At 42.2% G+C, this 273,188-nt stretch overlaps 1 protein-coding gene across 1 annotated transcript; it reads right to left on the minus strand.

The window, feature by feature from the left end:
- Nucleotides 1-32,881: 32,881 nt before the first annotated feature.
- PRDM5 (PR/SET domain 5) lies at nucleotides 32,882-206,076 on the minus strand. The gene is made up of 16 exons (XM_055142408.1): nucleotides 205,905-206,076; nucleotides 190,079-190,162; nucleotides 157,042-157,164; nucleotides 137,245-137,419; nucleotides 133,101-133,275; nucleotides 131,682-131,774; nucleotides 131,273-131,394; nucleotides 125,225-125,304; nucleotides 116,439-116,523; nucleotides 114,649-114,806; nucleotides 102,515-102,608; nucleotides 98,484-98,644; nucleotides 93,173-93,266; nucleotides 75,552-75,637; nucleotides 40,577-40,681; nucleotides 32,882-37,749 (listed from the first exon to the last, which is right to left on the minus strand). Exons 1-16 carry the CDS (start codon nucleotides 205,995-205,997, stop codon nucleotides 37,585-37,587), a joined length of 1,893 nt encoding a protein of 630 aa, XP_054998383.1. The 5' UTR covers nucleotides 205,998-206,076; the 3' UTR covers nucleotides 32,882-37,584.
- Between the last annotated feature and the right edge of the window lie 67,112 nt (nucleotides 206,077-273,188).

Here is a 273,188-nt window from a genome sequence, read left to right on the forward strand (position 1 = left end):
GTACTTTCTTTCATCATTTGCTACATAGGTACTACTTTTATCTATTTTACTTTCACCAATTTTAAATATTTTATATTTTCATCACTTTATGCAAATCCTATATTTTCTTCTATTTGCTTCAAAACTTTATATATGATCATATATATTATATGAAGCTCTCAAGAGATTATTCTTTCCTTCCTGAAATATTTACTTTATTGATTTATTAAAGGTATATTTTGGTCTTCATTTTTTAATTATGTGAAGCTCATTCACTTACTCCTCTCCCTGAAAGATAATAGGTACAGTAATGACCTCCAAAACACTCCTGCAATATTTTTTTTTAAAGAAATATTTTATTGAACCACCGTGAAAACAAGAAAAAAAATACAAAGCTTTCAGGTTTAAGTCACAGTCAAATACTGATTAAACCACCATCCCTTCACCAGTGCACCCGTTCCACCACCAAGAACCCCAATACACCCCCCTCCCACCCCACCCCCCATCTAAGTAGCTGATGATATTCCCATTATTCTCTCTATATATTGAGTACATTTCATATTTCCATACAGAACTCACTATTGTTGATTGGAAATTTTCCCCAACAATCAGGCCTGCTGAATAAGCATCATCTAATAATTTCTCTTCCTTGGTAAAAGTGAAGATTTTGAGTCCGCGTGGCCGCGATAGCGGCCGCGCGGTTTTGGGTTTCTAATATTTTAGCTCAGTTCACAGTCAAAATGGATGGCTGCAAGAATCTGCTCTGGTGCCAAAATGGGTTAGGAGACCTCAGGATCACAGTCAATAGGCGCGGAGGCTCTGCTTCTCGTGCCGCGGCTCTTGGTTCATCTCTGGGCGGAAGGCGCGCCAGGAACACCCCCCCTCCCAGGACCACCTACAGGCTACGTCACTAAAGTCCTACCTCCTGGTGGAGGGGTCTTAGAGAGTGGCTCTTACCGCGTGGCTGCTGCCGCTGCCGCCATTTTCGCTCAGAAAAATGGGGTGGAGAGGGAAAAAAAATCCCTCCCCGGGCTGCACGAGGTTGTAGTTCAGTTCACAGTCAAAATGCATGGCTGCAAGAATCTGCTCTGGTGCCAAAATGGGTTAGGAGACCTCAGGATCACAGTCAATAGGCCGGAGGCTCTGCTTCTCATGCCGCGGCTCTCGGTTCATCTCTGGGCGGAAGGCGCGCCGGGAACACCTCCCCTCCCAGGATCACCTACAGGCTACGTCACTAAAGAAAGTCCTACCCTGCAATATTTTCTGGAAGCTGTGAGTATATTAGATTACTTGTCAAAGGGGAATTAAACCTATAGGTTAAATTAGCCGTGCTTACCAGCTGACATTAACCTAAGAGTAATCTGCATTTTTCAAGTGGCCAAATGTAATAAATGGTCTTTTTGTTCTGGTTTTGGGGGCCACATCTGGTGGTGCTCAGGACTTACTCCTAGTTCTGTGCTCAGTGATTGCTGCAGGAAGGACTAGGGGACTAGATGTGGTGCAGGGGATGAACCTGAATGTAAAGAGGAACATGGGGTTGGGCCATAGGAGAGGAGAATCAAAGAGCTGTGAAGATAAATACTGGGTTACCATGTGGATAGCTTTGAAGGGTAAAGGGGACTGATCACATGGGTGGCCTATAGAGGTTGAAAAACGATGTGTGATGCGTTCTCTCCTAGTCTACAGATGGAAAGGGACCCCTGTGAGGTTCACGCAGTACTCCTGAATTACAGAACTAGAGGACACTGTTTACTAGTTAAGCCACTGAACGTGTGATAACTTTGCCACAGCAGCAAGAGAAATCCAATAGAGATTTTTATTTGACATAAAAATTTAGCTTGACTAATACTTTTTCTGTTTTTAAATGTGGTTTGCTCTCTATTATTTTTTAAGTAACCAAATAACCTGTGATTGTTTAATTTTTGTGATTTTTGCTCTAGTTATCTAGATTATAACCATGCTCTGCTGTGTTTCTTCAGTTGTCAGTTGTTGTTTTTTTAGTCTTGGTGTTCATGGCTTACTCCTGACTTTAGACTCAGGGATCATTTCTGGCGGTGTTTAGGTTACCATATGGGGTGCTGGGGATTAAACCTGGGCCAGCTATATGCATGGCAGGTGTTCAGCCTGCTGTACTATATTTATAACCCTTTCTGTTTTAAGCTGTATTCCCTCCTCCACTTTTGCCAGCTGTGCTTTCTGTCTCTGACTTCTGTCTTTCTTCAGTTATTAAAGATGCTTACCACAAGTGTCCAATAAATTGTCTATCCTATTTTTGCTATCCATAGCTTTGGACCCCATTTGTTACATTAGCTAGAATGTCTCAATCTATTCTCCATATTACTTTGGCCAATATTTTTGTTTTATCTTTTAGTGAAATGTTTCAAGTCCAAATAAATATTTACTTATTGTCCTGTAAGCTTTCATTTCCTAGATTCTAGTTTGCAAAACACTCAGGGCAAAGAATTTATATATAACAGATTCAGTGTATAACAGATTAATTACTTAATTAATTAATTAATTTTTATTGGTGAATCACCATGAGGTACTATTACAGACTTACAACTTTTCATATTTGTGTTTTAGTCATAAAATGCTTGAGTACCCATCCCTCCACCAGTGCCCATTCTCCACCACTGATGATCCCAGTATCCCTCCCACCCCCTCACCTCATCTCCCTCCACCCCACCCCACCTCTGTGGCAGGGCATACCCTTTTGTTTTCTCTCTCTCCTTTTGGGTGTTGTGGTTTGCAATAGAGGTATTGAGTGGCCATCGTGTTTCATCTATAGTCTACTTTCAGCGCATATCTCCCATCCCCAGCAGATCTTCGAACCACACTTTACCTGTGTTCCCTTCTCTATCTGAGATGCCTTTGCCTCCATCATGTGAGGCTAGCTTCCAAGCCAAGGAGCCAACCTTCTGGTATTTACTTATCTCTACTATTCTTGGGTGCTAGTCTCCCATTCTGTTACTTTATATTCCACAGATGAGTGCAATCTTTCTATGTCTGTCTCTCTCTTTTTGACTCATTTCACTTAGCATGATACTTTCCATTTTTGAACCACTTATATGCAAAGGTCATGACTTCATTTTTTCTAACAACTGCATAGTATTCCATTGTGTAGATGTATCAAAGTTTCTTTAACCAGTCATCTGTTCTCGGGCACTCGGGTTTTTTCCAGATTCTGGCTATCGTAAACAGGGCTGCAATGAACATTCGTATGCACATGTCATTTGGACTATACTTTTTTGCCTCTCCAGGATATATTCCCAGGAGTGGTATTGCTGGGTCAAAAGGGAGCTCAATTTCTAATTTTTTGAGAAGTGTCCATACTGCTTTCCAAAAGGGCTGAACCAGTCAGCATTCTGACCAGCAGTGTAGGGGAGTCCCTTTCTTCCCACATTCATGCCAACAGCAATTGGTTTTGTTCTTGTGGATGTGTGCCAGTCTCTGTGGTGTGAGGTGGTATGTCACAGGTGTTTTGATCTGCATCTCTCTGATGATTTGTGATGGAGAGCATTTTTTCATGTGCTTTTTTGCCATTCTTATTTATTCCTTTGGGACAACAGCAACATTGGTCAGGCAAAACATTCAGTTGAATATGATGTGGTCAGTTTCGTTGTGGAACTGTCCACCAGGAGACTCCCATATCCAACGTTTCGATTCAGCCTTCTGGAACTATGAGTTACCATGGATGGTCTTGGTCGACATGATGAACTCAGTCTATCACCCTGGGACGAATGGAGACATTATTGGTGCCTGCTGGAACAAATCAAAGATCAACAGAATGACATGTGATACAAGAATTTTCTTTGGTGAAAACATAGAGTTTTGGAAGAAAACTAGTAAGTCAGCAGTTAGAGCCTAAGCCTGAGAGTGGAATCTAAGAAATCAATAAAAGACTGAGTAGACCCAGGAAATAATCATCGAGCTTGAAGAGAGAGAATCTCATTTCCCCACTGGTGTAAGATGATCCCCACCAGGAGGGATGGAGAAAATACAGTTGGTAGGGTGCTGTGTTGTCTGAGCCAGCCCAGTTTTGATCTGTGTATCAGAATTCTTGTCAGTGATCACTACCATGTCACGGAAATTGCCATATGTTCCATGTTAATCACCCTGAGAGCAGTGTTTGACTCTTCCTTAGAGAACTTGTGAGAAATTTCAGATGTTTTCTAAAAGATATGTTTACTCATATTCAGTTTATGCTAGTAAGTGGGAAGATCAACAATGGGATTACACCTAGGGAAATTGTCAGAACTGTTGATAATATCAGCCTGCTTCTTAAAATACCAGAAAGGACTATATTTGTTCGGTGTTTACTATGGGAAGATATGGATGTTAATGTTGGCTTTCTTGATTGAACTCATCCATATAAATGACTACGTCATTGTAATCACTCAAATCCCTCAATGGTATTAGGCTGCCATACTGGTCTCAGCTTTGTAAAATTGTAGTTTGCTAAGTATACATATTTTTGGAAGCAAATATTGATATTACACAGTCCTATCAAAGAGAAATTACACTGTGCAGATTACAAGGTTGAGGACAGCCTTATTTGAGAATGTTAAGAAATGGGACTCAATATGCAGAACCAGCAGAGAGAGGAATCTTTACACTGGGATGAGCTGGTGGCAAAGCACTGGAGGACCTTAGTGTAGAGGCTAGTTTGCTGTCACTTGTGGAAGACAGGCTCCTAGAGTCTCCCAGAGACTGGCTGTACAGGGTCGACGCTTACATTCTTGAGAAGGGCATTCCTGGATTGTTAAAAACTGGCCAAGTCTGGGAGAAGCTGTACATCTCACTGGAGAAGAGGAAGAATTTGTAAGTTTTCTTAAGTAGATCCTTTAAAAGGTCAGAGACCTATAGTTAGGACCTGATTAAAAGTTTCCAAAAACTGATACTGGTGGAGGGATGGGTTCTCAAACTTTGCATGAGGGAAAAACAAGCACGAAAATGTGTGAATCTGTAACTGTACCCTCACTGTGACTCACTGATTAAAAAATAAATTTTAAAAAAAGATTCTCAGTGTGAAAAAAAAAGTTTCCAAAAACTTAGAGTAACTATAAGACTCTTTTGGGCTGCCCAGATGCACAAAATATCTAGGAGAAAAGCAGTTTCTTTTGAACTACATTGAAAAATAAGTAGTAATTATGGTAACCGGGATTGGGTAAGAGCAATGGGCAGGCACTTACCTTGCATGTGGCCAACGCCTATTCAATCCCCAGCACTCTATAAAGTCACAGGAGTGATCCTTGTGTACAGAGCCAGGGGTGAGTGTTGAGTACAAAGGGGTGGGTAAAAGGAAAGAAAGGAGTATTCTTCTAGTTTGGGGATTGAAATTTCTGGAAATTTAAAAAACTTGTGAGAAAATTTGAATAATTTTTAAAGAGGGAATATTGTTTACTCTGTGAAAACAAAGTAATAGCAAATGATATTTGTCAAGTGGCATAGTCACTTTGAAAACTTAAACTTAGTTATCTGTATTTAATTTAAAATGTCTTTAAAAATTAAAAATAATTCCTTATCTTACCTTTTTTATTACTGAATGAAAACATATCACTGTTCAGAAATTTTAAGGATTTAGGAACCATTACCAAGTATGTAGATAAAAGATCAAAGTTATTGACAGGCTTTTATTTTTAAAAACTCTGGTAAGAAGCTAAATTATGCCTTTGAAGATGATACTTTATTCACCCAGTGGATAAAACTTACTTAAATCAAAGCAATGTGAAGGAAGATAGTATAGTGAATGAGCTATTTAAAAGTATTTAAGTATTTTAGTCACTTTAATTATTTTAATGACAATTGAAAGTACTATGCTTATAGCCTTAATAGACAGGAAAGTATTGGATGGTGATTTAAGACCACTTCAAATGTGATCTATAAATCCATGAGGCATGTTCTCCATGAAACAATTATCACACTGATTTCCTCAAAAGCAAATGACTCAATGTCAAAATAGAAGGTCAAAGTATGCTGGGATGTAAGGTGAAATATAAAGGTTTTCACTGTAAAGCATATATATGGAAGTCAGGAGGTAAAAATAATTTTTATGTGAACTGAGAAAACAATAGAATTTTACATCTTCAAATGAGTAATTTAGCAGTGACATATTTATTCCATATAATGGCTGTTTTTTTTAATTGAATCGCTGTGAGATACAGTTACAAAGCTTTCATGTTTGAGTTTCAGTTATACAATGATTGAATATTCATCCCTCCACCAGTGCACATTTTCTACCACCAATGTCCGAAGTATCCCCACCCCCATTCTGCCCCTCCCCCTGCCTCTATGGCAAACAATTTTCCCCATACTCTCTAACTTAGGACATTATGGTTTGCAATACAGATACTGAGAGGATATCAGGTTTGGTCCTTTATCTACTTTCAGCACATAGCTCCCATCCTGAACAATCTGTCCAACCATCACTGACTTTGTGATCTCTTCTCTATTCCAGCTGCCTTCTCCCCCAGCTCATCAGGTAGGCTACCAATCATGGATTAATACTCCTGGCCCTGTCTCTATTATTCTTGGGTATCAGTCTCATTTTATGCTATTTTTTATTCCACAAATGTCTGTCCCTCTCTGAGTCATTTCGCTTGGCACTCTTCATGACTTATAAGAAAAGATGAGTTCTTTATCTTTTCTAGCAGCTGCATAGTATTCCATTGTGTAGATGTACCAAAGTTTCTTTAATCAGTAGTCTGTCTCAGACTGACTACTCAGGTTGTTTCCAGCTTCTGGCTATTGTGAACAGTGCTGCAATGAACATACAGGTGCAGATGTCATTTCTACTGTGCTTTTTTGCATCCTTGTGATATATTCCCAGAAGTGGTATTGCTAGGTCATATGGAAGCTCAAGTTCTAATTTTTTAAGGGATGCCCATATTGTTTTCCAAAAAGACTGGACCAGTTGGCATTCCCACCAACAATGTAAGAGAGTCCCTTTATCCCCATATCCGTACCAGCACTGGTTGTTCCTGTTTTATTTTTTTTAATGTGTGCCAGTCTCTCTGGTGTGAGATGATATCTCATTGTTGCTTTGATTTGTATCTCCCTGATGATTAGCAATGTAGAGTATATAATGGTTGTATAATTTGTCTTTTAAGTGAACAAGATCAGAAAAAATAAAGCTATACATAAATAAGAATATAGATTAGAGCATTTCCCAACTAATCATTTGTTTCCTCATTGAATGGGAAGCAGAGTGCTATTGAAATTTCCACTTGACCTATTTCCATTAATATTAAATAATAGTAAAATGAAAAGCATCTGAAGGCTGTATTGAGTTAGACCAGTTCAGTGCATGTTTGTGTCCTCAGGACCTCATTTTCAAGTCTATCATAGAGAATTGATAGGATCTCCTATCATTGTCCCCAAATCCTACTTTGAAACCAGTATGACTGAGACAGACTATACCCCTGAAATCAGAACAAAAATGTGCAACAAATATTTGCCTGGGTGATTAATTGTAGTCAAATTTGTTTAAAAAAAAAAGAAGTCTCCTATCTCTAAACCTGATAGGATTGGGACTGAGTCTCTTCTGCCCAGATCACCCATTTTCCAGTAGCTAGGCGGTCGCACCCAGAAGCTGCCCCCATGTCATCTCCCATTGATGGGTGCCATGTAATCCCATCAATGACCAACATCCCGAGACTATAAAACCAAACTCCTGGACATCTTATAGTCTAGTTCTTCCTCTCGGAGAACCTGACAAGCTACTGAGAGATTCCTTCCCACATGGGAGAGCATGACAAACTCCCTGTGGTGTATTCATATGCCCAAACTAGCAACAATGATGGATTTCATTCCCCTGACCCTTCAAGAGCCTCCAATGTGGCACTGTTGGGAAGGATGAGTAAAGAGAGGCTTCTAAAATCTCAGGGCTAGGACGAATACAAATGTTACTGAGACTGCTCGAGAAAATCGACGATCAATGGGCTGATGATGATGATGATGATGATGGTGATGATGCCCTTTAATAAATAAAATTATTAAAAAAATTTAAAACTATCTTTCTATTACTGAGTTTTCATATAAAATGGTGGAATGATTCTTAGTTTTTCACACCTGAGTCTGACGTGAGCTGTGGGTTTCCCTTTGTGACCATTATTTTATTTATGTGTGTCCTTCGATACCCCTTTTGTTGTGAATTCTAATAAATATAGATTTAAAACCTTATCAAAAGCTCTTCTTCCTGTATCTATTAATCATATTATTTTTGTCTGTCACTATATTGACATGATATAGAACATTAATTTGTGTGTTGTATCACCCTTTTATCCCTGGAATAAGTTCCACTTGATCGTGTTGTATACTCCTTTAAATATGCTGTTTAACTTTTTTGTTAGTAGTTTGTTGAGAGCTGGTACATCTGCAGTCTGAAATTTTTTATGGCCTGTTTAGTTTTCAATTCAGGATAAGTCTGGTCTCATAAAGCAAGTTAGAAATTGTTCTCTTTTTTTTGAAGATCTTTAAGTATGCGTTAAATCTCATTTGGACATTTGATAGAAATTATTAGTGAAGTGTCTAGTTCTAGGCATTTGTTCTTTGGAAGGTTTTTGGTTACTGTTTTGATTTCCTTAACTAGGGATCAGTCTATTCAGATGTTCTATTTCTTTGAGTCAGCGTTTGAAATTTGTATGCTTCTAAGATGTTATCTCTTTCTTCTAGGTTTCTTAGATCTTTGGTATTTGAAGATTCTGTTTTTCTCTCTAATTTCTGATTTGAATCCTTTATTTCTCAGTCTACTTAATGATTTTTCAGTTTTAGTTTTTCAGTTTTTCAGTTTTATTTTTTTCAAAGGATGGTTCTTTGTTCTATTCCATTGCCTTTTTGATTTCTATTTCATTTAGTTCTGCTCATTAGTCCTTCCCTCGGTTGATTTGGGAATTTATTTTCTTTTTTCTTAGTTCTTTCAGATTGAATGTTAGATTGTGTATTTGATTTTTTTGAGACAGGCCTGTATTGTTATAAACTTACCTTCTTAGCAGTATTTTTAATATGTCCAGAGGTTTTTGTATATAATTTTAAATTTGAGCTTGTCTTTGGCATTTTTAACATTTATCTGACTCACTAGTTGTTTAATAGCTGTTTATTAAAACTATACATATACTGATTCTTCAAGATTTTTTCCCATAGTTAATTACTGACTCCATAGAGTTGTGTTCAGAAAAGATGATTTATATGACTTCTATCTTCTGAAATATATTGACTTGCTTTGTGCCCTACATATGCTCTATCTTTGAATGTTTCTCATACACTTGAGAGAAATGCATATGCTGCTGATTTTGTATAGAATGTTCTTTATATATCTGTTACATCAAATGGTCCTATGTGTATTTTTTAAGGTAATGTAGTTTACAGAAAAAAAACTGAGTGAAAAGTTTTTATAAACAATCTGTAAGTGTCTAGGTAATATTAGAGTATTTTAGCAATTTTCAAGTGATAAATTCAATTAGTGATTTCAAGTCATTATAATTCTTAATTTACACTTCTAAGAAATTGGCTTTGCTACAGGGGCAGTAATTGTGTCCACACTTAGATAACTAAACAAGCCAATAAAAAATATGTTTCAAGTTGGAGAGGCAGCATAGGGGCTATGAAGCTTGCTTTGCAATTGGTAAACCCTGGCCCAATTCACAGCACCTCATATGATCCTGGGAGCATCATCAAGAGTGACTTATGAGAAACAGAGCCAAGAATTATCGCTGAGTACCACTGGGTATGGCCAAAATTCTTTTCTCTTAAATTAAAATAAGATTCATGTCTTCCTTTTAAATATGAGCACCTTAAACGTAGACACTCAGATGGATATACTCACATTGATACATACAGCTCAGTTAAGGCTGATTGTTTTTCCACTTAGGTCTTCTTTTGTAAGAATCCATTTACAACATTTCTCCTAACTTCCCCTGCATTAAGTGAAAATAAGTGTTTCATCAACTTTCTGTATAAGACCTTCATATTAAATTTGGGATTGTTGTTGAGCCCTGCTAATAGCAAACTCTGTTGTAGGCTTGAATCAATTGGGAGCCATGGAGGTGAACTTAACTTCTTGAGACCTAATACATTTAAAGAAAAATAGGGAGATTGACTCCTAGGTGAACTCAATCATTATATGATAAGAAAGGAAGACAAAATCAAGAAAATATTTTGGTTTTGTTTTAGAATAGTCTGTGGTATCTCCGTTGCAGTTTCTGGTGTTTGGGCATTTCTAAATGACTACCCCTCTGCTTACTAAAATTTGGCAGGGTATAAGTTCAACTGACTCTGAATTCTGATCATCAAGAATGGGAGCGAAGAATTCATCGGAGATTCTATTATTATTTTGTTATTGTTGTTTTGAGGTTTTACCCGGAAATGCTCTAGACTTATTCCTGACTTTGTGTCTGGGATCATGCCTGGTGGGGTTCAAGGGATCAAAGGCTGTGCCGTATTGAGAATCTTAGCTACTTTAGACAATATTGAAGACATGGCTCTTTTCCTTGAGAGGGGTGGAATAATATTTGAGGAGTTTAACTGAAGGAATAAAATGACCTGATATGATTAACATAGTCTCTTTAGTTGCTGGGTGGAGAAATTATAAGTTCTGATGAAAGCTATGTTTCGAAAGTAAAATAATCAGTATTTGCTGCTAAACTAGATACATTATTCAGTATACACATGGGGAAGGGCATCAAAGTTGATTCTGAAGCATATTCCCTGATATGGAAAGTTGAAATGACAGCAATAATAAAGAATGAGTCCCAGCAGTCCAATTTTAGTTATATTAAATTAAGTTATGCCTATTAGATATACAGTTGCAGAGATTTAATAAGACAGAATATTCATCTTTGTAATAAATGGTTGAGAACCATGCTTGAGAAATATCTGAGTTTCAATAAATGAGGAAGTTGCGATCTTAAATATAGTCACCAAGTTGAATGAGTGCAGATAGCAATGAGATTCCCAGAGCTGAATCCTAAACTGCATCTTCATGGGGGGGTTAGGGGAAGAGAGAGGCACAGCAAAAATGCAGTGAAAGAGAAGCCACTGGTATAGAAGGTGTTTAGAAAGGCAAGAAACAATAATATTTACTTGTCAGTGTTCTCCAGTCAGCAGAAATCTTGTTAAACTCAAGTCATGAAACCCATGACTTGTTACCCTCAAATACCATAGTAGTCTCAGTGTGTATTTAAAACAGAAGGGAAACATTGCTCTTTAAAATGCTGCAGACAGGGGCCGGAGTGATAGTACGGCAAGTAGCGTGTTTGCTTTGCTTGTCACCAACTTGCTTTCGATCCCCAGTACCTTACGTACTTTCCTGAACTGCCCAGAAGCTCTCCCTGAGCACAGAGCAAGGAGTAACCACAAGAACTTCTGGGTGTGGTGCCCAAACCAAATGAACTGATAAAATAAAAAAATGAATAAATGGCAGCAAACAATATGGTAAGAACTAACATAGTGACACACGGGTTTAAGAGAATCCTAGTCACTGTCAGTGTTGAAAAAAAACATTTCAGTCGAGAGTCGTGGGAAATAGCTGGAGTGAATCCATGAGAAATTGGCAGGGAGATCTTATGGCAATTGGGTGCAAATAAACCTACCAACATTCCCTTTCAAAGGGCAGGAGAGGACCATGTTAGGATCTTGCAACAGAATGAAGATTTTATTTTTTACCTGGGAGAACTCAATAATGATCAAGGTGGTGATGCAGAAAGTGAGCCGGCTTTGCGGGAGTAATGTAGCAGTGTTGGTGGGTGACGTCATGACAGAGATAGATGATCAGGGGGACTTCATGATGATAGTCAATAGTTCATGCACAGAATCAAAGAAAAGGCAGAATTTATGGGTAGAAGTGCAGGTATATTGGTGACCCCAAGTCTGTCAGTGTGTGTGTGTGTGTGTGTGTGTGTGTGTGTGTGTGTGAGAGAGAGAGAGAGAGAGAGAGAGAGAGAGAGAGAGAGAGAGAGAGAGAGAACACAGATCTCTAAATCTTTACTAGACCTAGAAGATAGAAAAGAAAGCCCAATAATTTTGCATTTTCAGTATGCAGGGTGTACATTTATTTGACTTCCACCGCTAAATGCCAAGGAAATCTCCAAGGGTCAAAATGTAGTTCATGTCCTGAAGGACAGAAATGAGAACTGTCTCTTATTGCTACTACCGTGAGCAGAGAATACTTCTCTTGTGGCAGTGGTTCTTATTTCCTTTCTGATTCAGTTCAGTTCAGTTTTTGTTCTGCCCGAGCTCCTATTCCTACATGCAGAACCAGACCCCACCACCACAGTCAAAGGTTTTACACAGCCAATTTTTTTCTCTTTTTGTTCTTAAATTTCCATTGTTTTTAACTTAGGTGAACTCTTTTTTTTTTTAAAAAAAAAAAGTATTTATTTACTTATTTTATTGAATCACTATGAGAAAAGTTACAAAGCTTTCAGGTTTAAGTCTCAGTCATACAATGATCAAATGCCCATCCCTTCACAGGTGTACATGTGCCACCACCAAGAACCCCAGTATACCTCCCATCCCACACCCCGCACCTGTGTGGTTGATAATTTTCACTTTACTCTCTCTTTACTTTGATTATATTCAATATTTCAGCAGAAAACTCACTATTATTATTAGGAATTTCCCCCCAACAATCAGACCTGCTGAAAAGCCATCATTTGACAATTTGTTTTCCATTGCTGAGAATGAAGAGCATATGAGGTCGAGTGGCCGGCCACACAGTTTTGGATTTCTGGTATTTTAGTAATTAAGTCCAGAGAAATTTCTGCCAGAAGTCACATCACTGCAAGCTCATACCTCCGGTTAGTGGGCTCTATAAGGCGGCGGTCACCACGCTGCCACCAAAAGGAAAGGCCGAGAGAAAAAAACCTTTCTCCTCCTGGGATGGCATGGAGCCATAGCTTAGTTCACGGTCTAGAGGCATTTCTGCAAGAAACTGCTGGGTTCTGAAAGTAATTAGTGGGCCTCCGGGATCATGGTCTTTAAGGAGTGGAGGAGCTGTTCTTGTATGGCCGTCTGGGCCTCTTCTTATACTAAAGTTGTGGTTGCACTTCAATTTATGGTTTTTTTTGTTTTTGTTTTTGTTTTTTTTTTTGCTTTTGGGTCACACCTGGCTCTGCACAGGGGTTACTCCTGGCTCTGCACTCAGGAATTATCCCTGGCGGTGCTCAGGGGACCATATGGGTTGCTGGGAATCGAACCTGGGTCGGCTGCGTGCAAGGCAAATGCCCTACCCGTTGTACTATCACTCCAGCCCCTCAATTTATGTTTTATGAGAATTTATAACATTTATATTTTATTGACAATCTGTATTTGAGATACAGATGATTCAAAGGTCATCACGAACTGGTTTCTAGAATTGAATTTACTCTGGCAGGTGGTGGGGGGTTGGGGCTGAGACAGTGGTGAGAAAAGTGGACTCTCTGGTGGAAAATGTGGTGTTTAAATGTTGTATACACAAAAATATTATCATGAATAATATTGATAATCACAGTTCTTCGTATAAAAGTATTTAAAACACAGGTCATCTTGACACTTGAAAATTTGGAGTTTAAGCATTTAAGCACACACACACACACACACACTCACACACACACACACACACTACTCATTCCTTAATGAGAACTGTTATACTTAGCAAGTTTTATTTTTTATGAAGCACACCAGAGTTTCAGGGCTTCATCTATTGGCCAGCAAACTTCATAAAAATTGAAAAGCTTGCTTTTGCTCTATATACAATTCAGAACATCTATTTCTTTTAGTGTCTGAAGGAGCTTAGCTTGAAGCCTTACTCAAAACATCCTCTTTCATCATTCTTGAACAAAGGAAATATCTTCAGTTCTTTCTAATTTCTACTTAAAGTCAATCTTGCTCTTAGGTCGATGGTGCCAGCAGTGTGTGGGGAGTGAGGAAGGAAATTAATATGTTCTATATGAGATTTTGCGATTACCCTTTTTTCTATTCTCATTTGGCTTTTTGCAGTTTCCTATGAATCAGTAATACAAGATCCTTCTCTTCTGGCTATTTTCAGCTGTTCACTATATAGCAAATATTTTTGTGAGTTATCTAATAGATTTCTACTTCACCTAGTTTGAACACTAAAAGATTTTTCCTTATGCATTTAAATTTTTCTCTGGTGAGCTTTTTCTCTTTTCAAAGAAATGTAAGAGCTAGAGAGACAGTAAAAAGTTTAGACACTTGTCTTGATGTTGGTAACCCTGTGATAACCCCATTCGAACCCCAGTACCACATAGAGCTCTCAAGCACTGCCAGGAATGATCCCTAAACACAGAGCCAGGAGTATGCCCTAAGCACCACTGGATGTAACCCCACTCTCCATCCCTGCCCTAAATCAATGAAAACTGGGAAATGACAGTGATACATGAATGGGTAAAGGAATTGTCGTGTGCCATGATATTTAGCTATAAGAAAAGATTAAATTTTGCCTTTTTCAACTTAGATGTTACTGTATCACTGTGTCACTGACATCCCATTGTTCATTGATTTACTTGAGTGGGCGCCAGTAATGTCTCCATTAGTCCCAGCCATGAGATTTTTTTTTTTTGCTTTTTTTTTTGGGTCACACCCGGCAATGCACAGGGGTTACTCCTGGTTCTACACTCAGGAATCACCCCTGGCGGTGCTCAGGGGACCATATGGGATGCTGGGATTCGAACCTGGGTCGGCCGCGTGCAAGGCAAACGCCCTACCCGCTGTGCTATCGCTCCAGCCCCAGCCATGAGATTTTAGTCGCTTCTCTTACTCATCTTTCCCAACTATTGGAGGCTTCTTTCAGGGTCAGGGGAATGAGACCTCTTGTTACTGTTTTTGGCATATCGAATACGCCATGGGGAGCTTGCCAGGCTCTCTGTGTGGGTGGGATACTAGACGGATCATATTAAGCAAGATAAGTCAGAAAGGAGTACAAATGCTGAATGATCTTATTCATATGTGACATGTAAACAATGCAAGGACATGTACAGTATGCAGTGAAAATGTTTGGACTCTGACAGAAGTAACACCAAGTAGGGGTGATACAGAGAGAAAGGATGGGGTGGACTAGAAGTTACCCAAGGATAGAGGTGGGTTTTTGTTGTGGTGGTGGTTTGGGGTTTGTGTGTGTGTGTGTGTGTGTGTGTGTGTGTGTATGTGCGTGTGTGCGCGCACTTAGATAGTGCCACCAGTAACCTTGTACAGCATAAGCATAAAATCTAACACGAATGTAAACACTTATCATCTCAGTAATAATAAAACATTTTAAAGTTCAAAGACAGTCTTCTCCAATTGGGAAATTTGAAAATGAACTGAAAATTAAACTAAATTCAGCTAAAATATTTCATGTTTAAGAGCATAAAAATAGAAAATATTAGAAAATAATTTAAAAAAAATTTGTGTAAGATTTCTATACCACACTACAAAACATGACAAATAAATGCAAAATATTTCATTAATATTTATGGATTAATTGGGTAGGGGGATGAAGAAAACAGGCAAAGCTGACATTACTATAGAACCAGGGATATCAAACACTCATGGGATACACTGTACTCAGAGCTGGTAAGAATAAACTAATATTGAGAGATCATGGCAGATTTTATTTAAAGCAAATAGTTTCTTATTTTAGTGAAATTCACAAGGTTTATTTTTGATGACAAAAATCCTTTGTAAACTCATTTTTATGATCACTATATAAAAATATATGTAAAAGTAGGAATCGGAGGGATTGAAAAAATGTCAAATATAGATATTTTAATATAAGTTTTTTTATAAAATTCTGGTGTACATTTTGAAAGTAGCATTATAGTATCTAATCCTCCTTTTAAGCATAATAAAATTGTTTTAAAGATTTATATCTCAGTATTTTTAACATTCACATAGAAATTGGCTTTAGTTATATTGCTAAAAATATGTATTTATACAATCATAGATGGGGCTGGAGTGATAGCACAGCGGTTGGGTATTCGCCTTTCACGCGGTTGACCCGAGTTCGATTCTTTCGCCCCTCTCGGAGAGCCCGGCAAGCTACCAAGAGTATAGAGCCCGCACAGCAAAGCCTGGCAAGCTACCCGTGCGTATTGGATATGCCAAAAACAGTAACAATAAGTCTCTCAATGAGAGACGTTACTGGTGCCCACTCAAACAAATCGATGAGCAACGGGATGACAGTGACAGTGACAATGACAAGCATAGATTAAAAACTCATAAGTACAGTCTCTAGTCTACTTTCAGCATGCTTCTCTCTTCTTGCGCGGGGTCCCCAACCACATTTTACTTGGTGTTTCCTTCTCTATCCGGGATGCCTTTCCCTCAGCATGTGAGGCCAGCTTCCATGCCATGGAGCAAACCTCCTTGTATTATATACTGCTATTCTTGGGTGTTAGTCTCCAACTCTGTTATTTTGTATTCCACAGATGAGTGCAATCTTTCTATGTCTGTCCCTCTCTTTCTTTCTTTTTTCTTTTTTTCTTTTAATTTTTTATTAATGAATCACTGTGGGGGTACAGATACAGGTTTACATATTCTCGTGCTTGTGTTTCAGTCATATACAGCTTGAGTATCTATCCCTCCACCAGTACCCGTTCTCCACTGATGACCCCATCATCCCTCCCACCCCCTCCCACCCCATTCCCCTCCCCACCCCGCCTTTTTGGCAGAGCATTCCCCTCTGTTCCCTCTCTCCCTTTGGGTATTGTGGTTAGTAATGGAGGTCTTGGGTGGCCAATGTGTTCGGTCTATAGTCTGCTCCTTGCATGCCTCTCCCATCCCGAACGGGTCCTCCCACCACAGTTTTGCTTGGTATTCCCTTCTCTATCTGAGCTGCCCTTTCCCCCAGCATGTGAAGCTGGTCTCCAAGCCATGGAGCAAAACTGTTACTTATTTCTGTTATTCTTGGGTGTTAGGCCTCCATCCTGTTGTTTTATATTCCGCAAATGAGTGCAATTCTTCTATGTCTGTCTCTCTTTTTCTGACTCATCTCACTTAGCATAATACTTTCCATGTTGATCCACTTGTATGCAAAGTTTATGACTTCATCTTTTCTGACAGCTGCATAGTATTCCATTGTGTAGATGTACCAAAATTTCTTTAGCCAGTCATCTGTTCTTGGGCATTTGGGTTTTTTCCAGATTTTGGCTATCGTAAATAGTGCCGCAATGAACATACATGTGCAGATGTCTTTTTGCCTCTCCGGAGTATATTTCCAGAAGTGGTATTGCTGGGTCAAATGGGAGCTCGATTTCTAATTTTTTGAGGAGCGACCATATTGTTTTCCAGAAGGGTTGAACCAGTTGGCATTCCCACCAGCAATGTAGGAGGGTCTCTTTCTCCCCACATCCTCTCCAACAGTGGTTGCTTTTGTTCTTTTGGATGTGTACCAGTCTCTGTGAACACGATGGCCACTCAATACCCCTATCGCAAACCACAACACCCAAAAGGAGAGAGAACAAAATGGCTGCCACATGGGCAGGGTCGGGGTGGGGGGGAACGGGATTGGATGGTGGGAGTGATACTGGGTTCATTGGTGGTGGAGAATGGACACTGGTGGAGGGATGGGTTCTTGAACATTGTATGAGGAAAACATAAACACAAAGATGGGTAAATTTGTAATTGTACCTTCATGGTGACTCAGTTATTAAAAAATAAATTTTAAAAAAAGAATAAAAGTTTTACAAGTTAAAAAAAAGATAAATTCTCCTAGGATAATGAGTAAGGTTTCTAATCACTTGTATCACTGTCGTCCCGTTAATCTTCGATTTGCTCGAGCGGGCGCCAGTAATGTTGCCATTTGTCCCTGTCCCGTGCTAGTGCAGCCTAATGATATCTGCTTGCTCCAGGAACAGGAAGAGCCTCACATCGTTCATTCAGGGATTTGACGAACAAATCTGACCATCTAGTTGGTGGGCAGCCACATGGTCTTCTGATGTCCCGTGGAATCCAGTCGGTAACAGTACTAGTCCAGCGGTTGTCTCTGAATTGCATTACATGACTGGCCCATGTGATTTTGGATGCCTTGGCAAATGAGACATTGTCCCTGATGCTTGACCATCGACAGAAGAACTCCAATTCCTTCTCTCATTTGAGTGAGATGTGATACTCCTAGCATAGTTCTTTTGATTCCTCTTTGGGATACCTGAATAGCGTTCTCATCTTGTTTGTGTAGGGCCCAGGTCTCTGAGGCATATGTTAGTGCAAGAAGAATGGTGGAATCGAAAAGATGTGCCTGGAGTCGGAGGTTCTTCGGTCTCTTAGCCACTTCTTCGATGATCTTGAAGCCATTCCACGCTGCTCTCTTCCTCCTGCGCAGTTCTGGCGCCAAGTCATTCCTCATGTTGAGTTCTTGACCCAGGTACACATAGCTGCTGCATTCGGAGATGCTTGTTCCATTGAGAGCAAATGGAGCTTCAGGGACTAGTTCATTTTTCATGAGCAATTGTTTCTAATGAGAACAAATATTTCTAAATAAAATGTCTCCTCTCTCCTCTGTTAAAGAAAAGAAGAAGAAGAAAAAACTCATAAGTACAATTTTAGGAAATAAAATTTTGGATAAATTACCAAATATATACCAAATGCTTCAAGTTTTAAAAATTAATTTTAATTTAAATTAGTGTAATCCAAATTATAAAATATGTCAAAATGAAAAGAAACTTGAATCTATAATTCATGCTACTATATATAATCATTAGTGCTTATATAGCAAACACATTTTTTGTACTGACACATAATAAAATTTTTAGAGGACTCTCAATGATTACAGATTACTCAACATAGCTAAACCTTTTCTAGCCATTTAATAATGTATTTGCATGAACCAGATGAATTTTTGAAATATTCGCTGTCAATGGATTTTACAACAGCTATATTTCCTCATTGTAATTGATGAATAACTTTCTTTCAATTATAAAATCACTTCTCTCTATAATTTGTTAGGTAAAATTTCATTGTTTCAGGTTATATGATTTATTTAGGCCAGGTATAGTTAATTTGATATACATTTAAAACATTAAGTGACCTTAATTACTAAAAAGACATTCAACATGTCTTTTATGTACTGGTATGAAATGTACCTCACATTAAATTTTAAATGTGTTTAAAAATAAGATTCTATTTTATGTTATGTATGGGTTTATTATTTTCTAAAAATATTATATATGAAAATAAATTTATTTACTAAATTTCCTAGCTCTTCTCAGTTAAGATGCTCAGTTCTGCTTAAGCTTTCACTATGAGTGAATTTGTGGAATTAATTGAGTTAATTTAACTGAAATCATTAGAGCACTTAGACATACCAGAGCACTTTTCCATAAAATTATCCCATTGACCTTATTTGATGTGATAATCTAGCTTTTTAAGATTGAAGTAACATTACAACCTTATGTATATTTCAGGTGTACATCATTATGAAGCAACATCTGTGGATGCTACATTAAGTTCACCACTAGAAGTCCAATTATACCCTTCATTATCAATTGGCCCCTGTTCATGGATTTTCCTTTCTGGTAACCACTACTTGGTCTTACAGTAAAATGTTCATTCCTCTGATACATTTGCATGGTTTCTCTAAATACTATAGATGAATTATACTATGTTTGCTTCTCTCCATCTGACTTATTTTACTAAGAATAATATTCTTTAAGTGCATCCTTAGTACTGAAATTAGGAGGATTTCAATTTTAAAACAGCTGAGTAGTATTCCACTGTTGTGTATTTGTATAATATATAAGTATAAACATATACATATATGTATAAATGTATACATATATATTATACATCACATCTTCTTTCTTATTTGATGGACACATAGGTTGTTCCCTGCATTAAGCTATTATAAGTAGTGTTGCAATAAACAGGGGGGCACATTCATTTATTCAAACTGGTCTTTTCTCTTTTTGAGAAAATCTCCCAAGTATGATGACGAGATAACGTGGCTGTTTTAGTTTGATGAGGCACCTTCCTATTGCTTTCCACAATGGCAGTATAAATTCACAATCTCACCAGCCACGTGCAAGAGTTCATCCTCTCTACATTCTCCTCAACACTTGTTCCTTGTCTTTGGACTAGAGCCAGTCCCACAGATGTGAGGTGAAAGCTCATGGTTGTTTTGATTTGTAATTCTTTAATAGGAGGAGAAGATGAATATCTTTTCATGTGCCTGTTAGCCATCTGTATGTCTTCTTTGGAAAAAGTGTTGACTGCTCAGATCTTCTGCCTATTTTAAAAAATGGGGTTGTTTTTGTCTTGTTGAGTTTTATAAATCCTTTGTTTATTTTGGTTACTAATCTTTTATAGGACCTAGGCAATGCAGCTCTCTACACCCATTCAGTAGGACATCTTTCCATGTCTCTGATAGTTCCTTTCACTATACAACATCTTTGTTTGAAGTAATCCTATTTGTTTATTTTTGGTTTTGTTTCTCTCTTGTCTTTGAAATCTAGTTCCCAAATACATTAGTAAGATTAGTGTCAAGGAGCATATCACCTGTTTCTCTATGCATCTTGGTTTCAGGTTTTACAACGAAGTCTTTAATGCATTTTGAATAAATTATTTATGTAGTGTTAGGTGGTAGTTTAGCATCATTATTCTTTCTGCTTGCCTTCCAAATTTTTCTGACACTATTATTGAAGAGACTTTCATTGCTTGACTATATATTCTTGGCTTCCTTATGTAAATTGTATATGTGTGGATTTATTTCTGGGCTCTTGATTCTTTTCCACTAATCGGTGTGTCTGTTATACTCTAGTAATATTATTTTAATAATTATCATTTATTAATATAGTTTGAAGTGAGGGAGATATATATTTGTGTGTATTCTTACTATCTCTGTAGCTCCTTGGGTTCTTAGTTTCAAATAAGTTACATGACACTGATTTTGATTTTTATGAAGAAATATTGGGATTTTAATAGGGATTATATTGAATCTTTTATATATATTCATTTGAATGATATTTTTCCCCATCCCTGAGCATAGATGTTTGTTCAGTTCTTTGAATCTTCTTTCTTTCAACAATGTCTTAGGGTGGTTAGTGCATGAGTATTTGAATACTTTTGTTAAATTTATTTCAAAGTATTTTTTATGGAGGTGTTTGCCTAATTTCCTTTTTATGCTAGTTTGCTTATTTTCTGTATTCAAATGAAAAAGATGCATGTAAGCTGATTCTGAAAGCTGCCATTTTACTGTATTTATTATGGTTAATTCTTTTTTATTGAAGTACTGAGAATTTTCTCTTTTTTTGAGCATGAAAATAAAGTAATTTCAATTACTACCCACAAATAAAATAAAGTTAGGTTCACAGCTTTAGCTCATGACACAAAAGTGTACTAGGAGGCAAATTCATATCCATTAGATACAACTAACAGACCAACTTTTTGACTTTGGGCTATCTTGAAAGCTTGCAAAGTACCAGATATTGCTATGTATTCTCTAGTGACAAAATGTCAGCAATGGCTGAAGGCAGAACTGGTGAAGCACTTTTAAAAGATGTTTTCTCTATTTTGCTAGAAATTTAAGATGTTTATAAACATGGTACGTGTCCAGAAGCAAGTCAGTATATTTGAAAGTCTCAACACACTTATTATGAAAGTTTGTAGTTGCACTCTCAAGAGGAGTCAATAGTCCATCCACATGGACATGATTAATACTTTCCTCTGGGTGGTAAGCATGTAATATAAAACTATACCAGACATTAATTAGCACCAGCGCAGAACATGCTTCAGCATCACAAAGTATAAAAGCACAAAAGTTTATCCATCATTAAAAACCAATTTCCTCCTTCTTAATGTTAAACTAGGAGGTAACTAGATTAATAAAATCCAAATGACTAGATCGTGCAGTGTGCAATTTCTCTCTCTTTAAAGTATATGGGAAAACTAGTCAGCTAAATAAACACTTTATGATTAAAAAACTTCAATATTTTTAAGATTGGGCATTGCCATAGGTAGGAATTGCATGGAAAAAAATCTTTGTTATTAAATAGAATTCCTTTTCTGTTTTATCAATGCATGTTTACAAAGATTTTAAAAAGTCTAGAAAATCTCAATACTGTCCAAAATAGTAACAAAAAGTCTCACAATAGAGATGTTACTGGTGCCCGCTCAAGCAAATCGATGAGCAACAGGACGACAGTGACAGAAAATCTATTTTATCAATCTTTCCCTCCACCTCTGTTTTAGAGGTGATACTAGGAATCCATTATTAACCTAATTTTCTAATAAAGAGGGGAAAGATATTGATTAGCACTTATGGAACAGTCACCTACCAGCTTCAGATCCAACTTAATAGCAATGTAGGAAATTCAGAAATGGTATGATTTTTAGTTTATATTTTATGGATGTGCTGTTGTTCCAACCTTATAAAGTAAAGCTGTCTGTTTTCCAAATTCCAAAAACTAGAATACACTCCATTGTCACCATATTAACCAGTGCCTTTGGTTTCCTTAGAACAAGGAAGGGTAAAGGGTTGCTGGTTAGGGATGCACAATTTTGGTTTAGGATCTTTCACACACACAAAAATCATACTGAGTAGCCAGATACTTTACAGTTTACATATTAGCCATGTCAGTGTGTGATCCCTACCTGTTGGAGTGGGGAAACCCAACATCAGTAAAACTAAATCACCTCACAGGATGTTATCTACTAACAACAAGTAGCTTAAACAACTTTCACCAGTAAGGTATCAATTTGGTGTTGAAAATGGTAAAATCACTTACAGTATATATTGTTGAAATTGTGGATCAATTATTTTGAACCTAATGAACCATGCAGGAAGAGCAAGGGTAAATAGACCAGTGTGCTCTGAATTTGTGCTTAGTTCAAGTACTAATAATTTTGCTGTAAAAAGATTTATCATATATAACAGCTATCATATAAGTGAAAAAGATTTTCCTCAGAAATGAAAATATTAAAACTTAACTAAAATACATTTAGTTAGTATTTCATACAGCATAAAATTTGACAAGGAATGTGGCCATGTGGTCCAGTAGTAAGTTCACTCATGGGTGAGGCTCAGCCGGACCATGTGGCGAGTGGCTGTGAATGTGGCTGCAGTTAAGTTCTGGAGGTTTTTGGCTGGCAGGGCTGGGTCCCTTGGGGTGGGGAGCTCTCTTGCCCTCCTCTGGGGTGCCCCAAAGGGAACAGCCTGGTGTGGGGTCCGATGGCATGGTTATGGTGAGCGTCATGTTATGCTCCCTTCGGGAGAGACGGACACGCAATCACAATTTATGATTTTTATGGAAAATTTTAAACATATTTGTTTATTTTTACACTTAAAATTTAGTAATATTTCACTTCTGCTTGTTTCTTGAAGTAGGAGTTACAGTGACAACAAATTTCCTTATTTGTGCTGCTTTTACCTCACCACATGAGGTCTGATGTCATAGGCACACATAGTTGAGTTATGTTTTTAATACACCAGAGGACTCTGCCTTTTGGGGGGTGGGGTGAGGTGGCAGGGGTGGGGCACACCCAATGATGCTCAGGGGTTACTCCTGGCTGCACTCAGGAATTACTCCTGGTTCTGCTCAGGGACCTATATACGATGTTGGGGATTGAATCCAGGTCAGCAGCATGCAAGGCAAGACTGCTATACAGTTGCTCCAGGATTCTGTATTTTTTGATAGTGCAGTCCTTTGGGCTGGAGTGATAGCACAGTGGATAGGGTGTTTGCCTTGCACATGGTCCACCTGGGTTTGATTCCTCTGTCCCTCTCGGAGAGCCTGCCAAGCTACCGAGAGTATCCACCTGCACGGCAGAGTCTGGCAAGCTATCCGTGTCGTATTCGATATGCCAAAAACAGTAATAACAACAAATCTCATGATGGAGACGCTACTGGTACCCCCTCGAGCAAATTGATCATCTACAGGATGACAGTGCTACAGTGCTACAGTGCAGTCCATTTTTATTTTGGGTGATTGGTAATATGAGGATTTCCATATCATTTGACTCATTTGACTCATTTGTTCTTTGCTATGTTGATTGCCCTGTTCAATTCTGCAAACTTAAGTGGAAGAACTTCTTCCAACACATTTAGAAGGGAGGTGAAATGGTCGGAAACCACTTAAGCTTTTGTGTCTGTGAAAGCCTTTATTTCTTATATCCTAAGGAGTATCTTGTCAGATATAGATCTTGATTGGAAGTTTTTATCCTTGAGTATTTTGAATATTTTGAAAATTCAAATATTTTGAAAACTCCATTTTCATGGCTTGCAGACTTCCTGATGGGATGTCTAAAACCCTGATGGTGATACCTTGGTAACTTTAGTTTTCTTGTTTTGGACTTTTAAGAGTTTCCCTAAAACGTGTCTTGTTATTGCTGTCTTTGGATTTATATGGCCAAGTGTTTTCTTAGTTTCATGAACTTGTATTTTCAGTTCCTTCCTCAAATTTCAAAAGTTTTTTAGTAATTCTTTAAGCTCTGTTATTATCATTCTTCAAAAATGAATCTATTATATTCATTTTTCTTATGTTGTCTTTCTTGATGGGATTGGATGGTTTTGTAATGATTCCTCACCTTTTTAATTATTTAATTGTTCTCTTTTCTTCCACTTAATTCTATATTTCTGACTTTGAGCTTCTTCATTATTTTCTTCTATTCTTCTACCAGAGAATTTGGTAACATACTTGATCTTATACATGATTTTTTTCCACAATCTTATTTTCTTATTCTGTTTTTTTGTTTGTTTGTTTGTTTTGCTTTTGGGGTCACACCCAGAGATGCTCAGGGGTTACTCCTGGCTTTGCACTCGGGAATTACTCCTGGTGGTGCTTGGAGGACCACATGGGATGCCGGGGATCAAACCCGGGTCGGCCGCGTGCAAGGCAAATGCCCTACCCGCTGTGCCATCGCTCTGGCCCCTCTTATTCTAAGTTTTTACTTTTACCTTCTTAATTTTATTTGAGACAATTTGCTTTGAGTTATTTTATCTTTGTTATTTGCTGTTATAAATTCTCTTAATATCTCCTTGAGTTTCTTGTATCTCTTTACACTTCTTCATGTTAATTTGAGCTCTTTATCTGGTAGGGATATATAATTTTCCATGTCTTTGAAGTCAGACTCTGGACAACTGTTCTCTCTACTTGTGATGACATGCTCCCTTCAGATTTCAAGTTACTATAATGTTTCTCTTTTGTCTGCAAGTTTTTTCTAGATTATATTTTCCAGGTTTATAATTTACTTTTTGATCAGCAGCTCTCCCCCAGCACCCCTGCCCCCCTTGGTGTCAAGGGTCATGCCTTCTCATGCAATTTACAGCTGAACTGGTTAATCCTTTATTTTCCAGCAGGTGGCACTGTCTTGTTTTTGTTGTTTGTGTTCTTCTGGCATTGTAGAGAACTTAGGCTGGTAGTTCCCATGTCAGCCAGAAAGGGCTGTACAGAAGGCAGCCAGCCATTGTGGTCTTGTGCTTTGTGGGTGGGAAGGTAATGGAAAATCAGCTTAACTCTGTGGCCCTGTTACCTTTCTACATTCTGGATCCCCAGATTTGAGACTTTATAGTCTTTTTTTTTCAATTTTATTGAATCACCATGAAATACTTACAAACTTTCATGTTTGGGTTACAATCACAAAATGATCAAACACCCATCCCTCCACCAGTGCACATTTCCCACCACCAATATCCCCAGTATAACCTCCCTCTTTCCCACCCTCCCCCTGCCTCCATGGCAGACAATATTCCCCATACTCTCTCTCTACTTTTGGGCATTATGGCTTGCAACACAAACACTTAGAGGTCATCATGTTTGGTCCATTATCTACTTTCCGCACACATCTCCCATCCTGACTGATTCCTCCAGCCATCATTTTCTTAGTGATCTTTTCTCTATTCCATCTGCCTTCTCCCACATCCACACCAGCATTGGCTGCTTTTGTTCTTTTGAATGTGTGCCAGTCTCTGTGGTGAGAGATGATATCTCATTGTTGCTTTGATTTGCATCTCCCTGATGACTAGCGATGTGGAGCATTTTTTCATGTGCCTTTTGGTCACTATATTTCTTTTTTGAGGAAACTTCTGTTCATTTCTTCTCCCCATTTTTTGATGGGGTTGGGGTTTTTTTTCTTATATAATTCTACTAGTGTCTTATATATCCTGGATATTAATCCCTTATTATACGGGTAGGTGCAGATGCATATCAACAGATGCAGAGAAAGCATTTGACAAGATCCAGCACCTGTTTATGATGAAAACTCTCAGCAAGATGGGCATCGAAGAAACTTTTCTCAATATAGTCAAAGCCATCTACCAAAAGCCCACAGCAAGTATCATTCTCAATGGGGAAAAACTAAAAGCCTTTCCTCTAAGATCAGGCACAAGACAAGGTTGCCCGATTTCACCGCTTCTATTCAATATAGTACTGGAAATCCTGGCCATAGCAGTTAGACAAGAAAAAGATATCAAGGAAAGGAAGAGGTTAAGCTATAACTATTTGCAGATGATATGATACTATACTTAGAAAACCCTAAAGACTCTACAGAAAAGCTCCTAGAAATAATAGGTCAATATAGTAAAGTGGCAGGCTACGAAATCAACACCCAAAAGTCCCTGGCTTTCTTATATACAAATAATCAAAGAGAAGAAAGAGACATTTTAAAAAATCTCGTCACAAAAGTACCTCAGAAAATACGGTACCTTGGAATCAGCTTAACCAAAAAAGGTGAAGGACCTATACAAGGAAAAGTACAAAACACTACTTCAAGAAATAAAAGAGGACACTAGGAAATGGAGACACATCCCCTGCTCATGGATAGGGAGAATTAATATCATCAAAATGGCAATACTGTCCAAAGCACTATACAAATTTAATGTGGTCCCTATCAGGATACCCATGACATTTTTCAAAGAAATAGACAAAACTCTCCTGAAATTCATATGGAACAATAAACCCCAACGAATAGCTAAAGCAATCCTTGGGAAAAAGATGGGTGGCATCACCTTCCCCAACTTCAAACTCTACTACAAAGCAGTAGTAATTAAAACAGGATGGTATTGGTCTAGAAACAGACTGGCAGACCCATGGAACAGAGTTGAATATCCTGTCACAGACGCCCAAATATATAGCCACTTAATCTTTGACAAAGGAGCAATAAATGTGAAGTGGAACAAGGAAAGCCTCTTCAACAAGTGGTGCTTGAAAAACTGGATAGCTACCTGCAAAAAAATGAACTCTGACCTCTCTCTAATGCCAGGCACAACAGTCATATCAAAATGGATTGAAGACCTCAATATCAGGCACACGAGTGGCCCCTCTGTTCCTGAACGCCCATGATCCTGGAGGCCAACTAATTACTTTCAGCACCCAGCGGCTTCTTGCCTCTAGACTGTGAATTAATCTATAGTCCCATTCCGCCTGGGAGGGGAAAGGTTTTTTTCTCTCGGTCTTTCCTTTCCCCAGCATGCAGCGTGGCGACTGCCATCTTATAAGGCCCACTAAACAGAGGTACGAGCTTGCAACAAGCTTAATTACTAAAATGTCAAAAATCCAAAACCGCATAGCCACGACCTCATATGGTCTTCATTCTCAGCAATGGAAAACAAATTATCAAATGATGCCTTTTTGGTAGGTCTGATTGTTGGGAGAAAATTCCAAATAATAATAGTGATTTTTCTGTTGAAATATTGAATGTAATCAAAGTAAAGAGAAAGTAAAATGAAAGTCATCAGCCACACAGGTGGAGGGTGGGGGTGGGATGGGAGGTATACTGGGGTTCTTGGTGGTGGAACATGTGCACTGGTGAAGGGATGGGTGTTTGATCATTGAATGACTGAGACTTAAGCCTGATAGCTTTGTAACTTTTCACATGGTGATTTGACAAAAAATTTTAAAAAAGATAAATATAGAAAATATCTATTTTTTTTAAAAGACCTCAATATAAGACATGAATCTATAAGGTACATAGAGGAAAATTCGTAGTCTATCTTAATGTAGTTCCTGGTATCAGAACCGGTAGCATGGGTGGGGATTGGTAGTGTTTTTCTCAGTTGTTCTTATAGGACCCCATGAAGTGTGGGTTCAACAAGTGTGGGTGTCAGCTTCTTTTTGGCATCACCTGGGTCAGGTGTGTGTCTGTGCTCTGCCTTCCCTGGGACCCCCGTCCTATGACTGCTGTGCCCCAGATCACCACCTCTGCAGGTTTCTCTGTCCCCACTTCCTTCCAATAGGGGGTCAGAATCATCCATTATCGGGACAGAGGCTTTGTTGATTCATCCTAGTAAGATCATCATATTCGGCCTTGGTTTTGTGGTTGTGTTGCTGTCATTACTTTTCATGCACATCTGTATTTCCCTATGGGGAGCCAAATAGTGAATGCATTGGGAAGTAAAGACTGTTTCCACCATCTTTTCATCTGAAAACTGAATAAATCATATCCTGGCACTCTTCTAAGATGCAGTTTATTTTTTTTTAACATTTTGTGTGATTTTGTGCAAGTTTCAGGCTTTCCCTTTCCCATACTTCTGTGGTAGTTCTTTCTCCAGAAGGTGGCAAACAAAGACAGTAGCTAATAGGAAACGGATAGCTTGTGGCCTTTGACTTGGACCTGGACGCGTCTGTGTACCTATCTAATCCACATCCGGAGCCAGGATTCTGCTTCTTCCTGGCCTTCTAACACCAAGTCCTATGCTAGCCGAGACCTTTACCTGGTAGCCCTGAGATGGGGTTTTAAAATTCTTATCATCTGTGTGAAGCACAAAAATGCCTCTTATGTAAGGCCTGTGGTACACTGGCTGCACTTCTGACCCTGCACATGTCTGCAGGGAACACACAACCTCTTGCTGAATATGTGCTTGTGTCCGAGAACTGGTTCAGGTGTGCAGAGGGCTTTGCTTTGGGGCAGTGCGCCTGACTCTTCTATACACTTGTTATATTTTGATTGTGTGAAGAAAGTGTGTCCACCAAGATCAGAGTAATGTAATTCTGTGGGTCATGGTTCCCTACTTAACGTGAAGATACCGGTTAGATAGACACCCCATTTGCCTTCCTCTCATTCTTAGGTGATGACACTACAGGTAACATCTCTTAACTGCTACACAGAGGTTCTGCTAAGAGTATTTAATTATCACCCCCAATCGCAGCAGGAAACAACCCTCCAGATCCTCAGGATGACCACTGCCCTCCACTTCCGGGTCAGCTGCACTTGCTTGTTCTCATCCTTTAGGTGACTTGGTCTTATTAAAAGGTCAGTGCTGGTATGGTCACTATTGAGCCTTTTGATCCCTGACTCAACTCTCATAAAGTAGTTCTGTCATCACTTACCCCAGACTTTCGTTTTCCCAAGCTTTGGGAAGTCGTTTGTTCACAACTCAATTTTATGTTCGGCTTGGGGTGCTTGTTTTAATAAGTCCTGGATGGTGGAAGAGTGTCCCCCAATCAAGAGACCCGCCCTTGCGATCATAGATACTGTGCCCTCCTCGCCCTGGTGCTGCATATCCAAGGCCAAATCATGAACAGACACTGCCAGCTTCTAACAGGGTATCAGAAGAGCTACATCATGATCTTTCCTCCCTGACCAGATCCCACACTTTGCTGTTCTATACTGCAATCGGACCCGACGGCCTCTAAGGAGAATCTTAGCAAAAGCACTTCCTTCCAGTCTTCTCGAGTCAATGCCTTCATAACACCTCTGCTTGTGGGGAGTAACTGTTGTTCTTCAGTGAGAGAGCCAGGTCTGCAGTCCGGAAGAAAGGAAGGAAATCTTCATGCAGCGTGCCCAGATGTATCAGCAAAGATATCCGTGATCCTAAATGTAGAGTTATACTTTTTTTTTTTGTGGGTCTAGCATCTGACACCAGTTCGATTCCCCATCCCTCTCGGAGAGGCTGGTAAGCTACTGAGAATATCCTGCCCACATGGCAGAGTCTGGCAAGCTACCCGTGACATATTCGATATGCCAAAAACAGTAACACGTCTCACAATGGAGATGATACTGGTGCCCGTTTGAACAACGGGACGACAGTCAGTGCTAACAGTGTTAATACACTTCAGATCCCTTAAGAGCTAGAAAATTTACTAGAGTCAGTGATACTCATATTTTTTCACATCCCGGGTCACCACACTGTGAGTTTATCTTCTAAAGTAGAGTGCCTGAGATTATCATTTATCCATCACAAATATGGTTCTTGCCATCTTGGTACTGATTAGCATGTAAAGAATGTTACCCGTCATGATCAGCTTCTAGAACATATCTAGAACTGGATTGGGTTCCCTTGCATTTGTTTTGTTTTGGGGGCGTCATACTTGGTGGTGCTCTGGCCTTACTCCTGCCTCTGCATGTAGGCATCACTCCTGGTGGGCTCGGGAACCACATGTAGTAATGGGGGATCTAACAGAGGTTGGTCCCTTGCAAGGCAAATGCCTGACCTGCTGTAGTATTACTCCGGTCCCCCTCAAATTTCAGGAGAGAGCTTGTTCCATGTGCTGTTCTGCCGACTCTGGTGAAATCTGAGTGGCAGCGTCAGCCTGATGGGGCTGGAGAACTATGACGTGAGCCCTCAGAGATGGTCTGGATTTATTTTTGATATCTATCAGGCCCATGAGAAAACTCACATCGCCTGGGACAAATGCATGAATAGGGTTCTGCATTTGATAAGCTAATCACTGCTACAACGAAAGACTTCGGCCTAAAAGGCCATCAGTGATGCTATTGGAAGAAAAGAGATTCAGGGGCATGAAACAACAGGTTTAAAAGATGCAGGGGGAGCTTTGGAGAACTTAAACATTGTCTGCTTCAGTTTTGTGATGCTTTTGCATGATTAAGTTTATCCAGAACCGCAAACATATACTCCTACAGAACCTGAAAAGTCCACTTCCTTTGCACATTTAGTTTTGTTCTCTCTGAAAGGGATCCTTTGATGCCCAGGAGTCAAAGTCCACTGTCTTTCCTCTGTGGGTATCACAGAATTCAACACAATGGAAGAAAACTCTCCTCTCCTCATAGCTGCATCCTCACCGCATCACAGCCATGGACTGCAGAAATGGGCCCATGGCAGAAGTTAAGGAAGTCAGTTAAAGGAACAAATGGGGGGCTGTCTGCATGATACAGGGTAGTGGGGGGCTTGTGTGTGCAGGAAGCCCCCCTTCTTGATCCAGTAGGGGTGTGTAGACTCTTAGGCTAGCGAGTGTAGACTGAGTCGCATCAGAAGACTGGCCCCAAACAGTGCAGTCGTAGAAGGGAGGAAATGCTCACATATCAATACTTACCAACTTTTTATTGTCTTTTCTGGTTCAAATGGGAGTTTTGTGAGCTTCTTCTCGTTCCCTGGAGAAGTGGGATTAATTGCAGTTCTGTCTATAAAAGGAAGCCTTGGGAAAGCCATCTGAATTCCTCAGCCACAATATGCTTTGAATTTTTAACTGTGTCCATTTTTAGAAGGGCATTAGTGTTGGACTCTGGTCTGTGCCAACCTCCTCTCTCCCCCCACCCCAGCATCCCTGGTACTTGGCCAGCCACGTGCCCTCTGCTGGAGTCACAGGATTAGGGATAAGATCTGTTGCACAGAGAACTGTGAATAGTTCTCTTAGTTTAAAGCCAATTGGCTCAATGCAGGCACTGGGTCTAATAATACCTCAATCAACTAAATTCATCTTTCTCAATTTTCTATTATATAGACAGAGCAAAAAGGATACAGCTTAACATCCTGAATTTCATAATTTGCGTGCAGGAACAATACCAACTTGTCCCTCTTCAAAATTTAGCTGACTGGGGAGACGGAAAAGGACCCCAAACTGCCAGAGCAACGATGGATTCCACGTGAGGAGAGCAAGGAGAGGTCGAGCGTTACCATGAGGAGGAGCCAGTGCAAAGCTCTGATGAACTTCCCATTCAGGAGAAAGCTGTGCACTGTTTGCCTGGCAGAAGAGATGCAAACAGCTGTCTTTGCTGGTAACCAGAGAGTAAAGCCAGGAGATTTCCTACATGTGTTTCCAGATAGAGCACAACTGAAGGCACAGAACAAAGCAGGGATTAAATGCCACAAAATGGAACAAAATTCCTAGTTATTCTGTGTGCTATTCCAGAAGAGACTCGGCAGTTCACCGAGGCGAATAGACACAGTGACCCCCATCCGCAGCCCCGTGATCCTAGAGGAGATAAACAGTCAGCTTCCATTTGGCAAAGGCAAACTTCAGCCCTTTCTTGTACATCAAAGACAATCACAGGTGTCTAGATTCTCATTTAGAAATGAATAACAGAGACCAGTGCACTTAACTTTAATGGGTGCTTTTCCCACAGCTGAGCATGGTAGCAGAGGGGGTCCTGTTGTCCTGTTTGAACAACTACCCAGACAGGTGCTGTAGACCTTCCCATTTCAGCAGTTTTACCCTGTGGGTAGGGCGTTCGCCTTGCACACAGCCAACTTGGGTTCGATTCCTCCGCCCCTCTCAGAGAGCCCGGCAAGCTACTGAGAGTATCTCGCCCACATGGCAGAGCCTGGCAACCTATTCATGGTATATTCAATATGCCAAAAACAGTAACAAGTCTCACAATGGAGATGTTGCTGGTGCCTGCTCAAGCAAATCGATGAGCAATGGGATGACAGTGATACAGTGATACCCACATCTACATGATCCCTCTTGGCCAATCAGGCTGCAGTTCAATGCCTGGGGGTGCTCCAGCCACTCCAGAGGTGCATTGCGACCTCCAAGCTGGCACCCAGCAATTGACCCAGGAATGCAACTGAGGTCAGCTACATGTGTGAAATACACCTTGACCCCTGTCCTGTCTCTGGCCCTGTGCAAATGCATCCAAACCTGCTTGGCTCAGCTAGAACCATAGAACAGTGTCCCTTGGGTCACATCTACAATGTCAGACTTTCACCTGACCTTCGGGTTGGTGTACGGAAGGTTTGAGCAGACCAGAGCAAGGGGAGACCAGGAAAAGGCGGGACAAATCACCATCACAGACTGAAAAGCATAGAACTGTCAGACAATCTTTATTTTTTAAATGTGAGATTTTAACCAGAGGTGGTTTATTAGAAGCAGAGCTAAAGTTTACATACAGTTTTCACTAAAGTGGAAAAGAAGTCCCCTCCATCTCACATCATGGAATAGACACCAAAAAAAAATTAACTTTAAGGAAAAGAGCAGTATTTGGTGCCTTCAAGAAACAAAACAAAATGAAGCAATGGAAGAAGTCAGGTGTCCACTCTGACCTGAAATTCTTCTCATTTGTATATTAGCTAGCAGAAGCAAATAAATTTTACTTTTGAACTTTCTAATCGTAATGAGCGCCTAGTAAGCCTATAGTATGCACCCCCACTTTTTTCCCTGGTTTTTGGACCATAATGGCTGTGCTCAGAGCTTACTTCAATGGCTTTCACTTCAAGGGTGACTCCTGGCAGGCTCAGGGGACCATACTGGACACTGGGATCAACCTTGGGTCTGCTGCATGCAGAGTAAACACCTTGCCTTACTCACTGAACACGTTACCTGTACTACTGCTCCAGCCCTGAGCCTACAGTATTTCAAGATAGAAACAATAATATTTTATCCAAATTCCTTTACCTGAATTTAGATGACGTGCCAACGGTCCTAGATCCTTGCTCAATATTCAGCGCATGGATAAGCAACACGACTTAAAGCCTTGCTTTTTCCTTCAGCCATGCACCAGGCCCACGCAGCATGGACCGAAGAATGGAAAACATTCTAATTGCCTTGCATTGCGGGACTAAGAAATTAAAAACAGCAGTAAGTATTTAGCCTATTTTTTTGTAACAAAGGTAAGCATTTTATACTATTGTATTTGAAACACCTGCTAAAAAACCAAATGTGCATACTGGGGCAGCACTATTAGATAAAATAGTCTGATAAGATAGTGTCTATGCTATACTATGGATCTAGGAAATCTAGAATATTCTGATGTGGTCCAGGTGGAATGCTCCTGAGTTTTAAAATGTTTCAGAACAAATCTAGCAACGCAGGTGACATCATAGTAATACGTGAATTGTCATATGTTCTCTGCTTAGAGATGCATGAAGACTTAAAAAAAAATCGAAGAAACCCCAGAACACCGAGGTTACACCAGGATGATAAACACTTTTTAAAAGTAGAATACCTGGGCCTGAGAGACAGTGCAGAAAGACAGTACAGTGCAGTGGGTAGTGTGCCCGCTTGCCTTGCATGCTGCTGACCCAGGTTCCTTTCTCAGCACTACATATGATCCCCCGAACTCTGCTAGGAATGATCCATGAGCGTAGCCAGGTATGTCCCCCACCCCAAAAACCTGACACATATGAGTTGTAACTGTTATCACCTTTGTATTTTATTACATTCCATTTGTGAATACCAGGGTAATTCTTGTGCAGAAAAGCCAGTGTCCTTGGGTTTCTTTGTTCCGACATGGCTTGATGAGGGACTGAGAATGGGAGAAGTAGCTCCAATTGCTGGGTCTCAGAATCCTCATCCCAATCTAGCTTCACTTTTACACTTTCCAGATACAGAAATGCTCAGATGTAACTGTCACTATAAGAGCAAGGAGACCTGGCAGTAACAGCAATTACACTTCCTTCTTGCATGTAAAACGTTCACTTATACTTAACTCTAAATGGTGTTAGTTACAGCTCTACGGTAAAATACAACACTGACATCGACCATAGCAATGGTTTATTGAAAAACTCCTAATAGTAAGTCTAATTGCCTTGAAGTCTGGGTGTATTAATGAAGGCTCCATTTAAATATCTGTAAACAAACTTCAATATTAATGCTAAAAACTGAGGGCTACAAAGAGGCACATTTCCCCCTGTGTGGGGGAGAAGGGAAAGCAGACAGTTCCTGCTGAAGCATCACAGAGACCAAGGCACTAAAAGTGAAGTGAGTTCTCAGTGACGCTGAGGGCTTCGGCCACTTACAGCCAATTAGGACGATGCAACAGAAGCCAAAATTTGAAGGTTTAGCAGGACAAGAAGATGGCAGCAACTAGAAATTTTGGAGAGACAATGTTTAAGACTATTTATAAATTTAGAATTCTAATTGCCTTGCATTGCGGGACTAAGAAATTAAAAACGCACTGAGTATTAAAAACAGCACTAAGTATGGAATAAAAGTGATATTGTAAAATAAAAAAAATAACTGGAGCTGAAGAGAAAGCACAAGGGTAGAGTGCTTGCCTTGCATGCGGCCAACCCCAGTGCAATCCCGGGCACTGCATATGGTTCCTTGAATGGGTGTGGCCCAATAGCCATATAAACGATCTACATAAGGGATCTACAAATGCCTGGAAAGGTAACATACAAAGGAAATTATAAAGGAGATGGGAAAGCCTCCAGTATTCTTGAACGTGTCATACAATTAATCAGTCCCGAGGGTTTGGTCTTTTGCCACCAAATTACTTGAGCCAGTCTACAACAGGAAAGGAATGTGTAGTCCAGTTCACCTGTAAAGCCTCTCTAGTGAGATCATCAGTTTCTCAGCCTAGGGTCGGGGGGAGACGGGGAGCAGTCCTTTAATTACTGCTAAGTTCTTAAGTGTTGTGGTTTACCAGTAGCCCTTCAGTTTGCTTTGGTTTCAGTTCTTTGACAAGAAAGACTATAGCGGAGGGTCTTCACTATGATTTTCCCTTTCAACAAACCTTCAGCCTGACGCGCTCAGCACCTCTTGCTCATCACTTTCCCTGCAGGCAGCTTGGTGACAGGGAGATGTGGAGGGTCATTTCCCCCGAAGCCCTGTGAATTGTGAGTCGCTGAGATTACACGAAATTGGCATTTGACTTCCTGTCAGGTTCACATTTGTCACCTACTTAGGATATGAAGCGTCTGCTAAAGAGAAGGCGGCATCCGCGGGGAATGGGCAGAAAGCTTTAAAATAATACACATTACCCAATTTTCCAGCTGTCCTTTTATATTCAAGTGATATATACACACTGTCATAGTAAATTCAAAGCACTTTAGATCTAAAAATATGCTGTTGAAACAAAGAACAGTGAGAAACAAGACCAAAATCGAGTCTTATAAAACAGTATCACTTCAGATACGCAATGCTATATGTACCCATATTTTGTGTTTTATAAAGTATATGTATCCATATTTTGATGTTCTCTAAAGTATAATCTAAGGAAGGATATTTTTGAAAGTTATCTTTCGGGAGTTTCGATTTAGCACTTTTACAAAAACATCTATATTGGGTTACATTTCTAACTGGACGTGAGCAAAAATTATAATTCTAAACTGAGACTCCTAACTTAAAAAAAACCCTCTAGCTTCAGATAATCTTTAAGTCATTAGAATCAAATCATTTCCTTCAAATTATGCTTCCTCTCTTCTGAATGGATGCCAAATAGAAATATTCCCAATTTGGGCTTTGTCTTTCCTGGGTTTGGGGCTTTCTCTTTGCTGCTATGGCATCATTACCCTGTCTCCCTCCAACCCACGGTGCTCAGAGGATTTGTTAAGAACATGACAGGAATATAACCTTAAGGAGGAAAGTATAGTTTGTACTTCAGTGTCCCTGAAGCATCGGTGATCATCTTTTTCATCACACTCACCAGACCTGTACTTTCACAGTAGACTCCAAATTACAGAGGGTGATGGAGGGGAGTTCGAAAGTGTTTCATCATCACTGTCGGGCAAGATTTTTGGAAATGTCTTTTGCAGAACAGAATGCTGATGCTCTCCTGCAGTGACACCTGCATGAACATGTAGACTGTCCTACCTACGATGAGCAGGTGAAGGGTTGGGTTCATCATCACTCACATCTAACCCCCGTGCCACTATGCCATCCATTCAGCCCTTGAGCACTTTGCAACGAGAACCTCTATGAACTCTGGAGAGTCAGCCTGATGAATCTTAAAGGGGAAGGGCCTCCAACTATAAGCCAATCCTCCTGGCCCTTGTATCTACTGTCCTTAGGTGTCAGCCTCACGTGATGTTATTCTATATGTCACAAATGAGTGCAGTCCTTCTATGTCTGTCCCTCTCTTTCTGACTCATTTCACTTAGCATGATACTATCCATGTAACTGTCTCATGGTGATTCAATAAAATTTTTTTTAAAAAAAGGGGGAGTAGGGCCTGGGTCATGTTTGTGGCAATCTTACAAAAGTATTCCAAGGCACGAATGTATGATGAGAAGAAATAAGATTTCTTGTTTAAGAGGACAAATGTTTCAAGGGTTGTTTTTGTTTTTAAACACCTCTCCTGTAAACTGACCTGTTGTAGGTCACACGAAGACTGACGTTTCCTGAGAAAGCAAGTGTTACCCTTTCTCTGAGACTGGGATTTTGAAAGCTGTTGCCTTCACCCTTATTTTCAATGAAATTGTTGATATATTGATTTTTTTAGGGCTAACTTATCAATAACCAGAGGCAATAACCTTCTATGTGTGCAGAGACATACACACAAGAATAATAATGCTAGAAAGACCTAATGGAGATCATTAAGGTTCTTATGGTCTCTTAAGAAAGAAAGTCAAGATTCCTTTTTCCATTTTACAAGAGTCATTCTTTTCTAAGTGTTCCATAGGTTGGTAAAAGTAGGAATTTACTTTTTGCCTTCACATCTACAGGTTCTAAATGTAGGCAAGTGAAAAAACTGAGACCACTGAATTATTTTTGGCAACTTCTGCTCCGTTAATCAGGTGAGAGACCTCTGGGTTTCCTATTAGGAGCCCCTCGGAATGGTTTTAGGCCTTTCCAGCTCCCACTAGCTGTCAGCTTCACCGTGGATATTGTCCATATGCACTTTGAGGTAGTCGTTCCTTGTAAACTTCTTATGGCAGAGCTGGCATTCTGCCAGGGGGCGATTGGGGTTATGCGTCATCTTGTGTCGGATCAACATTTTCTTCAGACTGAAAGCCAAGTCACAAACCTAGAAAAGATCCAAAGGTACCAATCAAACTGAAAAACCTGACAATGTAACAATTGATATCATTCATATGCCTATTAATATGTACTGACTAGAAGAACCAAAATGGAATCTTGAAATAAACAGATTATTAGGCAGAAACTGAAATTATTATAGTTCAAAGGACTTCATTGTACTGGCTGTAGGGGTTCTGAGTCCCAGCTGGTGCTCTAGAAACATTATTTTTTCTCACAGTGATGGGGTGGACAGTATTCACAATTTCGTATTAAGCCTCTTAAGTTATCTATGGTCTAGATAACATTTCTCCAGGGCATAGGAGACACAAGATATTTCTTACCAGTAATCTTTGCAGTTTTGCCCTATTTGTAAAGATAAAGGTTAACAAATGCTTTAGGTGTCTTAACGTAGAAATGTGTTCCCCACTATTCCAGTTCTTTCGTATTTTAGCTAAGAATTATTTTAGCTTTTTGTGTTTTGTTTCTTTAGATCCTGCAAAGAACTGGAAAGACAGATACCATATAATTAGTCTTTCCCCTGCTGATTGAATCCACTTAGCCTAATCCCCTCAACTCCATCAATGTTGACAGGAAAGGCAAAACCACATCATTTCTTAAATGCTGAGTCGTATTCCACTGTGCACCTATCTCTTTCACCAGTTATCCATTAATGGGCTCTGAGTTTACTCTACATATCGGCTATTGTAAATAGCTGCTGCACTGACCATAGGACAAACATGCTTTTTTCAACTAGTATTTTCATATTCTTCAATAAACATTTAAAGCTTCCAAATGATCTAGACATTCCACTTCTAACTTTAATTTTTTGAGGACCCACCATACTGTTTCCATACTGGCTATACAAATTTACATTCCCCCCAAATAATATATAGGTTCCTTTTCTCTTCACAACTTCACCGCACTTTAAAAGTTTGATAATAACCATTCTAAACCCATCAGAGGTGAAATCTTGTGCCCTTGCTCTGATTTAGAGAAAAGAGATGAAGAACACCCCTTCTGTGCTGGTAATCTGGTAATCTGCATGTATTTTGCAGTGAAATGCCTATTTAGATTCTCTGCCTTTTTAAAAAAAATACAGGTTGATGTATATTTATTGCTATTGATCATTTGACAATGATATGTATTGTTGCACATCATTTTGGATTTAAAAATGTAGGTGTTCTGTCAACTTTCTCAACATTTATAATTCTTTTCATAGGGTTGGTTTTTTATGCGTGTGTGTGTGTGTGGGGGGGTGCAGACAGCACATCCAGTGGTGCTCAGAGATCACTCCTGGTGGGCTCAGGAGAATGCCTGGGGTGCTGGGGATTGAACCCAGCACAGCCACATGTGAGGCAAGTACCCAACACTCTGTATTGTCTCACCAGCCTGAGATTGAATACATTTTTAAAAAGATTTCAGTAAAAAGTTGAGGGCCAAATGGTTCAATTTATGAATTGGAACCTAACATTTAAAAAGTGACATAAACACTAACCCTTAAAAAAAAATAGTGAGTGAATTCTTTCTCAGGCATTCTGTAAGAGCAGCATTTGCCAAAGGCAAAGCTACAAGGCAGAAAGGAATACAGATAAAAGTGATCAGAGTTTGAACATACTACTGAAAAATACTTACAAACCATGCTTGTGTGTTCAAAAGCACATGCTATGGCCCAGTTTAGCTAAGAAAAGTAGCACAGGTAACAAAAAAATAGTTTTGAGTGTGAAGGCAGAACAATGTCTATAGTTATTTTGTCTCCCATCAGTATTTTTAGTGGACTTGTACAACTGAATGATCTAAATAGGTTTTCCCTGATGAATATGCTTCCAATCTATTAAACCACTTGAAATGCCATAGTGGGGGCAGTTCCGGACATTTCTTTCTTAAAAGAAGCTCTCTTTTGACAGAGGTATTTTTATGGGGGGGCCCACTGGGAGCTCACTGTTGCTTTAACCTTACCACCAGAGTTTCTCAGAAGGACAAGTAAAACAGCTTGTGTTTGTGAGTTTCCTTTCCTAGAGACTGTGCACCCCCGGCTCCATCTCTCGGGATCTGCCACAGGGCCCGGCAGGGGAATCAAGTTTCCTTCCATGTTTAGAGAGTTCTGTGCTCTGTAACCTCACACATTCCACCTTGAACTGCTCCCCCAATACGGGGCTTCCCCAACCTGCTTGTTCCTGTTCTGTGTCCAAAAGGAGCACCCAGATATTTATGTCCCTAACACCTTTGCTGATTCTCTGTCAATCCTATGCAGGAGAAAGGTGATGTTTTATTAAGAAATCTTTTGATCCCCCCCCCCAAATTAATCAATGATTGAATTAATTTTACCAACACAGAGAATACTTCTTTTGGTCACAACTAAGCATCTATTTCTGCAATTTCACTTGAGCTTAAATGCCATCGCAAAAATTTTTAAGAACTAGCAGTAGTGCTATTAAAACAAAGGAGTTTATACACATTCAAAAAATGTTTTTCATTTGGCTTTAACCAAGTTAAGTCATATCTCTAACCAGTTAAATCTCTGGATTAACCACCACTAACCTGTCAAAAACTTGGGCATACACATAAAAGCAGCCTCAGCGCCTTCTGCATTACTTAGACCTTGGGAGAACAACTCCATTGCATTAAAACAGGGTGCGAGCCTGTCTTAAAGAATCCAGGGTTTACTTGCTGCCAGTAAACTAGGATCAATAAAATCACTACCATGTGCTTACATGGATTATGTCATCAAAAGAGATCAACAGCCCAAGACATTAACAGACACAGACCAGTCCCGGCCGCACTCACGCTCCAGTTCCCGGTGGACACAAGGGAGGGAAAAGAGCGGCTCAACTCACGTCACACTGAAACGGCTTCTCCCCGGTGTGAGTCCTCTTGTGCTCGTCCAGGCCCCGCTTCTGGCTGAAGGCTTTGCCGCACTCGGAGCACTTGTATGGCTTCTCCTGGGGGCAACAGAAAGAGACGGCGATGAAGCCGAGGGGATGCAGCCTCCTGGGGCCGGTGGCCGTGACAGAGATGCTCTGAGGGATGGTACATTCTCACGTTCTAAAACTACCCAACACGGCTACCAGCTCAGGCGTGAGCCCGGGTTCCGAGACTTTCGCCAAAGTCCTGTCTTTGCAAGGCTGGGTTCTGAGGGCTGGCTGCAGTGTGAAACTGCTTCATAAAACAAACTCAGGTTTGCTGTTTGGACTCAGTGCCGTGAAATTTTGCCGAGATGCTAACAGGCTCCCAGACCAAGCAAATTTGTGACCCCTGATCTAGATGCTGCAAAATGTTTACTGTCTCAGGAGGTCCGGGATGAAATGTCAGAATCAAACATACAACAGATGTTGGTGGGGAGGGGGACGGTTTAAAAAAAGAAAATGCTTGGGCTCCACTTTGAATGATGTATATTTATTTCTATTGCATAGTCATGGTTTTTCTTAGGTTATTCTTTCTATAAAATCCAAATGACTATTCTGTGTGTGTGATACCTGCAATCCAACCCAGGGTCTCATGTGGGTGACTCTCTACTACTAAGTCACATATATCTCAGGCCCCCTAAATTACTATTATACAGCAGGCATTTTTTTTTTGCTGTGAAGAAAACTTTTAAAACAATTTTTTTAATTTTATTGAATCACTGATATAGTTATAAGCTTTCATGTTTGGGTTACAATCTCACAATGATCAAACCCCCATCCCTCCACCAGTGCACATTCCCCACCACCAATATCCTGAGTATACCCCCCCTTTCCCACCCTCCCCCTGCCTCTAAGGCAGACAATATTCCCCATACTCTTTCTCTACTTTGGGGCATTGTGGCTTGCAACACAGACACTGAGAGGTCATCATGTTTGGTCCATTATCTACTTTCAGCATGCATCTCCCATCCCAACTGGTTCCTCCAGCCATCATTTTCTTAGTGATCCCTTCTCTATTCCATCTGCCTTCTCCCCTCCGCTCATGAAGCAGACTTCCAGCTATGGGGCAATCCCCCTGGCATTTTTTAAATGTTGGCTTTTTCTTTCTTGAACAGTATCCCTCTTTCTCTTCCTATACACTTCTCTCTAAATTTTTTTAAATAAAAATATATTTGATTCACTCGTATATATATACATGTTGTAACAGATAGATATATATCTATATCTAGATATATAGATATAGATATTGATCACAGACTATGAGAAAAAGAAAAATGTTCCAACTTTCTTACCCATATTTTTGATACCAAGAACTCTTTCCCCATCTTTGTATGGAACAGTAACCATGAGCACTGTTCACTGAAACAGCTGGCCAGATACCAGTTCACCCAAAAAGACCTGTTCTGAGTCCACTGGGAGTGAAGTAGCTAGTTTCTCAAATATTCTCTCTCTATTGAAGATACAATCTTCTGAACTTAATGTCACAGGGACAATATGTACTTCTCTGTGTGCCAGGGAGTTCCAGAACAGCATCATGTCCCGTGCCAACAGCCTTCCCAACTGCCACCAGCACCTGGGGCTTTCTCTGTATTCTCACTGCACTTCTATGCATGCAGGGGTCTCTAAGCAAGGCAAAATATTATTTTTTCCTGAATAATTTTTCAAATACGACTAGAAATATATTCAGAACATCCAAACACATATACAATTTTGTAATAATTTTTATGACCACCTAGTCCCCATTTTCAGTTTTCTGCCTGTAGACACACATCACTGCTAGCACACTGCGGAGTTCCTCAGAGACAGACCAGTGTTGCTAAGACGTGTGTGTTCTCCAGGGGGAAGAGAGATCTACCTGCTCTCACTCACAGTGCTCTCTCACTATTCCTGTCCACATGGACTCAAACCTCAGTGAGGATGACTGTGGGTTGTACAGCTTTCCTAGGGCTGGAGCAATAGCACAGCGGGTAGGGCGTTTGCCTTGCATGCGGCCGACCCAGGTTTGATTCCTCAGTCCCTCTTGGAGAGCCTGGCAAGCTACCAAGAGTATCTCGCTTGCATGGCAGGGCCTGGCAAGCTACCCGTGGCATATTCGATATGCCAAAAGCAGTAACAACAAGCCTCATAATGGAGATGTCACTGCTGCCTGCTCGAGCAAATCGATGAACAACAGGACGATAGTGCAGTGCTAGAGCTTTCCTAGGAATCAACAATAATCCTACATCCTACAAAATACAAAGTGAACTAAGCTTAGTTTACAAACGTTGAGGTTTCCACTGAGTATAGGATGAATGTAGGTTTTTTTTTTTTTTAGATATTGGACTGGAGCCATAGCACAGCGGGACAGCGGGTAGGGCATTTGCCTTGCACACCACCAACCCAGGTTTGATTCCTCCATCCCTCTCAGAGAGCCTGACAAACTACTGAGAGTATCTAGTCTGCATGGCAGAGCCTGGCAAGCTCCCCGTGGAGTATTCGATATGCCAAAAACAGTAACAACAAGTCTCACATTGTAGACGTTACCACTGCTCACTGGAGCAAATGGCTAAACAACGGGAAGACAATTATGATAAAATAATCATTAATTTTTTTTTTTTTGCTTTTTGGGTCACACCCAGCAATGCACAGGAGTCATTCCTGGCTCATGCACTCAAGAATCACCCCTGGCGGTGCTCAGGGGACCATATGGGATGCTGGGATTTGAACCCGGGTCGGCCGTGTGCAAGGCAAACGCCCTACCCACTGTGCTATCGCTCCAGCCCCAAAATAATCATTAATTTTTAATATTGTTTTGGGGCCACAGTAGTGCTGAGTTTCACACCATGATCAGTTGCATGTCTCCCTGGTTCAACTGAATGAGCTTTTTGAAATTAGTATTTGCCTCTGGGATCGCCAAAGTGATCGTGGGTAAGCCACTCGCCTTGCATGCAGCCAACCTGGAATTGTTCCTCAATATTACATGTTTCATGAGAGCACTTCCTGAGTGATCCCTGAGCACAGAGCCAGGGGGAAGCCCTGGACATAGCTGGATGTTCTCTCCAATCCCCACTGAAGAGAAGAAAAGGTTCTAGAATTTTACTGCTAGTACATTTTTTGGGGCCACCCCCCAGCAGTGCTCAGGACTGATACCAGTGGTACCAGTGAATGAACTGGGTCTCCCTTATGCAAGCTAAGTGCCTTAAGCCCTGTGCTAAGTCTCTAGCCCCCGATTCCAGGACTATCTGAAAGGACTTGAGACTCTCAAGAAAATCACCTGCCTTTTTTTTCTTTTAAACAAGGAATGATGCTCTGAAAATAACTCTGAAAATAGCCACAGTAAGATGTCTACATATGCCAGCTAGAAGAATTTCATCAGAACAACAGGGTTGGAAATTTAGCCACCACTGATACAACACAAAGAAAATTCCAAAGGGAGGGTAAGGCACTTGCCTTGTGTATGGCCAGCTGGTTTGGATTCCTGGCATCCCGCTGGTGCCCTGAGTATTCCAGGTGTACCCCATGTGCCCCCCACCAAAGACAATGAACCTCTTATGTTTACACTTCTGATCACTACATTTGTGTTAAAGCTCTATGGTTCTACATGAAATTATAATATTCTTAATGGACTAGGAGATGAATAGGGCCACAAAAAAATGGCTACCTTGTTTGTCTCATCTGTCTAAAATGTCATCCAAGGACACCTGTTTTCATAGCTACCTCAAACTTTAAGGCCTAAATTATAATCTACATTTTTACTCGATTTCTCTTATAAATAGGTAACTGTCTCTTATGTGACACCACTGTCATTTTGGACATGAACCAGCCCTACTGAAAAATTCTTCTTGAACTTTATAAAAGTCAAGAAATGCAATGTGCTGGGCAGTGGACCCAGTAAATTATGCCATCTGCCCAACTTACTAAGTTTTCGCTGTGCTTGTCTCAACTATTTGATTCAGTGGGAACCAGTATTAAAAACTCAATTAGCCAAATTTTCAAAGATCTTCTCAATAACTGCAAGTCCCCAAGTATCTCTTTGGATTGATCCACATCTTCTGAAATTTATAAACTCTTGCATCCTGAACCAGTTACAGATGACTCAAAATTGTCCAGAGTTCTGTCTCCCTGATCTCACAGTTGAGTTAAGGCACAAAGATTTCAATGTCTAACTGCTTGCTCTTGTCATGCCATTCTTTCCCAGGATGCACCAGTGGAATGGAGACTCGAATCCACACACCTCTCAACTGAGAAAGGTTATTGACTAAAAGACACATTGAAAAAGCTCCTGGCCACCCCCTGCTGCACCCTTGGCAACAAAATGCCACCTGTCAGGTTCAAGTCACAGCACGAGGTGCACTGGTGACCTGCACCTCAGCTGGTTCTCCCCTGAGAGACTGACAGGAATCGAGAGCAACCAGTTCTGTATATGTTTTACTCACATTTTTTTTCTTCTGATGATCTCCCTCTCCTTTCCCTGAACAGAGAACACCTTTCATCACATCCATCAACCCATCATCTAGATGGAAATCTTTGTGTCTGGGGTTTTTTGGTTTGGGTCTGCACCCTTCGGGACTCAGGAGACCAAGTAGGATGCTGGTGATGAAGCCCAGGTCGGCTGTGGGCAAGGCAAGCTCCCTACCCACTGTACTATCTTTCCAGCCACGTGTTTGGGTTTCAACAGAGGTGAGCTGACAAATCAAACTCTACAGTCAAAACAAGTAGGCTGGATGATTACCCCCTGACTCAAGCTAAAACAGCTGAGTAGTGGATGGTCCACGGATAACAAAGAGGCAATTGATGACAGTATCACCTGTTGCATATGAACAAATGCTTCTGGGAAGGTAGAATTTGTAACTACATAAAATTTATCAACAAATAGATTGGGGGGGAGAGCAAGTGTACATAGGACACTGGTCTTGTTGCTCTATTTAACCAGTTCCCTTTTCAATTTTAGTTTTGGCATCAAATGAAACAAATGTGTAACAGTGGTAAATTTTTGTATTTTTGTTGAGGCACATTTGTTTCTTCAGGATTTTACAGAGATGATGCTATATCAGTACTTTCAATAGCTCTCCACAGCCTCTGACCTCAATAAGAGAGGCTTTGAACCTGACCCCAGAAGGTCCTGCCTGGCACCAAGGGACAGGAAGTCACAGAGTTTGAGCTAATTCTTGGTCAATCACGACTTCAGAGAAAGTGTCCCAGTAAGAGGGAAGAGTGAACATTAATACTCCTAACATTAACCCTGGATAAAAGCTTCAGCAGGCTATAAATTCCAGGCACCCAGGAGCACAGACAGGACTCCCACTGCCAGTGTTTCCAGCAGAAGTGAGGGGGTGGTCATTAAGGTCCCACAGTTTGGGAAAAGACCAAAAATTTGGAACATGCTTGAGGCTGTCAACCTTTTCTGTATTTTCCCCAAACTCTTCAACAAGGAATGTATTTTGTTAATGGTAACATCAATATATATTACATGAGCATCAGACGTACAACTTAATGATGTCATGTTTCTCTACACAGCAGAATAAGCCCCACAATAAGTCTAGTTAACATTCAAAAACCATTTTAACTAGTATCTAGGCTCAGTAATTTAAAAATCTGCAGCAGTGATGAACTACAGTCACAGTACATTATGTTCCTGCAGCATTTTATAACTGAATTGTGTACCTTCATATCTTGCTGTTAATATCCAATATGGAATCACTTTATACATGCAGTATGGTTTACACCATGTGGTTGACTTGTGCATATTTATTTTTCATGCTTTTATATATAGCTGGTGTTCCAAGAATTTCATATTTTTAAAAATATCTTTGTTCTCACTTGCTGCTGAAAGTCTATAAATCCTATATCTATAAATCCAAAGGCTGTAAATAACCACTTTTTATCATTTCCATCTTCAGGGCTGCAACTTCTCTGGGTAATTTGGTTAGAATTGATTGATCACTTTATCAGTTCTCATCAGCTACAAATACCATGCTGTCTCATGGGATCATTTGAGTTTTTCATTTTTTGTTTAAAATTTTTTATTAGTGAATCACCGTGAGGTACAGTTACAAACTTATGAACTTTCGTGTTTGTATTTCAGTCATACAGTGATCGTTTACCCATCCCTCTACCAATGCCCATTCTCCTCCACCAATGTTCCCAGTATCCCTCCCACCACCCCCACCCCATCCCCCACCATCCCACCCTACCTCAGCAGGGCATTCCCTTTTGTTCTCTCTCCTTTTGGGTGTTGTAGCTTGCAATAGAGGTATTAAGTGGCCTTCATATTTGGCCTATGGTCTTCTTTCAGCCTGTATCTTTCAACCCGAATGGGTCCTCCCAAGTAAAGGGAACTCCCAAGCCCTTTACTTGGTGTTCCCTTCTTTATCTCAGCTGCATTTTCCCCCAGCATGAGAGGCCGGTTTCCAAGCTGTGGGGCAGACTTCCTGGTCCTTATCTCTACTACTCTTGGGTGTTAGTCTCCCACTCTGTTACTTTATATTCCACAGATATTTCCATAATCACTTCTTAAAGTTCTTGCACCTTGTAGTTAGCCCTTTCCAAAATTACACTTCACTTATTCACTACTCATTTAAAACTATTTTAGGCAGTTCTCTGGTTTCCTTTATCTGATCAATCTCTGTCTTCAGCCTTCCTGGAAGTCTGATTCTGTCCTTCGTGGTTTCCTCTGTCTCCTGCTCAGGATTCTTATTTCTCTTTCTGGAATTTGGAGCCCTGCACTCACATTTGGTGGTCTTTATCTGCTCAAATCTTGTGACCTCTAAGTTGAGGGGAAGTCCCTCCAGACAGCTTTTGTATCTGCCTCTGCCAGACACGCTGGGATGCTATCAATCAAAGACCATTTTAAGTTTATTTCTTGCCTTGGGGCTCTCCGGTCAGGCACATATTTTAAGTCTGAACTCCAAATACACTTGAAGGAAGGACTGTGGTTACAAACTCTTATGGAAGCAGCTTCCCTTGCCAACAATCACTCCGGGACAATTAAATGTCCGGAGCATCTCTCTTTGCCAAAGGTAGATTATTTCGAGTCCCCTGCTTCAATCTGAGCATAAATTTCCGGGGTCGCGGGATTATGGTCGGATGTCGTTCCACCTTGCCCTATAACTTGAGCTCACAGCTTGCTTCCTGTTCCTGCTCACCATTAAAAACCAATACTAGCAAACACCCCACAGGCTGCTGTCACCTTAACTTGACCTTGAAGCTTGGACTTTCAGCTTTGTGGGTGCCTGGGGATTACTGTTCTTTGTTTTTTTGGCAAGTTCAATAATAATGCTCCTTGCTTTATTCAGCACTGAGGTGCTTTGCATAGGCCCTCTTCCCCAGATACACAGTCTACCACACTGCCAGAAATGGAATCACCATAGTTTTAAGATGTAAAAAAAAAATCCATTTAAAATGACTGTTAAGTCAATGGAAACAAAGCCAAAAAACAAAACTATTTTCTTGCAAGTATGAGAAGTATGGGTTGTTCCACTCCCCACCCCACCTGCCCAAAATAAACACTCCTGTAATACTGCATTTATCTTTGGCATTATTCCTTCAGTTGTTGCCTATTATAAGAAAATTTTGAGAAGGAAGCGTAGTTCTAAGTATTTCCAGCAAAGACTTCTCCCGACACTTTCTTTTTGAGGAAGTGAGCACCCCCCACCAAGTTGGTGTCAGACAGAGAAAGCCAGAAGTATCCGGAAGAGAAGGTAGCAGTAACCAAGGTCTGAGTCTCACTAATTAATCAAATTCCTCTCACTCCTCCTGAACATAATGACCAGATTAATATCTTAGAGCATGGGTCCGAATCATGCCCAGGGCTCTAGTACCTGTCTGCAGAGGTCAGAAATGGGTGGGCCTCTGTCCCAGAGATGGCTCTGCAGATTCCTGGAGTGTGGCTCCAAGTCAGGTTGCCGGGGTTCTTGTAGCAGTAGAGCCCTCAAATTTATTACAAGAAGTTTAAAGACCCACAGATGTACTATGAAGTGACTGAAGCTGAATAGCTAAATCTTATTGTACACATATATATGCGTCCCCTCGCATACTGATAATTTTCAGATATATAGTCACTATTAGTGATGAAAACCAGGGCTGGGGCGATAGTACAGAGGGTAGCGTATCAGCTTTGCATGCAGTAAACCCAGGTTTGATCCCTGACATCCCATATGGTCCTCTGAGCACATCAGGAGTAATTCCTGAATGCAAAGTCAGGAGTAGTAACCCCTGAGCATCACCAAATGTGACCCCAAACCAAAAATAAATACATTTCATTTATGTTATCACTAAAGTTACATTATCTTTACATGTTTTCTCCTATAAAAAGACACTAGAGATGAGGGGCCGGGGATACTGGGACCTTGGTGGTAGAAGATGTGCATTGGTGGAGGGTTGGGTGATCGATCACTGTATGACTGAAACCCAAAAAGGAAAGCTTTGCAACTGTATCTCATGGTGATTAATAATAATAACAATAATATTAACATTCTGAATTTAAAAAAAAGTAATGTGCAGTTCATGCCCAATTCAATCAGTTTAATCAATGGCTAAATAAATAGCAGTATTCCTACATTGCAAAAAAAAAAAAAGACACTAGAAATGTGTGTTGACAGAAAAGAAGGGAATAAAATCTAATCATGTTAAATGTTCCTTCAACTCAGAAGTTTGACTATCAAGTGGTTTGTCTCCCTGGCTGAACCGTGATTATGTCATTTCATATCTGTTGGACGTCCTGCTCTACGAGGAGCCTCAGGAAGACAGGCTGGTGCTGACGTTCCCCCTAAAGAAACTGACAAAGGACCCCGCCATCCCCGGTCTGTCAGCCTGGCTGGAAAGGCTTTGAGTGCTGAGAAGCCATTCCTGTCCTCACGTGAGTCTCTTCCTTAACGTCCCCAAATCTCACCAAGAATGCACTGCTCCGGCAGCTGGACCAGGAGAGATAATTCCTGGCACATGGCTCCGTGGAAGGCTGCTCAGGTTCCCCTCGGGCGGGATCCAGTTTACTGTGAGCAGGGCCTCAGTCAGAGGCAGCGAACTCCTGCGTCTAGAACTTCCTTTTATGCCAGAGCTCACACATCTCAAAACTGGACCAAATAATCTGAAACCAGAGGACATACATGCCTTTCCTTTCCCAGAAGAACCCCTGGTCTTCTTACGAGTTCCTCTTTCTTCCTACTCACTCACCTTACCACCCTGACGTGGAGGGCACAGGCTGGCGGGAAGGGATGAAGTTGGATGGCAAAGGCACCTGTCTGGATTCCTGTTTTCGTCCCTTTCTCAAAAAATGGTCAGATAAAGCTCGCCTGAATTTAGACCATCCCTGGCTCGACTCAACCGGCAACTCTCCATCCCCGAGAACCTGCGCCTGTGTGCGGGATGCAGGAGCCCCTGAGTATCTAATCCCCATGTTTGGGACTGAGATGTGACACCGTGTTCTCACTGAGGACCAGACAGGGAGTTAGAAGAGGCTCCGATCTCCTGCCATTCGGGGAGGTGGCAGAGCTGTGCGTGATCTCCCCCCAGGCTCAAGGGAATCCCCACGGGAGGGTGTCTTAGGATGTTGCTGAATTCCAAAGCCCCCTCCCCTCCCCAACAAGGAGCTCCCAGAGTCGCCTCTGTCACTTCCAGCACACCCGGATCCAGCATTCCTCTGCCTGCTTCTTTCCTTCCGTTACAAACCGTTCCATCTGGGCACCGCATCTGACGGAATAAAGCACCAGAGAAACTGCTTCTATCGCTGTTTCAGAGCGGAGTGAGATGACAATTACACCTTTTAAACTCATTAGCTGGATTCTACCAGAGGCAAACTGAACAGGTTCTTGATTTTTTTTTTTATCTTTTCCTGAATGCTCACTGTAAAGTTTAGGCTATAAAGTCGTGTCCCATGTCTTTCTAATGGAAACTATGACTGAATGGACAGCTCCTGTTCGTTAAAGGAAGGAATCTTTCACACCCTGGGCAGAATTAATCAGGAGTCTCATCAGATTGACTTTAATCAAAGAACATTTGGCGAATCCATCCACAAGGCAGGATGTGTAGATACTTGAATCTTGCAGTGTCTAATTTCTCACCCAGGAGCCAAATATCCTTTGTAGACCGCTAGCATATTCTAAAGGGACCACAAGTGAAAAATCACACACATAGAGAAGACCTTGGCATGAGACTCGGGCGCCAACCTGTAGCGCAGGGGGCATGGCGGGGAGAAGGTTGGCCCTGAGAACTAACAGTCGCATCTTTACACATCAGAAGGGCCAGGAATGCTCAAGTTCTTTGGGGACACCTCCTCTGAGTTCAGCCGCGACTTGCCTGCCAGATGGCCAGAGGCAAATCCCCATGGTGCACCCACCAAAGAGGAGGCCACGGGTGGGAGAAGACCAAGATGCTATTTAGCACAGACCGAGTCTTGGGGCTGAGTTCACAAGGGCCCGCAGTGAACGGGATGGAACGGACACGTTGCTACAGTACAGCTTAGGCCAGTATCAATCACAGAAGGGCACACAGCACCCCGATGAAAGCCAGGAAAATCTGCAAGCACCAAAAAGGCACCAGGCAGAGCTGGTGTGTGCAGAGAGGCTGCCTCAGCGGCAGGTGAGATACGTGGAAACACGGGGTGCTGATGAGAAGGGTGGGCGCGTGAGACTGACGCAGATGTGGGCGTCCATCTTTCCACTTCATAAACCCATTTCCCCCCATCAGAGCTCTTGCACAGCCCGGCACCACCCACCGCTAAGGAAACGCATTCCTGAACCTTACTACTCTGAGTGCCGAGAAGTGATGGTTTTGGCTGGCTGGTTTTTCCTACTTCTGAATTTGAAAGGCAGCCTTGAAAGCCTCACGAAGCCCCGCCCTGGACCGGGTTTCCTGCAGATGAAGTTCCTAACTAAACAGCGGCTCATTTTCTCAGCTGCGGTGGGCGACCTTCTGCCTTAGACACAGCCCCGACTGGGGCGGCCGATAAAACGGGTGACTTGTAACTCAAGGGCTGCACGATACTTCTGAAGGGCTCTGGGCAACGTCATTTCACAATCTAGCTTTTGTGTCTGCAAACTGCCTACTTTCAGAGGTGACCTGTGCCTCATGGAGGAGGACAGTGTCCAGGCAGTCGGTCTGCAGCTCAGCCCAGCCTGTCCCCCCCCCCCCCAACCCAGCCCACTGGCCAAGCTCCCTGTGGTCCAGAGCAGGGTTCTCAAGTTCAGCACGAGTGACACAGATTTAGTGACGCCCACATGGCGTCCAAACCTTAAATGCCACCTCATCAGGCCCGTGCCCATCTTCTCCTTAGAGACCCGCGTCAGCGAGGCCATGGGCTGTGTCCATGCTGCATCAGACCAGCACGGGGCCAGCTTCCAGCTGATCCACCACGGATGTGTCTGCAGTTCCGTGTTAGCATCATCGAGGCGAACAAATCCTCCCACGCACACTACTGAAAATTATGTCCACCCTCAGAATTCTGTCTACACTCGAAACGACTTGCCATTCTAGTGCAATTTAGAAAAGTTCCAGGTTTCCTGGCTCGGTTAGGAGGGGAGGTGAAAAGTGGAAACAGACCCAACAGTCCTGTCAGGAGACAGTGATTCAGGATCCTGGTCTCTTTGCCTCTTTGGATCTCTTTCTTATAAAAAAATAATTTAAAAAAGCCAATTTTTTTAAAAAAATGGCTTTCATGTTGTTCTGAAGTTAAAAAATTTGGACATTTCTTTCAGTATTGGGAGATCCTGTCCTTGAAGGGGGAAGAGGAGGACTTTTGCTCAAAGAAATGCAGAACAGGGGCTGGGGTGATATCACAGCGGGTAGGGTGTTTGCCTTGCATGTGGCCGACCCGGGTTCAATTCCCAGCATCCCTTATGGTTCCCTGAGCACCGCCAGGGTAATTCCTGAGTGCAGAGCCAGAAGTGACCCCTGTGCATCGCTGGGTGTGACCCAAAAAGCAAAAGAAAGAAAGAAAGAAAGAAAGAAAGGGAGAGAGAAAGAAAGAAAGAAAGAAAGAAAGAAAGAAAGAAAGAAAGAAAGAAAGAAAGAAAGAAAGAAAGAAAGAAAGAAAGGAAGGAAGGAAAGGAGGGAGGGAGGGAGGGAGGGAGGGAGGGAGGGAGGGAGAGAGAGAGAGAGAGAGAGAGAGAGAAAGAAAAAAAGAAAGAAAGAAAGAAAGAAAGAAAGAAAGAAAGAAAGAAAGAAAGAAAGAAAGAAAGAAAGAAAGAAAGAAAGAAAGAAAGAAAGAAAGAAAGAAAGAGAGAGTGTAAAAAACTAAAGCTCGCCGAGGGGCGAGTGCACTCGCAGGCTCTCCGGGCAGCTCTGTCTCACCACCCGTGTTCGGTGCTCTGGAACCGCAGTGTGTGGACTGGATCGGGACGGCCGGTGGTCAAGGACAGGCGAAGAAGAACGAGGACCAAGCTGGTTGCTGATTAGTTACCGTTTATTCAATCTTCAATCTTTCTCATCTCCCGCACTCCCAGCTCCGGCCTCTCTCTGGATCTACCACTTAACTGCTGCTTTTCTCTGGCTTCTCTCTCTCCTCCTCCTTGTCTCTCCCACCTTGCCCTCTAGGCTACACCCAGCCAGGTAGCCAAATCAACATAAGAAAGCCCTTCCTGAGGGCAGGGCACTCCAAAGACCTTCCTCACTCTTAAAGGTTTTTTTCTTTTCCTTAGTCCAGGAACTTATTACCATCTCAATACTAGTTATTTTTGTATGGACATAGCAAGGGATACATTGAGGCTAGCAAGGCAGCTCTCCTGGCAACATCTTGAAACAGGCTCAGACCACAGCACTCAGGCCAGATTAATCATTCCTCACCCTAGCAGGGTCCAAATCTAGTATCACTCTTTGGATCATGACAGCATTTGTCCATGATCAAGCTCTTAACTTATAGTTAAGCATTAGGCACTTTGGCCAGGCCCATCTCGATGCCAGGGTAGCACACAACTCACCGCTTGCCCTGGGTCCTTCTTGTCCCACGTCGGGACCGTGCTTTGGGGGTGCTAGGAAGTAAGGGCAGGTGAGGCTTAGGTCAAGAGAACAGATGCCCTGGAGAAAAATATCATGTAGAGTCAAATGACTCCCAGGTTACAAAAGCATAACATTTGTTAAGTCTTCCTGTGTCCATACAAAAAGGACTAGCTCTGAATAAACTATGCAAAGGACTCAAGGAGAAGAGAAAAACATTATTTACAAGTCAACAGAACACCAAGAAAGAAGCTACAAATAAACAAAGAGGAATAGGAGCACTGTAACGGGAGTAACCCAATAAACCTAAACTACTGAGGCTATGTTATCCTACAAGAGAGAGAAAGAAAGAAAGAAAGAAAGAGAGAGAGAAAGAAAGAAAGGAAGAAAGAAAGAAAGGAAGAAAGGAAGGAAGAAAGAAAGAAAGAAAGAAAGAAAGAAAGAAAGAAAGAAAGAAAGAAAGAAAGAAAGAAAGAAAGAAAGAAAGAAAGAAAGAAAGGCTGAACATATCCCGGAGATGCTGCTCCATCAGGCACAGGCATTGGTGGCTGAGCGGGGACCCTGGTTTGCGTGTGTATTGCAGGGTGGGGGTGGGGTGGGGTCCCTATGCTCTCCTGTCAGTGCTGCTGGCTTCACTGTCCCCATTCAGGGCTGCTGTGCCCTGCCCATCACAGCGCCTCCAGAGCTGATAACCTGGAGCTCTGGGCAGCAACCTGTGTACTGGCCAGAGTGGGACTGGGGCCCAGCTCCCCGGATATTTCCAGATTCTTCCATTTTCCTAGCAGCCGTCCTCTTAGCACCACTGTGACTAGAAGATGTTTCCATAAAATAAATAGCCAGTTCCCTTCAAGGAACTGCAAGTGGGACTGTAGAGCTGGGGTGGGGGGCGTCCCCATGACCTACGCGTCAGGGAGGGGCTGGCCTGCATTTCTAGGGGCCCGGGACGGCTCCCAGCGCTCCTGTTGCACACACCCAGATGTCCTCACCACGGAAACCTCTTCCACTGAGGTGCACCGCTTTTGTGGCTTTTATTGTTCAACCTCGTATTGTTTTGACAGTGGCGTGACCTTTCAATAGATGACAAGACCTACCCAGAGCCTGGTCAACCATGCACCTAAAACAGCCTCAGTTCCTTCCCAGTGAAGCCCGTGGAAAGCGGGTTGAATATTTAAAGCAGTTTCCTGACATGACGCGTCCGTAACTGTTTGTGCCTTGTAACTAATGGGAAACACACTTTCCATAAACGAGGGGAATGAATTGCACAATTCGCATATAGAAAACTAAAAATAAGCACAGTAAAATGGAGTATAATTTTTATACAAAAGTGTTGCACACGGACTTTAAATAGAAACAAGGAGAATCGACCCCGAGGCTCACAGTATCACGGTGTCAGTGTCACGGCTGGACAGCACGTCCGAGCACTTCAGGAGTGAGCAGCGAGCAAACCTCGAGTGCCTGCAAAGAATCCCACCAACTTGCTCAGACACTTGCGTCCTGGGGAGCTTAAAACTGCCTGTTTGCAATAGTGAGGCACAGACTGACCCCCACACTCTCCTGAGTCCTAGTCTGGGGCTTCTGACCAGCCTGCAGGTGTGAGCCCGACTCCTCCTCCAGGGACCCCCGATGGGACCGGTCAGCCCAGCCACCAGCCACTCCTATGCTTAGCAGCTTCCCAGGTGCCTCTAACATGCACCCACCCAGAACGAAAATCTCAGATCAGATCCACCATCGACTCAACTAAAAATGCAGTTACTACACACAGCAGCAACAACTTCTCGTTCCCTTCCTCACCACCTAATTCTGTTCTAACCCTGGCACTGCCTGCTTTGTACTGGCTGCCACAGGGTTAGGGTACTTTTAAGTAGTTACCCCTCCTACCTCCATCCCCAATTAAGTTGTTAAGCTGTCAATTTGGTTAGGATTCTTCTCCTTTCACAGGTGAAGACACAGTTGCAAACTATCTCCAATTGGGCTGAGAGGGTAGATCTCAATGAAGGGCTCCAGGACCAGTGCTCACGAGCCATCCCAGTGCCACCTTCCACGCCATTGTGCTCTCTCATGAGAACTGCCCAGCCCAGTGGCCCGCCACTGCTAAGAAAGAAACTCCTGGTAAGGGTATGTCTCGGCTGCCTCCATTCTGCCTTCAAATGGAATCACTGAGGAGTAACCGTCAGTACTGACCCCAGGGATACCCCCACCGAACTCGGACTATATATACTGGCACATGTGAGGGTGAGTAGGACGTTCCTTCCAGTGATACACTCAGACGTTTCCAATCACAGTGCCATATTCCTGGGCTAGAGTGCATCGAGTAGGGCACTTGCCTTGCACTCTGCCAAACCAGATTTGGTCACGGGCACTAGATATAGTCCCCTGGGCCTGACAGGCATGATCCTGGAGAGCCGAGCCAGGAATAAGCCCTGAGCACCACTGGATGCGGCCCCAAAAGAAAAACAAACACATAATACCATATTCCAAAGGCCCTACTTCATATTAAGGAAATGGATCTATAGTCTAGTAGTGCAAGGACAGAAGCTGACTACTGTAACAGAACCTTCAAGTCGGCAGCTGGTCACTCAAAAGGAGAGTGCCAGCTCACCTGGAAACTCCAGTTGTGGAAGTGGAAGTTTACTTTTGGATGACAGCAGTTTTCCTATATGCTGGAAGAGTTGTAAAGGAACTAAAATGTATCTGCTGATAAGAATGCTGACAATAATATGAGACATACATTGTAAAGAATGTTTTCTTTGTAATCTTTGGAAGAACGAGAAGGCTGGTTAAGTGAAGGAATGTCATTATTTAAATTATGTAAGGGGAAGCTATTTCTTTCCTGCATAATTACTAATTGCTTAGAATCTTCTCTCAAAGGCCTAATGAAAGGAAACTATATCAATGGAAAAATGTTAGAATAGAGAAAAAGTTATGCTCATACATTAAATGATTATATATCAAATTCTGAAATATAAAAAATAAGGGAATAAGTGTGACAGAAAATATAGAGGGCCTACAGGAAAAAATACACAGACATGCATATAGTTTTAAAGACAAGAATGTCAAATTTCAGAGAACAATCGGACTGGAATTCAATTCTAGAACCTTATTATCCAGAGTTGTGAGGACACGGGTTCTGATGTTAGTGCACTGATCCCTCACTGCATACAGTTTCCAGTGTTTTTGATGTTCCCTAAAAACTTTCTTATGAAAATCAAAGTAAGTCTTACAAGCTTTAAAAAACTTAGTGTGTGTGTGTGTGTGTGTGTGTGTGTGTGTGTGTGTTTCAAAGAGATTCACTGACCAATGGGATGTTCCTGAAAACTTTGGTCTCAGACATAGCAATCCAGAACCGAAGGTCAAGGCAGAGAGAAAAAACGACCACTTCTTCTGCAAGGGGCTCTTCCAGTATATGAACTCATAGTTTCAACCTATATTCCAATTAATTTAAATGTTTCAAGCTCTATTTACAAACAAGTTGACAGTAATCAAGACAACCCCCATGACCAGTGATGATGTAACAGAGTAAATTCTCCCTTGAAGGTCTTCAATGTTCTTGAGCAAGGCACTGTGGTAGAAAGGGTAAGAAACTCAGCCAGGGGGGAGATGTGGTCCGTATCCTCCAAAAGAGTCCAAAAGATTTGCAACACCAAGACAGAGCAGATGGAAATGGATCTATAGTCTATTTGTCCATCCACCATCAGCTTTTATGGCTGCACTGAAATATGATGTGCTGCAAATCCTAACTATCCCTGTCGATTTAAGGAGCATGATGTAGGGGAACGGGAATGATGTAAAGAAAGAATTCAATGCTGCCACAGACTTTCATTCAAGAGGCAGCTTCAACCAGCCCCGAGAGAACGGATTTAATCCAGCGTGCCCACTTCCAAAAATAACAGGCAGACTCCCTGACATATGTGACGGTGGCAAGTGTAATCCATCTTTGAATAAAACCATGAAGTTTATTCAGGGGTCTGCAGGAGAAAGGAATTATGTAAATGCAAAGCCTTCAAGCAGGGGTATCTACTTCTCATAACATACTTATCCCATTACACACCTTTGAAAATAATGAGAACACAGCCGAAAGGTGCTATCCCACAGGCAGCCAATTCGCCCATGGCCAACTGAGCATGCGTTCCAGCCAAGTTCATGTCAACAGGTGAGGCCAAACCATCAAGGAGCAGGGAGAAGTCAGAGGAAATCAGCTCATCAATATAAATTATCTCTCTGAGTCAACACACTGCACAGATGGCAGAGAGCTGGGAGCACGAACTTGCCCCCCTGGCCCCCCAGAACTGCCACGAAACTCAGCCTGTTTGCACAGGTGAGGATCCCAGCTTTGTCCTGGCAGAGATCTGGCTGGATTTACATTTGCTCAGGTTGGGAAATGTTTGGACAAAAAAAAAAAAAAGCAAGGCAGCCAGCTAAAATATATTTCTGTACAAAATGAAGTAAAAGATGATCACACAAGATTACTGCTTTGAATGGGAGAAATTCTTGTTTTCTAATTTTGATTATTCAGTTGGCACTTCTGACATCCTAAACATAGCCGCAGAACATTATGTTTATTCAGAAAGTTACTATCTTCACTCTCTACCCTTTGCATCTGACACTTTTCTTTATTTTCCCCTGCCAGTGGATGGGAGCTCAGTTTTCTTTCACAAGTGTGTCTGGTTTTCGGTGAGAGCATATTGTGTTGGCTCGTATGACACATGGACTCGAGCGGGTCAATGTGTGTTCTGTTCCTTTACAAGACACCAATCCTGTTCCTCCAATAAAACAACCATACCTTAGGATCAGTGGTGAGCAGTAAGCTTTCCAAAAACACAGTGGTGCCTTTTAACCTATTAGTTTCTGACTGTTGGGATCTTTATGTGCTTCAGAGAAGGGAATTCCTCATTAATTTAGCTCAAATCCATGACTGATACAACACACCATCACCATTTACTGGGAACTAGCTCAGTGCTTGAAATTCCACATCCCGAAACCCCTCCGTGTGCCTCTGAGAATGTGTCTAGGGTGACATCGCTGGCATGGAGGTGTCAGTGGCTGGCACTGCTCCTGTCCATACTATAACCAGAATCATGTATGATTGCACATCATTCTCAAAAGGTCATCACACCTGAAGACCCGTCTGACCTACATCCATATTTCTGAAAGTGGGGGGATGGAGGCACTAGAGCTGGAAAGGGGAGACCCACCTAACCTAGCAGCTGAGAGAGGCCACAGACGGGGGATCACTCTCCCACCAGCATCCCACACACACCAGAGCCACCTGCCTCAAAGGCAACAATCCAGAAAAGTTCAGGTATAAATTCTGCCAAACTTCCAAGGCCAGATACCTATTTCCCTCGAACTTTTCCCAAAACAGAAGAGGAGGGAACTTTTGGTAAAGAAATTTTCTGAGGCCAGTGTTACTCATTCCAAACCCAGACAAGGACAGCACACGAAAGAAACAGTGTAGCAGTGTCTCTGATAAACACAGACTCAAGAAAATTATGCATCGTAGATCAAATTCAACAATACTTTTTTTTTTTTTGCTTTTTGGGTCACACCCAGCGATGCACAGGGGTTACTCCTGGCTCTGCACTCAGGAATTAGCCCTGGCGGTGCTCAGGGGACCATATGTGATACTGGGAATCGAACCCGGGTAGGCCACATGCAAGGCAAACGCCCTCCCTGCTGTGCTATCACTCCAGCCCCAAATTCAACAATACTTGAAAGAATCAAACATCATAGTCAAGCGGGGCTTATTCCAGTGATGCAGGGCGTTTGACATAGGCAAATTTATTCACGTTAGGATCAACAAAAGACAGATGTCAAATCATACTGACAGCTAGAAGAGGCATATTTTAACAAGATTCAACATTCATTTGTGATATAAACTATCAATAAAATAGTAATAGAAGGAACATAGTTACAAGTAAAGGCTGTAGGTAGACAGAGCCACAGAAAATATCATGTCAAGGTAAAAATACCCAAAAGTTTCCCCCTTCAATGAGGAATAAGACATGAATGTCCACTCAGCACTATAGTTCAACATAGTTTTGGAAGTCCCAGCTAAAGCAACTGGATAAGAAAAAGATATAAAAAGGAATCTAAATAATAAGAAATAAATTACCTCTATTTACAGATGACAAGAGAATCAAAGAGAAAACATTACAAATTCCACCAAAAAATTTTTAGAAATGAATGAGTTCTGTAAAATGGCAGGATACAAAACTAATGTAGAATGTGCTGTGTTTCTAAACACAAATAAAAAATTGGGAGCTAAACTATAAAAATAATCCAATTTAAAGTCACATCAAAATAATAAAATATCTGGGAATGAATTTTAAAGGAGGCAAAAGACCTATATAAAAAAGTAAACCAATGTTAAAAGAAATGGAAAGATAATCCTCGCTCATGAATTGAAAGAATTAATATTGTGTAAAATGCCATCTTATCTAAAGTAGTATGCAATGTAATCCCTATCAAAATTCCAAAGGCATTTTTAAGAAAATAGAGAAAACACTATTAAAATTTGCGTGGAACCAGAAAACAAAACTAAATAAAGCAAGAAGAATTAAAAAAATGAAAAATGCAGATAGCATGCTTTCCAATTTCAAACTCTCTTACAAAGTAACAGGAATGAAAGAAAACTGTAATAGAAATAATTTTAGAATTAAAATCATAATATAGAATTCAGAGTCCAGAAATAAACTCACACATGTGTGGGATGTTAATTCACAACAAAGAAACCAAGAATATGTAATGAAGAAAGAAAAGTCTTCAGTAACTGGATAGTCTCTTGGAAAAGAATGTAACTAGAACAGTGTCAAACACTGTAAACAAACATTAATTCAAAATGGATTTAAGATTTGAATATAAGAAAGAAAGCATAAAACACACAGAAAATAAACAGGCAATCTACTCTTTGACATTAGCCTTAAAGATGAGTTTTTGGAATTTTCCTCATGACAATGGGAACTAAGCAAAAGTGAACAGAATTAAATCAAGCTTAAATATTTTTATATACCCAAAGAAAAAATACATGAAAGGGCAATTTACATATTGTGAAAGGACATTTACACTTTGTATGTCTAACAAGATATTAATATCTAAAGTGCATAAAGAAATAATACAACTGGACAACATAAAAACGCACACAACCCAATAAAAAAAATTGCGGTGAAGGACCTGAATAGAAACTTTCCCAAATACAACAAACAGATGGTCGCAGGCATATGAAAAGCAACACTCAGCATCATTAACTATTAGGGGAATCCCAATCAAAAAATTGGGGTGAAGAACTTGAATAGAAACTTTCCCAACTATAACACACAGATGGCCACAGACATCTGAAAAGCAACACTCAGCATCATTAACTATTAGGGAAATACAAATCAAGCACGTCATTGCACACCTGTGAAGTGCCCTAGTTCAAAAATAAACACTGCTGGTGAGGATGTCTAGAGAAAGGAACTCTCATGGCTGATGGCAGTGTAAGTTCATGAAGTCTCTATGCAAGATAGAAAACTGCTCAAAAATTACAACAAATTAACACCATATGATTCTATTTGTAGGCCTTTATCACACATACAAAAATTAAGAAAACAGTCATTTCCAAAAGATTTTGCTTAATTTCCAGGCAGATTCCAGTGGATTACTAGATCTCACCTTTGAACCATTCCTTCACATACACTGTGACATTTGTGTTCTATCATCTTCTTTCTGCATATCTGTCCCTTGCTTTAGGCATACCAGTCCCTTCAGGGTCACAAGTCCAGAACTGCGCATTTGGTCTTAGAAATTGGTTCTCTTTCTTTCTGCAAGTGCAGTTCTAAGAGTTTTCACACTAGGTATCAGCTAAGTCAAATCAAAGAACACAGTTGGTGAAAGGTGAGGTTAAGAGGAGTCACAGTGAGGCCGCATACCCAGGGAGAATTCAGTGGCTGTATGAGTTTCTTTCCCATCCGATATCCTACAGAACTCTGCTCCAAAAAGCCTCTGTCCCAGCAGAGAGGAAGGGACACGCAGTGGTCATCTGAGACGTACAACTGAGTTGGAGTCCGGGGCTCCAGCCCAGTATTGCATGAAGAGGAACAGACTCCTTGCAGGCGGCAGCATGGCACTGAAAACTGGGCAGATGTTGGAGAACTCACTCATGTCCTGCCAACGGTGAAGTAGAAACAGAATCTGATATTTAAAAAATGCAAGCTCCAGCCATAAGAGTCATATATTACTTGGTGATAAACTGTCCCGCATGTTACAGACTAAATCCTAGATGGGATGTCATTCTTTTGGCAACGACTTGGTATACTGCTTCCATGTCTAAAACACATGTTAGTTTTAGTGCCTTCACTGCTGTTGCCTCTACAAAAATCAAATAAATATAAGCAATCCAAAGCAGTCAGGCAAGTCATATTTCAGCAAAATGTTCATTTTAACCAACATTGGCACAGTGGACCACGTCTGTTCATTCACTGAAAAAAAAGGACCTAAAATAGCAAACCCCATCTCGAGAAAGCTGCACGCACATCTGTGTGTGTGTGTGTGTGCATGTGTGTGTGTGCGCATGCGTGAAAGGTGCTCAAATCTAGATTCCAAAAGAACCCCCAAGTGAGGGTGGTAGAAGAATATACCAGGAGCAAGACCATTTAGGCATAGCCAAGTCAGTTTGCGGGGCGTTCACTGTCCAGACTGACAGCAGAGGCCTCCAGAGAGAGACCTGTCTATCCTTCAGGCTGAAAACTTCAGCTTTCTAGATTAGTCCTAGGAGTAGGGCTAGTAGGAAACCTGTACAGTTATTGTGGCGGGGAGGTGGGGGTGGTGGGGAAGTCAACTGTATAGAAAATATTCTAAGCCAATCACAGAACGAGCATAAGAAATACATATTGTGATTAACTAGAACATGTTCTAAGTCATTCATGTAAACATCATAAAACATCATGTACATCATAAAATGTACACGAAATAACTTTAGCCTATCCCAGGAAGGGGAGGGTGAGGCCCTTTCTAGGACTATGGGAGGCAAAGGCATAAGATGTACATCCTGGGGCTGGAGGGATAGCACAGCGGGGAGGGCGCTTGCCTTGCACGTGGCTGACCCAGGTTCGATTCCCAGCATCCCATAAGGTCCCCCAAGCATGGCCAGCAGTAACTCCTGAGTGCATGAGCCAGGAGTCACCCCTGTGCATCGCCGGGTGTGACCCAAAAAGAAAACAAAATGATGCACATCCTGCTGAGCCATACTGATAAAGCAGGGTACCCAGGCCAGTTCCAGGCACTGGGGGGTGCTCAGGAGCACTACTCAGCACTGTTCCTGACCCTCCTGGGCACAGCTGTTATCTGACAAGGAGGGTCTCACCTGCCAGGCCTCTAAACCGGGACTCGAGCTGCGTGTCTTATTTGGGGAACCTACAGCACTTCCAGACAAGGCCTGTTCCTCACTATGGCCAGAATCTAGGACCCTGCCCGGAACTGCCTGAATACTTTGGGCAGCTGGAGACCTCGGGGCTGGTGCCGGACTCAGAGGAGAGTGCCAGGAGAGTGCCCGATCATGCCAGGAGAGCCTCAGGTGTCTGTCATCTTTAGCCGAAGAGAAAGTACTCTGGCTCTGCGAGGCATCAGCCCTTTGGGTTTTCTATCACAAGTCTCGGGCCTGGATGAGTGGTTTATGTCACTCACAACTGGCCATGCTCGGACACTGACACCGCCCTGGAGTAAAAGGTCCCCGGCTGGGTTACCAGTCCCCACGGCCGCCTGCCATTCATCTCCCCTCCAGATTTCCAGAGGCCAAATCTCAAAACAATGATGAGTCCTGTTCGGAGTTCTCCGTGGGATGCCAAGGCCTCAAGCAGCTGACACCATCATCTTCTCTGTCAGACTTTCAGAAAGGAAAAGGCAAACGTTTGAGAGACAAGCCTTGAGAAGTCTGAAGTGTCTTTCGAGTGTAACAAACACAGACTAAATGTGCTCGAAAAATGTCTATCAATCCTGGTTACTTTAATTTTCCATTTTTAGCATATAATGCTACAGAAAATGACACTGAAAATATAAGTGAATATATAAATATATTAAATATACACATTATGGTCATATATTTTATTGCATAAAACCTTAACTGGTATATATCCTACATTTTTAAAACTTTAGATTGCATGTTACTATTTTCATATAACTATATAGTTATATATAATACATCTTTCTGATTGGTTCCACGGACTGATTTCAGAGACCATTTAGTTACCTTTAATAGCAAATATTCAGAAAGATAAAAAAGACTGACTGGTTTCTTCCTTGGGTGAATACCTTCTTCCTTTTAAAGCAGAGAACTTGGCAAACTGATTCCCGGACAAATCCCTTTCTTTTCCCACCACGCAGTCCGCATGCACACGCACTCTGCCGGGTGCACGCGAGAGGCAGGCCCCGGCCTCCTGCCTTTCAAACTTTCACACTTTCTAAAACTGCGGTCACAAGCAAGGGTCACGTCGGAATGGCAGGTTTCCCAGAACACGAGCCAAACAGAAGATACCAGAGAAACAAAGCAAGGGGGGAAATCCTCCAAGCTGTGAAACACACATACACACTCTCTCTCTCTCTCTCTCTCTCTCTCTCTCTCTCTCTCTCTCTCTCTGTCACACACACACACACACACACACACACACACACACAAAGGTACTTTACAATGGACGACAGGAAGGCAGTTGAGACAAGAGCTGAAAGTAAAGAACAGGATATTATTAAGTGGCTCGTTTCAAGCCTTTTCTGAAGCAGAAGAGCTCATCCGGCCTGGAAGCTCTGAGCCTAGGACCCCAGAGGGCGCAGTTTTTTGTTTAATGAATCATGACTGATGCAGAGGATAAGAACGTGAGCAATAAAGTGAAGAGACAGCCAGAGTCTCAGTGGTTTTTCAAGGAAAACAGATTTTCAGCCTTGTGCACATACTAGTCCAACTGTAAAAGATATTTATGCTCCTAGAACCACAAACTCCCTCTTTTGAGGTGGAAAGTGAAGACCAAAGGATACATCATTTCTTCTTTGGAGGGAATGGAACAACACCCTTCAGTACGCTTCATCATTGGGTGGGTAGGTCCTAGCAGTGCCTTCTCCCAGTGCTCCCTAGCTCAGCTCTGTGCGCGAGGAAGTGCTCAGGCCTGGGGGCCTCTGGGGCTACATCTGGGGGTGCTTCAGGAGACTGCGTAGTGCCAGGGATGGATTTGGGGTCACACGCATGCAGGGCACGTGCTCCATTCCCTGCGATCTCTCTCCAGCCCTACATTTAAAATTGAAGAGTTGAAAGCAAGGTCCTAGCAAAAGAACCTAGGGCTGAGAATGCCTGCCGTGCACGCACAGGGTCATTATTTGACCTTGACACCACCATAACGGCCAGAAGGATCCTGGCAAGCTTTACTGTCTGATTCCCCGGCCCTCTGGGAGAGCCTGGCCACTGAAGGACTGTCACCTTGGGGTGTGGGGTGACCCCTGCCAAGATAAGAAGAAAATAACAGAAAACTAGAATGACACCAAAATTAAGGTCACTGAGCCTACAGGTTTTGTTTCCTTTATGAATGAAAGAACATATTTTACTGGAAAACCTGGAAGTCCTAAAGCCAAAACATTTAAAATAGGGATACACACTGGACTGGAGAGACAGATAGGACAGCAGGGAGGGCATCTGCCTTGCACGCAGCTGACGTGGGTTCAATCCCGAGCACCCCATAGGGGTTCCCCCAAGCCCAGCCAGCAGTAATTCCTGAGTACAGAGCCATAAATAAGGCCTGAACCCTGCCAGGGGTGGCCCCCAAACAAAACAAACAAAAAGATGTTTGTCCCAACATGCTAAGGCCCTCAGCTGTGTAGAAGTCTGAGTCGGATATGAAGAGAGTTAGGAATCTTACCAAAGAACACTGTTGCTCTTTCTGATGGTGATGACTCCTGGTTCTCAGCAACAAACACTGAACTTGTAGGATGGTCAGTGCTCTCAGTCCACGAGGCTATAGGCCACCTGATTCCACACTGTTTCTCTTGTTTTTCTTTTCTCAGTCCTGCACAGTGACTGCTTTGATCCCATTCACCCAGAGCTAATTCCCCAGCATGTTACTAGTTCTTTTATTTATTTATTTTTAACTTTTAATGAATCACCATCAGGTAGTTACAGACTTTTTTTTTTTTTTGCTTTTTGGGTCACACCCAGCGATGCTCAGGGGTTACTCCTGGCTTTGCACTCAGGAATTACTCCTGGCAGTGCTTGGGGGACCATATGGAATGCCGGGGATCGAACCCGGGTCGGCCTCGGCAAGGCAAACGCCCTACCCGCTGTGCTATTGCTCCGGCCCCAGACTTACAGACTTTATCGATTGCATTCCAGTCATACAATGATCGAGTACACATCCCTCCACCAGTGCCCATTCTCCACCACCAATGTTCCCAGTATCCCTCCCGTCACCCCCCATCCCCCAGGCCCCCACCTCTGGGGCAAGCACATTCCCTTTTACTCTATCTCTCTTTTGGGGTGTTATGGTTTGCAATACAGGTACTAAGTGGTCATCATGTTTGGTTCATAGTCTACTTTCAGCACACATCTCCCATCCTGAGGGGGCCCTCCAAGCATCATTTACTTGATGGTTCCTTCTCTATTTCAGCTGCCTTTCCCCCGAGCATGTGAGGCCAGCTTCCAGGCCATGGAGATCCTCCTGGCCCTTATCTCTATTATCCTTGGGTGTTAGTCTCCCATTCTGTTACTTTATATTCCACAAATGAGTGCAGTCATTGGACAGACTAATTCTCTGAGCCTCAATCCCTCATCTGTCACATGAGATGTTAGACCTGTGCTATACATAGGATGATGTTGAACATAATATGTGACCCATTAGTGAGACAGTCCATGCGGGCATTTCATATATTACCTCAGCCTTTCTCTAATGCATGACCAAAATATGCATATGAATGATGTAATTCAGATCAAAAAAGGCAGAGAGTGAGAATCTATAAATTAGTTAATTTTATAAAGGAAATTAGGTATGAACCTCAGCATAGTATTGTTCTTGAAATCCATTCATGGAAAATTCGTATAAATAGTTCCTATATTTATTCTTCTTATAATGATTTAATAATTAACCCCCCTTGAATAGAAGCGCAAAATTCATATAAAATTGTTCCAGAGAGAAAAATAGTATAGGAAATGTATTACTTTGTTAAGGATAATGGCCTCATTTTCTTTTAAAAATTAATTGTATACTGCCTGTCTCTGAAACAAAGAAAATTTCTCTTTATACATTTCAGACAGCCTCTACTTCCTTTCACACTCTGAAGTATATTATTAAAGTCTAAAGATAATAGAGCGGTAGGGAAGCAGCAATCTGCTTAAATGCTAAATATTTATAGAGCTTGATTTCAGCCCACTCTGCAGACAGTGCGTCCATACACCAAGTTCACGAAGGCACTCAGCAGGCATCTGAGAAACAGTAGCGTGACTTTCCCAAACATCCTACCCACACAGGGGATGGCGTACAGAAATGCAAACACAAAAGTTTGTAAGTTTGTAACTGTGCCTCACAGTGATTCACTAATAAAAAATTAAACACACACACACACACACAATAGAATGGAGACCCTAGACCAGTGCTCCTCACTTTCCTGCACGCAGCCAGGTGCTGGGCTGCAGACCGGAGGTGGATGGTGTGGTCGGTTCATACCGCAAGTCCTGGAAATGAAGAGACCGCTGGACTATGCCACATTTTCCCCAGGTCAAAATCTCTACGCATCATCAACTGACCAATAGTCACGTCAACAAGTCTGGCGATAAATCCTGCCTGTGTCCTCCAAGGCGCAAGGCAGTGCCCCCACAGGGCCCCTGTCCAGCAATGGGAGAGATGGTCAGGAAATGAAGGAGGGGTGATTTGGTCCCACAAAGGTCTCCTTAGGGTTGATGGGTAGGACACCGTGCAGGAAAGCACACAAGGACACTCTGGTCAGAGAGAAACTGCTGCTCCCACTGAATGCTGGGTCAGGGGCCAGGGGTTCGTGTGGAGGCAAAGCTGAGAGGGAGCAGGGAGAGGGCTGGGCTGGGTGATGAGAAAACATGAGCCTGGAGACAGGCAAACCGGGAGGGAAGGGGGGAAGGGCCCTGCAGCAGTGCTGCCCTGCACTGTGGGACTCTAGCGGCCCAGGCACACCACATTACACACACACACACACACACACACACACACACACACACACACACACACACACACAGGCCTGGCCTCAGGTGATCTCCACACACACTGGGAACAAATGACCATCAATGTTCTCCACACACACACACACACACACACACACGCACACACACACACACACAGGCCTGGCCTCAGGTGATCTCCACACACACTGGGAACAAATGACCATCAATGTTCTCCACACACACACACACACACACACACACACACAGGCCTGGCCTCAGGTGATCTCCACACACACTGGGAACAAATGACCATCAATGTTCTACACACACACACACACACACACACACACACACACACATACACACACTGGCCTGGCCTCAGGTGATCTACACACACACTGGGAACAAATGACCATCAATGTTCTACACACACACACACACACACACACACACACACACACTGACCTGGCCTCAGGTGATCTCTACACACACTGGGAACACACACACACACACTGGCCTGGCCTCAGGTGATCTCCACACACACTGGGAACAAATGACCATCAATGTTCTCCCTACTGGACTTTCCAGCTCCTGAAACACATGAGGGTCACAAGATTCCCAGGCGACGGCAACGCTTTTGCTTTGTCCCAGAAACGCCACGGCTCTCCCTTCCTCAACTCTGCAGCCTCCTCTGCCCTGCTTGCCTCTCCCAGCTCAGGCCCTCTGCCACCTGTCCTTGCCTGGGCCCCCCCTCCCTGATGAGGCACTGCCCCCGGGGCCCAGGGGTACTGCTCCCTCTCTTGCCCCCAGCACCCCAGGCGAGGGATGCCCTACTCCCTTCGGGTAGACACAGCACAAAACAACACAGAGGGAGACTCGACGAGGCAGCTGGCCACGCGAGACGAAACGCACACCCCTCTAAGTCCTAACATTACGATTAGAAACAGACCCCACGGGTCAACGAGTTTCTTTAATCAGGAGTTCTTTGGACAGGCAGCAACGGTTTGAAGTCACTGTCTGCCTGAGTTCAACAGAACCTGTCATCGAGCTCTCACAGATAAATGTGGGGTTTTTTTTTTTTTTATTCCTAAGACATGGGAGACACTTAAGAAAAGGTCACAGATCATCTGCAGTGTTTACAGCCTACAACACAGGGATCTGCTTCTCCTCCTGGTGCTGGGGCTAACAGCGCTATAAAACAGAGGACCAGACAGCCCGAGAGGAATTCTAAATTTTACACTGCTCAGGAGCTCAAATAAATGACACTGGGCTCGAAGCTTCGCCAAGAACTAGGCGAAAACATTGTGCCACGGGGACAAGAGTCGGCTCAAAGGGCTGGAGCACAAGCTTTGCATGTGGGAGGCTGAGGGCTCAGTCCCCAACCCTGCATGACCTCCTGATAGTGTCAGCAACAACCCCCAAGTGCAGAACTGGCATCCAAATACTCCTGGATGTGTCCCCCCACCCAAAAAAAAAACAAAAGTCATATTAATCCCAGCTGTGCTAACCATCCCTGAGGGTTAAGGGGAAATGACAGATCCAAAGCCCTGACCGTCTGCCTTTCTAAATCCCACTGGAGTGGGAAGAGGGGTCCCTTAAAACACTCAGCAGAGCTCTTCAGACATTTTAGGGGCAGGCCGGGCAACACCCAGCAGTGCTCAGGGATCACTTCTGGAGGAGCTCGGGGGACCCTATGTGATGTGGGGAATCCAACTCAGGTTGACCACATGCAAGGCAAGAACCCTCCTTGCTGTCCTGTCGCCGAACCTTTTGATAGTGAATGCTTTCTTACAGTGAGGGGAACACAGGGACACCAACTCAAGACCAAAATAGGGCTTTCCTCTTTCTCTAGTGGTACCTGGAAATAGCCTCCCAAGAGCACCCCCACTTTTCCTGCTCACCCCCGAGGAGCTGGCAGAATCCCAAATGATTGGGAGACAGTGAGAACCCAGGGGACCAGCACAGAGCAGGGTGACATTTAGACTCTGCTAAATGAGTGACATTTGTTCACTCGTTCGGGTACAGTTGGGACAGACTAAGAGCCACTAGACACCAGGAACTTAGAAGGACATGAAACAAACCTACTCAGGCCACAAACTCCCGAGGGTCCTGAACAGCCCTGAGGGTAAAATCTGAACTTAGATAGCCAATGAGCCATAATCACTAGCTCTGCTTGCCCTGGAATCTGCTTATTTGGGGGTTGCATTGGGGGGGTGGAGTGGGGTGGGCACCTCACCTGTCTGTGCTTAGGGCTTACTCCTGGATCTATGTCCAGGGATCACTCCTGGGGCTATTCTGGGGTGCTGGGGATTGAACCTGGGTCAGCTGCAGGCAAGGCAAGAGCCCTCCCCACTGAACTATGGCTCTGGCCCCTGGAATCTGCTCCTTTACCCTGTCTAACGACACCCTCCCCTGCCTGATAAACTTACCTGAAACTCCAGACACTGGCACCAGGCACTCAAGTATATGTCCCTGCTCCTAAGCTCAGCCCTGGTACACAGCAGGTGTGCTGAACACTCACAGACTCGGTGATGTGTCCTGCGGCCTCATGGGGACAGCCCATACATACCCAGTGGCAGACTGTGGCCAGCCTTGTCACTCATCAGGCTCTGCAGTTTGCAAAACTGCTTCCTTGCTGACAATTCAGATGGGTTATCATGGTCTCCTCTGATCACACTTTTCTCACCCTTCCTCCTCCTGAATGCCACTGTCAGGGGATCCAAGAACCACGCAGTGTCCACGCTGTGGCTCCACAGGCATCACTTAGAAGTACTGGGAGAGGAATTCTCTGCCAGAGGGCCAGAGGTCACTAATTCACTGCATCAGATGGTAGTACAGTGGACAGGGCACTTGCCTTTCTTGGCGCAGACCCGGCTGGGTCCCGGGCATCTCACAGGGTCCTCGCAGCCCCGCTAGGGTGACCCTTGAGCGCAGAGTCAGGACTAAGCCCCAAGCACTGCCAGGTGTGCCCTCCTGTCCCTTTCAAAAAAGAGTCCAACTGGGAGCTCTTTTGCCCGACCCTGCTGCATGCCTCTCACTCACTTGGACTCACCTCTCATCCTTCCCCATCGGTGAGAAGATGCAGCAGGCCCCAGATGGTGCTTTCTGGCACCACAGCTGAGATGCGTCCTTCCCCACGCAGGCCCGGCCACACCCCCCTGGGAGAACTCCAGGGTGAGCGTGCCCCACCGCTCTGAATCCTGCAGCCAGCCAGGCACGCTCCCCGCCCGGCTCCGGGGGCTCCAGACAGGCTTCCTTCCTTCCTTCCAGACACCCTGGACGGTGACCTGGGAGCTGGCCCTGTCACTCCCCTCAGAGGAGAGCTTCACACACACACACACACACACACACACACACACACACGCAACAAGGTGAGCTAGTCTTTCTCTGACCCCACCCATGTTCTCCTCACCACCTCACCTTCACCCACAATGCAGATGCCCCTCACTTCCGGCCAGCCGCAGGCCTGCATCACACGGGCTGGACCCAACTGCACCCCTGTTCGGGTTTCTTGGCACAGTGTTCCCATCTCAAAGTCCATAGAGCCTGAAGCTCAATACTCGGAGACTCTGGTGTGGGCTGAGGGACTTGGGATCAGAAGGAAGGAAGGGTTGGAGCCTACAACCCCCCAAAACCTGATATACCCACGGATTGGGGACTGGAAGTCTCAGGAAATAAAATAAACGTGATGGAAAACAAGGTCAAAGACCTGGGCTAACTTTCAATTACTGCCAGAGAATTCCATTTGGGCCAGACACATAATGTGATTCAGAGACGACTGCTGGACTAGAGCTGTTTCTGGCTGGATTCCATGGGATGTCAAAAGACCACGTGGCTGCCCACCTATGAGATGGTCAGACTTCTTTGTCAAAACCCTGAATGAATGGTTTGAGGCTCTTTGTGTTCCTGGAGCGAGCAGATACCATTGGGCTACACTAGCACACGACAGGGACAAATGGAGACATTACTGGCGCCTGCTCGAGCAAATTGAAGATCAATGGGATGACAAGTGGATATAAGTAATATTAATTAATTAATTAATTAGTTATTCATTTACTTATTTATAGGGACTCGCACAGTTGTTTGACCTGGCACAGACCTTTTGTGATAGGGTCCTGCTCTGCCAACTCCTCAACAACCTCCGGGCACACTCCATCAACCCACAGAGATCAAACTGAGGCCGCAGATGTCCCAGGTGCTGCCCAGAGATGCAGGCAGGTGCTTGTTTGTCAGTGTGCAGATCGTTACAACATGCCAGTCAACCAAAAGCTTACATTTGGTAGACTGGGAACACCTGTAAAGGCGATTAGAGGCCACCCCAAAAGCTACACTAGCACACGACAGGGACGAGTGGAGATGTTACTGGCGCCTGCTCTAGCAAACCGATAAACAACGGGATGACAGTGATACAGTGATTGATTTATTATGGATTGGAGGTCATATCCAGGGGTACTCAGGGGTTACTTCTGGCTATGCCCTCAGGATTCACTCCTAGCTGTGCCCAGGAACAATATGGGATGACAGGGATCAAACCAGGGTCAGCTGCATGTAAGCCAAATGCCCTTCCTGCTGTGCTACTGCTCCGGCCCCAGCGGATTCCACTTTGACATTTGTGAGAACCCTCTGTCTGCCACACACAAGGCCAGAGAGACAGCGTTGGTGTCAGAACCCTGAAACTTGGGGTGTGAATGGAAATTAAAAAAAAAAACAAAAAAAACAAACTAGTGTTCTGAGAAAATCCACAAAGATCTCTGTTTTACAGCAATGTTAGACTTCTGTTCTGGGGTCCCCAGGGTCCCCAGAAAACAGGAGAAGCATCATCACACATTTCCCTCGTACTGAGGTTTAAGGAAAGCTACTAGTTTCAATGATAGGATCAGTTTCCTCTGTCTGTTCACAGCATCTTGAGATCACAGTGCCACACCTGTGCCAGCCACACACACAGAAAAGCTCCCTACAGTCACCAAAATCACTTTAGCAATGAAGTTAAATATACTGGAGTAGAATGCAATGAAATACATATTATGAATGTGCACAGCTAAGTCTTTATTTTTTTATTATTTTTTTAAATTTTATTGAATCACTGTGAGATAGTTACAAGCTTTCATGTTTGGGTTACAATCACACAATGATCAAACATCCATCCCTCCAGTGCACATTCCCCACCACTAATACCCGGGGTATACCCCCCTTTCCTACCCTCCACCTGGCTCCATGGCAGACAATATTCCCCATACTCTCTCTCTACTTTCGGGCATTATGGCTTGCAACACAGACACTGAGAGGTCATTGTGTTTGGTCCATTATCTACTTTTGGCATGCATCTCCCATCCCAACTGGTTCCTCCAGCCATCATTTTCTTAGTGATCCCTTCTCTATTCCATCTGCCTTCTCCACTCTGCTCATGAAGCAGGCTTCCAGCTATGGGGCAATCCTCCTGGCCTGCACATCTAAGTCTTTATCATGAGCAACAATATTCATGTAGTCTTTTAAGGCTGACGATTAACTGTCCAGTTGGAAATGACTCATTTCTAAACTGGTTCATATGTTATATTCTATTGTAATTTTCTTATAAACAAGAAGCAGGGGACTTGCAAGAATGAGGTTTCTTATCCTCTCCACCACCGAGAAAAGATTTTCCCCTTAACAGGTCCTCAGAGCATTTTTCTGATGCCTTTCTGGCTGGACTTGAAAACCAGAATATTATTCCACGGCAAAGAGTTTTATTATTATCTGTTTCCTCTAAAATTTTTATTTTATCACTAAGGTAGAAAAGTGAAATCCAGGAGAATCCTAACTTAAAATTGCTCCTAAGAGGATAAATCTGTCTCCTTAAGATCCATAGAGGCGGGGAAGGGAGGGAATGCTCTCTGTATATAGCCATAAGTGCTTTTAAAAGCTCGAGCTAACAAGGAACTATGAAAGCCAATGTGGTTAAAGACAGCACACAATCTGAAACATTAACAGGTTTCCAAGTGGAAAGTGCCCAGCAAGTGTCTCCACTGTGCACTCCCTAAAACGTGAGTGGAGAAATATGTCTGGATGACAGGGGTATTGTCCACTTCTCTTTATAAGCTGCATTTTTTTTTGGTTTTGGGGTCACACCTGGTGATGCACAGGGGTTACTCCTGGCTCTGCACTCAGGAATCTCCCCTGGCGATGCTCAGGGGACTATATGGGATGCTGGGATTTGAACCCGGGTCGGCCGCGTGCAAGGCAAACGCCCTACCCGCTATGCTATCACTCCAGCCCCAAGCTGCATTTTTTTTAATTGAATCACTGTGAGATACAATTACAAAACTTTCATGTTTGAGTTTCAGTCATACAATGATCGAACACCCATCCCTTCACCAGTGCACATTCTCCACCACCAATATCCCCAGTATTACCCCCCCTTTCAGCCCTCCCCCTTTTTACCCTCTCACAATAGAGGAAATTGTGGCAGACAATTTCCCCTATTCTCTGTCTCTATCTCTATCTCTCTCTCCTTTTGGCCATTAGTTTGCAATACAGATACTGAGAGGCTATCACATTTGTCCTTTATCTACTTCCAGCACACATCTCCCATCTCAAACGATTCCTCCAACCATCATTGTCTCAGTGATCTCCTCTCTATTCCAGCTGCCTTCTCCCCCTTCTCCCGAGCAGCCGAGTGGGTTTTCGGTGGATGGTCATTGTGGATCACTGATGGTCTCTTGACAATTACTAGGGTGTTGGTTCACAGAAGGGATTCACCAGGTGTTTGTTATTTTGTATTTATTATTATTATTTTATTTTACTGACAGTTCTACTAGTGTTCAATATGCATTTGGTTTTAATAACTTTTCTTTTCATTCAAAAGTGAACTGGAGCGATAGCACAGCAGGTAGGGCATTTACCTTGCACTCGGCGGACCCATGCTCAATTCTTCCATCCCTCTCTGAGAGCCCAGCAAGCTACCAAGAGTATCCCACCTGCACGGCAGAGCCTGGCAAGCTACCGTGGCGTATTCAATATGCCAAAAACAGTAACAATAAGTCTTACAATGGAGACATTACTGGTGCCCGCTCAAGCAAATCAATGAACTATGGGACGACAATGCAACAGTGCAGTAATTCTGGCATATCAAATATGCCATGGGTAGTCTGCCAGGGTCTGCCGTGAGAGATTATGACACATATTTCAATAAAAAATAAAATGCCTAAGGCAGAAGCTTGAGGGTGGTCGAGCAGAGAGATGCAGTGAGTGACAACAGTTGGTGGCAAATTCTGGGAAGGAAGCCTGGGCTCGGGATGGAGGGATGAGCACATGGTGACCTCCACATACGGCATTTCCTAACTGCCCTGCCCTACAGACAGGCGCTCAGGGCCGGAGAGATAGTACAGTGGGCAGGGTGTTGCTTTGCATGCAATCCCGGCATCCCATACGGTCTCCCAAACTACACCAGGAGTAATTCCTGAGTGCAGAGTCAGGAGTAAGCCCTGAGCACTGCTAGGTGTGACCCAAAAACAAAAAAACCTACAGACACTCACTGGAATCGAACAAGGGTCAGAAGCAGACAGACTCACCTCTCTTCAAGAACATTCCAGCACCCAGGGAACCAGCTGCACACCAACATTGCTGAGGTTTGGGGGACTGAATTGTTATTATCAATTACTTGGCGGTATGTCACTGCAGCTCCCATTCCTACGGAAAACTGCCTTGCAATTTCCAAGAATGGAGGCTTGGACACGGAGGTAGGGGGCGGGTGTGGATTTGTACCCTCAACACTCCCTCTATGTCACGTCAGATATAGGACTGTCATTCTCTAGGGCAAAGTTCGACACTGTTTCTGCGTTCTGTTTCGGGAGAGAAAAGCCTGGTTTTGAACTCGGGGGTCCTTACCCTGGTGTGAGTCCGGATGTGCATCTTCAGCCCGTCGTTTTTGCTGAAGCCCTTTTCACAGTAAGGACACTGATAGGGGCGCTCGCCTACAAGAGGGGAAAGGAAGATGTCAGGCAGGGAGCATGCTCTGTTCAACAGGCTAACGAGGCTCCGACACTGAACGATATTACACTCTTATTTTACCCCCTGAAAAATATCTAGGAACAAGTAAACATGCGGCCACTGTTACAGGATAATTTGAATAAATGAATATCCCTTTCCAACGTGGATGTTCCGCACCCCACCACAAAATATCTGGGCCTGCTGGGAGGATGCACAGGGCACCCTAGCAGAGAGCAGGCCTGAGGCCCCCATTTTGTCAGGAAGAGCCCATGACCCGCAGCTTAGCTTTCTAACACGCGTCTCCCCTACAGAAGCCCAAAGAAGTCCCCGATGTTCTGAGCCTGTTCCCTGTCCTCTGTATGCACTGAGGCATTCTGTCAGGTGGCGTTTCCATCTGAGGGTCTGAATTTTAACAGGTTCGCCGACACGGTGTCTCAACAAACTGTTCTCTCTCGGGGTAATGCGTTTCAAAAGAATGGCATAAAATTGGGATGTGTCCCACAAAACTACTGCTCATTAAACCAAGAAGCAGGCGGCCTCTGCTTTTTTGATAGAACTGTCTCTTATCTAGAGCACAGGCAACCCACGTGACAGAGCAAGCAGGGGCAGATACATCACTGAAACTGAAGTGACAAGAATGTGATGACAGTCAACCTCAGAGATGCGACGTTTGGATGACTTGAGATTCTATGTAAAGAGAAATAAGTTTGTTTTTGGAACTCGGCAGCTAAGGACCAGGCCTGACACGCAGCATGCTGAGGGGTTCTCTGGGACCACTCAAAGAGTGATGGCTGGAATCCCAAGGAGGCTCTGAAGCTGCCCTGTCATCAGACGCCGAACAAAGAAAGGACAAGCAATTCAAGACTAGTTTATCTGTTTATTCATAGATCGTTCTTTTATAGCATAGCCAGAATAAGCACCTGTATATATGTATACACACACACACTCCACATACATTTTTTAGTTTTGTTTTGTGTTTTGGGGACACCTCAGTTGTGTTCAGTGCTTACTCCTGGCAGTGTTCTGGAAACCATATATGGTGTCAGGGATCAACCCTGGGTTGACCACATGCAGGATAACTGCCTTACCCCACCCCAGCCCCCCGGACTAACTCTCCAGCCTCCAGGTTTAACATCTAGTGTGCTGCAAATTTAGAGAACTATTTGGAATATTTCTGGTTGATTCAGATTCTTCTTTTATTTTGGTAAAAGTAGTACCAATGTTTAAATTTTGATTTACAGTTAAATTTTTTTTAAAGCCAACCTATAGAGAAATACTAAGAAAACTGAAACTGATCATGCTTAGGTATATTAACAGTTTTAATTCTTGCAATTACACCATCACCTAGATTATTTGTAGCTCTAGTTTACAACTGAGGAAAGCAGGACATAGGAAGGGTACTCTCCTCAAGATGATATACCTATTAAGTGATGGGACAAGAAATCCTTAACCCTTTTAACTAAGTTCATGCCATCACATAGTCCAGAAATCCTTTACCCTTTTAACTCTCCTGCTGTCACATAAATTAATAATATGGCTACTACTCTGTGTAAATTAGGTTAGACTTTCTAAACATATTGACAAAATCTGCTTCTTGCTACGAGAGTAGACATTAACCAGATCTTTCTGACTGGTAGATTCAGACATTCTTTGAGATACTTTAGCCTATCAGAAAAAAGTAGGGGATAGGTGAAGAAAGTGTGCTCTGACTCAAAGAAAATCTCACATGAACACAATCACTGACAGAACTAAACTGTGCCTTGAGAATCACGTAAAAGTAACCACTTTCAACCTTCAGGAGGGAAATACAGTGTTGGAAAGTACCCCATCTTACAACCATGAGTTTTCCTATCCACACTTTGAATGAGCAAAACAACAGGAATAATATTCAAGTGTACAAAATAGAAAAATACTGTTCACTTGGGAAAGGAAAATAGATGACTTCTTTGTATTGACTTTTTCAGATTAAGTTCTGAATGACCATTACACTCCACTCATTTTTTTCCTAGAAAAACATCAAGGAACAAATGAACATGGTGATGACTGTTTAAAAAAATTTCACATTATTTTTGCACATTCATAGACTGGATATTCCAAGAAACCAACACATCCGTCCATTCAGCAGCTGTCTAATTAATGTCTGGTCTTTGGAATGCAGTTATGAACAGATTCATAAAATTACTGTCTATATAATTTTACTAGCATGAGCAAAAAAAGAAAAACAATCTTAAGTAGGATTTTATATAATAAATTCTATGAATAAAATACATTTTAAAAGACAGATTCCTGTAATAAGAGTACTTTTATATAACTGCATCATTTCTAAGATCTAGAAGAACAAAATCTTCTAACACTCTCATTACTATAAATGGTTTAAACATTTCTAAAAGGAATGTATTCATGTTAGATTTTAAATTTTTAATTACTAATGTTGAATCTGAGTTTATTATTTCATTCTCTCATAATAATTTTTTTTTGTTTAAATACATCTGTGTGAGTAGAAAGAAGAACTCAGCTAAGGACACTAAGAAAGGCAAAATAATTAACAGAATGTAATTCCTGAATGCCAGTTTAACACTGCAAGCACACCTTTGGGTGAATTCTTTATCTTTAATTAGAAATCTTTTCACCTATTGGATTTCAAGTGAGTGAGTGATGGGATCCTCACCACTCACATATCTGATATGGATGTAAGACAGCGTGAGCATTTTAGAAAAGGGCTAAATAAAGGTGGTAATGGCCCTTCTTCCAACAGCAGCTAGAAACAATGAAAGGGGACATCTGGATCATACACAAACTATCTTCTAGAGTTTAGCCTTGTCTATGCTAAGCAAATAATCTATGCTTTTAGGATCATTAGTGATGGCATTTATACACTTTAAAAATGCAAGATCATTTTGAACCCACGGGCCTAACAAATGAAGGAATGGAATACTGGACGCAATGGAATACTGGACAGCTATAACAAAAGAAGAAATCATGGGGCCGGAGCGATAGCACAGTGGGTAGGGCGTTTGCCTTGCACGCGGCCGACCCGGGTTCGATCCCCGGCATCCCATATGGTCCCCCAAGCACTGCCAGGAGTAATTCCTGAGTGCAGAACCAGGAGTAACCCCTGAGCATCGCTGGGTGTGACCCAAAAGGCAAAAAAAAAGAAAAGAAAAGAAAAGAAGAAATCCTTCCATCTGACTCCAGAGATAAAACTAGTGGGGATAAGTAAAATATCACAGAAAGAGAAAATCAAATACTGGAGAATATCTCTCACAGGTGGGATTCAGAGAGGAAAAACAAGGGAACAATGATAGCAAAATGAAAATATATTCTTGAACTCAATACAAGAAGGAAAGAATGGAAAGAGGGAGGAGGATATATAAAAGATAGAAAGATACACAAAACGCAGTTGAAGGAAAGGAACATCAGGAGCACTGTAGGCCTCGGAAAAGGATGAAGATACTTAAGAGTTCAGGTTCTCCTGAATCTTTATGATCCTAAAGTGATCCTAAATCAATAATTCATCACGGAACATCTATCTATAGTTATGGGTCAAATCACGTCAAAGTGCAGTATCATGACAAAAAAATTCTTAAGGAAAAATACAGCCCTATGATTATGAAACCTGAAATTAATAAAAAAAAATCTTGTAAGTGGTGGTCTTTCTAAACTATCTATTTTAGTACTAGATCATGGTTTTAGGAAATAAAGTTGACTGCTTTATCAAAGAGCTCAGAGATAAAAGTTTGGTTCACTTGTGATCCCATTGATCTTCAATTTGCTCGAGTGGGTGCCAGTAACGTCTCCATTCGTCCCTGTCTTGTGCTAGTGTAGCTCAATGGTATCTGCTCACTCCAGGAACACAAAGAGCCTCAAACTGTTCCTTTGGGGTTTTGACGAAGAAGTCTGACCATCTTGTAGTTGGGCGGCCACACAGTCTTTTGATGTCCCGTGGAATCCAGTAGGTAACAGCTCAAGTCCAGCAGTCATCTCTAAATCACATTATGTGTCCGGCCCATCTGATTTTCCATGGCATGGCAAACGAGACAGCATCCCTGATTCTTGATCATCAACAGAGGTCGGAACTCTGGATTCTTTCTCTCACTTGAGTGAAATGTGATATTCACGGCATAGCTCTTTCAATTCCTCTTTGGGATAGCCGAACAGCATGCTCATCCTGTTTTCATAGGGCCAGGTTTCTGAGGCGTATGTTAGTGTAGGAAGAATGATGAAGTCGAAAAGATGTGCTCAGAGCCGGAGGTTCTTCGTTCTCTTAACTACTTCTTGCTCTTGGAGGTGTTCACGCTGCTCTCTTCCTCCTGTGCAGTTCTGGTGCCAAGTCATTCCTCATGTTGAGTTCTTGACCCTACACATAGCTGCCTCATTCGGATGTGTTCGTTCCATTGAGAGAAAATGGGATGTCAGGGACTGTTCATTTTTCATGAACATTGTCTTGGTGAGATTCAGCTACAGTCCGACCTTTCCACACTTACGATCGAAGTCGGCCAGCATTTGTGCCAGTTGGCTAATGTTTGGTATTATTAGAATGATGTCATCAGCAAAGTGGAGGTGGTGTAGTTGCCAACCATCTATCTTCACTCCCATTCCTTCCCATTCCTTCCCATTCCTCATTCTCTAGGGTGGTGCTGAAGAGTTTCAGTGAAATGATATTGCCCTGCTGAACCCCTTTCCTTATGTTGACGATCACTTCCTTGTAGTATGTTGAGATCCTGGTGGTGAATCCGTAATACAGCTCGCAGAGGATCCTGATGTAATGAGTTTTAACACCCTATTTGGGAGGGCTTTGATGACTGCTTCAGTCTCAACAGAATCGAAGGCCTTCTTTAAATCGATGAACGTTAGACAGAGTGGTATCTTGAACTCTCTTGAAACTTCAATGAGCTTGGTCACCATGTGCATATGGTCGATAGTGCTGAATCCTTTTCGGAACCTGGCTTGCTGGCATGGTTATCCTTCGTCTAGTGTTCTGCCTATTCTATTCAGGATGACTCGAGTGAACCACTTGTAGACGATGGATGATAGGCAGATTGGGCAATAGTTGCCGATGTTGTGTATGTCTCCCTTCTTGTACAACAGAATGTTCCTGCTGGTTTTCCATCGGGATGGAACCTTGCATTTAGACAGGTAGCGTATGAAGAGCCAAGCCAGTGTATTGATGAGTACTGGTGGTAGATTCTTCAGGTGTTCAGGACAGACCTTGTCTGGATGGAATGCTGTAAGCATCTTTTTTCTTTTTTTTTTTTTGATGACAGTTATTTTTTTCTTCTATTTTTAAAATTTTTTAAAAATTTTTATTAGGGAATCACTGTGATGTACAGTTACAAACTTATGAACTTTTGTGTTAGCATGGTATGTCAGATTTTGGAAAGGAGAGCGTTGGGAATGACATATCCATCCTGCAGAATTTGGTATGTGGGCAGGTGGACATGGCTATCAAAGAAATCCAAGTAGAAGTCGTGAATAATTCTCTTTGTTGGTTCACACAATAAAATAAAATGCACTGAATGTAACAATTCTGTAATAATGACTACACCCAACACTGAGAATTAAAATGTGTGCAAAACAATTACACTGGCATATTTTGTTATGCATATTTTCCCATTATTATTAAAATGCATAGTTTATGCTTTGAAACAATTTTAAGGAAGTGGAAAAGCTTAGTTTACAATATACATTTAGGAGATCTTGACAATAAGTTTTTGAAGGAATTTTCATAATTTAATCTTATATTTAATCAGTACATTTTAAAAACATTTGAAAGAACGTTCATATTAAAGTTATGACATATAAATACACATGAATGTAATTTCAGATGAGATCCAATCATTTTCAATAAATCCAAATTAAGTGATGTTTAAGTAATGTTTAATGAATTTTTGAGCCATAGTTTTGAATTTTACTGGGAATTTTCTATAAAAATTCAGTGCTGGAGACGTTAACTTTTAAGCCTCAAAAGCATATGTTTCATGAAAACTACTCTAAGATGATTCGCATGGTTAAGTTTTATACACAGAATTCTTTTAAAAATGTTACAAATATCCTGGGACTGGCTTTCTATTTTATTTTTATTTTGCTTCTGAGGATTAAGAAATTGTTACAAAGAATCAAAGTGACACATTCTAAATGAAAAAAGAAACCCTAAATCAGAACTGTGCAGGAACCAGCCTTACTTAGTTTCCAGGCTAACCATTCCAGTGCTTGCCACTGACAGAGGTCTAATAAATCCAGCATACACCACAGAGAGAAGTGAAATGCTACACTGACAAATGTGGGGAGTTCAAGTTCATTCTTGGCACTTTTCTATGAATCCTAATACTTTTTTTTCTTCCATAGCAAAAAGAGCCAAGAAGCCCCCTGGACCTCCCTGAGCCCCACAGTGGCTCTCTTGGAATACTCCCATTTGTCTGACCTCACTTGATCTGGAGGTGCTAAGGCAGAGGATATGTTCTTTGCAAGGATGACCATGAAAAAGGTAACACCAACATTTACTTCTTGGACACTAGGTACTTAGAGGACACTCCTCAAAGTTTAAAGGGCTGGGGTGTGTGGAAAAAAAGTGTGTGTGTGTGTGTGTGTGTGTGTGTGTGTGTGTGTGTGTGTGTGTGTGTTGGGGGGGGATTACTATCCTGTAAGAAGGCAGTACAGTGGAAAACAAATATTATCCATGGAAGTGATATTTTATTCTCAAACTTCCTTTGCCCTCTGAATCAAAATGGATTCGCCTTTCAAATGCAAGTTTCAGTTGCACTACAAACAAGTTCAAAAGAAATTCTTTTCCGGAAGAACCAACTTGTGGTCGCCCCCATTTCAATCCCGACCTCACTTGTGAAGAGATGCCAAGTCAAAGAAAGGAGATGAGTTCCAGGGTGTTAGAGGCTTATTATAAAATAAACTCACCAGTCCCACTGACTCTAATTTAAGGGTTAAGGATGATACAAATCTGCTTTCATGATGCATGAAAAAGGCAGAAAATACAGAATCAAAGGGACCAGAATACAGGAACAGCAACAAAATAGAATCATCTGAGAGAGGAAGATGACCTGCTCCCTCCTCTAGCACTCTGGCTCAGTCCACCAGGAGCAGGAATAATGCCCAGCCTGTGTCCTATGTCCCAGATAAGAGCGCTGATGGCAGCCAAGGCTCTGACATGCCTCAGTCCAGCCAGGTAATGGCTACATCATGGAGGTTCTAATATCAAGCACCATATGATAACTTTCAACTTTCAAGAAACTGGAAAGCAAAGGCAATAAATAAAGTACAGCCATTATTGATTGGGGTTTGCTGTGAGGGTCTCAGACTGGAGTAAGGAGACCATTCACCCTGCAGTGTTCTGGTGTGTGTCATTCCTGTCGGTGGTTTTATTACTAGCCCAGCAGTGGAGCTAGGGAGGGACCCAGCCCTTAGCCCTCGTGGGACTTCCGTGATGAGCTTTCCTGTGAACACAGAGTCTCTGTGTTCAAACATTAGCAGCAAGAAATCCAGGATCTATTCTTTAGAGATGCTGCAGATTCTTGCACAGTCGAAAAGTGCAATTTAAGGAGTGTAAGGACAGAGGGAGAAGTTGTTCTTAGTGGGAAAGTGGAAGCAAGGGTGGAAGCGATCAAGGCCTAGGGGGTCAACATCTCCTTTTGCAGTCCAAGCCTAAGGGAGAATGCTAGAATCTTTGGGGCTTCCAGTTTAATAAAGGTCAGAAAAGGGGGATATACCAGGGATATCGGTGGTGGGGAATGTGCATTGGTGGAGGGATGGGTGTTTGATCATTGTGTGATTGTAACCCGAACATGAAAACTTGTAACTATCTCACGGTGATTTAATAATATTAAAAAAAAAGAGGTTGCACTACCTTCCCGTTGTTTTTACTCGAGCGGGCACCAGTAACATTTCCATTGTGAGACTTGTTACTGTTTTTGGCATATAGAATATGCCACGGGGAGCTTGCCAGGCTCTGCTGTGACGGCGGGATACTCTCGGTAGATTGTCAGGCTCTCTGAGGAGGACAGAGGAATCGAACCCAGTCGTCTGTGTGCAAGGCAAACATCTTACCCACTGTGCTATTTCTCCAGTCCAGTCCAAAGGGCGTTTGCCTTGCACTCGGCCGACCTGGGTTCGACTTTTAATAAAGGTACTGATTAATATTCCTCTCTTGGAAACTAGCTTTACATGCTAGGGGAAAAGGCAGCTTAGATAGAGTAGGGAACACCAAGTAGAGGATGTTGGGAGGACCCATTCAGGATGGAAGATGTGAACTGAAAGTAGACTATAGACCGAACATGAAGGCCACTCAATACCTCTACTGCAAACTACAACACCCAAAGGGAGAGAGAACAAAACGGAATGCCCTGCCGAAAAGGCAGGGTGAGGTGGTGGGGGATGGGGTGGGGGTGGTAAGAAGGATACTGGGATCACTGGTGGAAGTTTATGGGCACTGATGGAGGGATGGGTAAACGATCACTGTATGAGTGAAATGCAAACACAACAGTTCATAAGCTTGTAACTGTCCATCACAGTGATTCTCTAATAAAAAAAATTTAAAAAAATAGTCCTCTCCGAAAGTCACCCAGTAGATTAAAGCTGGTGGGCGGGGTACAACTGTTGCCAAGGTCACTCGTAGGTTGACTCATCTATCCAGAGAGACAGAGGAGAGGAGGGAGAGGGGGAAAGTAAGGGCAGAGAGGAAGGGGGAAAGAGGCAGAAGAAATGATAAGGAGAGCTCCACACACAACATGATGTAGCGGGTCGGGTCGCATTATCATTTCACTTGGTGACGGTAACACTATATTCCAGCACAAGCTCCCCGACTCTCTTCTGGGCTTCTGAGCCCAGCCTACAATATTCCATACCCTGACATAAGCACTATAATTGCTTGCACAGAAAAACGAGGGCCTTTGATATTTTTGGAAAAGGAAAAAAGATAATTATACTGGCAGTGAGATCAAAATGATCGCGTCTTTTGTTAGGAGTTATCTATGCAGGCTAATAACCCGAAATCCCGAGCGGGGAAGCAGATTTCCAGAGGGAAGGGAGCAACGTGCATGTTCCACTAGTGTGGACAGAGATCAGAAACAGCCTGGCTTGGGAAAACAAGACCGAGGAGACAGAAGTCCTGGAGTCCAAGTTCAATCTAGGAAAAACCTGAAGCTCTTGAAGTGAGCTAGAGTTTTTCTAGACCTGATTTTTAAAACTGAAGAAATAAATTCTCTGTATCTGTATGTTTGGCTTTTCTATTAACACTAAGGTCTGCAGGTGAAAGAACACTTGATTTGGGCCTATTTTAGCAATGAACCTAAATTTTAGGCCTAATTCTTGTTTAAAAAAGTCTTTAAATGTTTTAGATTTTCATTTGCTTACAATTACTTTAAGCATCTATTTTTGTCACAAGTTACTGTCCTATTGTTGACTATAATTATAGCCACTGTTTCCATGACTCCCAAAAATATTCTATAAATAATGAACAAATCCCATAGTAAGAGCATCAGAAAGAAAATCTGTGGTGAAAGTTCATATATAACTAATTATATAACACTTTATTGCTAAGCTGATCACACGCATTTACCAGAAAAATTAAGTATTTCTAAGACAGTGATTTATTACTACATTCAAATCACGGTGAGCATGCAAGCCGGGCCAGAAGGGGCCAACACAGCCGGTATCTATTAACACAGAAAGTTGGTTGAAACTGTAGGCAAGTAATTAACCTTCTGGCCCACAGCTTTAAAAACCCCAAAAGCAGTTCCTAGAATTTCTTTCATAATTTATGAACAACTGATGGAATTTATGTCACCAGCCATGGATCCCCTGGCAGAATTAACCCCGCTCTCGCTGACCCTGAGCAGCTATAAACTGACAGGAGAATGTGCTTTCCGCTGCCAGCTGACCCGCGGAGTGCCATCTGCCACTCCTGCCCTAAGCCCGATGATGAATTACTGAGCTGCCAGCCCAGTCCAGACCCATCCCCAACACCACCAACGGTGGCTGTGCCGCACTGGGCACGCACCCATGGCCCGTGTGACAGCACACCTTCTATTCTCCTACGGCACACCCTCCTGAAAGCACAGCCTTCTGGTGGCACAGTCTTCTGGAAAGGCACATCCCCCTGGAAAGACACACCCTCCTGGATGGCACAGCCCCTGAAGGGCGCGCCCTCCTCAACAGCTCACTCTTCTGAAAGCACACCCTCTTGGGCTCACAGCTTCCAGGATGGCCCACTCTTTTCTAGGTCCTGGAGATAATCTCCAGGCTTCTATAAAGGCACTGCATACAGACCCTGGGAAGAAAGGGATACTCTCTGAGGGAAGAGGAATCCCAGCCATGAAAGAAGGGCAGGAAAACCAGGTAGGACCAGAAACACACGGGCGGCCAGAGCACTGCAGTGGACGAGGCCCACAGTGCTCAGTGCCTGGGTCCCCTCCATGCACACCAGTCTAGGGGGGGACAATGAGCTTTTGTTGGGTGAGGAAACTCAGCTTCTAAGAGATTAGGCAGCTTATTGCTTTGCAGGCGAGGAGGAAATAGAGAAAGTAGAGTTTGAACACCGTAATCTGAGTCTGGGATCCATACCCTGGATATACACCGGGTCTGCAACAAATAGGTGTTCGGGAGAATTGTTGGTGGGAATGCTGCTCCAGCTCAATCTGACCAAAGATAACAAACCACAGGCCTACAAGCCTCTGGGTGATGGCGATGACTATCCTCAAGTGGTTCATATACCAACAAGATCATATTATCAGACCTTAGGGAAGGAATGTGGTCATTCGAAGGTAAGTAAGAGGAAGAGTTAAGTGGTGGGCTAAAGAATAAGCAATAGGGGCTGGAGCGATAGTACGATAGTACAGCAGGTAGGGCATGTGCCTTGCACGCGGCAAACCCAGGTTTGATTCTCAGTATCCCATATGGTCGCCTGAGCACCACCAGGAGTGATTCCTGAGTGCAAAGCCAGGAGTAACCCCTGTGTATTGCTGGGTGTGACCCAAAAATAAAAATAAAAAAAGAATAAGCAATAAAAAGAACAGTCAAGTGAAATACTATGAAAGGTCTAAGTGCTAGTTTAGTTGTAGGTGTACTCAGAAGTCATGCAACTTCAGGAAACTATTGTGTTTTTGCTGATAATTTGTTTGGCTAAAGGATTTTCATTTTTAAAAGTTTCTTCTTCTTTTTTTAAAAAAATACTGTTCTCAGAAGCTGTTCCTGGCAAGTTCTGGGACTAGGATCAAACCTGGGTTGGTCACATGCAAGGCAAGACCCTACCCACTGTGGTATCTCTCCAGCCACTCTAAAAATTCTTTTTACTCTAAAAATAAAATCATATAGGGAAGCAGATGTCCTGTGCACACTTGCCACCAGGCTCTTGTTCCAATCATCTACTTTATGAAGAGTGTGCTTCATCAAGTGAGTACACGGTTGATACTTTTTTTCAAAATTTATGAAAAACCCACCTTTTTTGTGAGACTTCAACCTTGTAGTACAAAATGGGAATAAGAGGAACAGAGCAGGGAAGAGGAACAGACAAAGAAGATGAAGCAAAGCTACAACAAAATATTTATTTAAGAATAAAATCATCAAAACATGAAAGAATGAGATATTTTTAATTAACAAAAATAAAAAATAAGGCAGACACAAATATTAAGGTTCTTCTAAGAACTGGCAGGGAATAATCGAACAGCTAAGTCATTCCATCCCATAGAATGACCATTAGTCCTAGACAATGAGAACACTGTTCTAATAAACCTACATGATAAGATTGCCTTTAATGCAACCTGCACTAAAACTGTCACTATACAGAAGGAAAGTGACCAAGAAAGTGACACGGAAGATTCCAACAGGCAAACTGGAAGGAAGAAACTCAAGTCCTGGTTCCTTTTCATGAAGTAGTTTTGTTTAAATGTATCAAAAAGATATCCTGAATGTCTAAATTGCTGGAATACTATAAAACAAAGTGAAATCAACTTTTTCAACACAATGGCAAACAAAGACTGCAGAGTCCAAAAATATCTCATTTTGCTGGATTCAATTCTGTATCCACCCTGTTGAAAACTCCAACTTTCAATGAGTTCATCTTTTCTTAAGAGGAAAAAGTTAACTTGTCTGAACAGCTGACACCCCACAAAACAAAAAAACCAAAGAAACAGTGAAACAATTGATAATACTCTAATCTCAGTGGCCACACACTCTCAGTGGAAACCAATGGAATCTCTTAATTTGCCCTCAAGGAAAATAAAGTAAAAGTCGCTTTGTAAAGCCCTCTTGAGTACAAGTATTTTAAAACATTTTTTGCAATAAAAGCAAAAAAAGGAGGATAAATCATACATTCTGACATATGAAAGTTATCTCAATTTGAAATTTGAGCCAAACTGAGTTGGCATTCTTATTGTCAATGGAATACCCATTTTTTTACTTGAAACGAAATGACTGATAACACCATGGCTATTGATCTTGAGTATATGGCGAACATTTGGTTGTTCTTTTTTAAAATGAAACGACTGTCATTTTCAAACAGCAAGCATGGCTAATAAAATAGTATTTCTTACAAGTGCAAGAATTAGAGCAGTCAAAAATAATTTGGATTTGAGGAAACTTTCATCTGCTTCCACATGCCAAAGCTTCCAAATGATTTTCCCCAGGGAGATCAGTGATGACATCAATACATGTGGGAGAGTTCAGAACCCAGTGGACCAGCATCTCGCCAGCTATTTGTGTGCATGTTACAGAAACCCAGAGCGGTAAGTGGGTAGAAGTGCAAGAGACACCAGTGGATTTTAGGGTAACAACACAGCAAACGTTGACTGCGATGATTTTGGTTCTTCATAACTATCAACCTTCAAAACGAGTTTGTAGTGAAATAACATATTAAGAATTATTTTTAATGGATTTTTTTAAACTCCCCCTTCTAAAAACATATCAGACTGAGATCACATTTTCTGCAGATTCTGCACCAAAAGAACATAAAGCAGAAAATGAAGAAGCAGAAGTGAAAATCCTTCTTTCCTCTTGAACAGGTCATGAGAGAGAGTGTAGGAAATGTGAAACAATGTCTTCCTCTTCTCCCTAATTGTATTTCTGATTAGGAAAAATGTAATTATCGGCTGTGAAAAAAGATAGGTTGTTGTTATCACAGGATGTGCTTATTATTAACAAATTAATAAATATTCTCAGCTTTTAATTTCTGAAATATTCTGTTGTTAATTTCTGATATTCGTAAATAGCTACAGATAAAGCCCAATAAGCAGCCCCCCCCCCCGCCATCCACAACTATTAAAAGTGACTTGAAAGGGGCTGGGGTCAGTTACGAGCCCAGTGATCCAGAGGGGCCATCTCAGCACTGGACCACTGGTGTGTGTTACCATCCTCACCCCATCTTTACTCAGGGCCTACCAGTACATACCTAATATACCTGCACAATCTATGGCCCCTTGTCCTGCCATGCTTCCCTAAGGAAAGTTCCATGAAACCGTGTGACTTCACGAGTTACTGTTAACTTCTCTGACAAATTAGTAAGAGACAAACAAACGTCTAGAGTTTTACACTCATAGCTCGCCACACAAGCCCACGTGATCACCAGGCTGGGGTCCAGCTCGGGACAATCAGGCATGGAACTGGCTGGGGAAGAAGATAGAGAGCGAGCAGAGAAGCCTCGCATCTACTGGCCATGCAGGATCAACTGTGGATGCCCAGATGCCAGCAGGCAGCCTGGCATAAGGCCACCAGGGCTACTGAACCTAGCCACTAAAGGTGTAGGTATGGCATCAAAATTACCCAGATGCTATAGTCCGTGAAAATTAAATGAGTCTTGGGGTCAGAGAGATACTACAGCAAGTAGGGCATTTGCCTTGAATGTGGATGACCCAGGTTCAATCCCTGGCATTCCATATGGTCCCCTCCCCAAGCCCCGCCAGGAGTGAGCACAGAACCGGGGTAAGCCCTGGGCACAGCGGGGTATAGCCACCCTGCAAAGGAGAAAATTAAATGAGTCTGATTTTAAACAAAGAAAAGTTGTTATAGGAAAACAGCTAAGCAATTCTCTATCTGCATGAACAAAGATGTGTCACCTGTAGTTTGATTTATTCATCTAAATGCCAATGTTCACTTTGGCACTCTTGTCTACATTTGACCAGTCAGTTCTTGGGCCGAGTAATCACATACTCAGGAGGTCAGAATCGGCCTGACATCTGACACAGATTCATGCAGACAAAAATAAGGAATCCGTGCATAAAATTTGGGGGGTTTCAGACTAGTCTTTAGAACAAATTTGATTTGATATATAATTCTACTATAGAAAACAAGAAGAAACCCTGCATATATTTAATATTTTAGAGAAAATTCTTGGAGCTAAAATTCTTTTTTTTATTTTTTTTATAATTTATTTATTTTTAATTAGAGAATCACCGTGAGGGTACAGTTACAGATTTATACACTTTTGTGCTTATACTTCCCTCATACAAAGTTCGGGAACCCATCCCTTCACCAGTGCCCATTCTCCACCACCCGTAAACCCAGCGTCCCTCCCACCCTCCCCAATCCCATCTCCCCCCCACCCCACCCTGCCACTGTGGCAGGGCATTCCCTTCTGTTCTCTCTCTCTAATTAACTGTTGTGGTTTGCAATAAAGGTGTTGAGTGGCCACTGTGCTCAGTCTCTAGCCCTCATTCAGCCCGCAACTCCCTTCCCCCACATGGCCTTCGACTACAATGTAGTTGGTGATCGCTTCTCTGAGTTGCCCTTTCCCCGGAACGTGAGGCCAGCCTCGAAGCCATGGGGTCAACCTCCTGGTACTTATTTCTACAGTTCTTGGGTATTAGTCTCCCACTCTGATATTCTATATACCATAGATGAGTGCAGTCTTTCTATGTCTGTCTCTCTCTTTCTGACTCATTTCACTCAGCATGAAACTTTTCATACCCATCCACTTAAGTACAAAATTCTTGACTTCCTTTTTTCTAACAGCTGCATAGTATTCCATTGTATAGATGTACCAAAGTTTCCTCAACCAGTCATCCGTTTTGGGGCATTCGGGTTTTTTCCAGATTCTGGCTATTGTAAACAGTGCTGCGATGAACATACATGTGCAGATGTTGTTTCGATTGTACTTTTTTGCCTCTCTGGGATATATTCCCAGCAGTGGTATTGCTGGGTCAAATGGGAATTCAATATCTAATTTTTTGAGAATCGTCCAAATTGTTTTCCAGAAGGGCTGAACCAGTCGGCATTCCCACCAGCAGTGAGGAAGGGTCCCTTTCTCCCCACATCCTCTCCAACAGCGGTTGCTTTTGTTCTTTTGGATGTGTGCTAATCTCTGTGGTGTGAGGTGGTATCTCATGGTTGTTTTGATCTGCATCTCTCTGATGATTAGTGATGCAGAGCACTTTTTCATGTGCCTTTTGGCCATTCGTATTTCTTCCTTGGTAAAGTTTCTGTTCATTTCTTCGCCCCATTTTTTGATGGGGTTGGATGTTTTCTTCTTGTAGAGTTCAACCAGTGCCTTATATACCATTGATATCAACCCCTTATCTGATGGGTATTGTGTAAATATCCTTTCCCATTCTGTGGATAGTCTTTGTATTCTGGTCACTGTATCTCTTGCGGTGCAGAAGCTTTTTAGTTTAATGTAGTCCCATTTGTTGATCTCTGTTTTTACTAGATTGCTTAGTTCCGTGTCACGTTTGAAGATACCTTTATCTTCAATATCGTGGAGGGTTTTGCCGACCTTGTCTTCAATGTACCTTATGGTTTGTGGTCTAATGTTGAGGTCTTTAATCCATTTTGACCTGACTTTTGTGCATGGTGTCAGGTCAAGGTCTAAACCCATTTTTTTGCATGTGGTTGTCCAGTTGTGCCAGCACCATTTGTTAAAGAGGCTTTCCTTGCTCCACTTCACATCTCTTGGAGCTAAAATTCTTGAAGCTAAAAATATTGTTTTCATCCCTTTGCAGAGAGATGAAAATAATATTTAATATTCGATTTGCTATTAAAATTGGGTGGGGGGAGGCACTAGTTCAAGTAAATTACTCTTTCTCATACCCAATCTTTCTACCTGTAAAATAAAGGCACGTGACCCCTGCTTTGTAAAACACACCACACCAAACGTCACAAATTCAATGACATCATATAGTTTTAGGGCAGTGTATGCATTTTATCCTGATAGGCTGCTGAAATATGCTTTGCCCAATTCTCCCCACTCTCCTTCTATCTGTGGACTCGACATATTAGCACGCACAGACAGCTCGGGAAATCAGAGGAGCAGACTCTCCAGTTCTACTTTCAGGAGATTGAAGACCTCCTCCTAGAAAGACAGTGCAGAATAGAGCATGGCAGCCTTCACGTTTGCCCTCAGACTGTGCCACTGTCCACACTCTCAGAAGGGGGTCCTGGTGCCACCCCAGGCTCCATGCCAATTGCAGGGCCCATCTCTACAACTCTCCTAACCAGCACCCGGTGTCCACAGAGTTGCTGTCCAGGGAATCCATGGTGTGACCGGCCCAGGGCTTCTCTTCGCCTTTGGCTTCTTCTTTCTGCTGCCTTATGCTTCTGTGAGCAGGCTGGCCTCAGTCTTGACGGCTTCCCTGTCTGCCGCTATGCCTTAGCAAACATCCCCTTCTTTTCCTTCTTTAGGGCACCCATTATTATCTCAGCTGTTATCTAAAGCGCTTCAGCTGTTCTTGCTAATATGTTTTATATCAAAGCATCAAAGCGATTTGAAGATAGTAATTACTAGCAGGTCTCATTTTTTCATTTTAGCCAGGAATATTCCCAACTTACACTCCACTGCTGCGCTTTTCTGCTCCCGTGATTAATAATCCCCGGGTGATTCTCAGCCTATTTGAACATGTCATTATTCACCAAAAAGGCACCGTCTCAGGCTCTGTGCTAGGCGCTGGAAAAACACCCATCAGAAAAGCCAAGCTCCCCACTCTGGTAAGAGCTTCTATGAGGATTTATCTCAATCTTTTCAAGCATATCTCTATTCGAAAGATAAAATTCTTAGGAGATTCTTTCAAGACCACTCATCTGTTCATTCATCCTTTACTAGGACAGTCAGTTTCATGGAATAAAATGTGCAGGAGGTTGTGAGAAATGAAGGAAGTCTCCAGTAAAACTCCAGTAAACTTATAGTAAACTACAGACCTCACCTGTGTTCCCAGAGAAATTCTATTGCTTTTAAGCAACGTTCAAAGGGCTTATAAACTTGAGAGGTCCCAATGATGTGAGTTACAGGGGGCTTTTGAAGAAGTGCACTTGCCCTTCCATAAACAACTACTCCTTTCACCATCAGAAAGTCACAGCTGTGTCACCACCAGTCAAATCACATCCAGTTCAGATACTTAATATCTCTTGGGAAAAAAAAAACACTCCCAAATTTTCTCAAGCAAGGAACTGGGTTTTATAATACGTTCAGGGAAAGGAAAGGGGTCAAGATTGCTTCTTACGCTGGGAGGTATTCTGTTAACATGACACCAGGCCTGTTCATGGGGAAATCTGCTGTCTCGAAATGGTACCCCGGTTCGCTGTTCACATACCTGTGTGGCTGCGGATGTGAACTCTCAGGGTCCCGCTGCTGGCAAATTTCTGGCCACAATAGGGGCAGATTTTCTCCTTTTCTCCTGTATGTGTCTAAGTAGAAAGGAATAAGAAGGCTTGAGGACAAACATAAAGAATGGGGTAAAGAAATGATGAAGTGCTTCTGACAATGGTAAATCCATTTTTGCCAAGGATTAGGTTTCATTAAAATGATTTACTATCATGATGAGATTTTCAACAATTTATCATGGGTATCCCCATGGGTCTTTGACGAAAAAGAAAAACAACAACGTTGGAATCGTGCATTAGTGCTAATTCGAAAATAATTCCGCAGTTTACTTTTAAGCCTTTATGGAGCCCCCATCTAAAAAACGACTCACTTACACAAAGCCGGTTCATGCTCGCAAACACGTGGAATCAGGAGAGAAGCACAGCTGCCTGGGGCTGCCGCCAAGAAACACTTCCTTAGAAGCATTTTTCACATTCTTTGTGTGTATTTAGCTCTCGAGGACAGAATTAATCTCAATAAAGTGATCCGTTACCTGCACTACGCTTGTCTGACTGGGCCGATTTAACTTAAAGGCAGAAAGGGAATATAAATCTGTCTTTGACCTTTACATCAACAAGGGTTAATGGAGCGGTCAGCTGGAAAGAACCTTCCTGTCCTCAGCAGACTTTTAATCTGGGCAGAAGACTACCTCACAAGCAAAGACGAATGAGTAGCATCGAAAGTGGGTTTTGATAAAAGGTTAAGAGTTCAAAGGAATAAGGGAATAAGTATGACCCCCTACCCCCACTAGACAAAGCAGCTGGGACATTTTCAAGTTTTTTCATTTCACAATCTCGTCACGGGAGAACAGTGATTCCACCAACATCCAACTTCAACCACTACCGTCCCCTGTCCTGCTGGTCCCATAAAGGAGAGTCAACACTACTCTCAAATGCAGTTTCTCAACCAGGACAAGGAAAAGAAGGGCAAGGAAAGCAAATGTCTTTAGATACCTGCATGCTCTTTATGACAAGGGTTAAAGATATTTTTTTCTTTCTGGGCCACACCCAGCAATGCTCAGGGGTTACTCTTGGCTCTGAACTCAGGAATTACTCCTGGCCGTGCTCGGGGGACCAAATGGGATGCCGGGGATTGAACCTGGGTTGGCCGAGTGCAAGGCAAACACCCTACATACTTTACTATCACTCTGTCCCAAGAAATATTTCTTTTTATTTCACTGATAACCTTAAAATTAATAAGGCCGGTGAGCAGCAGGACTGGGTCACTGGTAACCCAAAAGTTAATAAAAACATGGAAACACGGAATGTGTCACCAACACTTCACCAAACAGAACCCTCGGGGCCTGGGTCTCTGCTGGTGCAAGTGACTGGCAGGTATCATGCACTTCCCTCCCACCCCCAGTTCTGAGGCATCGAACCCAGGGCGTCATACATGCAAGGCAGGTGCTTGACCACTGAGCTACCTTCCTGGCCCTGCAAGTATTATTACTCAAATTGATATTGACTATGAAAACAGAAACAGCTGATCTGAAATAAAGTCTATGAAGCCAGGAGACCGCTCAGACGCAGTTCGAGTGCCTGCCTGCTTTGCGAGCAGAAGGCCATGAGTTGGACCCCTGGTGTCCTCAGCAGGGGCTGTGCACAATCCTGGCAACTCTGTTCGCAAACATCAGGCGCCAGGAGCGAATTTCTGGGCACCCCGGGCCTAAGTAAGCTCAGCAACCCAAGGTGGCACCCCAGGAAAGCACCACAACTAAACAGCTGTGCCACCAGGAAGGTCAGGCATGAGCCCCCTCACCCCAAGCATGTGTGGATCTGCGGGCACTGCAGTGGTCTCCTGGGTGGGCACTGCACCAGCTCAAGGAGGCCGGTGAGCAGCAGGACTGGGCTACAACCTCCAGAAGTGCCACGACTGAATGCGCACACACCCCTGCCACAGGAATGGCTCTCGCCTGTGTCCAGAGGAGCCAAAGCACGGTGGGGATCTCACTAGAGCACACAGCCATAGCAGGCGGCAACAGGACACTGAGGGGACAGGGAGCCACTGGGTACAGACCTACAGTGGCCTGGTGACAAGTTACAAAGTAGCAAGGGGGAAAGTAGCAAGAGCAAGAGAGAGAGAGAGAAAGAGAGAGAGACAGAGAGGAGAGAGAGTGGACACACAAAAGAGTGTGTGTGTGAGAGACAGAGAGAGATACAGAGACAGATAGAAAGACAGAGAGAGTGAAAGAGAGAGCATACGAAAGAGTGTATGTGAGAGAGACAGAGAGAGATACAGAGACAGAGACAGAGAAAGAGACTGAAAGAGAGAGCACATGAGAAGAGTGTGTGTGAGAGAGACAGAGAGGGTGGGAGGGATGGCCTGCCATGAAGCAGGGGGTGACAGGAGAGCAACTGGGGTCATTGGTGGTTGGAACGGACAGTGGTAGAAGGATGGGTGTTGGATCATTGTGACTGAAACCCGATCATGAACGGCTTTGTAACTGTATCTCATGGTGACTCAATAAAAATGAAAAATAGAACGAAATAATTTTTTTAAAAGTAGCAAGGGAACACAGGTGACAGGGCTCCAGCCGCAGACTTCAGACTGGGAAAGTGAACAGCATATTGATGAATTGGGACAAGTCTTGGCCGCCATACACTGGAGGTGGGCGGTCAGTGATGGGTAAGCCAGGGACGTTGTACTCTGGACCAGGCATCAAGGAACTAGACAAGATGCACAAACACGGGGAAAAGAAGAGGCCTGGACACAGAGAGGGCCTGGGACCAGTCTACTGCAAGTGCACATATAAACTTTAGCATCGAAGTAAAAAAAAAAATGGGGGTGGGGATTGATATTAAATTCAAGCTTGAGACATATAGTCTAATCAACTGCCGTGCTGGCCAGTGACACCCTACAACAGACATCTCCTTGAGCCTGCACTTGGCAGGCACTTAACTTTCCATTTTCACTAGGAGTTCTTATACAAAACAGTTATACATTCTTCACACCTCAGTAAGAGCTGCACTCCCCTGGTTCACATTATGGTTCAATTTAAAGTAAATGGTCTAACATTTTAACATACACCAGACCTATCGTCCTCTTGCTGCTGACAGAAGGGACAAAATACGGCAGTGCTTTCTCGATGCGTGCAAGGGTGTTTCGAAACGGTATACATCTACTGTTACACCCCGAGATCGTTCCAAGCAGGTGACTGCCAATTGACTGGCAATAGCTTTATAAAATCCACAGGACTTCTGCTGCTGCTACATAAATATTTCACTGCTCACACATACGATCTAAGTTTCTTGGGTGGTAGAAGTTTCAAACAAAAATGTCTAGTCATGAAAAGAATGAAAATATTCCTTTGGCTTTGTGTTTTGCGAGCTTTCAAAGATACTGGAGATAATGCTAAAAGAGAAGCATAAACTTGGATAAGAAAGCATGGAAACAGGATGCTATAAGAATAACAGGTAAGAGAAGGAAGTAGCCAAAGCATTACCAAGTATATTCTGCAATGACCTGTTATTTAAGACACTGAGCATTTGTTGATCAAGAAATGACTCTATTCCCTCCTTTGGAAACATTTACATTAAAGATTCACATCAAAATAAAGACCAGGGGGTGGCCTGCATGTAGCAGACTCTAGTTTGATCCCCAGCATCCCACATGCTCCCTTGAGCACAGCCAGGAGTGATCCCAGAGCACAAAGCCAGGAGTTAGCCCTGAGCACTGCTGAGTGTGGCTCCCCCCACACACCCTTCCAAAATAATAAAGACCAGAGATATGATATGAGGTCATGTGGCCACAATAGCGGCCATGAGATTTTGGATTTCTGTATTTTAGTATTTCAGTAACTAAGTCCAGAGGAATTTCTGCCAGAAGTTGCATCATCCCATTAAAAATTTTGGACACCTGGGGCCGGAGCGATAGCACAGCGGGTAGGGCGTTTGCCTTGCACTCGGCCGACCCGGGTTCGATCCCCGGCATCCCATATGGTCCCCCAAGCACTGCCAGGAGCAATTCCTGAGTGCAAAGCCAGGAGTAACCCCTGAGCATCCATCGCTGGGTGTGACCAAAAAAAAATTTTGGACACCCTGAAAAAAAATAATAAAGACCAGGGAGAGTGTGAATCACTTTTCTACATCATTTTGAGACATGAAGAGGTCTAAAATCTATCATTCTTCACAGTTATTTCCAAATAACATAAAAAGCATTGCTTTGGGGCTGGAGCGATAGCACAGCGGGGAGGGCATTTGCCTTGCACGCAGCTGATTCCTGAGTGCAGAGCCAGGAGTAACCCCTGTGCATCGCCAGGTGTGACCCAAAAAGAAAAAAAAAAGGGTTGCTTCTATGTATTACCAGGATTTTTGCTGTTTTAAAAATGCATTTAAAATGTACTTATTCAACAAATAGAAAACTTCTAATCTACTTGTGATTTAGCCACAACAACCACCTCTAATCCCCAGGAAGTCCAAACACTGTTTGATCTGAGCTGAGCAAATGCTTGCCAACCTCCGTCCCTGTCCCCAAAGCCTCCTGGCGTCCCAGAGATGCAAGACATGAGGGGTCCTGGCAAGCCGACAGAGCTTGCTCCACACACCAGTCATGAGCACATGAAGAAGCTTTGGAAATTATTATTTTGGAAGGAACATCATTAAGCAAAACCCATCAGGATTTCTCTTAGTGCTGTGCAGCAACATGGGGTTAGCCAATAAGCAATACTATAACCTTAGGAAATGGGGGAAGGGAGAGTGGACAGCACTATAGAGAAAGTCTTTGTACTTTGTATTGTTAGTTGTGTGTGTCTGAATCTAGACCTGTGCTTTAAAATAAAAGTATTATTTAAAATATCCGATTATCAAAAATAAAATAAAATAAATAAAATTCTCTATTCATTTTCCTTAAAAAAATCATGTTTACTGAAATATATAAAACCTGATAAGCTCTCACTGAAAACATTTTTTTTTCTGATCCATCCATCAGTCAAGCTTATTTTTAAAATTATGTTAATATTAAAATACATAAAACCTGGTAAGATCCCACTGGCTGAATACTTTTTTTCTGATCCACCCATGAGTCAAACTTAGGTAGGATTAGCTACAGGGAACTCAGATGCAACTCGAGGCTCTTTCGAGGGAAAATAATGTCTTTTCTCAAAAAATTAAGACAGTGGACATTTTCTGAAGGGCTTCTATACATCAGGCATTCCTTATCATTATGAGAAAACACGGTAAGTGATTTCAAAACCATCACATAAGAATGAGACTCATGACTTCAAGTTTAAATAAACTAAGCCTAACCAGACATCCGCTACTCACCTTCTTATGACTTCTGAGAACAGAAGGTGTTACAAAGGCCTTATTGCAGAGCTCACACCTGTATTTCTTGTGTCTTTCATGGACCACTTGGACGTGGACATTCAAGGTGTCCTTCCGCTTAAAGGTGGCATCACAATGATGGCACTTAAAGGTCCTCTCACCTTAGCAATGAAAAGTCAAATAAGAGAAACATAAGATGCATGAGCAGGTTCCAGGTAATGCTGATTCTAACCTACAAAGAAGAGAATTTTCTTCAGTGTGTTTTATTTTTCTTCCTCTTTTTCTCTTGCTTTATGGTTCTAGAAATTTATCATGAATTTAAAAGGCTCTGCATTTGCTAATTATGTGAACAGAGAAAAACCTTCCACCTTTTTAATATTTTCAGTTTCTTTAACTGGAAAATGTAGGCAATAAATGAGTTAATATTTTGAGACACAGTATGAGGGTTACTTCCCATAGGAGCAGATGGATGGAAAGAAAGAAAGAAAATGTCCCTTTCAGTCCTCAAAAAGCCTCAGTGTGGCTTCACTTCCTTCTCAGACACAGTCTGGCTTGTGAGGACAAAAATCCCAGAAATCCTTTACAAAGATTCTAAGGTGTCTTTAAAGGCTCATAGGTGTACCCTCTCTGTTGTTCTTGGGAATACATTAGTCTCACTTTTAGCACTTCATATTAAAGACACTTCTGGCAATGCATGTAGATTATTGGATGCCGTCCGCTTCCTCGGAAATAGCCCAGTACTATATGAATAAATCCAACTAGAATTTCAACAGATTTCCCTTCTCAAGGACTAATTAAATTATATTACCAGAGATTCACATCTTATACGCATGAGACGGCAAAAAATATCTAAACTTTCCAAAACAAGAAATTACTTCATTTCAGCCAAACACTTCTAACCTGTGTCCATTTAAACTAGCTCACCTTTAGAAATTAAAAAACCTTGGGGCTGGAGCAATAGTACAGCAGGTAAGGCATTTGGCTTGCATGCAGCTGACCTGACTCAAGCTCCACCATGCCATTTGGTCAGCCGCCAGGAGCAATCCCTGGCCACAGAGCTAGGAGTCAGCCCTGAGAAGAGCTGGATATGGCCCCAAAAAAACGAACAAACAAAAATGTCACTGTCACTGTCACTGTCATCCCATTGCTCACAGATTCGCTCAAGCGGGCACCAGTAACACCTCTATCATGAGACTTGTTGGCTGGAGCTACAGCACAGTGGTAAGGCATTTGCCCTGCATGAGGCTGACCCGGGTTCAATTCCTCTGCCCATCTCAGAGAGCCCAGCAAGCTACCTAGAGTATCTCGCCCACACCGCAGAGCCTGGCAAGCTACCCGTGGCATTTTTCGATATGCCAAAAACAGTAACAACAAGTCTCAAACAAAAATGTAAAAATTATATTACTTCCTCATTTCAAATTTTAGAATGGAAAGTAGATCTGAAAGTTTTATTTGTTTAAAATGTATAATCAGCAAAAACAATTGTCAATTGCCAAAGGACTGTATATGTTAGTTAATACTAAATCGATTCAGACTGAGAAAAACTTAAAAAAAATCTTAATGATTATTGCCAGAAAAGGACTCTCATTATACTTCCAAGTGAATCAAACAGTATCAGTAGCAAAACCTCATTAAGGGGCTGGAAAGAGAGTACAGGGGGTAAGGTGCTTGCCTTGCACGCAGCTGGCCTGGGTTCAATCTCAGGCACCACATATGGTTGTTGAGTACCAGCAAGCTAGAGTACTCAAAGGTGATAAAACCAGAAACGGATGCAATAGTGAGGCTAAAAAAAACACTAGATCCCATTTGTTAGTACGGAAAATTGATCCCTTCTAACTCAAAAGAGGCATTGAGAACTATAAAAATATACACCAGCATTTTGGCTCAAAATAGGGATAAAATTTGTCATAGTTAGATTGGAAATGTTGGTGTTTCCTAACAGAAAGTCACTGGTTATGAGGCTGATCATCACTGCATCAAGGACAGAATCTCAGGCAGAAGAGAACCAATGAGATGAAATCAGAAGTAGATTCCTGACACTCAAAACTCCTTGCTATTATGTAAAACAGAATTTCATCCTTCCAAAGAAATAGTTCCTAAGCATCAGGCCAGGTGATTACACAAGTCTTAGAGTGGATGGCATTCATGGGTCTAAATATCCCATCTAAAATTTATTCATCTCCTAATGGTGACTTTTCCATAATCAAAAAATAGCGAAGTGGGATGGAAATTCCTTGCTACAGGACCAGTTGTAGTTCTTAAATGGAAAGTTTTTCTCTGGAAGGAAAATAGCAAGTCAAGCCAGCATGCAGACTGGCAAGGTGTCCAAATGGACCTTCATATGGAAGAGGCACCTTTAGTCACAACCACTCCCCCTCAGAACTCACAAGAACTCTGGAGTCTTTATTAACATGTATTTTAGATGCTTCTAGTTGGCCTGAGAAAATTTCTTTCCAGATACTATCTCTACCATCAGTTGTCAGAATGACTAATTGTTTTGTTTGCCTCAGAAATATTAAAAATTTCAGGAGCAGTAGGAACATGGTGTGTAGGGGAGGTTGCACTGATTAAACAACTCATTAAAGCAGCAACTGTCATCTCTTTGGGGCCGTTTCCTTTCAAGTTCAATAGAGACGTGCAGTAAATCTCAGCTGTGACATCTTGTCCTGGTGCACTGCCCTGCAGCAGGAAACTTAAAAACTATTACCCGAGACACAGCGCAGGACAGGACTGCCGGTCTCACTTCCTGTGAGGAATCTCATTCGAAGGAAAAATTAAATAAAGACCCTCACCCGGAATGGGGGAGCAAAAGGGACAAATACGCAAGAGCTCTGAGGGATGGTAGAATCATGGCACACTCTACATGCTTTTACGGGGTTAAGCACTCTGTGGCACGGAGGAGCTGCTTTAGGGCCACACTAGCACTGAACACACCAGTCATATGTTCCACCCACAACACACATCTCCAGAGTCCATGTTCTGCCTTTCCAAGAAAGCCAGACATGGATCTCGAACCTTTACATTTGAAGGGACCAAGGCCTGTTTCATCACTAACCTCCAAGATGCTTTCCTGAGCAAGCGTAAGAAATGCTTCCTTTCCAGCAGGTCTGACTTTGGGGTGGGGGGGTAGAATAGTAATAGTGAGTTTTTTGTTGAAATATTGAATGTAATCAAAGGAAAGAGAAAGTAAAGTGAAATTTATCAGCTACACAGGTGGGGTAGGGGGCTGGGGAGGTGGGGGGTGGGGGGAAGGTTTACTGTAGTTCTTGGTGGTGGAATATGTGCACTGGTGAAGGGATGGGTGTTTGAGCATTGTGTAACTGAGACTTAAGCCTGAAAGCTTTGTAACTTTCCACATGGTGATTCAATAAAAAATTTAAAAAAAAAGAAATGTCCTTAGATACAAATGTAAATAGGATGCAATGATAGAAATTGTAAACGGGATGCGAGGATAGAAAATAAAATGGCTCTCAACTGATTTCTCTCGCTGTGAAAAATGAAAATAAAGCAAAGCTACAGGAAGAGAAGGTAGAAGGTAGCATGAGGAGTCCTTTTCATTTTTGGTTGGGGTTTTCTGTGTGTTTGTTTTGTTTGGGGGTCACACTTGACTATGCTTTAGATTAACTCCTGGCTCTGTGATCACAGATCACTCCTGGAGGTCTCAGGGGACTAGATGGGATGCCAGAGATTGAGCCCAGGCTGATCATGTGCAAGGCAAGTACCCGGCCTGCTGTACTATCTCTCCTGCTCCTTTCACTTTTGGAAGTGGGCTATAGGGCCAGAGAGCCAGTCAGTGGGGAAGCACTTGCCTCAAATGCTGCCGACCTTGGTTCAATTCCTGAGCACAGAGCTAAGAGTAAGGCCTAAGTCGAGCTGGATGTGGCCCAAACCCCCAGGCCCAAACACCCCCCCCAAAAAATAGTGGATTAGATAACTGCTTCCAGGTCACTTCCCTGAAGCCTCTATTCTCAAATGACCCACAGCTCCAAGGTGAGGGAAGTCCTCTGTCCTTCATCTGTGTGGTGACTCACTGTTGTGTATGAGCAGGTGTCTCTGCAGAGAAAACGGGGTCCGGAACAGCGCCTGACACTCCTCGCACTGGAAGGGCCTCTCCTCAGAGTGGGTCTGCAATGAAAGACAGGCATCAGGTGGGTCTGGACGCAGCAGCTGCCATGGGCAAGGAGCAGCATTCCTGACTTGCAAGGAAGAAAGGGGCAGTGGCCATCTCCTGATGGACATCCCACACAGACACACTCAGTGTTCCCAGAGCAGATGGCCCCAGTGCTGTGAGTCAGAGTCATCAGGTCTCGTGAAGGAAGCGGGTCCCCCATCCCAGCCCAACAATCTGGACATACACTGGGGTCCCTAGGGGCCCAAATTGCAGAGTGAAACGATGCACAATTTCTCTCAAGACTAAGTTCCCTTCATGGACAGGTTTTGTACCAAGAAATCTGTCAAAAAGAAGATTCTTTCTACCCTTATCCTCAACTTCACTGGATGACTCCAGATCATTTTTAGTTCTAGGTTAATTCTAACAGAAATTAAGCGACTCAGTGAATATATACCATTATTTGATGATGAAAAAATATTGTCATTGTCTCTTATAAATGAGAAAAACAAGCCTTGAAGTGTTTCAGAAACTAGCCAAATATAGCAAACAGCATAGATGCAGCAAACATCAAACATAAGATAGAAAAGATACATCAATAAACAAGAAAACAGAAAGGCAGCAGACCAGCCTAAAACTGAAAATTGATGATAACAAAAGACAGTGATCCGCTTCATCTGTTTCCCTTTACATATCAGTATTAGCCCACTTGGTACAAATCTGTGGATAAAACCCTATTCTAAGAGAACAGTGATCCCGAATAAGTATATATGGTACAAACGCTTAGGACAGATATAGGGAAAATATTTTTTAAATGCAAACTATAGATATATAAGTGTGCTTCAAATATACAGGAACAGCAGGAACTCAATAGACCAGGAAAATAGTAAAAAGGGTGGGTATCATTCATTCCATGAAACATACACTTAGCACCAAAAAAGTAAACACTTCAAATATGGTAGAATAGTTGAATGCATCTTAATGGTATCAGAGAAACGATACCAATATTTGGGTGAAAATGAGCCTATTTATCAACCCTTATAATAAGGTAAATTCCATTCAATCCAAGTGTATTTCCAGACTGAAGGATAAAGTCTTTATTATATCAGAATAGTAAATTTAAAACTGACTTCTCAATAGAGGCCCAGATATTTGGATGAAAGAAATAAATTAAAAACCACAAAGCAAAAAATATTTGAGACAAAAACACTTGCAACATAAAACTGAAGTTTAACACAGCTAATTATTAATATACTTGTCACATTAATAATGGAATGTAAGGACTTCAAAGATAATGTTCTAAGGATACTCCTCCAAACAGCACTGGTAAAAAGGCTTCATTTCCAGCCAGTCTATGCTTTGTACTTTATAACGCTCTGAGCCAGTCGTATTTTACATGCTCTGAGTATAGTAATTAAAAGAAAAACAATGGGTGGGTCAGGAGAGATAATACAGAGGGCAAGAGTTAGCCTTGCACATTGGTCAATGCAGGTTCAATCCCAGGTATCACATATGGACCCCTGAGGCCTGAGCACAGGGCCAGGAGTAATCCTGAGCACTGGCTGGTGTGGCCCAAAAACAAAATAAAAGAAAATAAATAAATGATATGGGGCCTGGAGAGAGTACAGCAGATAGGATGCTTGCCTTCCACATGCATCCAGGTCTGATTCTAGCACTGACACCCCATCTGTTCCCCGGAGCCCTACCAAGAGAGATCCCTGAGCACAGAGTCAGGAGTACATCCTGAGTACTACTAAGTGTAATCCCCCACCCCACCCACCAAAAATAACCCCCAACAATTCCCTTATTCTCTTATACTAACAACCAAGGACAAGTAAATGACAACATACGTTATCTATGCTATGAAGAAAAATTTAGAAGGAAAGAAGACAGCCAAGTGTTTCAGACAACAGGCAGCAATTTTAAGCCTGTGGTGAAGGAAATCATGGTGAGAAGGTGGCATCTGACAGAAGACCTTCAAGAGGAAGGGAACCGAGATGGGTATTTCTGGGGGTGATCTTGGTAGGAATCACCACTGGAGCCAGTGTGATTGCAGCCGGGCAGCAAAGCAGAACAGTGAGAGACCAGGTGAGAAAAATGCGATACGTATGGGAAGAAGTGAATCCCTAGGGTCCGGCTGGCTCTTCCAGGAATTCTGTGTTTCACCATGAAATGTAAAATCTCTAAGTTGATGACTGGTGTGATTCACCTGACACTTACCAGGATGCTCAGGAAGCTGAGCTGAGAACAGGAAGCAGGTAGGTACCCGAGAAGCAACGGGAATCAGTCAAGGAAAAGATGAGTAAGGCCATTTACCAGCCTGGCAGTCACAGACACCAAGTATTAGGCATCCGGATAGAGGAGGAGCGTAAACAGGCCCTGCTGGGGTACTTGGATCTGAAGCACAGAAAACAGCAAGAAGGAAGCAGCTTCAGGACTGCCCTGAGGACGGCTGGGGTGTATTCCTCCATCAGCACCAGAGAGAAGAGGAACTGAGGAACCACGTGGCTGAAGGGGCAGAGGTTGCATTTGGAATGAGCTCCATGGCTCCCTGTTTCCAAATAACAAAAGCATCTATCTGTTGACTAACCCCGTTGAGGAATGTGTTGGTCAATTTCTGTGCAAACTACGCTATTTCTTATCTTTTTTTAATATCAATTTTCTATTTCATTGGATTATCATGAGATAGAGCATTACAAAGCCATATCATGATTGGGTTTCAGTCATACAATGTTCCAATGCCCATCCCTCCACCAGTGCAATTGCCCAGCACCAGTGTCCCCAGTGTCCCTCCCACCGTCCCCAAACCATCTCCCATCCCAGCCTGCCTCTATGGCAGACACCTCCTTCTCTTGCAAAACACACTATTTCTAAAGGAAGGCTCTTAAATAATTTCAACAGATACAAGCCTCATGGACTAGTTGGGTTTTATGTTTTTATTTCCTATGATGTGGGAAGTCCTCCATAATATATTTTTGAGTGGAAAAAGTAGATGTTATTCATGCTACACACAACACTACTCACGAAGAACAGGGTCTTGGAAGATAGTCTACAGAACACAGAGGTGCATTTCAGAGAAAAAAATCAAGGATGAGGCTTTGGAGGGGGGTTCTGATTTGCTTTGTTTTAGGGCCACACCTGGCTCTTCACTCAAGGATTGCTCCTGGTTGATGGGGGCACCATATGTAGTGCAGGGGACTGAACAGGGGTCAGCCACACACAAGACAAGTGCTCTAACTACTGTACTACCTCTCCAGCACCAAATGAAGCTTTTAAAAATATATCATAGCCTTCATTCTTCATCTCTAAGGGGTGCCAAACTTTTTACTGACTTAATAATTTCATTATCCATGAATTATAGAAACTCATGTAAATGCCAAGTCGTGGTGATGGATTACTCTATGAAATAGTATTATGAAATGTAACTTTATATGCCAGAGTCCTTCTTAGGAATCAAGTTTGATTACTGTTGCAGATGGAGAGCAAGCATAAGAAAATTTGTTACAATATTCATAACACCTAAAAAAAGTCTCCAAAATACTTCTGAAGATTTTTGGCATTATGCATATATAGTAATTACCAAATTAACATATCTCTAGCCTCATAAACTGAGTATTCATATTATGGAAACAGAATAAGATTTTCAACAGAACCTTTTAATTTAAAATGGCACTTTGAATATCAATAATATATACTGCAACACAAAAAAGTACACAGTATTTACTAGAAACTGTATTTCTTCTTTGGGTAAAGTGTAAAACAAGAAAACTGTCATAAAATTCAGAGGAAATAACTACATAGAGAAAATAAACTTGGAAAAAATATTGTAGCAATAGATGTATTAGTACTATACTTTTTAAAAAAGTTTTATTATTGAAGTCTCAGGTCTACCAGAGTTTATTACTGTCCCAATGGAGGACGTAACAAACCAAAAACCACATAAAGTGTATGTCATCTGGCTGTTCACAGGGTTGAGGAATAAATTTTTATTGTTGGCTTTATAACTGACTTCCTTAAAAGTTCTCCTCCACACAAAAAATGAATGGAAACCAGGGAGATAAAGAAATCAGCTTAAGCTCTCTATAAGGAAAAGTAGCCCATGCCTCACAGAAAAGACTGGAACATTTTGGTGCTATTCTGGTCTCAATGTTCCACAGCCTTGCATAGCCCAGCCCAACCTCCAAGTACAGTGCTCAATCCCAGAGCCAGTCAAAAGAGCCTTGAGAATTCCCTAGTTAGGAGAAGAAGGGCACACTACAGAACGCAGGGCACTAACCTTGAACGCGGCCAACTGCATTCAATTCCCAGCACCCCAACTGGTCCCCTGAGCCCTCCAGCAATGGTCACAGAGTATAGAGCCAGGAGTAAGCCCTGGACACTGTTAGGTGTGGCCCCAAAGCAAACAAGCAAAAAAGAATTCTCTAATCAGGAAAAAAGAGGGAAAGTCATGATTTTTCTTAAGTCATCCTTATAAAGTAGTCATTTAGGGTCCCACTCAGAGACCTTCTTCCCCTCTACCATATTGCAGGGAAACAGTATCTGATTTGTAACCAGGGATGATTCAGTCACCATTTGATCCAACACTCTTCCAGTAGCTTGGACCAGTAACTTAAAAGTTCTGTTTCTACAACAGACTTCCCACTTATTATAGCTAACCTAGCGCTTACAGAACAAGTGTATTTCTCTTGCATAATTCCCATTTCTCAATTAAATATTTGCTTGCAGCATAAATTCCTAGAAGTTAACAGATGATAAAATAACATTATTCCAAGTATTTAGTCAGACAAAACAGATGGATAGATAGGTAGACATATAAGAGGGATAAACAGGTGATATAGAGAGATGGAATTGATGAGATGAAAGAGATACAGGAAGGATAGAGGGAGGTTATGGAGATTCATGAACAAAAGTAAGTATAAAAATTGGAGCTAGAGCAATAATATAGCAGATAGGATGTTTGCCTTGCACGAAGCCATATAGTCCCCGACCCTGAGTTCCCTCCCCCTCCTCCCCCATCCCCGCCTCCACCCCAGAGTGATCCCTGAGTGAAGAACCAAGAGTAAGCCCTGTGCACATTCAGGTATGGCCCCCAAACAAACGACAAACAAAAAGATTATGAGAGGTTTCAAACAGTATAATAGTAGTGGGTATGAATATTTTATGCCATTTCAAAAAATAAATTCTTGTTCAATCCAAACTAGAAATCCAAACTAGAAATAAGTCAGTATAACTTTCAAAGGCATTAATGAATAATTGATAATACTGAAATAAGAAAGTTTTCCAACTAAAACAAAAATTAAAAACTCTAAGTACTCAAGTCATAAAACTCATTTGTTCTTGTCATACTTGAAAACACAAAACTATACAATTATTATTCAAAAGATGAAAGTTGATCAATAGGGAAAATAAAATAGTAAAGTCTAACTGACAAGCATATCTCAGAAGGAATATACTTAGAAAATAACCAAATTTCGTCGGCCTTTGTTAACATGCAACAAAATGTTACATTTTAATTCTCAGATCAAAGAAGAGAAAACTCACGATTCTCTCTTGAGCACCTTACCCTACTCTCTTCCACTTTCTCTTCTCCCCTTCAAAAACCTCCAAATAAAATCTCTTATACTTTAAAAAAAAAAGGGAAAACTCACAAGATCAAATGTTGGTGGTAGTGCAGATAAAGGACATTTAACACTACGAAGTGAAAACTGGGCTTTTTCACAAGGCTTGACACAGGAGTAATCGAAGCTAAATACTGTTTGACCCATAACTTTTATACCTGAGACTTACTAACATGCATTCTCTGAACACCACTAAAAAAATGTGGGTAAAAGAATATAAACTGCAACATTGCTCAAACTAGCCATACTTCACACACACACACACACACACACACACACACACACACACACACACACACACACACACACACACACACACACACACAAAGAGTGGCTTTATAGGAACCCACCAAGAACTCTCCAAATCATGTTAAGGCTGATTTCAGCTCCTGAGTGATATCAGTGTAATAAAACCACTGCCACGAAACATCTTTACTTCGCCCAAGTCAAGCTGAAACATTGTGCTATTCTCCAAACTCCCCCCAAAAGAACTTCTTGCACAAAAACAGCATGATGGCATGGGGCGATTCCCAGGGGAAAGGTGGTGCCCTGTGTGGGTGCAGCATTTCACTTGAAAATGCAGGGCTGGAGTGATTGCACAGCGAGTAGGGCGTTTGCCTTGCACACAACTGACCCGGTTCGATTCCCAGCATCCCATATGTTCCCCCAGCACCACCAGGAGTAATTCCTGAGTGTAGAGTCAGGAGTAACCCTGGTGCATCACTGGGTGTGACCCAAAAAGCAAAAAACAAACAAACAAAAAAAGCAGAGAGCACAGGGCTGAACTGTGCCCAGGGCACATTTGGCATGCAAGTGCTAGCCTGGGGCTCTCAGGGAGAGAGCAAGGGAAGAAAAAATGGTTAGAGGGCTGAGGGCGCGGCCGTTCCAGCAGGATTGAGGGCAAAAAAACAGGGAGGGAAGATCCTCTGTTAAAGTCAGGGAATAAAAGGGGATCAGGTAAGGGAGCAAGAGATGTGAAGTGGAGCAAGGAAAGCCTCTTTAACAAATGGTGCTGGCACAACTGGACAACCACATGCAAAAAAATGGGTTTAGACCTTGACCTGACACCATGCACAAAAGTCAGATCAAAATGGATTAAAGACCTCAACATTAGACCACAAACCATAAGGTACATTGAAGACAAGGTCGGCGAAACCCTCCACGATATTGAAGATAAAGGTATCTTCAAAGGTGACACGGAACTAAGCAATCTAGTAAAAACAGAGATCAACAAATGGGACTACATTAAACTAAAAAGCTTCTGCACCGCAAGAGATACAGTGACCAGAATACAAAGACTATCCACAGAATGGGAAAGGATATTTACACAATACCCATCAGATAAGGGGTTGATATCAATGGTATATAAAGCACTGGTTGAGCTCTACAAGAAGAAAACATCCAACCCCATCAAAAAATGGGGCAAAGAAATGAACAGAAACTTTACCAAGGAAGAAATACGAATGGCCAAAAGGCACATGAAAAAGTGCTCTACATCACTAATCATCAGAGAGATGCAGATCAAAACAACCATGAGATACCACCTCACACCACAGAGACTAGCACACATCCAAAAGAACAAAAGCAACCGCTGTTGGAGAGGATGTGGGGAGAAAGGGACCCTTCTTCACTGCTGGTGGGAATGCCGACTGGTTCAGCCCTTCTGGAAAACAATTTGGACGACTCTCAAAAAATTAGATATTGAATTCCCATTTGACCCAGCAATACCACTGCTGGGAATATATCCCAGAGAGGCAAAAAAGTACAATCGAAACAACATCTGCACATGTATGTTCATCGCAGCACTGTTTACAATAGCCAGAATCTGGAAAAAACCCGAATGCCCCAGAACGGATGACTGGTTGAGGAAACTTTGGTACATCTATACAATGGAATACTATGCAGCTGTTAGAAAAAAGGAGGTCAAGAATTTTGTAGTTAAGTGGATGGGCATGAAAAGTTTCATGCTGAGTGAAATGAGTCAGAAAGAGAGAGACAGACATAGAAAGATTGCACTCATCTATGGTATATAGAATAACAGAGTGGGAGACTAACACCCAAGAACTGTAGAAATAAGTACCAGGAGGTTGACTCCATGGCTTCGAGGCTGGCCTCACGTTCTGGGGAAAGGTCAACTCAGAGAAGCGATCACCAACTACATTGTAGTCGAAGGCCATGTGGGGGAAGGGAGTTGCGGGCTGAATGAGGGCTAGAGACTGAGCACAGCGGCCACTCAACACCTTTATTGCAAACCACAACAGCTAATTAGAGAGAGAAAACAGAAGGGAATGCCTTGCCACAGTGGCAGGGTGGGGTGGGGGGGAGATGGGATTGGGGAGGGTGGGAGGGACACTGGGTTTACGGGTGGTGGAGAATGGGCGCTGGTGAAGGGATGGGTTCCCGAACTTTGTATGAGGGAAATATAAGCACAAAAGTGTATAAATCTGTAACTGTACCCTCACGGTGATTCTCTAATTAAAAATAAATAAATTAAAAAAAAAAAAAAAGGGGATCAGGATTTGGCAGCGAGTCATAAGTCAAATATTTATCCCAGAGCCAAGAAAGGGTTCAGAAAATCAGAACAAGACAACATGCTCTAATTAAACATTTAAAGAGGACTTCGATAACTCCGGCTAGTAAACTAAATTAGCGTAGAAAGAAATATGCAATGATCCCTAGATCGCTGATAGGCTCATTAAATCAAGAACGAGTCCAGAAAAAAAGGCAATGCTGTGTGTGTCGCAATCGAGTTCAGAAATATATTTAAAATATATCTTCACATTGCAACCGCTACTTAACTAAGCGAATTAAATCTTACTGGGAGAGGGAGGGATTGCATAAATCTTTTCTTGGATTTCACTTACTCAAGAAATATCTGCTGTACTCAAAGCACAATGAAATTGCTGTATCAAAGTGCATGGCCCGGGTACTATGAGCTAAAGGACAGTGGCATCGTCAAGCTTACAGCTGAGAGGGGAACATGAAGGCTTCTGAGCAGTGCCTCTGGGCTTACAAGTACACCTCAGTCAGGTTTAATTTCTATGCACCCCACTAAGTATGAGTTTGTCCTCGAAGCAAATGTGCTGTAACCTGGCACACAAAGGGAAGTGAACACATGACATAAAAGACCCCACTACTTCCTCTCTCTCTCTCCTGCACGTGAGGAACTCTGAGTAACTTACTCTTGGTCTTCAAGAGAGACTCTGCCACAGGAGATTTTTCAAGAACTCTTTTTCCCTATTACGTAAAACTTCTCTCCTGTATTATGGATTTAGAATCTAAATCATCATCTATTTAGGGAGACAATGGTCCTTTCCTTTATGGTCTAGTGGCATTTCACTCGGGCAAAGTTTGATTTGTAGAGTCTTTCAGACTGTGGGACCAAGACCAGAGAGAGCGTTTTTATCAAACCCCAACAGAGAAGCAGCACACGTGTGTGGTATGCACTGTTTCATGAGATGACACTTAGACTGAGCTGTTCTACTCAGATATTTCAAAGGCTGTGCTGGACCAGTTACATGAATTTAAAGATGCAGAAAGAGATCACAATCCAGAGTTTGGAGAACCCTGGATGAGACGATTACCCCAGGAATCCCCCAAAAGAAGTCATTATTCCTGAAGAAACTGGGAGGAAAGTTTCTCACAAGTCTCTGAAGTTCTTTTCTGGAAGGTTCTAGAAAGGGTCAGGTTAAAAGATACTTTATTTGAACAGCCATACCCCTGCCCTCTGGGAGGTTATGACTTCATCTGCACAAAACCCCTCTGTACACACTTCAGTCATCAAGCAAATAGCCAGCTCCTGGAGACACGATGATTCAGCGCAGAGAGAAAGCCTGCCTGCACTAGGAGGTATGTGTACCTTACCCAGATTCTGCTCTGAGCAAATTTGTGAGAGACAAAACGGAAGATGTGGGCTCCTTGATTAATTTGTCTCCTGTGATTCTGAAACTTTTTTCCACTCAAGATTTAAAGAGTCAAAGTACATGTGGAACCAGAAAAATATTTTTATACTCGCTAGATTCTAAAAAGTCTACTGCAAATCACGTCAAATGATCATTTTACAAACGATGAGAAATCAGAAACACTTATTTGGTCTGTTGAGCCTCTATAACGAGCAGGATGATGAGACCAGCATATGGTTTTAGAAATAAAAACCTCCCAAGTTTTCGCTTAACATCGTGATGAAAAAGTATTTCTTTTGAAAGCCAATCTATATGTTAAAGCACAAATTAGAGAAATTAAGCCCAAAATAAATTGAAAAAGTAGCATAGCAGTGCATAGGCCACAAAATAAAATTTATTGAAGACCAATTTTGCTCATGCTATGTGATGAAAACAATCTGATTCAATGTTGTTATTTTTCCCTGTATATTCATATTTTTGGATTCAGTTTCCTAACCAGCCATTAAGGAATAATGATAGGGGGTGAGGAGAGTGGTTTTTGCTTTTTCACAGTCTTGGAGAATATTTCAGCGTTTTCATAGAACCACACCAAACACATGCTAGGATCATAACACAGTGAGAAGCACATTTGTCTTGAATGCGCTTTCCACTTTGGAAGTTACAGGCCTCGTTGCTTCTAGCCTTCCTAAGACATCATTATTACTTTTGTATGATTTATGGCTGAGAGTATGAGAGATGGTGCAAAAATCCAGTGCCAAATTCCCATATGGCATATAACGCAAGCCAAGCTGCGAGAAACTCATAAATGTGGGTAGATCAGTTTCACCAAGGAAAGAAGCAAGAGGGTTCCAGAGTCTGGGCAGGAAACTAGGCAGATAATTTTTTATAGTCATGTAATTCCAAAGCCGCAGTAATGAATGTGCTCCTGTCCCTGGACAGACAATGCCTGAGTTAAACAGAAGGGCGGGCAGCAAGAAATCAGGCAGGCATGATTTGGGACACTATCCATCAACTCTGTTTACCCTTTGGTACATCTCTTAGAATGCAGCTGAAGTTGATATCATTATTTTCATGATGCCAAAAGAAATCAGATGTTTCCTTCAAGTCCCAATGAATATAGAAATGCCTAAAATTCCAATGAAATATCATAGGAAAGTAAATCAATTAAAAAAGCTATTCATATTACATAACAGCATGCTGAAATATATCAACCCAAATCAGTAAGAAAATATCACATCATGAAGACATTGTCAAAACACATTTCTAAGATTTTGAGAATATGAAGATATTTATGAATATATTTATTTATATTCTATTGATATTATTATTAATATAATTAATATATGTTTATCTGTTAATATATCATATATTTAATATATTTATTTATGTTCAAATTTTGAGTTCAACTTGAACACTTTTAATTATCTATTCAAAACTGATAAGACTCTGAAACAAAACTTGAGAAAAGTGTAGGAAATACAAACAAAAAAATCAATAGAGCCCTAATTAGAAAGAAGGAAGCGGAAGTTAGCTGTACTGAAAAAAGGCATAGGTGAAGTTCTTTAGGGTCCCAGGAAAGCAGAAAGCGAGTGACAGAGTGAGGAGGGTTTATTGAGTGCACGGTACACAGCAAGCCCTCAAACGAGATCTAAGTCTACACATTAAAACTTGTTCAGATCAGTAGAATTCTACTTAAAATATTTGAAAGCCAGAGTGAGGCACTAGGGTTATGCTTTGGGGGAGGTCTGGAGGATTAGACCATTGGAAGCCTGAGCAACAGGAAGCCCTACTGGAGGGCTGAGAAAGTGAAGATGTGCAACCACTGGAGAACTGGACTAAGAAAGAAATGAGCAACTGTGAAGGCCACGAGACGTTGGACAGGGTGGACCATGACTTAACTTCAAATTTTGCAAAGGGGGATACGATGAGATAATGACATGCTTTCGTCAAAGAAAACTCCAAATGTAGCTATCTGGGGCAAAAACGAAGGAAAACTTCATAAAGGAGCATGCCCAAACCCATTAGGTAAAAAAAAGATGCTCAATTATGTGTCAAATAAGTATTATTAAATATATGTGTGAAGTTGAGGATTAAGATATAAAAAAATATATCAATGGGGGTGTAGGGGGAGTGGCACAGGACTAGGGGCCAACCAGTGGGATGGGGGAGGGGGAAAAAACAAGGTCGAAGGAAGCCATGGTCAGAAAAAGATTCATAATGTCTGCTATAGAGAACAAGCGGCTTGTGGGGAGTTTCTATGGAGAATGGATTCCCTCGTGGCTCCACCCTGCTTGGTAGGCCCTTGACAGACAGCGGCTTTCACCCAGTGGTGCTCAGGGCCCACTGTGTACTCTGGGATCACTCCTAGTCACACTTAGTGGACCACCTGTGGTGCCGAGACTCTGGATTCTGATGGGCTCAGCCTCCTGTAAGGCCTTACTCCCTGTCCTCTCTCAGACAGCAACTTCTCGAAGAGAGAAACCTCTGGGAATCTTATCAGCAAGTCAGAGAACAAGCAAAACACAACAGGCGCTTACCTTCTTGTGATTCTTATAAACATTCCTGTGGGCAAATCCCTTCCCACAAAGCTTGCATTTGTAAGGCTTATCCTCACTGTGGATTACTTTGTGGGCCCCCACTTGATCAAGTCTCTTGAAAGATTTATTACAAATCTCGCAATTATAGGGTCGTTTTTCTGCCAAAAAAAAAGAATTGAGACAATCTCATATATATGCATATATATATATGAAGATAAAAATAAAGAGAGAGAAAGAAAGAAGGGAAACCGCTTTATCTTGCGTTACTTCTGAGGGATAAAACAACTGAGATACTATCAAAACAACTGAAAAAGAAATCTCCCCCAGCCACCTGTCAGAGAGGAGAGTTTATTAAAAGAAACGTGAGCTTCCTTCTTCACAGGCCCGCCTTTAAACTAAACGTATGGTGGAGCTCCCACATAAAGACGGTGCTCTGCCAAGAGACAGCTCAGCGGGCAGAAGGACGCGCTTTGCACTTGGAAACCCTGTCTCTGATTCTGCACTGCACGGTGACAGCGAACCCACCCAGAGCATCCACCTGGGAATGGCTTTGAATATAGAGGGGGTGAGGTCCCCAAGCCAAAGAATGTAATTGATTAATTAAACATAAATTTAGAGGTTTAAATCCATGGAAAACAATACATGGAAGCCTCCAGGTGAAAACACGCCTTGACAGACATGGGTTTCTGTCGGCACACAGCTCCGCGTGGAAGGGTGCAGGCGGAGGGAAGCCCAGACCCGCCTCTCCCGGGCACATGGGCTCCATGCAGAGGCGGCCGCCCGTTCTCAGCAGAAGGCACACATTGAGATTGCTCTGCAGATCCATATTTATACAATCCTCATGGAATGTTGACAACTACACTGAAAGATGTTAGTTTCAAACAAACCATATCTGAAGGCCACCAGTTTTTGATCTCCTGTTTTCATTTGCCAAAATATCTATTTCTGTCTCCAAACACACAGAATATTCAAAAAAACATTCTTACTTGAATACTCTCAGGCTATAGACATCCTAAGCTCCTAAAAGAGACCTCATAAATCAAAACTTATTTTCAGAGCTGGTTTTGTTTTAAATCTGTAGAACTCAAGCTTGCTTAAAATAAAATGAAGACTTCAAAACATTTATTTTAAAATGTATTGGTAAATGTGTCGGCAGCATTTTAGTAACTTACTTTAACATAGAGGCATAGAGCAATGTAGAAACTATAATTTTGAGATCTTCCTAAATATCAGATACTATACTAGTATACTATACAAAAAATCTCATTATATCTTCACAGCAATGTTAAAAAAAAACTGGTATCAGGTGAAGACAAAAAGGAGGCTCAAAAAGAAAAAGTAACAAATTAAATGATGATTCTGAAAATCATCAATAAACTTTTGTCCAATTTTCAATGCTTTATCCAAAGCAAACCAAATTCTATATCTCTGTACAACTTTGCTTTAAAATACACTGACAACTCAGAAGCATATGGCTAGTTTGGGGCTGGAGCGATAGCACAGCGGGTATGGCATTTGCCTTGCACTCGGCCGACCCGAGTTCCATTCCCAGCATCTCATATGGTGCCCCGAGCACTGCCAGGAGTAATTCCTGAGTGCAGAGCCAGGAGTACCTTGTGCAACGCCAGGTGTGACCCAAAAAGCAAAAAAATAAATAAATAAATCACATGGCTAGTTAATAATCAAGCTACAATTACCATCTAGAATTACTGACTTTTTCAGAGCTTCTACAAATGACAAGTGAATCTTCTCTAGTGGTTTTAATAAAAAATGAAAAGTACTTCTTTTACCTGAGTGGGTGATCATATGACGTTTTAGCTGGTTAGCTGAAATAAATTTCTTCATACATTCTTGACAATCAAATATCTCATGAATCTGAAAATGGTTAAACTGAATTAAACTGACGAAGTCAGTACATTTAAGCTTACATAAAAGTATAAATGGACACATTGAAAAATAAAACTATGTAAGTCAGTCCTTCAGGATTTCCTCTATTATTGAAAGTCCTATAAGCCTGAAAAACTGTGACACTACAAGAAAGTATGATTGCACATTTTTTTGACTGCACACTTAAAATATGGAATGGCTGACCTATTTAGGACATGCTAAATTTATGTTCTTTGCAAAAAATATATACCTGTCATAGATTAACTCTGTTATGCATAAATTTTGACCAGAAAGTAGGTAATATTATGAGGTCAACAGTTTCTAAATTTAAATCTAGATAATTCAGAACAGAACATTAATTACTGTGAAAGACAAGGAGAACCACAAGCATAAAAGGCATTAACCTTCACAGAAAATCTCACAGGATAGGAAGAGCCTAATAAAAAGATCAAAAATATCATAATGACAGAAGGCATAATTCAGGCAAACTATTGGTTAATATAAAATACAACTTAATATTAACCTTGGTTATTGCCTCCCAGACATTAAATCAAAGAAACAAACTGAGTTGTAAGAGAAAGCTACACCAAATGTGTTATCAGAAACTACATACAAAGTTCTAGGAGGAATAAACTGCATGAAATACTATACTGGGAGTGTTGATTACCCTTAGTGCGCACCAATACATTTCAGAAATGGTTTTGGTGAAGTAACATTTAGGCAAAACCCACAGCATTAAATTCAGACAAATTTCCTCTGTGGGAAGCCAAACACCAAGAACATTCCTGGCGGGGGTGGATGGACATAGACGGAGTCACTTCAGAGTGAAAAGTCAAGGCAGAGAACCTACCTGCACCAGCACTGAGTAACAGTGGCTCCTGGCTCCAGGTTTCCTTGGTCTAGGTGGCCAGAAGAACTCAAGGGACAGGAGGGGCAACTGGGGAAGAGGCTGAGAGATTCCAGGTCTGCGACTCGGCCTTAATCCTATGTCCCACCGCAGGGTGGCTCTGATTTCCCACCTGCCCTCTCCTCTGTCAGATCTGACCCTGAGGAGCCAGCTCAGCTGAAAGCAGCAGGGGTGAGGAGGGTAGGGCAGTGTAGGACAGAATGATAGGACAGCAGATAGGGCATTGGCCTTGCACGCAGTCAACTCAGGTTTCCTCCCTGGCATCCCAGATGATCTGGTCCCCTGAGCAGCACCAGCAGGAATTCCTGAGCCAGAAGGAACCCCTCATCATCACCAAGTGTGACCAACAAAAAACAAAACTTTTTTTGTATTGTTTTGGAAAAACAGAAGCAGGGGAGAAGAGGAGAGACCAAGCAGAGGAAGAAGACAGTATTCCACTGGAGTCCAACCTACATGCAGTGGAAAGAATCTGGAGGTTGTATGGGTCCCCAGAAAGCAGTGCAGGCTCTCAGCAAGTGTTCAGAAGTCGAGTTCCTCAAGAGTGCAGTACATAAAACTTTCAGTCCAAGACAAGAATGTCTCTTCAACTATCAACTATCAGTGGCTTTGGTAGAATATCTATATTTAAGGGCCAATGATATGTTTAATGTTTAAAGACAGAGAACTTTTTATGTACCAGAGAGTCACCTCAAAAGTGCTAAGCCTTCAAGTCAAATATAAATGAAGACATTCACAGAAATTAACCCCAAAATATCATGGGTACCGTTCCAAAGTACCCCAATAAGGCAATTCTCACAATAAGTCACCCAAAGTTTTGGGTTTCCCAGTCCACATAAAAGTCATGTTTGAAACAAACTGTAGTCTATTAAAGGTGCAATAAAATTACGTCTTTTAAAATGTACATATTTCCATTTTTAAAAAGTTTATTAATTAAAAATTGTTAACTGGAATATGGGCTGGAGCGATAGCTGAGTGGGTAGGGAGTTTGCCTTGCACATGGCCAACCCGGGTTCGATTCCTTAGCCCCCCTGGAGAGCCCGGCAAGCTACCGAGAGTATCTCCCCGCACAGCAGAGCCTGGCAAGCTACCCGTGGTGTATTCGATATGCCAAAAACTGTAACAAGTCTCACAATGGAGACGTTACTGGTGCCCACTAGAGTAAATCGATGAGCAATGGGATAACAGTGATACAGTGATAACTGAAATATAACCAATGAATCTGTCAAATCACTTGCATCATCCTTTCATGAAAGACTTCTCTGCCACGTGCAGTGGTGTTCGGGAGAACTTGTTTCAAAATTGTAATCAATTCTCTCAAGTCCTTCCATTTGAGTATCAGCTAAGTTTAAGGTGATATTCCCACTCCTTTGTCATCTTCCTTTATTCTCTGTTGCATTTTCAATGGTGTCCAGGGTCTTGACCGGGATTTGAGTCCACCTCAAGAAACCACGAGTTTTTTTTTTCTTTTTTTGCTCACCACTGAGGAGCGACTGAACCAACCAGGTTTAAGCACAAAATAACAGCAGTTCAGTGACCCCACCCCTTCAGGGTCCACTTCTAATTCCAGCTCACTGCTGCTTCCACCTAGGCGGGCTCCTCCCCTCCGACAGGCAAATCTCAGACATTATCAGGGTGTCTGAGACTTCAACTAACTTGAACAGAATCTCCCTCAAGATAACACCTACTTCCACAGATGAAGGGCTCCGTCCCCCAGGAGCGCCCTCCACCTCAGATGCAGGCTCTGCACCCGGGTTGCACCTGTGCTTCTGACCCACAAAATGAGGTTCCCGGGACACCCACTCCAGTCTGCATAATTTGCCCTGTGATTGACAGACGGCAGGAATGTCTACTGACTCCCTAGTAAGTGGCTTCTTACAAAGCATATCATGAAGGAGCAGCCAGATGGAAGGAACGTAGAGAGTGAGATATTGGAAAGGGTGCAGAGTCCCTATTCCCGCTGTAGAAGAAGCAACCTTCCCCGATTGGAGACCAAGTTCCTTCTTTTGGTGTTTACAGAAGCTTTGTTACTTGGGCACAACCGATTAACCAGTGGCAACTGATCAACTCCAAACATCCCGCTCTCCCCAGCACTCTGGTGGGATGAGAAGGGCCAAACCTCTAATCAAAAGCCTGGTTCTCCTCGAGACCTGACACCTCATCAGGTGTCTCCTGGGTTACTTTCACAAGCAGAGACCCAAAAGGACAATTCCTCATGAGAGAAATTACTATTCAAGGCAGCCATAGTCTTAATATATAATAAAAAACATATTTTATTTAAAAATATAAAAAGCATACTATACATATAGTATGCATTATATATACACATATATATACATATAAAATGTTTGGAGGCCACACACAGCAATGCTTAGGGGTTACTCCTGACTCTGCACTCGGGAATTACTCCTGGCAGTGTATGGGGGACCCTATGCAATGCCAGGGATGGAACCCGGGTTCGCCGAGTAGAAGGCAAGTGGCCCACTAGCTGTCTTATCTCTCTAGCATGACAATATGTGTTTTTAAAATAAGAACGAAAAGCCAAAATCGCTCCTAATCAAAAGGCCAAATGGGTGTTCGATGAGCAGTATTAAAGCAAAATTAGCTTCTTGGTGTACCTCCATTGGATCCTGAGGGAGCAGGCAAGTTCACGAAAAGCACAATCTTCAACTAAATCGTTCATTTCCACTGCATAATCTCATCGCTATCACTATCTATTACTATCATCCCATTGATCATCGATTTGCTTGAGCTGCAGAAGTAAGTTCTGCGCACTGTTGGGTGTGCCTCCTCCCAAAGAATCTTTCTTTTATAAACATTCTCATCATCAAATAAAATCATCTTAAGATCAGGTAATATTGTTCTTGATGTATTGGATTTGCCTCAAAGAAGGAGGCATGGAAGCGTTGAGGCTGGGGGAGAAAAATAGACATGGATCAGTCATTGCTGTGGTAGGTGATGGGGAGAGGATCATCATCGTCGTCATCATCATCCCATTGATCCTTGATTTTCTCGAGCCATCTCAGTAATGTCTCCATTCGTCCTAGCCCTGAGATCTTAGAGGCCTCTTTACTCATCCTTCTCAACAGTCCTGCACTGGAGGCTCTTTCAGGGTCAGGGGAATGATACTGATTTTGGCATATGAATATGCCACGGAGAGTTTGCCAGGCCCTCCCATGCGGGCAGGAAACTCTCAGTAGCTTGCCAGATTCTCTGAGAGGGAGAACTAGGTTATAAGATGTTGCTTCCAGAAGCTTGGTTTTATAGTCTCTGGATGTTGGCTGTTGATGGGATTACACGGCACTGGGGGCAGTTTCTGGGTGTGACTGCCTAGCTACTGGAAAATGGGGGATCTGGGCAGAAGAGACCCAATCCCGATCTGAGCAGGCTTGCAGATCTCAGCCCCGGTTCCCGAACTCCTGGGTTCCTCTGCCGGTTCCTTCATACGTGAGGCTTGTCCAAGCATGTGGAGAGTGGCCTTGAGTATGGCTGTGGCTGGGTTCCAGAGGTCTTCGGCCACCGGGGCTCTGCTTGGGGCAGGGAGGGAGACTCAACCCTCCCCCTCCGAGGAGCCCCAGTTAAGACAGTTTGGCATGGGGGCAAAAAAATTCTGCATTGCTCTCTTTTGGGAGCTTGGTTTTAGAATCTCTGGATGTTGGCTGTTGATGGGATTACACGGCGCTGGGGGCATAATCTCATAATTTATATAATCCTACCATTTTCTGGTGGCATTGCTGAAAAATCAACATATCTACACATGACATTATTTTTACAATGACAAGCCCACTTTTATGTAGATTTTTCCCTGAGCAAATAGGTCTCAGCAGTGAGTTTGAAAACATTCAGCGAAATCATGTTAGAAACAGTTGAGTTGTCAGCAGTCAGGCTTTTTTGTCCCGTTTATAGTGCCCACAAGAGTAAACTTAGCTTAATTCTTAATTTTTATGGATCCTTAGATTTGAGGAATGACAAGGGAGGACCAATTTGGACTTAAGGCCATCTGAGCCTTTGAAGCCAGATACCGACTTCTCTTTAACAATTCACACCCCCAGGTGACCTTCTCCCCCAAGAGAAGCCTGTTCTGTCTACACCGAAAGCCTGCGAATAGGGCCTGCAGCCTCCAACAAGGACTTTCACTAGAGAGTTTGCTGCAGCTTCTCCACCAACGCCTGCTCTGCCAACTGGCATCCCACTGATGCCGCCTTCTGCAGTAACCCTCATGAACCAACCTCTGCTGGCTCAGGCCTTTCTGCTGTAGTTTCCTCGCTTCTCTCATCCTTCCTGGGATTAATGGGATTTAGAACCTGACCTGCTTTAGGCCTTGGCCTGGTGGCAATGTCATGGTGACTTGTCCTTTGTCCACGTTTTCAATCAGAGGATCACTGGAGATATCTTTTTAGTTTTTTTCAAAATCGTTTTTGTTTTTGTTTTGCATTCAAACCTTGGCTGTTTCAAGAAGCCTAGCCCTCAGCCAGCCCGAACCTTCTACATGCTTTTGACACTAAGTTCGTTGACTTCTAGCTTTTGCCTTTAAAAGGAAACCTCCTTTCCTTGGGAGGGCCACAGAAGGGGACCAACTGGCCTAGTTTCAGTACTGCTTTCTCAAGGAGGTCCAAAGAGATGGGAATGTCAGTGGAACACAACATTAACCATCAAGATCGCTATTTTCATAAGGGAGCAATTCATGACACCCCAAAACTAGTATAGTTGTCACATCCAAGGTAACGGATAACAGTTCCACATAACTGAATCATGAAAATGTTGGAAATATTGCTTTGATGCAGACATGAAGTCAGCATATGCTGCCGTAAACAATGACACTACCAGACCTGCTTAATGCGGGTTACCACAAACCTGCAATTTGTGAAGAACATGGTATCTACAGGACACAAGTAGGCGAGGGGCAAGAACAAGGTTTCCCCTCCCCCATTTTATTATAATATAGAATTTTACACAACAATCCATATAGAAGGGTAACTACCGAAAAAATGCCACAGAGGAGGCCTCATTCATTAGCTCTGATTGCTAGTAAGCATTTTTTTAAATTCAATTGCTCTCTCCTTGTGGTTTTGGCTTTTATTTCCCTGAGGTACAGAGAAATTGAGCATAATTTTGTGTATTGAATGGACAGTTGCACATTTGGCGGTGGGGGGGTTGGGATTTACTCAGCTCCTCTGGATATTTTTAATCAATTGTTTATGGAGTTGAATGTGTTCTTTATATATGCTGGATATTAACTCCTGGACTGATAAATGCTTATGAATAGTTTGTCTCAGATAAACAACTGTTATTTCTTTGGTTGGTGGTTTCCTTGGCCACAAATATAGTTTGGTATAATCCTATTGGTTTGCTTTGCTTTTTTTTTTCCAACCCTATCTTTGGAGTCAGATCCAAAAAAATATTACAAGAATGACATCAAGGAATTTATCAATGGGGTTTTATGGATTCAGACCTTATGTTAATTTTTATAGACATTTAGAGTTAATTTCCATGTATGATACAAATGTGGTCCAGTTCCATTGTTTTGCATGTGGCTGTACAATTTTCCCATCAACATTTATTAAGGAGCTTGATCTTTCCCAGTTGTATATTCTTACTTCCTCTGTCATACACTGGATATAGATATGTACATACATACATTTATTTCAAAGTTCTCTACTCTGCTCTATTATTTGTTTCTTTGATTTTATAAACTAATATCACCTAATTTATAAAATAGGGCAGTTACTGGATATGAAAACATTTTTGCACTGTCTTATTTACAGTGAAAAATTCAGTGCTAAGTTATCTTAAAAATGCCCGAGGGAGGTTTAAAAAACAATCAGGTTAAAGTAAATGTGATAGGTAATGTTGAATGTTAAGTAAAGCATGGTTTTTAAAGTGTAACGTTTTTCAATTTGATATAAGAATAATGTACAATCTTGTCACAAATAAAAATAATTTTCAAAAAGGACAACATATACACATATATAGTAATACAGATAATATATAGCTAGATAGTAATGATAAATACTATATTAGGATATAATGCAATTAGGTATATTCAGAAAGCACCATCTACTGGCAAGGTGAAATACTGCAACCAAACTCAGACATTTCACACACCCAACTAGAGTGACAAAACAAAGTTGAGTAAATGTTGCCAATCAATTCAGAAGTACTCTAGAGGAAAGGGGGAGGAAGGCTGTGATGAAAGAGGTGTTGCTTTTCTCAGTTAATTAACAGTCTATAGAGACAACTTAGGTGATGGATTCCAGCCACTGCAAGACAGAATTTTGATCTACCAACATAGTCACAACCAACTTTGCTAAAACAATCAATTTGGTAAAACTTTAAATTTCATAAATGATCTTGAATTTAAAGAGATCAGAAAAATACAGTATATAATTATAAGCGATTTTATTTATATTTAAAAATGCCAACTCTATTAGATGTTCGTTTTTATCTCAGAATCCATTTTTGCTTCAGAAACGGGTTATAGATGGGAAGGAGAAAGGCTTCTTGGAAAAAGCACCTGGATCAGAGAGAGTTCTAGAAAAACTTTTTCTAAAAGCATAAATGCTTCCTTGCAGAGCGCACTTTAAGAGTGGGATAATACAAGACAGGATTAGCAGGGCCCACATACACAAATTACTCGTAAATTCACGAAGTATTTCCTACTTTCAAACAATTTGATAAAGTGACCACTTGCAAAAATGCAGAAGAAAAAAGAAGGTCCATGTCACTTAGAGAAAAACATGATCAGTCCAATGGCACATCTCACAGATGAGAAACAGAGCCTCAAGGTCACCTGGAGGCTAAGTGTTGAAGGCAACCACTTCCCTGACTATCTAGTACTTTTCTGTTTGGTTTTTTTTTTGTCCCCAAAGGTCAAAATCACTCTGTAACTTCAGTCAAACATCTTCATAATTTATTTGTTTCCTATGTCAGAGTTCAAATTCACAGCACATGGATGGAGTGATAAGGTTGAATGTCAAATTATTTTTAAATCATGTCAAGTTATTCTTGGAATAATCCATATACAAAATGAATAGCAAAATTCATCTTACAAATCATAGGAAAAGTACTATCTCTAGTACCATCAGCATTTTTCTTGGATATTAATTTAATCTCTAGCAGAAGATATTACATCCTTCTAGATATTTTGAAAAACTTCTATAAAATTAGGAAATGGCCACTATGTCTTGGCTGAAGTAATATAAAATTTTTGTACTCTGACATGATATGAACAAAAATCTAAATTCAATTTTAGTTTTATGGAACAATATATTAGCTAGTCGCTAATACACTAGGGTTAATAATAACTCATTATTCAGATTACTTTTTCAAATGAAAATAACAACTTAGTAAAGTTTAGACTTGTAACAAAATCCATTACATATCATTTCCCAATATAATCATGTTTTTTGGCTGATACTGCTGACATACTTGTACATAATTTTTAGTTCTTCAAAGTATGCATCCCATTTATTAGCTAAGTGCCACTATAGAGTGTGTTAAAAACATTGACAGTAATTCCTTAGCAAATAGCAACCAACAAAGCCTGCAAATAGGATGACGTGTTAGAGCAAAAGACTAGACTAGGGCTGAGCCTCTGCATGAAAGAACAAATCTACAATAACCAACTCAAAAGATTCTTTTCAATGTTCACTTCTCTGCATATCTTTCATGTACCTTATGAAAAAGCTTTGTGTTAACTTAAAAAAAATGCTTAAAGATTTATATGAGACACTTTATATGGTGAGAGCCTGCACTCCGATAAACACTAATGGTCCCTTTACTGACCTTTCTATGTTCCTGCAGACTTGAAGATGAAGAACACTTTTTGTTGCATACTGAGCATATAAGCTTTTTCTTGGGATCTCCTAAAAGAAAAACAACATACTGTGATTTAAATAGAAATAGTCAAAGGGTCATCAGACACTGTGTCTCAGGTGATACTAAACTTCTAAACAGGTATCTCATCTTCATAAAATAGAACTTTCCCTTTTCAGTGTTGTTAATCCCCACACTAAACTCAGATAAAGAGTCAGAGTTTTCTATTTAACTGGTTTTAGTTTTTGCTTTTGGTGCTAGGGATCAATATCAAAGCATCATGCATGATTTGAAATTTGCAAAAACTTCAACATGCTGTACCACTATCGAACATAAGTAAAACAGGCCTTCTGCTTTTCCAGATACTAATTCCATATTAAAGGAGAAAAGCACACTTGTATGACAATCAAAGAGAAAATATGAGCACTAAGTAAAAAGTTAGAGTAATTCATAAGATTAGCTTATTTTACTATTATCTTTACATTTTAACAGTAAATTTTACTTTATCAGCTAAATTGTACTTTTTGTTTGGTTCCAGGCTACACCCAATAGTGCTCACTGATGCTAAGGATTAAACCAGGGTCAGCCACACGCAAAGCGAGTGTTGCCCCATGCTGTTTCTCTAGCCTTCTCAGCTGGGATTTTTGAGATGGAATTAATTAACTGATTACTCTTTCCAACACTAAACTCCTACAAAATCTATGAGCATGTCACTAATATCACATTAATGTTTCAAATAAAAGTCAAGCACCATAAAACATGTTGACAATCATATAAATCCAAACAAAGATCAATTTTGTATTATTACTGATTATCTTAGTAGTAACTCATTTCATATTTGAAATTTCACAGTCATTATTGAAAAAGGCTCAAGGCCTTTCTTTCAAATGTGATAGGTTGGTAATAATGGTATCAGCAATAACACAAATAATGTTTATTTAACATTTGTTTTGCTTTGTTTCCTGGGGAGAGTGGATTTAACACCTGGTAATGCTTGAGGGACCATGTGGGAGCCTGAATCCAGACCTCTGGCCTGCGAAGCAAACACTCCAGTCCTAGTTGTGCTAGCTCTCCAGTCCTGGGTTTTTAGCTGATTGATTTCAAATATACAAAATGTCAACAAAAATTACCGGTCAGATAATTATCAGCCTCCTCTGCCCAGATCCCTCATTATTCCAGTAACTAGGCGGTCACACCCAGAAACTACCCCCGGTGCCATGTAATCCCATCAACGGTCAACATCCAGAGACTATAAAACCAAGCTCCCAGAAGTGACATCTTATAGTTTAGTTCTCCCTCTGGGAGAACCTAGCTAGCTACCAAGAGTTTCCTGCCCGCATGGAAGAGCCTAGCAAACTCCTTGTGGCATATTCATATGCAAAAACCAGTAACAATGATGGATCTCATTCCCCTGACCCTGAAAGAGCCTCCAATGCGGCACCATTGGGAAGGACGAGTAAAGAGAGGCTGCTAAAATCTCAGGGCGAGGAACATTACTGAGATGGCTCGAAAAAAATCGATGATCAACGGGATGATGATGATGATGATCCTATCCCTGTCACCTACCACGGCAATGACTGATCCATGTCTATTTCTCCCCTAGCCTCCCCGCTTCCATGCCACTCTACACCTTCTCTATCATTTGAGGCAAATCCAATACATCAAAAACAATATTACCTGATCTTAAGATGATTTTATTTGATGATGAGAATGTTTATAAAAGATTCTCTGGAAGAAGGCACACTCAGCAGTGCGCAGGACTTACTCCTGGATCTGCACTCAGGGATCACTCCTGGGGGCATAGGGGATCATATGGGACACCAGGGATCGAACCCAGGTTGACTGTGCAAGGCAAGCTCCTTGCCCACAGAACTATCAGTCCAGCTCCAAAACAAGTTATAGGCTCTAGCGCTATGTCTAAGGTTTAACCAGCAGATGCTTGCTCCTCCATCCTGGCGGCTGACGATAGCTAATCTGTTTGAAACCTAACCCAAGGGCACAAAATGCCAGCGATGCTGGTCACATCTGCTATCTTTTTTCCTGTGTTCACACATTTACTCTCCATCATGGGGACTTGGTGCAGCTTTGCATTTCTGTAGATTTTTTTTTTTTTTAATGTATAGCTAGGGTCTGGGAGATAGCTCAAAGGGCTATCTTGCTTTGCATGTAGCACGTTCAATTCCCAGTTACAGACCACCCCCCCAAAAAGCTTCAAAGAAGAAAATCACATTGTTGTTTCGTTTCCATCTTATTGGTCAAGATGCGTATTTCACAGGCCTCATTATTCTTGATGAGCAAAATATGACAGCCGAGCTGCAATGTGCTCCCACCCTCACTACCTGAAGTCACGTGGGCCACTGGAAGAGAGACAGGCGACTGGGTGACAGAAGGGACAGGGCTGAGGCAGAAGTGAAGAGGACAAGAGGGCTTGGAGTTTTGTTCTCAGCTCAACCCAATCCATCAGCTTCCCACAAAGGGAAACCAGTCAAGTTCCCCAGTAAGGGAAAAAATAAAATTGGAATGCCCAGTCCTCCGCATGGGCTCACCGATCAGTAGAAACAGTTCGTTGCTCATGCTTTCCCAATAAGCACTGGAGTGAAGAGAATGTTTTCAAGGTGAGCAACTAGTGATATGGCTACTAGAGGAGAAAATTCTCCCCGAACCAAGAGAATGCTGGCAACTCCCGTACAAATGTGCTGTGTGTGAGGAACTGCTGAGAAGATTTCCTTCTCCAGCTCTCACTATCTGGGTTCTCCCTCATTAACTCCATAACCCCTCCCGCCTTCTCCTCCCCCTCAGAGGAGGTGACTTGACACCAAGTCTTGCCTTTCTGCTCTGTCTCTGCCCATTCCTTGCCCCCAGGCTTTTCTCTTCCCAAAGAACGAAATTCTAGGTCCTCGGAAAAGAAATGCAGAGCAAATTTGTGAATCTTCACCTGAAAACAGGGAGAAATGCTATCTCCAATAAATATGGAAAACACATTGTTAGCACCCACAAAAATCAAAGGGAAGGGCTGGAGCGATAGCACAGCTGGTAGGACATTGGCCTTGCATGCAGCCGACCTGGGTTCAATTCCCAGCATCCCATATGAGCACTGCCAGGGGTAGTTCTTGAGTGCAGAGCCAGGAGTAACCCCTATGCATTGCCAGGTGTGACCCAAAAAGCAAATAAATAAATAAATAAATAAATAAAAAATAAAAGGGAAAGTCGTGAGTTGAGTCTCCGTCCCTCCTCCTATGACATCATGGATAACTGGGAAGGGTCTCACAACCCACCAGCATCCAAAAAGTCATAACCGGACCTTTACTTATTTGCATTTTCCTGTCTACAGCTAAGCCTAGACATCTGACTTGCGGGTCCTGCTTCCCAAAGCACTCAGAATTCACATCACTGTCCGGCCTCGGAGAAGCATGAGAACACGGAAGCATGTGACTCACAATTTAAAATCTAGCTCATCTCAAGGCCTCTGTTTCTGACTCAATGGCAGATGAGCAGGGAAAGGAGATGTGGTCCAGAGAGTCAATGGAATATAATGGTGCCTTAAGAGAAAACAAAATCCTGGGACAGGAAAGAAGCTCAGAGGCCAGGGGCTCAGATCCTGCAAGCAAGCACTGGGTCTAGAGTCTGATTACCAGCACCAAGTGCCTAATGAGTCCCCAGTCCCAGAAGGGTGTTGCCATATAGCCCCCAGGTGTTGCCAGCTTTGCTCCCAGAGGCCCCCGAGCAATGCTAGATTGTAGCCCGGGTGGAAGATCCTTAGCATTGAATCATCTATCGAAGGTGATTGTCACTGGGTTCCTTGAGCACTTGGGAGGTCCCCACCTCCAGAAAGAACAAATAAGAAAAAGAAATCTTGCCTTGTGTGACAACATGGATGGAGCCAGAGGGGGCGTGTTCAGTGAAGTCAGAAAATAAATACCAGATGATCTCATGCGCGATAGAGAGAAGAAGCAAGGGAAAGACAAAGCCCAACAAGAGCCAGCCCCTGGCGTCTGACCACAGAGCTGAGGTTACTGAAGGGGAACTGGGTCCCGTGGACTGGGGTGGGGGCTGAGGTCTTTTGGTGGTGGGTGTCATGTGATGACACAGATTCAGAAGAGATCCAAAACTGTGGCCCTAAGACATAAATAGTGACAATCATATAAACTCACATTACCCCCAAACAGAAAAGCACACACACACACACACACACACACACACACACACACACATATGCACACACAAGCACACATACAGAGTTGTCTCAGCATCTTCAATACCAAGCACTTAACAAGGAATATTCATAATCAGTGGTTAAAGCTCCTGGGTGCTTTCTTCCCTTGCCTACCTTTGCTGTCCTACAGTAAATGTTCTATAACCATTTGTACGAACACTGTCTTGCTTGCTCTGATGAACATGGAATATTCTCTCCTGAAACTCAGCTCACAGAGGAAAGGGGAGAAGTGAGAGAGACCACTGATGACAGGCTGAAATACAGTAAATTCAATCTTTGATAGGCTGGGAGCACAGAAAAATAAAAAGCTTCCTTTTTGAAATTATTTTCTTCAAAAATCACCCATGAATTTCCAGAATCAGTAATATCATAATATCCTTGGCCAATTACAAGAAGCCTCAAAGAAATTATACTCTAGCACTGCCTGAAGACCATATGCTTAATAACAAGAAAGCAAGTTTCCAGAGTTTCAGTTTGCATCTGGTTTTTTACTTAGTTCAGCAAAGTTAACTTTAAAATCGACATAAAAGATTTGTTCTAATACATTGCAGACAAAGATGGAGAAAATTAAGAACAGCATTTTACATATAATAGCTTAAATAGACGAGGAAGAGACAGGTCTATCCAAAAAAAAAAAAGTTATGCTTCCCTTTTGCCAGCACTGGGAAGGCCCCAGGCTCATTGAAAAAGAAATGTTTGCCTTTTAATGCCATCTTTCCTGAATCAGCCTTTTAGTCTCCAGAAGAAGAAGCCTGAGGCTGTGAGGGTCTAGAAGCGGGCATACACTGAAGAGACTTGCCACTGAAGTCTGCGTGTGGCTCCCATGTCGTGAACAGCCCAGACTAACCATGCAGGGCTGTGTCCTGGAGTCACACACAGACTAGCCTGCTCTGGGGGATGCTGCTTGGAAAATGAGCACACACAGGAACCAGACGATGTTTTCCTCCTGGCCATTTACCCCTCAGGGGCAGAGCAAATAGGATGGGAGAAATCAACCTTCTCGCATCCTGAGACATGCCTTTCCCCTGGACTCCCCCGACACCCTGGGCAACAGTGAACCCCCCAAGATGAGCAGAGGCCCAGGAGGGTGTGAGAAGCTCCGTGAACTTCACCCTCCTTTGAGCAAGACAGGAGGAAGTAGAAAGTTAACTCTGACACTCGCGCATCTGCTCGGCATAATCGATTCAATCCCGACACGAAAATCCATTTACCATGTGCTGAGCAGATGAAATCTAAGTGACAGTCAAATGTTATAATTGCTTCATTGTTTAGCTAGCCATTAGAAGGAATTCAAATAGTGTCTGCTTTATTAATCCAAACACATTCAATCCCCACATCAAAATGCAGTCAGGAATTTCCTCCCAATAAGAGAAACACGAGCATCTTTTGAAACCAAACGCAACTGTAAAAAACGAGGGAGGCAGAAGCGTCTGCTCCGTAACTTGAGAGATCTCTGCCCGAAGAGAAAGTTCAGGCATTTGGATCGTTGAAAAATGGGAATTCTTACTGCAGCCGAGTCCAGTCCCCGGTCCAACTACACTAGCCCAACTAACTGGGGCTGGCAGCCGTGATTAATCCAGAGATAGGAAAAATGACAAAGGTTGCTGAAATCCACTTGAAAAAGAAATAGTGCCTGGTGAAAGGCAGAGCCCCGGGCCAGAGCACCACATCTGTGCAAGGCACAATGGAAAAGCCACGCCAAGCGTTCTGCTGGAGGGAGGATTGAAACCAGATCCCAGAGGCCCAGGGAGAGGAAGCCTCCCCCACCCCGCTCCCCCGGCAGGCACCCGCCCACGACTTCTCACCCATGTGCACGTTTTCCCGGTGTCTTCTCAGGGCGTCCTTGCTCTTCAGCTTCTTCCCACAGCTGTCGACCTTGCACACAAACCGGGCATCCCCCGGGCAAGTTTCCTGATGCCGCTCAAAACTACGAGATGATCGGGAAAGGGAGACAGGGCTGAGAAGTGGTGAGGACCACAGGGCTCCAGCCCGGGCTGGGCAGTCTTTTGGGAATCAGCCCCCCCATCCCCGCCCCCGCCCCACCTGCCCCCGGCCAAGAAAGGGTGGGAGTCATTGAACAGGGTTGAAGGAGAGCCTGGAAATGCCGGAGCACTGCCCCTGGGGCACCAATCCCAAGCAGCAATAAAGCAGGCATGCAAAACTGGGTCCCCCCACCCAGGGTATCAGAGTCCCCTGATAACTGAGACACAAAACCTCGGTGCTGAACTGAAGGAGGCATTGCACACAGAGCACTGGAAACTTCGAGAAGAATCCTTCGGACTGCTTTTCGCTTTGCAGTGTAGAACGCTGCAAGGGAAGTAAAGAGGATGGGGTTAGAGAGGAGAGGAAAGAACCGAAAGTCTGAGACCAAAACTGAGAAATGGATCTCTTCTTTAAATAAAAACATCTTCCAATCTCTCGTTTCGTGCTCTTTCAGTCTCCGGGTAGCGCCTCACTTAAGGCCCAGCTCAGCCGAAAAATCTTTTATGTAAAATCATTAACATTGCGCTCAATAAAAGCTGATGAGAACACAAGTTAGAGTCCGTTCATCAAAAAGGATACGGCCCTTGGCCGTTTTTTTTTTTTCAAAGTCTATTATCTAATTTCCAAAGGTTTAATCTCTTGCTGTTATGAAAGCTTTATTAAGTTTCAGATGAACTTCTCCGTCTCAAATTTCAAAAGCAAAAGTGGATACAGAGTATATATGAAAACAGCCTTACGACGAAATATAGCCTATTTCAGAATATTTCTCCAGAAAAATTAAGCACTAAGATGTCACAGATTTGTTGCTCAAATGCATAGTGACATTCTGTCTAGATGTTTATAAATGTGTCCACTTTCTCACCTTTTATAATACAAAATGCCATATGAGATTACTATAAACAGAATAATGAGAGATGCAGAACACTATGTGATATTATCTGATTACTCTAATCATCGTGTCCTGTAACTACTCATTTTACAAATGATTCCTTATTTAAAGAAAAAGACTGTGGAAAACTGCCATTAAAAAAAAGTACGCTAGGGGCCGGAGCGATAGCACAGCGTGTAGGGCGTTTGTCTTGCATGCAGCCGACCCAGGTTCGATCCCCGGCATCCCATATGGTCCCCCACGCACCGCCAGGAGTAATTCCTGAGTGCAGAGCCAAGAGTAAGCCCTGAAAATCGCTGGGTGTGGCCCAAAAAGAAAAAAAAAGTACACTCACCAAGTGTCCCTATTTCCATTATACTCGGAACTTTCTCTACTTATTAAACATTTCTTATGCTCACTGCAAAAGGAATATCTAACACAGATGACTGAAACTTATTTGTCACCCCCTAACACTAGCAAAATCATGCCTATTTCTGATAAACAAATGAGCCTGATATTTAGAGGCGAGCTAGAAAGTGGACAAAGGCCCATTAGCATAAACATGTTTCTGTTAAACTTCATAATCAGAATGTTTTGAGATTCGAAGCATGACAGTGAGCTGATGCGCAAGAGAATAATTCATAGCTCCCCATCTTAAACCCACACACTTCACACAAGCTAGCAACTATGTGACCCAACGAAAGTGTAAGAGTCTAATAAACAAATGAGCATCTAATTTTAAACTTTTTTTTTGTTAGATTTTTTGATTTTATGGTACGCACTGCCTTTGCAAAGCCTGCTTTACTGGGAATTTCTTCCTGCAGTTCTTGCACTTAAATTCCTTCTCCTCTGTAGGCTTCTGGTGCAAGGTCTGCAGATGCTCCGCCAGGATCGCCTCGCTGGGGAAAGTGGATTCACACTGGGGACAGGCGTGGTCCTCCCTGCCTCGAGAACCATCTGCACAGGGAAGGAAACAGACGCAGGAGACAGTGATAACCAAGAACCCCTCAGCTCGGCCGTCGTTTTAAAATCAGAGATGTTTTTTGTGGTTTCAGGTTAGGAATTCACATTCTGCCCATGAGTAAAGGTGACCATGAAAAGCAAGTGTCACTAATGAGAAATGAGTTATTTTCTAAAGTATTTCAATTGTTTCACCAAAAAGATTCATTTAAAGCAAAAATAAAAGCATACATGGGTATTTTCCTATACACAGAGAGACAGTAAGCTCTACCCTTGAAACATCTGGCTGAGTTGGGAACCAATACATCAATAAAGAAGGGGTATTAAAAATCTCATAGTCAAACTCTAATTCATTCAATAATGCTAACCTGTTATATAGGAGACTTTTTTCTTTTTTACAAACACCAAACTGGGAGACCTAAGTCTTCCCTGGAATGCTTCACGCTAACTTCACATTTAGCTGCATGACGCAAAACAAACAAACAAACAAACAAACAAAAAAAAACTCATAGAGGAAATAATTTGGAAGGATCATGGGACCGCATACACCTGTGTGGGAGCCTGTGCGTGTGTGCAAGTGTGCATCTGCATGATTGTGGAGAGACCCAGGTCGTGGACGTGTGGTCCAGAAATTGCAGCAAGCCACCGTTACTCTGCACCTGAGTGCCAAGTGGACAGACACGGCTCACCGTGCATTACTCATGTGCACAATTCAAATTACACATTTGGGGGACCACACCCAGCTGTGCTCAGGACTTACTCCTGGCTTTGAGAGAGAGAGAGAAAGAGAGAGAGAGAGAGAGAGAGAGAGAGAGAGAGAGAGAGAGAGAGAGAGAGAGAGAGAGAGAGAGAGAGAGAGAGAGAGAGAGAGAGAGAGAGAGAGAGAGAGAGAGAGAGAGAGAGAGAGAGAGAGAAGGAAAGTGCCAAGTGCCTGCTTTAGAGACAGGGTTGGAGGTGGGGACAGGGTGGAAGGTAAACAGGGGACATTGGTGTTGGTGCTGGGTAGTCTACACTGGTGTGGGATTGGAACATTATATGACTGAAACCCGATCATGAGCAGCCTTGTAACTATATATCTCACAGGGAGTCAATAAAAAAATAAAAAAATAAATACTATCTTAAGTTTCTGGGTCACCTACATGCAGGTCAAGTTGGCTTCTGTCCCTGGCACACAGAGTCATCCAGAGGACCTTGCGGAGCCACTACTGAGCACTGAAACAGGAGTAGAGCTCATGCAACATCGGGTATGGGCCCCAATAAAAAGTATTTTAAACTTGTATATGGATTGTCCTCTCTACAAATAGTGAAAATGTACATTTTGTTAACTACAGAAAAATAAAGTGCTGAGACCTGTTCTTTCAGTTTTAAAGGGGGCCAAAACAACACAGCCTGAGGGCAATAAAGAAACAAATACAAGCAGAAACAATGAAAAGGAGGGATGCACAATTCCCAACATCCAAAATCTGACATGCCAAACAGCGTAAAGCATATGCGGAAAAACATCAAAGACAGCTGGTCCCTGCCCTCCCCCTCCCCTTAAATAATCCAGCACGACGAAACGGCATGAGCCAGCCAACTCTGAGAACACTCACACTTCCTCAGCCGCGATGTCCAGCTGGGATGAAAACCTCCTGTGAGTGACATTGCCACCAAGGCGACTAAAGTGACCAGTGTCACTTTTGAGGTGACTTTAGAGAGTCCAAATCAGTCCGTGACAAACTGTGTGCCAGTCATAACATGGCTCTTCCCTTCCAACGCCACAGAAACCAGGCCCGGTAATACCACAGTTAACAAAGGAGGCTCTCAGCCCTGGGGCCCGGACTGACTGGCCGGAATCCACCAACAGTCACCAGAAATTTGGGGTACCCTAGCGAGCACTCCTGTCCTCAGGCCTCAGAGAAGGTTACCAAAGCTAGATATTTTCAAAGGATCCCAAAGAAGCATGAGAAGTGGCCATGAATAATCCCCGGGGCACCTGTGTAATCGCCGTGTGGCTAGGAAGCCCCAGCGACCCTCTCCCCTCTGGCCTGCGTTCAGTGGTCTCGGGCCACTTCCCCTCCTGGGATGGTGATGCCATGGGCGGACGAAGGAGGAAACGAGGGCCAGGCTGGTTGGTGACCAGTTTATTCCACCTTCCCCAGGCGCCTGTTCCAGTCTCACTAAACTCCCCGTTCTAGTCTCACACTGCCCCTCATTCCCGTCTCCTCCTGTCTCTCCCACTCATCTCTCCGCGCTCCCTGGTCTCTCTCTAGTCTCTCACCATCTCCCCGACATTCCGGGTAGCAAAATCAACATATTGAAGCCCTTCCTCATCACTAAAGATCAGGCTCAAGGGCAGATATACCACCTAGGATTGTTTCTCCTCTCCTTAACTTAATTAACATCTTAATTAACTTCTTAATATGAAGTTATTTTGTATGAACACAGTAAGAGATACATTAAGCTGTAGGGTGGCTCTCCTGGGGGATATCTCGCTATAGATCTCAGATTACAGTGCTCAGGCCGGATTAATCTTCCCTAACCCTCGCAGGGTCCTAATCCAGAGGTTACTTTTTGGATCATGACAGAATTTGTCCATGACCATGCTCTTAACTTATAGTTAAGTATTCTGGCTCTTTGGCCTGGCACATTTCGATGCCAGGGTAGCTGACAGCTTGTCCTGGGTCCATCCAGTCCCTCATCAGGACCCTGCTTTTGGGATGTTAGGATGAAAGGGAAACTGAGACTTAAGTCTAGAGAACAGATCGTTCGAAGTCAATTAACTCCCAAGTTACAAAAGTATAGCATTAACTCTCTTCCTGTGTCTGTACAAAAAGGACAATACTCTGAATTTACTATGAAAAGGACTTCAGGAGGAGAGAAAAGCAATATTTATAAATTAACAGAGTCTGATTAGAAGATAAAGGTAACTGACTGGTTGGGGAAGCACAGCACAAAGAAGGAGGTTACAAGTAAACACAGGAATGGGAGCACTGTGATGGGAGTAACCCAATAAACCTAAGCTCCTTGAGGCAAGGCAGAAAGAACAAATCAATATTATCCTCCAGGCACCTCTACCTTCAAAGTCCCTGATCTGCACTAACGAATAAATGAAGGCTCAGTTCAGGGTAAGTGAAGGCTCAGCACAGTTTTCAGGCTGCCCAGGGACAGGCTTGAGGCTAGGGCGAGTCCTTAGGGCCTGGAGCCGCAGCAGTAATACAGCAGGAAGGGTATTTCCCTTGCATGCTGCTGACCCGGGTTCAATCCCCAGCATCCCATATGGTCCTTGAGCACTGCCAGGAGTAATTTTTTTTATTATTAAAATTTATTTATTTTTTAATTAGTGAGTCACAGTGAGGGTACAGTTACAGATTCACACATTTTCGTGCTTGTTTTTCCCTCATGCGATGTTTGAGAGCCCATCCCTCCACCAGTGTCCATGCTCCACCACCAATGAACCCAGTATCCCTCCCACCCCCCCAATCCCATCCCCCCTACCCCACCCCGCCTCTGTGGCAGGGTATTCCAATTTGATATCTCTCTTTCCTTTTGGGTGTTGTGGTTTGCAATAGGGGTATTGAGTGGCCATCCTGTTCAGTCTCTAGTCTACTTTCAGGAGTAATTTTTGAGTGCACAGCCAGGAGTAACCCAGAGCACCATTGGGTGGAATCCAAAAGACAAAAATAGAAGACCTGGTTTTTCACTGCACTGGAGAGCAGCCAGCCATGGCCAGGAGCTGCCTCCCACCACGGACAGGTCCTGCGGGTCCCAGGACTGCTCCATATGCACCGTCTTGCTGCCGGTACCTGGCCCCCAGCTGGGCCCCACCGGAGAGCAGTAACTGCACACCTCACTTGGCTGTACCGGAGAGCAGTAACTGCACACCTCACTTGGCTGTGCTAAGCGCCTCAGACTGTGCGACGCTAATCCAGCCACACTTGCAACTGTACTTCCAGAACCATCAGTCTCACAGTCTCATGGTGATACCTCTGCTGCCGGCTGTCACTTGTTCCTCAGGATTTTCAGTGTCCTCTTCATCGATCACTGTCATGAAGTGCTGGTCGTCCTCCTCGGCCTCTGGGTCGCTGTCCAGGTAGCCGATCAGAAGCTCGGTGTCCGTTTCTATGTCCTCAACGGCCAAGTAGAAGATGTTTTCTCCTTCCTGAGACAAAATTATGAAAGAAATATATGCCATTGTTTGTCACATTTAGCTCAGTGAGTCTTTAGAAAATGGTGAACAGATGGCTTGTGTCTGACAGTCCTAAAGAAATCCTTTTGAGAGACACTAAGTACCAGGTACCCAGGAAAAGGCAGCAGTACGTTTTAGACTCTCCAATTCATCCGGACATGAAAAAAAAAAGGCTAATATTCTGAGCAAAGAATATTACCGAGATGGCTAATATACTTAGCAAACAAAGTACAGAGTTCAGAACAGCAAGATTCTTACTTATCCGATGAAAGAATGATAAATATTTTAAACGTTACAGTGACTTTTGCATCATTCACTGGGCCTGTACACCCCCCCCCAGGTGGTAGAGAAGTCGCAGGTAAAGAAATGGGGTCACCAGCACAGAGAGAAAGTAATGAGTTACTCAGGGTTTCATTAGCATGAACACTGGGTGTGAGATAGGAAGGAAGAAAATACTCTGAAGTTACAACCCAAACCAGAGGGATTTCGGTCACCTACAGCCACCTTCCCCTAAAACTGGTCCTGGAATTTCCTAATGGCTGGCCTAGCCCCCTGGAGGGCTCTGAGCTGGACACAGGGGCCCTGGACACTCCCGCTAAAGGACAGAAAACAAGACCCACCCTCCAAATACCAACACTTCTAATCAAACTCCAGCAAGTGCTAATCAGGGCTAAAACAATCAATAACAAAAGCCCTGAAGGTCTCAAGCTCCGGTGGCTACAAGTGGGGGGAGGCCTTCGAGGACACCCCCGGAAACTTCACACTTCGAATCCACCAGCACAAAAGCCCCTCTGGGCCCGGGGCCAATCACCAGGGAAGCCACAAGTGGGGCTTCGTGGCTGGCGGTGCCCCCGGAGAAACACCCAGAACTGCTCTTTTACATAGTTGAGGTTTGTTCTGGGCGGGCCCCTGGTTCGGCTGCCGGCGGATAAAGAGGAGCAAAAGCAGAGCCTGGATTTATTGACCCTTCGTGGTGGGCGAGGGGAGGAAAGGACAATGAGTTCCACCAGGAGTGAAATTCAATAAAGCACAGGACACAGAACAAAGCTTCCTCCTTTGGCTCCACCACAGGCCTTATGTCCCGGCAGAGGAGGTGCGGGACGGGGGAGAGGAATGTGTGATTGATGTATCTACAGCCGCAGAAACAAGCAGAGGGCCCATAAAAACGCTCAGGTGGAGAGTGAGAGACAGGGTAGTCGATGCTCAGGACTGTTCGAGTTCAGTTTACTTTTTATTTTCCCCCAACAACAGATAACTCTGATTTTATGGAAGAAACGAAAATGATGCTTTTTCCTTCAAACGCAAGCATAAACATCCACAGCAACTCTATTAGCTGCAATTAGTAAAAGGAAGTTCCTTGACTAGTTAGCACGTTGTTAGAAGCGTTCTTCATTTCATACCTTCAGACAGAGAGGGTGACTTTTGATTAAGAACACCGAATTAGCTTCTATACAGCTGTGAGCACAATAAAGACAGAGAACAACATATACCCTCCGTCAGGGAAGTGTCTTTTTGAAGAAAACTCAGAGGGGTACTTATCGGTGTTTGGGAAGCACTTCCAAAGAGTCACCCAAAGCAACAAAGGCCTCGTCTAATAAAAATTTCAGAATGCAACCATAAATCTCAAGGCTTATCTGATCAATATCCAAGAAAGTTAATTGGGACGGCTTTGCTGCACATTAGTCATTCATTTTGTGATGGCCTTCATAGCTCTAAGATAATTTTTCATTTTAAAAACACGATAACACGAACTGCAATAAGACAGAGCATGCCTGCTTAAGGGCTCGGTGATAAAAGGAGTTTTTTTAATAAACTGGTTGTGTAGGTGTCCGGAGAGCAATCTGAACGTGAACGTGTGGAGGACCGGCTTCCCCACATCCACTAGCAGGGCCTGGACACCGGCCAGCGGCTGAGAATTCACTCCCGTCCATCCTGCCACCATGCACCCAGAGATCCGATAGATTCCACGGGGCTAAAGCTCATCTCCAAGACAACGGAGGCTGTCACTTGAGGCGGTATGCGGGCATCCGAGCCAGCGCACAGACACTGGGTGAGACGCTGTCCCCTGTGCTTCTGAGGGACTAGAGATCAGAGAGTCCCAGTAGCCACCGCAACTTATGTTAATTGGCCACAGAGGCTCCTGGAACTCAGGAAACTCATCTACTTACTAGGTCACTAGTAGTTGCAAAGGGTATTTCATAGGCACATCCAAGAGGAAGAGATGCATGGGGCAAGGGAAGGAGAAAGGGGGGCACAGAGCCCCCATACCCTCTTCTGGCGTGCTAGCCTCCCAAAGCTCCTCTAGCTCACCCCAAATGCACCAAACCTTAGAAGGGTTTCTAGAAGATTCCTTCTATTGGCCAGCTTAATTGGCTCACTGGCCACTGGTCCCTCTCTCCCTGCAGGAAATCAAGGGACGAATCAAAAATCAATCCTTGGGGCTGGAGCGATAGCACAGCGAGTAGGGCGTTTGCCTTGCACGCGGCCGACCCGGGTTCAAATCCCAGCATCCCATATGGTCCCCTGAGCACGGCCAGGGGTGCTTCCTGAGTGCAGAGCCAGGAGTAACCCCTGTGCATCGTCAGGTGTGACCCAAAAAGCAAAAAAAAAAAAAAAAAAATCAATCCTTGACCCAGGGTGCCTCCAACAATCAGCCAATCCTCAGATGTTTTCCCAAATGATCTCAATGATGTCACAAGGAACACAGTCAGTCCTTGGATATGCAGGAAATGCTCCAGCTTCTGGGAGCTGCGAACCATGAACTGTGGGTAACCATCTAAGATCACTGTATCACTGTCATCCCGTTGTTTGTCGATTTACTCGAGCGGGCACCAGTGACGTCTCTATTACACTCAGCCCTGAGATTTTAGCAGCCTCTGCTTACTCATCTTTCCCAACAATTGGAGGCTCTTTCAGGGTCAAGGGAATGAGACCTATCCTTACTGTTTTGGGCATATTGAATATGCCACGGGGAGCTTGCCAGGCTCTGCTGTGCAGGCGGGATACTCTCGGTGGCTTGCCGAGCTCTCTGAGAAGTATGGACCACTTAAGATATCTAAAAAAAATAATTCAGTCAACTGCATGACCAAATATGTGTTTCTTGTCAATCATATTATTGCAACTAGTTAAAAATTTAATGAAAGTAATGGCAGCACTCTAGCCCTTCAGGGACAAACATGTTTTGTCTGTGTGCCAAAATATGACAAGAGGAACAGTGTTAAATACATTATGCCAATCCACTTATTTAATGGAGGTGTTCAGGTAAGTAGTGTACAGCCCTTTTGTTCCTCCCACTGTCCATACCAACAGTCTCCTCCTTTTTGATTGGCTATCAAAATAGTTTTAAGAAATTTTCTTTCAAATCCCTTCTTTGTCTATCTACATCTCAACAACTGAATCACCTGGTACCATTTTTTTTTTTTTTTGCTTTTTGGGTCACACCTGGCAGTGCACAGGGGTTACTCCTGGCTCTGCACTCAGGAATTACCCCTGGCGGTGCCCAGGGGACCATATGGGATGCTGGGAATCGAACTGGGGTCGGCCGCGTGCAAGGCAAACGCCCTCCCCGCTGTGCTATCGCTCCAGCCCCATCACCTGGTAGCTCTTTCTGGTATGATTCTCCTTCAAAACTTCAGCTTGTTGGAAACTGCCGGTTGCTAATCTCCAAGGTTCTCCTGGGCCACATCCCCCCCAGACTCTTCTCAAGCACATGAGACCAAGAATCTAGGACTCAGCATTGTCGTCCTGGTCCTGTTGCCATGAGCCTGGCTGTGACCTTCTGCTCTGTCTTTAGAGCTGACTTAATGTTGTGACCCTGAAATTAACCTCCCTATGGCAGAGGTCAATTCTGGTCACTGACTGTGGCTTATTCTCCAGAACAGAATCCCTCCCGGCATTTCCGTCTTAGGGATCAGTGGCTTTCCTGAGTCTGCCAAGGGGGCTGGGTACTGTCTGGTTCCAGTCACTGGCTCCAGGTGGATTGGTTGCCAGCACTTGGCCATGAGGGCTGCTCAACATCATGAGTTGCTAAAATAAATATATTCCTCAGCTGTTAGTCTTCACAGAACTAGGCTGGCTCAGGGCGAACATCAGTGATTTTACTCACCACTGTCATTCATCTCTTGCATTAGATTTTTTGTTTTGACTTTTTTTTGTTCTGTGTGTGTTTCCAGTGGGCTGGAGCGATAGCACAGCAGGTAGAGCGTTTGCCTTGCAAGCGGCCGACCTGGGTTGATTCCTGTGCCCCACTCGGAGAGCCCAGCAAGCTACGGAGGGTATCCGGCCCGCACAGCAGAGCCTGGCAAGCTACCCATGGTGTATTCGGAATGCCAAAAACAGTAACAAGAAGTTTCACAATGGAGATGTTACTGGCGCCCACTCGAGCAAATCGATGAACCATGGGACGACAGTGCTACAGTGCAGTGTGTGCTTCACTTTGCATCATCTTATTTATTCACCATCCTCAGCTCGCCACTTCTATGTGAGCTATTTGTAATGTCAAAAAGACTCAATAATCAGAATGCCCCATGTAAGTTGGAAGAAATTTAATGCTGACCATTTGCTTTAAAAGATTCATCCAGTAATCTTTATAGAAAAAGCTGCATAATCAGTATATGTAAATACACATATTATCTCCCCAGAGGAAAGATATATCAACAAAAGTATTGTTTCTAAGTAGAGAGAAACGCAAGTCCTTTTGTTTATAGCCTTCTGCTAGTCCATTAATAGATGCAGTTAGTCGATACCATGAGGCAGTAATGCCCCATGACTAAGAATACAGGCTTCACGCTGTCTCTAGTTCAAAGTTTCTTCCTGCATTGGTACATGGTCGGCCATGCAGCTGAGCAGACAGCTTCATCTCTCTCACCACCAGTTAGTTTCCTCATCAGTGAAATGTAGAAAAGAACGATCTTATCTTCTAGGACAAATGTGAGAATTCAAAGTAAGGCTGGGCTGGAGAGCAAGTACAAGAGGGAAGACCCTTGCTTGCCTTGCCCATAACCAACCTCAATTTTGATCCCTGCCTCCATGTCTGGTGCCTGGGCACCGCCAGAAGTGCCCTGGGCACAGAGTCACAAGTAAGCCCTGCGTGCGGCCTCACCACCCAAAGATCCAAGAGCAGCCCAGTTGCTCTCAGTCATCCAACAAGCACATGGCACGATACAGAGCTATTATTGTTGTTCTTACTGTTAGCCAGTGGTTAAAATTTTTCTTCTCTTTCTCCCTCTCAAAAAAATGTATCAAACGCCCAACACAAAGTTGTTTCAACAATGCTGCTCTTGAATAAATTTCAGCTGGCCAAAGTGCTTGCAGCTAAAATATTATTGAATCCCACTTCCCGCCGACAAGAGCCTGAAAGGCTCCATCCTAGATCTCTGGCAGCCACGCTCTCTGCACTTGCTAATATGCTAATGGACTGCTCTGGTACGGGCCTCCAATGCCCAACCCCTGTCTGAACCTGACCTCAGCTGACCACCAGAGCCTGTGCGGAGGAAAGATTTCCCAAGCCATGTTGGTTTATTTCCCCCAATGCTAAAAATGGGAGTACCTTGAGCAAATGATAGTGGGTCTCACTAACTGCACCCCTCACGCTCCACAGAATCACATTCTCAACATCACCTCATACATCCCACCAATATAACTGAATGTGTCCACTGCCCCATCTCCAGCCTCAGCTCTGGTAAAGTCTCGATATCTAGAGCCAGCCATGTCCCCCAGTACACCTGGTTCGACTGCTTACCAATGTGACTCCCAATAAGCGAGTCCACTTCATCCTCTCATTCCTAACGCACTGCAAAAGAATTTGCCTCCTGTTGTTTAGGGAACCATCAACACTTTCTGCTCCGAAACTACTGCACTGGCTCCTTCTTCAGTACTATTGAGAAGATACCCCCTGGGATAACTCCTCAGCATTACCCATGGTGGAGCTCGGGGCCATCCTCCTCCATGCTACCTTCTAGAAACTTACAAAGTCAGGTAGTTCTTCTGATGAGATGTTCTCCACATAAAAGCCTAAACTTCAACTGGGCATGCACCTGCAAATAGTTTCTATATATATTTTTTTTGTGTGATTTGATTTATGGGGTCCATGAAACTCTACTATATATCTGGTCTCTCAGAAGATAATTTCCTTTAGGCAGCGGATGAGAATTACCACATGTCCCCCACAGCATAAGCAATACTCGTAACGGTTGCTCAATGTTTTACAAAAAACAAACAAAAAAAAAGTAAGAGAAAATACCAAATGCTCAGATCTAAAGAAGAAAACACTCATTAGTGAAAAATATTAATATTTTTCCTATTTACTGATCACTGGTTGACTATTATAATAATACCCATAATTAATGAGGGCAGGTTATACTAAGGAATGTTCAAGGAGGTAAGAAGTAATCACAATCTGTGTGTGCTTGGAAGAAACAGCACCTGCCATTATGTAGCAAGAGAAGGATCCAGAAAGAGCCCAAGAAGATGAAGTTTTCCTACAAGTACACATAGATACTATTCTATTTAGTAATGAGTAAAACGACCGCTGCAGTGGCCAGGGAGATAAGTGACCATGGCAGGCAAGGAGTTTGCAATCCCTGGCACCACAAATGGTTCCTCAAATATCACCAGGAGTAACCCCAGCCTTAGCACCAACAAGAGTCACCCAAAGAAACAACAAAACTACCAACTACACTGTTTCTCTCTGAATCTGTGTCTTTACTGTGTGTATATTCTTACAGGGTCTTTTACTCAGGTATCCAAGAATATCAGTCAATTCAGCCAGATTTAAACCTACTTACTCTTTTTTTTTTCTTTTTGGGTCACACCCGGTGATGCTCAGGGGTTACTCCTGGCTCTGCACTCAGGGATTACTCCTGGCGGTGCTCGGGAGACCATATGGGACGCTGGAATCGAACCAGGGTTGGCCACATGCAAGGCAAACACCCTACCCGTTGTGCTATCGCTCCAGCCCCATAAACCTACTTACTCTTCTTCAACATATCTGCAAAGTAAGAGTCCTTCATGATAACCAGCAAAAAAGTTGTCAGGATTTTCAAACAAACATCTATAATGAAGACAGACACCTCTGCAGAGAAAGAATAACTCGTTGATACAATTCAACAGGAAGACGACTTCTGTGGGGCTCTACAGCAAGGCCACCACGAGCACTGTCTTGAGGCAAGGACTCCACCAAATTCATCGGCGCCAAAATAATCTATTCTGAATTCATATAGAAGTCAAGTCATATCAATATAGCTGTATTTCACGGTCACGATTAACTTTACTCTCCAAAATTTAAAAATGCTGTTTCATATCAGAATGTCATCCCACACCAGCAACACAGGCTTAGCTCAGCAGGCGCCCAAGCAAACGGGCTGCAAAGTGCTGTCACGGGAATCGAATCGGGTTACAGGTCACGGAACCCCAGTCTCTGTAAGTGAAAGCAAGAGCCGGGCTTGGAAAGAAAGAGCAATGATGCTGAAAAGAGCAACTCTAAAATCAGATCTACGGCTTTAGAATCTATCTACTGAGATTCTAGTAGAAGTTATCTACTGAGCCACTTGACAGCTATGTGGGCATCTTCCTGATCTCTCCAAGCTGCTCACTTCACCTGCAAAGCAATCATGATAATGATGATGATGATGATGATGATGATGATGATGATGATGATAACAATAATAATAATAGTAATGAAAATAATCCCCCCAGGTCTATCTAGTTCTAAACTTACTACTAACTTCTGATAAGTTGTTCAGCATACTTAACAATTCCATATTAGTAGGTTGCTTTGCTGTTTTCTGTAGTTTTCCCCTACTGTATTTCTTCAGAAAGTCTGCAGAGTAACCTATATGCAAATAGTGAGACGTGGGTGAAAATTTAAGCATCATTAGACAGACTTCACACTGAAGTCACATAGACTTGACTTGGGACCCAAGAACACCTGTGAGGGGCTAGAGCAATAGTACAGTGGGTAGGACGTTTGCCTTGCACGCGGCCGACCTGGGTTCGATTCCCAGCATCCCATATGGTCCTCTGAGCACCGCCAGGGATGATTCCTGAGTGCAGAGCCAGGAGTAACCCCTGTGCATTGCCGGTGTGACCCAAAAGGAAAAAAAAACCACCAAGAACACCAGTGAATGGCTGTGTATCCACAAGAAAGGATACTCTCTCCAAAACAGGGTTTTCAATAGTTACCTCAAAAGGTTCTTCTTGGGATTTGATAATATCGAGCATTTAAGGAACGTCTCGTGAGTAGGAGACACAAAGGAGATAAAAAAGCATCTGTCTCCTCCTTCTCTAGTACCATCTCCTCTATCTACTCCACCTTTTGCATATGGGAAAAGCTAAGACTCAGAGATTACACAGAAATTGTAAAGATCACATGACAACTCCCAGAGTGACAATATTGCACCTAAGGGTAGGAACTAGAAGTATGAGAAGAACTGGCATGTCTAAAGAAGAGTTCATCTACACAGCTTCAACTGTACTGGACAAAGAGATCCCAAATAACCCACTCTATTTAAGGGCCGCAGCAAATCTTCTGTATAACTTACTTTTTTCTGTCCACTCACAAGATATTTCACTTATTTTTTTTGATCAGAACTTATTATTGTCTCAGTTGTCCCAATCTCATGCATAGGAGATGCTATCATTCCACTGACTATCTGTACCCGATATTAATATTCTCAAGAAGAGCTATTTATATGATGGAAAATATTAATTAGGAGTCAAAGACAGCTCTGATTTTTTGGTTTCTTCCTCTCAGGTTCTGTCACGCAAGGCAAGTCTCTTATCTCTAGAAATCTTTTATTTCATCCATACAATGATGGATGTGGACTTTATTAATCTTATCCTTTCCAGAGCTGGATTCAATCATACATGAAATAAGCTCACCCTTATGACAGCTGGTTAATGAACCTAAGGCGGAAGCATGCAACCACGCTGATGTGATCATTGTTTTACCTCTCAGTCCTCAGCCTCCAGAAGTAAGGATGACATGAGGTTAACAGGACATCGAACAGGATCTCAGTGTGAGAAGTAGAATACAAAACTTTGTAAGACTGGGGACTTCTGCTCAAAAACTGCACAGCATAAAGTATGTGGTCATTGGTAAGATTCAATCAGATGTGATTACTTCTCTATCATGCCAACATTTATGATAAAATAAACTCATGATGCCAATCTAATTTGTTCTGATTCTATCACTATCCCAGAACACTTATGCCTAAATACCTATAAGATGTACCTACTTTTCAAATCTCCCATCTCAGAAACATGTACCTACAGATTTATTTGAAAAAATGGAACAGATTTAAATTTTGGTGTTCGTAATATTATGTAAAGAAGTAGGTTTTTTGTTGTAACTAACACCAATCACTCTAAAATAAACACAAATGTACATGCTAAATATTGCCTCAATTTGAATTATACATACTCAAGATGAAGTTATACTCATCATCTTGTGCACCGGCAAAACAAGGGCATCATAAGTGTCAGCTGTCAAATATACCCAACAGGTCAAGTTTACTCACAAAATTCAACCTTTTTTGACAACTTGCCCATTATTTCTTCTGAAGAACAGGCATCACTTAGGTTAGATTTCATGAACTCATACATTTCTGAGACTTAGTACTGCTCTTCCAAAATAGCAAATGTGTTTTTGCAAGGTAACAGTAATCCCCACTGTGTGCAAATAAATATAACTCCAGGAGAGATCATGGGCGGTTTGATATTGCAGCTGCCTTTGTCTGTGATTCAAACTCGGTTTTATTTACTTGTTGGCAAGCTACAGTCTGCACGCGGAAAATGGAAAAAATGCCAAGATTACAAAATTGGCTAAGTCACACTTCTCTGCACTGAGAAGGCAGGTGAGTATGCAGTTAAAATGACAAGGTGGTCATCAGCACAAAAGGAAATCATCCTTAAAGCAATTCTTGGGGTCCCTGAGAGACAGAAAATGGATAAGGTGCTTTCCCTAGACACATCCAACTCCGGGTAGATCAGCACTTCATAAGACCCCCTGAGTACCACCAGGAGTGACGATGCCTCAGTATACTACCAGGAGTGACCCTTGAGCACCACCAGGTGTGGCCCAAAACCAATCAAAACAATTTATACTAGTGTGGCAAGATGAGAGGGGGACAGTGTGAGTCTCTACTCAGTTACCAAAAAAGGAAGTAGGAGAGAAGTGATGAAGGTGCAGAAAGAAACGTTAAGAGTGCCACGTTAGACATCTACTCACTGAACTCTCCATTGCCAAAGCCCTGAATCAGCCTCACCCACATTATTATTTTCTGTTGAGTTCAATATACAGAACTGATAAACCATCACCACCATCATCATCATCATTATCATCATCATCCCATTGATTGTCGAATTTCTCGAGCGGTCTCAGTAAGTCTCCATTCGTCCTAACCCTGAGATTTTAGAAGACTCTCTCTATTCATCCTTCCCAACGATACCGCATTGGAGGCTCTTTCAGGGTCAGGGGAATGAGACTCAGCTTGTTACTGGTTTCGGCATATGAATACACCATGGGGAGTTTGCGAGGCTCTCCCAGGTGGGCAGGTAACTTGCCAAGTCTCCCAAAGGGAGAAGTAGGCTAGAAGATATCACGAGGCCCCTGATAAACCACAGGGGGAAAATTCATTTCTAGAATACAATAGGAACGTAGCCAAATCACAAAATATACGTAGTAGCATTAATCTAACTCTGAAGGCAAGCAGCTTGAGAGTGAGACATGTATCCACCCCTGCCAGCAGGGAGAGAGGCGCAAACCCACAGGTAGGTATGGAACAGATGAACTTTATTAAGGCGACTAATCCATGAAATGTGATTAGAAGCCAAGTAAACTATGTTCAAGGGAAAGGAAGATTGGCCCATGGTGGGACCACTGCCCTCTCCCCTCTGACAGGGAAGCCCGTGTCACTGATCTGAATGGTCCCTCGTCCTGTGGAGACCCAACTCCCCCAGAAACCCTGCAGGGACAGGAAAGAAGTCAGGGCTGCCTCAAGCAGGGAAACGCTGGGGCTGTTTGCCAGAACCATTCCCTCGGCACACAGCGACTACCACAGTCACTTAAAGAAAATTCTAGCTTTAAAAACATGACTCTCTTTGAGAACAAGAAGAAACCTACTTAACACTGTGGATAGTAAAGTGGATGAAAGACCTTAATATTAGACCAGAATCCATAAAATAGGTCAAGGAAAATATAAGCAGAACTTCCCAGAAAATGAACTCAAAGATTTGACTTCACGAGCAAAGAAGACCAGACATAGGACCATGGGGAAAGCTGTGGGCACTTTGGTGGGGGGGGGCAGTAATTTTGTATATTGACACTTAAACTTTAATAGTATTCTAATTTTCTAAATTATAATATAAAATATGCAAGCAATATGTGGCAAGAGAAAAATGTAGATTTATTTAGAACAAAATGAATAGCACAGGATAGGCTAATTTCAGGTTTAAAGTGTGTTAACCAGATCCTATAAAAAATGAGGTTTCAAAAAAAAACCAAATTAAATTGACTATTATCTATTTATAGTTCATAAGAAGCAATTCAGAAACTCAGTTTTTTTTTGAGTTCTCAGTGGTGACTGAAACATTAACGAGAATTCATTTATGCACTGAAAAGAATACCATTTTCTTTGAATAAAATTTTACTTAAAAAATTCTATTGGTAAAGAGCTAAATGTGACCAATATTACTATGTCACAGTAAATACATTAAATTCCCCTTGCAATATGTTTACTTATTATCTTATTAACCAAGTACTAAAAACAATCTAAAACTCATCATAAAATATATCTCCATGTCTGGAAAACAAACAACTCCATTCACCCCTCAAGTTTAAACACAATAATCTCTTGCCTGGCAAGAGATATAAACTTAATTTTAGATGTGCATATTTTAATTTTAATAGCAATAGCACAGTGGGTAGGGCATTTGCCTTGCATGTGGCCGACCAGGATTTGGTTCCTCCATCCCTCTTGGAGAGCCCAGCAAGCTACCGAGAGTATCCTGCCAGCACAGCAGGCATATTTGATATGCCAAAAATGTAACAAAAAGTCTCACAATGAAGACGTTACTGGTACCCACTCGAGCAAATGATGAACAATGGGGCGACAGTGCTACAGTGCAGTGCTACTATATATCCACATATATATATATATATATGCATATGTGTACAAATATGTAGATGTGTCTTATATGTAAAATACATATTTATATATACATATATGTACATATGAATGTATACATTGGTTAAAATGTCTCCTCTGATAGTAAGTAATCTCTTTTGTTAATTTTGTTGCATCTATCACAAGTATTTTCTCTTAACTTTTTATTAAGAAATACTTTTCTTGGTTTTAATTTATACCATAGTTCTTAAATATTAGAGTGATATAAACATAATGGGTCATCATTAACTTTAATATTCAAGTTTCCCTCCAGAGTGGAGTTTATAAATAATCAACCTGCTGAAAAAGTCCACCCTGCATGCAAACAACAAATTGAAAAGTGATGATTAAATTTCCTGATTCCCCACAAGCATGCAGGCCCCAGGGGTACTGGGGTTTAAAAGTCTCACAGGATAAGGGTTTATAACTTCACTTTGTTTTGTTTGTCCATCTATTTGACTCGGAGGCCATATCCAGTGGCACGCAGGGTTTCTTCCTGGCTCTGTGCTCAGGATTCTCTCCAGGCGGTACTGGGGCGGGCCCGGGGTGGGAGGATACACGATGTCAGGAATCGAATCTGGCCAGCGACATGCAAGGCAAGTGCCTTCCCCACTGCACTCACTGTACAATTTCTTCAGCCCAATTTCACTCCAGTGTTAAACATTTACTCTCATGAAAGACTAATACCTGCATTACTAGAAGAAAAGTGTTAAAAGATCAGGGAACTATAAATGCTATTTTTACAGTATTCTTGAAGAGAACTATTAGTCATTCATGCCTTATGATTTTATAAGGTTCTAGAAAATACTGTAGAAACACTAGAAATACTACTGTAAAATACTGATAAGCAACACACAGGCAAGAAACAAACAGAAGCAGAGGCGGCTATTTAGAGTTTTGTATGTAATTGACAAATCCTTACAACAATTATTTCTGTTGCTTGGTTTATACCGCTGCAGATAAGCCTGTGGATTCTGGCGGCTGAAAGGCAATGAGGGGAATCCTGTGTGTGTTTTAGTATGTCATCTTTTGTTTGCTTTGGGGCACACCCGGCTGTGCTCGGGGCTTACTCCTGGCTCTGTGCTGCAGGATCACTCCTGGCAGTGCCTAGAGAACAATATGTGCTGCCGGGGATCAAATCCGGATTGGCTCCACGCAAGGCGAGTGTCCCATCAGTTGGCCTAACTCTCTTCTATCTGGGCCTTTCAAACTTCAAGAGGATGCTCTTTTTTGAATAAAAGTGGATTTTGAAAGTAAAAAATAAAAGGACAGGTCCCAAGTTACTGTCCCTATGCACCTTAACAATCTCTCAATCCCACAGTTCTGGTTAATTCCCGTCATTATTCACCAAAGCAGATAGCAAATGAATATAGACGATTAATTGGCATTGAAGTATTTTAGTAAATACTTCATTCAAACATAGAACTAAACCCAGGATCCAGGATACAAATGCAGAAAAGGAAAGAAAAGAAATAGTTGAACTGCAGGGAAAAATCAAACCCTGAAAATGTGGTTGACAAATTAGATAACGACCCACTCTATAAATGGGAATGAATGTTCAATATGCCACTTTTACTTCCCCCGGGGAAGCAAAATAAAGGAATGAAACGTTGGTTGATATTGCTCTCAGAAAAAGAATTTTTCACTGAATATATACAGTAGTTTGCGAACTGCACTACTGATTAAGTCATTTGCTAAAAGTGACAGAAGTAACCGGGCTGGAATGATAGCATAGCAGGTAGGGCATTTGCCTTGCATGGGGCCGACCTCTGCCCCTCTCGGAGAGCCCGGCAAGCTACCAAGAATATCTTGCCTGCATGGCGGAGGCTGGCAAGCTATCCATGGCATATTCGATATGCCAAAAATAGCAACAAGTCTCACAATGGAAACATTACTGGTGCCCGCTCGAGCAAATCGATGACCAATGGGATGACAGTGATGATGATGATGACAGTAGTAACCAAACTGTCGAATTCCACATACAGAAAGATGTCACTTCACAAACAGATGAAGCCATTCCCAACTGAAATTCGTGGATGATTTCCTCCCGCACGGTACAAACCATCAATTCTGTCACCATTCAAGGACTCCGAAGACAAAGACCTTGTTCATGCCCGTGGATAGACAAGAGGAAGTTCAGGTATTCCATCGGAGTAACACAAGTTTCTAAGTAACTACCTTACAGTGCAAACCAGGATGCATACTGTTCATCTATCATGATGAGAACATCTACACAGCCCTGAAAAAGGTTATAACTGAAAAAAATATATGAAGACAAATTAGGGTTAAAATTAGATGGCTCTGATTATTCAAAGAGAAGTTAGTGGATATTCAGAAGAGAATAGTAGAGGTGTGTCCATGAGGAAGTCCTCTGAGCCTCAAACTTCATCACTGACCTGGAACAGCATCTGTACAAGGGAAGGAGGGAATAAAACCTGGACTCTCAATGCACGATCACACAGGAAAAGCAATGAGATCAGAGTATGCTACCAACCAAGAGACTGTGCTCTTCCAAATTCTTCTGTCGATTCCTAATGACCAATGTGAAGGTATTACAAGGCAGGGCCATCTGGAGGAGATAAGATCCTGAGACCGGCACCACCTGGAGTGAGAATAATGTCCTTAGAGAGGAAACCCCAAGGATACTCTACAAGCCTTATACCCACTGTGGTGGGCTATATCAGACACCCAATCTGCCAGCCTCTTGATCTTGATGTTCCCTGCCTCCAAAAGTGTGCAAAATAAATATCTGTTGTTTATAAGCACACACACATATACACACACGTACACACACACACACACACACACACACACACACATACACCATGTCACCGCTGTCTTTGGAGACACTCTCCCAGCTCAAGTCCTGAGTCACTGACGGAAAGTCTAAGACTGTCCCTCCTCACATAGGCGGACCACACAAGGAAGAGCCAGAGGTAAAATATCATATAAGAGTAAAGCTCTCCTAATAACGGGGAAAATACCATTGGAACCGAAACCCTGCAGTGTTGATCTCATAAGCTTGGCTTTGTGCCCAGTGACCTCTCAGCTTATTCAAAGACCATTCCCACAGCCTAACAGCCCTCAAAAGGTAGACTATGAACCAAATGATTTTCCATGTGAGCCTTTTCCCCTGAGAACACCAAAACACCTTTTCATTTCTGTGAAAATTTAGTGCAAATGTCCCAGGGACGGTATGTCTAAAATTAAGTTCGTAAGAATGCGATATATAGCACTAACTCTGAAATGTTCAAAGAATTCAGATCTTTACTTTAAATGGCCTAACTCTATATGTGTATAAATAATTTTCTATCAGAAGATGGGGAATTTTAATATCTACAAAAGACAGAGAACCAAATGTTTTCTTCCTATAACAAACCTGATATTTAATCAGAACTAACCATTTCTCATAGAGCTTAATAATTCTCACTTGCAGGGCTGGAGATATAGTACAGTTGGTAGGGCTGCTTGCCTTGCATGTGGCTGACTTGGGCTCAATTCACAGCACCCCATCTGTGAACTATCCTCCTAAACACCTCCAGCAGTGACTCCTGAGCCAAGTGCCAGGAGTAAGCCCTGAGCAAAGCTGGTATGACCCCAAAATAAATAAACAAAAATTCTAATTTGGCAGAGGGCAGTTTGGGGCCACACTGAGCAGTGCTCAGGGGATACTCATAGGCCGTGGCCAGGTGTTGTTCCTTAATGATGATAGGGGGGTCAGGGGTACAAGACGATGTGGTGCTGGGGATTGAACGGGGACCAGCAGGATGCCCAGTTATCTCACTGGCATGAAGTTTAAAGATGATTTTGGTTCATTTTCAGTCACATTCTTCACATTTAGAATTTCTGGAATAGTTGAAAATATTTTTCAAGAGTCTCAAAAGCACAGTTCAATGGATTTTTCTGAAATGTGTACACGCGGGAACAACTGTTTGCTTACGAGATCTTTCTCCAATAATTCGGATACTTAAATCATCATTTCCAAAGCAAATTTCCCCAAAATCAAATAAATTGCAAAACTCTAAATACAATCAAGTCTCCAAGAAGGAGTTCCAACCCTCTGCCAAAACAGACCTCAAATTCTTAATCCCTTGTCCAAAAAAATTGGACCAAGTATTGACGTTTTCCACCAAGTAAAGCCACATAGCCACAAGTGTTTCTCATTTACTCCACTCCTGGGACATACTGAGCAAATAAAAAATTTCCTGAATACCCCAAATTTCAGATGCAATTTGGAATGCAAGTGATTCATAATGTTATGCAGGAAACATTACGATCTTCTCTTACCAACTCAATGTTTCTGGAATGCAATCCTCCAGAGGGGAGCCCCACCAATCAGAAGACGGCCATCACTGGGGGACCCAGAAGGATGCTCTCTGCCCCCATCCCCAATGTGATTTTTGAACCCTGTGCAATCTGCTACTCCAGCTACTGTTCCCGTCAGAAAGATGACGCCTCCAGGGAGCTAGAAAGAGGCACGTGGGGCGCTACGGCAGGAATATGGCAGGAACACTTCCTACCCAGGAAAGTGCAGAAAAGTGTGAAGAGGGGTTAAAGGCACTCCCATCTCTTCTGTGCCAAAGGACCTTCTCGGTGGCCTCTAAACAGGTATTAAATTCAAGTACAAAATCTGGAAATGCTTTTTGTGAACCCCTTTTTGACTGAAAAATTTTTATAGGGCCCAGGGAATAGAGGTATACAAAAATACTTTGATAGTTCAAACATTTAGTGATAATAGATCATGAAGATACCAAATACTAATTTCTGGGTGCCACAAAGTTGGCAAATGTCATCTTTGGTAGATCTCCATTTTCCTTCAGGGAAAGAAGCGCAGCTGATATAAAAGAATAATGCATTGCAGTAAATACACTGAATGAGCGTGAAAACTGGGGAAGTCTTAGAAATCTAGAAATCACTGAAAAATAGAAGTGTAAACAATTCAATATGATCAGATAGCTAAGTGAAGTGCAGAGTGGCAGATGTAGGTAGTAAAAGCTGAAGATAAACACTGACACAAAGTTTGACTCACTAAAAGAGTCAGTTTGAACAAATGTACAAAAGCATCTCTCAAATAAAGATTACCTGAGGAAATGAGAAGGCACTCCCAAGCGAAACACCTAGATAGCTTGGCAGAAGTGGGAGAGCTACTGATAATAGAGAAATAACAGGTAATAGGAAGAAATTTCTCAAACTAAAGGAATTTTTAAAAAACCCACAAACCATAAAATGATTATTTAAGCATTTAGAGAGAAAAATCCAGTTAAAAAACAATAATAGTCTGTAAAACACAACAACAAACATATAACAATGAATTTGTCTAAGGTGAATGTCATAGTTCTAGAGGCAATTTTGTAATGAGTAGCATTTATAATGAAACATTTAAAGCAAGTGTTTAAATAAAACAGTGATAGAACTGAAAATTCCGTGAGGTAAGTTTGCCCCAGAAGCCCAGGAAATATAGTAAATAGAGGAAAAAATTTCAAGTCTACTCATTAAAAAAATTACTAGGTTTAAATTTGTGGTTGGATCAATGCATGTCATGAATTATTTTAAACCTGGGTCAAATATCTCTGGCTGCCAAAAGAACCTATTTTCCATTCCAACCCAGACCTTTGGTAAGAGTCATCTTTCATTTATCCATACAAAAAGGGACAGGAATCATATTGGATACACAATACTTATTTGTAATGAAAAATTCTGGTTAGCTAGTAATGGCAGGAAATGGAATATTTTACATGACTGTGTTTTCTGGCTACTTTAAAACCGAATTCTGTGCATTTTCCTTCCTGCCACTATTGGTTTTATACTCGTAATTGAGCAAAATCAGCATAACTGTCAGCAAATTATTAACTTCTCAAGTTTTAATGTATAAATGACACAAAGTATGCAGAGCTTCTAGATCACGTGCATGTGCGTGCACACACACAAGCGGGGCACACACACACACACACACACACACACACACACACACACACACACACACACACCTCAACTCAGCAAATGTGAGCTTCCTTGTTCTCCTGCCTTCCCTTTTGTTTCTATCGACCAGATTAGGTTCCTTGGTGGTTTAGGATCCACGATCAAATCCCCACCAGAACTAATATTTCCTCCTTCTCTTAATCACCTTATCACTAAGTTTCACGGAGAGGGACCCTCCAAGAACTTCTTAGCTTAGATCTTCTTCTTGCTAATATTTAAGCCCACTGGGAGCTCACAAGTGCAACTCACAGTTCATACCAGAGTCTCGGGTGACATACAGAGCAGCACTAAACCTGGTTCCTACCTGGGATGGCTACCTCTGTGTCAACTTGATGGGTCACAAGTTACCCAGATGTTTGTTCACAGACATTATTTGGGGTGCTTCTGTGAGGGTGCTTTTGGTGGAAGATTAACATCTGAATAGGGGGCGAAGCAAAGCACAATGTGGGTGGGCCCGAACGGAATCAATGGAGACCCTCCTAAGTGAAAGAAGCTTCCAGCTGTCCAGTGGTCTTCAAAGGGGAACATCTGTGCCTCTGACCCCACAGCCTCTGATGCGGGCCCGGGGGCTCTCCTGCCTCCCCAGCCGCCTGCGGGACCTCAACCGTGAAACTGAGACATGAGAGATTTTCTTTTTGTTCTTTTCTGGTTTATGTCACTAAGGTGCATGTTTCTGCTTCAGTTCGCAATGCTGACAAGTGCCCATATCCCTCCGCGGGGGAAACACTTCTCTCCGCCACTGCCCCACCCCCACCCTCTGGTCGCCTCGGTTCTGTGGTCCGTCTTATGGATTAGCTCTTTCTCCTTTCCTGGCCTGTGGCTTTGGACTCGGAGCAACTGTGAACTGGCTTTGCAGATTTCTGACTTAACACACTTCATAATAAGCATGTGAGGCAACTTCTTATAATAAACCTCTAGTTTATTATAAGACCTCTAGGTCTCTCGCTCAGTTTCTCTCCAAGGGGAAAGAGTTCCTATTGGTTGTCCTGCACTGCAGGAACCTACTATACTCCACCTCTAAAGCGGGGTATGAAGTCTAGCCATAGGGATATACCCAAGCAAACTTTCTCCAGGAAGCGTTTCCCAAATAATAGCCCAGAATATCGTGCTATGAGCCAAATAGACCATCAAATAATAATAATAAAAAAACGATCAATAAACACTCACTGAATGAATTAAAAGTACTTGAAAGCAAGACCTGCCAAGGACAATATCAGAGCGTGTAATTCATTCCCTCAAGAATTCCCATAAAGTGAGTGATCTGGTGTCAATTTACAGCTGGGCTTGCCCTTGCCTGCATATGCTGACGAGATGAGATTTCTGTTTTTTATGAGTTAGTTACTGTTATTTGAAGCAGGTCATTGGGAAATAAATTTAAAACAGGGAGTACAGTTATAAATTAGTCCATTCCCCTCGTGATGCATAGTACAAATAAGAAGCAAATAAGCTCACTTGAATGGCAGCCAAGTTCTTCTGCTCCTGAGATGGTGCCTCGTGAACTAAGCGAAGCCAATTGGAGTGTCGCGGGTTGGTAGCATCCAAAATGTATAGAACTTCGCCCTTGTTTCCACGGACCTGCAACATAAGAGGCTGGAGTTGATACCAGAAGCCAGTAAGAGTCATATTAACTAGACCAAGGGTAGGACATATATTTTTTCATGTGCCTTTCCATTTCCTTAAGGGAGAGGAACTCAAACCCAGGGCCAAGCACTCTACCACGAAGCTACATATATCTCAGCCTTACATATGCCTTTCTAACCGGCTGGTGTTGAGTAGATGCTGGATTAACGTGCATTCTTCCTCCCAAAACGTATGTCCAGACAGAGCCTACTATTTCCTTTGGCAGATGTCTAGATGACTCACAAGTGCAATCAACTCTCAGAAACATCCGGTGCTGAGAGCTCTTTTCTGGTCGAAAGTCATTTTTATAGGAATATTTTAATGTGCCCTGCAACTGCCTTATTTGGGGAAACAAACATGGTTGTGGCGATCCTCCCCCCCCTTTTTTTCCCACACAGAGAAGGGCACTGGGCTCACTTCCCAATTGAGGATGGTAGAGCAGGAGTCTCTACTTCTCCCTCTGGGAGAACCTGGCAAGCTACCAAGAGTTTCCTGCCCACATGGGAGAGCCTCGCAAGCTTCCCATGGTGTATTCATATGCCAAAGCCAGTAACAAGCTGGGTCTCATTCCCCTGACCCTGAAAGAGCCTCCAATGCAGCATCGTTGGGAAGGCCGAGTAAAGAGAGGCTTCTAAAATCTCAGGGCTAGGACGAATGGAGAGGTTGCTGAGACTGCTCGAGAAATTCGATGATCAACGGGATGATGATGATGATGATGATGATGATGATGATGATGATGATGATGATGATGATGATAATGAGAGCAGGAGTCATCCAACCATTCAACGACTCTCTCACTGACTTACTGAAAAATTCCTATACAAGAAGAGTTTTTGAATCGAAGTAGTGGAATCTGATACCCAGTGTGCCAGAGTTTCACATTTTTCACCCCAGTTTGCTTTTCAAGGCCTGCTCCCAGTCAGTTGAGGACAGAGGAGGGCTCTCTGCTCTCTGAGTCATACCCTGAGCCAGAGCACTCTGTTTTCACTTGGAGGGAGGGCACTACCAGTCAAAGAAGCAGTGATCTACTAGGGATGCCTGAATCCAGCTGACATCAATTCCAGTCTACATCTCTGGATCTAAGTTGCTTCCTCACACCTTCTTCCTCCCCTACCGTACGTTACTGGGTATCTGCTCCATTAGCAAACATATGACAGTTTCCGGCCAACTCTCCTGTGCAATTATATGCACTTGGAATCCAAGAGAAAGGGGACAGGAATGAGTGAGCACCACCCCAGACCTACAGCACCAAATAAGACGAATACTAGGCCCAAATTGCTCATTGCAGACTTGTGAAGGGAAAAACAAATTCCAGATCTCCAACTTTTGATTTTACAAAATTCACGCAGAGACAGCCAAATAAGGTATATATTTTCATGCCATGTTTAGATGATCACTCATTCATTCAATGAATATTTACCGAGTCCTGGTCACTGGTACTTCTTGAGGTTCTGACAATCGTTCAGTGGACTCAGCAAAGATAGCCTGACACCTAAGTCTTTATGAATGGACAAGCATGTAGAAAACATGGGCGATACTATGGAGATATGGAATAAAATAAAATAAAATAAAATATGGAATACTATTCAGTCACAAAAAGGGAAATCTGAACAATTATAGCCACATGGAAAGACCTTGAGGGAGTTATGCCTGGTGAAAGGAGTCACCAGAAAAACACAAATACCACAAGAATTCACTGACATGCCAGGTCAGAAACAATAATGAGGGCCATAGTGACAGTCCTGCAGGGAGGGCGCTTGCCTTGCACACAGTCAACCCAGATCTCCAGCATCCCATCTGACCCCCAAGCCCACCAGGAGTGATCCCTGAGTGCAGAGACAAGAGTCACCCCTAAACACTGGTGGGAGTGGCCAAAAAAACAACCAACAAAAACAAAAACAAAACAACAATGAATAAACAAGAAAGGAAGGATCACAGTTCAGTGATACACAGAGCACTGTTGCCTGCCAGAGGTGAGATCGTGGGACAAAATGGGCCAAAGAGTTTACAAGTAGAGTCTCCCAGCTATCAAATAAATCATGTATTAGGTTGTGACATACTGGCTGGTGACTAGAGTTAAGAATAAGGCTTAGTAGAGGCAGGCTGGGTGGCTGAGCGGGTGGTGGGAAGGAAACAGAAATCATTGGTGGTGGGAAATGGACACTGGTGGCAGGATATTAGATCACTGTGTGACTGAAACCCGGGCATGAACAGCTTTAAAACTGGTATCTCATGGTGACTTAGTTATCACTGTCACTGTCATCACTGTCATCCCATTGCTCATCGATTTGTTTGAGCGGACACCAGTAACGTCTCTCATTGAGAGACTTATTGTTACTGTTTTTGGCATATCCAATACACACAGGTAGCTTGCCAGTCTCTGCCGCACGGGCTCGATACTTTCAGTAGCTTGCTGGGCTCTCCGAGAGGGGTGGAAGAATCGAACTCCAGTCGGCCACGTGAAAGGCGACCGCCTAATCTCTGTGCTATGGCTCCAACCATGACTCAGTTAAAAAAATGAAAATGAAAATAAATAAATAAATGAAAGAATACAGCCTAATAGACTTGAAAGTTTCTATGCAAGTAGATATTAAAAATGTTCACCACAAGGGGGAAAAAATGTCTAACTATTCTAGACATTGGTGCTCACTAGATTCCTCTCAATACAACTACAGGACCAGTACGTTGCATAACTGCTATAAAGAGAGTGCCCTATCTCAATGATATCTAATTGCTTTAAAAGATTAAAAACCAAGTGTCCAGCACACAGCACAGCTCCCAGAATGCTAAGCATGGTAAAGACAAGGGCAGCCAAGCAGACCAAAGCAGGGGCCAGGAGGACGAGCTGGCCACCACGCCGAGGCCAGAGAGCAGCATATCAGAAGAATGGGCAGCAAGAGAGGTGAGCAGAGGGGTCTGAGGTAGGTTTGTGGAACAGCAGGGAGGTAAATGGGCTGGGAAAGAAAGAACCACAGACAAAGTGGTGGGTATTGGGACAGAGGGACAAGAACAGTCAGTCCAGGAAGTCGGTGGGAGGCGTCACCCAAACACTTGTCCTCTGACCCCTTCTGCTATATGTACTGCAAAGCCAGACTCGGTGGGACCTCAACACCCATCAGCCAGGGAGCAATGCAGTGAAGCAATACAGTGAATACATCTCCTTGCAGCCACGTTCCCGCCAAGCCCGGCTGGGCCAACGCCTCTCAACTGGCCATTCCTGGTCATCAATGAAATGCCAGGACCCAGCCCCAAAGTAGGAATTTCCTTCTCGATAACTGAAACTGATGCAAGAACATTTCAGGACTGCAGTGACCTCAGTTTTACATCTCCTATTTTTAGGTGTGTTGTGGTTGATCTGTGGTGGATTCCTCCACCCCTCTCGAAGAGCCTGGCAAGCTACCGAGAGTATCGCACCCGCATGGCAGAGCCTAGCAAGCTCCCCATGGCGTATTGGATATGCCAAAATCAGTAACAATAAGTCTCACAATGAGAGACGTTACTGGTGCCTGCTCAAACAAATCGATGAGCAACGGGATAACAGTGACAGTGAATAATACTCATGTGGAGAAGATCCACTGGAAGAGAAGGTACTGGAAAACGGCCCTGACGCCTACATACCCTCAATGCCAAACCCTCACCGCTGAGCAGAGCCGCCAGTGTGCCTTTACAGCACTGCTGTGAAACACACAGGACCTGCCACATCACCTCTAGAGAAGACACGGAACACGTTTCCCTAAAAGCCCATCAACGAGTCATTTGACTAGTTCGGAGACAACATCTCCATCGAGCTTCATCCCCAGCTACAGCGACAAAACTCTTGGGTCTGACAAACAGCTGAATGAAGCAAAGACCCTAAAAGAATAAAACCCTTCTCAAGGGATCTGACGTTGAAAATCTCCAGCTGCTGGGCACCAGGGATGGCTGAGAGGCCGAAAGCCCCCGCACTGCACACGTGAGGGCCCTGAGCATGAGGAGTTTGAGTCTCGGAGCTGCCCACAAGCACCAAGTACAGCCCGGCTGCTGAGCTGAGACACCCACCCCCTCCTCCCCACAGAACAACCTCCAGCACAAGGCAGGTGTGTGCATGCGAGCACCACAGCCTGTCATTGGCATGGGTGCCAGTGGCACCTAGCCCCCTGGCAGGCACTGCACCCAGACTGTGTTCGAGCATTGGAACCAAGCATGTATAACACCACCTCTGCATCGCCAACACCTCCCCGAGTGCCCTAACACACACACACACACACACACACACACACTGTCACCACTACAAAAAAACGTGTGATGAAAGGGCGGGGAAAGGGGTAACAAAGCAAAAACTTCACAATAGAGAAATAACAAAAATTGGGGCTGTGTTGATAGTACGGTGGGGAGGGCACTTGCCTTGCACACAGCCGGGGCCCACCTTTGATCCCTGGCACCGCATTTTGTCCCCAGAGCCCACCAAGCGTGATCCCTGAGCGCAAGGCCAGGAGGAAGCCCTGAGCACTGCCAAGTGTGATCCCCAGACCAGCCAACCAAAGAATTATGAAGTAAAATCTCTGCCTGCTGCTTAACTAGACACACGGCAACTAGTTTCACACAGGAAAACAACGCGGTGCGTGGCAGTGGTGGATCTCAGCCCCAGGTGTGACAGTACACCCAGGAAATAGCCCCCTTTCCCGCTCATCTGCGACCCAGGACCAAGCACAGTATCTGTCAGATGTGTTCCATTTGCGGTGATTTCTTTCAGAGATGGGAAAAAAGCAGTGATTTCTCTGCGACTTATTACAGTAAGCACATTTTACCAGGGGCTTTGTTTGTTTTTTATGTAATTCAGCTTTTTCCCCCAGGCCTCTGGGCCTCAACTATATTCAATTACTCAATATTAGTAACTCATTTTCCTGTCCTAGTGGATGCACGCAAACACTTTCTGGTCCCCTACTGTTGCTTCTCACAGTGCATTTTGGTGTAAGAAAATAAAAAACTTAGTCTCGCATGAAAATTCTTACGGAAACTGTCACTTTCAATACATCCATATTTATATCCTGATTTACCACTGCTTATATGTTCATAACAGCTCTATCAACACACAGCTAGAAAGTCAAGCGACCAGCACACTCCTGTTAGATGTCTTTTGTTTTGTTTTTTGGGTTTGGGAGCACAACTGGTGAGGCTCAGGACTTACTCCCGGTTTCTGTGCTCAAACATACACCTGGAGGTATAAGAGAATGGAAGCCAGGTCAGTACATGTTAAGCAAGCACCCTCCCCACTGTAGTATTTCTCAAGTCCTGATGTAATGTTTTTATTTTTTAAGAGAGCTTACATCCTTTATGAAGCAGTTGCGCGACATCTTATGGCCTAGTTCTCCCTCTGGGAGAGCCTGGCAAGCTACGGAGAGTTTCCTGCCCACATGGGAGAGCCTCACAAACTCCCCGTGGCGTATTCGTATGCCAAAACCAGTAACAATAATGGGGCTCATTCCCCTGACCCTGAAAGAGCATCGTATGTGGCACTATTGGAAAGGACGAGTAAAGAGAGGCTTCTAAAATCTCAGGGCTAGGAAAAACAGACGTTACTGAGACCAATCGAGAAATTTGACGATCAATGGGCTGATGATGATGATGATGATGATGATGATGATGATGATGATGATGATGTCGTCCTTTATATCATTCTAAACATCTGTACCCAAAGAACTTCTACACAGTCTTTGCAGGCTGCTCGTTCTTGCCACCTTTCAAGAGGAGAGAGCCGGTCATTCCATTTTTGTGGACTATTAGGGTATCTGATCTCATAACTGTCATCTTCTTACCACCAGCACAGAATACTCCTCACTGAACTACCTGGACATATTCAAAAAGAATAGAGTCCATCTTACCTCTTTGAAATAAGTCAACCAGGCACATGGCCACCATAAGGACTGTCAGTTTATCTACTTTAAGTTGAACATTTTTACAGTCTAACAAATAAGGAAGGTTCAAAATTCCTCAGAGCGTCACATTCAACATCTAACCTCTGAAGCCAGGTGTGTTTTTTCTTTTTTTTCCCTGTCAAAATGAGTTTCCAAACACCATTCTCACTTTGTTGACATTTCCTGGACTCTTTTCAAGTGTCTCGGTGAGAGTCTGTGGAAGACCATCACATGCCTGAGCCTCTCATGAAGGGACCTTCTCAGACATAAGCCGTGAGCATAGGAATGAGAACAAACCCCTGATATGAAAGGGGAAACTGTCATACTTGGCTTCTCTTCCTAATACTTTGACCACTGTGCCCTTTTGCTGCAGGGTCACCTGGTGGGTTGGTCTCTTCTGGGTCCTGCTGGCCTCACTTCTTTTTTTAAATTTTTTTAAATTTTATTGAATCACCGTGAGATATTACAAGCTTTCATGTTTGGGTTACAATCTCACAATGATCAAACATCCATCCCTCCACCAGTGTACATTCCCCACCACCAATATTCCAGATATACCCCCCCTTTCCCACCCTCCCCCTGCCTCCATGGCAGACAATATTCCCCATACTCTCTACTTTCGGGCACAGACACTGAGAGGCCATCACATTTGGTCCATTATCTACTTTCGGCATGCATCTCCCATCCCAACTGGTTCCTCCAGCCATCATTTTCTTAGTGATCCCTTCTCTATTCCAGCTGCCTTCTCCCCTCCGTTCATGAAGTAGTCTTCCCTGCTGGCCTCACTCCTTGAGCATCCAATAGATTATGGCTCTTCTTGTCTCTCCAGATTACAGGTTCCAAGGCAGAATATCTGTCACAGTGCGTTCTGTTCTCCACTCTAAAGAACCAAAACTCACAAAGAGATTCACCTCAACAGGAGAAAACCCACCAGGGAAATGAAAATAAAAACGAAAAATTAGATAGATACAAATGTTCTTTTCTTCCATGTAAGTATTTTCTTTGTTCAGATGGGTCAATTACAGACAGAAAAACTTATATTTCTGTTGGCTAGTTTTTCAGAAGGCTTGTCTTATTATTTTCCTTTAGTCACTGAGAATATCTGAGCAATTTTTCAGTCTCTATACAGGGGCCCTCAGGGTTCCCACGGCAAAGTTAATCCATTAGATGTCCCCAGATGTTGCAAAATACAATCAACTGAATTTTACTTAACATATGGTAAAATGCAATGGCAGTGAAATATAGTTTGTTCCCCCAAAAGATAGTAATAATAGCCTTAATGAAAAGTCATAATATGCAGGCTATGTGCCTTGTTTATTAAAGAAACTAAATTTTCCTTTCTGTCTTTCAACAAGGCTTTGCAAAAAAGATCGTTTTAAGCACTAAAATTTAGACAATGTTTGTCTTCAGAGTACAACATGTCATCATATTTTTGTATTTAACTTACAGACATTCTTCCTGCAATTGTTTTTAAGTGAAGTAAGGCCATATGTTTTTGCCGCCAGCGTTTAATTAACCAGACTTCAGGCTATCTTCTGGAGCACACAAAAAAATAAGTGTGCTCATGTAATCAATTCTGACAGCGCACTATTGTCAGATTTAAACCAAAGAGAGACACATTTTCAGAAATTAGCAAGAATCATCACAAGTAAAATGTCCTGATTTATAGTTTTCCAGGAAAAGGGCATGGTTTTATTCTGTGGATTTCTGAGAGAACTCTAAAACGCTTGCCAACTTTGATGCTTAGAAACACACACATGCACACACGTGCACATACATGGCTGAGGTGTATCTGCTTACATCCCACAGCTCTGGCCACTGGACCTTCCAATCCTGGGTCCATGAATTGGTGCAATCCTGGCTCTTTCGCTTTCAGCTAGATCTCTGTCTTTATGAAACCCCATCCAGAATATAACATAGTCACAAAACAAAGGCCACAGAGATGGTATAGGAGCACAAGCACTTGCCCTGCATGCAGCTGAGCCTACTACAGCCCCTGACACCACATACAGTTCCCTAAGCACCTCCTGGAGTGATCCCTGAGCACAGAGCTAGGAGTAATCCCTAAGCACAATAGGGCATGCCCTCCACCTGAAAAAAAAACAAACCCACCAATATTAACTCACATGCAAGCAAAAGAAACAGTAGAAACCTCTCAAAACTCTCCTATAGACACCATCTAACCCAGCAAATGGGCAGGAATTCCTAACACTCCTCCTAGCTCTGTCATGCCATTGGCTGTGCACTCTCCAAGTAACGGGAGTTCGGGAAAAGACGTCTCCTCCAAGAAGCTCCTCTCCACTTGCCTGGCAGCTTAGCTTTCTCACTCTGCGATCCCAGCTGACGCTCTGGCTTCCTAAGCTCCAAATGGAACAGCAGGCCTGGCTCAGAAGGGGCCACGACGTCCTTTGCTTTCCTCTTCCTGGAGTTTATGTTCTAGAATTCTGCCAAGGGGTCGCATTGCCAGGAGGCAGGATCACTGGCAGAGGAATACCTTCCTGCTGCACACCAGGGTGGCTGGCACCCTGAACTGCTCTGGCGACAAAAGGCCTGGCAGGGCACACGCCCCAAGCTAGGACACAGACACTTCAGCTGACCGTGTTATCCGCTAGAGGCTTTTCCCTGGATCCAATTTTCTCACAACTGCCATCCTATGCCCTGGTCAGGAAGTGGGCTGGACTAGGAATCTCCCCACCACCCCAAAAGAAATCTTGGCTGCTTCTGAGCATGCTGCAGGGAGAAGTACGGTTCTTTCCAGACTCGGGGGCTTCAATCGTCTGGGTTTCTGAGTCTGCCCTGCAGCCACTTAATCCTCACTCTCAAAACGCAGCCTCTGAGATCAGCTCAGGACTGTGGGCTAGCCGGGGGAGAGGGGAGGGCACTAGGTTACTGCTATTGCACTGAGTTCTTTGCTTTTCCCTCCCCACAGTGTCCATCCCAACCTTCTGTTTTTAAAAACTCAATGATCAAGAAGGAATCTGTAAAATCCTAGGCATCCCATTCTCAATTCAAATAAGGCAGGACACCTCCAGGTCCACATGCTTGTTCTCTCCTCTCTGCAACTCACTGTGTGGCTCCAAGATGGCTGTGTCCCCTCCAGTCTTGCAAGGAATAAACCTCTTTTTGCAAAGCTCCGATGCCATCACCATGCATCTTGCAACCATAGCAAAAACCACAAAGGCCTTCCAGCGACAATCCATGCCCTGATATAGGAAATGTCTGTGGGGGCTCACGACAAGCAGGACAGCCCACCTGACTGCATACAGCCCTTTCAGGCAACAGCCGAGCTAAGTTCAGACTCATCCAACACATGCTACTCTCTCTCTCTCTCTCTCTCTCTCTCTCTCTCTCTCTCTCTCTCTGCCACCACCCCTGCCTCTGTTTCTCTCCCTCTGTCTCTCTCTTTCTCTCTCTGTATCTCTCTGTCTCTCTCTCCCTCTTTCTCTCTGTCTGTCTATCTGTCTCTCTCTCTCTCTCTCTCTCTCACACACACACACACACACACACACACACACACACACCTTCCTTTAGGTCTGCTTTTTAAGCGTGATGTTTTAAGTCACTCCATGTGCATGATTTCTCATAGGCAACAACAAAAAAAACATGAGTCTGATACCACAATCTGCATTTGTTTTGCTATTAATATGCAACAATTACCACAGCTCCAGAAGATAAGGCCCACTTCCTGTAGCACACTGTGTACCTGTGTACATCAGAAGCCTGAGTGGGACTCAATTCCCCACTCAATTCTCAGACTATTCTCTGTTCAGGGTGAGTGGGGAAAGACTGCAGAAAGACTAATGAGCTCAGGTGGGTTGATGACTAAGTTTTTTACAGTCACAGAGCTGAAATAGTGCAGCGGGAAGGGAACTGCCCTTGCATGCAGTCCACCTAGGTTTGAGCCCTGGTACCCTACAAGGTCACCCAACCCCTGCAATGAGTGGTCCCTTAGCACAGAGCCAGGAGTGAGCCCTGGAGAAACACAGCCAGGTGTAGCCCCAAAATCAAATAAATAAATAATCAAGTCTTATTTGAAGACAGAACAGGGAAGAGATCTTTATGAAATTTGATGTGAATTATTGAATTAAACAGTAAGAATCAGTGCTTAGAAAATTCTTAATGATGTTTCCAAATTTCCCATTTCATTCACTTTCCCCAAATCTTAACTCTTAAGTTATGCTTTCCCATTTTTACTATAGAGCAACACATGCATATTCTTTTACAAGTAGACTTAGATATCAATCTTGCATTAACAATTTTACACATAAGGAAACTATAGACCACAAATATTTTTCAATTAATTTTTCACCTGACAAAGACATAAGAAATCATTTAAAAACACAGATGTAGAACACAATAAAGAGAAGCTTAGGAAACTGACACTCGCTATTATTTAACACTGTTTTGAGGTCTAGAGAATACAAATCTGGGGCTATTTCCAAGGAAATACTTTTCAGGGTTTTTTTTTTTTTGTGTGTGTGTGTGTGTGTGCTCAAACCCAGCAGTGCTCAGGGCTTACTCCTGGTTCTGCGCTCAAGGCTCACCCTTGATGGGACTTGAGGGACCATATAAGGTTCCAGAACCAAACTAGGATTGGCCACATGCAAGGCATGTGTCTTACCAGCTGTGCCCTCTGGCTCCAAACAAACTACTTCTTAAGATAAGCCATTCAACTCTAATGTGACAAACTACCTTCCTTATCCAGAGATCTCTCCAGCCAGCATCTGTGTAGAGGACAAAGTGTTCTGACCATCTGCAAAAGCACCAATAACAAACTGCAACAACCGGCTCATTGGGTCCCCAACTTAACCTTCCAAATCTGTTGACAGGAGACATTGGGACACTGTGTGCAATGAACTCCTGCTCGTGAGGACAAACTCTGCATGTGGATCTTATCCTGTTATATTTCATGAATATACATGACATTTTACTTTTATGAACAGAGTCCCCTACTGGCTCTCAAATCCGAAGCTTCTCATGCACAGCTGCCCTGTTATGGCTACCCTAAGAGGTTCTCCTCTAAAGAAATGTCTGTAACCCATGGGCTTTTATCTGAGCCGGAATTGGAAATGATCCTATGCAACATCACAGTACTTCAACCAGATGCTAAGGGATGTTGAATTCTTAAAATTTTCATTTAGAGAGGTAATATGGTGAATATACTATGCTTTTCATGACATGGTTCTATAGCCTTTGGAACACCCCATAATCAAACATATTCATAATTCTGCAACCCAATGTATAAAGAGTGGTGGGAAGAAAAATTAAAACAAAACAGCCTTAAGTAATTTCAAGTCAGGTTTTGCAGCCACATAAATTTTATCGGAGCTAGAGAGATTGCATAGTGAGAATAGGACACTTGTCTTACCCCTGCGACCCATGTGGTCCCCCCGAGTTCATCAGTACTGGTTCCTGAGCACAGCTACGAGTAAGTCCTGGGCACAACCAATGTGGCCCAAAAGCCAAAAAGAGAAATCAGAATATTGGCAGGTGCTCTGGCAATGGCAAGGGGGATAGGTCATATGTCAGATAAAATGTATGTTCACCACTAGGGGACAGAGATCATATGTCAGTCAGACAAGACAGAGATCCTCTGTCAGTCAGCAGGGGACAGCAATCCTTCTTATCAGTCAGCAGGGAACAGTGATCCTTCATGTCAGTCAGCAGGGAACAGCGATCCTTCATGTCAGTCAGCAGGGGATAGAGATCCTCCTATCTATCAGTCAGCAGGGGACAGAGATCCCTCATGTCAGTCAGCAGGAGACAGAGATCCTTCATGTCAGCAAGGGACAGAGATCCTTCATGTCAGTCACCAGGGAACAGAGATCCTTCAGGTCAGTCAGCAAGAGACAGCGATCCTTCATGTCAATCAGTAGGAAACAAATCCTTCATGTCAGTCAGCAGGGAACAGAGATCCTTCAGGTCAGTCAGTAGTAAACAGAAATCTTTCATGTCAGTCAGCAGGGGACAGAGATTCTTCATGTCAGTCAGCAGGGGACAGAGATCCTTCAGGTCAGTCAGCAAGAGACAGAGATCCTTCTGTCAGTCAGTAGGAAACAGAACTCTTTCATGTCAGTCAGCAGGGAACAAAGATCCTTCAGGTCAGTCAGCAAGAGACAGAGATCCTTCATGTCAGTCACCAGGGGACAAAGGTTCTCCATGTCAGTCAGCAGGGGACGGAGATCCTCCTGTCAGTCAGCAGGGAACAGAGATCCTCCTGTCAGTCAGCAAGAGACAGAGATCCTTCATGTCAGTCAGTAGGAAACAGAAATCTTTCATGTCAGTCAGCAGGGAACAGAGATCTTTCATGTCAGTCAGCAGGGGATAGAGATCTTTCATGTCAGTCAGCAGGGGACAGAGATCCTCCTGTCAGTCACCAGGGGACAAAGGTTCTCCATGTCAGTCAGCAGGGGACAAAGATCCTTCAGGTCAGTCAGCAAGAGACAGAGATCCTTCTTGTCAGTCAGTAGAAAACAGAACTCTTTCATGTCAGTCAGCAGGGGACAGAGATCCTTCATGTCAGTCAGCAGGGGATAGAGATCTTTCATGTCAGTCAGCAGGGGACAAAGATCCTTCAGGTCAGTCAGCAAGAGACAGAGATCCTTCTGTCAGTCAGTAGGAAACAGAACTCTTTCATGTCAGTCAGCAGAGGACAGAGATCCTTCATGTCAGTCAGTAGGAAACAGAAATCTTTCATGTCAGTCAGCAGGGGACAGAGATCCTTCATGTCAGTCAGCAGGGGATAGAGATCTTTCATGTCAGTCAGCAGGGGACAGAGATCCTCCTGTCAGTCACCAGGTGACAAAGGTTCTCCATGTCAGTCAGCAGGGGACAAAGATCCTTCAGGTCAGTCAGCAAGCAAGAGACAGAGATTCTTCATGTCAGTCAGCGGGGGATAAAGATCCTTCATGTCAGTTAGCATGGGACAGAGATTCTCCTGTCAGTCACCAGGGGACAAAGGTTCTCCATGTCAATCAACAGGGGACAGAGAACCACATGTGCTAAGCCTACTTGACAGTGAGTATTTAGGGACAGAGATTTTCAACTACTCACACTCCCTTTGACCTGGAAGGGTGGCTGGTGGCAAAGCTTGGTCCCATCATGCTTAGATCTATGGTCTTTTCCAAATTACATATATTTGCCACCTATTCAAATGCAAATTAGGGACAATATAGAAGCCCAGAGCAGGATATCAAATAGATCTCCTTTGGATTTAAAAGTGTCTGAGGTTTAGAAAACACAAAATTACCAACTTAAATACAGGCATAGAAATATGTGTGTGAGTCAATGATCTCGAGGGTCTGAAAGAAGGAAAGATTTTTTTTTAATTATTCGTTAATCAAAAGTTAAAAAGTAATAAGTATGCCCACCAACGCATTAATTATCTAAGCTGTCTTAAAACTTCTTCATGAACCAAAGTCCTTCGGAGTAGTCATTTATCATACTGTAAAGAAATTAGAGGCCAAATCATTCAATGGAATTTATTCAGGCCCATGAACATTAATCTTCTTTATATAAAAAGAAAACAGAATTCCTCAGGTAGAATTTTATGCAAACTTTCGGCAGTGTTTGGAGAGCCTCCAATGTATGCAAAGTAGTTACACTCAGGCTAGTGATTTTTGACTTACAGAAGGTAACAGGCTTAAGTTCAGAGAGAGCTCATTAAATCCACTGTTTTACATTAGACATAAATTAGAGCTACAATTTGTTACCAAAACAGACCAGAACTAAGTAACCACACACAATAGCTTAGATCCAAATAATCACCTACAAATAAAGCAAGCTGCTCATAAAGAGACTTGTAGCTTGTCCATTGTCCTCACATTTAATTTACTATATACTAAAGGCAAAAGGTCTTGGCAGACAAAAATGTAACCGAGACTCAATACAAACAGAGCCTGTGTTGCTGTAATATTAAAGAATCAACAGATGGTTGGCATCAAGAGATTGGCACAAATACAAAAAAATGCTAGAACAAGTAAACAAAAAGACTAATGTGTAGAAATCAAACAAAATATGTTTGAGTCTCCTTTGTCGAATGGGGGGAGGGGGTAAAGCATGTCCACACGGAAATCATGGGGCACTACTATGATGATTCACTGCATCAAAGTCTTCAGAATCACTGGGCACAGTTAACTGGTGCAAGAGCAAGAAAAGAGGGAGAGGAAGAGAGGAAAGAAGAGGAAGAAGCAGAAGTGAGGAATGAGAGGAAAAAGAAGAGGAAAGGAGAAAGAAAGGGGCCCTCGGGAGAAAGAAGGAAGAGGGGTGAAGAAGGGAAGATGTAGAGAAGCAGAGGGGAGAGGAGGAGGTCTAGCCCCTCGTGCTGAAATTCAACCTAACACCCCCACCGGAATCAGGTTTCTACAACCACGTATTGAGGTGATGAGCAAAGGCAGTTTGAGGAGATACACACATTCAGTTCTTTCATTCTTTCACCCCCAAATTCCTAAGCAAGACCATGAGCACTGCAGCTGGGGCACCCAGAGAGACTCCACAGTTTTCCTTTCAGACAAACAGAAGATCAGCCACATTTAGTCGCTGGTGGGGCCCTGACTCGGTGAAGGGGGAACTCAAACACCCTCACAGCCTGCCTGACATGTGCAAAGAGCACAGAGAGGCCTCACCTGGGACGGGCATGGGCGAAAGAGGTGGGGACCCAGCCGGTAAAAGAGGAGTCACACGAGTGGGGAACTAATGTTGAGGCTAAGAGTTCAGGGGAAACAGGAAGTCCAAAGACTCCAGGCCGGGTAGATGGGGGGCAGGGGCTAAAATCTTGGGGTCTGTTGGAGAGAGGTAGATTCTCTGCGACTAAGACCGCCCCAAGTTCCAGAGGCCTCCAACGGGGAGATGGATCGTCTGAGTCTGGGTCACATGGGGCGTGGGTGGCAAACAGGACCATGACTGAGCAGATGTAGAACTGGCTTTTGCCTGGTTTCTCATGCCCCAAAGAAGGCACATCCCACTGTTCTGTGTCGCTGCCTCCAGCCTCCTCTGGCGACCGCAGGAAGCCTCACCTGAACACTTTCCTGTCCCGGGCACCCTTGCTGAGGGCCAGGAAGATTTTTCTCACGCTGATCAGAAACGTGCCCCTCTCTACTCCCAAGTGGATTTTCTTTCTGGCTCTAAAACAGACCAGCCAAGCCTTCAGCCAACTCCCACTTGACGACGCTCTGAAGCGCCTGGAGAGGATGACTGAGCTACTTCTGCTTCTACTCTTCTTCAGGTGAAGAACTGCAAGCCAATCATTTTATGACTGAAATCCCACCATGAAAGCTTTGTAACCATCTCACAGTCATTCAATTAATCAAATAAATAAATAAATAAATAGATGTGGGGGGGAAAGAGCCGCAGGCCCCTCCGCTGCCTGACTGACAGGCCTCAGTTCCCAGGCTCAGTCTGCTGAGGAATTGCTGTTTGTCCATCTTCACAGCCATGTCCAACACCCAGAAAGGGACAGGACCCTCCTGATCCAACCTGATTAGTACCCAGTATGCGGCTCTTCTCCCCACTACTCTCAACAATCTAATTTTTATTTGTATGTTTTGCTTTATTGTATGTTTTATATGCTTTATTGTATGCTTTATTGTATGTTTTGAGGCCACAACCAGAGACCATCCTCTGGCCACAGCAGACTGGCTCATGCTGAGCGTTGCTCCTGGCATTGATCGGGGCTCCATGCGCTGCTGGGGGTCAAACTGGAACTCCTGCACGTAAAGCCTGAGCGACTGTCCTCCACGTCATCCATCATCCCCGGTGCTTTAGTTTTTGTATGCAGTCTAGCTGGTCCATCTAGTCACCAGTGAGTACTGCTAATCCAAATGTCCAAGTTCACCAAGAAAATCCTTTAAGGCATTTTCATCTAAGTCTGGTATCACTCAAAAATCAGCAACAATTTTATCTTTATCCATGTTTAATTTGAACATTTGGTCATATGAACATTTGGTCAGTCACATGTTTGGTGATTAACAGTTTTTGAATAAATAATAGGGATATTATCTATCCTTCACAACCATTATGATACCTACTACATAAAACACAAATGCAAGCACACACACACACACAGAAAACTAGGGCCACACATGCATGCACACACAGATACACACACAAACAGAAAATAACAAGTGCTGGGGAATGTGAAGAAATTCAACCACTTTCACACTATAGGTGCAACTGTAAAATGATGTGATCACTGAGGAAACAGAATGAATAGTTCCTTGAGAAACTGAAACACAGATGCAGTATTATGATCCAGTAACCTAAGTACCCAGATGGATTCTCACTTCGCCTGTCCAGCCAAAAGAAAACAGGGTCTCAAAGCACTAACTACACACTTGTGTTCATAAAACAGAACTAGGCATCGGAAGCAGAGAAAACCCAAATGACCAAGGGCTGGATAAATAGATAAGCCAAACATACAAGGGGCTAATATTTTTCTTTATAAAATGAAAGAAATCCTGTCCCATAAGACATCGATGAAATCTGAAAGAATTGTGCTAATTGAAATGCCATGAAATTACCATGCCAATCATGGTAAGACAGCTAACTACTGACTCCACAACACAAGCAGTCAAAGCAATCAAATTCACAAAATAAAAAAAGAATGTGGTTACCAGGGCTGGGGAAGAAGAGAGGAAGGGGTATTGGACTTAGCATGATACTTTCCATGTTGATCCACTTGTATGCAAAGTTTATGACTTCATCTTTTCTAACAGCTGCATAGTATTCCATTGTATAGATGTACCAATACCCCTATTGCAAACCACAACACCCAAAAGGAGAGAGAGAACAAAATGGAATGCTCTGCCACAGAGGCGGGGTGGGGGGATGGGACTGAGGGGTGGGAGGGATACTGGGTTCATTGGTGGTGGAGAATGGACACTGGTAGAGGGATAGGCTCACAAACACTGTATGAGGGAAACACAAGCACAAAAATGTGTAAATCTGTATCTGTAACCCTAACAGTGACTCACTAATTAAAAAATAATTTAAAAAAAAAAGAAGAGAGGAAGGAGGTTTCAGGTGTAAGGTTTAAGATTTGTAAGATATAAATCTTCCTGGAGTTCTACAATAAAGTGAATATATGTAGCACTTAATTAGATAGGTAGATACACCTTAGTGAAAGTCAGAAATTGCACACCCATACTCCCAGTTCACACTAAGCTGAAGATAGAGACTCAACTTTCATGTATCCTTGTATAAAAATATTGAAGCAAACCAATGGTACAGAATAAAAGTCCTGAGTTAAGCACCAGCTTAACTGCATGGTCCCCCAGAAAAACAGTGAAAGTAGAGCTTGATCACCACTGGTATGCCACAAAGCAAAAGTAAATTTTAAAATATACATATATGCATATATATACATATGTATATGTTTATATACATATATACATAAAGTTTATATACATATAAACTTTAAAATATACATTTGTGTGTATATTTAAATATACATATAAATTGGGGGCCGGAGCGATAGCACAGCGGGTAGGGCGTTTGCCTTGCACGCGGCCAACCCGGGTTCGATCCCCGGCATCCCATATGGTCCCCCAAGCACCGCCAGGAGTAATTCCTGAGTGCAAAGCCAGGAGTAACTCCTGAGCATCGCTGGGTGTGACCCCCCCAAAAAAAAAGCAAAAAAATAAAAAATAAAAAATATACATATAAAATATAAATAAACTTTAAAATATACATATATATAAAATATACATATATGCACATAAATGTAAATACATGTGTGCATATATACATCTATTTGTGTATGTATCTATATGTACATACATGTTTGTATATATGCATGTGTGGCTAGAGCAATAGCACAGCAGGTAGGGCATTTGCCTTGCACGCGGCCAAGCCGGCTTTGATTTCCCCATCCCTCTCGGAGAGCCCAGCAAGCTACCGTGAGTATCTCGTCTGCACGGCAGAGCCTGGCAAGCTACCCGTGGCATATTCAATATGCCAAAAACAATAACAAGTCTCACAATGGAGACGTTGCTGGTGACCACTCGAGCAAATTGATGAGCAACAGGATGACAGTGATACAGTGATACATGCATGCATATACATGTGCAAATATGTATGTATGTATGTATACATGTTTGTATGTGTATATGTTTATATATGTATGTATGTATACATATATATTAGACAAGGGTCAACATACGAGTGTGTGAGTATTTTGAAACTATGCCACAAATAAGAAAAATGCTCCAGATAATTTTTCTTAAGAGCTCTTAACGTGAATGCCATGTTGGGTTTAATAAGCAATTTAAGCAGGGCATTTCTAAAGTCCTAATCCACAAATATTTCAAAAATTCATCTAATTTGCCCTGCTATAATACTTGTTCTAAATATGTTGATTGGTTCCAATATTGTAGCAGGTATATCAGGGACATATGTCACAATACCACAAATTTTGCATTCACTTATGCAAAAATCAGGAAAACTATATCCAGCTGATCTAAAACACAAAGGAAATACAAAAAAAAGACAACCCATTCAAATATCTGTCACTTTCCTCCAATCAGAACATGCATTCTGGGATATAAATATCGATTTCAGGTGCTACAGCCTTCAGCGAGATTTAGTTAAAGCTCCTTCCATCCTAAGTTACAATGAATTGTACATTCTTCAAATTACATGTAATTCTGGATTGTGATGTGATTCCAAAGGCAAACTGGGATATTTTTTAAGAGGGAATGGACATATTCATGAGAGTATTTGCATACTTCTTAGCCATTAATATATGTATAAACTGTGCTAACATTTCAGTTAGATTTCTATCTTTTATTTTAGATGTTACTGATAAAGTTCTCTCATATCTAGCCCCTAAGCCTCATCTTTTTCATAGCTTTGTGGTTTTTGCTGAGTGATTTTTGCATAGCACATAGATTTTTAAGAACACATGCATCATAACAATAAAACTTCACTACATAGCCAAATAGCTAAAGAAAAACAAAGCCTAAAACATAAAGTCCTTACAAAGTAAAACAGTTAAAAATATTTAAAGAACATTAAATAAGTTCCAGGTAGGACATATATTTCAGAATAAAATTAAAATGTTATAAGATTTCTTTATTAGAGATATAGGTAATATAGATACAGAATGAAGATTCTACTTACTGAAAGTTTCTGGAATCCCCAGCATAGGAAGGAATGCATGAAAAATTTTAGAAAAATAAAAACCACTGTCATTTCCTATTTCTGCAGAAATTAGAATGTATTTTGCTTAACATAACTTTAGTAAAACATTGACAGAAATTTACAATGCTAAGTCGGATCGATCAAGTCCCAAGGAATCCTTAAAACAAAACAAATTCAACTCTTAAAGGGCAGCCTCAAACTTCAAAATAGTTTTGCATGAAGACCTATCTGAGAAATACCAGAAAAACCCTATCTGACAAACATTTATCATAAAAGGAAAATATATTCTTTGTTCATGAGAAGCAGACAGACCAGCTCGCTGAAAGTGACTCCAACGCTAACTCTGAGACAAGGTAGGGGTCAAGAAGTTAGGGTTTAGAACATTAAGTTGAACAAATAAGAGAGCATGAAGTGAGTCCAACCATATTTTTATGGCACGAAATAAATAGAGGACTTTGTTCTTAAAACACAAGTGACCTTTAAAAGAAGCAAATAGTTTCCTCCTCAAACACCCATATTTCTGACCATAGTTACATTCATGTACCACATCATTCAAGTAGAAACAGCCAGTAAAATGATCAAGGTATCACTTGTTCGGTCCCAACTAATGTGGCCAGCGGGGCCACATTCTGATGTGGGAATGACTTTCCAATTTAACAATTCACTTGCTTTTCCACTTCTGGTACCAATTTTTAATGCCAGCCCATTTGAAGAATGACTTTAAATGAAATGATCTTATCTTTAGCCCAAGTTTCTGTACATTGCCCAGGAAATTCTCAAGTATGACACTGAAGCTCTTAGGTCACATGACAAACTTAAACCCTAAAGAATATACTTTTAATGATTTGTAATTTTTTGTTTTGCTTTTTAGGTCACACCCAGCGATACACAGGGGTTACTCCTGGCTCATGCACTCAGGAATTACTCCTGGCGGTGCTCGGGGGACCATATGGGATGCTGGGATTCGAACTCGGGTCAGCCGTGTGCAAGGCAAACGCTCTACCCACTGTGCTATTGCTCCAGCCCCATGATTTGTAATTTTAAAGAAAAAAAAAATGACCACCTTGCTCTTAGATTGACTGTCAGTGAAGTCTCTTGGTTATGTTGAAGTCTCAAATAGATATTATGTATCCATAAGAGTAAATATACTGGAGAAAGTCATATAAGTTTGTAGTTACTCACTTCAGTAGCCCTCATTTCTGTACTTTACTAGGCCAAAGACTCCCAAAGAAACAAACTTGAAGTCACCTTCTGATTCAAAAAGCAATCCAAGAATCCCATGGAAAATAAACTGAATAAATAAACTGAATAAAAGGGGGGGGGAAACTAATGAAAAAAGTAGAGTCTTTTCAATGAATGAGCGTAGAGCAACCCCATCCATGCCCCCTCCCCCCAACCTGATAAAAACAAAACCAGATCTAAACCTTACATCCTTCAAGCCGCTTCCCCAAATGAAGGACAGACCTAAATACAAAACATAAAACTCCTAGAAGCAAACAGGAGGAAACCTAGGCAGATGTTGGGTTTGTGGGTACATTTTTTTAGCTCTCTCACTCCCCAAAGCACTGATTCACAAAAGGGAAAACTGTTCATTACACATTCTTAAGAATATCCTATGGTTACAAAAAGACAAATCACAAGCCCGGGGGAGTAACCTGACAAGATCTATACCCTCCAAAAAATTATTAAAACTCAACAATAACAGAAAGAACAAAAGATTTGATGAATATATATAAATAAGCATCATGAAAATGTATTCAAGACCAGGGCTGGGAGGGAGCTGGAGTGGCTGACAGCCGCTTTGCTTGCCGGAGTCTAGACTCCAGCCCCAGTCCCACACACACTCGTAGCAACCCCTGAGCACCAACAGGACCCCCAACCAACAAACTGTTCCACAGCACATGCCACTAGGGGATTGCAATTGAACCATTTAACCCTCGGGCACTGTGCTCACAGGGTGCCGCTAAGCCCAACGTGATGGGAATGGAAATACTGTGAAGCCAAGTGTAACAACAGACAACATGAATCCTATGGGTAGAGAGCACTGTGCTGTTAGAGACTGCTGAAGAAAAATGCCCCGAGAGGAAAGGAAAGCTATTGGGAGGGTAATATTGGCACGGTCAATGCATGTATTTTATACAAACTGTTTTTCAGAAAGTAAGGGAAGTAAAACGATGTCACAGTATGAATGTTTTAAAATGTTAATTGTGCAGCTAGTGGGAAGTTTTTAATACCCAACTACCTGTGGATGTATCATCCTCCGATAAAGAACAATTTCCGCTCAGTGGAAAGCGTCAGAAGTTTTATCACATTATAAATCAATTAACAGAAGGAAAGAAGAACTCTCTGGTCTGTTCAAGCAAAAATAGTAGAAGACAAATCATTTACTGTTGTGAAACTTTGTCAGCCAGGTTTACATGCTAACTGCTGCATACTATCAGATAATGAGTTTAATACTATTGTGAGTGACAGTGCCTCATAGAAAAACAAACTACAAATGAAAAGAAACAAAATAAAATCAAATTTCAGTTGCTCAAGGTGATTAATTTCTAGAGATTGTTGAATACTGTTGTATCTATATGTAAAATACTGTGTTGTGAACTGAAAATATATAAAATGTAGATTTTTTTCACATTTTATTTTTTTATTTTTTCATTTAAAGCATTTATTTTTTTAATTGATTTATTATTTTATTGAATCACCATGTGGAAAGTTACAAAGCTTTGTTGAAATATTGAATGTAATCAAAGTAAAGTGAAAGTAAAGTGAAATTTACCAGTTACACAGGCGGGGTGGGGGGCTGGAGAGGTGGGGGGGGGATACTGTGATTCTTGGTGGTGGAATATATGCACTGGTGAAGGGATGGGTGTTTGAGCATTATATGACTGAGACTTAAACCTAAAATGTAGATTTTACATCAAATGTTCCAATCACAATAAAATTATGCACTAAAAATGATTTTAAAAATTAAATGTGAAAGTTATCACTTTATGTACAACTATTCATTTATATGTATCATGTGTGATCATAATAAAGTATTTGAATACATTTAAATTTTTTTATTTAGAAATTTTACTGGACTAGAGCGATAGCACAGAGGGTAGGGTATTTGCCTTGCACGAGGCCAACCCAGGTTCGATTCCTCCGTCCCTCTTAGAGAGCCAGGCAAGCTACTGAGAGTATCCCGCCCACACAGCAGAGCCTGGCAAGCTACCTGTGGCATATTCAATATGCCAAAAACAGTAAAAACAAGCCTCACAATGGAGACGCTACTGGTACCCGCTGGAGCAAGTCGATGAACAAGGGGATGACAGTGCTACTTTCAAATAAATCATGTAGTACATAATTGTAAAAAGAAAGAGACGTCCAATTGGTTGCAAGCCTTAGCAAAGAGAAAGTTCTAGTGCAATTACAAACACAGTGAATCGTCACTGCACACACCTCGCAAGGGCCAAAATCCAAAATGAAGAAAACGCCCAACCCTGAGAGGACTTGGAGCCAAAGAACTCTCATCCATTGCTGATGAAAATGAAGAAAAGGGACGAAAACTTTGGAACCAGTTTAGTAGTCTTTGCTGTGTTTTGTGTGGTGCCACACTCCACAGTGACGACTCCAAGTTCTGCACTCAGGAGTCACTCCTGGTGGTGCCTGGCACCTAACAAGGGTTCCTGCCTGCAGCGCGTGCACATGCCAGGCACGGAGCTCTCTCCAGCCCTTTCTGTGTTCTGCTTGTTTGTTTCGAGTTTGGCGGTCTTTAACAAAACTAAGCATACTTCTATAAGATTCAGGAATCATGCTACCTGGTTGTCCTTGGTGTTCTATTCCACAAATCAATTGAAAATAGATGTCCACAAAAATCCACGCAAATGTTCATAGCAGCTTATGCACAACTACTGAAAAAATGGAGGCAAACACAATGCCATTGAATAAGTAAAGGGAAAACCTGCAGCACATTCTTTTCATGGCAAAAAATTTATAAATCAGAGCCAGAGAAATACTACTGGGATTAAGGAGCATGTCTGGCATGCGGCTGACCCGGGTTTGATCCTCAACTTCACATGGTCCCCCAAGCGTTGCTGGGTGCAGCCCTGGAGGCCCCAAGCTCTGATTACCCAGAGTCCTGGGCAAACCTCGGCATCTCACGGCCTCACCTGAGCAGCACCACCCTCAAGCCCGCCTTGCAGTGGAGCTGGCCGAGACCTACTGGGAGGGGCCCCAGGACCTCCCGGACACTGCTAGGAGACCCCAAAATTCTCTTAATACAATAAAAATGAATGAGCGGTCTCATCACACACAAACACACATGCGTGCGTGCGCACACACACACACACACACACACACACACACACTCACACACCATAAAGCTCAGATGCATACATACCGGAAGTAGGCCAATCTGTAAAAGATACCAACCACATAATTCAGACTAGATGTCCTTTCGAACAAGAACAAACTCTACAGACAGTAAAGAGAGCAGAGCTGGGGAGAGATTGAGAGAGATAAACAGGCAGGCTACAGAGAAATTTTAGGACAATGAAACTATCCTATATAAAACTGCAAGAGTAAATGCATGGTATTATACATTCGTCAGAACATACAGAATGTACAACACTAAACCAAAACAAAGGGGCCTCATGAAATTAGTGGTAGTACCAAAGCACTGTCATCCCATTGTTCATCACTTTGCTCAAGCAGGCACCAGGAACGTCTCCATTGTGAGACTTGTTGTTACTGCTTTTGGCATATTGAATATGCCGTGGGTAGCTTGCCAGGCTCTGCTGTGGAGGCAGGATACTCTCGGTAGCTTACCGGGCTCTCCAAGAGGGACGGAGGAATCAAACCCGAGTTGGCCGCATGCAAGGCAAACACCCTATCTACTGTGCTATCACTCCAGTTCGAAATTAGTGGTAATCAAGTTTATTTCTATTTGTGTGTACATACTAAAACACAGTCCCCACCAAAGTTTCCAGCAGAGTTATAGATTTTGCTCCCAAAATACACATCGATGGCTCAGATGTTAAGTTTCACGGTAAGTGAACGCTGGGACCTAAGATAATACAAGGAGTAAGGTGCTGGCCTGGCAGGCAGCCAATTCCAGTCCCACTTATGATCCTCTGAGCACTACCAGGAGTGCTCCCTGAGCAGAACTGGTTGTGGTCAAAGCCCCTCTCCCTAGAGAAAAATCACAAATGCTGCCTTCACTTACGCAGAAGCTATTAGCAAAGATAAGGCTTTAGCCGTGACCGTATACTAGATATGCAATATTAGTGTTGCTTGTCCTAAAATGACATATCCAAAACAATACAGATCATTCCCGCTGGTCTCAAATACACACAGGTTGGAGCCAGAGAGATAGTACAGCAGGTAGGGTATTTGCCTCACATGTGGCCTGCCCGGTTTGATGCCAGCATCGCATACAGTTCAGGAGCACCAGGAGGGATTTCTCTCTGCAGAGCCAAAAGTAACCCTTAGATGTGACCCAACAACAACAAAGAAATCAAATCCACATGGTGAAATACATAAAACATGATAGAAGAGATACACAGGAAAAAATACTACAGGATTTTTACCTCATGTGTATTGTTCTAACTTTTTATTTACATGACTCATACAATGAACAATTAAGATCTGGGAAACCAACAGGATTAATAGAGGGATCTCCCTTCATTGTACTTGCAACTTGAAACATTTGTTTCAACTTCTCTAAAGAACTTCCAGAAGCATCTTCTTTTAAGAACTATTGTCCCCAGAACACTGTCTCTGAGAATGCATTCTCTGTTCCAGGCAAATGAGTTCATGGCAACAAGGAAAGACGTCAGAACTGAACCCTTAGCCCTGCCCCACACCCCCATCTACCTAGGTCCTAATCCTTCCTCCGGGGCAGAGACACATTCAAGACATTGTCCAAACTCGAGAAAAGGATCCATGTGGTCATTGTCACAGGAGACACAACCTCTGAGCACACACTCTGCCCATTCTCCTCACAAAATACGAAACTCTTGCAATGTCCATCAGCTCCTGTGATTCGACTGGAGAAAATGTTGCCCTAATCCCCAGGCTCTGGGTGATGTCGCATTCCCTCCACTAGTTCAGGAAAGGTTGTGGGACAGAAGGCGGGTATCTGACAGGGTGGAGGGAGAGGGCTCTGAAAGCAGCGTCCTTCTCCCTTGATCGAAGCCTTGCCAGCGACCTGCTACCAGTCCGGAATGTAGACCCAGGAGAGCCATCCCAGGGGGGAGGTGAACAGTAGCTGGGCAACGTTATGAAACCCACGACACCTGCAGCCTGCCGCATCCCTGGGCAGAACGCCGACTGTCTTAGTTGACACAGTGTCCTCATTATCTAAACACGCTGCAGTGGCTGTGGTCATAGCCCCATGCAGTCATTTGCTGCTATTTGATTCAGTTCCTACCTGGCACTGTAAGCTGGGAAGGTTCAAACTGGCACTCCAAAAAGAAAGCTGTCTCTTTCCCTCTACCCAAACTTCTCCACCCCGACGCCCAGTGCTCTTCTAATCTCACCAGATCTAGTTGGATGCAGAGAAATTGGCCAGAGAAGATTCATCTTGTGAAGAACAGGCACTTCATGACCACAGAACAAATATGGGTCTTCTAGAAGATGAGAAACTTGTGATGACTTCTGTGTTATCCTGAATTAGCCTGTGTCAAGAGAATGGCCCGCCCAGCTACACTGCTTGCCTCAGGGGTGCCCGCCATCCTGAGGGCTTACACGTGGTATCCCCCACTAACGCCTACTCTAAGTGGTTCCATTTGGAACCCGAAACAAAATGTTATCGTCTGCAAAAGAAAAACATTTGGGCAGGAGATGTCTTTGTCCCAAACACCTAAAGGGGCTTCCACAAACAACAAAGAAAAATAAAAGACTTTAAACAATTGAAAACATTTCCCCTCAAAACTAAAACACATTGCAAACCTGGTACGAAATCAAGTTCCCAAATAACTAAACAGCTGCAATCACAAAATAACTGCAAAGGAAGAAAAAACACATCTAAACAAATTGTCTGATTTAATATCCAGTCACCCGGCTCTTTAATAACCATGATTCAGTCAACTCAACATTTTCACTGGAAGAAAAGATCAATGTCGACATAGTAGGAAAATCCAAAGCAGTAAAACACTAAGGGAATAAATAGATTTTTTGTTGTTGTTGCCTAACCTTAAAATACAAGTATTTTCTAAGTATGTCAAGAAGAATGTGTGTGTGTGTGTGTGTGTGTGTGTGTGTGTGTAAGGACTGGAGGGATAGCATAGCGGGAATGGCATTTGCCTTGCATGCGGCCGACCTGGATTGGGTCCCTCCATCCCTCTCGCAGAGCCCGGCAAGTTACCGAGAGTATCCTGCCCACATGGCAGAGCCTGGCAAGCTACCCATAGCACATTCAATATGCCAAAAACAGTAACAAGTCTCACAATGGAGATGTTACTGGTGCCCGCTCGAGCAAATCGATGAACAACGGGAGGACGGTGCTACCATGCTATATGTGTGTGTATGTGTGTCTGTGTCTGTGTTGTGTTTATTCAGTTTATTGACTACCAATAATTTTGAAATACTGAATATTGAAAGTTTTATCAGTACAGACTATGGTTCCATATACTCTTCTGAGATCTGAGGAGCAATGATAAAAAAAGACAATGTCTGGTCACCAAAGTGTACAGTGCAGTTAGGAAACCACCCAGCACCTCCCCTCACTCACCCATGGCCTCATCCCAAAATCCCCACCAGCTTCCACATGTAGAGCTCACACCAAACACTCACAAGTCATCTTGACTTTCTCCCTTCAACATACCGGCCTACACGAACGAGGTGTTAGTACCCCAAAGTGTTATGTACACCTGAAGCTACCCCCTTCTCTGTAACCACACTGCTGAGGGCCAAGCTAACACAGACACTCCTGGATCATGGCTGACAGCTTCCTTTATTCGGTTCTCCACACAGCAGACATGGTAGGCAAGAACAGCATCAGACCATTCTCTGGACAGAAGTCCTCCATCAGCTTCCTTCTGACACTACATGACCCCTCTAACTGTCACTCTAAGCACAGAGCCAGCAGAAAGCACTGAACACTACCAGTTGTGTCTTCCCCTCCAAAATAAAATCACAAATGAGACACTTGTGTTGTAATCGTCCTTCACCCGAGGCTCCAGTCTCACTGGTTCTTTCTATCCTCCGAATAACCTAAATTCACAGGCATTCCTGTGATTTCTGCGCTCCTCACTTGGCAGAACTGTCATTGCTGAGGTCTCAGCAAGTAGGTGCTGATGGCCTCAGCAATCTTGTTGTCCTATTGCTAAAATAAACTTCCGGTTGACACATTAAAGAAAAGCACAACTTTCAGTTGCCTGAGTCAATGAATTCTCCTAAAGACACTCATGTAACTAGCACATCATATAACTGATGGCTTCATGATATAACAGATGAAAGAAAGTGTCCCACAAAACTGGCTATAGAAGTAAAAGAGGAAGAGAGATGGGTAAATCCAGTAAAATGGACCAATTGTATGGTAATCGATGGAAACTAGAGGGTTTTGGGGTTTGTTTTTTGGGGGGGGGGTTTTTTGGTGGTGATCACAATGCAGTTTTTATACAGGAAAAATCCTGATTTAACGTTTCACTTGTTAATGTTACCTGTGTCTGTACTTTATGTGAAATGGAATCACACAGACTATACTTCCTGTCTCCAGCTTCAAGATTGGCCATGATGACACTAAGCACATAATTACAAAACTTTTATTATAATAAGGCTTTATGCTACTGCAATTCATGAGCATCCCACTATGCATTTGTCTGTTTACTTGTAGGAGGGCATTTTAATTATTACATGTGGATCAACTTCTGCTGGGAACATTATGAACAATCCTTCACATAGATATATGAATATACACATATACAACATATGTATATATGTATATAATATATACAATATATGTATATATAAAGAGGACCTGTATTAGATTTAGTAAGCATGTGAGTGCATTTCTACTGAAAATATGCTTCATGGAACTGCTGAATTCTGACACATGTATTCAGCTCTAGGAGTTCCGGTAAGTGATTTACCAAAGCCATTGTACTCTTTTGAAAACACAGAAGCAATTAACATTTTTAATAATCCCTACAGACATTGGAAATGATATATGCCATTTTAACTTTAGTTGTTCAGATGAACAGACCAAGGCATCTCATGTTTTGGGACTGCATTTCCCAGAGGACACCAGACTTGATCATCTGTATGTGCTTATTTGCTACTCGAATTTCTTGTGTGAAGTGACTCTTCAAGTGTTTTAATCATTTTCCCTTTTTCAAAAGAATCAGCTTGCAATTCCTTTTGGTTTGGGGGGGGGTCACACACAATGGCTCTCAGAGCCTTACTGCTGACTAGACGGATCGTTTTGTTTTGTTTTGTTTTGTTTTTGGGTCACACCTGGCAATGCACAGGGGTTACTCCTGGCTTTGCACTCAGGAATTACTCCTGGCGGTGCTCAGGGGACAATATGGGATGCTGGGAATCGAACCCGGGTCGTCCGCGTGCAAGGCAAAACGCCCTACCCACTGTGCTATCACTCCAGCCCCTAGACGGATCGTTTTGGAGGTGCTGGGGGACTCGGGGGAACCAAATGCAGTGCAGGGGGTAGAACCAGGGCCTGCTGCATGCTGCATGTAAGGCAAGTGCCTTCCACTATACTATCTCTCCAGCCCTTGTGTAGTTAATATATTCTAAATGTCCTCTTCCAGACTTACATGCTGTACCTTGCTTTTTATTCTCTTGGTGAAGAAACAGAAATGTTTGTCAAGCTTAGTTCAGACAGCTAATAGGAATTTTAGCCTCATAGCTAAATACAGGCCTGATGTATTTAAGTACCATCAGCCTGACTGACGGGTGTTGGACCTAGTCAGACCTTTCATCCTGGAATCAAATGGGCCCAATGACCTTGAATGGCTGGGAAGAACTTCAGTGCAGGAAAAATTCCAGGCTGGGTTGAATTCAACTGGAGGCATAAGACAGATCTGAGGGAAGCATCAGATTTAGCCCTGGAAGTAAATACAAATGCACCCACTGTGTTTGAGGTCTAAAATCCTTCTGTGAAATCTCAAGAGCGTGAACTTTCTGTTCTTCCAAAGAACTGTAATCCTCGCCACGTTGATGTCTAGAACTCACATGTCAGTCCTCAAGGCCCGCTTGGAACTGTCATGCCCTGTCTGAGTGACAGTGAGGCTGGTCCAGTTACATGATGGGAATATGAACTGTGCTCCTCTATAGGATTATTAAGGACATGCTCCGACACCATATGCCACGTTCTGCATGTCCACATATCTCTGTCATGACAGTTTAACACGCTAATCTCTGTGCTGCAGTAATGTATCACAGTGAAATAAAGGAAACCCATCATACTAGGAAAAAATACTTTCACTATTATCTTAGATCATTTAGTTAAACTGATGTAATACGCTACTGAACATCTGGAAATAACCCAAGTCCAAGAATAAAAGACTGGCTAAAGAAATTATGGGACACAGACACAACGGAGTATCACTCCCCACAGCACAGTCCTTTGGAAAGTGGTCAGCTTAATTTCATAGCATCCTGCCAAGCTATGAGCAACTGCTGCATTCCCACAGTGTGTTCAGGAGTCCAGCAATATTTCTGAATCCCTTAGGCTCCCCAATACTGTCCTCCAAACAAAAAAGCTACCTGTTTCTTTGTGCTCAAACACTAGCCCTCTGAATGGGGCAGAGCGCAGATTTCAGCCGCTTATCCAAATCCCGTATTAGCACCATATAAGCACCTTTCCAAGAGAAGATGCTAGAGAATACCAATGCACCCGTCCGAACTTCTTCCCTCTCTAGCCTTCTTTTAACCGCTCTTTGTTGTCCTCATATACTCAATCTATTATTTACAGCTGTTCTCAAGAGTCATGTCTGTGCTTGCAAGGTCTCATCTGAGAAAAATGTTCTTGGCTTATTACATTTTTTACATCTCTCCGTATCACCACCAGACTCATCCGGGGTGTGGAAGGTCGACACTACCACCAGTGTGTGACTCACTTTCCATAGCGATGCCTCGGTGCCCATGTGAGAGCTGTGGGTAGTGAGCTCCATGGCTATGGGGCAGATTAGAAATGATTTCCATAACTACTCCTGCACCCTGCCCCGGAGGAAGAATCTCACTGAATCTCTTTGAGAGGTTTCAAAGTCTCCCAGAAAGGGACAACTGTACTAAGACCAATTACTCTCCTTCCTCTGTGCTCCTTCAGAATCCTGGCACCACCAAAGCAGAAATAAAAAGAACTTTAAAGGCAGAGCTCAAAGCTGAGAAGCAGTTCACTCTGTTCATTTAATAAGGAAAAGAATTAAAGCTCCAGGCAATAAATCTTTGCTACTGGAGGTGCTGATGGGTTTTTAAATGACCCAATACGACATACCAGGGACAGGTCTTTCCTCTGCCCCACGCAGCAGCACAAGGGACAGAGCAGAGAGACGCTGACAGTCCAATATAAATGAAGATGAGACTACCGAGAGGAAAAAGCAGAAGTGGGGAAGGGAGGGCAAATTCATCAAAAAGTTAAAGAGATCAGAGGTTCTATGTGCAAGGAGCGGGACTGAAGAAGATAAAGAGGCTCTTTATCAGGCCTGTTCCAAGTTAGGTCGGAAATTTAAGTGTTGCTTATTCAAAATAAGCTCATAAAAGAAGAGGTAAAATCAAATAGAGAATAGCAAGCATTACGTGTTATAATATCTGAATAGAAAATGAAAAATCAGCAGCCTTCTGAGACAACTGAGGGTTGCCAGCTTAGACAAGCAAATAATAATGGGAAGACTCTGATAAGACACAGGAATAAAGTAAAACTTAAATATCTCCTCATGCACTCTCAGCTAGATAATGGTACAAAAGTTGTCTCCTAAATTTCCTACAAGGAAAACCGTTTTGTTTTCAAAATAAAAATTATAGTCATTATTTGCTTAGCAAAACACATGACAAAGTGTGGAAAACGCTAATCTGAACACACACTGAAAATTTCAGAAACAACAACTTTGAACATAGTTGATTTATTTTTCTTTTTGGGTCACACCTGGCATTGCACAGGGGTTCCTCCTGGCTCTGCACTCAGGAATTACTCCTGGTGGTGCTCAGGGGACCATATGGGATGCTGGGAATTGAACCTGGGTCAGCCGCATGCAAGGCAAACGCCCTACCTGTTGTAGTATCTCTCCAGCCCCGAAAATAGTTGATTTTTTAAATATAACTTAAAATTTTTATTCTTTTTCTTGCTTTTTTGGACCATAACTGGCAGTACTCAGGACTCACTCCTGACAGAAATGGAGTGCCAAGGACTGAATCCTCAGTAACCGGAGTCTTCGAAACATTTTGATTTTGTAAAAATAAACAAAAGGGACTAGAGCAATAGTAGAGCAGATGGGACACTTGCCTTGCATTGCATGCAGGCAACCCTGGGAGGAATCCTCACAGCCCACATGATCCTCCTGAGTCATTCTAGAAGTGATCCCTGAGCACAGAGCCCTGAGTAAGTCCTGAGCATCATCAGTGTGGTCCCAAAACAAAACACACCACGATTAAATTCAGGCAGTATCAAAACTACTTGACACTTCTCAAATTATAGTGATAACTGCATGATTTCCATTTTCTCTCCACTGCACACTGGAAAACTTTCTAGAATCTTCTTCCACCTTACAATAATTTGAGCTAATTCTATGCCATGTAAGTACTTCTCCATATTGCTGATTTACTTTATCATGAGACCCTCAGTACTAAATAGTGAGTATTAGAAAGAAGTATCTTGAATGCCACAGCATTCAAGATGTCTGTGTAATTCACCTGTCTAGTATCTTTCCCTTCCTGATTTTAAGATCATACTTTTCGTCAGTACCATCTATACATATTGCACTGTGTACCATGTCAAAGTCCTTTAAATAAATAAAGGTATTTAAGGGGAAGGAACATTTTAAGGTGTGGTTTTCATTCAAACATGGGGTAAAAAATAGCTTCTATGCAATTGAACCTGCAATTGGAAAGCCAAAGTTCAGGAATGTTTTTACAGAAATAAAATTCTACATCCAGATTAAGAGCATGCGTATCCTGAAATACAAACATCGTCTCATGTGCAAAAATTCTTTGACAATGTGAATTATAAGCATCAGTGCTCTCGAAGAATCATCTAGCAAGATACTTCTCTTTAATGCCACTAAAGAGTATTTCTTTTTGAGTTTTTCAATGTTATTAAAGAGTAGAATTCTCTAATGCTAAATTGTTCAGTTACTCAGGAACCTTAAAATTGCATTTCTATGCATGATGCTAGTTAAGTGGTATCAATATTTGGTCATGAAGCCTTCTAAAGATATTAAATAATATAAAGAGAAGGTCACAGGGTGTAGCATCCTGGGTGCTTTGGAGGGGCGTGCAGTAATTATGTGCATCGATTATATAAATACTGACACTATTGTGACATGTAACCTAAATGTAATTACTGTCACTTTCACTGTCATCCCATTGCTCATTGATTTGCTCAAGCGGGCACCAGTAATGTCTCTATTGTGAGACTTGTTGCTACTGTTTTTGGCATATCAAATATGCCATGGGTAGCTTGCCAGGCTCTGCCATGCAGGGGGGAAACTCTTGGTAGCTTCCCAGGCTCTCCGAAAGGGACGAAGGAATCGAACCCGGGTCGGCTGCATGCAATGCAAACGCCCTACCCCACTATGCTATCACTCCAGCATAAATGTAATACAATTTTACATTAAAAAAATAAACCCACTCCACAAAAAGAGAAATATTTAAAATACTGAACATAAAAGTCACATCCTCACCTCCCACATTAGCCTATAATCCATATTCTCATCCAAGTCTTCAGGCATTCTCTTCTCTCCAGTAAATGGTCCAAACTTTTCACCCTGATCAAAAAAAAAAAAGTCATTCTAATTATCTATTATTTCTCTTTCTGAAATCTTTTTTCTTCAGAACATCATATCAAGGACCAAAAGACATTTAAAATACTAGTTTATACAACACAAAATATTTACATATTTAAAATAATCTAATATGATACCAGGAGAGTCAAGATTAAAAAAAAATGGTTAAATTGCTTAACATTCAAATAATGATAAGTACCGGACACTGATCCGCTGTCACCTCTGGCAAGGAGGCTTAAAAGGCAAAGGGAGCATTGAGGAGAGACACTCCCACCCAAGGAAGTAAATCGACCGGGTCCCAGAAAACTCATAAACTCATCCCAATCACAAACCAGAGAGAGGTGTTCGGAAAGACTCAGTTCTCCTGCCAGTCTTTCAAAGAGTCCAGGGACCCAGACAGCCAGAGTCTTCCCAGCCCGCACTCCAAGGACCCGGCAGGAGAAGGGGCCGGAGGCCTGTGTTCAAGTGCAGAATCATCCCTTGATGCAAATGACTGTCTGGGCCGAGCCACATGGGGGGCAGCACCGTGACCAGTTCCCAGCTGGGATTCTTATCTGGCATGGTGAGTGCCTGCTGCCGCTGTCCTGATGTACCCAGCAGATGCAGGGGTGAGTGACTGACACCCACTCTTCCCTCTGGCAGCTAGTGCAGGGGCTGGAGACACAGACAATGGGGCCGTATTTGTCCCCGATTTTGTGTGTGTCTAGCCTGTGCAAAAGACACAAGACTTTTTGCACACATGCCCTTGAGTGCTTCCCCCAGCCATGAATAGGACCCTTCTTGGGGAGGTCCTTCCTTCAAGGGAGGTGGGGGAAGAAACAACAACAAAATTGAATGTGTCTGATGAATGGACCCTGGGTTTTAGCGGCTTTTTAGGTTTTTGTTTGATTGTTTTGTTTTGGGACCACACCCAGAAGTACTCAGGGCTTATTCCTGGCTCTGTGCTCTGGGATCACCCCTGAAAAGGCTCTGGAAACCTTAAGGGTTGTTAGGGATCTAACCTGGGTTGGGCACATGCAAAGCAAGTGCCTTACCTGCTACACTGTCTGGCCCCTGAGCCAGGTTTTGGAGGTTTATCAAGGGACTGTGGGAGCACGGGGGTCCTCCCTGGCTCGGCTGGAAAATGCTGATAGACAAAGCATATACTCAAGTCTGCCGAGTCACTGCCTGGAGTCCTTGATGAACAATGTTGGGAATAAAATAATCACTGAAACAGTGTTTCCAGTTATATAAATTTACTTAATGGCCAACAGACAAGTGTACTCCTGGGAAGAGTAAAATTTTAAAGCTTAGAGCAACTGTAAATAACTCACCAGTTCCTAAATGTACCGATGAAGAAAAGAGAGTCTGAGAAGTCGTAAATAGCAGCAGAGCCAGAAGACCCGCGCTCTCAGGTCACTTTAGGGACAGAAAGTATCTGCAGAGATGCCACAGGTCGAAACGACATGTCCCCAGGACCCAAACACAGCACCCCGCAGAAGCCGGGAAACTGCTGAGAGTTTACATCACTGAAAAACTCAGACCAAGTCTTGTGTGTCAAGTGCAGAGAAGGCAGATGCTGGCTCTGCTTCAGGATGCTGCCAGGTGTCACCCGTCACTTCCTGCTCCAGCTGGGCTCTCAGCTTCTGCTCTAGGGGGCTACAAACCCACCCTAGAAGGGGACCCAGCCAGTATTCAACAGCAGTCATGAAAAGCCACGTTAGACATGAAAGCATCATGGAGATGAACAGTGATGAATTTATTTATGTTTACTAAACCACTCTGGGTCACTCCAAAGAGTCTTTGGTGGGAACTTCCCCACTCCACAGTGAACAGAGACTCAGAGTCAAATTCCCTCGCTTGGTTCCAGGGATTCACCCCAAAAAAGTCAAAGGAAGAATCAGCAACTGCAGTTGGTTCTGTGAGCTGCGCTTAGGTGCTTCATCAAGCGCCCGTGGGACCCCCATAAGCAATAACTGCCCAGCGCCCCCGAAGCTCCTGCCTCCCTCCCAGTGGTTCCATAACTACATTCAGCAACTATTCACAGAGTCACTCATCACTCTGCATGATGAACTGAATGAGGAAACTACGTGAGAGTCAGTCGAGAAGGCAGACTGACAAGGGAGGTGAACCTCTGGCAGTCAATTTGAGGACCTGGGATTTATACACATAATTCAATGGTTCACGCCGCTAGTCATGGAGCTCAGAGCTATCAGCCACTGCAGAAGGAAATGCTAATCAAAGTTCTTTTCCAGTAGGACCCACCTAGCTATGCCACTAGGTCCCCTAGGTGGACCCAATTTGGACCCGTAAAAATGAATCATTGAAGTCAGCAGTGTTCAAAGAACTGGAAATGCAATAAATGCACAAAGATCGGGAGGAAAACTTGCTTTAGATATCGGCCTATTTATATTCTTTAAGGACTTGAAGTTTTAAAAATTCAGAGAAGAACCAGAACTATGACTTTCAAACACTTCGCTATTAGTGGAAAAAGTCTCTCATTGACACACGTCATCAAATTATAATAAATACTTATTTTCCAGGCTGGAGTGATAGCACAGAAGGTAGGGCCTTGCACACGGCCAACCTGGGTTCGATTCCTCTGACCTCGGAGAGCCCGGCAAGCTACCAAAAGTATCTTGCCCGCACGGCAGAGTCTGGCAAGGTCCCCGTGGCATATTTGACATGCCAAAAACAGTAAGAACAAGTCTCACAATGGAGATGTTACTGGTGCCTGCTCGAGCAAATCGATGAGCAATGGGATGACAGTGATACAGTGAAACAGTGATACTTATTTTCCAAGTTTTCCCTTGGCCCATCATAAGGAATACATTTTATACCTCAGCCTACAGCTTCAATTTCTACATAAAAATAGACACCTTAAGAACTAAAACTTATGACTCTATTTGATTCTCAGACTCGACGGAATCCCTTCAAAGAATGTCAGAGAAGGTATGATAAAAATGACATGACCAAGTAAACCTGAGACTTTTTGACTGCAAGATTATGAAAATATTCATGCTCAATCTTAATTGCCCATCATACTTGTAAGAAAGGAGGATATTTAAAACAGTTTCTGTTTGTTTTTAGATGAATCCATGATATTTAAAAGTTCATGTTCCCTCTGAAGCCGAAAAATGACAGCACCAGACACTCACCCACAACTCGACTCTTGGTTCCCTGTTGCATGGACTCTACAGAGAGCACTTTCTTGTCATTTCACTGGACACACTGCTCGACGCACGAACCATTTGCTAAGGAAAGTCTGATTAAGACTAGGCTTCCTTTACCTCAGTGAGCGTCAAACCTACTAGGCTTTGATGCTAATGGGAGGAAGGTGTAGAGCACACACCCCCCAATCTCTGTATAATTAAATATTTTCATTGGAACAATCTAACGTTGCCAATGTAACCATTTTCAATCAGTGGAATGAAAAATAAAGGTTTTATACTAGTCATCAAGATTTAAATCACATATAAGAAAATTGACCTACTCGCAAGATTTAAATCACATATAGGTATATTGACCTACTCGACATCTGAGGGTATTTTTTTTAATTAGTGATAAGAAAGAAATCTACATTTTAAGCTATCCAAGGAGAAGTTACACCAAACCCCCAACACAAACTCATACTTGTAGCTAATCAGCAGTGGGGGAAAAGGGGAGGTGGGGATTGTGTGTGTTAACAACGCAGCTCACTGCCGCCTACAATGTATCAAGCTACCGGTGCGTTATACTTCCTCCCTCCTTGGGGTGGCGCTAATGAGAAGCTCTGCCTTCTCCGGGAGGCCATGTGTCCTGATGCCCACCAGGCATGGCTCCTGGTGCCAATCAGCAAACCCCAAAAAGGCCATTCTGGGAGCTGAATGCAGCCTTCTTGGCAGCATAAAAACCCTCATCACTTCTGCGTTGCACTCCTCCCACCGTGTTCAAGCACGAGTCCCCTCCCCCACCCCTCCATCATCCATCAGCCTTTTCACCCAGTAAACTCTGTTCTGAAAAAGGAGTTCTGGTCTCCTGCAAATTCCCATCTCCCCCTCCCATCCCACCCCGACTCCCCATACAAGCCAAAGATATGCAATCTGAAAGACTGCTTTTTCAATAGCCTGGATTCAGGATACCCAGATGAAAATGTCTTCTTCACAAAGAAACAGCAACTTCCAAAAAAATAAAAAACAAGGAATGCTTGCTTGTGCTAAATCATAATTTTGAAATTTCCTATAAAATAACTGGCTAGACAAGGATTATCAATAGATGCAAAACCCATTAGATGAAAGGTTGATAGTGAATTAGATTCTCATACAGTATCAGGTCCAAAATTTACTGGTTCGGTTCAAAGCACATTTGCAACAGCAGCATGCTTACTTGCCCATGGGGAAAACAATATAATGCACCCCTGCTAAAGGCAGGATGAAGTCAAATATTTCTTCATGACAGATTATTGTCAAACTTACCTAGTGCTTCTGGATTCAAAGAAACCTTCTGAAACAGTTGAGAAGCACATGAAAGAAAGTGCAAGGAAAACAAGCAAATCAAGACTATGAAGCAATTGACCTAGAAATTGTTTCCCCAAAGTCACTCTTATTTAAAAAGGGGGTGTGAGGCTGTGGAAAGAGGAGGTCTGTGAAAAATACCTTGGAAACAAACTGAAGTGTAGAGGGTGGCCTTTTACTAGTTTCTATTTCAATCATAAACCAGTATAAAAAACATTTTATAGAACATGGGAGTAATTGGAATATGAGTCAGAATGAGGAGACATGAAAAAAATAACTTCTTCCCATTGAATGCCAAATTGATACTACGGCTACTTAGAATAGTGAAATATTTATCAGTAAATTAGCACACTGTCTATGATTTATTCAGAAACGGTTCAGCAAATAAAACATCCATATCAATGAAATAAGTTATATTAAAGCAAATCAATCTGTACTTCAGCTGCTTGCATGTGAAATAATGTTGATTTTTCACAGGAGGAGTCTAGAGTCCCTACTTGGAATGCAATTACATTTCAATCTTAGACTACTGGGCATGTGTGTGCTCTGGCAACACAATTAGCCTTCAACAAAGGGTGCTTCTAAAACATTCAGTAAGAAAAATAACCTATCTTATTATTATTATTATTATTATTATTATTATTATTATTATTATTATTATTATTGTGACTGTCCAAGAGACAAGTGGCCCCCTATGTCCATCCCATGAGTACTAGAACACTGACCTTGTGGTGGGTAGAAAACACACCCGGGCAGCTAAAGGACATTTATCACCTACCCATAGTTTTATACAGACTGAAGAACTCATAGCCTCAAGCTCTCGTGAGAAATAAGTTCACTAGCTAGCACACCCTAATGTCCTGATGCCTTGTGATTCCCCACCTGGAATAACAGCACGATAGCTTGGGTCACAACAGCCACCTTGGGGCCAAGAGAAGTGCAGAGACTTCCATTCTGACAATCTGAGCCTGGACAAATTGTCAGCATGACAATACAGAGCATCTAATGCCCACCTACCAATTTATTGTAGGAACAAGATGATCCCTGAGGCTGAGATCGCTCTGCTTCCCCAAGATGTTCACAGGAGACACAAGGGCTCCACCCAGCAGTCCTCAACCAAAGAGGCCAAAGGTTCGATGTGAGAGTCTGAAGATGTACCCAGAAATGCTCAGGGGACCATGTGGTGCCAGAATCAAACTGGGATCAGTCACATACCAGGCACGTGCCTCAGCCCCTGTACTACCTTTCTGGCCCCACCATTTAGATTTCTGCAGTTGTCTGATAATTCCACTGATAACTATTTTGAGAAAAGTGCTCTTGTTCACATTCCAACCGCATTCTTTATGAAATCATGATGTATAGAATCACTACGGCAAGCCAGGGACCAATGGTACAGCTAGTAAGGCACTTGCCTTGCATGTGGCACACTTGGGTTCCTTCTCTGGCACAATACATGGTCTGCTGGGTCCCACCAGGAGTGATCCCTGAGCACAGAGCCAAGAGTCAGCCCTGAGCCCCGCCAGGTGGAGCCCCCAAACCAATAAGATCAAATCACTCTGGGATGGGTAGTGAAAAGAAAGAGTTGGTAAGATCACTGAGTATGCGGTGACCGGGATGCAATGCCTTTTCCCTTCATTCAAACCCCAAACTACTTGTTTCTCTTTAGTAGAACAACTGCTACCATCATAGGCACACCTGCGTGTAGGACAAGCCTGAGAATCTAACGGAATCCTGTAGACAATCTCTCTACAGGGCTTAACGATACACTGGAAGCAAGCAGAGGAGTCAGGGTTCAAGATTGGAAAGTAAAGGATCCCGACGAAGACAGAAAGATCAACAAGACGCAGGAGTAGGGGAACCGCTGTCCAAGACAATGCCAGGAACCCGGAAAGGCCATAGACCAAGAGCCCATCTGCCAGCACTGGCCCTGGGCCTAGGATCTCCGTTGCCTGCAGGACATCGCTGATACCACAGAAGCTTCTCCAGTGACCAGACTGGGCCAGGCCAGGCAAATTCCTAGCCAAACGGTGAAACTGCCTCAGAGAGATAAGGGGTGAAAATGAGAGACACTGGAGGTCTCTGTGTGGCTTACAGTAAAGCACATGCTGACACATGTGAGGCCCTGGCTTCCATCCCAGTCAGTGGGGCACCCCATGATGCCCCAAACGATGGCACTGGCCAAACGCTGGCACTGGCAGGATGACCCCCTCTTCCCCCCCCCCCCCCGCCACACACACACAAAGAAAGACTTTGTGAAACAATTTCTGTAGGAGATAATAGTAAATGGAAAGGAATGTGTCAAGTACACAAAGGAATTTAAAGAGACTCAAGTCCAGCACACAAATATTTTCAGGGAATGAAAAAAGAAATAGCAACATGATACAAAGGCATCTTAGCTCCAACGTGATTAACCCAAACTTCCACACAAATACCAGACAGAATTAAGAGGTGCTCAGGTTTCCAAACATAAATACGGCTTGCCACACTCCTAACTGTGTCACATATGATGCTGATATTCAATAAAAAGATACAAGACAGGGACTGAGAGATAATACAATGCTTTGATTCTCAGCAACAAACAGTTCACCAAGTTTTGCCAGTTGCAGCCCTGGAAGACCCCAGGTGTCCCGGGGTAGGTCCCTCAGGCCCTTGTGTTAAACCCCCAGCCCAGGGTCCAAGTGATAGCACAGCAGGTAGGGCAGTTACCATGCACATGACTGACCTGGGTTCTACCACCGGCATCTCATATGGTCCCTCAAGCACTGCCAGAAGTGATCCCTTAACACAAAGCTAGAGCACAGCAAGGTGTGACCCCGAAACAAAATAAATAAATAAATCTCCAGTCCAGTTAGACAAGGATCCTAAGTACTGAGCACTGTTTGGAAGCCCCTCCCAAAAGAAAAGACATACAAAAGTACAGTACCCCACCTCCCAAATCAGGGGGAAACAACTCACTGCAAAGAAACAGATCAAGAGATTCAGAGAGAGCACAAATGTTGAAACCAATACACAAGGAATGGAAAAATAACTCACTTGTTAAAGAATCTACTTGAAAAGGTGGATAATATGCATAAACACAGGAGAGATTAAAACAACTGTGATGGAACAGACAAAAAGAAATGCTAGAAATAAAAAAGATGGTTACAAAGAGAAATCCAACAGCCTCAACAGAAAATAACACAGTTGAGAAAAGAATTGATAGACTTGAAGAAAAGATCATAGAACCTGTCTAAACTACAAGGAAGGGGAAAAAAGAATGAGGAATGCAAGCACTGTGGGAATATTGTACTAAATGCTGTATCAAATATTCCAACGTATATATTTAAGAGTTCTAGAAGAAAAACTAGACAGAAGTAATAATTGCAAAGATAACAAATGAGCATTTTCCAAAAACAAAGTTTTTTTTTTCCAAATCTTAGATATTTTCATAGCCAAGAGTAAAAACCTGAAGAAAACTAGAAAAACCTGGAAAGCAGAAAGAAGAAAAGACTGGTTTCTTAAAAAAGAAAGTAAAGCCTATGGTGGACTTTGCGTTGAAAATTACATGAATAAGAAGCCTTGCTAAAGAAACTTAAACTGTCAGACGGAAAGGCATATTTTCAGAGATGAAAGCAAAAAACTTTCAGACAAAGAGACGCAGAAAAAAAATCACCTCCAGCAAACTCAGAATATAAAAATTGTCCAACAAATATGTTCACCTATAAAAGAATCTGACAACAAACAAAAGCAGCTTAAAAAAAAACGAAGAGTTGCAGACTTAATGAAAAACACCAAAAAAAGGGTAGGGCTCAAAGTTTTACCTTTAATTATTCTTTAAAAAGTAACTGATAAGGGGCTGGAGTGATAGCACAGCGGGTAGGGCGTTTGCCTTGCACTCGGCCGACCTGGGTTCGAATCCCAGCATCCCATATGGTCCCCTGAGCACCACCAGGGGTGGTTCCTGAGTGCACAGCCAGGAGTAATCCCTATGCATCCCCGGGTGTGACCCAACAAGCAAAAAAAAAAAAAAAAAAAAAGTAACTGATAAGGTGCTAGAATGGAGTTAGAAATCCTGGAGCAAAAGCAGACACACATTATCCCATACCAAGAGTAGCACGTCACATTTGACGGGGTGTAAAGCAAAAGGTAACCGGTTTTGACTAAATAAATAAATAAATAAATATGGGCTGGAGCAATAGCACAGCAGGTAGGGCGTTTGTCTTGCATGCAGCCAACCCAGGTTCAATTCCTCCATCCCTCTCAGAAAGCCTCGAAAGCTACCGAGAATATCCCTACCGCACAGCAGAGCCTGGCAAGCTACCTGTGGTGTATTCGATATGTCAAAAACAGTAACAACAGGTCTCACAATGGAGACGTTACTGATTCCCGCTTGAGCAAATCGTTGAAGAGGACTACAGTGCTACGACAATGCCATATATATAGTACAGAAGGCTCAACCTGTAACAACATGTTAGTATTATACAAGGGCTTAATGGCTCCAAGGTGAGATACAACAATTTTCACACACTTTCCTCTAAGGAAACCTTTTTGATCCTTTTTAGTGGATTATTCATAACAAGCAATACAAAATAAATTATTTAGCATCTGCCTTTGGGACAGGCTTAGGTGGTGGGAAGGTGTAATGGTGGTGGGATTGGTGTTGAAATGCTGAATGTAATAAATTATTGTGAACAACTTTATGAAACTAAAATTCTTTTAAAGTATTTACACTTAGAAAAAATATTTTGAAAAAAACTGATGGCATAAAGAACAAACAGTGGAGAGGTGTTGTAATGAATACAGCATAAAAAGTCCACAGCACTAATCATATTTACACTTAATATAAGATGTATCTATGGGGCTGGAGCGATAGCACAGCAGGAAGGGCATTTGCCTTTAAAGTGGCTGACCCGGGTTCAATTCCTCCCCTCTCGGAGAGCCCGGCAATCTCTGAGAGTATCTCACCCGCACGGCAGAGCCTAGCAAGCTACGTGTGGCGTATTCGATATGCCAAAAAACAGTAATACCAAGCCTCACAATGGAGACATTACTGGTGCCTGATCAAGCAAAATCAATGATCAACAGGATGACAGTGATACAGTGATAAGATCTGTCTAAGCTGGTGGCCTCTGTTTATTTTCTGTCTCCCCTCCTCTAAATGCAAGCTCCGCAAGAGCCAGAATTTCTTTCTGGTTCAATACTTATGCTTGCCAGCAGTCAGTAACATCTCTCTAGGAGAGAGGCTTGTTGGTAACTGCGCGAAGCCAGGTCTGAGTCAATGAAAATGATGCTTCACCTACAACACAAAACATGCTGTTGTTACAAATATCAAGCTGGAAGCAAGGTAGATTCCTTGGCCGGATTTCTACATGACAGAATGTAGACTGCTAGGGGGTGAGATAAGCTCACTCATTTCTCACGGAAGCAATATGATTTTATTTAAGTGTGCAAGTGAGTGTGGGTGCGTAATGTGTGGGATGGCATCAAGAATATAGCGTTTCATCCATTTAGAAAATCAAGAAAATCAAGTTTAGGCTCTTTCATGAAAAGGTATGTGTGGAGTAACAGAAATTCAACATCTGTCTACTTATTCTTGACATAACCTCTGTAAAGTCAGTTTTTCCATGTAGCCTCAAGGACGACAATTGCTACTTGTAGGATTGTCAGGTTCAAGTACATGGCATGTAGGCATGTAATGTGCCCAGCAGCTGTTAATCCCTGATTTAGTACTGGCCCAGTGCCTGATAAATATAGTTGCTCGATAAATCTTTGTGGACTGAATAGAGTATTAACTGTTATTCTCAAAAAAAATTTTTTTTTAAAAAAGAAGTTTCTTGGAAAACATGAGATCAAGTGGATTATTTAGAAGTAGGAGGGGCAAGAAAAGATGTGGGGTGTCCTGGCAGCAGAGAAAAGGCAGTTTCACCACCACCCTCTGCCACATACACACGCCTATGCAATAAAATAACATAATTTGAAGGTCTAGAGGTACCACAACATTTAGTGCAATTCCAAGATATGAAAACAGAGGTACAAAACAGGGTGTTATGCAAATCCAAATATGTCGACGGAGAAAAGCAAATATTGGATGATTTCATTTGAACAATTTTAAGATTCTGTTACTTTTTTTTTCAGGGGGGGTGTTGGGTCACACCTAGTGATGTTCAGGGGTTACTCCCGGTTCTGCACTCAGAAATTACTCCTGGCAGTGCTCAGGGGACCATATGAGATGCCGGGAATCGAATCCAGGTGTGCTGCATGCAATGCAAATGCCCTCTCCGCTATACTATCACTCCGGCCCTCAGATTCTGTTATTTCTGCCTCCAAATGATGTCTTCACTCCATACAATTTCCTGTGTCCTCACTGCTACAACCCTGCCCCCTTCCCGCCCCTGTCTCCCCATGGCTGAAATTCATCCCGGGTATTCTCCAGACTGGCTTGTCATCTTCACCTTCATGAATGCATTCAGGTTTCAGCTCCTCTGGAATGTTTTCCCTGGCAGCCCACCTCAAGGAGGCTCCGGCCCCGTTTCCTCTAGAATGAGCCACCCCCACCCAAGGCACTTCCTTCACTTGACACAGGCTTGCATTATCTTGAGACGCTTCCCTTTCCCCTGTGTTCCCGAGTCCCTTCAAAACCCAAGATTTCCCTGCTCACCCGTGAATCCCGAAAGACACCCACATATCACCTGCTAAAAGAATGAGTAAGTGAACCAACATCAGAGGGAGAAAAAAATCCAATGGAGAGCTGTAAATCTAAAGGGAAGGTAGAATGTGGTGTCCTCCTCCCTTAACCCCTTTCATAAAATCACAGAAAATGAGAACATGAAGAAACTTTACAGCTTGCCTTTCCAATTTCTGGATTTAAGCACACTGTCAACCCACCTGCCACTCACTGGTTCGTCATAGAAGCAAGTAAAAGAATGATATAAAACAATGTAATGCGGTAAGGTGTTTGCTTAGCTTTTTTATTAAATGTACAGCAGGTACTCAAATAACATCCTGTTGCCCAATGTCATTTCGTTATAGCACAGATCATGAAACAGAAGTCCCAGATGACATTCAACAAAATGACCTCCTGTATTTTCCATCATTTGGCCTAAAGTCACGAATTCCAAGAGACTATGATGACAAGAAGTGGGCACTTACTGTACATCTATTGCATGAGCTTTGAATATTAATTATAATCTGCACAGTTCTTTGTGACCTCGATTCCATGACTCATTTATTTCATTTTTTTTTTTTTTGCTTTATGGGTCACACCCAGCAATGTACAGAGGTTACTCTTGGCTCATGCACTCAGGAATTACTCCTCTTGGTGCTTGGGGAACCATATGGGTTGCTGGAATTCGAACCTGGGTCGACCGAGCGCAAGGCAAATGCCCTACCCACTATGCTATCGCTCTAGCCCTGATTCCATGACTCTAAAGGAGCATTAAAAGGTGCTCAGGAGACAACACAGCATAAGCTGTTGGTACAGTGAAGGCCCAAATATCAATTTTATGATTCTGATCGCTAACAAAGGGAAATGTGGGTACGGGAAAGTGAGCTCAGGCCTCATTTTTCTACTCAAAGCTTTTCCTACAGACTCTCATCCAGTCTTTTTCCAAGAATAATTTATGGCTTACTTAAAAAAATAAAACAGTCTACCCGACAACCCTCTCCTCACTCAAACTTTAATTTCTACAAAAGAAAAGGAAATTTTTTTCCTTCTTGACATTCTATGGGTTTTATACCCCTAACCCATGCCAGAAAAAAGGGGCGTGCAATTGGCAAGAAAAATAAATGGGGTGGTAACTACCTAGAAAATAATAAGCAAAACACTAGAGTGGAGTCAGCGTGTCAGTGTTGATGCTGAGGGGCCCCCGGAAACCTGCACAAGAGGGGCGGGACAAGAGAAGGGCTGGAAGGTTCCAAGGGTGAAGGAATTAAATCAGCCTACGGGACAGCATGGTGGCCTCTCATGGGATCCCCAGCTGCAGGCCAGGTCAAGATCAAGTCTGACTTCCAAATCAAGAGAGATCCCTTCCCATGGCCTTTGAAAACAAGTGCTAGATAAGCATCCCTGTAACATCAGTCTGACAAAGTATCTGGCGTTTCCTATATCTGTATCTAAAGCGTTATCTCCAACATTTGTTTAGAATAGACAAGGTGAAAGGAAGCGCCTTAGTAAAGCTTCTGAAAATCTCTCGTCTTGATGGATGGCCACAGTTAGGTACCAAGGTACCTGGGCTATATTTAAGAGCTGAGAAAAGGGGCGGGAGAGAGAGTGTAAGGGTTAAGGCACAGGCCTTGCATGTCACTGGAACCTGTGCCGGTCTGAGCACCACCTCCAGTGGTCCGCGTGAACTCCAGAACCTCCTGAACACTGTTGGGGAAGCTTCCCCCTCAAAGTCTGCACTGCACTGTAGCACTGTACTCCCATTGTTCATCGATTTACTCGAGCAGGCACCAGTAATGTCTGCATTGTGAGACTTCTTGTTACTATTTTTGGCATATTGAATACGCCATGGGTAGCTTGCCAGGCTCTGCCATGCAGGCAGGATACTCTCGGTAGCTTGCCAGGCTCTCAGAGAGGGACGGAGGAATCGAAACCGGGTCAGCCACGTGCAGGGCAAAACGCCCTACCTGCTGTACTATTGCTCAAAGTCAGAATAAATAAATGAAAACAACATAAAAAAGTGGTATGCAAACAAGCACTTGCGATGATATTCAGCTTCACCCTTTCCATGCAGTTAAAAGCTCCTATTCAGCTCTAGGGTCAGCCCCAGCCTTCGGAAAGCAAGAACCTCAATCTCCTTCAATGTCATACGGGTACCGATGACGCTCTCCATGATCAAGGGCCTTCCGTGACTACCTTGTGATCATAACTAAACTATGTGAAACTCAATAATAAGTCCTGTAGATTTACTGCATGTTTTAATATTCACTTCAAAATATAGGTGAGCATTTGAAATGGGATCTAGACAAAAGTCTCCATGTGTTTTACATATTAAACTTACATAAGCCAGGCAAAGTGTCTACTAAGTACTGGCAACAGTGAAATGCAATAACATATGATGTTTTGAAGGCCATTCGTTCTATGCCAAGAACAATTTAAGCCTTCAAATAGCTAAGTAGATGGAAAAATAAGTTGGAATTAATCAAAACATCAAAAGAAAACACATTAGCCAGCTGTTTGTAAAAAACTAAATAACGTAAGGAAAAAAATAGAGATTATGTAATAATTCTAATACTTATGAACTGTCTTAGTATATATACTACCCAGAACATTAGACAAAATAATTTTTACAAGCTTCACTTTTTAAATAATTACACTTAGCCCTGAGACCTCCAAGAAAAAAACATTTTAGTGTTTTCCTATACGGGGACTGGGGTGAGGGTAGGATGGGGGTTTGGACTACACGGACCATTGTTCAGGGGCCACTCCCTGACTCTGCGCTCTAGGGTCACTTGTGGCTGGGCTCAAGTGACCCAATGTGGTGCTTCAGCATCTAACCAAGCTCCAGCTATGAAGAAAGGATGCAAGGCAAGTGCCTTAAACTCACTATTTTCCTGTATTGAGAGAAATAATTAAAAGCAACATTTCACCTTCTGCTTTGAAAGTAAGTTGACTTGGCACTTTATGCGTTTGGCAAATAGGTAGCACTGTCGCAGCACTGCTGTTCCGTAGCTCATCGATTTGCTCACGAGGGCACCAGTAACGTCTCCATTATGAGACTTGTTACTGTTTTTTGGCATTTCGAATACGCCACGGGGAGCTTGCCAGGCTCTGCCGTGCGGGCGGGATACTCCCGGTAGCTTGCCCAGCTTTCCGAGAGGGGCGGAGGAATCAAACCTGGGTCGGCCGCGTGCAAGGCAAACGCCCTACCCACTGTGCTATCTTGATTAATTACCTCTCCCAGTCCCCCAGTTTTGGGGGGTTTTTGGTTCACGCCCAGCGGTGCGCAGGGTTTCCAACTGCCTCTGTGCTCAGGGATCACTCCTGGTAGAGCTTGGAGGGCCATAATTAGTGCTGGAGATCAAAAACCTGAGTGGGCTGTGGGCAAGGCAAGCACCCTACTTACTCACTCGACTGTCTCCACTTCTCCATCCACTTTCAATTCCCTCCACCCTCCTCAGCGTCCACTCCTGTATGTGATGTGTGAGCATTCTTCCACACACCCATATATTAAAGTCACAGGGGGGCTCTTTCCTCCATGTTTACCCTGGGGAAGGCCAATGAGTTGTGCAATCAATGAATCTCAAATATGTGTGGGCCTTTCTCCACTAGCACTGGGGGCAGGGGAGAGGGCTGGGAGGCACCCCCAACTGAGGAAGGCACCCCCATTTCTCTCGGGAGCGTCTAGCGGACACACCTTACCACACCAAGCCATCTCTTGCCTGAACTTCCCTTTTCAAGGTATCTTCAAGCCAAGTGGCGGGAGGAGGAGAAGGAAAAGGGGTTCTGGGCTCACAAGCCGCGGATGCAGCAAGTCTGAGCCTGGTCCTGTGTCATCTCTGCCCTGCGGTTGCACCACGTTCTCACGGGCGTGAAGTTGCTAACGGGACCTTCAAGGACCAGGTCTGGATCCTGGCACAGAGAATCTGCTGAGGAATCGGAAGTTTGGGCTTCCCGATTTTGCCTATCCCGACAACTGGCTCCTTACACCGCCTTCATCCCAGCCAGACAGAGGGTCTTGGGGGGAGGTGGGGGGGAGGGGGAACTTTCTACCTATCTGCCTTCCTAACCCTTGGCTTTCATGAGGCACCATTTCCACCAGGCTGCCGAGTGGACTAAGTGTTTTGCAGGACAGACTGAGTTTGAGGGGTGGGGCTGAGTATGGGGTGCGGGCCTGGGGGGGGGGGATTGGGAGGGGGTTGGAGAGACGCAAAACCAAACTCCGAAGCCAACCAGCTCAGAGATCAGAGCACTGAGCTCAGGCTGGCACCTCGCAGCACCCGGCTCCGTTGGGCCGGGCAGAGAGCCGCCTGCGAGGGTGCGGGGCGCGCCTCGGGCCTGCTCCCCACCCGCTTCCCGCCCCGGGGTGCCCCCCTGCCCGGGCCCGTACCCGCCGCCCCGGCGGGGCGTGCCGGCCGCGTCCATTCATCGGCGGGACGCGCCCGGGAGGTGCCCCCCGAGTCCGCGCGCCGCCGGGTGGGCCGAGCCGGGCGGATCCGGCCACTTCCTGCCGCGGGCAGCCCGGGCCCGGCGTCCCGGAGCCCCGGGGACGTGGCGCTGCCCGCCGGCGCCCCCCCCTCCTACCCCCGCGGGCCCCCCCACCGTCACCCACCTTTCGCACTCGGCGGGCCGTGTAGAGCCCCAGCCCGTCCTGCACCCGGGACGACTTGAGCGAGAACCTGTCCGGCACGTACATGCCCAGCATGGTCCCGGCCGCGGCACATCGGGCAGGGGGAGGCCGGCGGGGCCGGAGGAAATGGAGTTTTCCTCCCACAATCCCCACCTCGCCGCCGATTGCAGGAGCCCCCGCGGCCCGGCCCCTCCTCGGCCCGGGGCTGCCTCGGCCCGGGAGCCCGGACGCCGCGCGCTGATTGGCCCGAAGTGGGCGCCTCGGACCCGCGCCCCGGCCCGGAGTCCCGAGCCGCGTTGGAGCCGCTCGGCCTCCGGGCCTCCCGCGCCCACACCCGGTCGGGGCCCGAGCCCAGGCGCTCAGGGTCTCCGGACCCGGCTGCGGCTCCCTGCGACCCCGCCCCGGCAAGTTGCAGTTTCCCAGAGCATCTTCCCGCCGCAGTGCTCCGAAGCACCCTCGGGACCTAGGGGAGTTCACTCCTTTCTTTTCTAGAGGGTTCCCCCCCATGCGTTTTTTTCATGCCCCCGGGGGAGCGGGTTAAGTTTGCTGACAGGAGCGTGCAGAGCTGGAGGGGATCCCCGGGCGCGGTTAATCCACGGCAGCCTCGTGCATCCTGGCCCGCGCATCCTGGAAGTCATGGGTGCACCAAGCAAAACGGAGTCCGTCCTTCCTTCCTTCCTTCCTTCCTTCCTTCCTTCCTTCCTTCCTTCCTTCCTTCCTTCCTTCCTTCCTTCCTTCCTTCCTTCCTTCCTTCCTTCCTTCCTTCCTTCCTTCCTTCCTTCCTTCCTTCCCTTCCTTCCTTCCTCCTTCCTTCCTTCCTCCCTTCCTCCCTTCCTTTACTTCCTCCCTCTTTTTCTCTTCCTTTCTTTCTCTTTCTTTTTCTTTTTTCTCTTTCCTTTTTGTTTTTCTTTCTCTTCCTTTCTCTCTTCCTTCCTTTCTCTCTTCCTTTCTTTCTCTCTTCTTTCTCTCTTTCTTTCTTTCTTCTTTCTTTTCTTTCTTTCCTCTGTCCCTAAACTCTGGAGGGTTCTCACCTTGCCCATCAGGACTATTCCAGCGTTCTCTCCTACTGGGAAACCACTAAACTTATCCTGGGTGCCCAAATCACAGAATCCAGATTATCAAATCTAAAACAGCAAAACAAATCTCATTTGATTGATCGTTTCAGCATGCTCAGTAGGTACTTTTTAAAATTATTGATCGGAGTAAAATAAGCTTACATGCAGATGCATGTTACAATATCACCACAGCAGACCCACCATTCAGCCAGGGAAGGGCCCGCTGACACTTCCTTTACACTCCACACCTAAAGGAACCTCAGTTGTGTGTTACCGGTCAAGGATCTGTTTCCCTTAAGTATTGTTTCCTTGTTTTGTTTTGTTTTGGTTTTTTCCTTCATCTTTTTTTGCAAACACCCAGTGGTGCCCAGGGCTTACTACTGGCTCTGCGCTCAGGGCTCGCTCATGGAGGGTCCAGGAACCACGTGTGGTGCTGGGGATCAAACCCAGGGCAGCCCTGGGGAGACAAGCACCCTGCCTGCTGTACTATCGCTCCCACCCCTTGTGTTTTATCTTCACATCCCACATATAGTGAGTTCATCCCATATATTTCTTCTGCTTTCCTTAGAGGAAATTTGAAGCAACAAACAAAACAGTTCATGAGGAATCTGTAAGTTGGTGGCCTTGATAATCAATAGAAAGCATTCTCCCTTGAAAACATGGGTTTGAACTACATGGTTCCACTTACACTCATTTTTTTTTAAATTTTATTGAATCACCGTGAGATAGTTACAAGCTTTCATGTTTGGGTTACAATCAAACAATGATCAAACACCCATCCCTCCACCAGTGCACATTCCCCACCACCAATATCCTAGTTATAACCCCCCTTTCCCACCCTCCCCCTGCCGCCATGGCAGACAATGTTCCCCATACTCTCTCTCTATTTGGGGGCTGTTGCTCCTTTTCTTCCTTCTGACCTACTCAAACTGAAGAAAAAGAGGGCAACAACCTTTATGATGATCCACTTGATATTTTTCTTTAAGAATATTTCCTTTTCTCTTTAAGAATGGGGCAGATAAGCTGTGGAATGTAAAGTAACAGAATGGGAGACTAATACCCAAGAGTAGTAGAGATAAGAACCAGGAGGTCTGCCCCACAGCTTTGAAACTGGCCTCACATGCTGAGGGAAAAGGCAGCTGAGATAGAGAAGGGAACACCTAGTAGAGGATGTTGGGAGGACCCACTCGGGTTGAAAGATGCATGCGGAAAGTAGACTATAGACCTAACATGATGGCCACTCAATACCTCTATTGCAAACTACAACACCCAAAAGGAGAGAGAACAAAAGGGAATGCCCGGCCGCAGAGGCAGAGTGGGGTGGTGAGGGTTGGGGTAGGGGTGGTGGGAGGGATACTGGGAACATTGGTGGAGGAGAATGGGCACTGGTGGAGGGATGTAAACGATTACTGTATGAGTGAAAAGCAAACATGAAAGTTCATAAGTTTGTAACTGTACCTCATGGTTATTCACTAATAAAAATATTTTTTTAAAAAAATTAGGTAAGGATGGCCAACAGGCAGATAAAAAGTGCTTATTGTCACTTATGATTAGAAAAATGCAAATCAAAACAATAAACTATCAGAACTATCATTTCATGCCCATGAGAATGGCACATATCAAAAAGTCTGGATACAGCTAGTGTTCAGGGAAGAGGGTTCTGGTGAAAAAGGAGCCCAGCCCTGTAGGGGGGAATGTTGTCTGGTTCAACCTCTATGGGAAGAAATACAGAGATCTAGCCAAAAAATAGCAATAGAACTTCACATGGCCCAGCAATATCATTTCTTGGCATCCATCTCCAAAACAGCAACAACAAAAAACATCAATTCAAAGGGATATATGCACACCAAGTATATGCAGCCCTAAGGAAGAACAGAACCATGCTATTTGCAGCAACATCCATGGAACTAGAATGTATCAGTCTGAGTGAAGTCAGCAGAAGAAAAGGGATAGATACATAATCATTTCTCTCATATGTGGGACTTAGAGGTACACAGTAAGGGAATGAAACAAAGGCAACATATCATAATGGAAAAACTGATCCACACAACTAGTGTCCGAACATGATGGCCACTCAATACCTCTATTGCAGACCGCAACACCCAAAAGGAGAGAGAGAAAACAAATTGGAATGACCTGCCACAGATGTGGGGTGGGGTGGGGGGGATGGGATTGGGGGGGTGGGAGAGATACTGGGTTCATTTGTGGTGGAGAATGGACACTGGTGGAGGGATGGGCTCCCGAACACTGCATGAGGGAAAAACAAGCACGAAATGTTTGAATCTGTAACTGTACCCTCACTGTGACTCACTAATTAAAAAAAAAACTGATCCACACAAATGAGGTGGTGGTGGGTGGACAAGAAGCAGGGGGGTTGGGGCTGGAAGATAGCACAGCAGGTAGGGCATTTGCCTTGCACTCGGCCAACCTGGGTTCAATTCCCAGTATCCCATATGGTCCCCTGAGTATCGCCAGGAATAATTCCTAAGTACAGAGCCAGGAGTAACCCCTGTGCATCACCAAGTGTGACCAAAAAGGCCAAAAAAAAAAAAAGCAGGGGGTTAGGGTCCTTGGAGGAGGGAGGGAGGTACATTGGTAGGTGTTGAAATAATGAAAAACCATTATTAGCAATATTATAAACCACAAAATCTCAATTCAAAATGTTTTAAAGATTATATGGATTCTGAGTAAAATGGGCTGCATACAACATGTTATATGCAAAACATATGATATATTACAAACATACATAATTTGCACGTCACTATAGGGGAGTGTAGGGACACTAGGATAATGGTGGAGGGAAGCTGACACTCTGATGAAGGGTGTGATGTTGGAATGCTTTACTCGTTATCATCATTGTAAGTCACAGTGCCTAAAATAAAACTTCAAAAGAACAACAAAGACCTAAAAATGATAATATGGTCTATGATCTATGTAGCACAAAACATACTGTTAATCAACTTTTATGTTATCAGTACTGCTTCTGGTAAAAAGCAGGCCATTAGCAGCTAAGTTTGGGAAAATAAAAAGACATATTCAGATTTCTTACTTCATATGGTGACTGGCACCCTTGATTATTGAGTTGTTCAACAGTATTTCTTGATTAGCAGGTTTACTTCTGATGACTAAAGTGAGATTTTCAAGCTAGTCCATGACAAGTCTAAAACTCACTTCTGCCTCAAAAAATCTGGCCTGAGTAGATTTTCCTGGAACCCACACATAAAACCTGACCAGATCAGAACCACTGGCTCCTACTGGACCAAGGGCCCAGTCTAAAGAGTGGCCCCTGGTACTTCCTCTGGGCACAGAGTTCTTTGCCAAGCCTGGTCTTCCAGCTCTGGCTGCCATACGCCACACACAGCCTTCTCAGTCAAATATTCTGCCATGTTGTGTGGGGCACAGAAGCTTATACAACTTTTGGTCACTAAAGAAGAAACAATGTATTTGGGTCCTGGGATAGCATCACTCAGAGGGGATTCTTGCTTTGGCAAACGGCCCTCTTAGTTGCCCACTATGTTTCTAGGAAACAAAGTTTCCAGCTTGAGAATGCTCCTCTCTCTGAATGTAGGCATCTTACTAATATGGACACCGTAATAAAGAAATTAGGGTATAAATAAAAATCTGAGATGAATATAATAAGAAATTTCCCAGGACTTTCATGAATTTCCACCAGAGATTCTTGTTACAATGTCTAATTCACTCAAGCATGCGATGTTCTTTTTTTTATCTATTTGATAGAGTGTGAAGATCTGCTAAAACGTGGAAATCAGCAATAAAAAGTGCTTAACAATAATCTCTTATAAAACACGGGGTGGGGGGAAGGATTCCTGTTTGCCAACTCAAAATACACGATACTGACCGGAAATTTGATTTTGAAGTTAGTAAGACAGGAGTGGTACAAAGAGTCATTGTCTTAAAACTTTTAAAACTCGAGAGTGACCTTTTAATATTATCTCTGAAAAAAAGGGGAAATTGAAAGTCTGCTTTATATCAAGTTTAAATCCAGTCTTGACAAATAAGTTTCAGTAAAATCGAAATATTGATATTGAAGTAGTGTCGTGCATTCAATTTGCTTACTCCAGAAAATACTGCTCCATCATGACATAAGAAAAATGATTCCAAACATATTTCCCCAGCTTCTGAATTCAGTTTTTGGAAGAAATATTTTTTCATTGATATGCCTAAAGCAAGTTTTTGTGATTGAATTCAAACTTGTGTACTGCTGCAGGCCCTGTTTTATTTTATTTTAGCTTTTCATTCCAGGACTGACTTGACTTATAATTCCATATTAATTATTTTACCAACCCATACTGTCAAATTCTTTTGATCATGTCACTGCTATTAAAGCCTATTTCCCACCACTCTGCTAGAACAAAAGCCTGATAGAAAGAAAAAAAAGAAAACAAAAATAAAACAAATACTGAGGTTCATTTGTCTTTAGTTTCCTGAAAATCAGAGGGATTTAGTAGTGAATGAATATAAAAACCAAGTTTCTCAAGGAAAACAATACTGATTGATTTGGTATGAGTCAATAAAAGAAAAAGTCATTGAAAATACAGTCCAGAGTGGGAACTGTCAAACTGTCTCTCTGAAAACATTGCTCCTTAGCCTGGATTCCACAAGAGCACACAATATCATAGAAAGAAGACCTTGAAAGCCCAAAATGCACTATATTAAATTTCCTATAATCCTGGGGTTACATGTGATGACACTAAAGACTTACATGCGGTGCTGAAGAAGAATCATAAAATCATTTTGTTAGAAGAACCCTCAAAGTTGTAGGGAGTAGAGTAGGGAATATTATAGACAGAAAAGACAAAGGGTAAATCAGTGTGGTCCATGGAGCAGAGAGGGGAAGAGTAACCAGAAGCTGAGTGAAAGTGAGAGGAGAAACCAAGATGGGTAATAGTTTCCATGTGCTAGGGATTTTCCAGAAACTGGACTTCCTACTCCCTAGCCTCAAGTTCAAACACCCTACCCTAAGAACTTTGCTAAGCGAGTTGTCTTCATCTATTTTCTCCCCAAGAAGTGAGTCTAGGGGCTAGAGCAATAGCACAGCAGGTATCGCAGCCAACCCAGATTCGATTCTCAGCATCCCATATGGCCCCCTGAGCACTGCCAGGAGTAATTTCTGAGTGCATGAGCCAGGAGCATTGCTGGGTGTTACCCTAAAAGAAAAAAAATTAAAAATTTATAAAAAAAAAAATGTGAGTCTAAGGGAAGTGACTGATCTTATCAGCTTCCTGCTCTCAAAGGACCTCCCCTTGTGGTTATTGAGGATCTTCAAACACTGAACTGAATGATCTCAGTGTCCTTCATTCAATTCTCCTCACTTTCCAATTGCAGTTCCTATGAGGCTGAGGCAAGGTTCTAGGACAGAGTCTGCCTGTCCTAGAACCTTGCCTCAGCCTCATAGGATCAGCCACATGCAAAACAAGTATCTTAACTCCTCAACTATTTTTTGTCCACAAAGGGTACCTTCTTAACATACCATTCCAAATGAGCAAGGAGAACTCATTTGGAATGATCATTTTCTACATGCTCTCTTAGAGTAAAAATAATCACGTTAATAATCACAATGATGACTCACTGATTATTGAGCACAGAAGCAAGAAACAACTTGTTCCAGAAAAAAAAGTTACTTCAAATGAACATCATAGTTGAATGCTAGGGTCTTGGTGATGGTTCAGCAAATACACCATCAATGACACTCCATGGAACTGCGATCTTCTAAGACCTTCTCTACAAATGTTCATCATGTTGGGCAGCTTAGGATTTCCTGTAGTTTTTCACCCAAAAAGTAAGCTTCCAATTACATCATGTTCTGGCTGAGCCATGCCATCAAAACAAAGTAACATTATTTGCAGATAATTCACTTTAGAATTTTTTTCTGTTGAGGAGGAGAAGGGGGAAAAAAGAAGACATTTTCTGTTGTTTCCAATTAAAACCAAGTACTAGGTTAACATCTTTTGTCATCACTGTTATCATTGCCAGCCCGTTGTTCATCCATTTACTCGAGCGGGCACCAGTAACGTCTCCATTCATCCCAACTCTGAGATTTTATCAGTCTTTCCTTACTTGTCTTTCCCAATGATTGGAGGCTCTTTCAGGGTCAGGGGAATGAGACCTGTTATTGTTAAAGTTTTCTGCATATTGCATACACCATGGGGAGCTTGCCAGGCTCTGCCATGCAGGTGGGATACTCTCGGTAGCTTGCCAGTCTCCTTGAGAGGGATGGAGGAATCGAATTCGGGTTGGCTGCATGCAAGGCAAATTCCCTGCCCGCTATGCTATTGCTCCAGTCCACTCTAACATCTTTTACATAGGAATAAAAATGTTAATTATTTGCGGGGGAGAGGTCTCCTCAGTGATACTCAGTGATACACAGGAGGCCCAGTGGTTCACTCCGAATTTTTGGCCAACCTGTCAAGCAGTTCTATCCTAGGGGCAGACCCAAGGATGCAGTGCTTCTCAGGCCCTGTGTTGCTATAAATTACTCAGGCCACCCTTGAGGTGCTCATTGGGCCTCTCAGGCCACACTGGCAGCATTCAGGGGACCAGGTGCTGCCGAGAATCAAGCCAGGGTCAGCTGAATACAAGACAAGTGTCTTAGCCTCTGTAATCTCTCTCCAGTTCCAAATGTTATTTGTTTCATTGGCCTCTTGGGTGAGTTCAGAACAGCAATGAAAGGAAAGTCTCTCCTTACTTTACTCCCAAAGCAGTCTCTCTTTACTGAATGCCATTCGGCAGCTATGAAGAAGCACATAGCGTATTCTGAGCCCCCCGGTCATCAGCTCTAAACACTTGTGTGGAAGTTTAGGGGCACACAGCAGATGCCAAAAAAAAAAGAAAATGATTTGTAAGAAAGAAATCCCCCATGGGGCTGGAGCAATAGCACAGCAAGTAGGGCATTTGCCTTGCACGCGACCGACCCGGGTTCGATTCTTAGCGTCCCATATGGTCCCCTGAGCACCGCCAGGAGTTAATACCTGAGTGCATGAGCCAGGAGTAACCCCTGTGCATCGCCAGGTGTGACCCAAAAAGCCAAAAAAAAAAAAAAAAAAAAGAAAGAAATCCCCCAGACACTGCCAGGATCTGTGTTAAATTATACAGCCGACGCAACCAAGGGCTTCCAGAAACTTCTTCCTCCAGGCACCAGTGCCAGAAGCAGGTTCCTGCGTACCTCCTAATGGTAGGAGCTGCTTCTTGGTGTTTGCCATCTCTGCCAGGGTAGCAAAAGAAGGATATATACCAGAGGAATAGCTAAGAGTTTGGGAAAAGGGAATCTAGAGTTCAGACCACAGATCTGTGATCAATTTATGTGAGACTATAGGGAAAGCTTCTAATGATTCCATTTCTGTATCTGCAGAAGGAGGGTGGTATGGCCTAAGATGCAGAGTGCCAGGCAGCAAACAGCATCAAAAATGGGGGCTGAAGAGATAGTAAAGCAGGTGAGGTGCTACCCATGCAAGCAGCAGACCCCAGTTCGATTTGTTCCTGCAAGACCTATCAGAAGTGATCCTTGAAAACAGCCAGGTGTGGAAACACCCCCCCCCCCCGACACACACACAATAAAACAATTAAAAATAGCTAAATAAATGAAAGGCATTGTTATCACTGCCTTAAGACTGAGTATCATAGTTATGCTTCAGTGTACATCATTAAGCCATCTAGGTATTATTATAATTACATGCAAATGAGTCTGTTCATTGGCACTGAGGCACGTGGCCACCCCGAGCATCGCTCCAGGGCAGGAATGATGTAGAATGCCCCCTCCAAGATGATGGTGCTTTCATGGAGAGAAAGGGGAGTCTGAAAGTGTTTAAGGAGAGCTTGCAGGAAGCTTACCTCTTCTCTGGCTGAGAGATCATTTCCGTTTCCAAGGGGAGAGAAACTAAAACTACCCATCATCACTTTGTGTTTAACAGATTTTTGTCATTTTGAAATTGTTAATGATATCATTTACTTCAAACTTTGGAAGACATGCTTCCCTTTTAACTCAAATTAAATTGTATCCATTTACCAAGTACTTATTTAAGAGCATCATATATCCCTGCAAAAGGATTTTGAGAACTCCCAGGTATGTCCAAGAATGAAGAGTAAACAACACAAGTCATCACAGGTTGCAAACTCAAGAGCGCATGTGGGGGTGTTGGGGGGGTGAGGAGAAAAGGAGTTAATTTAATACATTCCATGGGACATTGCATGGGATCTGAATTTCTGCTCATTGCGTGCAATCTGAATTTCTGATTCTGTGCTCAAGAATGAACTCTCACAGTGCTCAGGGGACTATACGTAGTGCCAGGGATTGAACTAGGGTTGGCAGAGTTACAAGATAAGTTATACTCCATATCGTCTCTCCAGTCACAGACTTTATCAGACTTTGCCAGAAATAATCATTTTATGGAAGATATCTATCCCTAGGGCAGGAATACGTATGAACATATTCCATGTTGCCCACTGACTTTAGAATCCAGATTCTACATTTCTACATTTGTAATTAAATGTAGTCTGTTATCCAACCAAGCTATTTATTTGATTGTCCAACCAGACTAAGAAGAACCTAAAGAGGGATGAATTCTCTCTTCTCTCTCTCTCTCTCTCTCTCTCTCTCTCTCTCTCTCTCTCTCTCTCTCTCTCTCTCTCTCTCTCTCTCTCTCTCTCTCTCTCTCTCTCTTCTCTCTCTCTCTCCCCCCCCCCACCCTCTCTCAGTTTGGGGCCATAACCAACCAATTGTGTTCAGGGCTTACTCCTATCATGATGCTCTCATGTTGCACAGGGATCACTCCCGATAGTGCCTAGTGTTCAGGGGATTATGGTGGTACTGCGATCAAGCAAGCCATGCATCTTACCTGCTGTACAATCTCTTCTGCTGGAGGGAAATTTCATATTTGCTCCTGTAGTTCTCATTGTGAAAGAACCTTCTACACCTAAACAAGTCTTTCCTTTCATGCTAAAACGTTCTTCTGAAATGAATTTAATATTAGAGAACTCAATGATCCCTACCTGTGCTTTCTCATCATCTGAGTCCAAAGCCTGGTGTTTAAAGTAGGTACTGCCTCATCAGCTGCGTTCCTGACAGAATTCTGTCCACACAGAACTGAATTTTGTCTGGGTATACCACATTATTTCAATATTTTTAAAAGATAATTAAAGTAAACATCAAAAACATAGAACTATCTAAGATCCCTGTAACACCTCTCATACAATGAAAATGTAGAGATGAAATAATCTTAAAACTATGAGTTAATCTTAAAACTATTTGGTTCATTTACTTTGGATTCCTGGGCCCAATATTTTACATACATCCCCCTTCTACTCCTTGATTTCCTTTCCCCCTTTCTGCCAGTCTCCTGGAGTTCCACTGTTATTATATCCTGTAAAAAATATTTTACTCACGCGATCGCAATGCTTTTTAACTTTTGAGCTCAGTCGGGGAAAATGTAGAGGTATTTAATTCTCCAGTTTTATATTTTCTTCCCATGGGAAATGAAAGTCAAAATCTGAAAAGTAGCAACCTGCAGCAAAATACTATTTTTCTTCTTTTCCCAATATGTCTAAATGGCATCAAGTTTCAAATACTTTATTACAGATAATCCTATCCAATTTAAATGTCCAATTTTTCAATAAAACATGACTCAGGAAAAGTCAATATCATTGTAAATGTGATTTCAAATTTTGCCTTCAAATACTCTAACTAAATTTCTACTCACTTCAGTGGGAATTATAAAAAGTACATCTGAGGAGGGATTTTGGCCCATGAAATTTAAAATGATTGGACGGTTAGTAAAATATTTCTTGTGCTTATGATTTTTATAGTAGCTGCGGAAGTTTCAAAAGGAAGACATTAAAACTCCATAATAAAGAAAATTCAATTAAAAAGCATTGTTAACTTAGCTAGCTTTAAAAGGTTCTGACTTAATTTAAAGAACTCACAATGAATAATCCTTCATTCATTCTAAAGAAGTTGTACAAACATTAGTTTTTATTCAAAACAAAAATGTCTCTAACTTCACATATGACAATCAGCTCTAACATAAAAACTGAATAGGCACATCTATTGCCTGTATTAAGAATGGATCATTTCAGGTCAGAGATGTGGCTCAGAGGCAGAGTACATGCTTTGCATGTGTGAGGTCCTGGATTCAATCCTTAGCAAGATACACACACACACACACACACACACACAAACTCACATACAAAAAATGAGCCATTAATGCATGCAAATATATTTAATTTTAAGCATGTGAGCCTAACATCAATTTTAAGAAGAAAACAGAAAGATAAATAACAACTAAAAGGAAATGAAAAACTTGCTATAATTATTTTCTTACTAAGTCCATGAGCCAAAAGTTATAAATCTTTAGTGGCATAACATCAATGTTTTATGACTCTGATTTTTCTACTCTAGGAAAAGTTCTGCCAGCTTTTGGCCCTTAAAAAGTCAACTCTGTTTACCAGATATCTTGGATTTGAATTCAGTTCATTTTTGTCTTGACTTTCCTTACATCATGGGCACTATTGCTACTTATACCCTCAAATCCCCACATCAAAGTAACAATATTTATGTAATACCCTTACTTTAGTTTCTCCAAGCTTGAATGTACAGTAGACAATACTGGCATGCTAATATTCCTTAAAGTAAACCTTGATACTCCCGTTTGGACTACAGAAATTAGTCCATATACCAACTGGATATTTCAAAATCTTTTTCTGAAGTCAAAGGATCTTTGTCCTTTATTCACAATCTGCTTCTGTCTACCCTGTGAACTTGAACTCCTCTACTCTTTTAGAATCTTTCATTAAATCAGATTCACTCTCAGACTTTCTCATACCTGGCTCAATTTGCTTACATGTTCCCCCACTCCATCCCCCACTCAACTCTCTCTCTCTCTCTCTTTCTCTCTCTCTCTCTCTTTCTCTCTCTCTCTCTCTCTCACACACACACACACACACACACACACACACATACACACACATTGCCTCTAACACTCCTCATGATTTTCTTTTGATTTCTTATTTTCCTGACAGTTTATTTATGCTTCACCTTTGCTATGAAATAATTTCTGATCATCACAATCAGAATATCTCTTCTGCTTTCACAGAGCCATAGTTTTTGTCTGTCTCCATTTGCCTGCAATGAGCAATAACTATCTTACAATAATCAAGGTGTATTTGTGTGTGTTTCTTAGTTTTACCAAACTACATTTACAGTCTGTAAAGATGTAACTCTCACATTTTAAATCCTTATTTACCTGCGTCCACTATGAAGGTGATGTCAGTGAGTAAGTTCAGATACGCAGCTCTGGCAAAGTCACACATATCACAGTTAAGGGAAATTATGATCTGCATAGCTAGAAATAGGAAGCAACTCGCATCTAAAATAAACTTAATTTACAAATCACTATTTCTCTCTTCCTAAATATTAAAAATATGAAATTTTGTAAATAAATGAACCTTTCTGGGTCCAGAGAGATTTTACAAAGGATAAGGCACTTGCCTTATATGCAGCTGACCTGGGTTCATCCCTGGCATCCCATCTGGTCTTAGGAGCACTGCCAAGAGTGATTTCTGAGTGCAGAACTCAGAGTAACCCCTGAGCATTTCCAAGTGTGTTCCAAGAAAACCCCAAGCAAACAAAAAAACAAAACAAAAGATAATAAAATAAATTAACTGAATCTTATAATCAGGAAGCAATAAAGGAAGCAATGAATGTGGAAGAAGGAATGCAATATTATAAAAGAATATATTCAAAAACTGTTGAAATTAATAGAATTAATAATAATAAAAGGTGACATTTTTAGAAAGCAAATAAAAGAGATCAATTTAAGGCAACTACATTCAAGAAAAATATGAGGATGCAACTCAAAACAATTGAACCATAAAAGGGAGTAGTACTAATTCAAATTCAAATTCATACTCATACTGTTGTGAGGTTTTCGTTAGTATCACCAATCTTGTTCTTCTAAATTTTGACATCATTATGTGAATTGCATAATTTTTCCAGAAAGGTGGAAATTACCAAAACTGGTCCAAGAAGTAACAGAAAATCAAGTAGAACAATAATTACTGTAATGGCTAGTTACATTGTCCCATTAATTGCCCAATTGCCTAACCAAAAGTCACTTGACTCAAGACACAGATTTAAGAAAAGCAAGCAGAAAATTCACCTTTTGTGAAAACAGATTCAGAAATTGGGAAACATTAAATCCAGGCATTGAATGAACTGTTCAGGGGTGAAGATGCTTGCTTTGCATTCTGCTGCATCTGGTTTGAACCCCTGGCACCACATGTGACTCCATGGGTACCCTAAGAGTCACTCCTGAGCATAGAGCCAGGAATAGTCCCTGAGCACCCCATAGGTGTGACCAAACAACCTCCCAAGTTAAATTTAACCAATTTATCTCTCAATCTACCACATTCTGGTAACATATAATACTACAATAATTTTACAAGAAAATAATCACTTTGAATCACAACAATGAAACTCCCAAGTCATGGTAATGTTTTACCAGATGGATCCAACCATTTATTAAAATAAAAAATAGTACATGTCAGATTTTAAAATAGACTGTAAGAATGCTTAAATATCTTAAAATTATCATCTTGACTATCTACAAGAACAAACTGTACCAAATTATTAAGTTACCCTTGATTTTTTCAAATAGCATCCATTAATCTCTAAAAAATAAAGCCCCAAAGTCCAATTACAATCGATCGATAAATAAATAAATAAATAAGAGAGATCCTTAATCTGGAAATGGTACAAACCAGAAATCCGGAACAAATACTCTGAGAATGAACCATTAGCATCATCATGAAGAAGTGAATTCTGAAGTTGGACAGCCTGAATTTGATCCCGGCAAAGCACCTCCTAGCAGTTAGACTGTAACGCTGGCATCAGTGAGTGAAGTGGATGTGATTATCTGTTTTCCTCCTCTGTCCCTTTTTCCTCAGTGGTGAGCACTCCCCCTCTCGTCCCCTAACTCAAGCTTCTCCTACTAACCACTTTCTCCACACTCACTGCAAGGACGATAAGGAGAGAAGTTCAGCCCAGGTGACTACTGTGCTCCTATAGATTCCAAGGACTGAAATAACCAAATAACCATACCTGCCTCTGTCACCTGGATTCCTTCATCCTTATGAGGCAACAACCTTCTTCTCTGCAGCACACAAGCCGGGTTCACCTGCCATCAGAGTCCTTCAGTTTGATTGTGGTGTGGCTTGACTGAGAGGTTGCTAGGGGAGCCGCACGACTTTGCCACCCCCAACACCCACCCGCTGCTGCTTTCCAGGTTATTGCAGGAGAAGCTTTTGGAAACAAACCCATGGAATCCTGTACCAGACAGTCCAGTATTCACATAGAAGCAGGTGATGGCTGGATTAGGGCATGGAGCTTCTTGAATCTACCTTTGGACCCAACTATAATGTATATGCTCGTGGCCATGAAAGATGAGTTGCTATAGCTATCCCTGACTCCGAAAGCACACTCTTAAGTTACCATAGATATGCATCTCTTTGACATGCAGGCACAGTCTGTCCAGAAAACAACAAAATGCTGGGACAGGGGAGATGGTTGAAGAGCTAGTAGACATGTGCTCTGCATGCATGAGGCCCAGGATCAATCCTGGCCATCACACAGTCCACTGGATAATGCTTGCAGAGACTCCTAGCAATTAGCTGGGAGTAGCTCCTGAATACCTCCAAGTGGTCCATACACACCCCACAAAAGAATAAAATGGTGTATTTGTAGTGTATTTATATGGATACAGCACACTTTGCATTAAGTGCCTTTTCTTTCCAAGTTCTCTTTCTCATCTCATTGGTAATAACTGTCAAAGCAAGTCAGCCCTCCTGGTATCTGGGATCAGATTAAGCATTCCATCCCAAGGATCTGACTATCTTTGAATTGACCTTGGATAGATTTGTTATGTATGGGAATCTGTCTTCACTCTTAGCTTTGTGCTGTTTTGGTATTTTATATGGTAGCAAAAGACCAGACATATTTCAGTCAATACCACATCATGATATAACATTACTATATACAGATGAGGGAATTTGGGACCAGGGAGATATCTCAAAGGGCAGGAGCACAGACTCTACATGTTAGAGACCCATGTTCCATTGTAGGTAATATCCCAAGCGCCTTCAGAAGTGACCCCAAATATTGAGTTGGGAGTATCTAGGCACCCTGAGGGATGGGTGGCCACCAAATCAAAAATAAATGAATACAAGTGATCAAAACGTAGACATCTATTTTTTGTTTCCTTTTGGTCATACTCTTGGCTCTGCACTCAAGGATCATTCCTGGCAAGGCTGGGGGAACAATATAGGGTCGAAGATTGAATCTACGACAACTCATGAGAGACAAGCACTTTTCCCATTCTATTATCTCTCCAGCCCCTAAAAATTGGAGATCTTAAAATTACTAGGAAAAGTATAGAAGAATAGCAATGTGAATTTGAGATGGCTTAAATCATCTCAAATAATGTTAATTGGGGCTGGAGCGATAGCACAGTGGGTAGGACTTTTGTCTTGCACGTGGCCAACCCGGGTTCAATTCCCATTATCCCATATGGTCCCCTGAGCATTGCCAGGAGTAATTCCTGAGTGAAGAGCCAGGAGAAACCCCTGTGCATTACCAGGTGTGACTAAAGATAAAAAAAGAATAATAATATTAATTATGTTATAAAAATAATATAATGGAGTAAATAGATATTTTAAATGTCTGAATAATTCAACAAGTCATTACACTATTCCAAGACAAACTGTGAGCTAAGAAAAATATTTGCAATATATGTGACATGACAAAGATATCTGTAGAAAAGGTAAATATCCAAAAAGAGAAATGAAACAAACATAGAAAAGTAATTAGGAATAAAAACACAAATGACCACTGAAAAGATGGTTAATTTCTATAATGATCAAGGAAAGACAAATTTAAGCAAAATGAGGTGATATTTTTAATCCTATCACTTAGAAAAATCTTTTTTAAACATTTTTAGCACAGAAAAATCTTAAAGCTGTTAAAAACCTCAAAATTGGTGAGGGACAGGTAAACTGAACTCTCACTTATTGTTTGTACAAGGATAAACTGGGATGTCTCTATATTTAAGAGACACATTAAACTTCAAAAAAGCACATACTTCTTCATCCACAATTCTACTTATAGATCCTACTCTGACAGAAATTCTAGCACATATGCTCTGGGGAGCTATAAAACAATCTTGTCATAATATTCGTTATAGTTGTGAATACTGAGTCATCTATGATACAGATGGAGAGGGCAGCTAACATGGATAAGCTAGAATTGCACATCTCAGAATGGCTGTGTCTCCCGTATATAAAAAGCAAATGGAATAATTATTTACACAGCAGATGACTTCTATAAAAAATAACCAAACATATCAAACCATGGATTAGTATCAAGCACTGTTTAGAAGTGATGTTCAGGGCTTATCAGGGATGACCAGGGTCACCCCAGCTACGCTCAGGGGCCATCAGAACTTGCTAGAAGTGTTCATGGGGTCATACAGTACCAGGGATCAAACCAGCCACCTAAGCACACGAAGCATGTTCTCTGACCCCGGGCTATCTCCTGGCCTACCAAACCATATGAAAAATACATCTTCATGGATATCTATACATAAGAAAAAGCTTCTAAAGATATAAAATTTTCATGAAATGTCTCAAGTTACTTTGCTCAGTGAAGGGACTGAAATCACGATCAGAGATGATTTATAAAGAAACTTTATATTTGGACATAGTATTCTAGTTATTTTTTTAAACAAGGAAAGTGAATTTTTTGCAAAACTTACATCATATAATCTTGAAAAAATAAAGTGAAGGAAAAAAGTAGAATCTGGAGTTAGAAAAATCTTGCTTGACTTTCTACTTCCACACTGAAAAGTAATGTCTAAACATCACAGTTTTGCACACTTAGAGTGTAAATATTTATCTGTATCCAAGTACCTAGACTATTTAGATATGTTGGAGGCTAAATATCCTAGAATTTTTTATGGAAAGATGCCTAGATATTTCCATTTACTAGATTTGTAAATATCTAATTATGTAGCACTGTAGCAATGTCGTTATTCATCGATTTGCTTGAGCAGGCACCAGTAACATCTTCATTGTGAGATTTGTTGTTTCTGTTTTTGGCATATCGAATATGCCATGGGTAGCTTGCCAGGCTCTGCCATGCAGGCGGGATACTCTTGATAGCTTGCTGGACTCTCCAATACGGATGGAGGAACCGAACCCGGTTTGGCTGCGTGCAAGGCAAACGCCCTACCCGCTGTGCTATCACTCCAGTCCATCTAAGTATATATATAATATATATTCATGTACTACCTAGATAATATCTAGAACATACTATCACTCTATATTTGCAGACCAAATGAGTTAATAATTTGTATCACACCATACTAATTACATTAATGGTGAATGTTGAAAAAAAAATGTGATTCCTTCTCTTTCCATTCAATGAGAAAAGATTATGGAAGAGAAACCAAGCCCCAAATTCCCAAACAATTCAGAAACTTGGGGAAAAGTCTTGACTTTTCCCTAAGTCATAACCAAAAGTTTTAAAACTCTTTTCTTTTCAAGTCAAAGGAACTGAAGCGTTATTTCACTAATTACCTTAGAAAACTGGAGAGAAGAAAAAAGTTCTTTGAAAGAAGTTGGATTTTTTTTTTTGCCCTCTCTAACAACATTTCTAGCCACAGTAAAATTAAATAGCCCATTGTAAAGAGATAAAGTGTCCCCAATTGGGATATTACATTCTGAATAATCCTGTGGTTATTTCCAGTTTGAGTACCAAACTGTAACTCACTCTCGGAGGTTTGTCAGAATTACAAACAGCCAGAGCACAGTTTTATGAAGGACAGAAGGACCTCAGACTGAACCTGCCCAATTAAACAGATTGAATTTTAGCTGAAACTTCAGGCCAGGGCCATGCATTATTGTTTTACTACAAAATAAACATAAATTTACCCATGCACTGAAGCTTGCAGCTGGTGAAAAGTCTGAATTTTCCCAATGGAAATGTTTATTTATTTAACTCCGATTATAAAGCTAAAAAGGAATCTAATGCATCAAGGGCAGAAAAACGAAGAAAGAAAACATCTGTCCCAAAGATAAACATTTGGAACTAAATTCATTCCCAGTTATTTGTGACCTATTTTAATTTGAGTGAGATATAAGTACTTGAGGTACCTAGTTCCACAGAACAGATTTTACCTCAAAAATTCAATGTACCAACATAAAAGTAACAATGGAGATAAAATGTCTAGAAAAACACTTGGCCTAAAAAACATGTCTAAATCTATTACTAATACGAGAGGAAAATGGTTAATATTCATCTATATATTATAGAAAAGATAGTCATAAAAGAATAAGAATAGGATGAATATTGTAAGATTTTTGGTCATTGAGCTAGGTAGTTTAGAGATATACAGGAAAAAAATAAATAATCCCTTTCAAGAGTCATTTCTAGAGTGAGAAAGATAATATAGGACATAACACTAGACTGCTGCTGACCCCAGCTCCATCCCCAAATTCACATGAAGTATTGAGCGTCATAGCTCTAGAGGACCCCTGGGCCACTACCCTGCATCCTTGGGTCCTAACATTGAACTACTGGCCCAATTAGCCAAGAATTATACTCCAGAAACTCTTGAGTAGGACTTGCTCTGCCCCCCAAGAGCTACTTCTAGCTCTTAAGAATATTAAAAGTGAGAAACACTCTCTGTAGCCATAAAAAAACTATAGTCTTGGGTGACTGCAATAGTCCAGTGGGTAGGGCATTTGCCTTGCACACAGCGGACCCAGGTTCAATCCCCAGCAATCCATCTGATCCTCCAAGCATACCATAAGTAATTTCTAAGTGCAGAGTCAGAAGTAAGCCATGAACATCACTAGGTGTGATCCCCAAACAAAAGCAAATAAAAACAAACAAATGAACCCCCAATCCATACCGTCTTAAGAATATTTCTCATTTTTAGAACCATTCACTGTTGTGTATGTGGTGGCTTACTTGGCATTTGCACATCCAAAGGTCTGAGATCATCTCTTTTAGTCAGGGCATAATATTTAGAGTCTTCACTTAGCGCTCTCTCTTTTGCACACACAAAGACAAGCGCACATGCAATCACTCAAATGACCAGGTTGAGGAATCCAAAGCTGGCAGAAAATTATAGCTGCCCGTGCATGCTGTTACGATGAAATCTGAAGGACTTAGTCAACAGGTATCTCCTGCCTGGGAGAAAGGTAACGAATCCTGACAGGCAGGACACCTCTAGGACCTGAATCAAAGCAAATCCCCTCAGTTTCGAGGACTTCATCTTGGTTTTCCATGCAGCATGCCCCCCCTCCCGACTTTCCCGGGATCTGACTCTCAGCAGCATGTCCTCGCTCATCACCCTAGACACCGGCTCCACTATTCCAACCCACCCTTCACTGTTTCTACCCAATGCTTCCATTGTCTCCTTTTTTTGCCTCCCAGTCGCACCTATTCTTCCAAACTCACCATGAACACCACCTCCACACAACCTACCGGCCTCTCTGATGTCTTCCTTGATCTTCCCGGGTCTATGATCTTTGGAAACGCTGAGTCTCACATACACTCATCTGCTTTGTCTATGTCAGCGTCTCTCGGGAGGTGGATTGCAGTTCCTTTCTTTCTGGTCTGTCTGCAATCAAGAGACAAGGGTGAGGAATGGGAGCTGTCTCTAATGAAACTGTTTATCCAGCCCTTACTTCCTATGGGCTATAGCATTCTCCCCCCAGATTCACTTTCATCAATTATAGAACAAGGGGCTTTATCACTAAACACCTTAAAATTCCAGAAATGAACAAACAACTGGCATGTAGCTGGAATCCATGCATCCTAATTTCTTGCTTTCATATTTTCCACACTACTATTTATTTTTTGCCCTTAGTTGCCTGAACAAGGTACAGTTTTCTGCAACCCTTCACTTCTACCACTTAATTAGCAGTTGCCCATAAAGACCTGCCTCCAAAGAATGTAGTGAGAAGCATACAATAAGAAAGATCTGAAAGCACACTGAAGACCGTTTATTGAGCCCTCCAGATAAACAGGAGCAAAACAATTCACATTTCAAAGACATTAACTCTTTCGGGCCATAATCAAGCAATGGGTAATAAGGATCCTGATACTAAGCTTAGCTCCAATGCTATTTAATCAGAAAGATCCCTTTGAAATTCTGATCCTCTATGAAATACAAGTGTCAAGTTCTATTGCATTTCTTTCTTCAGGCCAATGGCCCCCTTTTAATCTCTTAGAATTTGTAAAATGCAATCTTTGTGCAGCTAATCTGATGATGATTTGAGAATGGATTTAACCTGAATATAAAGTACATTGCTCACGCAATAAATATAACATTGATGGATTTTTAATAAACTTGTTGTCTAAACACCATTACTTCTGTCATCTCTTTTCTAAATCATCCAAGCCCCTCTCTCCCAGCTTGTGGATTTCAGAAATTCATATTAAGTTCCAACCCTAGAAAACCTCGCCAAGACTCATACCCATGTCTGCCAGGGTTCCTCCAACCTCCAACCTCGGGAAAGATGCAGGAAAATTTTGATGTCAAATTCAGGAAGTGGTATGAAATTCTTACTGAAGCCTAGACAAATTGTTGGTATTTTCTTAAAGAAAAAAATCTGAATTTAACAGGCAGACTTTGGAAATGCATTTCCCTAGAATTTGACATGAAACTGGTAGAATCCGGTGGGTCCACCCGCATGGAGGGAGGGTCCAGATTTCACTGTGCAACCTTGTTGTGGAGTTGCTCTTTCCTTGAATTCTGGGCCCCACCCTCATCTACCACATGTCTCCCCCTGCTCTGTAATTTCACAGAGAAACCAAGAGACGCTTCCTTGCCAAACTCCATACAAGGAGGGTTCTGTCTTGCTCTCTTAGTGGTTGGCCAAGGAGTCTGGATGTCTTTGTTAAGTCATTCAACTGGCTTCAAAGCTCATAAAAAGTAAAACATATACTTGAGTGTGCGTACACACACACACACACACACACACACAACTCAATATTTCAGTTTTACTCACCAAGTAAATATGCATTGATTTTTGAAGTAGTCTAAAAACCAATCATTATTTGAAGATTTAGAGAGCAAAACTGCAGAGACTTTTATTCAAAATAGCTTCACTTCCAAAAAATATATTTTTATTTCGATATAAATTTCACAAATCATAGTGCACATGAAAGGTATCAAATAGACTTCTAAGGTTGACTTTCAATATTTTTAAACTCATTATTAATGGCATACCTAATTTGCTAAAGAAACTTTTGAGACTGATTTTCCTTGCTAATTAAGACTAGGCAGCATGTATAGAATGTATTACATGTTTAAAATTTACTTTAGTTCTGTATTGATAAAAAGATAAACTGAACAAGACTAATGATTCTAGAAATTACATAAAATGCTCAGAAGTCTTTTGCTGCTAAAAAGGTTTAAACACAAAATTGCAGCCTCCCTTTCTGGAAAAAAATAAGCCACTATGACTCATTATTCAACTAGAGAAACTGTTCTTCCTTCAGTAAACTGGTATGCTATAAAGAATAATATTTTGTAGGTGCTGAAGTGATAGTACATTGGTTAGGGCACTTGCCTTGTGTGTGGCCAACCTCGGTTCGATCCCTGGAACCCCATATGGTCCTCTGAGCACTGCCAGGAGTAAGACCTGAGTGCAGAACCAAGAATAACCCCAGAGCACCTCCAGGTGTTCACCCCAAAACAAGATAACTACATAAATAAAAATAATAATATTTTGTAGAAGTATATTGATCTAGATTTATAGCAATAAGATGCACATTGTCCAGTAATGTAAAAAGCAGTGATTCCATTGTTATTATGCTTGATTCTACAGTCAGCAAGTGTGAATCATCCTGATTTGGAAGTGACTCATTCATTAAGTAAGGTCATTTAAACCAGGTTTACATAAGTTTTTATGGTTCTTAAACTAAATTTCAGAGGCCAGGACTCAGCTCAGCAACTAAAGCATTTGATTGACGCCACTATCCTGCCCAGGTTAGGTGATGAGTATGAAAAGCTGTTGCCATTTCTGTCATTGGTCACAATGATTGGTCTTAACATTTTTTATAATGGGTCTATATCTTTTCCAGTGGCATTCCTCTTAATGATTTTCCTGGACAGTTTTAGCACAGTTCAGTGCTATATGCCTCTACAGTCACCTTGTAGAGGAATAGTTAACATCCAGTCAGCACTTTATAAATATACCGAAGTTGCAAAGAGAAGAGTCAAAATTTCTAAAAGACTGTCAGATTGGGCTCTTCTTAGTAACACTCACAATGCCCCTACAAAGAATGTGATAAATGTTAGCAGTGTTCAGGACTTGCTATTATTGGAAAACTCAGTTCTCTCCTCATCCTGTCTTATGAATATTTCCCTTATTCAAAGCCAGACTGAACCTTGTTCACCATTTGCTCAAATAGTACTAGATACCTGGTAAGTGCTCCACTATTCTCATTTATATTTACAGACACATATTGGTTATAGAAAAACTATCCCAGAATTTAAAAATGGAACAAAAACTAAAACCTAATAATAATGAATAACTTGAATCACAGCCTGGATGATGGAAACACTTGCAAAGGTGTCCATGTATATCTACCTAGAAAATAAATTATTCATTTTACTAGATTTACATAATCCAGAAAAGCGCAAAGTGTTTTGCCCACATCACCTTCTTGCTGTTTGTAGTTTCTACATTATTTCCTTGTTCCCTTGTAATCCCTGGGAAATAAGTAAAAATTTTAAATGTTTATCCTGTATCTTCCTTATGGAGGTTGTTGTGGGAAGTGTATTTAATGACAGAGACCTGCAGAATGAGGGCTCACATATGTGAAGTGTCCAGTGAAAACTACTATTAGTAGTTCCTGAAGCATTTTCACCCAGGAGCACCAAGCACCATGAAGCAAATCATTGGTAAGAGAGTAGACAGTGGAAGTCTATATGACAATAAAAGACATATACATGTAGGCACAAGTTGTTGGCTTTGCAGTACAGTCTGCCTTTCATGTATAAAGACAAGAATTTGATCATTGATACTGAGTATGGTCATTGATACTGAGTACAACCAAGTGTTCAATACCCAGCACATAGAGCCAAGGGGTGTGTGTGTGTGTGTGTGTGTGTGTGTGTGTGTGTGTGTGTGTGTGGTGTGTGTGTGTGTGTGTGTGTGTGTGTGTGTGTGTGCTAGCTCCAGTGAGCAGCAAATGTGTGCAAGATTCCGGACCCGAAATGTCAGAGACTTCCTCTGGCGTAAAAGGATTCCATGACAATGGTAGTATTTTCTAGGATTAGCTAATATCCAAAAGTTATTCCTATTACTTACTTGAGAAAAATCTTGAGGACTAGTTTAATGGGCAGCTTAAACTAGTGGCCGGGTCATTACCATGATCTGGGAAGCAGGGGGAAAGTCTGAGCAAGTGGAAAATGCAGAGAAATGGGCAAGTGTTAATAACCCCCAGTGGCCCCAGAAATGTGTGATCACATGCCATTTGGCTGCAGAAAGAACAGTTTTGCCTTTAGCATGGACAAAGTGAACGCTGCTATGTCACTGCTTCATTGTAGAAGACAAATAGAGGCTGAACATTCACAGCCTCTGAACTGGTAAATGATACTTTGACAAACACGCAGGGGGCAGATGAGGACTGATATTTAATGGGTGTCTTTTAAAGATGTTTTTCTAAACAGAATTAAAGTCCTCGAATATCAACAGTTTTGAGCTTTAAGTTATATAACCAAATGGACACCATTCTGTGATCATGATATTATAGGAGTCAGCTGATGTCTGTAAGCATGTGAGTGCAGGTTTTTTCCTCTTAAACTAGTGAACCTTTTTCTAAAGCCCTCCCTCTGGAAAATTTTCAGTCATCTGTACCCTTCCACTCCTTAACCTCCTAACTATGACTGAGGCAGTTCTATTAGCAACTAAAAACTAGTGATTAGAAAACCAAAAATAGTCTGATGAGTTCCTAGAGCTCAAATCCATTTTAATTCATTATTCCATTTTATTTGCTTACGAAAAACCCATGAAAAAGTCTCTAAGAAAGAAAAGCTAGAAATCTCAGATGACCAGAAACTTTTAGCAGAAATGATATACTGTGGAAAACGTTAGGCCGTTAAAATACACATCATACTATTCCCTATTATCATCTCATGATACTTAATTATTACCCTCATTATTAATGTTCATTTTATAATAACAACAGGCTCTCTTTACGGACTACCCTGGGCCAAAAGTCTACTCTCTAGGGACAAGACATTTAGTTACAAGAACCATATGCAAAATTGGAATCAAATTTCCCTCCCCCATTTCCTTCTGTGTTAGTCATTGGGATGCTGCTGACAGGAAAAATAGGATCAGGACCATTTGAATCCTATTTTTGAAATACAAGCAGAGAGCCTTGAGTTTACCTGTTTATTTCACGACATAAAGTTAAAGGCTTTTGAAAAAAAAAAAAACTCCTCCATGGGCAAAACTGTCCACGGCTGCATTTCTGCTCATTGTTCTGTTCATTAAGATGGCAAAGCGATAAGAGTGAAAAAGGAAGAAGAGAGGTAACTGGGTGGTGGGACATTCCTGGAAGATTTAAGCTAATGTGCCTGAGAACAAAAATCAGAGGCAGAAATTGCTTAACCAAATCCTCTTATTGGCGGCTCTGACGGGGGCTGCAGATTTCCCTGGGAGCAGGTGAGAGGATTTGAAAATACTGGGCCAGTGTGGGAGCTGATACCAGGGCTGGATCCAGATAGTGATGCCTGACTTATATAAAATCGCCTGTGACAAGCTCTGGGCTTCTGGCGCTCTAGCTGGGCTCCAGGCGAACGTCTCGGTGGCGTTGGGAGGGATGAGGATTAAGGGAGAAGGTGGTATCATCGCAGAGCTTGGGCAAGGCCGTCTCTCATCCTCTGCTCAGCAGCTCTGCTTCTGAAAGCTCCAGCTTCCCGACCCTCATTTCCTCCCCAGTCTGGTGTTGATAGGAATAAGACAGTTGGAGATAGAAGAGCTGGAACGAATCGCATTGACATGAACTCAACACAAACCACATGTGCACTTCTGATTTCGAACTCTGAGTTTTTCAGAGAGAAATCAAAGACATAATCTACTTTCTTAAACAATTAAACAGGCCTTTTGTCAGTATTTAAGAAAGCCCTTCCACCCTTAGGGGACATGCTCTCCCCTGCCCCCTTCCACAGTGCTGTTTTCTTTGCTTACACTTTTGAGGATGTCAGAAACATGTGTGTGTCTTCCTCCTAATAAATTGCGATTTGCTACAAGCAAATGACTTATAAAGATAAAAGTTGGTCGCATTTGCATCTAGGAGTTAATTTCTAAATGGTTGGACTTTAATCAGTATTGCAACCTCATCTGTTCATTTCTTCAAACTCAGAAATTGTCAGGGTGCCATCAACCCCCACTAAGTTCAGGTTGAGTCAGGTTAAAAAAGTTTTATTTTTGATCAGCAGAAAGAGGTTTATTAAAGTCACATTATGGCCAATGACTCTCTTCCATGGAAGAGGCTTTCCAGATAATCATTCTTAATTTTTGAGTGCTTTCCCTACCCTATTTGTATTGTAAGTAATATTACCAACAATATTGTCTTTCCTTTTATCCAGGACCTCCCAACTCCCATTCCGGCCTTAAAACTACACAAATACATGCAATTTTCAAAAGAACCAACTCTATGGACAGGGACAGAGATCCATACTGCTGTTTTCATCTGTCTTTTATTTCAGACTTTTCCTTTGCAAAGCCATTTAGCATCCGCTCCAAGCTTTTACTCTATACATTAGAAGGCTCTGTTTTCTTTTACCTTGGGAACATAGACACTTAATTAATTACCATCCTCATTATTTCTCTAAATAATACCACAAATTACAAAGCAATTTAACACAGGGACTCATCTTTAAAACACTTTACAAACCTAAGCTAATTTCCCATTGTAATTCCCCCAGAAAGGCTATTATCCTCTCTTTACAAAGGGTGAGCTAAAAGGTTAAGTGAAGAGCTTAAGGCTACTGAATAAGTTAATTCCATTTCTGGGAGTAGATCACAGGAATGCCAGTTTTCTTCCCTTAAGCTCCAATTAGAATAGCCCATTCATTAGAATGACTCATTGAAACAAAGTCTGAATAAAAGCACATTTTATTCAAGACACTTTCTCCTCTTTAAAAATTACTGAATAAAATAGATCGGGCCTAGTTTAATTTTGGTTTTTGTTTCTAAGTGTTCATTGTGAGCACGGAGACTATAGAGAGTGAACAAAGAATGAAATAATAGCCACACATCATGCAGAGGGGGCCATTAGAAAAAAATTTATGTTTTCTTTACAAAACTTTACTTTCAGCTTACATTGTGGAGAGTATGTTTCAGATGAGATTTGCAAACTTCCTTCCCCTGAAATATGCATTGTAGATACCACATATTTTCATGTCAATTATTTTTTTTCTTGAAAGGGCAGCAAAGGCCAAGTATCAGTAAATGAATAGAAAAAAAGGCAGACTCCAGTCAAGGGCACAATTTGCAGAAAAAGACAAATGTCTGCTGCTCAGGATGGGAGATGCGTGCTGAAAGTAGACTATGGACTAAATGTGATGGTCACTTAGGACCTGTATTGCAAACCATAGCACCTAAAAGGAGAAGGGGAGAGAGAGAGAGGGAGAGAGAGGGAGAGAGAGATAGAGAGAGAGAGAGAGAGAGAGAGAGAGAGAGAGAGAGAGAGAGAGAGAGAAGATAAAAGGAAAAGGGAATGTGCTTGCCATGGGGCGGGGGTGGGGGTGTAGAAGGAGGGATACCGGGAACTTTGGTGGTGGAGAACAACGGACCTGGTAGAGAGGGTGGGTACTCGATCATTATATTACTGAAAAGTAATCACAAAAGTTTGTAAATCTGTAACTGAATCTCAGGGTGATTCACTTTTTTAAAAAAAAAACACCAAACAAACAAAAAACAACAACCTTTTAAATATTTAGAATCTACACAAAAACCAGTTACATCTGCATTGTATTTGAACTAAAAAACTCTCATTGGAAAAAAAAAGACAAATGTATGCACAGGAGGTAGCCTAGAACCAGAGAAACAGGGACTCGGAACACTGAGTGCAAGAGTTCGAGTTCGGTAAGTGAAATTCACAAACCTGAATCCTCAGTCTCAGCCTGCACTTGCAAAACTAAGAGATGGTAAAATGGGGTGGGCAGGGGCGGGGGTGGACTTATGATAAAGCAAGTGGGGCATTTGCCGTGCACATGGCTGACCTGGGTTCCATCCTTGGCATTTATATGGCCCTCAGAGCACTGCCAGGAGTGATTCCTGAAGGCAGAGCTAGGACTAAGTTCTGTGCACAGCTGGGTGTGTCCCCAAAACAAAAACAAACGAATAGGAGGGCAGATCAGTGAACAAAGATCTAGAGCTTCCCAAGCACTGGGGTTCCCCACCCCAAAGTGCCAGAGGCCCACAGTTTATGCAATGGGTAGAAAGCAGGAAGAAGGAATCTGAACAAAAAGGAATGTAAAGTTGAGACATATTCAGATGTGAAAATGAGACTTTATTTGGAATAAGACAATCAATGTCAGATGTAATGGAGCTGGAAAAAGTGAGAGGTGCATTTTGCAGTATATAAATCATTTTCACAAGTTTAAAAAAGTCAGCGAAGCCACAACTATTCCCTCATCCTGCAGGGACCAATTGCAACATGCGGGACACACTTTGATAATAACTCTGTAGTCTCATCTCTGGGCACAGTCTTTCGATTGCCAATGATCAAGATTTAATGGTATTGTTCTCCGCTGAAAGATGATTTAAACTTGTCTCTAGATTGATCGTCTAAACTTTGTTCCTACTATCAACAGTTTAGAAAACTCTAGAAAACTCTAGAAGTAAAGACAAATATTTCAGAAGGCCAAAGACAAAGCACAGAGGTTAAGGCTCAAGCCTTACATGCGATCCTTGCTTGCTTCCCTGCACTATGTGATCCCCCAGACATTTCTAGCTGGAGCCCTGGAGGCCCTGAGAATGACCAGGAGGCTTAAGCCAGCCCCAGCACCACAGGATCAAAGTACCTCAGGTCTTAGCATTGAACCACCAGCCCAGTTAGCTGAGAATTACCACTTGAAAAGACTGGAGCAATAGCACAGCGGGCAGGGCATTTGCCTTGCACTTGGCCAACCCAGGTTCGATTCCTCTGTCCCTCTGGAGAGCCTGGCAAGCTGCCAAGAGTGTCCTGCCCACATGGCAGAGCCTGGCAAGCTCCCCGTGGCGTATTCAAAATGCCAAAAATAGTAATAACAAGTCTCACAATGGAGACATTACTGGTGCCCGCTCGAGCAAATGGTTGAACAAAGGGATGGCAGTGCTATAGTGCTACCACTTGAAAAAAATATATAAACAATGAACTTAAGTGCATTTCAAAGAGGGTACGGTGAAGGGTATAGAGACTGTTTGTACTCATTAAATTGATGAGAGGTAGCTTCTAATCAAAATCATGCTTGTGAATATTATATAATATCTTGATCACTGTCACACTTAACATTAATTTGTTTTCCAGTATATATGATTTACTTCTCTTCTTATATTTGCCCATCAAACAATCCAAGATCCTACTATATTCAAACATGATTTCTTCTCATTAATTAAAACATTTGAAATAATCTAGTTTTTTAAACAATTACTTCTGAACTTCAGAATAATTTAATTAATTTTCATTTTAAGGCCTTTGCTTTTTTCTTTTGGGTCACACCCAGTAGTGCTCAGGGCTTACTCCTCGGTCTGTGCTCAAGGATCGCTCCTGGTGGTGGCATCTGGAAAAGTCTCCTAAAAGGAAATAATGAGCTGACGGTGTGGCCTGGTAGGAGAAAGCAGAGTCATGACAGCATAAAGTTAAGTCTTTCATGCTAAGTCTATGTCATTGGAATATAACTTACTTTGACTAGTGGGGCATTAACATTTCGCCAAAAGCAGGGATTGGAAACCATTTTGCTAATCGGCTTCTCATTCCTTGTGATTTTTGGTTGTTGACTTTGATTATTGACTTCTCTTGTTGATTACTGGTTTCCTTTGAATTTTCTTGTTGCATTTTGGAACCCTGGGATCATTGATATGAAGCTTGGTTGTGTCAAATAGAAATCGAGCAGAGACGAATTTTCCCCATCAAGCAACTCCCATCTAAGACCAGCCAAGCGCCAATAGTGAGCCAAGGTCACCCATCCACATTCAGAGCAGCACAGACCAGAACAATGACCCATGCAACACCCAAACTTTAAACATATATTAAATAATTTTCTTGATATGGCTTACTATACAGCAAAAACTTATACATGAAAGATAGTTTGTCAAACAACCAAATTATAATTAAACCAATTCAAGTACACCAGGAGTGGTAAAATTTTATATAGACAAATTTGATTGATACCTGTGACCTACAGGGTCTTGCCTTGTATAATGGAAATATAAGATTTTTTGTCATTAGGCCAAGAAGCCTTCCCCAAGACTCTCCTGAATCACTAATAAAACAGTGGTTTGAATGTTTTTTTTTAAAAAAGATGATTCAAGGGGCTGGAGCGATAGCACAGCAGGTAGGGCCTTTGCCTTGCATGTGGCCAACCCGGGTTTGATTCCCAGCATCCCATATGGTCCCTTGAGTCCCGCCAGGAGTAATTCCTGAGTGCAGAGTCAGGAGTAACCCCTGTGCATTACTGGGTGTGACCCAAAAAGGAAAAGAAAGAAAGATGATTCAGGTAAGAATACAAAAAGAAGACTAAATGATAGAATAGTTGAGGTGGCAGATGGAAGTAATGCCAATAACTTTTTAAAAATTAATTTTGAAGATAAATGGGGTGGTAAATATGCTATACAATGAGTTCAGAAAGTAAAAATGACACAGAAGCTGTGAGTAAGACAAAAATAAGAGAGAGATACGTTCAGATTTAGAAGAAAAATCAGCACAGTCTCTGGAGTTGCAGAACACTTTCGGTTTGATTTGGCCCAACTTCCTCAATTGAATGTGGACACCATCCTTGGTTTCCATCTTTTTTTTTTTTTTGTATCCTTACCTAAATCATCTTTTCTAAAAAAACCATTCAAACCACTCTTTTATTAGTGATGCAGGAAAGTTTTGAGGAAGGCTTCTTGGTCTAATGACAGATAAACCTATACTTCCGTTATACAAAGCAAGTTCCTTTAGGTCACTCTTCCCACTCATTATCATTTTTAATCTGATAAATTTGTACAGGGCACCAGGTACATAAGTATATAAAACAGGTATCAAACATTTGATGAAAGTAAATAAAAATAAATTCATTTGAAAATAGCCTTTTATACAAACATTATGCCACCCCACAATTTAAGACACTAAGCACTAATAAATAGAACTGTCATACAACTCTAAGAACAATGAGTAGAATATCTATTTGACATGATTCAGTGGTAAAAATTGCCATTTTGGAGCTCTGGTGCTGCAAGAAGCAGGCAAGAAATTTTCAATAAGGATGAATGTTAAGAAATGAAATCCTGCCACTAGAAATGTTTATGAAGGTCAGGCCTTTACAAAGAGATGAACCAAAATATTCCTATGCAAGCTTGTGCAAAGTCAGGATGAGAGGTAAAGCTAGAATGTGTGGAGTTGAGAGGGAGGGAAAAAGTAGAGGGGAAATTCAAAGGAGAGAAGTGGAAGCCAGGTCAATGGGGAAAAAATTTCAAGAAGGTCTGAGTAATCCAAAGAGCTAAATACTTTGGAAGAATGAAAGATTAGGACTGAGAAAAGAGCACTTGAATTCTTCAAAAGTTGGAAATCTGTAATAATGCTAGGCTTTTCAGAGTACAGAATGAAGGAATTTGAAAGTCCATTTGCCAGAACTTACAGTAGGACTCACTTGCTTCAACTGCAAGAGGTATGCAGAGGTGGGTGGGAAATATTTTTAATAGATACGCAAAATATGAGGCTGTAAATGAGAAGAATGTAACCTTGGGTTGTTTGAGCACACAGATTGTTTGTTTTACCTTTATAGTCCCTGTGCCTCGGTACATTGGTAGTAAGTACCTACTTGAAGCTTATTAATGCTAACTGTCCAGTGAATGGCAAATCAAAGAAATGTGCCTTGTCAGTAACGGAGCGGTTACCCTGGAATGTTTGACTTTTTCATGTTTTTCTATATTCTACACTTCATTTGGCTCCAAAGTTGCATTTAAGCATTTTATACACAGACTACCAGAATATCATAATAGGGGGGCTGGAGCAAAAGCACAGCGGGTAGGGCGTTTGCCTTGCATGCGGCCGACCCGGGTTCAATTCCCAGCATCCCATATGGTCCCCTGAGTACCGCCAGGAGTGATTCCTGAGTGCAAAGCCAGGAATAACCCCTGTGCATTGCCAGATGTGACCCAAAAAAAGAAAAAAAACAAACAGAATATCATAATAAGCTTAAGGATGAGATCGTCTATGAAAGAATGGAATAGAACACAGTAAGACTCATTCACCCTATCCCACTGCCTTCCCCATCCCCAACTTCTCAGTAGTAACTAGTTTTGATGGGCTTTTCTCCAACCTTCAGGAGTGAATCTTTATTGATCAACCTATCAGGTAAGCTTCATCTCCCTTGCCATAAGGCTAGTAACTCATGTTTGGACCAACAAGACATTTGCTTGGTCACGGAGATCATCTTAAGGACGGTTTCATCAAAACAGAGGTGAGAAAAATATCTGGGGATTTGGCATCTCTCCTTTGGAGACTGTAATTGATGTTCTTTTGGGGAGAGAGTTGGCCACACCCAACAGTGCTCAGGGATTACTACCAGCTCCATTCTCAGAAGTGACCCCTAGTACTGCTAAGGGTTCAGAATGGGGTCAGTCACTTTTCAAGGCAAGTGCCTTAACCCTGCAATATCTCTCCTCCACACCCAGTGGAATGACCAGTTCTTGGGTCCCTTAGAGTATTAATCTGTTTTTGTTTTCAAGAGTGTGAAAAGATTCACCAATGATTAAATAAAGGTCCTTTCTGAATATTCCAAGACCTTCACCCAGTCTGCATAGAAAATCTTAGGAAAAGCAAGCTGAATTATCCTCAGTGTGCCTAGATGAGAAGGCTGTTAAGAAAAAATATATAATTATGATTTAAAGGTCTGCTTATTCTAATTTGTGAACTAAGAACTATGCTCTATCTTCTGTATTATGGTAAAAACCCATGCCCCCTAAAACACAGTGGTTTAAATATGAGGTCCCTGACAAATATATGACAAATATAGGCTGACAGTTCGATATATGGATGATGAACAGATGGATGGATGGATGGATGGATGGATGGATGAAAGGAAAGCAGTTTTAAACCATATTAGAATGCCAGTGCTCTAACAAGGACTTCCTAAACTTTCTCCACTCACTATCATTTTTCATCTGATAAATTTTTATAGGGCACCAGGCACATAAATATATAAAATGGGTATCAAACACTTAATGAAAATAAATAATAAAGAAATTCATTTGAAAATAGACTTTTAAAAAAACGTTATGCTACCCAACAACTTAAGATGTGAGGCACTAAAAAATGCTACAATAGAACTGTCTTACAACTCTGAGAACAATGAGCAGAGTATAGGAATTCTTTTTTGTTTTTGCTTTGGGGCCCCACAGGCTCTGTTCAGCACACCAGCTGTGCTCAGGGCTTACTCCTGGTAGACTCAGGAGATCATAGAGGTTGCTGGAAATTGAACCCAGGCCAGTTTCATGCAAGACAAGCACCTGCCCACTGCACTATCTCTCCAGCCCCCAGAGTATCCAAATTCTTAATGTCTGTGGCAACCTAGTCTGGAAACTAGGTAAATCATTCTTTCAGTTGTACTTTGATGATGATGATGATGATGATGATGATGATGATGATGATGATGATGATAGTTTTGAGGGCTCCCTAGTGGTACTTAGGAGTATTAGCGGCCACTTTCAGTGATTCTCCACCAACATGGCCCAAGGACATGCTGTCACATGCAATGGTGCGTGGGGGCCACTCTCCATAGTGTTCAGAGGACACCCTCGTGCTGAGATCAAACCAAGATGGGTCGCATTCAAAGCCTTCACCCTAACTCTATACAATCTCTGCAACCCTATACTGTGTACTATAAATATACATAAGCTTAGTGTTAGCCTATATCTGGGTCACTGAGGCCAAACAAAACTGGATAGGAAAGAAGCTTAGTGTTAGTCTACATCTGGGTCACCGAGGCCAAACAAAACTGGATAGGAAAGAGCAGGAGAGAGCTCCAAATAGCACACAGCTCCTGACGAGTGGAGGCAGAGCCACCCGCTCAGTCTTCCAAGTACAACAGAAGTGCAGGTGCATGAAGGGGACTCGGAGTAACAGAAACAGAGCATGGGATGTTGACTCAGGGAAATTATTCACCGTGCACAAGAGTGAATGAGGTGATCAAGTGACACCAGTGGGTTTTCCAAGCCTTGACTTATTTTCCCCAATGCAGGGAATTAATTCTTTTGGAAGAATATAAATTAGGTTCTTAATCTTGGGACTATTTCAATCATCAATTAATAATCTCCATTTGGCAGAACAACTGTGTAATAAATTCATTATGAACTCTTGTAGGAGCTTTAACGTGATTGTGTGTTTTTGTTATGTGATCGAGCAGAACACGGACACTAAAATTTCAAGTTTGGAGAATTTTCCAGAGAAGTGGGTGTATGGTATAATGAAAGCTTACCTAATTGATAAGTGCCATTTGAACTATGTTCACCGGGAAGTGTTAAGTATCCAAGCACCTCGTCATTCATTACATTATATTTACATGTTGATAAATAGCTATGTGGGGCAGATATAATTTGTAAGAGACTGCATTCAATAACTGCCAGAGGCAATATTCTTACTGGCACAGTATTGGACACACTCGGAATATTTTCATAAATAACAGTACATTTGGAAATATATTTCAAATGTACTTTATGTAAAATATGATGTCAAGCCTTTCTGTCTCTTCTAAACACTATAAGAGTGTCATGGAAAACCAACCCCAAGACACACTTCTCAAGATGACGGATGACGTGCGGGGTCACAGCAAATTGGCACCAAGAAAAACTTTGAAAGTACTGGGGCTAACCCCACAGTGACCCTGCAGTACTTAATACAACTATAAACATGGGATTCAAAGTCAACTTTATCAGTTGAGGAGTATTAAGGATCCCCCCAACCCCCCGCCCACTGCTCAGTGCCTGCGTCTAATGAGATTGTCTGAAGAAATAATTGTCTGTCCCCAGAATGTGTTTTTAAATCATACGTGAACTCAGCCCTTGAACTCTTAATAATCCTCTGTTGTTCTTACCCCTTATGTATGTAGCTCAAGCGGTGGAGGTGACCAAGCAAAAGCTCAACCAATAAGGAAAATAAAATGCTTTGCAATGGCAGCAAGCTAGTTCCACAGGCTCCTTCATTAGGAGACCCAGGCAAGCCATCAGGAACCAGAGGAGGAACAGGACACAGGAATCTATTTTCCTGCTTTACCAAGGACCAACAGGGAACTGAAGGTTATGTGGCACTTAGGTAGCTCATATTTTTTCTTGTCTTTTTTCCTTTGTTCTTTCCATGGCCACTGGGAAAGTTTGAACACACACAGAATGCTAGGAGAATGTCAGCACTGAGAGAAGTTACATTGGTGGACTGGCTATGGGTTTGGAGCTTTCTTCTGCTTATAGCTGACAGAGAGATCCCAATCCTGAACTAAGGTGGCCTCTTAAGAGTCACCCTTATCCATCTTTCTTTGGCTCTTCTTTACCAGCATCATTCTTTCCAAAAGTACGTTGGGGATTATAACTTTCCGTAAATAATGGCCCAATTTATTTCTGGCAACAGTAAATTACAAAACATATACATTTAAATAATACATAGGAATAATATACATAGTAAATAGCAAGTTCACATATGTGAATTATAAAACATAATGGAGCTGGAGCGATAGCACAGCAGGTAGGGCATTTGCCTTGTGCGTGGCTGACCCAGGTTTGATTCCTCCATCCCTCTTGGAGAGCCCGGCAAGCTATCAAGAGAATCTTGCCCACACGGCAGAGCCTGGCAAGTTACCCGGGGTGTATTTGATATGCCAAAAACAATAACAATAAGTCTCACAATGGAGACATTACTGGTGCCTGCTCAAGCAAATCAATGAGGAATGGGATGACAGTGACAGTGAACATGCAATACTCTCAGAGGCATTAGTGGTGCAGGAGTAGCAAGATTTCAAAGCATCTCTGAGAACCCCATTTTGCTATGTGTCTGGATTTGACATCTCATGTTCTAGAAAGAAATATCTCAATATTTCACTGAATTTTCAAGTGGCCCCGATTTTTAAATCTTATATTCTCTTTACCTAATGAGTTGCCAGTGTTTGCCAGCTATCTCTGACAGTTTTCTGAACTAAATTTCAACATCTTAATTTGCTTCATGAGTGAAATAATCCCAGGTTCTAGTCCTCTAGTGTCTGCCCAAGAAGCAAGAGGTTTCCGGGATCGCCACTTGGTTGATTCCAGCACTGGGCGCTGCCATCTTAGAATCACGGTCTAAAATGCCATCTTAGAATCACTAGATGCTATAGCTGAACTCCTGATAAAATCTCCTCAGTGAAGTTGAAAACAATGAGAGTAAATAGGACTTTACATGATTTTATTTTACATTATTTCATGTTAGATGATATAGCTTTACTCTAAACCTGGAAGGATCCCAGTATATGTTCTTACAAGCCTGCAAGGAATTTCTCTTTAGGAAATATGTTCTGTATGTTAAAATCCAGTTAACGTGACTTTCCTGAAAAGACACTATCTAAGCATTGACATTTTTTGATTAGGTTCTTTAGAGTCATGGATTTTGCTAGAGTAAGTGAAGCCGCATTTGGAGTGGAGCTTCCCCCTTGGATATGAGATCGAGTTCTCAAACAAGTTCTAAAAAAAAAAAATCCCGTGATATTAAGACAAACTTTTTTGAAGTTATTTATTTAATCGATATTTTTATGTTTCGTGGGACAATTTTATTTTATTTTATTTATTTATTTACTTATTTATTGGGTTTTTGGGTCACACTCGGCGATGCACAGGGGTTACTCCTGGCTCATGTACTCAGGAATTACTCCTGGCAGTGCTCGGGAGACCATATGGGATGCTGGGAATCGAACCCGGGTCGGCCGCGTTCAAGGCAAACGCCCTACCCGCTGTGCTATTGCTCCAGCCCCTCGTGGGACAATTTTAATCTTGAAAAATGGCACATGCATTTTTATGTGCCATTTGGAGAATCTACTTTTAGTTTTTTGTGCTTTAATTTTTGGTGTTTGGGTCATAAACCATGATGCTTAGGATACTCACAGGTTAAATTGGGAGTCAGGGGACATGTGATGCCAGGGATCAAACCTGAACCTCTAAAATGCCACGCATGCAGACCAGCCTTTTGAGATATTTTCCCTGTCCAGAAAACTCTTTGCTAAATTTTTTTTCTGCTAAACTTTTGAGACACTTGAGCTTTTGTTATAAGGACAACCATTATGAGTGTGACAAGTCAAAGAAATCATTGGAGAATTTAGATTATTTTCTAGAACTGTCTACATTCCATAAAACATAGTTAATTTTCTTCCGCCGTTTGCATTTGTTTTACCAAGCAAAGAAAGAGAATTGGGCCTTTGAGCTTAGTTAGTAGTAAATGACAGACAAATCCTCACTGCGGGAGTAATTCCATTTCCATTTCCCAAGTCTGATACTACAGAGTGATATGGCTTCCTGCCCACCCCTTTGCAGGAAAGCGCCTCTGGGAGTTACCTTATCCAAGTTCACAATAGAACACCTCATTAGTCACGAGCAACACCTATTTATAAAAGCCAGAGATTCTTAGAATTCCTCCCTAAAATGATCCATCCCAGAATTTTTATACTTGACATTTAAGATACATTTTCCGGAACCCAAATTCCAGGCTAAGACCAACTCCCCAAGATTTGGTCCCTCAACCCCCTAGGAAAATACATGCTGGGTTTCTCCGGATTGTGTATGGGACATCTTAACCCTGGCTGTTTGCTGCTCATGCTTCGACTTCCTTGGGGCAAGGGATAATGAGAAAACGTAAAAGTGAATAACTACATACAAAGATTATTAAAACATGTGGCTTTTCAGGCAGCGTGGTGATTACTAAACAGGTGTGATCTCGGTGGTGCGGGACGAGGGGGGAAAAAAAAACAGAAAAATTATGTAACAAACAGTGGGACTTAATATCTCTACATTCTCAGCAATGGAGAGCCATCAGATGCTTCCTTGACAGTGGGACTGTCTTTTCTTTTTTGGGGGAAACCCTAGCAACAATAGTGAGAAACATGGACTGTAACCAAGATAAAGCGTAAACGAAGTGAAACTTATCACTTACAAGGGCGGGGACTGGGGGGGGGGGCGGGAGGGGGCGGGAGGTTTAATGGGGTGGTTGGTGATGGAATATGGGCACGGGTGAAGGGAAGGGTGTTTGAGTATTGTATAACTGACATAATCCTGAGAACTATGTAACCCTCCACATGGTGATTCAATAAAATTTAAAAAAAAAACAAACAAACATGTGGCTTGATAGCTAGCCACGTGAGGGTCAGTATTGTATGGGAAAACATGAGGTCTATGTATAGCTGGTTTGAGAAACCGTGACCATGGTGATCTCTTTTAAAGAACTAAGGTCAGCTTTTCACTTCACAGTAAGACATGCTCAAGTGAGGGCACTGCCAAGTAAGCAGCCCAAAGTCCACTGAAACAATGAAGGAAAATATTCTTATGTCTTGCTTTGGGCTCCTGTGGACCATCATTAATCTGCTATTAGTTTTAAGACTATAATAATGTGGTATTGGTCAGCTCCGGCACTGCTGGAAGCTACCAAGACCACTACGGAGATACTGGAAAGTCATATTGTATCAGGGATCAAACTAAGGATCTTGCATATGCAAGGGATGCATGTCTGATCCTGAAGCTATCTCCCTGTCCCTTAGGCTACAACTCTTTGGAGCAAAGATTAACATACAGATTTTGTCTACTAGAAATTAGTCTCTGCTGAGAAAACTGGTAAACAGATAAGTTAATAATATGGATCTAGGCTATTGTGAATAGTACTGCAATGAAGATTGGAGATCAATATCTTTTCTGCAACCAAGTGTCTAAGAACAGATGATTGGATAAAGAAACTCTGGTGCATATACACATAAATATTACTCGGCTTTAAGGAAAGATGAAGTCATGCAATTTGTTGCCACATGGATGGATCTGGAGAATATCACGCTGATTGAAGATTGAAGGAGAGGGACAGACAGAGAATGGTTTCTCTCATACTCAGGATATAAAGAAAAGGGAAGAACAAATGTCCCAAAGCAACAGAAACTGAGAACTTATCTTTAATAGGAAGCTTAGCAATAGGAAGGGTATCACTGTTTCACTGTATCACTGTCATCCCATTGTTCGTGGGTTTACTCAAGCGGACACCAGTAACATCTCTATTTCTCTCGGTCCTGAGATTTTAGCAGCCTCTCCTTACTCGTTTTTCCCAATGATTGGATGTTCTTTCAGGGTCAGGTGAATGAGACCTTTGTTACTGTTTTTGGCATAATGAATATGCCACGGGTAGCTTGCCAGGCTCTGCCCGTGCGGGTGGGTTACTCTCAGTCACTTGCCGGGCTCTCTGAGAGGTATGTATATACCATCATCCTGTTGATCAACGATTTGCTCGAACAGGCCCAGTAACGTCTCCATTCATCCTAGCCCTGAGGTTTTAGCAGCCATCTTTACTCATTCTTCCCAAAAGTGCCACATTAGATGCTCTTCAGGGTCTGAGGAATGAGACCCATCATTGTTGCTGTATTTGGCATATGAATCTTATAGTCTCTGGACTGTTGGCCATTGATGAGATTACATGGCGCCAGGGGCAGTTTCTGGGTGTGACTGCCTAGCTACTGGAAAATGGGGAATCTGGGTAGAAGAAGCCCAGTCCTGATCCAAGCATCCTTGGAAATCTTAGCCCCATGTCCTGCACTCCTGGGTTCCTCTACTGGTTCCTTCATTCATGAGGCTCATTCAAACGTGTGGAGAGTGGCCTTGAGCATGGCTGTGGCTGGGTTACAGAGGTCCCCAACTGCTGGGGCTCTGTTTGGGGCAGGGAGGGAAACTCAACCTGCCCCCTCTAAGGGGCCCTGGTGAAGGCAGCCAGACATGAGGACAAGAGACTCTGTGTCTGCTCTCTTCTGGGAGCTTGGTTTTATAGTATATGGATGTTGGCTGTTGATGGGATTACACTGTGCCAGGGGCATTTTCTGGGTGTGACTGCCTCGCTAATGAAAAATGGGGAATCTGGGTGGAAGAGGCCAAGTCCTGATCAGAGCAGCCATGGAAATCTCAGCCCTGGGTCCCTCACACTGGGGAGGATAGGGGTTGGAATAAAGGAGTGAGGACATGGGGCAATGGTGGAGAGAAATGGACATTATGGTGGACAGTGAGTGTTCTGCTGGACTGTATTCTTCATGAAAGCCTACCATTAAAAACATGGTAAGCAATAGCACCTAAAATTTAAAAATAATAAAACTAATGACTAAAAAGTTAATTATACCATAAGATATTAACCAGTTTACTAGCAAGTCTATTTTATTCAAAATGTCTTTACATTTAAAAAATTCAGATAGATCAATAGATAGTGCAAATGTTCTTTAGACAGGGGCTGGAGAGATAGTACAGTGGGTAGGGTGCTTGCCTTGCACACAGCCATCCGGGGTTCAATCCCCAGCATCCAATATGGTCCCCTAAGTATCTCCAGGTGTAACCCTGAGTGCAGAGCTAGGATTAACACCTGAGAAACCCGGTGTGGCCCCCAAAGAAGCAAACAAAACAAAACAAAACACCCAAACAATAAAGGTTCTCTGGACCAATTATATATTTATCCCCATTTTGAGTCCATCATTTACTAATGAATAAATATCTCTAACATACATGCTGTATTTTCTGGTGTCAAGATTTTTATTTTCTATTTTTATCCATTTATTTTTGCTTTGGGGGCCTATACCTAGGAATGCCAGGGATTAAAACCTAGGTTAGCTACCTGCAAGCCAAGAGCCCTACCCACCATACTAGCCTCAGCCTCTACTCAAAGCTTTAAACTGTTTAATTATTATATTCATAAACCTTAAACTTCAGTTTCAAATGTCCACAAATAATAACACTATGAAAATATGAACAAAAATATGAAGTTTTAGAACAGAGAAGCTCAAGGAACCTCTGTTCCATTTTCCCCTCAATTTAGTTGATTCTCCTTAGTTGAGGCAAGATGATTGGGAAGTAAACTCCTTGATATTTCCCTTTCTCCTTGGCTCCTACTAAATAAATCCTTCAGTTCTCAGACTCCTCACTACTTGATGCTCTTAAGCTACATCTCATGTAGCCAATTATGCCCAGGCCAATATTGCTCCTTCTATGAATACAAGATACTTCACTAGTCTCCTTAATTCTAATCTTATCTCCATCCACCTGTCTTGTATGTAGGAGCCAGAGTGCTCTTTTCAAAATATTTACCAGGTCCTGGTATGCCCTACAGAAAATAATTTAAGTGTTTTAAGTGGTTCAGTGACTTTCCATAGTCCATAACCCAAAATCAAAATAATTTAACTCGAACCTTCCAGGCATGCATGATTCACATTCTAATTCACTAGCCACATTCTTGGCCACTTTCTCTACATTCTCTAGGTCAGAAATTATACACTTTTTTTCTCAAAAGAGCTAGAGAGGAAATAGTTTTGCCCTTCCATGTTACACAGCCTTTTTTTTTTTTTTGCACTCACTGACCATGTCGTAGCAACACAAAATCCAGTCCCTGTTTCAGCCCACAGGACTCACTCTCAGCCCCCTCAGTGTATGGAGCCTTACTCGACCATGGGGTCTTGGCCCATGCTGCTTTATATCTGCCTGGAGCACTCTTTCCTTCTACCCACTTTGAAGGTCCCTGGAAATCTCACACCCGCTGCTCCACCAGGTATGTGACTGCTGACCATTGCAATCTTCTTGGAGTGCCTGGCCCTGTGACAGGTTCACTTGTATAAGGTCCCAGATAAAGTCCTGTCTGTCTTCCTATCTAGAAAAATAGGTTCTCTGGGGCCAGGTACCTCAGTGGTAGAGCAATTGTTTGCTTGTGTGACACTCCTAATTCAATCCTTGGCACCAATAAAAAAATAGAGAAAGAAATAAGGAAGGAAAGGAAGGCGGGATGGTAGGCAGGAGGAAGACAGTAGGTAAAGAAAGGAAAGAAAGAGAGAAAGAGAAATGAAGACAGGGAGAGAGAGAAAGGGAGGAAGGAAGGAAGGAAGGAAGGAAGGAAGGAAGGAAGGAAGGAAGGAAGGAAGGAAGGAAGGAAGGAAGGAAGGAAGGAAGGAAGGGAGGGAGGAAGGAAGGAAGGGAGGGAGGGAGGGAGAGAGGGAGGGAGGGAGGGAGGGAAGGAGAGAGGGAGGGAGGGAGGGAGGGAGGTTCCCTCAGGGTCCTAAAGTCCTAGAAAAATCTAGTATGGAAGAGCCAATTGAGGACCATTGAATATTCAGCATTTCCAGAGGTGCAGAGGATTTGGATTAGGGTACTGCAGCTAATTGCAACTTCGGACTTTCTGTAGCCAGGCTGATTGAACTATTGTGACCAAAATTTTTTAGGGTCTCCCTAAAAGTGCTGAAGGAATCTGAGGACCTTTCCTGGCAAACTCAGCCATCTGGGCCTCAGGTTCAAAGCCAGGGCACACAGGTTGGTGCTACTCAAGCCGGGCAGTGCCAGTACCTGGGCTGTCTCAGGGCTGCTGGAGTGTGTGTGGGACGGCGTGGCTCCAGAACTGTGCCTGGTGATGCTCAGGGTCAAGTGGTGCTGAGGATAGACTCCACGCAGGGTGCATGAAAGGTCTTGTATGATCTGACTGGCCTCCAAATAATTTTTTTATTTTTAATTTTAGAAGCCATTCTTAAACGTTTGGCACATGCACACAATGGAATAGCACATGAACATCAGAAAAGATAAAACTTTGCCTTTTGCTTCAACGTGCTAAACAATTCAATATGCTAAACAAAGGAGAAAGACAAAAGGGGAAGCATCTCACTTACATGGAGATAGAAGGAAATAAAGAAGAGAAGAAACAGTGACTACTAAAAACCAATTCTTAGACTAAACACAGATTTGAGGTTATTAAGGGGTTGGAAGGTTAAAGGGTCCACTGGACCATGACGGAGACTTACTAGCACTCTGGTGATAGACACAGTATGTCAACATTGCACCCCCAAAACACAAATATTTACATTCTTGTAAGCCAGTATCACCTTAATAAAATTCATTCAAAAGAATAATTTGGTATACTCCCCCAATACTCAAAATCCCATCCTTAATCATCATCTTCTTCTTCTTCTTCTTCTTCTTCTTCTTCTTCTTCTTCTTCTTCTTCTTCTTCTTCTCCTTCTCCTTCTCCTTCTCCTTCTCCTTCTCCTTCTCCTTCTTCTTCTTCTTCTTCTTCTTCTTCTTCTTCTTCTTCTTCTTCTTCTTCTTCTTCTTCTTCTTCTTCTTCTTCTTCTTCTTCTTTTTAAAGCACTTGTTTTCTGTTGGTTGGAGTGATAGCACAGCAGGTAGGGCATTTGCCATACACGCAGCTGACCCCAGTTCCATTCCTCTGCTCCCCTCGGAGAGCCTAGAAAGCTACTGAGAGTATTGCGCCCGCATGACAGAGCCTGGCAAGCTATCCGTGGCATATTTGATATGCCAAAAACAGTAACAAAAAGTCTCATAATGGAGGCGTTACTGGTGCCCACTGGAGCAAATTGATGAGCAACGGGATGACAGTGATACAGTGATATCCTTTTCTGTAGATAGAGATAATAGATTTGCTTTCATAGAAACCCCTTTGAAGAAATCAAAGTTAAAGGAAAATAAACAAATCAACTTTTGAGATGATGAATGAAATCTATTTTTTCTCCTTTTTTTTGGGCCAGACCCTGGAATGATCTGGATTATTCCCAGCTCTGCACTCAGTAGAGTTGCTTGAGGGACCATATGGGATGCTGGGGATCAAACCCAGGTTTGGCCACGTGCAAGGCAAACACCCTACCCTCTGTACTATCCCTCCAGCCCCGATGAATGAATATCTTAAATCATTTCAACTCTGGGGTCCACAAAGTTAGTATAGCAGGTAGGCACTTGCCTTGCATGCGGCCGACCCAAGTTCAGTCCTGGCATCCCATATGGTTCCCTGAGTCCTGCCAGGAGTGATTCCTGAGCTTAGAGTCATGAGTAAGCCCTGAGCACTACTGGTATATCCCCAAAACAAAAGTAATAATAGGAAAAAATTTTCAACTTTGGTTTATGCTTTTTTTTTGTATGAATCTTTCACTTTTCTAATGTCTTTTTTGCTTAAGGCGACATCCAAGAAGCAGCCCTTCCTCAGTAGATGCCATTCACATGATGCTAAACTTGAATCCTTTTGGAAAATGAGGTCTCAAGCATGCATAATTTAAAGCAAAGTTTATATATTATTGGCATTCAAAGTCTGAGACATACAAGAATGTAAGACAGCTTTGATTTTTTTAAGCTAAACATAATACTGTTAGTAGGCAGCAGTGGGGTTTGAACCCAGGTCAGCTGTGTGCAAAGCAAGCACTTTACCTGCTGTACTAACTCTCCAATGCAGACTTTTCCCTTTGATTATGATTTTACAACACTCTAGCTGGAGCAATCATGGCAATCTGACTTGAGCAGGTCTTGGGTCCTCATGCATTGTCCAGAGACATGCTCCCAAGCAATGAATTTCAAGCAGAGCACCGCCATGAAGACTCGAGTTTGTTTGTGGGTCTTCAAGCACAATCACTAAAATTTCTTACAACCAGAATTAGGCCTTTCTCCTGATGCTAAGACTTGTCACTTAATTATCTATGCAGTCTATGAGATACAGTCAGACATACGGGATCCAGATGATGAAAGAGGCAGGGCCTGTATTAGTCAAATGGACCCATGTATCCACAAACATAAACTGTGTCTTTTCCCATTTTTATATATTTTTATTTTTTAATTGAATCACCATGAGATAGAACATTACAAAGCTGCTCATGATTGGGTTTTGGTCATACAATGTTCCAACACCCATCACCCCACCAGTGTAATTTCCCAACACCAGCATCCCCAGTTTCCTTCCCCTCACCAAAAAAGCCCCAGAGTCTTCATATTCTGATTATATGGCAGGAACCTCTCTTCTCTTTCTCCCTCTGATTTTACGCATCATGATTTGCTGAAAGGTTATCATGTATTATCATAATTGTGTGAAGGTGGAGGTTAAGATAGAGGAGAATTATGAAAGCTTATAACTATCTTACGATGATTCAATAAAATTTTTAAAAAGTTAAAAGAGAGAAATAAAAGATAGAGGAGAGTCTTTCCCCACTTTTAGAAATTGATTTTTTAAAATAGGGACACTTTAGAATAACATAACATGAGGCTGACACCCAAGCACAGTAGATACAAGGGCCAGGGGGATTGCCCCATTGCTGGAAGCCTGCTTCATGACCAGAGGGGAGAAGGCAGATGGAATAGAGAAGGGATCACTAAGAAAGTGATGGCTGGAGGAATCAGTTGGGATGGGATATGTGTCCTGAAAGTAGATAATGGACCAAACATGATGGCCTCTCAGTGTCTGTGTTGCAAGCTATAATGACCAAAAGTAGAGAGAGAGTGTGGGGAATATTGTCTGCCATGGAGGCAGGGGGATTGTGGGAAAGAGGGGGTATAGCGGGATATTGGTGGTGGGGAATGTGCACTGGTGGAGGGATGGGTGTTTGATCATTGTGTGATTGTAACCCAAACATGAAAGCTTGTAACTATCTCACAGTGATTCAATACAATTTTTTTTAAAAAAATAGGGATACTTAGGACTGGAGCGATAGCACAGCAGGTAGGGCATTTGCTTTGCACGCGGCCAACCCGGGTTTGATTCCTCTGTTCCTCTCAGAGAGCCTGGCAAGCTACTGAGAGGCATATTCAATATGCCTCTACCGAGAGTATCTCGCTCGCATGGCAGAGCCTGGAAAGCTACCCGTGGTGTATTCGATATGCCAAAAACAGTAACAACAAGTCTCACAATGGGGATGTTATTAGTGTCCGCTGGAGCAAATCGATGAACGGTACTACTTGGGCAATTAGCAGATTTTCCATATTGACCCAGTAACTTTCAAAGCAAAAATTATTGGAGGGTGGGGGATGGTCACATTGGATGGTACTGTAGGATACTTCCTGCTTTGTGTTCAGGGTACCATGTGGTTTTGGGGATCAAATATGTGTGGGCGGCATGCAAGGAAAACGCCTTAATCTCTATACTACCAAGGGTATTTTGATCAAAGCGACAAGGGGAAGCGTTTGTAGCTACCCTTCCCCATCCAAAGAGCTAACCAAAAGCTATGTGACTCCTCTGGTCAAACTGCAGTCATGAAGATCATCTTCAAATACTTGAAATACAGTGTATTTCTTAGTGTATCCTGTTTTAACTTCATTTTGGGTTTTGGAGAATAAAAATGAATTTTCCTGAAATTAATAAGGTGGCGAGTCAAACCATAATTGCTGTTCCAGATGCTCCCTATTTACAATACTGCTTCCGGCATATGGTACTCAGTCACTGATCTGGAAAATGCTTACGCGGCACCAGCTGGTTAGACTTCTCATGCCCAGGGCCAAGCCCAGCTAGCAGCTTATGGCGTATCTGATAGAGATAAACACATATGCACACATGTACACAAATATATATGCACATATATACACATACGTATATACATACACATATATAAGTGTGTGTATACACACTGCAGTACACATATGTCATCAATGTGATGTCCAGTACTTTCAAATTAGTTCCTCTTCAAGTCTTCTGCTTCTCCATATTGGTACCAGTAGGGAGTGGGGCAAGTAGCAATTTGAACATGACATTCTCTATTGTCATTAAAAAAATTATATTCTGATATATGTCCTGGACTCTAAAAAAATGCTGAGCTAGAAAGAGTCTAAACATTCCCAAGTGATATCTGTTTCTAGCACTTAAGTATTTTATTAGGGTTTTTACTTTCTGCTCAGAACAGCCTATCAAAAATGTCCCATCAAAAAAGTGGACCAGCAGCGTATCCTGTCTGGTGATTCCGTTCAAATGGAGTACAGCAAGCAGGGTGCCTGCTTTACATGTGGCCAACCCATGTTCTACACCTGGCACCCTGAGTCCTCAGGCATGATCCCTGAGTGCAGAGCCAGGAGTGTGCCCTGAGCACCACCAGCAGTGGGTCCCCCTCCCTCCACATATTTTAAACGGAGCTACAGTTTTCAGTGTGTCACGGGCGTTTTGTTTATTTTTAACTGACTGATAATAATAATTTAGGTTTGGGGCCACAGCTGGAAATGCTCAGGGGCTAATCCTGAGTCAGTGCTCAGGGCTCACTCCTGGCGGTGGCTGGCAGCACCAGACCCAGTGCTAGGGATGGAATGTTAAGCCCGGGACTATGGGTTCCCAAGCGACGAGACAGACAGAGACACAATAATGCAAAAGCAATAAGAGTTTTATTCCAACTATCTCACCCACAGAGTGGTCTCTTGATAGCGACCCCAACTTCAGGCAACAAGCAGTTATAGGGTTTGATTACATCAGCAGTACATGCCTTATTGTTTCAGAAAGAAATCTTACTTCGTTACCAAACAAAGGTGTTTTGACAAGTGTGGAGGGTAACAGTGGTCAGGCAATAATTAAACAATAGTTTCCACTAGCAATTTATGGTTTACATTTGCGACTCATTCTTTTAGGGTTAACAAAAGACAATGTCTGGGGCATTTTGACTGGGGAATGATGATTGATTGAGCCCACTTGCTGAGCCCAGGAACTTCCCAGGTGGGTTCAGGTTGGCTAGTTACACGCTGTTTCATTGCTGGGAAACCGAGACTGTTTCTGTTCCAGGAACTGAACCTGAGACCTCGTTGAATTTGCTGATTTCTGCTGCCTGTCATGGTGTCAGTTTTGCCCTTACAAGAGTATAGGCCCTATGCATGTGAAGCATCTACTCCCGTCTATTTTGTTATCTCTCAGGCCAAGTTGTTTTATTTGTATTGCTATAGCCCATAACATTAAGTTTACCATCTTAAGCTCTTTAAGTGTGCATGCAGTAGTGTTCAGTATATTCACCTTGTCGCGCAACTCATCTTTAGAACGTTTTCATATTATTCTCACCATTGTGTAGTTTTCGTTTATGCTTAACATCTTTAAACTTCAATTTGATACATTGCAAATGAAGATTTCTGAGACAAATATGAACTAATGTGTGTGAAAGTACTCAGTAAAATAGGGAGAAATGATATAATTACTTAGCCTTGCCCTTATGGTCTTTATAGTCACAAATACAAATCCCCACTCATGAAAATAAATTAATGCTACTACTTATATTTAGTTTTTATTTTCCTTCTGAGCCATTTATCCATAAAATCTATCTGATTTGGTGCATATCTCGCTATTGGCTCTATTTCTTCCAATAACGTACCGCTGTCTACCACGTATGACAAACAGAAACTTCAGAAAAGAAAGCAAACCCCACTGATCCTCCAGCTCCTGGGATTTCCTTAATGACTCTCCCCCATCAGTACTCTAATAGCCTTCCCTATTGTCTTAGCCACCAAGTATGAAATTATATAATATACATTTACTCCTTCTTTCCCCTTGATTGCTGTTGCCATTTCTGCGGCTTACCCCCTTGTTCGCAGAGTAATGGGGTGGTGGAGTGGGATGTCAGTCACATATCTGTGGTGCCAGAGATCACTAAGGCAGTGCTGGGGGTTGCACTTGGGGAGGTGCATGTTACCAGGAATCTAACCCAAGGCCTAAGGGCATGCCTGCAAAATAGGTACTCTGCTACTGTTCATATCCATAGACCCCGCACATTAGATGAAGATCACTCTCCATGTCCAAATTTATAAGAGAATTGTATAGCTTCATTTCCCCTAACAGTTTCAATAGTAATCCATTGTGTAGATGTACCATAGTTTCTTTAACCAGTCATCTGTTCTCAGGCACTCGGGTTGTTTCCAGATTCTGGCTGTTGTGAATAGTGCTGCAGTGAACATAAAAGTGGAGACAGCATTTCTGCTGTGCACTTTTGGGGCCTGGGTTATATTCTCAGAGGTGTACTGCTGGGTCATATGGAAGCTCAAAGGAGAGAGATGGAGAGAAAAAGAGAGAGAGGAAAGACAGAGGGAGAGAGGGAGGGACGGATGGACAGACGGACGGAGGGGGAGAGAGAGGGAGAGAGAGAGAGGGAGTAAGAGAGAAGAAACAGAGACAGAGGACATTGGGATATTGGTGGAAATGCACTCTGGTTGGGTGCACACTGTATGACCGAAACCCTACCATGAATAGCTTTGTTACTCTGTATCTCACGATGATTCAATTTAAAAATAAGAAAAATATTACATGATGGTCAACAATTATCTCAATGATCAATTACTATGAATTTTGTTTAAAAATATACGCTCATTTGGCCCATCTCTGCAGCTCTGACTTTATGGATGACTCCTCTTATCTCCCTCCGCTGCCCTGTTTCCTTGGTAGTCTATTCCTGTGTTTCTTTGAATTTTCTTTCTTTTTTATTTCTTATTGAATCGCCGTGAGATACACAGATACAACATTGTTTCTGATGGGATTTCAGGCATACAATGTCCCAAACCCTGTCCCTTCACCAGTGTATATTTCCTACCACCAGTGTCCCAGTTTACCTACCGCCACAAAACCCCTGTCTCCCACTCCAGCCTATCTCTATGGCAGGCACTTTTCTTCTCTCTCTTTATCTCTCTCTCTCTCTCTGGGCATTATGATCTGCAATATAGGTACTGACTGGTTATTTTGTATAGCCCTTTACCTACTCTCAGCACTCAATTTTTATTCAGAATGATCATTTCCAACTCTCGTTGTCATAGCGGTCCCTCCTCTATCCTAACTACTCGCCTCTCCCCTACTTGTGGCAATTTTCCAGCAGTAGACCCAGTCCTCAGAGCCCTTGTTTCCTACTATCCTTGCATATTAGTCTCATGCTGTGTATTTTTCCTTTTTTTATATCCCACAAATGAGTGCAGTCATTCTGACTGTCCCTCTCCTTCTGACTCATTTCACTCAGCATGAGACTCTTTGTGTGCCGTTTGACCTACACACACGGTACACTTAGTCAAGTCAACTTACTTTGTACTATTCTGTTAATATTTTCACTTGACGACTCATCCTTTTGCCTCTCTCTCCACCATGGTCTCTCCTGGAGTTTTTCAATGCTCCACCCTTGAAAAGCCCTTTGATAGCTATCCACCCGAGAATTCCAATACTTGTTCCTCCTCCACATGAATGCACTTCTAGATCTTTCACAGTTCTTAAGCTTCTTTCTTTCTTCTTTTTTGAATGGGGGAAGGGGGCAGGAAGAGAGCTGCTTCCGGGGCCATGACAGCAGTACTTAGGGCTCACTCCTAGCTCTGTACTCAGGAGTCACTCCTGGTGGTGCTCAGAGGGCCACACATAGTGCCAGGTTCTTTGTGAGCAAGGTAAGCACCTTAACCCCCGTCTATCTCTCCAGTCTTTCTTTCTTTCATTTTTGCCTATGTAATTTACCAATGTCTTCATTCTTCCTTACCTGGGACAAATTTGGAGTTATTATGTATTTTCTTGTATAAATTTCTCGTATAAATTTCTCACCAAGATTCTCACACATCTTGATATGCTAGATACATAGTCTAACATAGAGTGTATAAAGTAAAAAATAAATCTTAAAACATAATAGTAAGGAAGGAAGGCAAATCTGCTTTTACCTATGACATGCATAAAGGAGTGCTCAATGTACAAAAGATATTATTAAGATATATTATTACCTAAGTTATTACCTGATATTACCTGAGACCTGGTCATTGGTCATCTTTATTCACTCTGAAGTTAAAAGTATTAATTGATAATGCCCCATTCATCACATTGTAAGATTAAAAATAATTTATTATACATAGCTCTTAAAGTGCTGTTTTTTTGTATTTTTACATCAGCATATTATTTCCTGCAATATTTTGTTTTATAATGTAAAATTAAGGAGGCCATTGATTCAATAAAACATGGATATGACAGAACAAAAAGCAATAAAACAAGCAAAAGGCATCTCTTGACTTCTAATTTGACTACAAACATTCTGGACAGAGAAAAACTTTAAAGTGTATTGTATGTTTGAAAATCCTGAATGGTGAGTCAACAAGCTTAAAGTTTATACTATAAAGCACATTTTTGAAAGAATAATGGATGATTTGAGGAAATTTTGCGAATTGGGTGACTGAAAAATTGAAAAAAATAACTTTAGAACTGAAATGAGGAAGAGGACATGGAAAATAAAGCAGGAGATAGTTTGACGAGTTTCTCTGTACAAGTGACCTCAGGTGGGTGAAAGTCTAGGACATGGGGACAATAAAATGATGAAAAAGATTAGTGTCTCTGTGTAGATGAAATTCTGTTCCATTTGAACTATGAATTTGAAAGCAGTCTCAGCTGTTTCCTTAGCAGGGATGGGTCCATTCAATCTGGCAGTGCAGAGAAAAGTCTATCTTTGGAAAATTAAATTTCTGAAAAAGCTGTCTGTGTGTAAAAACCTATGGATAATGGCCTTCCTATATGCAAACAATGAGACAGAGGAAAGGGACATGAAAAAAGCAATCCCATTCACAATTGTGCCCCAGAAAATCAAGTACCTCAGAATCAGCTTAACTAAGGAAGTAAAAGACCTCTACAAAGAAAACCATAAGACGCTACTCCATGAAATAAAAGAGGACGTGAGGAAATGGAAACATATCCCCTGCTCATGGCTAGGGAAAATCAACATTGTCAAAATGGCAATACTCCCAAAAGCATTATACAGATTCAATGCGATCCCTATAAGGTTACCCATAACATTCTTCAAAGAAATGGATCAAGTAATCCTGAAATTCATATGGAACAACAAACCCCCTCATATTGCTAAAACAGTTCTTGGGAAAAAGACAATGGGAGGCATCACCCTCCCCAACCTCAAACTTTATTACAAAGTGGTAATAATCAAAACAGCATGGTACTGGAACAAAGGCAGAGCCTCAGACCAATGGAACAGGGTGGAATATCCCTACACACAACCCCAAATGTATGACCATCTAATCTTTGATAAGGGAGCAAGAAATGTGAAGTGGATTGAGGAAAGCCTCTTTAACAAATGGTGCTGGCACAACTGGACAACCACATGCAAAAGAATGGGCTTAGACCTCGACCTGATACCATGCACAAAAATCAAATCAAAATGGATTAAAGACCTCAACATCAGACCACAAACCATAAGGTACATTGAAGACAAGGTCGGCAAAGCCCTCCACAATATTGAAGCTAACTGTTTCTTCAAAGATGACATGCAACTGATCAACCAAGAGGAAATAGAGATAAATGAATGGGACTACGTTAAACTAAGAAGCTTCTGCAACACAAAAGATACAGTGACCAGAATACAAAGACTATCCACAGAATGGGAAAGGATATTCACCCAATACCCATCAGATAAGGGGTTGATATCAAGGGTATATAAGGCACTGGTTGAACTCTACAAGAAGAAAACATCCAACTCCATCAGAGAACGGGGCGAAGAAATGAACAGAAACTTTCCCAAGGAAGAGATACGAATGGCCAAAAGGCACATTAAAAAGTGCTCTACATCACTAATCATCAGGGAGATGCAGATCAAAACAACCATGAGATACCACCTCACACCACAGATACTGGCACACATCAAAAGAACAAAAGCAACCGCTGTTGGAGAGGATGTGGGGAGAAAGGGACCCTTCTACACTGCTGGTGGGAATGCAGACTGGTTCAGCCCTTTTGGAAAACAATATGGATGCTTCTCAGAAAATTAGAAGTTGAGCTCCCATTTGACCCAGCAATACCACTACTGGGAATATACCCCGAAGAAGCAAAAACATATAGTTGAAATGACATCTGCACTTATGTGTTCATCGCAGCACTGTTTACAATAGCCAGAATCTGGAAAAAAATCTGAGTGCCCGAGAACAGATGAGTGGTTAAAGAAACTCTGGTACATCTATACAATGGAATACTATGCAGCTGTTAGAAAAAGTGAAGCCATGAACTTTGCATACAAGTGGATCAACATGGAAAGTATCATGCTAAGTGAAATGAGTCAGAAAGAGAGACAGACATAGAAAGATCGAACTCATATGTGGAATATAAAAAAACAGAGTAGGAAACTAATATCCAAGAATAGTAGAAATAAGTACCAGGAGGTTGGCTCCATGGCTTGGAAGCCAGTCCCACATGCTGGGGTAAAAGGCAGCTCAGATAGAGAAGGGAACGCCAAGTAAAATGTGGTTGGGGATCCCACGCAGGGAGGGAGATGCGTGCTGAAAGTAGACTAGAGACTGAACACAATGGCCACTCAATACCCCTATTGCAAGCCACAACACCCAATTGGAGATAGAGAGATCAAAAGGGAATACTCTGCCACAGAGGCAGGGTGGGTGGGGGAGATGGGATTGGGGGGTGGGAGGGATACTGGGTTTATTGGTGGTGGAGAATGGGCACTGGTGGAGGGATGTGTTTGTGAACATTGTATGAGGGAAAAACAAGCTCGAAGATTTGTGAATCTGTATCTGTACCCTCATGGTGATTCACTAACTAAAGAATAAAATAAATTAAAAAAAAACTATGGATAAATTTTTGGGTCAATTTTAGGTAGAAGCAGAGAACAATAACAAGTAGTACTTTCTCACAAAGAAAGGGGAAATAAAGCAATGAAGTAAGAAACATGGAACAGCTGCATTGGCTAAGAAACTCAACTTTGTCTTACTATGGATCAGCTTGAAGACCCTGGGCTAACAGTCTTGCTCTCAACAACTTAGTGCTCAGAAGATTCTAGAGAATCCTTGGTTTAAAAATCTTGATCAAAAGGCTATCCAAGAGTTTAGGGAAGATAAATTGTGACTTTGTCTTGTTTTATTGGTGGGGGGGGCACAATTGGCTCTGCTCAGGGTTTACTCCTGACTCTGTGCTCAGGAATCACTCTATGCAGTGCTGAGGGACCATACATCATACATACGGAGCTCCAGTCAGTCACGTGCAAGACAAGGACCTCGCCCACTGTACTATCTCTCCAAACCCAATTTGTATTTTTTTTTAACCAGAGATCATGAACCAAGAATCAAGGCCTCAAAATTTACTACTATATGTAATGAATTATTTTTAATCAAAGTTAAAATTTAATCTTCCAAAGGTTCAGATTTTGGAAATTTGAGATCAGTCATTTTGCTTCTAGAATGATCTGGGGAAGTTAAACACTTTAAACATTGATGATAAAACTGGGTAACTGAAAGAGTCCACTCAAGGACTCGACCATATCAGAGACTCAAGGGGAAATTTCTAAATACAATGGACTCTTAATGCGTAGGTAAAAGCTGACAAATTTCCAAAATTCAGTGATTTTTCTTGTCACTAGAGTTTATGCCCATAGCCAAGAAAAATTGAATATTTCTGAAAGCACTGCCAATTTTCGTTTCAGAATTTCATTTACTTGTTCAATCTTTTCCTGAAGACTGATGAAGTTTTTTTTTTAATAAGAGTCACATTTTTTCCAAGTTTGGTAATATGAATTCAGTGAATTTTCTAATCTATGACTGGAGAGGTAGTGTTTTCCGTATCCAGAAACACAATAACTAAAACAAAACAAAAAGAACCTGTACCAGACAGAACTTTCCTTTCCAGCCTGAAAGGAATTCTGGAAGCATCCTGAAAGCAAAACAACAACAAATTGATCAAATGATACATTCCCCACAGTGGAGGGGGTTTCTGTCCATATCCCAGTTCCATAGTTTCATCAGGATTACATTATTGGAAATTTAGATGTTTCTTGGAAGCAGCCTTGATGGTTCTCATATTTACCGAACCAGGGATGGCTGTGGTCTGTATAGGATGTCATTATGGATAATATAACACAGCCTTTTTCTATATTTCAGAAGATGATTTTGTATGACAAGACAACAATTATGTAAATGCCACGAAGCAAGCAGTGTTTGTTTTGACATCCCCAGGATTTGTTCTGAGGATAGAGGGAACAAAATACCAATTGTTGCAGTATTAGATCATATTGGTATTATTTCCCCATTCAGTAGTTGCTGTATCCACAGCTAGTTTATTTATTTATTTTGTTGGCACTGAGGATCAGAACTTAAGACTTTAAGCATACAAGGTTCATTCTCTATCACTGGTCGACATCCTCTGCCTATTGTTGAAGTTTTTTTTTAAAGTTTCCTTAATTGAAGCCCTTCCCCTTGCTTTAAACTGCATTTAGAGTCATCCCAATACTTTGCTCTCATTATACTTCTCCCCTGCTCTGGGGTTTTAAAGCAGAACAAAATGGCAACCCATTCTTAGTTTTTCCTTTCAGGTTAGATGTATAGCATCATTTATTTTACTTATTTTTAAAATTGAATCACTGGGAGATACACTTGCAAAGCTTTCATGTTTGAGTTTCAGTCATACAATATCAACTACCCATCCCTCCACCAGTGCACATTCTCTACCACCAATGTCCCCAGTATCCACCCCCCCCAACCCCACAATCCCAACTCTCCCCCTACCTCTATGGCAGGCAATATTCCCCATGCTCTCTCTCTACTTTGGGGCATTATGGTTTGCAGTACAGATACTGAGAGACTATCATGTTTGGTCCTTTATCTACTGTCAGCATACATGTCCCATTCCCGAATGATCCCTCTAATTATCATTGTCTTAGTGATCCCTTCTTTTCCAGCTGCCTTCTCCTGCTCATGAGGCAGGTTACCAACCATGGAACAATATCCCTGGCCTATGTGTCTACTGTCCACTTGGGTGCCAGTCTCATATTATGTTATTTTATATTCCACAAATGAGTGCAGTCACTCTATGTCTATTTCTCTCTGACTCATTTCACGTACATAGCTTCAGTTAGAGGGAAACAGGAGGACCTTCTATAGCTTAAGTCCTTCAGCTGACTTTGAAAGCAGCTTTTAGCCTATTCCTAAGATCCTGATTTGATCTGCGATTGGCACTGGAAATCCCCCCAAATCTTTAACTTAGAGAGAAATAAACAAGGCAAACTAACTCTCCAGCTGTGCTCCTGATCATTAATAAAGGTGTGAGAAACTGCAGTTAGCTAAGCAGGGGATTCCAGCGAACCTCAGAAATAACATGTGTGGCCGATAGGCTGACTCAATGCAGATAAGCCTGTACCGGCTGCATGCAGCTTGCTTGATTCTGTGCATGACAGTTCCTGCATCTCAGCTGGGACTGCCAGTGCTCTCTGCTGAGGCCACCGTCTTGTGAGGTGACTGGCAGACTTATCCTTCCTCTGAAGAATGTGATGTGCAAACTTTCTGGTTCTGCACAGCTGCAGCCTCTGTGAATCCTAACTGTCTCCTGCATGGGCCAGTAGTGTTTTCAGTTCTACAGAGGCTCACAAATAAACAACTGGGACCTGGTCCTTTCACACAATTGTCAGCACTTCCCAGAAAGTCGATCAGGATGTGTTTGCCAAACAAACAGAAAGGCTCTGGTTAGATAAGAATATCTGAAAGTGCAGCCAAAAGGAGAACTGAGTTTATAGGCTCTTCTCTCACAGTGATGCTCTTGTCACAAATTAGTAAATGTCATTTTTAAAGCTCCACGCCACGTGTGTTTAATGAGCAAGGTTACTGCAAGCTGAAAACATGAAGAAGCGGATCCTGCCAGCCAATGCTGGTCTCATGTCAATTTGAAATTTACATTTGCGTGGAGTTTTAACCCTTGGAAATCCATTTTGCTAACTCTTTATGAAATTTCCAGTAAACGAAGGATCTAAAGCAAAGAAAAAGGGGTTGGAAAAGTGGAGGCTACTTCTTCTGTGGAGGAAAAAGAAAGGGACAGTCCCTCTGACCTAGGACCAGGGAGGGTCACCAGCCTTTGTCTCTCTGAGGTGGGTGCTGCACCTTTCAAATGAGAATGCCCAACTGTATTCACTGACGATGCTTTCAGGATTTACTCTGTATCCTGATCTCTATCTCTGTGGTTTTATGGCTTTCTGAAAATTACTTGGTGTAGAGGGATGAGCTTGTTTCCATTCTGCTTCAAATTGCTGACATGTGTATTGTTCATTTCTCTTCATTTGAGCCCATAACACTGCAGATTTACAGCTCTTGTTTTAAGGACCCCCACATTATCTATATAACAAATGCGGAGGGTCACTGAATGTTTTTAATAAGTTAGGATCCCAATAGCAAAAACATTACATAAACTCAGTGCAAGCATGTGTTAAAGAAACTAATCAGCAGCGCAAGTCGTAACATTAAACAGACTGCAAAGAGAGGGCATTTACCTTCTATTGCAAATGGTTCTTTGGAGTTGGCCTTTGGTAGAGTGTCATGTTTGATAATGCATTTACATGGCAGGGATCTCTAGTTCCTCATACACAGGATATTATTAACACATACTCTTTCTTCTTTTATCAAAGTGATAAATTCTCTATGGTTATTTTGTGATGTAGGCAATGGGAAGTCACTGGATTTTTACAGTTTCAAAACACATGTGCTTTCCCAGACACTGTGATGGCTGTTTTCCAGGTATTCCAACTTGGCTTTTGAGAAGGAAAAAGAGGTGTGAGAAGAAACTTTACTAAAATTAACATCAACAAAAAGGAAAAATGTGAAGGCTCAGGTTTTCTTATCTGAAATCAGGGTTTCAATGTAATTTCCTCTTTTGATCCTGATGTCTGCCATGGTGTCAGCGGCCTTGGGTTTATTTATGGCTCCTTGGTATAATCTAGTGATGTTTGAAAGCCTGGTACCAGGCTTCCCCAAATGCCAGGGTGAAAAGGTCAGTCCAGAGTATAATTATGAAGGGAAACAGCTATCTTTATGCAGTTCAGCTTGACAAAGCAAACACATGTCTAGCTAGAATTAGAAATGAGCTTCTGCAGGTGATAAGAAATTAGAGGTAGATATGCAAATATTTATTTTTATAAACTTATACTTGTAGACCTAAACAGTCTGTTGAATATGGCCTGGTAAGTTGAATTTGGGAAGAGATAGTCCAGGTCAAAAATAATAAAAATCATGGGAGTTGGAGAGATAGTATAGCAGGTAAGGCCCTGCGTGTGTCCTACCTAGGTTTGATACTATGGCACCTCATATGGCACCCCATGAGTCTGCGAGGAGTGATCTCTGACTGCAGAGCCAGGAGTAATCCCTGAGCACAGCTAGATTTCGCACCCCCTAGGAAGCCCCCCAAATTATAATAATTGAAACACTTGCAATGGCCTCAAAGCAACAAATTTTAGTTACCTTTTAGGGTCTATAATTGAGGCTAATAATGTAAATAACTGAGGGAAGAACAATATGAAGGGTCTCAGTCTTAAATTTCTGGCTCTTAGGTTCTACATATAGTTGAAAACGAACTCCCTTCAAATGTGGACTTCTGGGCAAGAGAGATAGTTATGAGATAAGGTTCTTGCCTTAAATACAGCTGATCTCAGTTTGATCCCTTAGCAATGCCTATATTCCTTTGAACACCACCTGGGTTACTCTAAACACAGACAGAAATCGTCTCTGGGCATAGCTGGGTGTGACCCAAATCAAACCACATTCTCCAAAATTGTAGATTTCACATTGATAAAATTTTCTACAGCTACAGTAACACCTTTCAAAGCTGTTTTGTTTAGTAGCATCTTTTTCTTTTTTCTTTCTGCATTTAAAATGATGAAGAGATATTTATTTGGGTTTCCACGTTCCGTTTTCTCTGTAAAACAACACTGTAGCCAAAAGACCCTAATGAAAGTTTCTCTGGGACAAGCTAAACAATGATCCAATAGGAATGAAAAACCAAACTAATGAGAAAATGATGTAAAAGACCAGCTTTCTGGTCTTACCAAAAGGATTTTAATTACAGAGAAATCAACAGTGTGCCAGCAGTCATACAGGAGTGCTGGCCATGCAAAATAACACCTTGGGGTAGAATGAATTGAAAGTAAATGGGCTGGAAATATTGGCTTTCCAAATGATCAACAATATGAGGGAAACACAGTTAATTTAGTGATGTATGCTGATTCCAGATTCCATGGAATCTTGTGATTCTTGTTTAATGGGACAATAATGTTTCATGAAAGATACTCTGGTCAGTTCTAGAAGGCAAATTCATACTCCATCCAGGCTATCATAAACTATTGCAAAACTTTCCCCGTGGATAAAAATAAATATTGTGTGTGTTATTCACAGTAGAAATAAAACATTAGTCTATATTTTATTGTCTACCTTCTCTTTTTTAATGACTCAATTTGGACAAAAAAATTTTTTTAAATTTTCACTTTAAGAGGACTTTTATTCTTTCTATATTCCTAATCCTTTCTATGTGGTGAAGAGTATCGATGAATTCTGATAAATGAGCTAATACACACTTATAACCAGCCCACTGGGAGAAGCCCCCAAAGGGTGATAAGCACCTGATCGGGTCATGTCTGTCATGAGTATCAGAATATTTCAACCTAGTAAAACAATGCAAAATAAAAAGGAAAAGAGAAACTGTTTTTAGTTTTGGTGACTAAATAGTAAGCCTTAGCTTTTATCACTATTTATTTTCCCTTCATTTAAAAAAATGTAATGATTATGATTTATCACATATTTACAATAGTGTTAATGTTTATGTTTTTTTTCTTTTTCTTTTAGGGTCACTCCCAGAGATGCTCAGGGGTTACTCTTGGCTCTTCACTCAGAAACTGCTCCTGGTGGTGCTTGAGGACTATATGGGATGCTGGGAATTGAATCCCGTTGGCCGTGTGCATGATAAACGCCCAACCTGCTATACTATGGCTCCAACCCCAATGTTTATGGTTTTGAAGTACACCATCACCCTACTTCACCACCCCCAGAATGCCCTAGTTTCTTCACTGGTGGATTTCTGTAATTTCTAGTCTGTCTTTTCATTCCCATTACCCCAATTTCATAATCTTGGCTGTGTAACCCAGGGCTAAGTCTATGTCACCATAGGTGAGTGAGATCATTCAGTTTTCTCCTTTCCCATCTGTCTTATTTTGCTTTATATGATATCCTATAGTTACACTCAAGTTGCAGCAAACTGCCAGATTTCATCTTTTCTTATAGTTGCAAAATATACTCTACAGCTTTTTTACCCATTCAGTGTTGCTAACATTTGGGTTGTTTCCATATCTTAGTTGTTGTACTAAGCGTTGCGATGAACATACATGTGTACATCTTTTCAAATTAATGTTTTCTTGTGTTTGGGGGAGGAAAACCTTTATGTTTCTACAGCAGGAAAAAATATTTTTTACACCAGTGATACCCTGGTTCCATGATTTGAACATTCTATTACACAACGAAAAATAAAAGAGAAACAGTCCTGTTGTGGAAAGAAAATAAGCCCTCTGTTTTGTTAACTAAGACAGAGTCTGACAATGTGTGACTTATTCTCTGGCCTTCTTTTCTTGTAGTTTGACCATATACAGGAACATGGCTTGGTTCATTAGGGTTTATGCTTAATGTGGCATCTGGGATATGAAGAAAAATCCTGTGATCAGAGACACACTTATCTTCAGATATGAGCTGAGCCTTGGTTTGCTTAACTAAACAACTTGTTGAAGGTGACCTTCAAGTAGATGGGGGAGCTGACAGTGAAACCAAGGTTGTCTTTAAACTTCTAATTTAAGATTTCCCTCCACACCCTTGGGAGAGAGGCATGTCAATACAGATGGTCTATATATATGGATTTCATTAGAAATATATCCACATATATGGATTTCATTAGAAGGCTCTACTTCCTCCCTGCATATAACACAAGTCTGTCTGCTGATCACTTAAGATGGTTCTGAGATGCAGCAGCTCTTGGCTCTGACAGAATATTTCGTAGTTGTTCTCTCTGCAACTCCCAACTGCCTTGTGACCTAGATTCTGGGGTATGAAGTGCCCAGGGGAAACAGATACGGAAAGAACATCAATCTTTTATATGTGTGCAAACATAAGAGTCAGGTCCATGGTCTAGTAATCCCTTAAAAAACAGGGCTAGTCATTTCCAACTCCTTTTCATGTTTTTATTTAAATATATATCTTCAGAATGAAAACTGCTTCTAAAGATTTGTATGCCTTTTTCTCCCATTCCCCCCAAGTGAAAATGTTCAGAATTCATAAATGAGCTGGGTTTCTCTACGGTGAATATACACTGGTAGTGCAGAAATTAGCAGAAACCTCCCAGGCATTTGTCTCAGTGATATTGTCAGAAAGTAAAGTTCACGAGACTACATTTTCCTGGAAGGCACCAATTACATCTGATATTTCCTTCTATACACCCAAATCACAGCAAGATTCCTGGTTGATTATGAGTACTCAATACATATGTATTTTATGAATGAATGAATGAATGAATGAGTGAAAAAATACTGGTTTAGAATGAATTATATGATCTCTTATTCTTTTAGAAAATAGCTAGTAACTGTGCAGTAGATATAATTAGTTAGATAGGGGTATAGTTATACCTTGAACATGCTGGTGTAATCACCAAAGAATAATTATTTTTCTTACATGAGACATGTGTTGGCAGCAATTCTCAGATTGTTCAAAGGCCATGAGACAACGTATTTTCTATTAATTTCTGGATATTGAGATTTAAAAAAATTTGTGACGTAATAGGTTTCTATATACTCCACGTTTAGCTCTTCTACTTCTAGTATTATATATTAGTAGAGAAAATTTGTTACAATTAGTGAGCCAACATTTATACATTATTATTAATCAAAGTCCATATGTTTTTGATATTTCCTTCATTTTTATTTAATGTCCTTTTATTTTCCAGAATCTTATCCAAGACACTACATTTAATCAACATGTCTCTGAGATACATCTTGGCTATGCTCTTTCTCACATTCTTATGTGTCATTTTTATGACAGTTTTGATCATTTTAAGGAGTGCTAGTCAGATCATTTGTATAATGGTTCTCAATTTGGAATCTGTCTGCTGACTTTCTTAGGATCAAGTTGAGATTGTGAGTTTGGAGGCTTAGAAAACCACAAATGTAAGGAACGATTTTGCCTCTTCATGTCAGGGTACTCATGTCAGGTCTCCAGATGACGTGTCACTGTCAACTCTGACTTAGCTACCTGTCTAAGAATTTTCAGGTTTCTCTGCTGTCTTTCCTCTCATGGCTCCCTTCCACCTCTCCATGTTCCGTATTGCTGTGCTTTGGAAAGAAATCCCTGTGCCGAATCCATTTGAGCAGAAGAGAGCCCGGTTCCTTCCAGTTCTGCTCATAGAGGTTTCTTTTTTGTTTTTGTTTTTGGGTCACACCCGGCGATGCACAGGGGTTACTCCTGGCTCTTCACTCAGGAATTACCCCTGGCAGTGCTCAGGGACCATATGGGATGCTGGGATTAGAACCCAGGTCGGCCGCGTGCAAGGCAAACGCCCTACCCGCTGTGCTATCGCTCCAGCCCCCTCATAGAGGTTTCTTTTCTTCTCTGTTTGTTAATATTTCATCCCCATGTCTGACCAAGCATATCAATAAACCCACGTAGTAAAGTTCATTATCATAAGTATAAGAATGACTTGTGGATATCTACTTTACACTTTGGGGTTCAATCCAAAGCTATATTAAATATGTTTTTGCTAAAAAAGTTCTAGGGTTCACCATTGAGAACTCTGCCTCTGGACTGCGGAGTGCCTTTGTCACACCTTTAGCAGGAGCCCAGAGACTAGCTCTTCCTTGCTACCGTGTGAGAACTCAGTCAGAAATTGGGACCCACAACCCTTCAGAGAACCGCACTAGAACTAGACCCACTGGCGACCAGACTTAGGACCTTTAGCCTTTAGAACTGTGAAAAATAAAGTTCCAGGCTTATAAAACACTCATACGGTTTGGTCTTGTGACAATCTGTACACTTTAAGGCATAAGTTAGGATTTGGGTTCTTGCTGTACTTTTTGCTACTAGGATGCCCCTACATCAAGGTTCTCTCAGCAGAGAGTTCATTTGTATAAATGAATGGATATATGCATATGACAATTTTCTCTGTTTGAGTGAAATCATTTGTACCTATATTGCAATGAACATAAGTCTCTACTGGAATCTATAACTCACTAAGATTATGACATGGATCATTCTGACTGCTTTGTCATTAAACTCCCATTCCAATGGTGAGAAAACCACTGTCCTAAATCTGCCATATGTTTATCTCATTGTTAATGCACATGTATAGCAATATCAGAATGACTAAAAATTATCCCCATGGAAAACAACTTTACCAACTGAACTACAGTGTTCATGTACAAATGCTTTCCCTCTTATTCCTATGAGCTCCCTTAGTTTCCAAAGTGAATAGCTCAGTACTTTCCCCCCTCAGATGAGTGGATAAAGAAACTGCAGTGTACAAACATAATATAATACTATCCAGTTATAAGAAAAGATGAAATCTTGCATTTCTTACAACTGGGATGAAATGGGAGGTTGTCGTATTAAAAGCAAAGAAGGATAGATATTGAATAATATTTCTTACATGTGGAATACGAAAACAAAAGCAAAGGGAATAGATGACAGCTAATAAAAATAAATCCTGAGAGTCTGCCAATAAGACTGAGTATGCCCAGCAGAGTGGTTGGGATGTGATTGAGAAGGGACCTAGGAACAAAGGTGCAGGGATGTTGGCACCCTGCTGGTGAGAGTGGTACAGTAATACTGTATGATTAAAACATAAATATTAACACTACTATACATCATAATACCTCAATAAAAATCTACGAAGGAAGTAAAAATATAAATATGTAGAAAACCCCAACTTAACGCTACAACTTTCAAGTGCTACATTTGAACATTTAAATGAAATGGCAAATTATAAGGGACTATATACATTGAAAATCTAACTTACGAAAAAACATGAAACCTAAGTAGGAGACAATCAATAAAAGAAAATAATTAGTGTCCATAATTCTCCAAAGGATAATGGAACCAGATGGCTCATAGGTGTGCTTTATCAAATACTCAAGAAGCCAAAAGCTTCTAATATCATATAAATTGTTCCTGAAGATAGAGAAGAAAATTTTCTGTTATTTTGTGACGCAGAGATAACCTTTATAATAAAAAACAAAAGCACTATAAGAAAGATAAATTAGAAGGTAATTCTCATTCTAGGACATGAAAGCATAAATCCAAGATGAATAGTTTATGGTTATGATAATATTCTATATATAACTTTGTAAATAGCTTTTATACTCTGCACACTTATATAAAATAATATTTTAAATGCATATAAAATTAGGACCAGATGTTGATATTAGCTGTATATTTTATCTTCTCTCCAAATGCAGATACAATATCATTTTTCATACACTCTCAAAAATTATTTTCCAATTCTAATGTATTCCTCTACTGAGCCTTTGATGGTAGCATCATTTTCCTTTTTATCAGTCATTTAATTTTACCAGAATCTGGAATGAGCACGAAATGGGAACCTGAATGGCATTCATTCCAGCTCTTATCAGAGGAAAAGGTCGTGACATTTAAACCCCGTATGACCTCATGCTGGACCTGAGTCTATACCGCCTTTTGTGTTATTTTCACCTAAGACAGAGCTGTTAGGGAGTCATCGGTGCAAATAAGACATTTCTAGCCTAGCACTCATTTATGGAATATAAAACAACATAATGTGAGACTGAATCCAAGGAAAGTAGACACAAGGGCAAGGAATATTGCTCCATAGTTGGAAGCCTGCCTTATGAGCTGGGGGAGAAGGCAGTTGAGATAAAGAAGGGATCACTAAGTCAGTGATGGTTGGAGGGATCGTTCAGGATGGGAGATATGTGCTGAAAGTAGGTAAAGGACCAAACATGATGGCCTCTCCGTATCTGTGTGGCAACCCATAATGTCCCAAAGTAGAGAGAGAGTATGGGAGAGTATGGGAAATTGTCTGCCATAGAGGCAGGGCAGAGGTAGGAGGAGGAGGTTCGGGTTGGCGGGGGGGGGGGGGTGCGGGGCGGGGAGGGCTGCTGGGGACATTGGTGGTGGAAGATGTGCACTGGTGGAGGGATGGGTGTATGACTGAAACTCAAACATGAAAGCATTGTAACTGCATCTCACGGTGATTCAATTAGAAAAAAAAAAAAAGACATTTCTAGTCTCACCCCAAATGAGAAACTATGGTTGAGACCTATATAGAGCAAAAAATCTACTTTGAAAGGATTTGGCTCCCGCTCTCATTAGATTAACTTGGGGTAAAGGTTTGTGGGAGTGACAGTAAAAGAGAATCTGGAGAACCTGCTTTTGACGTCACATTTCGGTCACATGCACCCAGTGTCAGTTTCCACATAAAATAACAGCTTTACTTGAGAAATGTCAACTTGATTATATGGAGCCGAAATACAAATCATCCCCAAAGTATTTAACATAAATGTTAACATAAAAATCACTTAAACTGGGCTTTAGCAGTGTTTCTTTAAACTAACATTTGATTATATTCTTAAAGTTAGGTGCATTAGCTCTTAAGCCCTATTCCATATCAAGGGTGAGCACTTCCAAAAAGAGGTTGATGAAGTTAAAGAAGGAGACAATGTCTGGAAGTATTTTACTTGTGTGAAGGAAATAAAAAAAAATTCTGACACTTGCTAAAATGTCGGGGCAGATTTTACTTGAAACTGAAAGTGTAAGGACTACTACACCAACGGTTTCCAGGAGGGGTGAGAGATTGGGCTCAACTCCAAACACAACAATAAGAAGTGAAGATTTATAGCCTGGGAGCAGGGTGGCAGAAGGGATCAGGAGATGGAGAAGTGCTATTCGAGTTTGGACATTCTTGCCAAAAATACCTGAAGAACTCACGCAGAAGGAAGAGAAAGGTGATAGTGGATAAGTTTGGTCAGTTACAAAGAGTTCTCAGGTATGCAATGTAGGAGATCCTGGCAGAAGTGACTCAGCGGTATTCTTGTAAAACTGGGCCCTAGAAGGCTAGACCCTTAAGATTCAGGTTTAAATGGTACAGGTGAGTCCAGACAGCGTTAGGTCAAGGAGAGGCTTTGTACTTATTGGGGAAAAAAGCGCCTTAGAATAGTGAATCTGGGAGAGGCAAATGATGGCTCAGACCACCTGAAGCTGGCCAAATGGAAGGGATGGGATATGGTATAGGAGGGAGAGAGGCCAGTGCTGTTTATTCATCCTGATACAGACTATACACATCTCAAGGGAATGTCTGGGAAGAACCAACTTTAAAGAGAAAGATCATACTGACATGGATTATAGATCAAAATGCCAAGTTAAAAAAAAATCAGTTCCAAACTGTGTACTTCGTACAATTCCATATATGATCAAAACAAATGTGTTCATAAATATTAGTTTACGTAGAGAAGAGAAGGAAAGCACGGGAATGTAAACAAAACTGATAAAAATAGCTTGCTTTGGGGTGGGGATGTCACTGAGCTACAGTGACAGAATTCAGGCTCTATATGTATGAAGATCTTGAGTTTTTAAAAAGTCCATTCTTCTGGGAATGAAACTAGAGTGAAGTCTCAAGTTTTGTGTTATATATTTTAGCAATATTGTAACATTCTTTAGTAATAGGATCTATATACAACCATACTCTGGGACCATCAGAGTTACCCTAATGTGCTCTGGAGGTCAAAGGGGTCTAGCCCAGCTAGGCATGAGTTCTACCACTTGAGCAATCTCTCAGAATTGTAAGGTTTTGGTTTTTGGGGTGTTTTTTGTTTTGTTTTATTTTGTTTGCTTTTTGAGTCACACCCAGCAATGCTCCAAGGTTACTCCTAGCTCTGTACTCAGGAGTTACTCCTGGCAGTGCTTGGGGGTCCATATGGGATGCCAGGGATTGAACCGGGGTCAGCTGTGTACAAGGCAAATGCAACCGCCCTACCCGCTGTACTATCGCTCTGGTCCCAGTTATTTAATTTTTGTTCTGTTTGAAAGCACATACAAAAGTGTTTAGGGGGCTGCTTCTGGCTCAGTGTTTGGGAGTCCCTTCTGGCAATGCTCAAGGGATCATACAATGCTGAGAATCAAATTTGGGGCTCCAGCCCTTCGTGCTGTATTCCTGGAACATCATTATTGACTGGAGCAGTAGCACAGCGGGTAGGGCATTCGCTTTGCATGTGACCACCTCGGGTTCTATTCCTCTGTACCTCTTGGAGAGCCCTACAAGCTACCGAGAGTATCCTGCCCGCATGGCAGAGCATGGCAGAGCCTGGCAAGCTACCTGTGGCAAGCTAGCATGGCAGAGCCTGGCAAGCTACCTGGCATGCTATTCGATAGGCCAAAAACAGTAACAACAAGTCTCACAATGAAGACATTACTGGTACCCGTTCAAGCAAATCGATGACAACAGTGCTACAGTGCTAATGAGGAAGAAACCACTTCAAAAGTGGAAAGGGGGCAGCAGGTTCCTCGCTTCTGCCAAACACGGACCTAGAAAGAGTTCAACCAAAGTTCATCACCGGAACTCACACCTACGTCACCAGCACACACCCACCGCAAGGCACTACCTGAATCCTGGTCGTCAGCTCCCTCCTTACCCATACAGGCCACAATCTTCACCGGCTTTCAGCCTAAAGCTCAGCCATCAGTGGGTAACTCCAGAAGTGTCAAGTCCTCAAGAAAAATCTGCACGGAACGAAGATTGTAAGTGATGAGGAGAGCATCAAAAGCAAATACTCAATGTGCTCACCAAGCAAGCATGGTGTTTTCAGTATTCAGTAAGCGTCCAATCAGTCTTCCAGTAAATTCATGCCGGTGTTTTGCATAGAAAGAGCAATAAGAGAATCTCACCGATGGCAGGGAACAAGCATAATCCCTTCTAGTGCTGGTTTTATCATAACCCCAAGGATCTGACAGAGCTGTGTGATGTGGAAGAAGTTACTAACCTCTCTGACCCTTTGATAATCAGTTCAATGCAGGAAATAATTTTAAAAATTATAATATATGTATATGTATCATAAGGAAACTTTTTCTTTTTGGGTCACACCTGGCAATGCACAGGGGTTACTTTTGGCTCTGCATTCAGGAATCACCCCTGACAGTGCTCAGAGGACCATATGGGATGCTGGGA

This window comes from Sorex araneus, chromosome 6 (genome assembly GCF_027595985.1).
Source record: "Sorex araneus isolate mSorAra2 chromosome 6, mSorAra2.pri, whole genome shotgun sequence".
Taxonomy (NCBI): Eukaryota; Metazoa; Chordata; class Mammalia; order Eulipotyphla; family Soricidae; genus Sorex; species Sorex araneus.

Bases quoted from the DNA above. Each gene is read 5' to 3' on its own strand.
- PRDM5 (XM_055142408.1), bottom strand. From the start codon at position 205,997: ATGCTGGGCATGTACGTGCCGGACAGGTTCTCGCTCAAGTCGTCCCGG. The intron at 131,395-131,681 runs GTTTTGTGTCTC...ATCATCTCGTAG, and splicing joins TCCTTCAGTTCAGCACCGAG to TTTTGAGCGGCATCAGGAAA. The intron at 125,305-131,272 runs GTGAGAAGTCGT...TTTTTCTTTTAG, and splicing joins CCGGGAAAACGTGCACATGG to GAGATCCCAAGAAAAAGCTT.